General features: G+C 54.9%; 3 protein-coding genes across 9 annotated transcripts in view; 2 read left to right on the top strand and 1 right to left on the bottom strand.

Annotated features, from left to right (window-relative positions):
* The window catches only part of PRKN (parkin RBR E3 ubiquitin protein ligase), a 534,126-nt gene extending 437,915 nt beyond the window's left edge, over positions 1–96,211 (top strand). For 2 of the 3 annotated variants that reach the window (XM_054722613.1, XM_028132921.2), the window contains exons 8-12: positions 30,267–30,328; positions 34,354–34,503; positions 85,988–86,071; positions 93,902–94,019; positions 94,461–96,211. In XM_054722613.1, the coding sequence (XP_054578588.1) occupies positions 30,267–30,328; positions 34,354–34,503; positions 85,988–86,071; positions 93,902–94,019; positions 94,461–94,573 (527 nt within the window). In that variant the 3' untranslated portion in view covers positions 94,574–96,211. The remainder of the gene's footprint in view (positions 1–30,266; positions 30,329–34,353; positions 34,504–85,987; positions 86,072–93,901; positions 94,020–94,460) is intronic. The other variant, XM_054722614.1, reaches the window with a different exon arrangement.
* A 21,461-nt stretch (positions 96,212–117,672) lies between these two features.
* Positions 117,673–173,895, top strand: AGPAT4 (1-acylglycerol-3-phosphate O-acyltransferase 4). Of its 3 annotated transcripts, none has more exons than XM_054722662.1 (9): positions 117,673–118,272; positions 146,043–146,290; positions 160,315–160,484; positions 162,518–162,679; positions 163,485–163,638; positions 165,121–165,223; positions 166,851–166,926; positions 171,651–171,849; positions 172,480–173,895. In XM_054722662.1, the coding sequence occupies exons 1-9, from the start codon at positions 118,103–118,105 to the stop codon at positions 172,572–172,574; spliced, it is 1,377 nt and encodes a 458-aa protein (XP_054578637.1). In that variant the 5' UTR covers positions 117,673–118,102; the 3' UTR covers positions 172,575–173,895. The 3 variants fall into 3 exon arrangements, with proteins under 3 accessions (XP_054578637.1, XP_054578638.1, XP_054578640.1); XM_054722663.1 differs by having other exon boundaries at positions 117,673–118,382; XM_054722665.1 differs by lacking the exons at positions 171,651–171,849; positions 172,480–173,895 and having other exon boundaries at positions 165,155–165,223; positions 166,851–166,919.
* Positions 173,891–253,287, bottom strand: MAP3K4 (mitogen-activated protein kinase kinase kinase 4). Of its 3 annotated transcripts, none has more exons than XM_054722659.1 (27): positions 253,098–253,287; positions 226,442–226,632; positions 223,475–224,805; positions 216,190–216,432; positions 215,167–215,313; positions 211,275–211,432; positions 204,766–204,882; positions 203,054–203,153; positions 202,870–202,953; positions 201,377–201,637; positions 200,069–200,218; positions 198,073–198,234; positions 196,821–196,954; positions 196,249–196,327; positions 195,453–195,531; positions 191,706–191,802; positions 190,849–190,947; positions 187,906–188,006; positions 186,952–187,032; positions 183,053–183,244; positions 182,147–182,217; positions 181,232–181,348; positions 180,354–180,513; positions 178,277–178,399; positions 177,580–177,686; positions 175,689–175,868; positions 173,891–174,339 (listed from the first exon to the last, which is right to left on the bottom strand). In XM_054722659.1, exons 1-27 carry the CDS (start codon positions 253,235–253,237, stop codon positions 174,319–174,321), a joined length of 4,725 nt encoding a protein of 1,574 aa, XP_054578634.1. In that variant the 5' UTR covers positions 253,238–253,287; the 3' UTR covers positions 173,891–174,318. The 3 variants fall into 3 exon arrangements, with proteins under 3 accessions (XP_054578634.1, XP_054578635.1, XP_054578636.1); XM_054722660.1 differs by having other exon boundaries at positions 195,465–195,531; XM_054722661.1 differs by lacking the exon at positions 190,849–190,947 and having other exon boundaries at positions 195,465–195,531.
* Between the last annotated feature and the right edge of the window lie 31,534 nt (positions 253,288–284,821).

The following is a 284,821-nucleotide window of genomic DNA, read 5'->3' as shown; positions in this document are numbered from 1 at the left end:
CACCCAGGTGGCCGGGGGCTTCAGGCCAGGGTCCCCAGAAGCCAGACTCAGATGAAGACTTGGAACCCGAACGCCGGGTGGAGAGGAGGCAGCGTCAGAGCCGCCCTGGGGAGCTGTGCAGCAGACAGCCAGGCCCCCCCCCCCCCCCGCTGCCCCCACCGTGGCTGTGGCTGGGGATCGCCCTGGGGAGCTGTGCAGCAGACAGCCAGGCCCCCCCCCCCCCCCCCCGCTGCCCCCACCGTGGCTGTGGCTGGGGAGCCGCCCTGGGGAGCTGTGCAGCGGACAGCCAGGCCCCCCCCCCACCCCGCTGCCCCACCGTGGCTGTGGCTGGGGAGCCGCCCTGGGGAGCTGTGCAGCGGACAGCCAGGCCCCCCCGCCCCGTGGCCGGGGCCCGGGAGAGATGTGCGAGGAAGAAAGCAGGAGGGGCCGCCGTGGGTCAGACATGTTCCCGCCACTGTTTGCTCATTAGACCGTGAGGATGTTTTCTTACGATGTTCAGGGTTGACGGTGGTTTAATCAGAATAATCCACTTTGACTTTTTAATCTGTTCACACACATGGGTTGTAACAAAAACTCGCATTCCGTGGCACTGGGCTCTCCAGGTGGCCGTGCCCTGGATCTGTGCGCCTCTGACTTGCTTTATGTGAGCGTGGACCTTCGCCACAGAGCGAGGGGCGGCCTTGCCTGGCGGTGCCCATGCCGCGTGGACACTCGCTGCCCCCGTCCCGTTCGCACGATGATGAGCCATGGCCTTTAAGGGATGAGCCATGGCCTTTAAGGGATGAGCCATGGCCTTTAAGGGATGAGCCATGGCCTTTAAGGGATGAGCCATGGCCTTTAAGGGATGAGCCATGGCCTTTAAGGGATGAGCCATGGCTTTCACGTGGCTGGCCCTGCGTCCTGTCCCCCCCCCACGCCATGGGACCCCCACAGACATCACCCGCCCACACAGCCGCTCAGGGACAGGAGCTACCACGGCCCACGGGAAGCAACTGGCAGCTCTTCTTGTGCTCATTCACTTTCCTGGGGATGGAGAGGAGGACGCTGCCTACGGAAAGGGGGCAGGACGGGGCGTGGGGGTGAGGGTCTAAGGCGAGTGGGACCAGTAGCGATATCATGTGAGCCAACTGCATAATTTTAAACTTTCTGATAACCGCATTAAAGGAGAAATTAATTTTAGTAATATAGCTTATGGAGCCCAGTGTGTCCAAAACATGTAGGAATGACTAAGGAACCGCTTCCCACCGCTCTCCAAGTCTGCGGGACCCGTGGGCATGGCCGCCGGGAGCGCGCCTGCTCGGCCCCACCCCCGGAGAGCCCTGGGCGTGCGGCTGCCACCCCCACCCACGTGCACCCCACGTGCCGTCAGGGCCACTCTGTCACGTGGGGAGGTGACCTTGGCTAGATGACCCTCGCAGCCTCCGTTTCCTCAGGTAGGAATGGTAATAATAGTCCTTACAGGGGTGTTGAGGTTCACGTAAAATTTTCTATGCAAACTGCTTAAACTGGGGCCTGGTAAGAACTCATGTCATGTAAGCGATCATTATACAGATTTATCATGTGAGCTAACGGTTCAACTAACATGGAAAATCTATTGAAAAAGTGAGAGGAAAACCCCTGTTTCACTACCATTGCCGTGAACACAGGCCCGTAAGGCCGAGGAAGGAGGAGAAAAGAGCTCATCGAGTCAGAGCCCCCCAGCCCGCAGCCCCGCGGGCAGCCGGGATCCGTCCGTGCTAACGGAGCGCAGTCTGTGAATGTTTGCATTACATGCCTGTCAGGGCCCGTGCCAGCGCCGTGTGTCTGTCCCAGCGCCATGTGTCTGTCCCAGCGCCGTGTGTCTGTCCCAGCGCCGTGTGTCTGTCCCAGCGCCGTGTGTCTGTCCCAGCGCCGTGTGCCTGTCCCAGCGCCGTGCCGTCTGTCCCAGCGCCATGCCGTCTGTCCCAGCGCCGTGTGTCTGTCCCAGCGCCGTGCCGTCTGTCTCAGCGCCGTGCCGTCTGTCTCAGCGCCGTGCCGTCTGTCCCAGCGCCGTGCCGTCTGTCTCAGCGCCGTGCCGTCTGTCTCGGCGCCGTGCCGTCTGTCTCGGCGCCGTGCCGTCTGTCCCGGCGCCGTGTGTCTGTCCCAGTGCCGTGCCGTCTGTCCCAGTGCCGTGTGTCTGTCCCAGCGCCGTGTGCCTGTCCCAGCGCCGTGTGCCTGTCCCAGTGCCGTGTGTCTGTCCCAGCGCCGTGCCGTCTGTCCCAGCGCCGTGCCGCCTGTCCCAGCGCCGTGCCGTCTGTCCCAGCGCCGTGTGTCTGTCCCAGCGCCGTGTGTCTGTCCCAGCGCCGTGCCGCCTGTCCCAGCGCCGTGTGTCTGTCCCAGTGCCATGCCGTCTGTCCCAGCGCCGTGCCGTCTGTCCCAGCGCCGTGCGCCTGTCCCAGCGCCGTGTGTCTGTCCCAGCGCCGTGTGTCTGTCCCAGCGCCGTGCCGTCTGTCCCAGCGCCGTGTGCCTGTCCCAGCGCCGTGTGCCTGTCCCAGCGCCGTGCCGTCTGTCCCAGCGCCGTGCCGTCTGTCCCAGCGCCGTGCCGTCTGTCCCAGCGCCGTGCCGCCTGTCCCAGCGCCGTGCCGTCTGTCCCAGCGCCGTGCCGTCTGTCCCAGCGCCGTGTGCCTGTCCCAGCGCCGTGTGCCTGTCCCAGGCCCGTGTGCCTGTCCCAGCGCCGTGCCGTCTGTCCCAGCGCCGTGCCGTCTGTCCCAGCGCCGTGCCGCCTGTCCCAGCGCCGTGCCGCCTGTCCCAGCGCCGTGCCGTCTGTCCCAGCGCCGTGTGTCTGTCCCAGCGCCGTGCCGTCTGTCCCAGCGCCGTGTGCCTGTCCCAGCGCCGTGTGTCTGTCCCAGCGCCGTGTGTCTGTCCCAGGCCCGTGTGCCTGTCCCAGCGCTGTGCCGTCTGTCCCAGCGCCGTGTGTCTGTCCCAGCGCCGTGTGTCTGTCCCAGCGCCGTGTGCCTGTCCCAGCGCCGTGTGCCTGTCCCAGCGCCGTGTGCCTGTCCCAGCACCATGTGCCTGTCCCAGCGCCGTGTTTCTGTCCCAGCGCCGTGTGTCTGTCCCAGCGCCGTGCCGTCTGTCCCAGCGCCGTGTGTCTGTCCCAGCGCCGTGTGCCTGTCCCAGTGCCGTGTGTCTGTCCCAGCGCCGTGTGTCTGTCCCAGCGCCGTGTGTCTGTCCCAGCGCCGTGTGCCTTCCCAGCGCCGTGCCGTCTGTCCCAGCGCCGTGTGTCTGTCCCAGCGCCGTGTGTCTGTCCCAGCGCCGTGTGTCTGTCCCAGCGCCGTACCGTCTGTCCCAGCGCCGTGTGCCTTCCCAGCGCCGTGCCGTCTGTCCCAGCGCCGTGTGTCTGTCCCAGCGCCGTGCCATCTGCGTCCTGGGGCTCTGCCTGGACCTTTCGTGCTTCTGTGGTTAATGGAGCAACCTCTCCGCCGGGCCGGGGATGCTTCCCGCTGGGCCTCTCCCCAGGATGGGCCTCTCCCCAGGATGGGCCTCTCCCCAGGATGGGCCTCTCCCCAGGATGATCCTCTCCCCAGGATGGGCCTCTCCCCAGGATGGGCCTCTCCCCAGGATGGGCCTCTCCCCAGGATGATCCTCCCCCCAGGATGATCCTCTCCCCAGGATGATCCTCTCCCCAGGATGATCCTCTCCCCCAGGATGATCCTCTCCCCAGGATGGGCCTCTCCCCAGGATGATCCTCTCCCCAGGATGGGCCTCTCCCCAGGATGGTCCTCTCCCCAGGATGATCCTCCCCCCAGGATGATCCTCTCCCCAGGATGATCCTCTCCCCAGGATGGGCCTCTCCCCAGGATGATCCTCTCCCCAGGATGGGCCTCTCCCCAGGATGATCCTCTCCCCAGGATGATCCTCTCCCCAGGATGGGCCTCTCCCCAGGATGGGCCTCTCCCCAGGATGATCCTCCCCCCAGGATGATCCTCCCCCCAGGATGATCCTCTCCCCAGGATGGTCCTCTCCCCAGGATGATCCTCTCCCCAGGATGATCCTCTCCCCAGGATGATCCTCTCCCCAGGATGGTGCTCTCCCCAGGATGATCCTCTCCCCAGGATGATCCTCTCCCCAGGATGATCCTCTCCCCAGGATGATCCTCTCCTCAGGATGATCCTCTCCTCAGGATGATCCTCTCCCCAGGATGGCACGTCCGCTGCCTCCGAGAGGATGCTCTCACTCGGGTCCACGGCGCTCACCCAGGCCCTCCGCGTGGCCATTCACATGGCATCCACGTGGCGGGTCAGTGCCCACGGCGGTCCTGGACCTGCAGGCGACAGCAATGAAGGGCGCTCCCTGGCAGCCCAGATCTTCTCTAATGAAAACCAGTCCAGTCTCTTGCATTGCCCCCGTGAGAGCGAGACAGGATGAAGCTGGAATCTTCTGGAAGGCTGAGGATTGAAATTAGATGTGGCCTTTGCATAACAGAAGGGAGGTTGTGAAAGGAAGAGGTGGGAGTCGGAGCGGTCACTGCTGTGCGGCACTGGCCCTGCAGCCCTGCTCGCATTGATGGGGGGCACCATCCCTCACCCGGGCAGCCCTGCTCGCATTGATGGGGGGCGGGGGAGGCACCCGCCACGGGGCTCTGGCATTCCATGTGGCAGCGCGGTGGAACTTACAAGCTGTGCGCAATGAGTCGGGATTGACGTGTAGTTGGTGGGTGGGTTTGGCCATGGAGCTGGGAATAAGCATGCATGTGGTTTTCCTATTTTTGAGGGGAGGGTGTTGTGGAAAAGGAAAGGCTAGAGAAACTAGGCCACGCGAGGAGACGGGACTTGGGCTTCCCGGAGAGGCCTGGTGGCATCCAAGGCGTCCGGCTCTCCAGGGGGGCCCAGCCCCTCGCGCATTCCGCCCCCACGTTGCTCGCACCCACCCCGGGCAGCGTGGCAGGGCAGGGCAGGGGCTCTCCAACCGAGGAACTCCTTTCCGAAGCGGCGGGCGAGAAACAGCAGCCGCGCTCGGAGAATTAAGGGGCGAAGGACATGGCATAGTGTTCCACGCCGCACGCTTCATGCACTCGGAAGAAATATGTGTTCAATTTGCTAGCCCATGTGCAGGGGAACCGACGTGACATTGATATAGGAGATGACCCTGAATACAGACGAGCTCGTGGCTGCCTCTGACTCCTGTGGACGTGTGGGGGGTCAGCTTAGGGGTCCTCAGGCTCACACCTTCACCCCGGGCTTTTTCCTTTGGAGTGGCTCATTTATGAATAAGCCGAAGCCTTTTTTTTTTTTAATATTTTAAAGATTTTCTTAGAGAGGAAGGGAGAGGGAGAGAGAGATAGAAACATCAATAGTGAGAGAGAATCACTGATCAGCTGCCTCCTGCATACTGCCTACTGGGGATCAAGCCACAACCCAAGCATGTGCCCTGACCGGGAATTGAACCTGGTTCATAGGTCGACGCTCAAGCACTGAGCGATGCCTGCCGGGCCCACCGCTCATTTTTAAAGGCCCAGGTCAGATCTGCCTTCCTGCCTAAGGCCTTCCCAGAGCTCAGAAGCCACTTCCTTCCACACTGGCTCTTAGAGAAGACCCGGGGGTGTAGATCTGCCACCTCCCCCACACCCACCCAAGTGACCCTGATGGAGTAAAAAGAATATACATCCACAAGAACAAAGACTGGGAGGAGGAGAGCCGTCAGGTGGGAGATGTCCACAGAGTGAGGGCACAGGAGAAGGAAGGAAATAGACGTCAGTCAGCACGGTGCCCAGGAGAGCACCAGCACCTACCACAGCGCCCTGCGTTGTGAATGTGCCGACTTGGACCAGAGCACGTAGGGGTTCACCCACACTCACAGCGCAGTGCCGACCTGGAGCAGAGCGTTCAGGGGTGCGTTCAGGGGTGCACCCACACTCACAACGCAGTGCCGACCTGGAGCAGAGCGTTCAGGGGTGCGTTCAGGGGTGCACCCACACTCACAGCGCAGTGCCGACCTGGAGCAGAGCGTTCAGGGGTGCGTTCAGGGGTTCACCCACACTCACAGCGCAGTGCCGACCTGGAGCAGAGCGTTCAGGGGTGCGTTCAGGGGTGCACCCACACTCACAACGCAGTGCCGACCTGGAGCAGAGCGTTCAGGGGTGTGTTCAGGGGTTCACCCACACTCACAGCGCAGTGCCGACCTGGAGCAGAGCGTTCAGGGGTGCTCCCGTTCTCCTCACTTGTAACGTAGGGATGACTCTGTCCTCCTGGTCTACCTCCATGTGTCTTGTGTAGATCAAGGGAATTAATGTATGTAAGGAGATTTGTAAATTGTGTAGACTATTATAAACAAAAGTCTTTACTAGAATTATTATCATTCTGACTTTTATTATATTTGCTTGTATATCTCATCAACTGCGCTATGGGCTCTTTGAGAGCAAGGATTATATCTTGCTTATGTTTCCTAGAGTCCCTAGTTTCCTCATTATGAGCATCCATTTGTTGAACTCCATCAACACAGGCATAATGAGCTAACAATATATTCCTAAAACGCTCTGAAAATGGAGAGCTACGTGTTAAATGAAAGAAATAAAAGTTACGCTGAATTTGTAAGCGTGGAGAAAGAAATCTTATCTTTTGAGAAATAACTGGATGCTGCAGATGGTTGATTATTTACGGTCCAGAAATCCACAGAGAGCAAATCTCGTAACAAGTCTAACCTTGACATTTCTCTCTCACACTAAAATATTCCGTCAGGGACATTTTCTAAGGAAATATAGCATGTCTAACAGGGCCTAAGCAAAAAGCAAAGTTAAGTCCAAATGAATGAACACTCTGATACTCTCAATAAATCACACTGAAGATGTTAAGGCTGCAAGAAGGCAGGCCAGTATTGAATTTCCCTTGTACCCAGTTTTAGTCTAGTAAATTATTTGTATGGGAGATTTTTTTTCTATATCTTGAGCAATTGGTGTAAAAATCCACTATTTTAATATTTAGGAAATAGACTGAATTCTAATTGTGTCTGGACAATTACTTTGGAAGATGATAGATGATAGATAGATAGATAGATAGATAGATAGATAGATAGATAGATAGATAATAGATGATAGATAGATAGATAGATAGATAGATAGATAGAGATAGATAGGTAAAAACAGTTGGATGAAAAGACAGTGATTGGATAACAGATTTAGTCAGCCACTTAAAGGTAGCAAGTAATATGAGTTATTTCAATTCTTCATATTGTATTAGCTTCTTCTGTATATAAGTGTAATATTGTAAGCACTTTATTAGGAAACCTGCCCAGCTGTTGCAGCTCAGTGGTTGAGCTTGGACCCATGAACCAGGAGGGCACATGCCTGGGTTGTGGGCTCAAGCCCCAGTAGGGGGCGTGCAGGAGGCAGCCAATCAATGATGTTTCTCATCAGTGTTTCTATCTCTTTATCCCTCTCCCTTCCTCTCTCTAAAAAAAAAAAAAAAACAATTAAGAAAACACTATAGAGAAAATCAAAGCTTTTTGTTTTGCCAAACACATTGTATTTTAAATAACGGTGACTTTAAAATCCATTATAATTTTTGTTTCTGTTTCACTTTTGTTCCTTAAACTAAATAGAAAAAACAAATATTCAATATCCAGTCCAGGGGTAAATACAACCTAGCAATGTGACGCTGAGAAATGGGAGACGCCATTTTACTAATGACCATTTAGAAGAGATTAGTAAAGTATAGGAATATTTTCTTTTAAATTGCCAGTACCATACTGTCCTGATGAGTACTGTCGTTTTGTACTGCCGTTTGAAGTCAGGGAGCATGATACCTCACACTTCATTCTTCAGTATAATTTTTTATTGTATTTTTTGGTTTCTGTTTGTCTATAATGTTGTGATTTTTGTCTATTGAATTTGTACATAGGCAGTTCCTTTGCTTCTCTCTCCTAGTTTATGAGGTTTCAGAAAATGTTCTTGTTGTGTGTTTTTTAACAATAATTTGTTAATAATACAATTTCTTTCTAATTTTCTTTTCAATATTTATGCCTACTTCTTTTGTTCCACCTGCTTGAAATGTCAGGACTAAGAATGAATGGGAGCTCACCTATGTGTTCCTTGAATTACATTTATGGCATCACAGTGAACCGGGGGGAGGGGGGGTCGTCTAGATGAGAAATATTAGTATGCACTCAGAGAACAAGGATTGCTGTCAATAGACTTTAAAGCTGCTTCATTTACTGAGCCCCGTGCTTTTCTTTTGACCGAGATTTTCAGTCTTTCCTTGACTGTATAGATGGAGGACTGGGGGGGGGGGGGGGGGGGTTGGGGAAGGGGGCGGGCAGCAGGACACAGCAAAGGACAACTCGGCGGGGACTGGAAAGGCCTTCACTCGCACTGCAGGGAGGGATGTTCAATACTATCCACTGATAGGCGTGTCCCTAGAGTAATACTGGTCATCAGTGTAAACTGTGTCAAGACTGAGTCAAGTGATTTGCCCCAAAAGGTTCAAGAATGTATCCTAGGTGTTACGTGGAAGCCAGAACCACCTGTGTGCCATAACCACATCCCACCACCTTACTGTGTTCACTTGGCACGTGGCACGCCATCGCTATCTGATTTGTTGGTTTGTTGGTTTGTTTTGCTCGCTAATTCTGTCTCCTCCTCTCCCAGGATGTAAGCGTGACAAGCGTGTTTCATTTGCCGCTTTGCCCCCAGCACAGAGACCCCAGCCACCCACACGTTAGCCTCTCGATTCGCACCCAAGAGCCTCTCCCCCGGCCACGCATTGTCACTCGGGAAATTCTGCTTCCGGGTGTGACGGAGAGCCGCTGACAGCCGGTTGGTGATAGACGGCACTGATCTCCCACAAGGTCTCTCGGGCCGTGTCCTGCCTGCTTGGTGGGGAGGGAGGCGTGTGAAGAACTCCGTGAGGCAGGAGGTCCCGCCTGGAAGGTCAGGCTGCCGGCTGCTTCCACACACACATGCAGAAAACAGGCCTTGTCGTGGGGAAAGAGTGGGCGTGAGGTTAGTGCTGGATGCCCGACCTCAGCCTGCATTAACATGGACACCCCTGTCGGAAGCCGCCCATTGTCCTCGCCGGCAGAGAGGTGTGGACAAGGAACCCGGAAGGCTGGTCCACCTTGAAGCTCTGGGAGGTCAGAGCCAACCACCCACTGTCCAGTGGAGACAATGGTAGCTAAAGCAACTCCCACATGTAGTCTTATGTAAATCCTTGCTGATTGGCTATTACTGGCTATGGGTGGATCCCAAACCTTAATAAAAGGGATCGCAAGGCCAGAGCGTGGTGCAGTCCTCCCCCTAGAGTTGGGCTCCCACCTGGCCCCCAATAAATCCAAATTAATACTTTCTAGTCTCTTTCATTTGCGTGCGGCCTCCTCCAGAGCCCGAACCCTGAACCTGAACCCTGAACCACGTGGGTCGTGCGGGGACACTCGCAACTGGAGCCCAAACGTGGGACCCCGCACACCCCAGTTCAGTGGGACCAGCCACCTGGAGCGGAGTCTGTGTGGGTCTGTTGATCGATTAGTGCTGTCTGTGTGGGTCTGTTGATCGACTAGTGCTGTCTGTATTGATAGTATAACAACAAGACACACCTGGGAGGTAGAGGCTCCTGGGATCTGGTGCTTGGCCCAGAGCCTGATGGGCAGATACAGGTGAGGGAAGGCCAGCTGGGCACTGAGTCAGGGGGTCCCCGGGATGGAAGTGGGGGGGGGGGGAAAGGAAGGGAGGGGAGGCCCATGGGAGGAGAGGTCCCCTAGATCAGTGGGGACAAATGAAAGAACCTTTCAGAAGAGGGTGACAGGATGGGACATTCGCCCAGGAATGGAGGGACGTGGCTCTGGCTGGTCGGAGTGAGGGAGGGCGAGGAAAGAAAAGCAGCAGGAGGAGGAGGAAGGGGCAGGAAGAACAGCCGAGTGTGGGGTAAACGTCAGGCCGTTCAAAACAGAAGTCGGGGGGACTGCTAAGAAGTCAGCCTCAGAGCCTCCCGAAGAAGACGCCCTGTGGGGCGAAGGAGTCACGTGACAGTCGTTCTAGGGAACGGAGGGTGACGCGCCTGTGAAAGGCGCTGCTGGAAGGAGCCTGTGGTTTTTCGTGAGCTGCTGGGGAAGGTCGACCAGTAGGAGGAGACCTTTGAAAACCCCTGCGCTGTTCTGTGGCTTCCCCATCCACGTGGTACTGTTTCCTTCCCAAAAACAAATAACACCCCAACTCCCAGAGGATGCTTTGTCTGAGGAATGGCTTTAAGGGGAACGTAGAGATGGGACATCGGACAGCGGCTCGGAGGCCGGGTCCTCCCGCCTCGCCGGGTCCAGGTGAAGCCCTTGGCGCGGGTGGGGCAGGACAGGAGCTCTGCTGGGTGCGGTGCCGCCCTGAGGCAGAGAGCCCGGAGCCGGCCTTGATGTCAGAGGACATGTTCACGGTGCCCTCTCCCACGTGCAGGGCACCCCGAATCCCGGGGGCGCAGGCAGTCTTTCTGCTCTGAGTCACAGGATGCTGGGGAGCGCTGATTTCTATCTGAGCACGTTCCTGGGCTCCGTCACAAAGGGAGTGTTCAGATGGAGTGAAAGGGCAGTTTCTTGGGGAAGAACTGTCTCGCGGTGGCGTCTGTATCTGTGGTCTGGCCTTCCGTCCCCACATCAAGGCGGCAAGGATTCATTGGTGCCAAACGGAGTTAGCATTGCACTAGACAGTGGTAGGCAAACTGCAGCTTGCGAGCCACATGCGGCTCTTTGGCCCCTTGAGTGTGGCTCTTCCACAAAATACCACGGCCTGGGCGAGTCTATTTTGAAGAAGTGGCGTTAGAAGAAGTCTAAGTTTAAAAAATTTGACTCTCAAAAGAAATTTCAGTCGTTGTACTGTTGATATTCGGCTCTGTTGACTAATGAGTTTGCCGACCACTGCCCTAGCGGATCTCAGTCGCCAAGGACGTCCAGGCTCGCCCATCGGATAGCCTCCCGGGCTGCCTTGTGCTCCCCCGCACTCGGGTGGCTTAAAGCAAGGGACACTGTGTCACAATTCCGGAGGCTAAACTCCCCAAATCAAGGTGCCTCACGGACGATGCCTCGTTTCTCTCCATAACTCTCAGCATTATCTGAAAAGGGTCCTTTGTCTTTAATTCGTTTGTTTGCGTGTTACCTGACTGCGTGTTAGAATGTACATTTCATGGGGGCGGGGACTGCGTCTTAGCATCTCTGGTCCTCACGTGTGGACCAGTTCCCGGCATTTGGCTGCTCGATCTAGTTGTTGAGGAAGGAGTGATATTAATATTCTCTCGATATTAGTTTTCTTCTCTTACTGGTTCCACTTTATACGGGCCTGTGAGAACGTTAAAACTAATCAAATTAACAAGCGGGCTATTCAATGAAAGTTGATGTGTTGTTTCTTCATATTTTAGTCCCAATCTTTACAGTAGAAATGAGTTTCTGCGCGTTCAGAATAGTCCTGTATTTCACACGAAAGACATCACCTCCATGTAAAGGCAAGACGGTGATCCTTTAAAAATAAAAGTATATTCGATGTCTTATAAAGAGTCGGGTGAAAACTGTATTGTTCTTTGCTTCGTTTTCCATTAGAATATTTTATGGTGAGAGAGGGTGATGTGGACTAGCGCATGCAGAGTTACTGGCGATTCGCCTGATGGAGGACGCCGTTAGAACCCATTCATAACAAAGTTCAATTAGACTCGGGAGCCATCGGCAGAGAGAGATCTGGTCCCACCCTTAGCTATTCGAAACATTGCTTTGCTGTGCTGACTTGATGAGATACAGTCCAGCTTGTCTGCGGATGTCACAGAAGCTCAAGCTTTCTCGGGTGTAAAAGGTAAAACAAATAGAGTGAGACAAAACACTGAGACACCCAGGAAGCACATGCAGTGAGCGTGGGGAGCCGCGGGCCTGGGGCTCCATCCCCGCACCGCCCGGGGGAGGCGGGGAGGGCGTGATGCGCTGTCGCGGCTTGTCCCATCGGAATGGCATTGTTTCCAGGGCGGGAAACGGCAAAGCAAAACCGACTTCTTGCCTAAAAATTCTGGATTCCATTCTACCAGAGGAAGTGTTTTGTTGTTTAGCTTTTAATTTTAACATAGTTTCAGACTTAGAGAAAAGCGGCAAGACCAGGAAAAAGCATCTCCATCCACTCCTCAGCTGGTGCCCAATTGTGAGCAGCCCCCGTGTTCGCTTCTGTCCCTGTGCACATGCTCACGGGCACGTGTGTGCTTTCTGCACTGTTGGAGAGGGAGTTGCCTCACAGTAACATACTAAAATAAAATTGTAAATCTTCAAAATATACAATTTTTAAATCTGCAGGCAGCTCTATCTAAGAAGCAAAAACTAGCAAGCATACATTAGAAAGTCTTGTATGTGCTCTCTACCTGTTTTCCTTTTCCCTACATGTCAAAACTTGTGATGACCGACAGCGTGAGTGATCTACCCGAGGTGGAAGTTAAAAAGTTAACAAGTTGTGGAATGAACAATAGTCACATTTCTTTTCACACTTCTGAGCACAGGTAACCTTGCTGCCGAGATGCTCCATTTTCTCATTTCGCTCGTGCCCCGGGTTTGTCTGGAGTGAGTCCTGGTTTCCCGCTGGCCCCGCTCTGAGCATGAATGAGCTCCTGGGGAGAAGGAGGTTCAGGTCGCGGAGGGTCAGGTGCGGGCCATCTGCAGGGCCCGGCAGGTGTCCCCCAGCCATCCGTCGTCCTCGCCAGCTCTCCTCTCGCCTACTTCTGCCGAACGTGGCTGGCTCTCGGAAGCAGCGTTGTGGTGCACACAGTACACTCTATCTGATGGCGTTGAAATGAGAAGCTCCCGTTTCTAGGAGATAAACGACTTTTCATTCCATTCATACCAGCCATTCCGTACAAAACCAAGACAGGAAAGCATATGCTACGAATGACCTTCTGTTGTCAGTATTGTATCCAAATTATGGCTCTGTCGGCGTGCTGGATAAAATCCAGGATGCTCACTTAGACCTGAATGTCAGATAAACAAACAAAACAAAAAAATACATGGGACACACACTAAAAAAATACGTTCATTGTTTATCTGAGAGTCAGATGTACCGAGATGTCCTGCATTTTGATTTGCTAAATCTGGGAACCTTAGACCTGTGCTTCTTCCGAGTACGTCGCTGGGTTTAAGAGGTGACGGTGTCCTCTCGTTCTCCTCGCGGGGTGCGGAGAGCACGTCGGAAGCCCCCGTGAAGCCTTCAGGGTGCGCACTTGGCAGCCCAGCGCCCAGCGCACATGTGTTTGTATTTCTATCGTTTCCCTTTGCGGCCTTCCCTTCTTAAAAAAACAACAAGAACATCCAGAAACTGTCCTGTTTGCTGCAAATACCTCTAAGCTGTCTCCTCTCCTTTTATTGAATGAGTCATAGAAAGAGTTAAAATAACTCAATGCCTTCTATATCCATAGAATAATGACAGTATTAATCTGAATAACCATTAAATTTCCATCAATGTGGTCTTAATAATGCATATGGAGTATCCTATCTAACAAAGAGGCAATATGCAAATTGACCATCACTCCAACACACAAGGTGGCCGCCACAAGATGGCTGGCAGGGGAAGGCAGTTGGGGGGGACCAGGCTGGCAGGGGAGGGCAGTTGGGGGGACCAGGCTTGCAGGGGAGGGCAGTTGGGGGGTACCAGGCTGGCAAGGGAGGGCAGTTGGGGGCAACCAGGCCTGCAGGGGAGGGCAGTTAGGGGCAATCAGGCTGGCAGGGGAGCAGTTATGCATCGATCAGGCTGGCAGGGGAGTGGTTAGGGGGTGATCAGGCTGGCAGGCAGAAGCAGTTAGAGGCAATCAGGCAGGCAGGCAGGTGAGTGGTTGGGAGCCAGCAGTCCTGGATTGTGAGAGGGATGTCCCAGATTGGAGAAGGTGCAGGCTGGGCTGAGGGACACACACACACCCCCTGCACGAATTTCATGCACAGGGCCTCTAGTTTTTATATAAGTCTCAAGAAGTAAACTTTTACTTTGAATTTTAAATCATAAATCCCAAGTTCAGGCTACAGTCTTATATACTTATAGAAACATCGAGAGTCATTCTCTCCGAGGACTGCGGTGAAGAGATTTTTAAGAGCTAAAGTCAAGCTGTAGTAGAAAGCTACAGTAATTAAAATGGCAGGGCACTGGCACAAAAACACATTAACAGAACAGCATAGAAAGCCCAGAAGTAAGCCTACACTTACATGATCAATCAGTCTATAAGGCAATAAGAAATAACATGCAATAGGAAAAAGACAGTCTCTTCAATAACTGGTGTTGGGAAAACTGGACAGATACATGCAGAAAATGACATTGGACCCCTTTCTAACCCCATGTTCAAAAGTAAACTCAGAATGGATTAAAGACTTGCATGTAAGACCTGAAACCATAAAACCCCTAGAAGGAAACGGGGCTGCAAACTCTTTCAGTTCAGCTCCGCATTATCCTTTTGGGTACATCTCCTCGGGCAAGGGAAGCAAAAGCAAAAATAAACAGATGGGACCACATCAAACTAAAACGTGGAGGAAATGGTCTGCAAAGTGAAAGGACGGCCTGCTGAATGGGAGAACGTGTCCACAGTGACATAGCCAATAAGGGGTTAATACCCAAACTATATAAAGAACTCCTCCAACCCAACATCAAAACAACAAACAACCCAATTAAAAACCGGGAAGAGGATCTGGATAGACATTTTTCACAGAAAACATACAGATGGCCAGCAGGCACATGAAAAGATGCTCCACAACCCTGGTCCTCGGGGAAATGCAGATCAAAACCATAATGAGGTCCCTCACACCTGTCAGGAAGGCTGTCGTCAGGAAGAAGAAGCGTGGGCGCGGAGGCAGAGAGAAGGGAGCCCTCGCGCACTGTCGGTGGGAATGCAGCCTGGTGCAGCCACTGTGGGAGCTTCCTCAAAAAATTAAAAATAGAGCTGCCATATGATCCAGCAATCCCATTTCTGGGTATTTATCTGATGAAAATGTAAACACTAATTTTTAAAGATATATACACCCCTTTGTTTATTGCAGCATTATTTACAACTAGTGGCCTGGTGCACAAAATTTATGCAGGGGGGAGGGTGTCCCTCAGTCCAGCCTGCACCTTCTCCAATTTGGGACCCCTCAGGGGATGTCCAACTGCCTCTCACAATCCGGTACTACTGGCTCCTAACCGCTCACCTGCCTGCCTGCCTGATTGCCCCTAAACACCTCTGCCTGCCTGCCTGATCGCCCCTAACTGTGCCCCTACCGGCCTGATAGCCCCTAACTGCTCCACTGCTGGTCTGATTGCCCCTAACCACCTCTGCCTCGCCCCGCACTCGGGACCCAGAATTCCCTCCTCTGTCCGGTCACAGGCACCTGGGACCCAGGCTTCCCTCCCTCTGGCCAGCTGCAGGCACCCAGGACCCAAGCCGGCTTTGGCCAGGCCTGCCACAGCCGCAGGGGACCATGGGCAGGTGGCTTCGCCCGGGCCTCAGCCACTGGCGCCCGGGACCACGGGGCCAGTGGCTTGTCCCTCTCCCAGGCCACAGGCGCAGCTGCTGGTGCCTGGGACCACGGGGCGTGCAGATTGTCCCTCTCCCGGGCCGCAGGTGCAGGCACAGCCGCTGGCACCCAGGACCGCAGGGCGGGCGGCTTGTCCCTCTCCCCGGCCACAGCCTGGCTGGTCCCCATTCCTCTCTCACGAGCTCATTTGTGCCTGGCTGGTCCCCATGCCTCTCTCCCCAGTGTTGAGTGTCTGAGCCGTTATGGCCTGATGGCGTGAGGGCATGACGACCATTTGCATATTAGCTCTTTATTATATATGATAGTCAAGATTTGGTGGGAACAACCCAAGCGTCCATCGATAGATAATGGTTAAAGAAAATGTCTCATGTATACCATTATTTCTTAGCCACAAAAGCAGAATGAAATCTTGCCATTTATGAGAACATGGATGGACCTAGAGGGTATTATAATAAGTAAAATAAATCTAACAGAAAGAGAAGCATCATATAACTTTGCTAAAATGCGGAATCTAAAAAACAAAATGAAACAGACTTGCAGACCCAGAGAACACACTGACAGCTACTGCAGGGGAGCGGGGAGGGGCGCTGGGTAAAAGGGTGGAGGGGACTGAGAGGCACAAACTTCCAGGTATAAAATAAATGTCACGGGACGTAACGCACAGCGTAGGGAATATAGCCAAAACGTCAGGATGACTTTGTATGGCGACCAGTGGTTACTAGACTTACGGCGATCACGTCCTCAGGTATATAAATATCGAATACCTGTGTTGTACACCTGAAACTAACACGACGTTGTACGTCAGCTGTGCCATAATAAAAAGGAGCTTAACGGATTCTGCTGCTGGAATCCCAACACTCGGAATACATCACTCAGAGCAGCTTTCATGTGTTCACACATCTTTAAACACACATGCTTGAATTTGACCTTGGAATAGCGTGCACTTTACCGTAAATATGACCGAATTTGTGTCATCATTCTTAACCTCAGGAGAGTATTCAAGTGCTCAGTAGCATAACTTCTGTTTGACACAAGTAATGTGTGTTTGATTTAGAGCTTTAAATGGCAAACAAATCTTTATTCTTGTTTCTGAAACGGCCTGCGTTGCGGCCGTCCGCGGACACTCTTGGTGTTAAGTACATTCCCAGCTTCCTCGTGACGCCCGGAAAGTTCCCTGCGCTGTGCTTCGGTGGGAACACAGGAGCCCATCACTTCACCCTCCTGGTTCTTCCTGCTCTCTGTGCCCACGCTGCCGCCCACAGAAGCAGGTGCCTCGCTCGCCTCCATCTAAACTACACGGGGGAGGGGTCTGTGCCTCTGCGTGGGGGCGGTTTTGTGGTGCGGGGACCACTGATGTGCTAATCTGGGCGTGCTGAGGAGCTGGCCTGGATTAGGAGCTTTGGTGGCAGAGCTGCCTTCGGCCGTGAACAGTGGCCGGTGCAGTGGACAGCCTTTGGAGAGAGAGCAGTCGTCCCACATGTGGTTCGCCAGCGAGTAAACTGGCCCGGCCGCAGAGACCGTGTGTTCCCGTCTGGTCACAGGTGCCCGGGAGCCAGGAGGCCCAGCTGGCAAAGAGCCACGGGCCCGCGCTCGGCGAGGATGATCCTGGACGCTCTGCACGGAGGCCACCCCGGCCCCTTCCCCGGAGAGGGCGTTCGGGGCGCAGTGGGGGTGCGTGCACATTGAATGTCAGAGCCGCGTGGCTGTTCGGAGACTGAATGAGGACGGCGCCCTGTCCTCTAGACTCTCATGTCCGGAGGACACAGGACGGAGCTGTTGCAACAGAAAGGACGTAGCACGCTCTACACTGAGATGCGCAGAAGAGAGGTGCCCCCGGAAACAGAAGGACGCGGAGGGAAAGGAAGGGGATATATTTCAGTCCCTAGATTTTTTTTAACAAAATCTCCTTTCAAAACCGAGTGAAGGTGTTAGCACCGAGGAGGCACATGAGGACGTGGGTGACTACGCTTCTCCACGCGCCCAGTCCCCACGGTGACTGGCACAAGACGGGCCAGCGCGGCCTTAGCGCCCACATCCCGAGAACCTGTGCCCGGCTGTGGCCATGGCAAAGCCCAAAGGTGCAACCCGGGCTTGGCATTGCCCAAGCGGAAGGGCCGCCCTGCAGGGCTGCCCTCGCAGGAGATGGCGCCTGCCTGTCTGTACATGGCAGCATCGCGGCCCACAGCGGGGCCGCTGGCAGCTCAGGTGCAGGAACAGGCTGCCCGGGTGACGTCCACGTAGAGACGCCAGGGCTGCAGGCAGAGCGGCGTTCTTAGACCGGCGCAGGGCGGCGTTTGGGGCGAGTGCACCTGCTCTTAGACGGGTGCAGGGCGGCGGGAAGGGCCGGATGTGGCCCCCGCCTGCAACAAGCCCTGAGTGTCACCACCCCCGGGGCTTGGCCTGTGGTCGGTGTCCGTGTGTCCACACGTGCGAGAAGACATTCCGCGGTTTGCACTGCTGCGTACTGTGTCACTGACCGCCAGCTGAGTCTCCAGGCCGGGTTCGGGGCCTGGGCTTCAAACACGCAGCCGCGGTGCGGGTGAAGCTTAAAACCTCCCTGATGCCGTCACCGAACTCAGGAGGCAGGCGCAGCCGGTGCCATCGGGCTGCCCTTGGAACCCCCGCTTCTCCTGGGTACAGCGAGCCTTTCTCCTGGGTACAGCGAGCCTTTCTCCTGGGTACAGCGTGCCTTTCTCCTGGGTACAGCGTGCCTTTCTCCTGGGTACAGCGTGCCTTTCTCCTGGGTACAGCGTGCCTTTCTCCTGGGTACAGCGAGCCTTTCTCCCGGGTACAGCGTGCCTTTCTCCTGGGTACAGCGTGCCTTTCTCCTGGGTACAGCGTGCGTTTCTCCTGGGTACAGCGTGCCTTTCTCCTGGGCACAGCATGTGTTCCTCCTGGGTACAGCGAGCCTTTCTCCCGGGCACAGCGTGCCTTTCTCCCGGGCACAGCGTGCCCTTCTCCTGGGTACAGCGTGCCTTTCTCCTGGGTACAGCGTGCCTTTCTCCTGGGTACAACGTGCCTTTCTCCTGGGTACAGCGTGCCCTTCTCCCGGGCACAGCGTGCCTTTCTCCCGGGTACAGCGTGCCTTTCTCCTGGGCACAGCGTGCCTTTCTCCTGGGTACAGCGTGCCCTTCTCCTGGGTACAGCGTGCGTTTCTCCTGGGTACAGCGAGCCTTTCTCCCGGGCACAGCGTGCCTTTCTCCTGGGTACAGCGTGCCTTTCTCCTGGGTACAGCGTGCCTTTCTCCCGGGTACAGCGTGCGTGCCTGTCGCCCGAAGGCGGCCTCTGATTCCTGAGGGTCCATCGCCCAGGTCAGCGGTCGGCAAACTGCGGCTCGCGAGCCACATGCGGCACTTTGGCCCCTTGAGTGTGGCTCTTCCACAAAATACCACGGCCTGGGCGAGTCTATTCTGAAGAAGTGGCGTTAGAAGAAGTTTAAGTTTAAAAAATGTGGCTCTCAAAAGACATTTCAATCGTTGTGCTGTTGATGTTTGGCTCTGTTGACTAATGAGTGTGCCGACCACGGGCCCAGGTGATGGTTCTCTCCTAACGTTGTTCTGACACAATAGTGATCATTTCAAAGCACGACTCACCCTAACTGGGGGCTCAGTGGTTAGAGCATCGGCCCAAGGATGGAAGGGTCTCAGGTTCGCTTCCCGGTCAAGGGCAGGTACCTCTGTTGCAGGCTTGATCCCCAGGCCTCCACCTGAACCCGCATGGGAGGCAACCAATCGATGTTTCTCTCTCTCTCTCTCTCCCCCTCCCTTCCACTCTCTCTAAAATTGGGGGGGGGGGCGGGTGGAAGGGTACCCTCAGGTGAAGATTAACAAAACAAGAAAAAGCAGGAGTTGATCATCCATCCCGAAAGAGCTGTGCTGTACGGATGCCACTTTTCACAAACTCCAGGCGACCGAAGCTGCACCCAGAACCGAGTACATCAGCAGAACCTCCCCCCCCCCCGCCCCCACGTGTCTCCCAGCCTCTTCCTCTGGGCCGGGCTTCGGGAAGCGTGTGGGTGCTTGGCTCACCCCGCTTCTAACCCAACGCCGACCCCGGGAGGATGCAGACGCAGACCAACGGAGAGTCAGTGCCCAGCTCATTTCCTCCCGGTTTAAACGTGGGAAGAGCAGGCGTCACGGATTCCCGGGTGCTCCCTCCGCCTCCTCCGAATCACAAAGCCGCTGCCCGCACCTGGAGGAGCCACCGCGGCTCAGGGACGGTCCGCGGGGCACGTCCCGGTGGGAGGGCCCCGCGTGGCTGGGCAGGGCCCGTGGCGAGGCTGGCACCTGACGTGCGGCACAGGGACCCCTCCCCGCGGTGCCGCCGAGCCCGGTTTTGCGAGAACGTCTGTGGCTGCGGTGCTGGGTGTCTTCTGGGGAGCGGGGCCCCCGGAGTGAGGGCTGGTGTCTTCTGGGGAGCGGGGCTCCCAGAGTGAGGGCTGGTGTCTTCTGGGGAGCGGGGCTCCCAGAGTGAGGGCTGGTGTCTTCTGGGGAGCGGGGCCCCCGGAGTGAGGGCTGGTGTCTTCTGGGGAGCGGGGCCCCCGGAGTGAGGGCTGGTGTCTTCTGGGGAGCGGGGCCCCCGGAGTGAGGGCTGGTGTCTTCTGGGGAGTGGGGCCCCCGGAGTGAGGGCTGGTGTCTTCTGGGGAGCGGGGCCCCCGGAGTGAGGGCTGGTGTCTTCTGGGGAGCGGGGCTCCCGGAGTGAGGGCTGGTGTCTTCTGGGGAGCGGGGCCCCCGGAGTGAGGGCTGGTGTCTTCTGGGGAGCGGGGCCCCCGGAGTGAGGGCTGGTGTCTTCTGGGGAGCGGGGCCCCCGGAGTGAGGGCTGGTGTCTTCTGGGGAGCGGGGCTCCCGGAGTGAGGGCTGGTGTCTTCTGGGGAGCGGGGCCCCCGGAGTGAGGGCTGGTGTCTTCTGGGGAGCGGGGCCCCCGGAGTGAGGGCTGGTGTCTTCTGGGGAGCGGGGTTCCGGGAGTAAGGGCTGGTGTCTTCTGGGGAGCGGGGCCCCCGGAGTGAGGGCTGGTGTCTTCTGGGGAGCGGGGCCCCCGGAGTGAGGGCTGGTGTCTTCTGGGGAGCGGGGCCCCGGAGTGAGGGCTGGTGTCTTCTGGGGAGCGGGGCCCCCGGAGTGAGGGCTGGTGTCTTCTGGGGAGCGGGGCCCCCGGAGTGAGGGCTGGTGTCTTCTGGGGAGCGGGGCTCCCGGAGTGAGGACTGGGTGTCTTCTGGGGAGCGGGGCCCCCGGAGTGAGGGCTGGTGTCTTCTGGGGAGCGGGGCTCCCGGAGTGAGGGCTGGTGTCTTCTGGGGAGCGGGGCCCCCGGAGTGAGGGCTGGTGTCTTCTGGGGAGCGGGGCTCCCAGAGTGAGGGCTGGGTGTCTTCTGGGGAGCGGGGCTCCCAGAGTGAGGGCTGGTGTCTTCTGGGGAGCGGGGCCCCCGGAGTGAGGGCTGGTGTCTTCTGGGGAGCGGGGCCCCCGGAGTGAGGGCTGGTGTCTTCTGGGGAGCGGGGCTCCCGGAGTGAGGACTGGGTGTCTTCTGGGGAGCGGGCTCCCGGAGTGAGGGCTGGTGTCTTCTGGGGAGCGGGGCACCCAGAGTGAGGGCTGGTGTCTTCTGGGGAGCGGGGCTCCCAGAGTGAGGGCTGGTGTCTTCTGGGGAGCGGGGCCCCCGGAGTGAGGGCTGGGTGTCTTCTGGGGAGCGGGGCTCCCGGAGTGAGGGCTGGTGTCTTCTGGGGAGCGGGGCTCCCGGAGTGAGGACTGGGTGTCTTCTGGGGAGCGGGCTCCCGGAGTGAGGGCTGGTGTCTTCTGGGGAGCGGGGCCCCCGGAGTGAGGGCTGGTGTCTTCTGGGGAGCGGGGCTCCCGGAGTGAGGACTGGGTGTCTTCTGGGGAGCGGGGCCCCCGGAGTGAGGGCTGGTGTCTTCTGGGGAGCGGGGTTCCGGGAGTAAGGGCTGGTGTCTTCTGGGGAGCGGGGCCCCCAGAGTGAGGGCTGGGTGTCTTCTGGGGAGCGGGGCCCCCGGAGTGAGGGCTGGTGTCTTCTGGGGAGCGGGGCCCCCGGAGTGAGGGCTGGGTGTCTTCTGGGGAGCGGGGCCCCTGGAGTGAGGGCTGGGTGTCTTCTGGGGAGCGGGGCCCCGGAGTGAGGGCTGGGTGTCTTCTGGGGAGCGGGGCCCCCGGAGTGAGAGCTGGTGTCTTCTGGGGAGCGGGGCCCCCGGAGTGAGGGCTGGTGTCTTCTGGGGAGCGGGGCCCCCGGAGTGAGGGCTGGGTGTCTTCTGGGGAGCGGGGCCCCGGGAGTGAGGGCTGGTGTCTTCTGGGGAGCGGGGTTCCGGGAGTAAGGGCTGGTGTCTTCTGGGGAGCGGGGCCCCCGGAGTGAGGGCTGGGTGTCTTCTGGGGAGCGGGGCCCCTGGAGTGAGGGCTGGGTGTCTTCTGGGGAGCGGGGCCCCCGGAGTGAGGGCTGGGTGTCTTCTGGGGAGCGGGGTTCCGGAAGTAAGGGCTGGGCGGCGTGTGCAGCTCCCGCTCGCCTCCATCCTATGTAAAGGGGTTCTCACTGTGCGTCTTCTATGGTGGGGGGGGCAGTGCTCACCGCAACCAGGAACCCGCCACGTGTGTGTCACGTGTGGTGCAGCGGAAGGGGCGGTGATGATCTGACAGCAACAGGCCGCCGTAGGGTTTGATTTGTTGTCGTTGTTTCTCTCGGCAGGACATTTCTCACAGAAGAGCTCTTACGGCATTCACTTAGCTGCTGTCACACAATAGATGTTCACGCTTTTCAGACCACATTGGATCCCAGGCCGGCAGCACCCCTGGCCCCGGGCTGTGGGACGCTCTGGGCGTCATGGCGAAGGCAGGAAGGCCGGGCTCGGGCGTCCTGCGTGGCCGGGGAGCGAAGGGCTGCCTGCGCGGAGCGCGCACATCTTTCACGATGATGGTGCCCGCGGGGTGCCGCCTGCCCTAATTGGATCTGATTAAGGTGAAATGCAAAAGCTGTCCTCATTTCTCTCCGGGCGGAGTGGTGCCAAGCCTCCGCGCAGGAAGGAAGAGGAGAGGGAGGGAGGGGGGAGGAGGCGCGTGGGGAAGCATCAGCCAGCCCGGGCCACGCACACACCCCCGCCCGTTCCCGGGGGTGTGAGCTCATAACACATCCTACAGAGGGTTTTAGCAGCAACCATCAAACTGCTGAACACATAGCCTTACCTGGCAGTCTTTGGACTTGGGGAATGCATCCCATCTCCATCATCTGAATGGTTTGCTAACATACACGTAGAGGCAGCTCACTACATGCACGGTTTGCTAACATACATGTAGAGGCGGCTCACTGACATGCATGGTTTGCTAACATACATGTAGAGGCAATTCACTGACATGCACGGTTTGCTAACATACACGTAGAGGTGGCTCACTACATGCATGGTTTGCTAACATACACGTAGAGGCAGCTCACTGACATGCATGGTTTGCTAACATACACATAGAGGCGGCTCACTGACATGCATGGTTTGCTAACATACACGTAGAGGCGGCTCACTACATGCATGGTTTGCTAACACACATGTAGAGGCGGCTCACTGACATGCATGGTTTGCTAACATACACATAGAGGCGACTCACCAGCACACATGTCAGCGTTCAGTGTTTGGGTAAAGGACGGTGCGTAGCACAGAAAGGTGAGCCGCCAGGACACAGGATGTGTTTGTACTGTTTGGAGTGAAACAATGTCCATTCAGATCTTTAGGTAAAAAGAACAGGACAGAGAATTTCATGCTTGGTAGGATGCCACATATTTAGATTGTGTGTGTGCATGTGTATGCATGTGTGTGTGTGTGTGTGTTTATCTAAAAGAATATTCACAAAAATATTAATGGTGGCTATTGCTGGTGGTGGAATTCCTAATTGTTATTTCCTTGACTATGTGTTGTAGTATTTTACAATGACCATGCAAAAATACACACACCAGTTTTATTTGGGAAAACACTTTTTTTAAAGAAGGACAGATAAATGTAAATATTATACATTTTCTTAAGACCTCCTAAATAGGAAAAAAAACAAAACAACAACCTGGTGCCGAAACCGGTTTGGCTCAGTGGATAGAGCGTCGGTCTGCGGACTGAAAGGTCCCAGGTTCGATTCCGGTCAAGGGCATGTACATTGGTTGCGGGCACGTCCCCAGTGGGGGATGTGCAAGAGGCAGCTGATCGATGTTTCTCTCTCATCGATGTTTCTAACTCCCTATCCCTCTCCCTTCCTCTCTGTAAAAAATCAATAAAATATATTTTTAAAAAATTAAAAAAAAAAAAAACAACCTGGAAATGGTATTCCAGCAGCAGCACCTCTGAGAAATGAGAAATGCATGGGCCTTTTCCTGTTCCCCCCCCCCCCCCCGCCCGCACTGTGTGACCTCATTTTCTTCTTTTTTAAATATATTGTTATTGATTACAGAGAGAGGAAGGAAGAGGGAGAGGGAGAGAAACATCAATGATGAGAGAGAATCACTGATCGCCTGCCTCCTGCACACCCCACACCTGGGATCGAGCCCACAACCCGGGCCTGTGCCCTGACCAGAATCAAACTGGCTACTGCCCGTTTCCTGGGACAATGCTCAACCACAGACCCACACCGGCCGGGCCGTTTTCTTACCATTTTAATGCTTTATTTACATTTTCAGGTTCCAGATTTCATGGGCCTCCTCTCTCAACGCTTAAAAAAACACCCCTGGTCCCGGCTGGTTTTTGATCAGTGGTTAGAGCCTCAACCCGAGGACTGAAGGGTCACAGGTTCAATTCCAGTCAAGGGCATGAACTTGGGTTACAGGTTTGATCCCCGGGGCGTGTGCGGGAGGCAGCCAATCAATGTGTTCCTCTCACATCAATGTTTCTCCCTCTCTCCCCCTCCCTTCCACTCTCTCTAAAATCAATGGAAAAAATAGCCTCAGGTGAGGATCAACAAGAACAAAACAGCACACCCTGTGCTTTTGCACTTACTAGAGGTGATAGTTGATGAACATTTGAAAAGTCACCAAATACCCAAAACACAAAGACAGCAAAATACGGAGGAGGCCACAAGTCGTGAACTTAGCCGGGAATGACAGCCTGGACGAAGCTGGAGCCGCCGGGCCCCCTCACGCAGGAACAACGTCTAAAAGGCCGCCGAGGGTTTGCAGGGGGTAGCCTTCAGCTTTGGAACCCTGACTGTATCCGAGTCGGTTAATTTTTATTCCCTAGTTGACAAGAGCTTCAAGCCAACCGCCTATAAACCGTTTTCCCAGGGAGGTGCCCGAGGAAGGAGGGCTGGTTAGCTGCCTGGGTTCCGGGCCCCGGGCCCGGTGCCGGGCTGGGTGGGGACGCGGAGGAGGCTAAGGGAGCCAGTCTGTGGCAGCTGCTGGCGGGGCCCCCGGAAACCTGCCCCGTCTGCGAGAAGAACCATCCTCCCTGCGTCTGAAGGGCCGAACGCTTGCGAATGCCCCACTTCCGATCACGAAGAGCGAATCTGGAGTCCTTGGTGGAACTCGGCTGGCAGCTGAGAGCTACTCATATGTGGGCATTTGGGCTAATTGAAACCAAGGGCGATTACTGATTGCCATAGGAAGCAATGTACAGCTCTGGACAGCAAGCCGCGGCGTAATTAGCAGCAATGCTGAAACTGAGCTGTCCTCCCACCACGGCATCTGTCCTTCGTCCTTCACGTTGGATTTTCTGTTTTGTTTGTCTCCTCTCTTTCAAATGTCGCTCACATCAGCATACAAACTTTAAATATCGGAACTGCAGGAAAGCAGTGACGAATGTTAGGAGCGGTGCTAAGAGAGCTTAACAATTATCCTTTTCAGGATTTGAAATATGCCTTTCAGTAACGAATGCAGCCATGCCCACGCTAAGACGCATAAAAGAAACAGCGCACAGCCCTGGAGTAATGAGGGAAATTACTGAGATCAACACAAAATACAAAAAGGAGAAAGAGAATACCATGAAACACTTGTAACGTTTTATATAAAGGCACACGAAGGCAGAATTCAAGCCCCCTTTGGAATGCATCAGTTCCTGAAGTCCAATAGCTTTGATTCTCTAACATTGTTTTGGATATTGCTTATTTTTTCCATGTAGCGCTGCCCAAGTGCACGCCAGGGAAGTCCATGTTAAAGGACACATTCCATGTGTCCATGACTCGGGAATGAGGACCGAGCGTGTCCAGTTCACAGGCAGGGCGTGTCCTTACACGCGTGTGCGCATGAGCTGTGTGGGACTCAGGGTGCTTCCACTCAGAAGAGCCCTCGCTGTGTCACTGTATCGCTCAGTCCCCGCCGCCCCGCTGTGCCCGCTCTAACAGAACTTCACCTGACGCGAGGTCTGGGGGTGAGTCTCCTTTCTGATGGCATCCACTCGGGGTCACAGCCCCACGGGTTCTTTCCCGCGTTATGTTAACTGGGCACTGACATGCGCATTCAGCCACCACCACAGTCTATGGGAAACCATGTTAAATTCACTCAAAGTGGATTAAAATCACCTCCATTCCTCCCCACTTGCCTCCTCTTGTTTCAATCAAGATTGGCTTTTGAGAGCAAGGGGAAGAGAGAGCCACGGTCTGGGGTCACCTTCTGCCCTGAGACCCTCACGCCCTGAGGGGTGGCTCCTGTGTGGACCCCCCGAATGAAATGTGTCACCTGAGGCACGTGGCTGACGAAAGGACCACCCTCTAGAAATTTCAAGCAAGAATCACTCAAAACATAGGCCAATCGCAAAGGGAGAGTCTTATGCAATGCAGAGGCTAGCCAGCGTGTCGGGAATATACACGCTGAGCATAATTTTCCAACTTTTAAAATTGTTTTGATCTCATAGCAACATCAAAATGAGGAAAATTTCAAGTGTTTTTAATGTCCTGTTACCGTATTTTTAATTTTCGGTTGCCGTCTCTCATATGTCCTGCGTCCGTTCTCCTCAATGCCCGCCAGGAAGTCTGTTGAGGAAGCCAACCTACTGCAGGGAGAGCCCCACCGCGTGGACGGAAAGGGGGAGTCAGGATGTATAGGTTTGGGGAGCTGGGCTGCAGCGTGACGGCAGATACTTCCGGTGGGGACGTGGTGGGACTTGAGCAGATCCCTTACACTACTCATGGCGAACGATCCCGGCCTGCCCTTCTCCTTCCCGCGGGCCTGCCGTGTTCTTCTCGGACATGGTGCTCATCACCTTCCAAGCATCACCTCGCTTTCCCATCCCGCGTTCCATTTCTGGTGTCTCTCTCCCCCTCAGAACGCAAGCTCCGAGGAGGGCTTGTGTCTGTTCCATTTTCCTGCTAACGCGACCCAGGAGCCCGAAGGGTGCCTGGCAGGAGTGGGTGCACGGTGGGTGCCTGTGGAGTGGTGTGGTCTCTTCTGCGGACGGCATTCCAGATGTTTTCTCCTATGTGGCCATGGTCACAGCAGCTGTGGCAGTAACTGCTCTTGCCCATGTCTCCTTGTCTAAGCTCCTCTCTGATCTACACCTGCCAGGGAATTACTAGGTGCAAGGCGGCCAGCTTCAAGGTGCTTTTGAACTGGTTTGGGACGGCTCAGATCCAGTCTGCATCGGCCATGGAAAAGCCATCCTTCATAGACATAATGAAATACCTGCGGGCAGAGAGCAGTTATGAAGACAGGCTGGGTTTTATGTATCAAAGTGATTATGTCGAGTCCCACCGCTGGCTCTGAATGCGCTGACTTGGTAGGATGTGGCTTGTTCTGCCAAGAGGCGGTTGTGAATTTTCCATGGATTCTCTCACCGCCGGACTCTCAGCCTAGCTCAGAAGTGTCTCTTTAGCACAGGGAAGGGAGCCCCCAGTCCGCCCGGCGGCACTGAGTGGCAGGAGCCTGCAGCCGTGCCCGCCCGGCGTGTGCTGCGCGGCAGCTGTTCCGTGTGTGGCCGCATTGTCTTTGATCACATGGAGTTATCATGTGTTTTCTCTCCTTTTTCATCCTTAGCCAGTTTCCTTTCCCACGTTGTGCTCAAAAGGAAGCTAGAAGGGAGCTGTCATTGTCAGGCCTGCATGAGGGACCCTAAGCTGTGCCAGAGAGAAATCACCCTCCACACACTTCACACCCAACAGCAGCAAGCTGCACACGTGACTGTGTGGGTCACGCGCCTGTCCCAGCAGCACATCAGAGAGCTGAGCTCCATGGCCATGCTCACCCCAAACCTGGTGCTCACGGTGTTCCATTGAACCCCAAGGATGTCACGCATGCCCCTGTGCTGATTTGCCAGGAAATTAGAAGGAAAAATAGTCACTGAAGACTCATGTGGTTTTTAACGCTTTTTATTGGAATTTATTTTCCAAATGAGTCTCCCCTACTTCTCAGGATGGCTACTGGGGAAGGTCGCTAAAGCTTTCTGGAGAATCTGGTTGAGTGCCTCGCCCGAGGTGTGGGGTTTCAGTATCTCTCGGGGCCTTCGTGGGCGTGACCTGCCGCTTGCAGCACATTTTCCTGAGGAGGTTCCAGTTAGAGCGTGAAGTCTCTGTGGCGTGGGGACAGGATAAAAGTCCATGTTGGTTCCAGATACCGAAATAAAAATCCCGGCCTCAAAGTTACCCTTTACAAAAATAAGAGTCCATCCTGGCTTTATGTGTTTTTTTAAAATAAACATTTAAATTCAGTTTTAATGCCAAACAGGCAACTTACCTTTATTTCAGGGAGCTCGGATTTTAGGAAGCTGGTACAAAAGATGAGAAAGGCATTTCATAACTGGGGGATGAGGAGGGGGTTAAACAATGGAATAGTGTGTAGTCAGGATAAGTCCAGAGAGAGATGCAATTCTAATTTAAGTGGCCAAAGGCAACTAAACAGGCTTTTAAAACTGGGCAAGGACAAGAAAAATAAGGGAATAACAGGAAGAGAAGGGTCCTCTCGGAAGAAGAAAGCACAGTGTTAGCAGGCGACGAGGCCCCCGGCTCCCGTTTTCCTGGCAAAGAGAACATTTCCCACGTCAGAGAGGACAGAACAAGAGATTTCAGGAGGAACTTACACTAAAGAAAAGTGAGGACAGAACCAGGATCCCCTTTCCTAAGTGTTTGGACAAACACTTTCTGAGCATCATCCCCGAGGCCCAGCTGGGATCTGTGAGACGCCAGAGAGAAAGACCAGCCAGAGGTCGGAGTTCTGGGGGTGGATTTATGTTTAACTTTTCAACATGGGACTTGGAGGTAGAATTTCAAGGTCGGATGTGGCTTACTCAGCTCTGCCAGCTGGCTCATTTACAACCTGCCTGACCGAGGTAAGTCACCTTGAGTGTGACAGAGCAGCTGCAAGTAGGAAACAGAGTCCATTCTCCTCCCTCCCACCCCACCCCACCCCCACCCCAACAAAAACCAGGTCAGCTCTGGCTAAACGGAGCCGCGCCTCGTCAGTTCTTCCCTTTGGCATCTTTGTGGGATATTTGCTTTTGGCCGCAGCTTGCTGGCCATAAGCATCCATCTGTTGGCTGTGTACTCAAGCGACGCCCTCCTGTGTGCTCTGGCTGACCCAGCGGCGGAGCAGAAGGCATGGGAAGTGGTGACTAACTGGCCCTTTAATCCGAAATTTGAGTTCGGTTCCCTTGTGCATGTTTGGATAAGTGGATGTGTTTGGGGGTCTTGGCTCAAGTTATTTCATTATTGCCTCAAAGGGTGCAATTTGAAATGGCCAGTGAGATTAAAAAAAACACACACAAAACACAGAAAAACAAAAAACAACCTTCCAGATAGTTTGATGGTAAAAATACGTCATAAAGCTTTATGATAATCAAATAAAAATACCAGATTGCTTATTAATCACTTTAGATTACTGTAGTGAATAAAGGAATAAAGTTAATAAAAAGGCAGCAAACTTAACCTTTTGCACTCGGATGTCGAGTGTGACTCGACACGGTTAGCATTAGAATAAAGGAATCGAGAAAAAAGCAAGCGAGTGCAAAGGGTTAAAGCTCTAAATGTATACCATCCATACTTTTCTGGGAATATATGACCTGATGATACGTATAAATACATATAGTACACAGGGGTGGGCAAACGTAGGTTTACATAATACAAATAAATAATACAATAATTAGTAAACAAGAATAGAAGAATAAACTCTTTTTGCATACTCACAGCTGTAAGCCTGCTTTCTCCCACCCCGGTACATACATGCATGCATCCATAGCCATACGCGCGTACTTGGTGTTCTGTTGACCCTCGGCATCCTGTCACGACAAGTCTCGGTTATTTAGCTGGACCTGGGCTTCTTTAACAGACGTGGCCTCTAACATCTTGGGGGTTGGGGGGATAGTCTTTCTGGGACACCAGAACAGCCGTCCGGGCCCCGTGTCACAGGCACTCCCACATCCAGAGACTGGAATCCTCTCTGCCTGGTCTTCTCTCATCCGTGTCACAACCTCAAACAGGACTCCTTGCTCCCAAAGACAGCTGAGACTCAGGGACTGACGCGAGGCTGTATCTCCACCGCAGTCTTCGGTAGACTCACAGGCAGCCAAGCGATCCACAGCCTCCCCTCCTCACTGAGTCCATAGTCACCTGAGTCGCTTCCCCGCCGGCCCTCGGGGGGGCGGGGGGAGCTCGGCCGAGTGGCCTTCTCCTGTCAGAAATCGAGCTCTCGTCTCTATAGTCTCAGACCTGCCTGTCGCCATTCATTTACGCTTTTCACCAAAACCCTCCCCTCAGGATGTCCGTTCCTTTCATGTCTGTTGTCAGGGGATGAACATCACCTGGCCCTACTTGTCAACTCCCCTCCCCGAGTCTGAGAGGCGATGATAGCAAGGGCTACAGGTGTAAAGAGGAAGACATGTCCTCATGACCCAACATTTCAGAATTGGAGCCGACCCCGTCACATTCCTGTTTGTCACTGATTTCTCTCTCCAACAGCCGGCTGCCCCGACTCCTTGATTAAAGAGCTCCATCACTTCAGGATCCTCGGGGAAGAGCAGGTGAGTCAGCATCTCCGAGGCCCCACACCACACCGTGTCGCTAATGAGATGGTCTGGGCTCCCCCAGGGGGCCGAGTGTCTCCTGACCCCCGTTGCCCTAAATGGGGGGAAAGTGCCCTGGGGGTCTGTGTGAGGACACTCCTCCCCTGTCCGACCCACCAGGCCAGACAGGTCATTGACTGGCACATCTGCTGTCCACCAGAGCACTTCATCTCGACACCACCAGAGAGCAGGGAGACTGGCAGATAAGCAAGCCGATCAGCGGGAGGCGGGCTGTGTGAGGGAGCGGGCGTCACAGACTGCCTGGCCCCTTGTCTGCGGTGGAGGGGCCGGCTCTTCCCATGGGTGTGTGTGCTTCATGAGTGTCGTCCACTTTCTCTGCGGGTGTGGCTGTGTGGCGCATACACAGCATGTCCCACTTAAGGCAGGTTCTCTAACTTCTGTGTGCTCAGTGAGAGGCGTCTGATTTAAATAGATGTGCTACGTAAATGATTCAGGTGCTGGACAACATACGTGTTAGATACATAATCTAGAACGTGTTATCTGTAAGTAACACACACATACACACACACACTTACTTGTGATTGCTTAAAGTAAATCTCTCAATCCTTATATGGAGTGCAGGGCCCATGTTATAAAGTTAAATCTTGATGTCAGGTTATCCTTGAAGTACACCAAGCGACAGCATGGTGGTGTCCTACCTACCCCACGCTCTCCGACTGACTTTACCTCCCGGGGGCAGCCTCGGCCACCTCAGGTCGGAGAACACGCGAGTGCCACGTGGCGGCTCGGTTTGTCGATGAGGCTTTGGTCTGTGTGTTTACCTTCAGTGTGTGTCTGGGGCAAAGTCGGGTGCCCATATCCAGTAGGAGGTCAAAAACACAAAGGGGTGAGTTAGAGGAGAATAGCGAAAACTGGAACCATTGTCCACTCCTTGAAGTAACAGCTTACAGGATGCCTCCTTCATATTCTCATCCTTCAGATTTCCAAAAACAGCAGGTATGTGTCTTCAAATACCAACCAAATCCATTACCCTTTGTTGTGAGTAAGAATCAATAACCAACTCCCCAAACATGCCTGTTTAGGAAAACACCCGTGTCTCTCAGCCGTTTCCTAAAACCCGGAGAGATTTCTGAAAGCAAGACCTGCCGGCTGTCGCCCTGACATTTCCGCTCAGACAACGGAGCCTTCACCTCTAACGTCTACCGATCTTTACAACTCGCTTCCATGTTTGTTTTGGCGTCATGGAGCGATGAGGGAGAGGCTAACTGTAATCATCGCCTTAGATTTGCATAAAATTATGGCCACTTTGCATTTTCCTGGACGCTGAGTCCAGCCCCGGCCAAACTGACGCGCTTCTGATCCCCTGCGCGGGGCAGCCCAGCCGCATGGGTCTTCCCTTCCTGGGAACCCACAGCGGCCTACTCCCTGCCTTCCACTCGCAGGCCCTCACTGAGCACGCGCACTGCCCAGGGCAGAGCGGGGAGGAGAAAACCCTTCGGGCTCCCGTTCCCGTTGGGGAGAGCTTGTCAGGGGACACGGGGGAACGCCTTCCGTCCCGTTACGGCGGGCGGTTAGCTCTGCGATGGGAAGAACATCACCGCGGGAGGATCTGCGGGCGGAGACGGGGGACCCGGGAGCGTCACGGACCGGCTGCCTCCTGCACGCCCCGCACCGGAGGTCCAGCCCCCAACGTGTGCCCCGACTGGGCATCCAGCTGTGACCGCCCGGTTCACAGGCCAGGCTCCACCACAGAGCCACGCCAGCCGGGCTCGTTAGCCAGTCTTAAGGCCTGGCTTTGTTGGAACAGCGATGAAATTTCTACTTTAAAGTGAATAGGCCCTGTTCTTCAGAGAACCCGGGAACCCGCGGTACAGACCCAATGATTCGCTCCCCAAGTAAGAAACGAGGAGCCCTGCGGGGACTTGCGATGTTGCCGAGGCAGTCACGCCCCCGGAGGGCGTTCCCCATCCGAGGGGGAGGGAGGGCTTGCTAGTGTTTCCCTCAGGCGAGGGGGTGTGCTCAGGTGCGGGTGTGTGCTCAGGTGCAGGTGTGTGCTCGGGTGCGGGTGTGTGCTCAGGTGCGGGTGTGCTCAGGTGCGGGTGTGTGCTCGGGTGCGGGTGTGCGCTCAGGTGCGGGTGTGCGCTCGGGTGCGGGTGTGCGCTCGGGTGCGGGTGTGCGCTCGGGTGCGGGTGTGTGCTCGGGTGCGGGTGTGCGCTCAGGTGCGGGTGTGTTCGGGTGCGGGTGTGTTCGGGTGCGGGTGTGCGCTCAGGGGCGGGTGTGTGCTCGGGGGCGGGTGTGCGCTCGGGTGCGGGTGTGTGCTCAGGGGCGGGTGTGTGCTCAGGGGCGGGTGTGTGCTCGGGGGCGGGTGTGCGCTCGGGTGCGGGTGTGTGCTCAGGGGCGGGTGTGTGCTCAGGGGCGGGTGTGTGCTCGGGGGCGGGTGTGCGCTCGGGGGCGGGTGTGTGCTCAGGGGCGGGTGTGTGCTCGGGGGCGGGTGTGTGCTCGGGGGCGGGTGTGCGCTCGGGTGCGGGTGTGCGCTCGGGTGCGGGTGTGCGCTTGGGTGCGGGTGTGCTCAGGTGCGGGTGTGCTCAGGTGCGGGTGTGCGCTCAGGTGCGGGTGTGCTCAGGTGCGGGTGTGCTCAGGTGCGGGTGTGCTCGGGTGCAGGTGTGTGCTCCTTGCTGTTAACACTCGCTTTCAAACATGCTTGCCAATACGGTGCTGTCGTCTCTGGTCCTCTGTCTGTGGCCCGTCCGCGTCGTGAGAGCTACCTGGGCGTCTGCAAACGCATTTCACAGCAGCGTCCGCAGCGTCGGCCGGCGTACGGGTAGCAGGTCCCACACAGGCGCACACACTCGCGGGGATGCGGCATCGAACAACGCACAGGGGCTTCTAGAGAAAAGGGTGCCGTTTCCTCGACCTCCTCGCCCCTCATTAACGCTGACTCCGCCTCCTGGTTCCCCATGTTCCCTCTGCTCCAGCGCCCGCCTGCTCACCGCACCCCAGAGGAGCCAGGCCCGGGGCCTCCGGCCCCTGTGAAGCTACACCCCTTCCCCAGGGCCCGTGGCTTCTCTACACCCCTTCCCCAGGGCCCGTGGCTTCTCTCACTCCTCCCTCCTCGGGGTGTGTCCGTGCGCCCGGTCTGTGCGCGCCCTCACTCCCCGATCACTCCACACTGGAGCCCGTCTGCCTGGACTCGCCCTCCCTGTGTTTCATTCCCTTCCCACTGTCTCCGTCTGAGCCCTCGCGTTTAATCTCAGCGTTTACAGTCCGTCCCGTGGACGAGCAGGGGCGTCGGTCCTGCTCGCTGCTGAGTCCCCGGCACGGTCCCGTCCGGCCCCAGGCAGCTCTCCCTCAGCGCCGCCCCAACCCGTTCACAGCTGCGCACACGCATTGGGCTTGATCCCCGTTTGGGGGAGACCATGATCCGACATGCGAGGAGACAGCACGTTAGAGCTGCCGCCAGGGAGACCGGGCCCTGGATGCCGGGGTTCGGGGTGGCTCTGCAGGCTGGGGCGTCCCCGGGGCCTGAGCCACGCAGCGGCACCGGGAGGTCAGGGAGGAGGCAGGGGGACCGAGGAAGGGACCGCTATTTGTCATCGGTCTCTCCCACGCCGGTGCGTTCGGCTCCGGCACCACGGGCGGGTATGGGGACCGCTGTGCACAGTGGCCCCAACGCCCGGAGGACCCCAGAGGAGGCCCGAGCTGCCCCGCTCCGTGAGGAGGCCGGGGTGCATGGCTAGAATGTGTATGAACTAGCACCATCGAATGAAGTCGGGGGGAGCAGTATTCAGAAATAAACAAACTTTGCAACATCTCTTTCTGAGGACACATTTCTAGAAGCACAAAGAGTAAGTAAGCACCTCGCCTGCTTTGCCAGGTGCCTCGGGGGGGGAGGGGGGGCCGTGACGCGGGGCCGCACCTCGTCGGCCCTCTGCGTTTCTCACTGAGACGGGTCGGCGAGGACCCCACCAGCGCGGCCGTCACGTGGCCCCAGCGCCTCACTGTCCCTGGTTCTGTCTCCGCAGTACGGCCGCTACCAGCACTACGGCGCCGAGGAGTGCGTGCTGCGCATGGGCGGCGTGCTGTGCCCGCGCCCCGGCTGCGGCGCCGGGCTGCTCCCCGAGCCCGGGCAGAGGAGGGTCACCTGCGAGGGCGGCGGCGGCCTGGGCTGCGGGGTGAGTACCGCGGCACCCGTGTCGCTTTTCTGTGTTCACTGCATCGGCCACTGGCTGGGCTTCCTGTGTGCTGTCGTCTCATCGCCCATTTGGACTCACACATCTTTGAACTGATGAATAAGAAAAAGATTTAAAAATTCTTACATAGGCTTGCAGAGGTGATAGATAGATAGATAGATAGATAGATAGATAGATAGATAGATAGATAGATGAAAGACAGATGATAGATAGATAGATAGATAGATAGATAGATAGATAGATAGATAGATAGATAGATAGATAGATAGATAGATAGATAGATAGATAGATAGATGATAGATAGATGATAGATAGATGATAGATAGGTAGATAGAGATGTATTTCTTGGAGGGAAGGGAGGTGTCCGCTTTCATTGGTCTCACCATGTTTATTCTAAGCCGTGGTGAGCCACTAGATGAGTCATGAACTTGGCTCGGCGCTCAGCTGATTCAGAGCGGAAGCGGCTGTAGGAGAGGGGGTGCGGGCAGAGAGTCCCCGTCCGTGGGGTCCGAGCAAGGCTGTCGGCCTCGTACCTCAAGAAGCAGAAAGAAGGTTCATGTGTGAAACTGGAAATGCTGCCGCGTCATAGATCATTTCCGATGGCGGGAGCAGAGCGAGTGGTGCCCCCGGGGAAGCAGGGAGCAACGCGGGGATGTTGGTGCCCAGAGCTCGGGCCCCGGGGCCTCGGCTGCTGGCTGGGTCTGGCCGCGGCTGATGGCCGGGGTGAGGCAGACAATGCGGGGGCCACTGCGTTATAAACTGAAGTGTCAGTGGACAGCGCCCCGCCAGGAAACGCGTGCAGGCGGGAGGGAGGGACAGTCTGCTTGCCACGCCGTGGCCTGTGGGTGGGAAACGGGCTCTGAGCGGCACTTCGCGAGGGCCCGAGGGATGGTGGGCCCTAGCTGGGCTGAGCACGGAGGCAGCTGCAGGTAAGTTGGCACCTGTCGCCCCGAAAGCCGCCTGTCATTTTGGGGTGCCAGTTGAAAAGGAACCAGGGGCCACGTGCCTGAGCAGAAAGACGCCCTGGGTTCGTGAGTGTAACGGCGCCAGCTCCTCGGGCAGCAGAGCCGCCGCAGAGATCACAGGAGCCAAACCGCGTCCCGCCTCAGTCGCCGTCCCTGGCCGTGTGGCCGGCGCCCGGCGTGTGGCCTACGCGGGCAGGGAGCCCCCGGGATCAGAATACCGGGACCATTTCCTTCCAGAATGAGCTACAGTCGTTTTTAACCAACGGCTACATCATGAGCTTCTTCCGCTAACTGCCCGTGCTTGCTGCATTCTCTAACGCTGGGTTTTCAGACCATCGCTTCGCCCTGGCCGGTGTGGCTCGGCTGGTTGGGGCGTGGTCCCGTGGCCACGGAAAGGTCTGTGGGTTCTGTTCCGGGTCAGGGCACATGCCCGGGTGCAGGCTCCATCCCCAGTGGGGGCGTGCAGGAGGCAGCCGATCCATGGTTCTCTCTCGTTGATGTTTCTCTCTCTCTCTCTCCCTCTCCCTCCTTCTCTGAAGTCAATAAAAACGTATTTTTTTTAAGGAGATTGGGTTGGATGTCTTTAAGTTCAAATCCTGACTCCACCCACTGCTAGCGGTCTTCATTTTTGTGCCTCCGCTCCCTCGTCTTTAAAATAGGGACTATGATAGTGACACGGTATAAGACTGTCATGAATATTGAATGGCATGGTAGATGCAAAATGCTTAGAACAGTGTCTGGTTTATGTGTATATTTCCTTAATCAAAAACTTAATATTTATCAAAAGCTCCCCTAAAGGACCCCACATCAAGGAAGTTTACTTCCAGGACATTCGATGGAGCCTTTGGGATGTATCCCTGATCGAGCCAGGCCTGCAGCCGGGAGCTCGGTGCCGAGGCCTCGCTATTTGAGAACGGCCTTTCCCACCTGGCGCTTGGGCATAAGGGCCCTGGCTTGTGCTGTGGCCACTTTCCAGGAAGCTGTCCCGAGGACACTGTGTGGGCAGCCCGAAGGCGTCCCTCTGGACCGTGCTGCAGGCTCTCACCCGCCCCCCCCCACCACCACATCCCTTCCCCCAAGTCGTGCTGCGGGCTCTCACCCCCCTACACCCACACACACACACACACACCAGCCGTGCTGCGGGCTCTTAGTGGCGTGCGCTGGGCCATCGATGAAACGCACCTGTAACACTCCCAACAATAGAGGGGTTTTTAAGTACAACTCCTGTCACGCGGTCTCCAAAAACACTTGACGCAAAAGGGCGCCTCATACGCAAAGAGGTTCAGACCCAAACTCCCTCTTGTTCGTGGAGTTTAGATATGGAGCCTCAGAGGGGGTCCGAGAGGCCCACAGCACAGCCTCCGTGTGAGGCACATCGCGTGGGAGCTTTGGGCCGCGTGGGAGCTTCGGGCCCGTGTGGGAGCTTCGAGCCACGTGGGAGCTTTGGGCCCATGTGGAAGCTTCAGGCCCGTGTGGGAGCTTCGGGCCCGTGTGAGGCACACCATGTGGAAGCTTCGGGCCCGCGTGGGAGCTTCGAGCCGTGTGGGAGCTTCGAGCCGTGTGGGAGCTTCGGGCCTGTGAGGTTTTATCTGCTCATGGTCAGGCCCCACCACAGGCCTGGAGGGCCCCGCGCATCCAGGATGGCTGGTGTCTATGGTTTTCGTCCGAAGCAGCAGCCGTCGGCGCTGTGATCGTCCCGGCTTCTCTGGCGTGGGTGCTCAGGTGCGCGTTCGTGAGGCTCTTATGCGGGCGTCGGGCCTGTCCGTTGGCGTCAGAGGACCTGGTGCTGCTCTGTCCCTGGGCTTACCTGTCCCCGAGCAGGGGTCCTCGCTCCTCAGTGAGGGCAGGTTTCTGGAAAGGAGAATGCCGGCCCCTCTAGGAGAGATCGGGTAGGCGTGGGGGTGCAGCAAACTTACCACCATCATGAAGGAGTATTCCAGGTCAGCGCCGCCTCCCAGGATTGGGGGGAGCTGGCGTGTCACACTGGTTTCCTGTCTTTATATTTCTGTCCTCGGTGTTTACATTCTGGACGTCATCAAATTCATGTGGTGGGTGGGGTTCAGCATTCGCTGAATGAATGAATGAATGAATGAATGAATCTTATGTAGAAGTGATATGAAGGCGCCATCACCTTCATTGTCAAATATCAATGGTCATTAACCCAATCTTAGAATTGCTTACCTTGCCTCAACAAGAACCTCTTCAGAAAATGTGAACCTCCTTTATACACTTATACAGCACACAGGGTTTTATTTGCACACAAAACACATAATTCAGAATACCAAAGTGTGTAAGTTCAGAGACCCACAAAAATTCAATTAGGAACTGAGGGTACCGTAAAAGTTAGGGCTCATATGCCCCGCAGGAGGCCACGGGGCCTGATCAAGGACTTCGTCATTCTGACACGTAAAGTGTGTCTGTCTCGGCAGCGAGGCTTTCGCTCTGACACAGCCCGGAACATTCTCACAGCAACACACAGGGCTCGGTGGAGAATATTCTTGGGGGTCAGATCTCCTGACCTCACCCTCTGCCAACCTCTGATCGTACTTTTACTGCTGCTCATAAAAACGTTAATTGATTTCCTGCGGAATTGGTGTCATGCATTCTTCTTCTCGGAACTGTCTCAGTAACTTTTATGACTCCTAAGTAAAAAGTTGACGTGTTTAATACTGGAAAACGGCCAGCAAATATGGAATACATTACAGTCACTCACCCGGGAACCCAGAAAGCTACGGCAACGAGCCTCGTGAATGTTCTGTAAATAAAGCATCTTTATCTTACGTGGCGTTGTTTGGGGATATTGTATGTCTGGGAGGTCATTTCTAAAATAACACTAGGAATTGGATGAAGAGTTTCCTATTTTGAATGAGAAATCCAGGGACAAGATTTAACAATTGCAAAAAAAAAATACTATACATGGAATGAAGGAAGACCCTGGCCGGCAGCCACTAGGGACCCTACGGTGCCCGAATTTCGTGCACCGGCCCCTAGTAAAGTAGACTTTCTCAAGGCCTTCGGCAGGCACCCCTCCTTTAACCACCATCCTGAGCCGCTCGCTGGCCGGCTTCCCCAGGAGCCAGTGCAGCGGGGCCTAGAGCTGCTCACACGCACGCGCCTCTGACCAAGTTTGTATTGTCATTGTTTCCCGTGAAGCGTGTCTTGGAATTGGCAGACCCTCAAGCTACCGAGGCCCCGGCACACCTGGATCCAGACCTACACGGTTTGGAGTGCGACCTGCTGTGCACAATGAAATTTTTGTTGAAAACGGTGATTTTGAGCTACTTCTAGCCATGGCATTAAGATATCATTGCTTTTAGTTCAGTGAGTCCATTTCAGCCCGAACATAGGAAAGGGGTCGATGAAGACAAATGGAGATACTAGTCTCTCACTCAGACACGCTAGTCATTGAGTTAAAGCTTAACCAATGGATGGCAGCCGGTTTCTTCAACGTGTGGCGCTCAGAAAAGGAAGCAGGCAGGTGGTCGGTGTGAGAAATAAAAGGGGAAGCAAAGTGGTTACGCTTCCTATTCGTTAAAGATATTCTAATTTTATAAATATGCATAATTTAATGCAGTCACATGAAGTAGTTTGAAAGCTACATTGACTTCTCCCTTTTGTTAAAAAGACTAGAGATTAAAATCTGGACTCCAGTCAGCCAAAGAGCTTGTATGCATCCGTGCGTAACCCGGACACAGACCGCCGTGTGGTGAAGGCCTGGGGCGGGCTACATGGGGAAAGGGATACATTTAATACTTTCAACAATAAGGATTTTTTTTAAAATGTCGACTCCACACTGAGGTGGTTTATATTGTGATGTTTTCCGAGAGATGCCGGGAAGGACAGGTTTCCGTTGTGAGTCACGCGGTTGTGAGCGGTGACTGCGCCCGGCTGGGTCCGCCGGCTCGCCCGCCGCCTGTCCGTCACAGAAAGTGGGGCCACGGCTGGTTGACGCACTGCCTTTTGAGATGCAAGATGCTGTTTACCGAAAGCATCTCTAAAAGAAGGTAATGTTGTGCGATGTCAAAAACATACGCATTCGGTGTTGATCTGACACGTGTCCAAAGCCTGTTCCGGCGCTCAGCTGGCTCCCTGGCTGACTGGAAATAAGTCTCGCTAGACTTCCTGGCCGGGAGACAGCGGGAGGCGCAAAGACAGAAAGCTTGTATTTGTCTTAATTAGCGAAGCTGTTCACGGAAGTACACGCCGCGCATGCCATCCCCCCGAGAAGCGTGTGGCCGCTGGCAGATGGCCCTAGAAAGTGTCCTGCGGATTAAAATACAAAAACATGTCTTCCAACCACAGACCACTGTCCCTGCCCCCAGGCTTCGGCTGCTTTTTGTCAAAATACGGGGAAATGCGAGACAGTGATGCCATTTTAAAGCGGTGAGCAACAGCCTTAGCCGGGTGGCTCAGTGGATGGAGCATCCGACCTCGGACGGAAAGGTCCCGGGTTTGATTCTGGTCAGGGCACATGCGGGAGGCAACCAACCAATGTGTCTCTCTCACATCGATGTTTCTCTCTGTCTGTCCCCCTCCCTTCCACTCTAAAAATCAATGGAAAAAACACCTCCGGTGAGGATTAACAAACAAAAAACGTGGTAAGCAGCATCTCTTGGAACAATGTGGCGGGAAATCAGTTTTGTGGCAAATTGAACGGGGAGCCTGCCTCGGCTCTGCACACTGGAGGCGAGCGCGGGACACGCAGCCGGCAGCCTCTGCGGAGGTGACGTCCTCTCTGCGCACTTATTGTCATCCTGGGCCACCCACGCTCCCTCCAACACCGCACCACACGCCACCGCACCACACGCCACCGTACCACACGCCACAGCGCCACACGCCACCGCGCCACACGCCACACGCCACCGCGCCACACGCGTGCGGGAGGCGCCCGGTCAACGATTCTCATCACTGATGTTCCTATCTCTCTCTCCCTCTCCCTTCCTCTCTGAAATCAATAAAAAAATATATATTTAAAAAGTAAATAAATAAAATAAAAGCAAGGTGACCAGTAATTAAGTGGGGGAATTTTACGCCATTTCAGACAGCATTTCTCGCGGTTAGCCGAGGGAGAAGGACGTGAGTGTCCCCTGGCCGGGGCCCAGGGCGTGAAGACGGCCCACGCAGCCGTGTCTGTCCCCGGAAGGAGCTGGGGTGCAGGTGGCCGCGTGGCGTCCTTTCGAGCACACGCGTGTCACACCGATTTAGCTGAGTGACACGCTTAAGGAAAACGGGGGTGACGTCTGCTGGGAAATCTAATTCACGTGTCCCCCAAAGTATCACACCGCTGAGGGCAAAGAGGCACATTTCCATTTTCGTCTAATTTTTAAATAGCTCCAAGCAGCGATTTTCAACCGTTTTCATCTCGCGGCACATAAACTAATTACTAAAAGTCTGCGGCACACCAAAAAATGTATTCTTGGTGGATCTGACCAAAAAAATAATTTGGATTCATTCACACCCAGCGGCGGTTATGGTGCCGCTGAGTCCCGAGCGAGTCACCGCCGGGGTCCCTCGGGCTCCTTCTCTCCGGGACCCAGGCCTGCCCCGGGGTGCGGGGCCGCTGCGGGGCCTGCCGGTGATGAGGAGGGAATGGGAAAGCAGGGGTCTGAGCCCAGCCCCCTCCACGCTAGCCTTGGCAGAAATGAGGTGGGTTTCATAGGCCGTGAGCGGTTTCGCAGGGAACGCGGAGCAGGAGCGGAGCTCTGTCGGGGCGGTGCTTCGGGAGAGAAGCAGGCCCGTCCCGGCAGCCGGAAGACGCCTTTCCGCGGGCCCGGGGCTGCGGCAGAAGCAGAGGGCAGTGCCGCGAAGGGCAGGAGCCGCCAGCCAGGAGCTGAGCGACAGGATTCAAGACGAAAGGCGTTGGTCAGACTAACCCTCAGGGGCGCGTGGGGTGGTAATTACCAACTGGTCTTTCCCTCACCATCGAAACGTGAGCCGTCGCACCTCCGCTTCCCAAGGGCGACGCGGTCACGAACATTCGACGCGGCGGAGGTTTCGGCTGGAGGTAAAAATGAGCCGCACCAACCGTGTTCACGCACGCACCTCGATTCACAAAGGAGGACGGCGCCCCCCTGCCCCCCGCGCTGCCTGCACGTGTACGTCCGTGGGCGTCCGGCCCGGAGGGAGGCTCAGCTGTTGGGTCACTTGAACCTGAAACGGTGTGAATTGAAAGCGAAGCCAGTCTCCCCTCCGTCCCCGAGCCCTGAGGTCACAGGTGAGCGACGCCGTGTCGCCTGCACCTGAGTCCTCAGCTGAGCAGCGGGTCTCGTTCATCTCAGAGACGCCCGGCTCCCACTGCTCTGCGGTTATTACCGGAGTGATTGACAAGCGCGTGACCTGCCAATCATGCTACCAGCTTGGGCTGATGGAGGGACAAGGACCCGTCACCCGGACGCAGCCACGCGTCTTCCCGCCTCCCCACGCATCTACCTCAACGGCCACTGGTCACTTCCGACGTCGGATGGCGAGATGCTGCTGACGCGTCAGTTTGACAGGAAGACACGCCGGACTAGGGAGCGACCCAATGGGACGCGTGGCTGTGCTGTGGCCAGTGCGCCACACGGATACGCAGCAGCGATGGTAAGGAGCGGGCTCCCGCGCTGAGGGTGCTGGACCAGGAATGTTCTTGTTGGCACAGCGATAATTTAAGGAAAGCGGGTCCTGCCTCCCAAGGTCACGCGATGCCCAGCGAGCCCCCTCCCGGGCACACGGGAGGAGGCGGCGGAAGGCCTTCTCTGCCTTTTTTCCACTTTTGTTTCAATTTCCGAGAACCATCATCCGGCCTCCTGCCCTCACACAGGCCTTCACCTGGTCATGCCGACAGGCACCTCCCCTCAGAGGGTCGGACCGCCTCCCGGAGGCGTGCAATCACCTTCACACCGGCGTCCCTGGGTGTCTGAGCGCATTAGGCACGCCCCCTCCCACTCGCTCAGCAGTGTCCCGTTTCCGTCCCCGTGGAGCCTGATGTTGCCATGACCAGGCCTCGCAGCACGCTCGGTGGGGGCCCACCTGGTGCCCGTATTGCCGACTCAGCACGCAGTACCTTTTCATGTGCATTTAACCTGCAAACCTGTCGTCGGTGACACGTGTGCGGTCCTTTATCAGCCACCACGCAGCACGGGGAGAACAAGTCTTTACCGAGAACACACGCGTAGACTCCTCTCTCCACTCTGTGTTTGTCCAATCTGCATCAACTTAATGGATGGGTTGTTTTCTACAGAAGTTCACATGGGATCCAACGTTTTAAACTTTAAATCAAAAGTCCGGTTGTAAAAGACACTTTCTGTCAGTCTCCTGTGGCGGCCGGAACAATCACCACAAGCTGGCGGCGTCACGCAGCGAGGGGCCGCGGGCTTCTTCACGTTGCGTTTGCCGTTATCCTCCGTCTAACGGGTCTGGCGGCGTACCAGAAGGCCCGGCTTCCTGCGGCCGCTAGGCGGGGGAAGAGCTGATGGTGGGTACTTCCAGAAGCTGAGGAGGTGCCCGGAGGGCATCCTGGCTCTGGTCCTACATTGAGATGCCCGGGTTGCCCGCATCAGATCGCCTCCTCGGCTGGCTGGATGCTGGGATGATCAGACCACTGATGCGGGCGTGTCCGAGCGTCCTGCCGGGAAAACAATTTGTTCCTCAGCGGGGCGTCGGGAAGCAGCTGGTCTGAGAAGCCCGAAGAGGTGATGTTCGGGGCAAGTTGTGTTTTTCCTGATTTAATAGAAAAACTCACTGAGCCATCGCCCCCCTTGTCCCCAGCACATGTCACCGGGCAGTGTGTGGGCGTCCTCCCCCTCCCCCGCCCCCAGCCCGGCCTCGCTGGGGGAAGAAGAGGGAGGGAGGGAGGGGGAAGAAAGGAAGGCCGACAAGCTAGGTTGGATTTCTGAGACCCTTTCTGCGAAGTATTATGGTAATGTTGGGCCTAGTCCCTTCCCTCTGGGCTGTGTGACTGCAGCTTGGCCCTGGTCTTTCGCTGCAAAAGGTTGAGCAACAATACTTAGAACTTCCTTGAGAATTACAGCCCCCCCTCCGTGCTTGTCATTGTCGATGATGGTCTGCAAATGTCGGCCGCACTTCCTGGCGCCACCCTTCCCCCCCAGCATGCCCTTCTCTCTGAATCAGACCGCCCTTGGTCCCAGGACCCAGCCTCCATGGAGCTGGCCTGCATCTCCTCTGAATTCCTGCTCAGGCACTGATGTTTGTGGTTTCGAATGTGAGCTCTCCCCGGTTTAACTGTAAGCTCCTTGAGGGAGAATCGGGGCAGACCAGCGGCTCTCTGAGGACTCCTTGGGAGGGCGGGTCACAGGCGGGAAGATTTGAAGGCACCATTCGCGCTGCTGTGCTACTTTAAATTCCTACGAAATGTGCCTGAAATATCAGATAAAGTCTAGACTTCCACATTTAATCAAAGTCTTAATCGTAATGAGCCGCGCTTATGAAAGGGCAATTAGCAGATTCCCAAAAGGACGGGGAATAGCAACTTGCTAATAGCATCCCGAAGGTTTGCTCTCTGCGCTGGTAAATCGAGTAATTCACTGGCAGAGGCGGTGCGAGCCTCGAAGAGCCAAGCTGAACAAGTCCCGAGTCCTGGTCCTCGTCAGTCCTGGTCCGAGTCCTGCCCGCCCGTGACCTGGGCCCAGCCCCTCCCGACTCTGTGCGGGAGGGCGTCTCTCGTGTGAAAAGTTGTGTCGACTCAGCGATTGTCAAAATCTGCTCCTAAAATGCTCAGGGGTCGTGGGCGAAGCTTGCTGTCCACTTCATCTTGAGATGCCGTTTGGACTGTTTATGAGCTGCAACAGGAAGAACAGATGCACACGTAACACCGGAACTGCCGGTGCGTGATGCTGTGTAGACTAGACTGACGTTTCTGGGTGATAGGGAGCACCCCGAAATGGCAAAGGGAGCCGTGAAGACAGAAGAACGATTGCCGCTACTGATCCCGGTGTGTCAGCATCTGGACACCTGAACAAATCACAGGACTGTCAGAGCTGGTTGCAGGTCTTACACCGAATTTCAAAAGTTTGCGCTCACCAAACGAAAATAAGTTGAATTTATAAAATATATTTTTTTAAACATTGGGCTTCTGGGTGAAATTTCATTTGGTGAAATGTGAACATCTCAGTCATCTCTAAGGTCTCTCCTTGTTCCCACGTTCCATAAAATCGAAGCTTGAACCCCATGGAACCTTACCGTATAAGGGGTACATGTTCATGTGTAACATTCCCCAGGGATCAATCATGCTCCTGTCTTGAAGCTGATTTTCCCAAACCGTGAAAGTTTCTTAATTCCATGACATTTCAGTACAAAGCAGTTCCCAGTCGCCGGGTAAGACAGTGTGATTGTCCTGCGTCTCCAACGGTTTGCCGCTCAGTCCAGATCGTTCCGCTTTTCTCCAAGATGCCTCTCTCTGCGGGAGCGTTCTCACCCTCCGGGTGAGTCTGTGTAACAACGGAAACTAACCCAGCGGGAGCGCGGGCCCCTCTCAGACACCAGTTCCGAGCCCTCTCCTCCTCACAACGCTGACCCCGCCTTCTGTAAACTAGGGTGGTTTGGGGGGGAGGAGGGGAATGCAAATGGACCCACGGCTTTCAAACACATATATTTTAATTATGAGGCTAGAAATATTCTCATTTATAATTCCATTTATTACTGTTTGCTTTCATTATATTAGAGAAGGAGCTGGCCTGAGGGCTCGTGTAATTATTACAGAACCCACACGGGAGCAAGAATGAATTAGGAAGCGGGAAAGGAGACCGGGGGTCTATTTTAAAGAAAGAAAGAAAGAAAGAAAGAAAGAAAGAAAGAAAGAAAGAAGAAAGAAAGAAAGAAAGAAAGAAAGAAAGAAGGGAGGAGAGGAAGGAAGGAAGGGAAAGAGAGAGAGAGGAAGGGAGGGAGGGAGGGAGGGGGAGGGAGAGAGAGAGAGAGAGAGAGAGAGAAAGAAAGAAAGAAAGAAAGAAAGAGAGAAAGAAAGAAAGAAAGAAGGGAGGGAGGGAGAGGAGAGAGAGAGAGAGAGGAAAGAAGAGAGGGAGAGAGGGAGAGGGAGAGAGAGAGAGAGAGAGAGAGAGAAAGAAAGAAATAAAGAAAGAAAGAAAGAAAGAAAGAAAGAAAGAAAGAAAGAAAGAAAGAAAGAAAGAAAGAAAGAAAGAAAGAAAGAGAAAATACGGGAATTCGTGGATGGGGATGCCTACACGTTTTTTAATCACCACCAAGCACGGGTGCAACCAGGAAGTAAAAGACACTCTCCCAGCCCAGGGATGAAACCAGGGCTCCTTCCTGAGAAGACCAGCCATTCGAGCGGCTGGCTGGCCGCATAACAGGTTCCCGGCAACATTAATAGGTTCGTTCTAGGCTGAGTGCTGATTTACTGAGAATGTCATACTTGCCGATGCAAATCTGTTCTTACAGTGCGTGTGACAGATGTGCGTGGGCGGTGGCAGTCGCACGCGAGCTGGTCTGACGGGTTCCTAGGCCGCGGGCGCCGGTGACCTGGGCCTTCCCTCGGGAGCGAACGGGAAGGGGCGGGTCGGAGCCGGGTCGGAGCCACGGGAGCGGGAGGGGGAGCCCGCAGCTCAGATCTGTGAGTCAGACCAGTCGTCGGATTGCGGGGTGCTGTCCCCTGGGGGACACTTGGTCATGTCTGGAGACAGTTTTGATTGCCACAGCTGGGGGCGGGGGGGGGGGCGCTGCTGGCCACCCCACAAGCTTGGGGCAGCCCCCACAACAAAGGACTGTCCGGCCCCAACCATCCATAGTGCCAGGGTCGCCCTGGCCGGTCGCCCAGTGGTTAGAGCGTCGGCCCTCGGACTGAAGGGTCAAGGTTTCGATTCTGGTCAAGGGTACGTACCCCGGTTGCAGGATCGATCCCCAGCCCCGGTTGGGGCGTGTGGGAGGCAATCAATCTATGTCTCTCAGCAATATTTCTCTCTCTGTCTCTCCCCTCCCTTCCATTCTCCCCAAAACATCGATGGAAAAAAATGTATCCTCAGGTGAGGATGAACACAGCAGCAACACATAGTGCCGAGGTTAGGAAAGCCTGAGTCGCCCCCACGTTCAGGTCTGACGCGGTCACGGCCACTTGTCCGGGGAGACCTGCCTGCGCTCCCCACGCCCCGGCGTCTCGCCTGGAAAAGGAGCCGATCCCAGCACCTGCCTCCCGGCACCGGGTCGCCATGGACCTCGGAGCGATGGAGCCTCCTGAGCTGAGGAAGTAACGCGGCCCGGGCTGTGCGGGTCGCGGGCCGCCTGTGGCGTGGCCCGCTTCTCGTGGCTTTGGCCGCGTTTCCCGGCCCGGCAGGGTGCGGTGTGAGAGCCAGGAGCAGGCAGGCAGAGACTGGCCACGGGCTAAAGGAACCAGAGCAGTTCTCCTCTAAAATCCTGCTGTGACCTTAATATGCCGCGGCGGGCCCTGGGAGGGAGGGGAGGAGTCGGTGAGCGATGGCGCGTTGACCGGCTGACGGGCCGCCGGGAGGGCCGGGAATGTGTGTCACCTTCAGCACGCGGTGCTGGAGGGAAGGACAGAGCGCAGCTTGTTCAGGATCCGTGGACTCCGTGCGTTCCGTGGGTTTATAAGCTGGAAATCACAGCAAGTCGGTATACTGTTGGCTGGTACCCCTGCCCTCGCCGTCTAGGCAGCCCACAGGATGCTGAGGCCGGCGCCCCGTGGCTCATTAGCGGGAGACACCATGCATCTTTCAACCGTGCATCTTTCAACCGCGCTTACTGTCTGTCCTTCCTTCCTCCCTTCCTTCCTTCCTCCCTTCCTTCCTTCCTTCCTTCCTTTCCTCCCTCCTTCTCCTCCTCCTCCCTCCCTCCCCTCCTCCCTTCCTTCCTTCCTTCCTTCCTCCCTCCCTCCGTCCCTCCCCCCTTCCTCCTTCCTTCCTTCCTCCCTCCCTCCCTCCCTCCCTCCCCCCTTCCTCCCTTCCTTCCTCCCTCCCTCCTTCCTTCCTTCCTTCCTTCCTTCCTTCCTTCCTTCCTTCCTTCCTTCCTTCCTTCCAAAAATGACCTAAACTGAGTGTCTAGGAAAAGGGAAGACAGTGGCAGAGATTGTGCGATTGCGCTGGTGGCGAGGGCGTAGCCCGCGGAGAGCTCCTATCCCGTGGCCTTCATTGGAACAAGGAGACTTCAGAGCTGAGCCCATGGCTAAGTGGCAGCTGCCTTTCTCATTCCCAGGTTCACGCCCACACTCTTTCGGAGCACATTTTCTCTGCCTTTCCTGCGCCTGTGCCCCTGCGGCTGCATCCTGGGGGGAGGGGGGTGCGAGAGGGTCCTCAGAGAAGAGCGTGTGGCTTTAATTGGATGCGCTTTTTTCAACTGTAGCTATTCCTCACTTTCGGTGGCTTTTAAGGAGTGCGTTCAAAATGTTTCTGGTGGGAATCTGTTTAAATCAAACACCGCCTTGCCCTGGGGGTCCCGGTGTCCTTTGTGATTTGTAAGTTGACGGGCAGCGACCACCGGGCCTCCCGCCCCGTCGGGTTCTGCCTCGCTCTTCCCCACGTCTGTTACCATGGAGAACGCGGCACCGTCAGCTCGTTTCCAGGCGCCAGGCGGCTGTGAGCACGTTGCTTGTGGAAATGGTTCCTCTCGTGCTAATTAGCGATCGCGGGGAGATGAACGCGCCGCTCCTCTTGGCTGATACTGGGCAGCCTGAGCCGGCGCGGGCATTTCGGAGGAAGGGCTGCGACGACCACCCGCACTTTCTGACGCGCACTCACGCGTCTGTAGGGTCAGGCTCGGCCTCTCCTCCAGCCTCCTGTGGAGGTGGGGGCAGGGGTGTTCGGAGGGTCCTGGGTTCCCTAAGCCCTGTCTGCGCCCTGTGACCGTGTCTTCGATGCCTGGTGCCCGAGGACCCAGACCCATCACCTGCGGAAGGCCCATCGCAGCCGCCATCATCGCCATCTAACCGATGTCTCCGGCCTCTCCCTGCCTGTCCATCATCGCCATCTAACCGATGTCTCCGGCCTCTCCCTGCCTGTCCATCATCGCCATCTAACCGATGTCTTTGGCCTCTCCCTGCCTGTCCATCATCGCCATCTAACCGATGTCTCCAGCCTCTCCCTGCCTGGTGGTGGCAGCAAGCTCCTCGGCGCTCCCTCCCTCGTGTGAAGTAAGGGAGTCGAGGCCCATTCTCCAGGACTGTCCTGGGGGGGAGGTGGAGGGGGGGGCAGGCCAGCCTTGTGGGCCCGTGGCGTGTGCTCACACAGGGCCCGTGGCATGTGCTCACACAGGCCCCGTGGCGTGTGGTCATACAGGGCCCATGGTGTGTGCTCACACAGGCACTGTGGCGTGTGGTCATACAGGGCCCGTGGTGTGTGCTCACACAGGCCCCGTGGCGTGTGGTCACGCAGGGCCCGTGGTGTGTGCTCACACAGGCCCCGTGGCGTGTGGTCATACAGGGCCCGTGGTGTGTGCTCACACAGGCCCCGTGGCGTGTGGTCATACAGGGCCCATGGTGTGTGCTCACACAGGCCCCGTGGCGTGTGGTCACGCAGGCCCGTGGTTTAGTATCTGTTGTTGCCATGGTGAAATGCTGAGTGGTTGTTGAAGGAGGGCTCTGCATTTTCACGTGCTCTGGACCCACACATCACAGTCAGGATCAGCCGGGTGACGCTGCAGGAGGAGTAGGCCCTCCGAGGGCTTAGTCGTGGGAACGCTCCAATAATATGACACACCTGCTTCGCTCCCTAATGCTCAGGTCGGCTCACTTGTCATATGGAGAAATAAGTAAATAGCTATATGCATGTTTAAAAGTGTTCTCTATGAAACGCCAAGGCCAGTCACCCCTTCACATGTCCTGTGGTCGCTCCCCACACGCAGGTCAGTGTGTGCTCCCGCCGCGGTGAGCCCTGCTGGGGAACCTGCACTGTCACCTCCCGACCCTTCTCGCCACCAGCGCCAGCGGTGGCCGCAGGAAGTGCCCCTGCGTGGCTTGAACACTCTCCAAGCCCACGGGTCTCTCTTTAATGCTGGCGGGAACCTCCTCGGGAGGCGTTCTCTAATAATCAGCCCGCTGGGGGGCTAATGCTCGGGCTTCTCCTCCGGGTACCTCGCCGCCAACACCGTCCCTCGCCTTGCAAGTTCATTCACAGACATCCTGCTGGCTCCTCGCCCGCCTCGCCGCCTAATCAGAGCCGCCAGTGTCCTTTGCATCAAAGCCGCTCACCCACCAGCTGCCCTGCTCGCAGCTCCTGTCCGCTGGCTCCTGCTCTCCCTCCCTCCCCCCTTTTCCTGCGGCAGAACCGCCTCGCAGAGGGGTGAGGGGCTCATAGTAGTTACGGATGGTCCCTCAGAGCCGAGCGTGCGGATCCCCACGAGCTCCAGCGGCCGAGGGCTCGGAGATTGATCTCTGCGTGACTGAACCGCCTCCACAGCCCCCAGCCGCCCCTCCCCAGGAGCTGCTGCTAATGGCCTTTCTAATCACCGTCGGCAGCAGTGGGCACCTCAGCAGCATCTCATGCTTAAAAACATGCCTTAACACGAGCTGGAAGCAAATATTTGGATTTTCTCAGGGAACAGCATTTGAGCGTTTGGGTTTCTGTTTGAGCCGAGCTCTCTTTTAAAACATATCCCACTGGTAGTTGTAAACAGTGACCTCACCAACAAGACCTTGGAGGGGAAATGATTCCACATGTGTAAGTTCTCTAAACTCTGATTTCATGCAAATAAGCCTAACGAATGGACACAGACAACAGCGGGGTGAGGGCATGAGTGGGGGGGTTGGAGGGTAATGGGGGGATGAGGACACATATGTAATACCTTAATCAATACAGAAATTTAAAAAATAAAATTAAAATTAAATAAAACATATCCCACTGGTAGTTGTCATTAGTGACCGCACAAACAAGACCTTAGAGGGGGAAATGATGAAATATGAGTAAGTTCTCTAAATTCTGATTTTCTACGGTTGCATCAGAGGCAGCCAGTTTCCTTTAGGAGCTCAGATAAATGACTGAAACCACTCACCGTATTTTGGGTGGGCTGAGCTGGTTTGTGCATCTCTGCCGTGTCTAGCTGGTGCCGAGTTACACGCGGCGCTCACTGACTATCTGCAGCTTTGCATTCCTAACTATGAGACCGCTGTGCATCACTGTATCAGTGAGTAAAAAACAAAATCCCCACAACCAACACCCACAAACTGTCACCTCTCCTAACACGCGGGTGCAGTCCTCCCTGACAGTGTTTAAGGGTGTTTTCCTGTGTCTTCCCCCGTTTCTCATCTCCTGGTCTCCGTCTGCCCCTCCCTCTGACGAAAGGCATGCTTGCGGCCATTCTCACATTTGGGGGGCCCAGGGCGCGAGAACAAATTCAGGGCCACAGGACCCACCTCTGAATACTTAACCGTTACACATCACGCTGGAAACCCGTTAAATAAAATCTCTCCTATCCTCCTTACTGTGAGGATCACACCTTCGTACGGACCTGGCGGGTGAGGTTCTGATTTAGAATTCAACTCTCTAAACCCCTCAGAATTCCTTACCAGAACTTAGTGGAATTGGGACAGTCGGTCCCTCCCCCAACCCAGTCCCCTCATCTTGCCCAGTTCTGCCGTGTCCAGAAGGGTCCTTGTAGACACTGGATGGACACCCAGCCTGCAAACCCCAGGTCCACCGCATCCCCTACACACAGCAGCTCCTCGGCCACCCCTCAGGCTGGGGCAGGCAGCCTACCGGTGGGTCCAGGTCAGCCCCTCAGGCAGGTGGGTGGGGCAGCTGCCTGCACAAGCCCTGCCATCAGGCCCACGCCATCTGGGCGGGGAATGCTGGGGCTCTGGCCCCTGGAACATGGTCGGAAGGGATCACGCAGGCTTGTCTCTCCACCTCAAGATCCTGGACTTGCTCCTGTCTGGAAAGTCCCTTTGCCACGTAAGGCGCCACATGCACAGGTTTCAGGGGTTGGGACGTGGGCCTCTCCGGGGCGGCACCTGCCGCAGTAGGCCACATGGGACTGCGATGGCATGTGGTGAGGACTCATTAGGAATCCCATCAAGCAATTGTACTTGCCACCGTTTGTATGCGGCTTAGGTCTGATGTCAAAGGAAGATCGTCAGTTGCAGTCAGCTCCACCAGGTAACACAATTAGCATTTGTTGTGTCCTGTGGGAAGGATCGAGCTGTGCTGGAATGACATGTAGGTTGACAGCGAGAGCGAGAGCGAGAGCGAGGGCCTTTGGACGAGTAAGTAAACACCGTGCGTGGATGTCCTGGCTCTGGAGGGGAACATGCCTGAGCAACGAGCCTGGGTCCCCCAGGTGGGCGGCGCCGGTCACGGGCAGCCAAGTCCCCGAGGCCATGGGCGGGAGAGAAGAGGACGGGGCAGGTTGTGGCGACCTGTCGTGGAAACCTTGGGGGCCCCGATTTATTCCCCAAGTGTATAGCTTGGACGTTCCAAATAGACTAAAAACTAAAACCAAGTAGATCATTTAATTCACGCCATCTGGGCCCAGGCCAGATAGCCAGGTAGTTGTTCAGAGTGTTGTCCTGATTCGCCAAGGTTGTGAGTTCGATCCCTGGTCAGGGCACATACAAGAAGCGACCAATACATAGTAAGAGGAACAACACATCGATGTTTCTCTCTCCTCCTCCCTCCCTCTCTCCCTTCCTCTCTCTCTCTCATCTCTCTCTCTCTCTCTCTCTCAAATCAGTCAGCCAATCAAGAAGGGCCCACTGTATGCCGGGATGGTCACCTCCAGGGCCTTCCCAAGGAGGTCCTCAAGGTCGGGAGGGAGAATGCAGCGTGTCCTGTCACGGACGGGCAGGAAGGGAATGTCTGAGTGGGACCCCCACGTACTTGGCGTAGGACAGTCACCTCGGCGACACGGATCTGGGGCTGGGCTGCAGGGAGACCAGCTGGCGGATGGGGGCTTGCAGCTGTGGGGAACCCAGCCCTGCGTTCCTGTCACTGCTGGAGGGGGTGGGGGGTGTTCTGTGGTTCCTGTCCCCCTTGACAGGTGAGTGGAGTGGAGGCTGTCCAAATAGTGAGGTGTGCTGCAGCTTTAAAAAGACACCCAAGGGCCCAGCCAATGTGGCCCAGTGGTTGGATGTCAACCTTTGAACCCGAAGATCACGGTTCCGTTCCCAGCCAGGGCACATGCCCCCAGTAGGGGGTGTGCAGGGGGCAGCGGTGGATGTTTCTCCCTCATCATTGTTTCTATCTCTCTCTCCTTCTCTGAAATCAATTTAAAAAACACTTTAAAAAATACACCAAAAGTACTTTGATGATTATAAGGTTTAAAGCAAACTGCTCGTGAGTCACAGTAACCAGGTCCTCACATTCCCCACGTTTACGCATTTCTGGTGGCTCTGTCCTTGGCCGAGCTTGCCCACCCACAGCCTGCGGCCCGCCAGGCAGCGCGAGCTGAGCGACGCGGGGCCCATCAGCTCAGCGCCCGGTGCCCGCACAACCTCCCTGCTCACTGGTGGAAGCGCTTCTGTGCCTCGGAAATGCCCCTTCGCTGTGAAATCAAGGCTCATGCTTCATTTAAATACAGGAAGGAAATAGTTGATGTTCTCACGTTACTGAGCATTTGGTCAAACACTGGCTCTGCAGTAAACAGTGTGCAGGCATCTTAGGAGACGGGCGACCGGCGGGAGGTGACAGACGCCGCCTCCGCCTCGTGGGGGTCACAGCTGTGGCCACACGTGTCGGTCCGGGCGCCGTGCTGAAGGCTTGTCACCGGTGAGAGGAGTTCTTCCTACTGAAGAATTAACATTTCAATCACAGTCTCCGATAATGACCACGATTCAAAATACAACACGTTTTTAAAGTCCGCACGTGGCATGAGAGACACCAGCCAGCTTTAAACGAGAAGCCCTGCGCTGGGGTTTACGTGCGTTCCGTCCCCGGAGCCCCTGCTTAGCCAAGGAAATCTGGGCGCGTGAAAAGCCGCCTCCCGCGTTTTCTCCTCCCGCGTTTTCTCCTCCCGCGGTGCTCGGTACCGGACAGTGGTCTTCTGGCTTCCTCTTGGAGTTCTGAGCATTCCACGTAGTTCAGAAGGTGGTCATTTTCTGCTTTTGTCACGTAATAGCCGCGACCTTTGAAATACCAAATCATGGCTTGTGTGGGTCTTTCCATCATTATCACCCTCTTTCCAAATGGGTACGAAGGAAGGACAACAGAAGACCGCCCTTAAAGCAGCTTTGGTGTCTGGCTGTCTGCAGAGTGTCTGCCTCACCAGGCAGGTGTGAACAGTGGGGTAAAGCACATACGGAGTCGAGACACCAACCTCTGTCCCTCAGAATCCCTCCTCTCAATACGACGTTGTACTTGACGATAGATGTCTATATCCCTTGATTGGTCTGGCTGCCCTTTGTGGAGCTTTATGGAACACACTAGTAGCCCTGTGCACGAATCCGTGCACCAGTAGCTCTCTACAGGCCTGGCTGCTCTGTGCCCGCTGCCCAGAGGCTCTCCACGGCCCAGAGGCCCATCCGCGGCCGGGCGCGGAAAGCTTGCTTCATCACTGCGGCGACGAAGCAAGCATTCCGCCAGGCCGCTCATGCTGCCTGCTCTCAGCAGCCACCCCTACCCCCCCAGGACTGGGGAACTCCAGTGGGGCTGAGAGGACTGGGCGCCACCATCTTGTGGCTATGGGCGCGCCATCTTTGTGATGGTTAATTTGCATATTACCCTTTTATTAGATAGGATCTTCAGCCCACAGATCACAGAACATTTGTTAATTCATCTCTCCATCTCTCCACCCATCTGTCCATCCATGCATCCATCTCTCCATCCATCTGTCCATCCATCCATCCATGCATACACGTATTCAGTAATCTTGCAAGATCATTGTTCCAGGCACTATATGTAGATATAAACGTGAATTATTTCTATGGCACCCATGTACCATTTAAGAAATACAGTTGTATCACCAAAAGGCAATTAGAAGTACATCCCCCTAAATTATTAACATTGTTCATTCTTTTGACATTTTTGGTAGAAATAATTAGTTCCATTCTCATTGGGGATGCATTAGAAGTTGGTGTTCATATCGTTTTTAAGTAGAGGATCCTGGAATATTTAAATCCTGTATCGGCACAGCTGCCCATCTTCCCTGGGAAATGGCTGAGGGAGATATATTGCAGTAAGAATAATGGAATCGTTTACTCATAACTAGGGCTTTCTCCCATTGGAGAACTTCGGTAAACCAGGTTGGACTGAATGGAGAACTCCTGAATTCCTAAGGACCAGGTAGGACAAGACGTGTGGAAGAGAGGCTTGCATATAGAAGGCTCGGCGAGTTTTTGTTAAGTGAGCAAATAGGACGGTTCTGCCGAATTCTCACACTGCCCATCCAGGCCCAAGCCCCAGTCCTGGAACTCAGCACTCCCGTGGGACCTAGAACTCGGCACTCCCGTGGGACCTAGAACTCAGCACTCCCGTGGGACCTAGAACTCAGCACTCCTATAGGACTAGCACTCAGCACTCCCATGGGACCTAGAACTCGGCACTCCCGTGGGACCTAGAACTCAGCACTCCTATAGGACTAGCACTCAGCACTCCCATGGGATCTAGAACTCGGCACTCCATGGGACCTAGAACTCAGCACTCCCGTGGGACCTAGAACTCAGCACTCCCGTGGGACCTAGAACTCAGCACTCCATGGGACCTAGAACTCAGCACTCCCGTGGAACCTAGAACTCAGCACTCCTATAGGACTAGCACTCAGCACTCCCATGGGATCTAGAACTCAGCACTCCATGGGACCTAGAACTCAGCACTCCCGTGGAACCTAGAACTCAGCACTCCTATAGGACTAGCACTCAGCACTCCCATGGGACCTAGAACTCAGCACTCCATGGGACCTAGAACTCAGCACTCCCGTGGGACCTAGCACTCAGCACTCCCATGGGACCTAGCACTCAGCACTCCATGGGACCTAGAACTCAGCACTCCTGTGGGACCTAGAACTCAGCACTCCAAGGGACCTAGAACAGCATTCTTGTAGCACCTAGAACTTTGCACTTCCTGGGGAGCATCAAGTAAGGTCGTTCAGCTGAACGAAGCTCACCCATATTATTGAGGATCACCTTAGTTAAAGCCAACTGATTGTAGATCTTAACCACCTACAAAATACCTGCCCCACAGCACCTAAAGCAGTGAAATAACTGATACCTCAGCCCAGCCAAGTGATGCACAAAACTAACAATCACACATTGTTCATCTACCCGGCGTTGCCTCAGTCCACAAAGAGTCAGAGAAGTATTTGAAGTATTTGACCACACACACACACACACACACACACACATACACACACACACACACACACACACACACACACACACACGGTTTGTGAGACTTCCTAGAGTGCAGTGATTAAGAGTCAGCAAGAACGAGCATGATTGTCACTGTAAACTGCAGCGTGCTCTTGGCTTTGGGGGCACGGAGCCCGGTCTGCCCCCCCCCCCCCGCCGCCCCCGGCCTCCCTGTCGCCTCTCTCCCGCAGGCCTGACTTCCCTGAGGTCTAGACGGCAGATTCCAACAACCCCTGCCCCCCAGGAGTTTGTCTCAGTGGCAGCTTCACTCTGTGCTGATTGGTCAGCCCATTTTGTCTTGTTTTCTAAGGAATGTGAGTGTGGGAAAGAGATTCACCCTCGAGCACTGGCAGACGGGCCAGGTCACAGCCGGTTCTCCGAGCTCCTCCTCCCAACGGGACAGCCTCCCGTGGGGCGCAGACGGCCATGGCGGTGTCTGGAAGGACAGACGGGGAACGTCTCTTTTATTCTTACGAGCCAGGAAGCATGACGAGAATCTCTGTTTGCCTTTTGGTTGGTTTTCTCCTGGTCGCTTGTGGTTCCAGCTGCCGTCGGAGGCAGATGACCTGGATTGAGTTATTTCGCTCGGAGGATGTACTCAATCATAGGACAAAATCCAAATGCCAGATTTTGAAACTAGGGTGTTACTTTTTGATATTGACGGAATTGAATGAGCCCACAGGTTCTAAATTGCAAGTATAAATCAAGTAATTGTGGCAATAACACATCAAAGCCTCTTCTCTGTTAGGCCGGTCCGGATCGATAACCACAAACCATTTATCCGAGATAATGTCCTCACCTGCACCTGATGGCCTCATTCATAACCCGTGAGGAAGCCATCGCCCCAGGTGACAGCTGTCTTCTCCTCATCGACTTTTCCATCACTTCCTTTTGAACAGGCGAGACCTCAGCCCATCACGTCTGTGCTGCGACCTTGGGAAGACACGCTGGCTTCCACTGTTGCACAGAACTCCAGGTTACCTGCTCCGGATGCTTTTATTTTAAGATGATAAGCCCACCCCTGTGGGGAGGTGAACTAGACTCCACTCATCAGGTTTGCCCGGCAAATAGATGGGAGGATACAGAGCAGCAGGTGATCCTGGCGCTGTAGATTCCCAGATGTCCAGGGACCCCTTTGCGGCTGAGATGTCTAGCGCCTCCCTCCCCCAATTAGGAGGGAGCTGTCAAACAAGTCTTGCACGTAAATGTGTAACCAAAGTGCAAAGACTTGGACAGAAAAGACACACAGGGCCCGGCTGGCATGGCTCAGTGGCTGAGCACTGACCTATGAATCAGGAGGTCACAGTTCGATTTCCGGTCAGGGCACATGCCCGGGTTGAGGCTCGATCCCCAGTGCAGAAGGCACCCGATCCATGATTCTCTCTCATCACTGATGTTTCTCTCTCTCTCTCCCCCTCTCCCTTCCTTTCTTAAATCAATAAAAAAACATTTTTAAAAAAGAAAAAGAAAAGATACACAGGAACTCAGAATATACCTGGTAGGCTACGTTGTAACCATGTACTTCTTACAAATTTGAAATGTAAATGCCGTGCCCCCCCCCCTCCCCGCCACCTGAGAAATGGGTACATGAGTGTTCATTGCCTCCGCCTCGGTCTCCGACTCTGTCTTCTCCGTGTATTGGAACTACTTCATTACATGCATTCACTTCAGCACACGATAGTCTATTCCACATGTGATGTACATGTCACATGTAAACGAACATGTGGAGGCAGGACAGAGGGTGGCAGAGGAGTGCGGGAGATCTTTACGAAGATGGTTCTCCTCCCCAGGCGCCCCCTAATCTGCAGCTTTCACGTCGGAGGGATGTGGCCTCACTCCTGCCGAGCTCAGAGCGGAAGGCTGGAGGGCCGTGGCGCTGGGAGCTGAGGAGGGAGGCTCGGCTTTAGCCGCAGGGAGGCCTCGGTTAAGCGTCACGGAGAACTGAGGGTTCAGACTCGGGGAGCCGGTCAATGCACAGCAGCCCCTCTCCGAGCGGAAGGCAGCGCTCGGGCACCTCACAGGGGGCCCGGGAGCAGGGAGCAGGTTGCCATGGTAACAGCTCAGTGTGGGGCGAGGAGGAAAATGGGATTAAAAGAGGATATTTTCCTTCCACCGGGGCTCTTTCCTTCAAGATCGGTCAGAGGTCGCCCGCCCTGCGCGGGCAGAAAAGAAATCCTATTCAGGCTTAAGAGGAAAAGCCCCCCCAGCTCGTGGGGAGGCGGGGCCGGCGGCGGGGACGGGGCTGCTGTGCCTCCACTGCCTGGGAGTTCTCAGTGGGTTGTTATTGCTGCTTTGTGGGCGGGGGGGCCGGGGGGTGCAGGACAGAGGATTGACAGAGGGGGTTCGGTGGAACTTAAACACGAGGAGCTGTCCCTCCTGCAGCTGCCGCCCCCACGGGGCCTCCCTCGCCTGGCTCCCTGGCGCCGTGGAGGGGGTCAGAGATGAGAAAGGAGCACGTTCCTGGGGCAGAGCTGTCGTGGGAGAGAAGGAGGCCTCCTCGGTCGCAGCCAGAAAGGGGCCTGACCACTGAGTGTGACCGGGAGGGTGTGGCTCAGGCTACAGCAGTGGTTCTCAACCTTCCTAACGCCGCGGCCCTTTAACACAGCTCCTCATGTTGTGGTGACCCCCAACCATAAAATTATTTCAGTTGCTACTTCATAACTGTAACTTTGCTCCTGTTATGAATCGCGATGTAAATATCCGATATGCAGGGTGTCTTAGGCGACCCCTGTGAAAGGGTCGTTCGACCCCCAGAGGGGCCGTGACCCATAGGTTGAGAACCGCTGGGCTACAGGGTAAAGACAGGTTGCCAGAGGGATGCGTTCCCCCGAGAGAGGAGCATCCTAGACCTGTCCGCTCCTAAGGACGGCAAGCTGGCGCCGCTGCCAGGCTCCCGGCACCGGATCGGCTCTTCCCTCCCGCGGCTGGCCCTCCGCGTCACAGCTGGACACCAAACCTCCAGGCCACGGCTCCGGAGAGGGCACTGGTGGCCGCCGGCAGGAAGATGGGCTCAGCCGGCTTCTCTCGCAGGATGGTGCCGCCCGCCCGCCGGCCACAGCAGGCCCTCGCCCAGCCAGCTGGCCCGGAGGACGGGCGCCGCGGCCGCAGACAGGGGGCTGGCAGTGCGCGGCCCCGTCACTGCCCCGCTGCCCGGGGCTGGAGGCAGCGCATGGACCCCGAGGTGCCTTACGGTCCAGGTCTGGGTGCTGGCGCCTCAACTCGAGAAAAGGCGATCTGCCCGTATTCCATCCGGAGGAGAAAGGGAAGGTGGCCTGAGACCCGAAAGCCTGTATCTGCTCCCCCTCCCCCCACCCCCACCCCCCTCCCCCCTGAGTGGGCTGGTGGCCTGGGACTGAGCCCCTGGCGATGCCGCTCCAGGCCCATGAGCCTCCCTCGGTGTCCGCTCTGAGCGGTCGGAGGTTTTCCACCATCTGCGCCATCGTCCCTTCTCCCAGGGGAGGCAGCCTCCAGGGGGTTCTGATAGCGTTCGCCTTCCCACTCCTCCCCCGTGACTGGCCAGGGTGGGCGAGCCCAGGCCGCTCGGACTCTAAGGACCCTGGGCGCTGGGCGATGTGGAACCAGCCCCGACAGCAGCTCTCGGACGCCCAGGTGGGCACTCTTGGCCTCCGGAGGGACGCGCTGGCCGGGGCAGCAGGTGCCACGCCGAGGACCCTAGGAAAGGCCGCGCTAGGAAGGAATGAAAAGGCAGACTTGAGAGTTTTGTTTTGAAGCGGGTTTTTGGTGTGCTTTTAGAATAAAGAATTGTTACTCACCTTAGCAAAACAGGAGTAAATCCTTTAAACTGGTAACGGACACGTCCCCCTGGTGGAACCCCCAGGAAGCCTTACCCAAGGGAATGGAAACGCACGATAAATTACGTGTGAAGACTGTTCCCGTCCCACCCGTCACGAGTGTCCTGTCACCCACCACGGGAGGGAAGGCCCCCCCATGCGCGGCTCTTGCAGCTTGAAGCTCTCGCCCCGCAGACCCGCTGAGCCCCGGGATTGGCCTCTCGGGAGGAGCTCCGAGCCCCCCACATCCTTGGTGCTTGCTGATGGAAGGCCTGGCGGGTGTGCGCTGGCCAGGGTGCTGAAGGGCTCTTAGAGCCGCCACCAGCTTACCGTCCACGTGGAAAAACAATGCGTGGAAATGGGATGTTGTTAGCCAGTCTGCCAGGTGGAGTGACCTTGAGGGCACATTCCTGGAGGGAGGAGGTGTGGTTGCAGTGGGAGCAGTCACCGAGGGCCAGAGCTGGGACCACAAGTCAGTAAAATCCGTGAGAGCGAGAACAGCGGTTCAGGGCCTCCCGCCAAGCCCTGACCCGAGGTCAGTGTGTGCTTCCGTGTAAAGGGGCTCCAGGGTGGCTGGACACAGGGTTCCCGGGGCGCTGAGCCCATCCCGTCCCCTCTCTGGCGCCGTGCAGCCACCCAGGGCGTCACCCAGTCCGCGCCCGCCCCCCCCCCCCCCCCGCCCCCAGCCGTGGTCCCATCAGTTTTGTGCCGCAATCGGGCCTTTCTGACTGTGCGTGGCTAACCCTCCCCCGAGCCCCGGCGCTGTTTAGCGGGTTCACCTTCAGAGTCCCTCTGAGATGCTTCTAGTTCGGAGCAGTTTTGTTAGGAAAATACCCTCCGTCTTTGCCAATGAGATTTTTCAAAAGCGAGCCCGTCTTCCTTTGTGTCTTTCAGTCTGACATTTCCGTCTTCGGTTTTCCGGAGACAACACCCCTTCGGCCTCTGATCACATTAGCCCTGCTTTGCATTCTGCGCGCTGCGGGCTCTGATGTTCCGGGAGCCGACGCAGAGGCCCGGACACCCAGGCCGCTCCGCGCTCGCCGGCAGCCAGACGGCCTTGGGGAGCCACCGAGAGTTCGGGGGGCGCTGGGCAAGCCTCTTGGGCTTTGAGAGGGCCGTTCAGATCCGAGCGATCTCCGAATGCGCTCCCGACAGTGATGTTACGAATCCCCGGTGCCTGCCTCTCGTCTGCCTCCGGTCTGTGAGGTGGGAGCAGGCCCTGGGGGACCCTCCGTCGGCGTCGGCCTCCTCCCTGAACAAGCCTCTTTGTCCTGAGACGCAGCCCACGCGGGGCAGCCGTGGCCCCACGCCAGCCCGTCAGCCTCGGTGTCGTCCGTCATGGACGCTGGGGGCCGACAGCCCTTCCGGCTGCGCTGTGCTTCGCAGGACGTTTAGCTGCGTCCCCGGCCTCTACCCCGAGATGCCAGGGGTGCCCCCAAGTCGTGAACCCAGCGTGTCCCCAAACGTGTCGAGCGTCCCCCGTGGGGCGCACTTGCCCTTGGTTGGGAACGTGTGGTGTGAAGGAGAGAGCGGACACCCAGGGCCGAAGTGCCGACCCTGCACCCTGGCGTGACTAACTGAGGGTCCTTCACAGCCCGTGACACCTGCCTCGGGGGTGACAGTGAGCATTAACTGGCCCTGTGGCCGCTTCCTTTCACACCCACCCCCGAAGCCGCCTCTCCCATCCCCATCTTTCGTTCCGGCTCCGAATCCCGTTCCGTGGCGGCGAACAGGGCAAGCCCAGCTTTACTTCACCGAAGGGGCTCTTCTCGGCCTGGCGCGCCGGCTGGCTGCGGTTGGGGCGGGTTGGACGCTCTCGGGGATCTTGCCTTGTCCTCGGGAAGATGTTACCTTCAGCTGTGGCTGCTCCCACGCAGTTAATGGCGCCCACACAATTATAGACGGAGCCTGGGCTTGTGAGCAGAGCCCTGGGGGTGCACGCTCACACTGCTCCGTCCTGTTTGCGTTCGGACAGACTTGCATTCCTGCGCCTCCCACCGCGGCCCTCGCTGTAATTCCGGGCTCCCCAGCTCTCCTGATGGCTCTCCGCCCGCCCCCGAAGGGCTCCTCTCCCGCAGGCGTCTCCGCAGCCGCCCCCCTTCCCTCCGTTTCTTCCCTGTTCTTGGAGGGAAGCCAGTTGTTGGGGAGCATCTGCCGCCGGCATAATGAGTCATTGTTCTTCGGAGAAGCTCGTGGGCGTCAGCTTCCTTTCAGCTGACATTACAGGGACCTTGTCTCCTCTCCTCCGGCTGCACTGGGGGACCCGCCACATTCTGTTGCAATGACAAGAGTCACCTTTCTTTCTCTCTCACGGAGTGATTGACCTCCCGCTGTCTCTGAAAGGAATACAACTAAAGAGAGAAAGTCTGCAGCAGTCGGCTGCCACAGGCTAATCTGAATTCGCCAAGACAAAGGCGCCGTGTCCTCTAAGCATTGCTCCTCTGCCGCCGCGGCGCCTCCGCCTCTGTGAGCCTCGCGGAGCCCATGTTTCTTCCGGGGAGCAAGACGGCCGTGTGTGTCCCGCTCCCTGTGAGCTGCGTGTCCGTCGGTTCGGTGACAGGGACGAGTGTGGATGTTTCTGGCTGACACACGGGCAGCACTGCTCAAGCGGCCATGTGCCCGGTGACCATTTGCGTAGCTTACGGAACCGGACAGCCCAGGGTCCGGGCGGCCTGTCACCGCCAGAGCCAATGAAGCAGACACGGGGTTGAATCCAATATGAGCGATTATTCCAGTCCTGCGGGCAGCATGGGAGGGCAGCAGGCCACCCCAGAAATCTGCTCTGCCCTCCCCCTAAGCCAGCTGCTCAGATAGGGTAGAAGGACAGAGATTACATGGGGAAGGAGGCAAAGGAGTGTGCGAAATGGGCAGTTGTCAGGTAATTTGGGCTGGAGATTTGCAAAGGCCTGCAGGCATGCAAAGGCTAGGGGTCTTCAAAGGGCTTAGTGACATGCAAAGGGCTGGCAGCTCTGGTTTCTGCAACAAGGTCGTTGATCTGTCCATGATCATAGGCAGCTCCCAGGTCCCACGTGCAACTCCCGCCAGGTTAGAACGTGCCTTCTTTAATCAGAACAACACAGCCATGGTCAACCTTGCGCCCTCGCAGCAGTTACTCTGAAGGACCTCATTGATGCGGGGCGTCTCGATCGTTGGCATCATCCCTGTTGATTTACGCACGTCTCGAACACGAGGCCGGGCAGCCTCCTCCCGGGAAACTGCCCGTCTAGAAGGGGCTTGGGCTCGATGCCATTGGCCACGGGTGATGTTTCTCTCTTCCCTCTCTCCTTCTCTCAGATCTCTTCCTTGTCCACAATTCTTTCAGTCTAGAGAGCGGGAGGAGGGACAGAAGCAGCAGCACGGGGTGTGAGCAGAGAGAGTCCTAGAGGGCACAGGCATCCGTCAGAGGGAGGCGCGGGCGTGGCGTTAACGTTCCTGGGGCCTCCGTTTTATTTTGTTGTCGTGGCTGCTGTATGTGATGGCTGTTGCTTTGCCTTCGGCCGGCGAACAAGATGGTAGTGAACGTCCCTGCTCTGGGTGCCCCGCCAGTTGTCCCGGTGTTTTCTTGGAGGAAATCATAGAAAAGATGTTCCTTTACTGTGGCTGTTTCCATAGTGATAACCCATTAACGAAACTCTATATGGAAAGTCCAAAAGAATAGAAGTTGTGCTTTTCATTAAATCCTTTCCTTCTCAAACTCACAAACTTCTGAGCTCTCTGCCCATTAGCACAGCCGCTCTTTAGACCACGAATATGACAAGAACCTTCTCAGCACCGCCGATATTAACCTCTGACCCTACTGAACCAGAATCAACCGGAGAGTCCAGAAACCTGTTTCAACCTTTTTACTCGTTTCTTTACTCTCCGTGGGTTTCTTCTGTGTAGACCCTGCACATAAGGTCTTCTCATGCTAAGTTGATTCGTTTCTCGCTGAATATCGCATGTGGTCCATTTAGAACTGTGTCCGCCCATTAGGCTTCCCATGACCTCAGGGGCCCCTGCCTTCCTTTCTGGTGGTCCTGTGGACAGGACAAAGAATGTCGCTTGTCGAACTTACCTCGCACCCACTAAGCACTCTCGTGCTGGCTCCCTTGGGTTTTTTTAATCTTTTTTTTTATTATTGTCTAAAGTTGTACATATGTCTCCTTTTTCCCCGATTGACACCCCCCCCCCAGCCATTCCCACCCCCGAGGGCCAGCCCCCACCGCCCCAGTGTCTGTGTCCATTGGTTACGCTAATGTGCATGCATACACGTCCTTTGGTTGATCTCTAACCCCCCCACCTCCCCTGCCATTTGTCTCTGGATCTATTTTTGTCCATCAGTTTATGTGGATCATTATATCCCACAAGTGAGTGAGATCATGTGATATTTATCTTTTTCCAACTGGCTTATTTCACTTAGCATAATGCTTTCCAGTCCCATCCATGCTGCTGCAAATGATAAAAGTTCCTTCTTTTTTATGGCAGCATAATATTCCATTGTGTAGATGTACCACAGTTTTCTAATCCACTCATCTGCTGATGGGCACTTAGGCTGTTTCCAAATCTTAGCTATGGTGAATTGTGCTGCTATGAACATAGGGGTGCATATATCCTTTCTGATTGGTGTTTCTGGTTTCTTTGGATATATTTCTAGAAGTGGGATCACTGGGTCAAATGGGAGTTCCATTTTCAGTTTTTTGAGGAAACTCCATACTGTTCTCCATAGTGGCCGCACCAGTCTGCATTCCCACCAGCAGTGCACGAGGGTTCCTTTTTCTCCGCATCCTCGCCAACACTTGTGGTTTGTTGATTTGTTGATGACAGCCATTCTGACCGGTGTGAGGTGGTCCCGCATTGTGGTTTGGCCCCCTTAATTTTTAGTGAAGGCTGAAAATAATAGACTGCATGGGCTCAGGACATGGGTTACGACCCAGAAAGCAGGTCGGTTCCAGGCATCACTCCCAATACTCAGCTCCCTCGGCCGCTTTTCGACAACTTTTGGATGGAAACTCTACACCTGGAGTTAATCGTTTAAGAAAGGACTGACTTTTGCTCTTCAGGGTACCCTGAGTGTTCCCATCGATGTTGGGAATGGAGTGTTTCATTCAGTGTCCAAATGTCCAATGTAATGGCTCAAACAGCCGTGAGTACCACCTAGAGCAGGTGTCCTCAAACTACGGCCCGCGGGCCACATGCGGGTGTTTTTGCCGTTCTGTTTTTTTACTTCAAAATAAGATATGTGCAGTGTGCATAGGAATTTGTTCATAGTTTTTTTTAAACTATAGTCCGGCCCTTCAACTGTCTGAGGGACAGTGAACTGGCCCCCTGTTTAAAAAGTTTGAGGACCCCTGACCTAGACCCTCCCTGGCGTGGGTGGGGGAGCCGCGCCGCCTGCAGGGAAAGGCTCATCCGGAGGAAGTTCACGTTATGTTCTGATGTGGTCGCCCAGCGGTGCACGGAAAAGCCGAACGTGGGTCGGTTTTGTCCACGCGTATTGCCACCCGGTCACTGCCCTTTGGTGTCCCAGCATCAGCGGCACAGACACAAGATTAAAGTTAGCAAGGAGTGGGAGTGTCAGACAGATCGGAATTTCAGTGCGTGACTTACAACTTGACAGCACTCATGACAGTGGCACATTGCCCCACGACGTGGCTCAGTGGCTGAGCATCGACCCATGAACCAGGAGGCCGTGGTTCGATTCTTGGTCAGGGCACAGGCCCGGGTTGCAGGCTTGATCCCCAGTGTGGGGCGTGCAGGAGGCAGCTGATCAATGATTCTCTCTCATCATTGATGTTTCTCTCTCTCTCCCTCTCCCTTCCTCTCTCTCTAAAAATCAATATAAACATATTTTTAAAAAAGAAAGTGACAAATTGTAAAGCACAACACGTGGCATGGCGAAATAGAAAAACACACGACACGGCCGTCTACAAATGTCGGTTCAAATGCTCTCTTCCGTTTTGTGACCTCGGACATCTAATGTCATGACCTTGAGCTTTAGTTTTCTTATTTTTAAAATCAAGATATTAATTTTAAAAGGTAAGTAAAACTGCTCATCATGTCAAAACTCATCAACTTAATCAACGATACTCATCGGTTCTGCGTGGCACCTACAGCTGGCCTTGGCAGTGATCTGTGCGTTGTCACTGAAAACATGCAAACAACGCCACTTTAGAACTTTCCAGAACTTGACCGGTCCACAAGCACAGGTGCTTCTTCCGCTGCCTCAGGGAGACGTTGGGAAGCTGGAAGAACCGAGTCCAATGGCAGTGCAAGCTCAGCAATGGCAGCCGTCCTTGAGCCCGGTGTCTGCGGAAAGCCCCCTTCCTCCCAGGCCCTCTGCTGCCCCCCACCCCCTGTCCCCGTCTGTCAGGCAATCTCTCTCTACAAAAGGCCCCTCCTCCATCTCTGCGTTCCATCTCTGTCTGCTCTTCACCAACTCAAATGGGCGTTGTCATCACCGGTCAACACTCCCTCTCCCCAGGCCTGCCCCCCCCTCCCCCCCCCCCCCGCCCGCTGTCAGCTGGGCCACTGCCCCCAGAGCAAGGTCTGACTCCTGCCTCGGTCCCGCCTGTCTCCTTCCTCCAGCCACACCCCTCCCCTCAGCTCCTCGAATGCCCTGACTCCCTCTCTAGGACTCTGACCCTGCTCAGGGTACACCGAGCACCCCGCCTCACTCCCCTCCCCCAGACACACACACCCCGGGCCGGGCCGGCTTTCCCTCCGGAGCCACTCGGAGGACGTCCGCCTTCCCTAATCTCTGAACCTAGTGAGGGCCCTGGAATACTGAGGTTGGCAAAGCATCTTCAGAGACACGTGTCCCTGTACGTGTGTGGGTGTGATGGCGTGATCCTTGTCTGCTTTATCTAGCCTTTTCGGCCTGACTACACCAGTCCACACCGCTTGTGGGACTAGATCGTATTAACGGGGAACTAGATTGCAAGACAGGGAAACTGAGGCAAACAACAACACCTGTGTGTTGGTGTAAATGATGTGTTGGCATTGAGTGTATTGTTAGAGACTTTCTTTAATGTTTCATTTGTAAGTACCTATGGTTGTGTGTGTGTGTGTGTGTGTGTGTGTCTGCGCGCGCGCACGTGTGTGTGTGCATGTGTGTGCGTGTTTCCATCGTAGGCAGCAGTCGGTATCATTTTCTGATTTAGGCTGAAATGCTAGAAAACTCCACTGCCTCCACCAGGAAATGCCAGTGTCCTTTCTAGGCAAACTCAGCCACTAGCTGTCTGTGGGGCCAGGCAGTGAGCGCTGAGGCGCAGAGGGAATTCTCTGGAAGCATATGCTACGTGGGAGGCCAGAGCAGGCGCAAACTGCTGTTCACACCTCGGCTGTGATTTGGAGACACCTGTGAGAGAAAGCCAGGCTCCCCCAGCACTTCCCGGTCATTTTATCGCCAGGAAACACGCTGGTTACTGTAGCTCTGGCAAGTGCCTGGGCTTCCGGTTGGTTTCTGATAAATGAACAGTGTCACCTACTGGCGGAGGCTGGTCATTTTACTTCCTAAGAAAAGCTACCATCTTGGCCATGAAGGATCCCAAAAAGAATGCCGAGCGTTTTGATTTCAGGGAGCAGAGAGGCAACATCGCAGTTTCAAAGCAAAAGTGAAACCTTGCGGACGCTGACATGTGAACACAGACAGTTCACTCTGGTCTGAAGGTTGCTCTTTTCTCCTCCAAACGGTTGAGGTTTACGCGCCCCCCCTCCCCCGCCCCCGGCCACACACACACACACACACACACACACACGCACACACACACACACACACGCTTCTCGGAGCTGCGCCACGGGATTCAGTCCAAGTGCCACGGGAGAATGTGCGGCTCGCGTCACCTGCTTTCTCCTCGGCGTTGAGTCCACGGATCAGCAGAGACTGCTCCAAACTCCCTGTTAGTGTAGCTCGTTACACATTAATGTTCCAAAGGAAATGTCCCCTTGTGTCCTTTGGTATTTAAATATTTTTACTGATATGCAGTGGTGCCTTATCCGTGTAGCACGCAGCCCCCTAGGAATCCATAGAGGACAGCAGGGGCTGCAGGAGTCCGCTGTGACACGCTGGGGGCCGCCGAGCCTGCGACGTAGAAACAGGATGGCCCAGGGGCTCAGGGTGACGGAGGTCGCCCATGGTTCCCTGCGTCACTGACTCAGGTGGAAGGCAGGCCCGGGGCTGGGTGTGGGTGGAAGGGAGGTCTGTGTCCATTCGCCCAGCCCCGCTGCGTGGGGCCCTGCACGTAGGGAATCCTTGGACGTCGTGGATTTACAAAGCCCTCATTCCCATCCAGTTTGGTCTAGGGGCTGACACCGGGGCAGCAGGAGGGAGGGGAAGGTGACAGCCCCGACCTCTGACCTCCGGCTCTTTGTGAGAGTTCCTTAGCCTGAGTCTCATCTGAAAAGCCTACCAGGACCCTCAGGGCGATTCAGGAAGCAATGGCCAGGTTTCCCGAGAGCCAATGAGCTCCTTTTCTGCTTCCTCCTCTTCAGACACAAACCTGGTCCTCGGGGTTGCGCGGAAAGGTGACTTAGACACTTCAAGTCAGAGATTAAGTCAAAGAAGAAGGTTCACAGGCCGTTAAACGGCTGGGACAGGCCCTCGGCACCCGCCGCCTAACCAGATGCCCAGGCAGGTGCCCGCCGCGCTCTCGGCCTCGCTCTGCAGAGAGAGCCCTGGCTGCCAGCTCCCCGGGCACAGAGGGAGAGTCCTACCGCCTCCTCCTTGTGAAGGAGTTCGAGTCTTTGTCTCTCTTTCCTACCTCTGCCTCCTCATTCCCTCCCCAGACGCCTCGCAATCCAGCAGGAGAGAGAAGGGGAGGTGGGTGCGGCCCACCAGCCTGCCTTCCTGCGGACGATGCCTCCCTCGCTCGGGGAGCTTTGCCTCGTACTTAAAAATCACTCTTGGAGTGAACGTCCTCAGAGTCGGGTGATTAGACAGCTCACTGGTCTGGCACCGTCCTTGTTCCGGGAATGACGGCGTGGCTCCCTCCTCAGCCTGACTGCTGTGGAAGGCCGGGGACAGGGGCCCTCGGACCCAGCACAGCACCCTCTACTGCGGGCTCCCTCTGCCCGCCCCACTGTCCAAGGAAGTCCCGGTGCCCAGCCTTCCTTCCCACACTCACTGCAGTCCTCCCGCCGCGGGCTCCGTCCCCACTGGCCGCACCCCTGGGCCTTCTGAAACTCATTCAGTTACATATGTCCACAGGCCGGTGCGTCGCTAAACCTTCGTTACCTCTTCTGTGAGATGTCCCGTAGGCCCTCCTGTCTGTGGTCATGCTTTCTGTGTGGTGTCTGTTATCGGCGGTCAACTGTGGTTTGAAAATTTTAAAAGGAAAATTCTGGAAGTAAACCATCCCTAAGTTTTGAAGTATAAGCTGCTCTGAGCAGTGCTGTGTGCAGAGTAGCTGGATATTAATCAAGGAAGGGAGCCCAGGGAACCGGGCGTTACTGAGCGGAATCAGCTAGAGGGCCTGAGCCCGCCTTACTCCACCAGGAAGTCACAGCTTCACACGCTCCCCGGGAGCCACCAGTTGACCCTGAAGATCCCTGGGGAAGGGAGGGAACAATAAAGCAGGAGGTGAATACATGCGCTGTAGGAACCACAGTGGCGGGCATAGAGGCCTGTCAGTCTAGCCCGGGAAAGGATCGGATTGGATAAGAGGACACAACCCTGAAAGATCTAGGAGATGGGTTGGTTAGAGGGCGGGCCCAGCACAAGCCCACGAAAGCTTGGGGAGTTGATTGGTTATTTTGAAAAAGCTCCTGGTCCTTCCCAAGCCCATCCTATATAATAAAAGCCTAGTATGCTAAGTGTTGGGTCATCCAGTCACCCGTTCAACCAATCAAAGTGTAATATGCTGATACGTTCAACCACTCGCTATCACATGCACTGACCACTAGGGGGAAGACACTCCAACTGGTAGGGTTAGCTTGCTGCTGGGGTCCAGCCAATCAGGACTGAGCGAGAGGGGCCAGACATGTCCTGGAGCCCTCCCACAGTCCCTCCCTGGCTGGCCAATCTCCTGTGTCCCTCCCCGGCCCTGATTGTGCACCAATGGGGTCCCTCGGCCTGGCCTGTGCCCTCTTGCAATCCGGGACCCCTCGGGGGATGTCAGAGAGCCAGTTTCAGCCCAATCCCGCAGGCCAGGCTGAGGGATCCCACTGGTGCACAAATTCGTGCACAAATTTGTGCACCAGGCCTCTAGTGATAATATAATCCCAGCTACAAAGAGCACCCTCTCTCCCTCGGTAACATGCTCCCTCCATAGTAACCACGTGAGTCTAGCCGCTGCCTGGGATCCACAGCCCTCGCGGGCTCCTAAGAACTAAGCTTTAATGTGGTGCAGAATCTCTGGACACTGGCCCTGTGTCCGGGCCTGCTGCAGGCGAGATGGGCCTATCCCACAGTGGAAAGGACAGAGATGGGACACTGGGGACCCGAGGGGGGGGCACTCCTTTGATTTTGCATCTGGTGCTACAAATCTATTGAATCACTGCACACCCTCCTGAATGTGAGTCCCCGGGATGCCTCCCTGGCGATCCCGTGAAAAAGCATGTTTTCCACTGGCGAGAGCATGATGACATCCCATGCTGTCCGGCTCCATCCGCCCACGTGTGAGCCGGCCCTTGGCCTGCGTCACCACCCTGTGCAAGCTGCTCGCCTGTGTGTCACTCGTAGCCGCCTGGTGGTCAGGTCGACTGCAGTGGTAGCTCAGGGCTTATGTTCGAGTCACCCTTATTTCACTTAATAGTGACCCCTACGTCACTCACATGACTTTTAGTCAGTGTGTTGCGATAAGCATTCTATTTATTAGCTATTGTTGTCCACCTCTTACTAGGCCTAGTTTCTAAATTAGACTTTATCACAGGTTGTATATCAAAAGGAAAAACATAGTGCATCCAGGGTTCAGTACTGTTTGAGGTTTCAGATACCCACGGCGGGCATTGGAACATGCCCCTTGCAGATAAGGGGGACGCTGTACATATGAATTTTAAATGGCCTTTTTTTCTAGTGGAAGGAGACCTGGGAGGAGAAGGGGAAGGAGGGCAGGCCGGGCCCTGGCTGGGACAGGGTGCATGTGTGATGGGGGGTCTTGCACAGACCTTCCAAATCTGCTTGGATTCCACCGTCCAGGAGACACATGGGTCTCCCAAAGCAGAGGGCAGAGCTGCCCTAGTGCCTCCTGGGCCTCCTCAGCACCGGCTTCCTACGGCATGGAGGTGTTTGGGAACGATGACGCGGTTTCCACAGCAGCCTAGTTATTGCTGCCCGAATCAAGCTTAATCCTGAGAGAGACCCATCCAGTAGATAGGACGCTGGTGGGGGCAGATTCAGAGCGTGTCTGGTCGCCGTTCTCTCTCCAGTGGCGGTCACAGAGATGGATGCACATTGGAGCTAAGTAAGAATGTGCTGAGTGAGTGGATGAGTGGATGGGTGAGTGGATGGATGAGTGGATGGATGGATGGATGGATGGATGGATGGATGGATGGATGGATGGATGAGTAGATGAGTGAGTGATGGGTGAGTGGATGGATGGATGAGTGGGTGGGTAAGTGGGTGGATGGATGGATGAGTGGATGGATGGATGGATGAGTGGATGGATGGATGGATGGATGGGTAGATGAGTGGGTGGATGGATGGATGGATGGATGGATGGATGGATGGATGAGTGGGTGGATGAGTGGGTGGATAGATGGATGAGTGGATGGATAGATGAGTGGATGGGTGAGTGGATGGATGGATGGATGGATGGATGAATGAATGGATGGATGGGTGTACTTGTTCCCAGGCCATGAGCTTATGCCGTGTTAGCTTTCGCAGAGAGCCCTGTATCACCTTCCATCCTGCCTGTTGCCATGGTGCCCAGACTCTGAAAGAGGGTCTCTCAGGTCTCATCAGCAAAACAAAGGTAATAAATCCTGCCTCACAATGAAACTAGAGCTTAACAAGTGTCCTGGAAAAGTGCGATGGTTTATGTTATCGCTCACAGTATTCACGTATCAATCACACAGTGAGATTGGCCAGAAGGGGAGCCAGGCGTGTGCTCCCCTTCTCAGTGTGAAGGAACGAGGGGTTGGTCTCGTGCAGAGGCTGCGCCTGTCAGACCCAGGTCTGCAAGCACCTAGCTGCCCACCCCGCTTCCTGCTATTCTTAGCTGTGGACAATTGCTGCTTTTTATGTTTTGGGTTTTGTTTTGTTTTGTTCTGTTCTGTTCTGAGGAATCACAAATCCTTCTGAGGATTAAACTCTGTTAGTGCTGCAGTAACATTCTGTCCTTGAGCTCCTGTCACCTAGACCCATCACAGAGCCTTGGTCGTGAGAGGAGTGATGTATTTCAATCGCACTTCTTCCTGTCCCGTGATTGCTCACCTCACCGGACCTCCCTGCCCTCCTGTGCGAGGTCCTCCCCAAGCTCACATGGCCTGAGAGCAGAGAGCAGGAAACCTCTCACTTCCCATCATCAGTTAGCTGGGAGCTGAGCTGGGAGCTGGGAGCTGGGAGCTGGGAGCTGGGAGCTGGGAGCTGGGAGCTGAGCTGGGAGCTGGGAGCTGGGAGCTGGGAGCTGAGCTGGGAGCTGGGAGCTGGGAGCTGGGAGCTGGGAGCTGGGAGCTGGGAGCTGGGAGCTGAGCTGGGAGCTGGGAGCTGGGAGCTGGGAGCTGGGAGCTGGGAGCTGGGAGCTGAGCTGGGAGCTGGGAGCTGGGAGCTGGGAGCTGGGAGCTGGGAGCTGGGAGCTGGGAGCTGGGAGCTGGGAGCTGGGAGCTGAGCTGGGAGCTGGGAGCTGGGAGCTGGGAGCTGAGCTGGGAGCTGGGAGCTGAGCTGGGAGCTGGGAGCTGGGAGCTGGGAGGTGGGAGCGAGCTGGCCGGCGGGGACCAGGCCTCGGAGCACAGTCCTTGGCAGGCCCCAGGCAGCAGCCGTGACGTGCAGGCCTCATCACTCACGCTGCAGCTGCTCCGTTTCTCCCGGCCCGGTCTCCCTGAAGGGCATGCGCAGCTGCTCAGAGCTGCAGGCCGTGTGCCTGCCCCCGACCAGGAGAGGTGGGGAAGAGGGCGCAGTGGGGGAGAGGCACTCAGAGCTGCAGCAGCGCAGCCGCCACGCCCAGACATGGTCCCAGGGGTGCAGGTACCAGGGCTGCCAGCGGCCACTTGGCCTGTGCCGCTTACAAACATCGCCCACGCCGCCATACAAGTGTGCACACTGCACCCACGTGAGACACACTCACACTCACTCTCCTCTCACTCTCATACACGTACACACTCATACCCACCCTCTCATACCACGCTCAGCCACACTCTCATTCTCACACATGTACTCACACACACTCACACACTCTCACACACCCACTCTACACACTCTCAGCCACACTCACTCACACTCCCTCTCACACACCCACTCCACACACTCTCAGCCAACACTCACTCACACTCACTCTCACACACCCACTCCCACACACAGCCACACACACTCTGCACATTCACCACACTCCCTCTCACACACTTTCTCATACACTGGCACACCTTCTCACACTCACACTCACTCTCACTCACATCCCCTACCCACGTGCCTGCCCAGGCTCCCTGCCGCTCCCTGCCCGGGGGCTGGGCCTTCAGTGTCCCCACCAGCTGTCCCAGGGCAGCCCCCTGCACGCGCCCGGCCGCCGACCCGGCAGGCCCATGGTGTGCCGGCCCTGCACCGCCTCTTTCTCATCCTGGCCCCAGAGCCACACAGGACATGGTGCGGCGTGGCACGTCCACTCACGATCCACGTAAGACAGTGCACCGTGCTGTCTGATGTCGCCAACTCCGCTCCTCAGCTGAACAGCAGGACGGACCGGCGCGATGAGGACGGGCTGCCCCCGGATTCACAGGGACGGGGGCTCCGTGGGTCTCGGGAGCTGCCGGGACCTGGGCGGTGAGATCGGACGCTGCCCCGGGGGCTGTGGGTGGCGGGATCGGCTGGGAGGAGCAGTGGGGTTAGCACATGATCTCAAACAGGGTGTAGACTTACTCATGGCCGCTGTTCACGGCGGAACGTCACACCACGGTGGGGGCTTGCGTTCGTTTCCATAGTGACAGCCTTACGTGATCCCGTGGGCCCTCTGGCGATCTGAAACGCCCGCACACGACGTTCCTCGGAGCCGAGAAGCGCTTTCTGTGCGGAAGGCCCTGCCTGGCCCTTGGGAGGGGCTGGCCCTGGGTGTCCCCGGGAGAGCCATTCAGCCACGTTTCTCGAAGACCCTCCCTCCTCCGGGAGCCGCTGTCACTGGCCCGAGAGCACACACGTAGGGTCTGATCGGCTAAGAGATTGCTGTCCAACATGCTTGAGGCGTGGAGGGTGTTGTCAACCGCATGGCCACGGCGCGTGAGGACCGCTCCCCCGTACAGTGTCTGCAAGGCGTGCTGCGCGCGTGGACTGCGGGAGGGCGGGGTGTGCGTGGGCGAGGACACTCCCTCTGGACGTGTTTTCTGTAGCCGTGTCCTCGCATTTTCCTTGGATAAAGGATGGAGGAGCGTCACGGGAATTGTGCCTCTGGATTCCTCCCAGCGCCCGGGGTGGCCCCGTGACGTCATGGGGGCAAACAGCCGCGCATGCACGTTGCCCGCGACATCCACGCAGCCTCCCTTCACTCTGCTCCCTGCTGCGTTCCACATGCATCGGCACGGCCTCGCCCGCCCTCCTGGCCCAGGGCTCACAGACACGCGTGACGCGGCCTGACATCAGGGCTGTCCCGTTCCCATATCCACACGGGACCTGCAGTGTCCGCGGGGCCGGGACCGCAGCCAGACGCCCCGTGTGAGAGGGCCGCCGGCAGGCACCCGCCTGAGAGAGTGACTGTCGGTGTGGGCGCCGCCCCTTCCCCGCTCCTTGGAGCACGAGGGGGAGCACACCGAGCTCCCTGGGAGCCTGGGTCTAGGGGGTCATGTGGGGCAGAGGGTGGGAGTGCGGACCAGCAGGCGCAGGGCAGCGGGGAGGCAGCGCCCCAGGCACGGGTGCAGGGAGTCGGCCCTGACGGATTTCCTAGTTGAGAGTCAAGGCGGCGCTCTTAGGGGTTAGCGGGGAGGCGAGGGTGGGGAGTGGCTCCCACAGAGCAGCCCCCCAGAGCCGTCCCCCCTCTGTGCCCCTGCCCTGGGCCAGCCCCACCCAGCACGACCGGCTCCCAGCAGATGCTGGTGGGGGAAGGAACGGTCGGCCCACGGCCGCCAGGGGTGCTCCAGCCCCCCACTGTGTGTGCACGGCTTCGGGGACGCGGCCCACGTCCCGCCCTGACTCCCATCGCCCGTCCTGCGGGGCCATCTTTGGAAGCGTGACCCACGTGATGCGCCGGGATCTCTGTAAACTACGTCAGCGAGAGGCCCGTGGCCAAGACGTGCGGGGCTGAGGGTCCCCGCGCTGGCCCACGCTGATCCCTGGTTGGCGACATTATGAGCTGCAGGCCTCATCGCTCCATGTTCTGCGTCCTGCATCGTCCCCTAAGGCAGGGTGGCCTCGCGGACAGGAGGAGCAAGGCTGGTTTGCAGCGACCGGCAGGGACGGCAGCGTGATTAGTGGTGCGGACGCTGTCTGTCCCCGTGCGCGCTTTGGCCCAGGGAGCGGCCGTCACACCGAGACCCGGGAGCCAGAGGTAGCAGGTCCGCCTGGCTCCGGCTTTCCTCCGGCAGACAGCTCAGAGCCGGCGGGAACTGCGCTCTCGCTGCAGACAGCGGCGTCGATGGGGCTGGTGTTCTGGGTTCTGCTGGTCTTTCCCACATCGCAGGGCCAGCGAGGCCCTCGGGGCTAAAAATCAGGCGCGTTCTTTATTAGAGCAGAGTGCATGTCTCCATTCACACGCGGTGTCCTCGTCTCCCCGCGCACCCCTCACCTCTCCTCTCGCACCCAGGGAGCTGTCCCCCTGCCTTCGGGTCCGTGGCTCCCACTCTGACCACCTGCCGTGTCCCAGTGGCCACGGAGCAGAGGGTTCCAGGACCCTGTCCAGCATGTGCCGCGGCCACGGAGGCGGCTGCGGCCTGGCACGCGGCTGGTCCAAGCCGAGATGTGACGTGGTGGGACGTGCACACAGATTTCAGAGACTCGGTGAGAACCATAAGGTCACGATGCCCCAGGCCTTGGGTCCCGGGGACAGAGACGGACAGGAAACAAACCCTCTGAGCTTGGAAGGGGAGACGAGTGAAGACACTCTCCCAGAGGGACGACACTTGAACAGGCACACGTGTGAGAACGCGGCGGCGCTCCAGGGAAGAACGCCCTGGCTTTCTGGCCGAGGCTGTGGGGGGAGGGGTGGCCGGCACAGGGGTGCTCCCAGGGCCCCTACCAAACGCTCAGCGCCCCATCGTGGTCTGATATGTAACTGGACGGCTGGCGGCTGCAAGGCCTCCCAAGACACATGTCTCGGCGAAGTGCGGCTTTGGCCCCGCCCAGAGCCCATCTGCCCGGCTGCCCCGTCGGTCGGCCCAGTGCTCGAGGGAAGCGCGCGGTCTCCCCTGCCGAAGCGCGCGGTCTCCCCTGCCGTGGACGAGCAGAAGGATGCCCGCGGGCTCCGGGACACAGGGGCTCACGCCGCCATATGGCGGGGGTTTCCCATTCTGACTGGCCTCGTGTAATCATTTCTGCGGAGCCCAGCGCCTGGCGCAGATTGTGAATGATAAGGTCACGAGGATTAGAGACCCGTTAGCCATCATCGAGGACATATGCTGCTCATTTGACTAATGAATGGCCGTATTCAAACACGCGCACTAATGAATGGCCGGGCTTGAGAGTGCTGTTGCGTTCGATGCGCTGTGACCGGGGCTCCATCGCCGGAAGGAGCCAAATGTTCCATCGGGTCTGGGACGTGCTGTGTGGAAAGCGAAACCGAGCCGTCCTCGCAAGATGGTGAAGGGAATCGCCACCTGCAGCCGTTCGCCCTCCGGGATGTCGGTCGGTGAACCCGGGTGGGGTGAGCATCACCCTCCAGCGCTTACAAGAGTCCCCGCCTGCAGCCGGATCCTGTGCCAGCCTTTGGAGAAAAGGGAAGCCATGGAGCGAAGGCTGGAGGATGGGATGGGGACCATCACCACAGGAATTGTCCCTTAAATGGTCCGGCAAAAAGTGAGACAGAAGGCGGGAGGTTGGGGAGAGAGCGTCACCGCCATAAGCCACACCTGTCCCTGCTCCCCAGGGTCCCAGGGCCAGCCCATGACTGTCCTGGGCAGTTCCTGGTGAGCCTCCCTGCTCCCAGTCATGGCCAGGACATGGCCACGGGCCACGAAGCCCACACTCCCCGGTCTCTCTCTCTCACCTGTACCTCCAACCTGTTGGCTGTCAGTGTGAAGCACTGAGCTAAAGTCTCTTAGCATCCTTTTCCAACAAACCGGCCGAGCTCACGCCAGTGCCACCAGCCCGTGTGCTTTGTGGAGCAGAGGCAGCGGGAGCAGGGAATGCCAGGCCAGGCGACCACATGCCACTCTTTTATATGTTTTTACTAGAGGCCCCTTGTAGGAAGATTCCTGCAATAGGGCTTCCTGCTGCGGTCTCCGCTGCCCCACCTGCTTCCCTTCCTTCTCCGCTGCCCAGCTTGCTTGCTTCTCCGCAGCTTCGCTCCCTTCTGCAGCACTTGGCTTCTTTCTATGCTGTCTTCAGTCTTCACTCTGGCCTGGATATGCAAATTAACCGCCATCTTGGTTGGGTTAATTTGCATGCTCACCCTGATTGGCTGGTGGGCGTAGCTTGTGGGTGTAGCAAAGGTACGGTCAATTTGCATGTTTCTCTTTTATTAGAGAGGATTGATTTCAGAGAGGAAGGGAGAGGGAGAGAGAGAGAAACATCAATGATGAGAGAGAATCAGGGATCGGCTGCCTCCTGCACACCCCACACCAGGGATGGAGCCCACAACCCGGGCTTGTGCCCGCACCAGGAATCTAACTGTGACCTCCTGGGTCATAGGTCGACACTCAACCACTGAGCCACGCCGGCTGGGCCACAGGCCTCTCTTGACCCTGCACAGACGCACAGACTCTGTAGTGACTCGAGCTGTTTCTCTGGCCAGGAACATGTTTCTGGGGTGACAGCACGTGGGCAGAGACGGTGTTAGCCAAAGCGCTGAGATTTCCTTCAGATTCTTTTCATGCCAGGGTTTGACAAGGGCCGTCCCCAGTAACATGGCATGTGGGGGAGGGAACAGGCCTTCAGAGCCTTGCTGCTGCATGTGGGTGGGACCAGCATCCTCCACAGCGAGCAGGTCCACAAAGGCAATCAGAACCAAGGTCCATGGGCCTGGACCCAGCTGTTTTACTCCCGGACTAGAGGCCAGGTGCATGAAACTTGTGCCCAGGTAGGGTCCCTAGGACTGGCTCAGGGCCGATCGGGGCCTTCTGGCTGCCAGCCGGGCCTTCCTTCATTCTGTGCCGCCCCCTGGTGGTCAGTGCACATCATAGCAAGCGATCAAACTCCCAGTCTCCCAGTCGAACTCCCGAGGGGACACTTTGCATAGTAGCTTTTAGATAGATAGATAGAGATAGATAGATAGATAGATAGATAACTATGCTGACGTGGGAAATCAGCTTCAGCGTCTCCGTCTGCAGTCTCAGTTGGACAAGTCCATTCCCAGAAGTCCCCTCTCGGAGCCCCCCTCCCCCGCCCCCTGCACCCCCTATCAGGCGCCTCTCGTCGTTGGCGGCTCTGGGGCCGCCCAGTGGGAAGGGAGCTGGGGAAATGCTCTCCTGAGTGGCCGCATCGTCTGGAATGGGCCCCTGGTCCGGGGACAGATGGCAGAGTTCCCCACGGGCTCGTCCTCACAGCGGGTGCAAAATCCCTCCAACCGAGAGCAAATGGGTCCCTACGTGCATTCGACCGGCTGGTGTTGGAAATGGAGGTTTTCCGAGTTCCTTGAAGAGCCCCCGCGAAATGGAAGCTAAGCCGAGGGAAGTAAGGCCTTTTCGTGGTAGCGAACCTAAAACTACACTGATGTGGGGCGTAGAGGCCGGGATGGCGTCACCGAGTTGTGTGGGAACCTAGCCGGCCTGTGCAGCCATCCTTGGTGACCGGGAGAGGATCTGAAAAGACGAAGGAGTCCAGCCGGTAAGCTGTGTTCAGCTCCCTCACGTGACTGACCTTCAGGCCTATGGCGGGTGCGTGTGAAAGACCGGCCCGGCCCGTTGGCATGTCAAGCGCGGCCGCTAAGACTGTCTCACCGTGAGAGTCTGCGATTTGAAGACGTGCACTTGAAAGACAATCGCCCGGCTTTCTTCCTTCCAGAATTGTGCTTAGTGCATGAGGCTCGAACCCCATCTCCGCTCCGTGCGCCGTCTTGTCAGAGCGCGTTTTGCATACGCGAGGGGCTGGTCCCGGGGCGCCTTGCTCTCTGGAGTCACTGTGTTGAACACACAGGGGCTGTCAGGCGTCACTGCTGCCACCTTCTGGACAGCGCCTCCCCCCGCCCCCCCTCAATAACATGTGCCCTCCGTTTCCGGGGACGCCCAGACGTGCCCTGGACACTTGGATGTTTCCCTGAGGACAGCCAGGGGTCCCGCGATGGCATCCGATTCTGCCTGTTGTTTTAAGACAGAACTTGCGGAGCCGTGGAAGAGAAATAAATGCCGCATAACGAAGGGCTCTCATGATAGATGTGACAGCGGGCGCAAAGGCGTCCGGCTTTCAGACAGCGATCAGGCCACTTCAAGGGTCATGCCCTCACTTTGAGGGTCCTTACTTGCCGGCCCTGCCTGGCTCTCGTGTGTTCCAACAGCGTTGGAAGCTGTTCTTTGGGCTCCTTGTCATGTTTCCAGCGAGAACGCGTGCGTACCTCTCCTCTGTGCATCTCCAGACCGAGCATACGGGAAATCAGCCTCAAACGTCCATCAAATGACTATCTACTGACATGCTATTGCATGATAAGCGTGACGGGCAGTTCCTGGGGCCGCTCGGAGGTGCTGGACCGTGGAAGGGGGTGACAGTGACAGTCCCTCGGCTCGTGAGGGAGCCCGGTGCGGGCAGCTCTGCCGCGTCCTGGGAGCTGACAGCCTCGGCCCCAGCGAGGCCCTGTGTCTCCAGGGCCTTCACACAGCAGCTCTATCCATGTGCGGGGCCTGCTTTCGGGACCGAGGCGCTTCACTATCATCTTGGTTTTCTACTACCACCTGTGTTGTTTATAAAAATCATAATTCTGTTTAAAAACCACTTACTGTGTGTCCTGTGTGCCAGAAGCAGTGCGAACTGTTCGCTAGCATGATAGTTCTCCTTTCCAGATGCAGAAAAGCTAAAGTGACGCGATGTTAGGGTCACACAGGTGACACATGGAGAAAGGGCTCTGACGCTGGGACGCTCTCACATCGAGGCTTTGCTTCCAAACGCTGAACTGTACCTGATTTTTAAAAATACAAGCATCGCCCTAGCCTGGTTGGCTCCGTGGATAGTGTCGACCTGCGGACTAACGGGTCCCAGGTTCGATTCCGGTCAGGGCACATGCCCGGGTTGCGGGCTTCATCCCCAGCGGGGAGCATGCAGGAGGCAGCCAATCAATGATTTTCTCTCATCATTGATGTTTCTAACTCTCCTTCCCTCTTCCTTCCTCTCTGAAATAAATAAATAAATATATAGATATATAGATATATATATATATAGATATATATATATATAGATATATAGATACTAGAGGCCCGGTGCACGAAATTCGTGCATGGGTCAGGTGTGTCCCTCAGCCCAGCCTGCACCCTCTCCAATCTGGGATCCCTCTCACAATCCAGGACTGCTGGCTCCCAACTGCTCACCTGCCTGCCTTCCTGATTGCCCCTAACTGCTTCTGCCTGCCAGCCTGATCACCCCCTAACCACTCCCCTGCCAGCCTGATTGATGCCTAACTGCTCCCCTGCCAGCCTGATTGCCCCTAACTGCCCTCCCCTGAAGGCCTGGTCACCCCTAACTGCCCTCCCCGCAGGCCTGGTCACCCCTAACTGCCCTCCCCTGCAGGCCTGGTCCCTCTCAACTGCCCTCTCCTGCTGGCCTGATGGCCCCCAACTGCCCTCCCTTGTATGCCTGGTCCCTCCCAACTGCCCTCCCCTGCTGGCCATCTTGTGGTGGCCATCTTGTGTCCACATGGGGGCAGGATCTTTGACCACATGGGGGCAGCTATATTGTGTGTTGCAGTGATGATCAATTTGCATATTACTCTTTTATTAGATAAGATAGAGGCCTGGTGCACAGGTGGGGGCCGGCTGGTTTGCCCTGAAGGGTGTCCCGGATCAGGGTGGGGGTTCCCTTGGGGCATGGGGTGGCCTGGGTGAGGGGCCTGTGGTGGTTTGCAGGCCGGCCACGCCCCTGGTGACCCAAGCGGAGGCCCTGGTATCTGGGATTTATTCATCTTCTATAATTGAAACTTTGTAGCCTTGAGTGAAGGCCAGGGCTGGCCAGGAAGCTTGGCTTCCTCCATCGCCGGGGACAACCAAAGCCTCCTGCTTGCTTCAGCTCCGTGGTCGCGGGCATTTTTGTTGGGATTTATTTATCTTCTATAATTGAAACTTTGTAGCCTTGAGCGGAGGCCAGGGCTTGCCAGGAAGCTTGGCTTTCTCCATCGTCGGGGAAATCCAAACCTCCTGCTTGCTCCATGGGTTAATTTGCATACTCGCTCCTGATTGGCTTGTGGGCGTAGCAGAGGTACAGTCAATTTGCATGTTTTTCTTTTATTAGTGTAGATATACACATCCCTTAAAAAAAAAATACAAGTATCTACTGTGTGATGTCATGTATTATACTAGGCTGTTGTCTTACACGTTGTCCAGGTCCAAGACTTTATTTATCCTAAACGTGACTATTCAACACATAGTCATTGCCAGGCAAAAACAGGACTTGCATGGTACGAACAGTAGGCTATTGCTTATTAGAAAAAAAAAGTCATGCTATTGAATTTATCATTTAGTAAGGAGAGGTTTCAGGATTGCACACCTCGCCCTGCGCACCTGTGGTGAGCTCATTGTAACGGCTGAGTGAGACGGTGGCACCAGCCTCCCAGGCAGCTAAGCCCAAAGAGACAACTGTATTGAATTACCACGCTCGATGTCGGATCAAGGGAACAGGCGCCCCCTGGCGGGGATGCCCTTGGCCCGGGGGTTGAATTTCAAGAGGAGCTGTCCTGCAGGTACTTGGAATTAAAAACAAACGTGGAAAGGACTTTGAACGACAGTTTTGCAAATCACGTAGAAAATTCAGATAGTTGTGGTTTTGTACATCAGTCCTTTTGAAAAGAATAATTGACCTAAAAAAATAAACTGACCCAGTGGAATTTTTTATGGAAACTGAGGATCTCAGCAGAGAGACAGAGTCATTTGGAAATTATATAGAGACTAGAGGCCCGGTGCACGGCATTCATGCACTGAGGGGGGAGGTCCCTCAGCCTGGCCTGCGCCCTCTCACAGTCCGGGACCCCAAGGGGTCCTTAGTGCTGCCGCGGAAGCGGGAGAGGCTCCCACCACCACTGCTGCACTTGCCAGCCGTGAGCCCGGCTTCTGGCTGAGTGGCACTTCCACAGGGGGAGTGCACTGACCACAAGGGGGCAGCTCCTGTGTTGAGCATTTGCCCCCTGGTGGTCAGTGCATGTCATAGCGACCCATCGTTCCGCAGTTCGTTCGATTTGCATATTAGCCTTTTATATATATAGAGATAGAGATAGAGATAGAGATAGAGATAGAGAGAGAGAAAGAGAGAGAGAGATGACGTGGATATAGATATATAGAGCTAGAGATAGAGACAGATGATGTGGATATAGATATAGATGTAGATATAGATATAGATATAGATATAGATAGATGTAGATGTAGATGTAGATATAGATATAGATATAGATATAGATATAGATACAGATATAGATTATAGATATAGATATACAGATGTAGATGTAGATAGAGATATGCTCAGATGTCCCCACAGATCTATAGATGCACACAGACATATGGATACCTCATTATCTGTATCTCTATCGACTTACCTAGAGAGAGAGATTGATTGCAAGGAACTGGCTTCTGTGGTTGTGGGCGGGTAGGCACGACCCGAATCCACTGGACAGGCCGCCAGGAGGGGCGCGGGGCCTCGCGTGTCGCTGAAGCTGTTGGCCACGACGGCCTCCCTTCGTGGGCGGCCTCATTCCTGCTCTTGAACCTTTCGGTGGTTGAGCCAGGCCCGTGCAGCCTGCCTGGGGAGTCTCTCCAGGAAAGGACCCCGGTCACAGGCCTCTAGGCCTCCAGATCCCTCCACAGAAACACCCGCCGCTCGGACGAAGCAGCCGGGCGGTAAAGTAGCCACGCAGACGCACAGAGCGACCCTCGTGGAGCTCAGATAACACGGTTTCCACTTATTGCTTCTGATCAGACCTAACGAGGGGGGAGCTCGGAGAGCCAACAGAACAGGCGTGTGTTACTTTTGTAATGTTTTAAAGGCTTTAAAAACTAAGCATTAATTATTTGGTCCAAATAACGTAAGAATGAATGTCTTAGTGACTTAATAGTCATTTGGGGAGAAAATAGTTCATATAAATTGAAAAAATGTATGTTTTTATTTTGCTCTTAAGTAGTTACATCCCCTGCTCCAAATAGACGTTGTCGCGTGGTTTCTTGCTGACGTCTTCAGCGCAGGAACCTCTGACAACCCAGCTTTGCACACATAGGATGTCGTTACGAGGAGGGCGGACCGAGGGGCATGGACGCCGCGGCCTGCCTCTGTCAGTGATTCCCACGGTCTCCAGCGGGTGTCGAGTGTGCCTGGGTGTGCCTCAAACCTTCACCGACACCATTGCACCCTGTGAGCTCGTTGTGGCACCCCGGGGTGCCTTGGGGCACAGTTTGGGAACTGGAGGCCTAAGCATTGGTACAAGCGCTTTGTGCACAATCTTGACTTCTGGATGATGAAATTTAAAACCTGGCCATTTTTTAATCAAATCGGACCCCTGATACTCATTCCGTGTGAGACTGGAGTCATTTCCGTGAGGAGGCCGCTGCCTGCTGGGGCTCCATGTCCGTTGTCCCCTCTCAGTAGAAGCACAGAAACAGGGGCCTCGCGTCAGGTCACCACGGCGGCATTTTGCCGCGTTGCGTGCCTGTCGCCACATCGAAGTGGTGGGCTTAGCTCCCGTGCCCTCGCCTTTCCGGTCTGTACGTTATCGCTGGTTCTCCGGCCCCGTGGGGAAGGGAACTTCATGTCTCTGTCGGAAAAGGCCTCTTTCTTCTGACAAACTGATCAAGCTCCGGGGTGTTCCTCCACCGTGACACTCATTTCCTGTCTCATCCGCTGGCTAATAGGACGGGACGTGTGTGCCCTGCCAGGCCCCGGGCAGCCCTGCTCCACTGGAAGCAGCGGGCGAGATGACACAGTGAGCTCTGCTGAGTAATGGAACAACACAGCCACAGGGCCACACAGAGTGACAGTCCCACAGCCACACTCAGCCACACTTGGTCACATTCACAGCCACACTCACAGTCTCACACACAGTCACAGACACACTCACAGTCTCACACACAGTCACACACACACAGACACACTCACACACATAGTCACACTCACAGTCTCACACACAGTAACACACACAGAGTCACACACACTCACACACATAGTCACACACACAGTCTCACACACAGTAACACACACACAGACACACACAGTGACACACATAGTCACACTCAGCCACACTCGGCCACATTCACAGCCACACTCACAGTCTCACACACAGTCACACACACACAGCCACACTCAGTCACAGCCACACTCACAGTCTCACACACAGTAACAAACACACAGCCACACACCAGTCACATACAGTAACAAACACACAGCCACACACCAGTCACATACAGTAACAAACACACAGCCACACACATAGTCACACTCACACAGACACACAAAGTCACACAGTAACAAACACCGTCACACACACAGTAACGAACACCGTCACACACAGCACGCGGTGACACACAGTTACACAGGACAGCACGTAAGAGCAGAATGGTAGGTCTCAGGCAAACCCAAGATGAGCGAATACATTAAAAAAAGAAAAACCTAAGAGGATTCGAGGATCCGATGCATTCACTGTCCGTGGGTTGCTTTCAGCCCAGGGGAAGCTAAACCCTGGCGGCAGCGGTCTGCAGGAAGACACCCTAACACCCCCCCTCCCACCAACCCGACCTCTACGTTCGTTCCCGATTGGCTTTGGAGAGAGAGACATCCATGTGTTGTTCCACCAGCTACTCCTCGCGGAGATGGAACCCGCGATCTTGGCGTGTGGGGATGACGCTCTGACCAGCGGAGCTCCCCACGGGCCCGGCCTGAGCCTTCACGCTCACCCCCACAGCACGGGGTCCGTCTCGGTGCTGAGGAGCAGCTGTGACACTGAGGCCCGGGGGGTGGCGGCCGGAGGCAGGGGTGGGGGCAGCAGAGGAGCCTTTCCCTAAACCACGTCCCGGCTTTCCGTCTCCCAGGCGAGCAGTGAAAACGAGAAACTGACCCAGGCGAGGAGGCGCCTGAACCTGAAGGGAGGCCGTCTCAGACACGGACTGTCCTCTGAGGCTGGAGGGACGGCATGGTTCAGGGATAAAGCTGATTTTTCCACATCCGGTTTGTTTTGGGTTTTCTTTATCAGCTCAAAGCAGTCTTATCTTAAGCAAAACAGCTAAATTCCTGGCTGATGGTACAGTGTTAACGGGAGAACTTGCAAGTTCCTAGAACTTTGCGTTTTCCAGACACTCGAGGCCATGCCCTAGCAGTCACCTTTGCCCTGCAGTCACCTTTGACCTAGCAGTCACCTTTGCCCTGCAGTCACCTTTGCCCTGCAGTCACCTTTGCCCTGCAGTCACCTTTGACCTAGCAGTCACCTTTGCCCTGCAGTCACCTTTGACCTAGCAGTCACCTTTGCCCTGCAGTCACCTGTTGCCGGGCAAAAATCACCCCAAACCCTGTGATTGAAAACAGCCGCAGCCTGGCTCCTGCTTTGCTTTGCTGTTTTCCCACAGCCTGTCACCTGGGCAGGGTCCTGGGAAGACGGTTTGTCTGCTCGCTGAGGGGTCGGCTGGGCCGCTTGGCCCGGAACCAGAGGATCCGTTGAAACGGGGCGCAGACACCCGCCGGCCGTCCACTCCGAGCTCAGCGGGGCTGGAGGGCCGAGTGCCTCCCCCGGGGCCTCCCCATGGCGGCTGGGCTGCAGAGCCAGCACCCCGAGAGAGGGCTGCGAGCTGTGTGCCCCCACAGCCGGCAGGATCCCCTCTGACACGTGTGCCCCCACAGCTGGCAGGATCCCCTCTGACATGCGTGTGCCCCCACAGCTGGCAGCAGCCCCTCTGACACGTGTGTGCCCCCACAGCTGGCAGGAGCCCCTCTGACACGTGTGCCCCCACAGCTGTCAGGATCCCCTCTGACACCGTGTGCCCCCACAGCTGGCAGGATCCCCTCTGACACCGTGTGCCCCCACAGCTGGCAGGATCCTCTCTGACACGCGTGTGCCCCCACAGCCGGCAGCAGCCCCTCTGACACGTGTGCTCTCCTCTCCCCGCAGCTCGTCTTCTGCCGCGACTGTAAGGGCGCCTTCCACGAGGGGGCGTGCAGCGCCCTGGCCGCCGCCTCAGGGGCAGCCGCTCAGGTAAGGAGCCTGGCCTCCCCGGGCTCAGGTGGGGGCGGGGGGAGGGCTCCGTCCTGAAGGTCATGAATCCACAAGAACCGGACGGAAGCCTGCAGCCTGGGGAGGGGGCAGAGGCTCCTGGCCATGGGATCCTTCCAGAACCACGGCCCGCGGGTGGAGCTGCAGACGCCCCGTGTGCGGGTGCAGGTGCCTCCGTGTCGCGGGGATCGGGGGGAGGAGTGCCCAGGAGAGGCCCACCACGCAGCCGCCTCTCCACCGGCGAGTCCGCTGGCCTCGTGCTAACCCCTTCAGAAGCGTCTTTGCTTAGACCCGTGATCGGCAAACTGCGGCTCGCGAGCCACAGGCGGCTCTTTGGCCCCTGGAGTGTGGCTCTTCCACAAAATACCACGGCCTGGGTGAGTCTATGTTGAAGAAGTGGCGTTAGAAGAAGTGTAAGTTTAAAAAATGTGGCTCTCCAAAGAAATTTCAATCGTTGTCCTGTTGGTATTTGGCTCTGGTGACTAATGAGTTTGCCGACCACGGGTTAGACTCTTGGGCAGAAACCGCCCCCATGCGTGAGGTGCTAGGCGCGTTGTGCGATGCAGGGAATCACATAGTTTCAGCCGCGATCCGGTAAGAGCGCTGACCACTGAGCTCTCCGGGCGCCGCCTCAGGCCTCGGGAAGGCAGCTGCGATCTCTCCTGTGTATTGACTGCGACCCATCCAGCCTCGGGGGCCGGGACTCGCCCCTGCAGCACAGCTGGCGAGGTGGCTCATTCTTCTCTCCTGATGCAGACGTTAGTGAGGGCTTAACCGCCTCCTCTGCCCGGATAAATCCTCCAGTCGTCATATTGACAGGAGCTTCATAAATCGTCACAGAAATTCCGGAACATTCTAATTTCACACGGGAGGACTTTAACTCTCTGAGTGCTGTAAAGCCAGAGCGTAGGGCAGTGTAAGCCTGTACGCGTCTGCGGGTGCATTTACTCCGTGTCGGCGTCATTGAACACACGTAACCGGCGAGCTCGGGGCTGCTCGTAGCTTCGAGACACTGGGTGTTTGGGCTGAGCGGCCGGTTCTGTAGCCGAGGCGGCAGAGCTCTTTCTGCCGACTCTGTTTGGGCCCAGGAGCAGTCCAGTGGAGCCCCCTGGGTGCTGGTGTCCGGCTGGATCATGACCTTGAGACCACCCGCCCTCGCCTCGGGATCACTGTCCCCCGGAGGGTAGAGCCTGGGCCTGGGGCTCTGGCCCTGCCCCTTCCATCCATACCCTGTGATGGTCACGGACATGGACACAGGCTTCCAGGAAGCGATGCCCACACCTGTCCGTGTTAAAGCAGCAGCACATCGGTTAGCACATCGGGTCAGGCGCCCTACCCACCCAGGCGTCTCCCTCGCTCTCCATTCCAGAGGAACCCACCACCTTCGGCATTAAAGGTCGAGGTGGCCCAGGTTTTCTTTTGAAGCCACTAAAGCCTTCATGTTCGCCTCGGGGAATGGGAGGGAGAGAGCTGGCCTTCAGCACAGACGACCGGTGCCAGGCCTGTGTCGCCGGCACCGTCACTAGCGGAATTACATCCGGGGTCCGGATAGGCCAGTCGCCTCCTGGAAGAACGCAGCACCTGTATTTCTCTTCAGGGGCTCAGAGGGGAGCCACAGGGAGACGCAAGGCAATAACAGGGATGGGAACATGCTGACCCGAACCTGAAGATACATGCCTTTGCATAACGCTTCCCCGGAAACGTCACGGAAGGTGGGTCCGTGAGAAATAAGACCCAAAGCATTCCAGCAGAGGGCGCTGCGTGGGCACAGGTGCCGGCCAGGATCTCCACCCCGCGGTCAGTGCTCCTGCAGCCCGGCCCGAGGCAGCACCTGCCCATAGACTTCTAACAGGTGTTGAGTGAGGGTGGCGTCTGCCCCGAAGAGCCATTCCCTCGTCCATTCCAGAAAGATGTGCCAAACCTCTCCAACCGGTCAGGCTGTGGTCAGCTCGGGGGATGCAGTCCCTGAGCCACGACGTTGATGTTACTTTACCAGACGCCTCAGTCAGTCAGCACGCGGGGAGACCGAGGAGGGCAGCTGGGCCAGGAGGGGGGAAGCTGGGCCAGGAGGAGGGGCAGCTGGGCCAGGAGGAGGGCAGCTGGGCCAGGAGGGGGGCAGCTGAGCCAGGAGAGGGACATGCTGCCAGGTGCCCTGTGCTCTCTTACCCCCTCCCTCCTCCCAGGCACCATCCAGAGAGCCCGTCCCCCCACCCGGGCAGGCCCCCTGAACGCAGGCTGCCCCCCCCCCCGGCGCTGGGTCAGAGCGGGGCGAGGCCCCCTGGCCAACTCGCTGGAAAAGCACTAAATGCCCATTCCTCACCTGGACGCGCAAGTCACGTCCCGTCTGAGACTCGGAAACACACTGTTAGAGCAACTGGTGACATGGGGAGTACTTCACAGAAACCTGTTGTCACCCCACACTCCCTACATGCCACACACATACTACACACACACACACACACACACACACCAATACACACATACTATACTGTATACACCACACACACATACTACATACAGCCCCACACCAATACACAAAACACACATACTATATACACCACATACACACCACACACACCCCATACTCCCCACACCAATACATACATACTATATACACCACATATATACCACATACATACTACATTCCTACCCCACACCAATACACAAAACACACATACTTTATACACCACATACACACCACACACTCTCCACACCAATACACACATACTATACTGTATACACCACACACACATACTACATACAGCCCCACACCAATACACACATACTATATACACCACATACACTCCACACACATACTACACACACCCCACAACAGTACACACATACTATACTGTATACACCACACACACACACCACACACTCCCCACACCAATACACACATACTATATACACCACATACACTCCACACACATACTACACACACCCCACAACAGTACACACATACTATACTGTATACACCACACACACACACCACACACTCCCCACACCAATACACACATACTATATACACCACATACACACCACACACCAATACACACCACATACACCCCACAGTAATACACACATACTATATACAACACACACATATACTACATACAGCCCCACACCAATACACAAAACAAACATGCTATATACACCACATACACTCTACACACACTCTATAACTCTCACCACATGCACACACTCACCACACACAGTTATCTCACACACTCACACACATACACACACACACTCACACACACACACACACACACACTCACACACACACACACACACACACACACACACACTCACACACACACACACACACACACACACACACACACAGTTATCACACACACAGTTATCACACACACAAACACACACACACTCACACACACACACAGTTATCACACACACACACACAGTTATCACACACACAGTTATCACACACACACACACACACACACACTCACACACACACAGTTACACACACACACACACTCACACTCACACACACACTCACTCGCCCTGAGACTGAGCTGGGCCCGGGAGCCGCCTGCCTTCTGGCCTCTCCTCCGCGCAGGGGCAGCGGTGCGGGCGCCCCTCCTCCACCAGGTGGCGCTGCCGCCCGCGGGAAGGGGATGTTTTGCCAGAAATGGAGGCCCCAAGCGCAGTGACGGGAAAGGAGTGTGCGTTTTCCAAGGACAGCAGGACTGTTTCCACGGGAGCGTTCTGGGCAAACACGCCGGGGTCCCGGCTGCTGGGAGCCCCCAGCCCTCCGTGATGGGAACTGGGCGGCACATACATGTCGTCCGCAGGGGCAGGTCGATCCGTGGGCAATGGTTCCCGCTCTGTCCCAGCACCCCTTTCCCACGAAGCGCGGCGCTCACCCTGACACGCGGTCTCCACGGGGTGTCACGCCGTCAGCAGGGCCCCTGTGCGTCTCTCACCCGCCGCGCCTGGACCCGAGGCCGGCACAGGGGAGCCAGGCGGGGAGGGAGCTGGGCTGCTAAGGCCTTCTGGTCCCGGCGAGGCCGGCACAGGGGAGCCAGGCAGGGAGGGAGCTGAACGGCTGGAGGCCTTCTGGTCCCGGTGAGGCCAGCGAGCAGAGCCAGGCAGCTGCCCTCACCAACCTCGTCCCGGCACGCCCGCCCCATGCCCACCACACTGACCCCACACCCACCCCATGCCCCCATGCCACCCCACACCCACCACACTGACCCCACGCCCACCCCATGCCCCCATGCCACCCCACACCCACCACACTGACCCCACGCCCACCCCATGCCCCCATGCCACCCCACACCCACCACACTGACCCCACGCCCACCCATGCCCCCATGCCACCCCACACCCACCACACTGACTCCACGCCCACCCATGCCCCCATGCCACCCCACACCCACCACACTGACTCCACGCCCACACACACCACATGCCACCCCACACCCACCACACTGACTCCACGCCCACACACACCACATGCCCACCCCACACCCACCACACGCCCACCCACGCCTATGCCATGCCCGCAGGGCGCGGCCGGCTGGGGCTCACGGCCGTGAGGGAGGCGCCCAGCCCTCCTGTGCTGACAGCGGTGCGGGGCACACAGACCCGCAGGCAGGGCTCCCCACAGGCTCCCCACAGGCTAGCTGCATGCACGTCACGGGACATTCCTGGGCCCCGCCCAGACCCACGGTGACCCTGGGGACGGGGGGCTGCAGCGGCCTGTGATGCTCCCCGCCAGGCGGGGGACACGGCCTGTCGCCATGGCAGCACGGCGGCACGGGCCTCTTGGCGTGTGTCTGTCACGCATTGTTTCCTGACGTGTCCCCCGTGTGCCACGCCGTGCGGGGCGCCTCCCGCCCCCAGCGCCGTGCGGGATGAATGGGCCCCTGTGCCGCTCTGGCAGACAAGGGCCGGCTCTGTCCCGAAGCCTCGCTCTGCACAGGATGAGCTGTGCCCCCTCCACGGCCGAGTCCTGTCTGTGTGGGTCAGTGGGATGCAGGCACCTGGGGGCCCGAAGGTCCGAGACCCACGGTGGGTCTGGCTTCCCTCGGAAAGAAGGGAAATGCCACCAGCACGGAGCTGAGGGGAAGGCGGTTTCCGAGGGGAGCAGCGGGATGGGGGGCTGCTCCGAGGCCAGTAGCTGCTCTCCTCTCAAGAGAAGGGAGACCCCCGCGTCTCCAGAGAGCGAGCTTGTCCATCCGCTTGTAGCTGCGGGGGGGGGGGGGGTCCCGGGATGGGGGATGGAGAGGGAAGGCGTTGGTCTGTTCCTCGCCTTGAGTTTCCATTCCTGGTGTGGGGTGGGGGGAGCACCGGGTGGGGAGGTGAGCGCCGGGTGGGGGGGAGGAGCTGTCCATCAGTCTTTGCAGGAATTTTCTTTGCCCGGAAGTTCCTGTGGTCGGCTTGCCTCTCTGACCAGCCGAGTTCGGCGCCGGGCAGCCCGTAGCAGGTCCTGACCTAACTTGCGACCTTAGTTAGCGTGTGTGGTCCCGTGCCCCCCCCCCCCCCGCCCCACTAATTAGGTCATTCCCGACCCAGCAGGCCCTGAGCTGGAGCTCTCCGAGGCCGGAGCACCAGGTGGCTACCTTCCTTCCTCGCTTCCTGCAGACACACATTCTGCTCAGGCAGCCTTGCCCTGTCCCTCCATCTGTAACAACAGCTGAACACAAGCATTTTAAAATTCCCAGCAAATGATACATTATAACCTTGTTTCTTTTATTTTTAATCCTCACCCAAGGTATTGATTTTTAAGAGAGAGGAAGGGGGTGGGCGGAGAGAGAGAAACACGGATGTGAGGGAGAAACATTGACCAGTTGCCTCCTCTGTGTGCCTGACGGGGGATCAGACCTGCGACCTCGGATTGTGTCTGATGGGAACCGCGTGGGACGATGCTCCACCCACCCGAGCCGCCTGGCCAGGGCGCTGGTCCTGCTGCTTCACACGTATGTGGTCCCATGTCAGCACCGACCTCTCAGAAGGCAGGTGGACATCACGCCCTCCCCTGTCCCCTCCGTGAAGCACTGAGAAGCTCGGGCCCGCCCTGGTGCCGGCATGCTGCACTAGAACAGAACCCCCTGTGCTGACATCCTCAGAACCATTCTTCCAGACCCTCTCACAGCGCGGCCCGGAGGTCCCAACTCAGCAAGGCGCGCCCTCGCCGCCCCGCCCGCCCGCCCGCCTCGCAGGGGCTCCGTCACTTCCCAGCCCTCTGATCACTTCTCTCTCCCGAGATAGGGGTGTGTGTGTGTGTGTGTGTGCGCCCCCAAAAGGGACAGTAATCGTTTCAAGAATGTGAGACTAGCAAAGCCAGTTCATTGACATCTCTGCCTGAGAGGGGATGCAGTGGCCCGACTCACCATCAGGGGGCGGGCTGCTCACAGGCAGTGCGTGGCCTTGGACGTGGCTGAGGCTGGGAAGTCGGGAGGCTGTTCTGCGGTGATTGGGGGCAAGTGAGTGTGGTCTGGGCGTTCGGCTTGGGTGGGGCAGGCCCCCCTTCGGAGCGGGGACTCCCCGGAAACACTCCCACTGCATGAAGCCTGCTGTGTGGTGAATGGCGATCTGGTCCCTTTTGGAAAATGGATTTAAACTGACTCTTGGAATTAAGACACACTAGTCCGGTGATTGACTAAACCGCCGTCGCAGAGGAAAGAAAACGCGCGTGAAGGCTCTCGGTTGCTCTGCTTACGTGTGTATTAGCAGCGTCCCCTCGGCACAGATTTAAAACCTCTGAGGGGCAGGTGGCTCAGCTGTACTTTTAAAGCGGAATGAGGGCCAGCCCAGGCCTCAGGGGTCCTCCGAGCGCGTGCAGACTCCCAGGCTGTCCCCTCGGAAAAGGTGACGCTGACGGCAAACGGATAACGGTTACCATCACGGGAAATACCAGCGTCGCACTCAGGGCGCGTGGGACTCTGTGCTAAGCTTTCGCACGGACAGCTGAGCGGAGACCGCGCTTAGGCCGTGTCCGCGGTGGCACCGCCCGTGAAGAGCCGAGTGGGACGGTGCCGCGTCCCGCCCTGAACCACGTCTTGTGCTCAGACCCCCCCCAAGGCCCCGGGACACCTGCCCCCGGGCAAGCACGAGGCCCGTCTTGAGCCTTCAGGCCAGCACGTGACCTTGCGGAGCGGCCTTGACGAGCGACAGGAAATCACCAGTTGCTGTGTTTGGCCATCACGTATGGAGGAGAGACCTGCCCCCACTGCCCGGCACTCACACGCGCTCGCAGGAGCGGGGCTCCACGCCATCAGCCCATTAGCACCCACACCTGTGTGAGCCACAACCGCACGCGGGGCCGCAATGCTGAGTCACACGAAACCCCCACCCAGGTCCCTGCTGCGTGGCGGGTGACTGACAGCTAAGCCTGCTCCTCCTCGGGCCCAAGCGGAGGGCCCCCCAAGCTCCCGGGGCCGCGCAGCCCCCCGAGGCGTGTTCAGGATTCACACTTCTGGGCTCTGCCCACCCCAACCACGGCCTCCAACCCGCCGGTGCGAGCACAGACCCTGTTGGTCTGTTTGTGACGCCGCCAGGTGGTCCCGAAGCCACGCGACTTCGGTCACTCGGGAGAGGTTTTACATCCGTGTCGGGGGCGCTCACGAGGGATGCGGGCCACGGCCTCGGGGAAGGGCCCGACGCGGACAGGACCTCTCCTTAGCCGCACGCAGGCCGCGTGCCCAGGGCCGCCCTCCGCGCCAGCCCGTCCCCGCTCCGCGCCTTTACGTGGGGCTTCCTGCCCCGGGCGCCTCCGTCTCTAAGAACCTCCGTCCCAGCGCCCTCGGCAGACCGCACCCACCCCGTCTCCTCTCGCAGGCCTTCCAGGTGGACGCGCGGGCGGCCGAGCAGGCCCGCTGGGAGGAGTCCTCCCGGGAGACGATCCAGAAGACCACCAAGCCCTGCCCGCGCTGCCGCGTGCCCGTGGAGAAGAACGGTGAGTCCGGCCGGGCGTGCCGCTCCCCTCGGGCGCCTGTGCGTGGTCGCGGCCGGGGCTCCGGGGCCTCGTGGCTGGCAGTTCGGCCGGGACGTGGGAGCCATCGCAGTGCCGGCGCCCTCTGCTGAGCCGCGTCCTGCCGCCTGGCTGCCTACGGTCACCGGCGCCAGTAACACCAGCCGCGCGGTGTCGGTGAGCTGGCCACTGCCCGGCCCACACAGGGAAGATGCCGGGACACTGCCCAGCCTGGTGCTCCCGATCCCGTCAGGGCTCCTGCGCCCGGGGGGGGGGTGGGCGGGGTGGGGGGGGGGGGGGGGGGTCCCCCGCCAAAGGGAGCCGGCCTCGGTGTCTCCTCCACCCCCGCTTGGACAGAGGCAAACAGCCCTGGGCTGTGGGCGGTGCCCGCAGTGCCCGGAGCAGGTGCCGTTGCTTTGCCCGCAGGCGGATGCATGCACATGCAGTGCCCGCAGCCCCAGTGCCAGCTGGAGTGGTGCTGGAACTGCAGCTGCGAGTGGAGCCGCGCCTGCATGGGCGCCCACTGGTTCGACGTGTAGCTGCCGCCGGCCCGCCGTCGGCTCCGGAGCTCCGTGTCCAGCGGCGCCCGCCACTCTCCCTTTCTCCCGCACACACGCATGCACACATATGCACACACGCACATTCGCACACTCACACATGTGCACACACGTGTGCACACAAAGAAAGACGCACACACATGTACACCGTTCTTTCCAAAATGGCAAAACCAGGTGTGGCAGCCCCCGGCCGCGCGCTGATTGTGCCGCCGGTGAGGCCACGAGCAGCCTGGGCTCGGCCGCTCGCACAGAGCACCGGCGTGAAGCCGCCTCCGGGGGCCTCCATCCTCCCCGGGGCCTCCATCCGGGGAGCTGGGCCGCTGGGGGAGGACAGAGGCGCCGCGGCTTTAACTCCGGCGTCCCCCTCGGCCGGTGCGGGGAGAAGCGCTGGTGGGAGGTTCGAGCGTCTGTCGGGTTCGAGGCCGGTGGCCACGGACTCTCAGGCCTGCACCCGCCCCTCCGCGCGGGGGTCTGCCTGGCGGGCTCTCCGAGCCCGGCTTCCCACGGAGGCCGCCGCCCCGCTGTCCCCGAGGGTCCCGCTCCGAGGGCCGAGTCTCGAGCTGCACAAACCGGCGTGTGGCCCACAGGAGGGGCCCCGAGGGCTGACTCCACGCACTCGCACGCCACTTCCTTACTTGCCATTTTGGAGACTGTTTTTCTGAAAATATTACAAATCTACCGTTTGCCTGCAGACATTCATGCCAGCCCACGCGGCTGCGCTGTGAACCGCGTGGCCAGGCGCCCTGGAGGGGGCGGCCGGCAGTGGGTGCCCCGGTGCCAGGCCGCGGGCCGTTGAGCAGACTCTCCTGGGGCGGGTCCGGGCCCCCAAAGTGAGCGGCGCCTGCTGCCGGCCGGCAGCCCTCCTGCGGGCACGGGCTGATGGGGGCTAGCTTCCCCTCGCTGGTAACACCTCTGCCCTCGGCTCGGCTCCTCGGGCGATGGTGACGGCGGGCGGAACCGCCCACGGCACTGGGTCCCTTTGCTCCTTTGCTGAGAGGGGAGGGGAGGGGCCTCGGAGAATGCCCCCCGGCCACCTGCCCTCTGTCCCGAACCCCCACCCGGGGTCAGTCCTTCCCGCTCCCCCTGCGGCCTCGCTCTGCCAGCGTGGCCCCCCGCCAGCTCGGTGGGCAGCCCGCGGCCGGAGGGATCGTGGGGCCGGTCTGGCCGCGGGAGGGAAGGTCCGAGGCTGAGCCCCACGAGCATGGCCGGCGCTGCTCCGTCTGAAACCCTCAGGCCAGGCGTCCTCTCCCGACAATCCCAGCGAGCAGCCGCTGCCGCACCGACCCCCGCCCCTCGACGTGACACCTGGGGGACCCCTCGCCACGTGGGCACCCGTCCGCATCCTCCGGCTCCGCGCTGTCCGGTGCGTGGCGGGGGGCTGGCTCCCACGTCAGGCACAGGAGGCCGGTCCCGCTCCTTCCCTGGCGGCCGGTGTTGTTTGCTTTTTCCAGAATAGAATGCGGACCCTTGCCGTGCGCTAACGAACAGCCAGCCGCTGTGCGGGAGTGTGACCGTGACGCCTCCGGAGCGGGAGCGCAGGAAGGAGCACACGGGCCCTGCGAGCGGCCCGTCCTCTGACCGCCCGGCGGCTCCGTTCAGATTGTCAATAAAAGCTGCTGAGCCTTTGAGTCCCTGTGAAGATCTCTTTTCCATAAATGCTGGGGTGCGGGAGGGGGCCTCCCCGAGGCCTGAGGGGTCGCCCCGAGGTGACCGGTTTTTATTGTTGACAGGATTACTCATGCCCCCCAGTTACCCCCTTCACCCCCTTCGAGCCCTCCCCCCCACCCCCCACCCCCCACCAGGCCTCACCACCCTAGGCTGCCCGTGGGCTATGTGATACGCATGTACATTCTCTGGTTAATCTCCCACCCCCACCCCACCCCCCTCCCTCCCACCCCCACCCCACCCCCCTCTGAGGCCGGTCAGTTGGAGGCAACAGGCGTTTTTATCTGGAGTCCAAACCCGCGTGGGTTTCTTTTCGCAGTAAGGTCGTTTCTCACGTGCTCTCTGCTGGGACTGCACTGCCCCCTCCCAGGTGGCCGGGGGGGGGGGTCCCCGGAACCCCGGCACAGCCACAGGGAAGTGCCTGCCCCACGGAGGGCGCTGCCTCCACGCGTCTTGGGCTCCGCGAACTCAGCGCTGGGCTCAGCGGCATTTCTGAGGGAGCGGCTCAGCACCCAGTCTCCTCTCCCCGTTCCCCTGTAGATTCTCTCCTGTCTTTCTTTTATGACAACATAATGGTCCCATCATCACATGCTCGTTACGGGGGTGAAAACGGCAAAGGGAAAAATAAAGATCGCCACCTAGAAATGATTACTTCACAACCTTCTTATATCCACGGAGAAGGCGGTGGGAATTGACAGGACACCACGCCTCGGGGACGCCTGGGAGGGAAGCAGCAAGCACCTGCTGAGGGCGAGTCGCCTGGCAGCGGGCTCCGTCCTGAAAGGGTGTGTCAGTCACTATAGACTGACTTTCCACACTTTCCACACTTCCAGTACAGCACACGGGGTGACCTATGGCACACGGGGTGATCTACAGCACACGGGGTGACCTACAGCACACGGGGTAACCTACGGCACACGGGGTGACCTACAGCACACGGGGTGACCTATAGCACACGGGGTGACCTACAGCACACGGGGTGATCTACAGCACACGGGGTGACCTACGGCACACGGGGTGACCTACAGCACACGGGGTGACCTACAGCACACGGGGTGACCTACAGCACACGGGGTGACCTACGGCACACGGGGTGACCTACAGCACACGGGGTGATCTATAGCACACGGGGTGACCTACAGCACACGGGGTGACCTACGGCACACGGGGTGACCTACGGCACACGGGGTGACCTACAGCACACGGGGTGACCTACGGCACACAGGGTGACCTACAGCACACGGGGTGATCTACAGCACACGGGGTGACCTATAGCACACGGGGTGACCTACAGCACACGGGGTGATCTACAGCACACGGGGTGACCTACAGCACACGGGGTGACCTACGGCACACGGGGTGATCTATAGCACACGGGGTGACCTACAGCACACGGGGTGACCTACAGCACACGGGGTGACCTACAGCACATGGGGTGACCTACAGCACACGGGGTGATCTACAGCACACGGGGTGATCTACAGCACACGGGGTGACCTATACCACATGGGGTGACCTACAGCACACGGGGTGATCTACAGCACACGGGGTGACCTATGGCACACGGGGTGACCTACAGCACACGGGGTGACCTATGGCACACGGGGTGATCTATGGCACACGGGGTGACCTACAGCACAGGGGGTGATCTACAGCACACGGGGTGACCTACAGCACACGGGTGACCTACAGCACACGGGGTGACCTACAGCACACGGGGTGACCTATAGCACACGGGGTGACCTACAGCACACGGGGTGATCTACAGCACACGGGGTGACCTATGGCACACGGGGTGATCTAAGGCACACGGGGTGACCTACAGCACACGGGGTGATCTACAGCACACGGGGTGACCTATAGCACACGGGGTGATCTACAGCACACGGGGTGACCTACAGCACACGGGGTGACCTATACCACATGGGGTGACCTACGGCACACGGGGTGACCTACGGCACACGGGGTGATCTATGGCACACGGGGTGACCTACGGCACACGGGGTGACCTATGGCACACGGGGTGACCTACAGCACACGGGGTGACCTACGGCACACGGGGTGACCTACGGCACACGGGGTGACCTACAGCACACGGGGTGACCTACAGCACACGGGGTGACCTATAGCACACGGGGTGACCTACGGCACACGGGGTGATCTATGGCACACGGGGTGACCTATGGCACACGGGGTGATCTATGGCACACGGGGTGACCTACGGCACACGGGGTGACCTACAGCACACGGGGTGATCTACAGCACACGGGGTGACCTACAGCACACGGGGTGATCTACAGCACACGGGGTGATCTACAGCACACGGGGTGACCTACAGCACACGGGGTGATCTACAGCACACGGGGTGATCTACAGCACACGGGGTGATCTATAGCACACGGGGTGACCTACGGCACACGGAGTGATCTATAGCACACGGGGTGATCTACGGCACACGGGGTGATCTATGGCACACGGGGTGATCTATAGCACACGGGATGATCTATAGCACACGGGGTGACCTACAGCACACGGGGTGATCTACAGCACACGGGGTGATCTACGGCACACGGAGTGATCTATAGCACACGGGGTGACCTACGGCACACGGAGTGATCTATAGCACACGGGGTGATCTACGGCACACGGGGTGATCTATGGCACACGGGGTGATCTATAGCACACGGGGTGACCTACAGCACACGGGGTGACCTACAGCACATGGGGTGATCTATAGCACACGGGTGACCTACAGCACACGGGGTGATCTATAGCACACGGGGTGATCTACGGCACACGGGGTGACCTACAGCACACGGGGTGACCTACAGCACACGGGGTGACCTACAGCACACGGGGTGACCTACAGCACACGGGTGACCTACAGCACACGGGGTGACCTACAGCACACGGGGTGACCTACAGCACACGGGGTGACCTACAGCACACGGGGTGACCTACAGCACACGGGGTGACCTATAGCACACGGGTGACCTACAGCACACGGGGTGACCTACAGCACACGGGTGACCTACAGCACACGGGTGATCTACAGCACACGGGGTGACCTACAGCACACGGGGTGACCTACAGCACACGGGGTGACCTACAGCACACGGGGTGACCTACAGCACACGCAGGGTGACTGAAGCACGCGGGTGACCTAGGAGGCCTGGGGGCGGAGGGAGCGGTGACGGACGCCTCATAAAGCCACGGCTGTCCTGGTCAGTGCCCCCACCCCCCCACCCCCCATCTGCGCTCAGCACCGGCCGCTCCAGCGGCAGCACAATGCGCTTTTCATCCACCGGTTGGCATCTCATCGGCTGCCGTTTTGTTTATCAAACACTGTGATTGTTGTAACTAACGTGTTACCACTTCCTTTAAGAAAGCTGTGGTTGGGTTTTAAAGGAGAAGGAGAGGCTAATGCGGTTCATGAAAAGCCAGAGCGTGGCCCTAGCTTCGCTCCTTTAACGGGCCTGCACCTCGCAATCCTGGAGGCCGTCCTTGCCCCGTCCCCGTCCCCGTCCCCGTCCCCGTCCCCCTCCTGCACGACATCACGCCCCCGCGTCGCAGATGGAGCCCCTCGGCTTTTCGCGCCCTCTGCTTCGGGGTGCCACCTGCTCCTCGAGCAGGAAACAGTGTGATTTGGACGAGGGGTTTGGTAGGCTGGGGCACATGACGTCTGATGAACAGCAGGGCCCGGGACAGAAGAAACACCCCGCCCAGAACCACTGCCGTTTGCGGGACAGAGAGTCTGGGGCCGCCCGCCCCGGGGTCTGATCTCAGCCTTGCACTCAGCGGATGGGAGAGAAGGAGGCCAACGTGCAAGACAGACATGTTCCCCATGACCTTGTGTTTCACGGGACACGTGAGGGGGACACGTGATGCGCCCTTAGCACTTCCTGGCGGTAACCCCGCTGAGGTGCTCAAGCCAGCACTCGGGACGCACAGTCTTGGAGGAAGCGGAGGGAATGTTGGACAAAAAAAGGAAAATGAACAGTCGGATGCAGAACGAGACTGACGTTCAGCTTTTTCGTTTTTTGTGGGTTTTTTAAATCCTCGTCGGAGGATATTCTGTCCATTGACTTTTAGAGATAGGAGGAGGGAGGGAGGAGGGGGAGAGAGAGAAAAACATCGACGTGAGAGAGACACATCGATTGGTTGTCTCCCGTTCACGCCTGGACCCTGCAATCGAGGTACGTGCTCTTGACTGGGAATCGAACCCGCGACCCTTCTATCCTTGGGCCAACGCTCTAGCCACTGAGTCAAACCGGCGGGGGCAAATGCAGCTCTCTTTCCCATAAAAGGCAGCCGTGATTATGAAACACACTAGAGGCCCGGTGCATGAAATTTGTGCATGGGGGGGGTCCCCTCAGCCCAGCCTGCACCCTCTCCAATCTGGGACCCCTCGGGGATGTCCAACTGTCAATTAACCCTCACGCCCTCACAAGCAATCGGACATCCCTCTCACAATACTGGACCGCTGGCTCCTAATCACTCACCTGCCTGCCTGCCTGGTCACTCCTAACTTACCCCCGCCGCGCCGGCCTGGTCACCCTTAAATGACCCCCTGCTGGCCTGGTCGCCCCCAACTGCGCCCCCTGCTGGCCTGGTGAACCCAACTGCTCCCCTCTGCCAGCCTGGTCACCCCCAACTGCCCCCCCTGCCGGCCTGGTCACCCCTTACTGCCCCCCCTGCTGGCCTGGTGAACCCAACTGCTCCCCTCTGCCGGCCTGGTCACCCCTTACTGCCCCCCCTGCTGGCCTGGTCACCCCCAACTGCCCCCCCCTGCTGCCTGGTCACCCCTCACGGCCCCCCTGCCGGCCTCGTCGCCCCATGCAACCTGCTGTTCAGTCATTTGGTCATCCCTCACTAACCCCCCTGCCGGCCTGGTCGTAGGCAGCCATCTTGTGAGGGCATGAAGGTTAATTTGCATGTGACCTCTTTATTCTATAGGATTTCTTCAGGGGCTTAACGCTGAAGATGCCCTGCTACCTGCTACCACGGTGAGGATGCCACGCTGTGGGTGCCAGGACCGGGGCCACCGCTGTGGGCAGCCCTGTGCGCGCAGCCCGCGCCTGACTCTTCCCCGTAAAGGCGGTTCCCTCAGCAGGAGTGTCCGCTGGGCCGTGCACGGAGGAGAGCCAGCGTTCCTCTCCTCCGAGCGCTCTGCCTGGTGTGCCGGGCGACGGCGCGCTGCCAGTTCCACAAAAGCCTCTTTGTGAGGGCCCCCCCCCCCCCCGACCCCGACACAACGAGCAATCACAGCAGAAGCTGTGAAATCCTACGTGGGAACCGCCTGCCTGCCTCTTCCCTCGCGATAAACGGGCTCGCTTCTCGGAGCCGAGAGGGGTTCTGTAGCCGGGGAGGTAAAGGGAGGCTGATGAACGCAGTTCTCACTGATTTCGCTTTGGACAGGGTTTGCCAATTCCTGACCGTTCCCCCGGCCACTCGTGACTTAAATGCCACCCGTCTAAGCACCGCAAAAGCCACCCTCGCGGAGTACAGATCCGGTCGGGGTGAGGTGGCGGCCAAGATCAGTGAGAAGCCCGGAGGCCTTGGGCTCCCGCCGGGAGGTGAGGAGCTGTGCTGCGCGGGTCACGCGCCTTTTCCAGTCCGAAGAGGGTTTCAGTCACTCCTCTCGCCCTGCATTCACTCAGCTGACACTCGTTTAGGGACTTGTTTCTGTCCCTGTCACCTGGGGTGGGGTCCTGAGCTGAACTGGTCAAGCAGGGAGGGTGCAAGACGGGGTTCAAGGTTGAAATTACGTCGTCTCTGAAAACAGCCAGAGCAACATTGTAGCCAATCACAGAACCGGAGCAACATTGCGTTACATTGTAACTGCAGGGGATGCCGTATTCTGAAGAGATTTATATACTAGACTAGTGTATACAGGGGTAAAGTGTCGTGACATATACAGCTATCAAATAGTTTGGCCAAGGTGTATGTGTCTGCATATGTACATATAGGTACACACATGTAATGTATATATTATGTACAAATATACTATGTGTGTATATGTATCTAAAGAGAGAGCAAACATTGCAAATTAGTAACAATTGGTTAGTCTTAAGTGAAGAATACAGGGGTGTCCATTGTATTTATGTTTTATCTTTTCTATAGTTTTAAATTTTTTCACAGCGCGAAGTTAGAGGAAAAGTTATCTCTGACCTCAAGGAATTTACCATCTAGAGATCAAATTTTTTTTTTCTCGTGTGAAGGAAGAGAGGGGAGGATTGGATTGAAGACACGGGGTCAGAAGTCACTCAGAATGTGGACACTATTAAACCAGGTCTGGACGCCTTTGATGAGGTCCAGGCAGCCGCGTCGGCCACACCCACACCCACACTCCCAGATCCCCCGTAGGGAGGGAGCCTCACAGCAGGCGTGTTGGGTGAAGCTGAACCCCAGCCCCGTCCAGGGGTTCCAGGTAGTCCCCTGAGATCTCAGAGTGGATGCCCACACACTGCGGGGTGCCACGGAGACCCCAGCCCACACACTGCGGGGTGCCACGGAGACCCCAGCCCAGCACCAAGAGGGGCCCTGGTGTAGGCTCGGCTCCTCCGAGGACCTGAGGACCACTGCGTGGCTGGGACCTCTTGCGGACCCTGCACCCTGAGTAACCAGCCCACCCGATGTCCTTACTCCCACCTGCACCTGTGTCTCGGGAGGAGTCATGTGCTGGTGTCTGACATGATTCACCCCGCCCCCACCCGTGCTTTCAATCCTCCCAGCATCCCCTGGGGCCCCATTCTCTTCCTTCCCCTTTTCTTCTGGGATCTCTCTCTCTCTCTCTCTCTCTCTCTCTCTCTCCAGCTCTGTCTATCTCTATCTCTCTATCTCTCTGGGCTCCCTGTGTCTCTCCAACATATCCAGTCTCTCTCCCACACTCTCCTCACAGACCGAGCACCCAAAGCGCCCCCCCCACACACACACACACACACACACACACACACACACACACACAGACACACACACACAGACACACACACACACACAGACACACACACAGACAGACACACACAGACACACACACACACACACACACACAGACACACACACACACACACAGACACAGACAGACACACACACACAGACACACACACACAGACACACACACAGACACACACACACAGACACACACAGACAGACACACACAGACACACACACAGACACACACACACACAGACACACACACACACACACACACACACACAGGGAACGTGGCCCTGGGCCGTTTGGGGGATGAAGATTCCAGGGCTTGTACCACGGGACACCAGCCTGCACCCCGATATGACGGGCTGGACCAGGCACTGGTGTCCAAGCCAAAGGCAAATCCCGTACCAGTGCCCGGACCCACTGGGCTCAGTCTCCCCACCAGGCCTGACCCGCAAGGTCGGCTCCGGAGCTCCGATGGGGGAGCCGGACACTGAGCTGTTGACTCCAGAACGGGGTGGATCGGTTTCCATTCCTCACCTGCACAGCTGTCTGCCCCCATGGAAGGTTCTGGATGCAGATGGATTCCTGTGCTTCTAGGCCCCCGAGCGACCTTGCACTAACCCACCGCTGGAGGTCACCTCAGCTGTGTTCCTGGACCCGGGGCTGTGAGAGCCCCACTTCCTCCAGGTGCAGGTGAGCAGACCCCTCCCTGCCGGCTCCTGCTCCCTCCCTGCGTCCCTGCCCCCCCTCCCCCTCCTACCGCCCCGCTGCAGGCCCCCCTCCCGCCTCCTGCGGGCCGTCCTGGTGCTGCGGGCGGGCTCCACGCAGGCTCACTCCGCTCTCTACACGCAGTCGGCTCAGCTCACAGGGACCCAGGAAGTCGCCTCTCATTTCTGAACTTCTTCTCAGGTGCCCTGATCCCTTCTTCCTCTCCAGTGCGGGGTGGATGCTCCCAGCTCAGCTTCGCGGAGTCCTCGAATTCGTCACCGCCTCCTGTTCCCGTGTCATTGTCCTTCGGCTTCTACTGGACTTTCTGACCTCACCCCCCCCCCCCCATCCCGTACAGCCCGTCAGAGGCGGTGCTGCCTGGCGCTCTCGCGGTGGTCACTCGTGCTCACGGAGAACTGTTCTGTGGTTTTAACACTTGGAGGATGTTCGGTTTAGGTCTCTGTTCACAGGTTTGGGACCAGGGTCCGAGCGGGTGAGGCCTCCCCTCCCTCCCCACCACCTTCCTGCAGAGCCCGCCCCTCCCGGTTCTAGGAAGCTGCCCGCTCCGCCCCGGGCAGCCAGCGGGCACGTGGCCGCTCTCGGCAAGCGCAGCCCCGGCTCCTGTAAGGGAGATGGACCGCATGTCCCTGGTGTCCGAGCAGCGTCCTGGGTTCAAAGAGAACAAATGAATGAGATGCATCCGAGATCAGGACCGAGAGCCTGCCCAGACCACGCTCTGTTCAATAGGAGCTCAGTCCCTGTTTGTATGTCTCCCCCTCTCCCCCTGACCTTGGATTGATTGATTGATTGATTGATTGATTTTTTATTGATTTCAGAGAGGAAGGGAGAGGGAGAGAGAGATAGAAACATCAATGATGAGAGAGAACCATTGACCGGCTGCCTCCTGCACGCCCCACATTGGGGATGGAGCCCGCAACCAGGGCATGTGCCCTTGACCAGGAACCAAACCATGACCTCCTGGTTCATAGGTTGATGCTCAACCACTGAGCCGCACCAGCCAGACTGTCCCTTGCCTTGCATTTGACGTTGCCTCTTGGCTATTCCTGCCTTCAGAGGCCCGCCCACACCAGTACGAAAGCCCGGCCGATCGGCTGGAACAGGACTCGGAGCCTCTGTAATCATGTTAAATGAGGAAAGGACAATCACTTTTTCTTTTTCTCTCTTTTTCATACAAAGGCGCTGGCTGTCTCAGGGCCATCAGATGCCTCTTGAGATTGTCAACATTTAATAGCAACAGTGGTTTCCCCAAATGACAAGCACAGAGCTCTCGGCTTATTTCGAAAGGATTGTCAAAGGAGGAGGCATTGAGGAAAGAAAACACACGAAAACCTCACAGACATTGACAACAGTCCGGTGAGTAGCAGAGGGAAAGGGGGGGAAATGGGGCGCGTACACTGCTCCCTTTTACTGTACCCCCCCGCCCCCCCGTCAGACTGGCCGAGAGCTGATGTGGCAAAAACAAACATGGAATGAGCTAGGAGCTCGCTCCCTCCCTCCTCTGCTGAGCAGCACTGGGGCTGGGGTGGCTGCAGTTGGTTGAAGCGATCAGGTACAAGCATTGAGGACAGATTAAAAGACGGCAAAATGGCCCCGGCCGGTGTTGCTCAGTGGGTAGAGCGTCGGCCTGCGGACTGAAGGGTCCTGGGTTTGATTCCGGCCAAGGGCACATGCCCAGGTTGTGGGCTCAATCCCCAGTAAGGGGGGGGGGGGGCGTGCAGGAGGCAGCCGGTCCATGATTCTCTCTCATCGTGGATGTTTCTTTCTCCCTCTCCCTTCCTCTCTGAAGTCAATAAAAATATATTTCAAAAAATAAAAGATGGCAAAATTGGAAAGGCAGGCGGAACCGGCTTGACTTAAGGGGGAGCACCTTCTCACAGGAGAAGAAGACAGATCTAGAAAGTAAGAATGGAGGATGCGGGGGTGGGAGGTGAGGGGGTGGGGATGGCAAGCGCCCCGCAGGTTGAGTTCTTAGACTTCGGGGCTGGGAGGAGGAGGGCGTGGGAAGCAAGGCCCTGTGAGCTGTGAAATTGTGAGTGAGGCGAATGGGGAGCGAGGATTTTAAGAAACATGGGCGTGTGTTATGGATGTGCCTGTAAAGAGATGACAGTAAAGGCTTAGCTACTTTCTGTGTTTTTTCTGAATGGGATCCTGGCCAGAGACAGACCTCGAGATGGACAAGAACTGATGGCTTTATGCAGATTACATTTACAAGGTAAGATTAATGCAGGGAAACCGGGGTAGGCCCCCTTATTACCCCAAGAACTTTCCATGTCTGACCCCCAGAGGGAACTCAGTTTTGGGGTGTGGAGAAAAAGAGCCCATTTACCAGAAAGTGGACAGTGTGAAAATCCACATCACGGATACTCGTAAAAGGCTCTCAGGTGGACTAACATCTTCCGGGCATGGCAAAGCCTTCTGCCCATTCATGGCCAGGGCCTTGCTCACGAGGTCATTGGGGTTTCTTAATTCCCAAATTCCTTGGCATCTCTTCCCAGTGTGATTTCTAAAGACGTGTTAATTGAATCTCCACACCACCACCACCCAGCTTTTTTTATTTTTTTTATTTTATTTTTTTTTTTTTTAAAAATATATATTTTATTGATTTTTCACAGAGAGGAAGAGAGAGGGATAGAGAGTTAGAAACATCGATGAGAGAGAAACATCGATCAGCTGCCTCTTGCACAACCCCTACTAGGGATGTGCCCGCAACCAAGGTACATGCCCTTGACCGGAATCGAACCTGGGACCCTTGAGTCCGCAGGCCGACGCTCTATCCACTGAGCCAAACCGGTTCTGGCCTTTTTTTATTTTTTAGTAACATCTTTCCTAAGCAAGAAACACTTCAGCTATATAAGACCCAAGACAGAAGTCAGACATTGAAAAGCCATTGCAGGTTTCCGATTCATTCCCTGAAACACAGGCAGGTTCGTTATACTGAATCAGTGATTAATTTTTAGACCCCAGTTTCCTCTGACAGGCTTGGTCCTCAGGCTTTTAGGAAATTCATTTTAAGAAAATAAAAAGACTTAAACGGAAGGAGAATTTTTGGTGCCTTGCTTGTGTTCAGTGTTAAAGGTATAGATGAGTGTTGGATGGAGGAGTGAATAGAGGAGAGGATGGTGTTGGGTGGAACAGTGGATGGTGTTGGGTGGAGGAGTGGATGGGTGTTGGGTGGAGGAGAGGATGGGTGTTGGGTGGAGGAGAGGATGGGCGTTGGGTGGAGGAGTGGATGGGTGTTGGGTGGAGGAGTGGATGGTGTTGGGTGGAGGAGTGGATGGGCGTTGGGTGGAGGAGAGGATGGTGTTGGGTGGAGGAGTGGATGGGTGTTGGGTGGAGGAGTGGATGTGTGTTGGGTGGAGGAGTGGATGGGTGTTGGGTGGAGGAGTGGATGGTGTTGGGTGGAGGAGTGGATGAGTGTTGGGTGGAGGAGTGGATGGGGGTTGGGTGGAGGAGAGGATGGGTGTTGGGTGGAGGAGTGGATGGGCGTTGGGTGGAGGAGTGGATGGTGTTGGGTGGAGGAGTGGATGGCGTTGGGTGGAGGAGTGGATGGGTGTTGGGTGGAGGAGTGGATGGGCGTTGGGTGGAGGAGTGGATGGGTGTTGGGTGGAGGAGTGGATGGGCGTTGGGTGGAGGAGTGGATGGGTGTTGGGTGGAGGAGTGGATGGGTGTTGGGTGGAGGAGAGGATGGGTGTTGGGTGGAGGAGTGGATGGTGTTGGGTGGAGGAGTGGATGGGTGTTGGGTGGAGGAGTGGATGTGTGTTGGGTGGAGGAGTGGATGGTGTTGGGTGGAGGAGTGGATGGTGTTGGGTGGAGGAGTGGATGGGTGTTGGGTGGAGGAGTGGATGTGTGTTGGGTGGAGGAGTGGATGGTGTTGGGTGGAGGAGTGGATGGTGTTGGGTGGAGGAGTGGATGGTGTTGGGTGGAGGAGTGGATGGGTGTTGGGTGGAGGAGTGGATGGTGTTGGGTGGAGGAGTGGATGGTGTTGGGTGGAGGAGTGGATGGTGTTGGGTGGAGGAGTGGATGGTGTTGGGTGGAGGAGAGGATGGGCGTTGGGTGGAGGAGTGGATGGTGTTGGGTGGAGGAGTGGATGGTGTTGGGTGGAGGAGTGGATGGGTGTTGGGTGGAGGAGTGGATGGTGTTGGGTGGAGGAGTGGATGGTGTTGGGTGGAGGAGTGGATGGGTGTTGGGTGGAGGAGTGGATGGGTGTTGGGTGGAGGAGTGGATGGTGTTGGGTGGAGGAGTGGATGGTGTTGGGTGGAGGAGTGGATGTGTGTTGGGTGGAGGAGTGGATGTGTGTTGGGTGGAGGAGTGGATGGTGTTGGGTGGAGGAGTGGATGGTGTTGGGTGGAGGAGAGGATGGATGTTGGGTGGAGGAGTGGATGGTGTTGGGTGGAGGAGTGGATGGTGTTGGGTGGAGGAGTGGATGGGCGTTGGGTGGAGGAGTGGATGGGTGTTGGGTGGAGGAGTGGATGGGCGTTGGGTGGAGGAGAGGATGGGTGTTGGGTGGAGGAGAGGATGGGTGTTGGGTGGAGGAGTGGATGGTGTTGGGTGGAGGAGTGGATGGATGTTGGGTGGAGGAGTGGATGGGTGTTGGGTGGAGGAGTGGATGGTGTTGGGTGGAGGAGTGGATGGTGTTGGGTGGAGGAGTGGATGGGTGTTGGGTGGAGGAGTGGATGGTGTTGGGTGGAGGAGAGGATGGGTGTTGGGTGGAGGAGAGGATGGGTGTTGGGTGGAGGAGTGGATGGTGTTGGGTGGAGGAGTGGATGGGCGTTGGGTGGAGGAGTGGATGGGCGTTGGGTGGAGGAGTGGATGGGCGTTGGGTGGAGGAGTGGATGGGCGTTGGGTGGAGGAGTGGATGGTGTTGGGTGGAGGAGTGGATGGTGTTGGGTGGAGGAGAGGATGGGTGTTGGGTGGAGGAGTGGATGGGTGTTGGGTGGAGGAGTGGATGGTGTTGGGTGGAGGAGTGGATGGTGTTGGGTGGAGGAGAGGATGAGTGTTGGGTGGAGGAGTGGATGGGGTTGGGTGGAGGAGTGGATGGGGTTGGGTGGAGGAGTGGATGGTGTTGGGTGGAGGAGGGGATGGAGGAGAGGATGGATGCTGGCCTCTGGACAGGGAGGAAATACTCTCTGCTGTGTAAGCCCCAGTGTGTTTTTGCATCTTAAAGCAGAATGCATTAAGAATCTGAGCCTATTTTGCAAAGAAGAAACTGGTCTTTGCGGGATTCTCGGAGTCCTAAGAGCGCTACCCACTCAGCAGTGTGCAGGCCCGAGGCCCAGGGCGTGGTGGTCACAGCCTTGGACCTGGAATTGGGGCCGCGGCGTCTGGACCGGCTCCTTCGAGGGAGCAGCCTCTCCCCGCTGTGCACATCACCCTGCCACGCCTCCACCTGCGCATCCGGACAGTGAAGCAACGGGCTTCTCTCGGCCCCTTTCCTACTGAAAGTCTCGGTTTTGATTCGTCAGGATGACTCATCGTGACTCAGCAAGAGAAAGTGAGATCGTGTTCTGAATATTCCGGTTGAGAGAGCGGCGAGGCTGTGCTCTGTGTTTCCATCCGTTATGTGAGTGGGAAGCCGTTCTGTCATTAGAGGTGTGAGGCCCGATCCCGGCAGGAGAGTCTGCGAGCCTCTGGGCCGCGGGATGCTGCCGGGACCAGCCTGTCCGCAGCCTTCCTTCCTCCGAGGGCGAGCTGCCGTTGCCAAGGTCAGAGAGCCCCGCGTCGGAAATAGCACGGTTATTAGTGTGGATCGCAGCACTTCACGCTGATTGCCGCGTCTCATTCCCGTTTAATTTCAGAAGTAGGATTAGCCACGCAAACAAAAACTGGGTGTTTATAATGCAGTGGGCTTCTTCCTTCCTCGGAAGCCAGCGGCCTTCGAATCTCAATAATCTGCAGGCAGTTTTATAATCCATCCTCAAATTACCTGACAATTGGACTATTTCAGAGTTAAAACAAAGGCCTTTGGAGATGGTCTCGCTGTCCCTGCTCTCCTGGCTACACAGCCACTTCTTCCTGGCTCATCGCCCACCTGCGGACTAGGCCAGCGGGAGTGCGAGGGCGTCCAGGCCAGGAGATGCCCTCTGCGCGCGCCCTCTGCTCACGCCGCACTCGCTGCACCTCTGTCCTCCGTCTGTTGTGTCGGCTCCAGTTTCGCACGTTGTGCTGGTTCCTGTTCCTTCCGGGGGAACACCCTCCCGAGGGAGAGGCTCTCCGCCGGCGTGATTGGCTGGGAACGCTGTTCCTGCAGGAGGGGACCCTCCCGGGACCCCGCTGACACAGGAGTCAGTGCCCGGAGCCGCCCAGGCCCCCGACACCCTAAGGAGCAACCAGTGACCTCCCTGTTTTCTCCCAAGAGAACAGACACTCGTGTTTCCATGTCCCCGTTCCACCAGCGACTGTGTAGGCCCGTGGCGTTTAGGTGGACGCATAGGATGTGGGGTCCCAGGGAATCTACCGAATAACCTGACCAATGCCTTCATTCCGCAGTGAGAAGCCACAGCGCCGGCGAGGAGGGGAGCGCAGTGCCTTCCTCGGTGACGGTGACGCGGTGAGTCCCTCGCTCTGGTCGGAGGGGTGGAGTCACGGGGCCAGACCAGGGGCAGCTGTGTGTGACCTCGTTGGGGCCTGTGTATGACCTTGTCAGGGCGTGGGTGACCTTGTCAGGGCCTGTGTGACCTCGTTAGGGCCTGTGTGTGACCTCGTTAGGGCCTGTGTGACCTTGTCAGGGCGTGTGTGACCTCGTCGGGACGTGTGTGACCTTGTCAGGGCGTGAGTGACCTTGTCAGGGCCTGTGTGTGACCTTGTCAGGGCGTGAGTGACCTTGTCAGGGCATGTGTGACCTTGTCAGGGCCTGTGTGACCTCGTTAGGACCTGTGTGTGACCTTGTCAGGGCGTGTGTGACCTCGTCAGGGCCTGTGTGTGACCTCATGGAGCAAATCTTCCCAGAGCACCGTGGCCATCATGAGGGGCGGCTCTTCTAATACAGAGGGAGGAGAAAGTTCAAAGGTTCAAGTTCAAAGACGGACAGCCCGGGGAGGCCACCGGGCCTCCTGGGTCCCTCGGGAGCAGCGCTGTGAGCTGGCCCCCGGGCGGTGCGGGAAGAGCCGGGAGAGCGGGCCGGCCACACCGCTCCGGCCGCTCCGGGCTGTTGGTTTCTCTTCTGCTCCGGCGTGTCCCCGAGCCGCCTGCCTGCCTGTTCCCTCCGGGCCAGGTTCCCGCTCTGCAGCTGCCCCAGGTCTGCTCTGGGCACTGCCCCGGCCACGGCCCTGGCCCCAGGCCTTTCAGGGAATGGCTGGCTGGCACGCCTTCCCCTAACTTAGAGGAAGGCTCACGCCCCCAGACGGGACGGGGGAGTGGGAGGACAGGGGACACCTCGGTCATCCCACTCCCTTTCTCTGTCCTGCACCCCGAATCCCACGGGGGCGGAGGATGGGGCTCTCCCTTGGGAAAGGCCGCCCCCCACCTCAGCCCGATCCATCTCCTCCGCAGGGTCCTGACCTAGGTCTGCTTTTCTCCGACACCCAGACTCTGTCCATGGCGGCACACTCAGGATGTAAACGAAAATAAACATTAAAGAATAGGGCCGCTTTAAAACCCTAACCCTAACCCTAACCCTAACCCTAACCCTCCGGCTGCCTGGCCGTCCTGTGCCTCCAGCCTCGGGAATGTCCAACGGGACCAAACGGCCTCTGGACGGGCCAGCACAGCACTGTGTCCCCAGAACCGTCTGCAGAGAGAACAGGAGCAGCTTCCTGCCTCCAGGCGAGTTAGAAACATTGTTCAGAGTCAGGTCACTGCGTCAGGCTGTCTGCGCCTATGACAGCGCTTCCCTGTCCTGAGGTCTCTGCCGCCCCCTCTCCCATCCCCCCGCCCCTCCCCCCGCTCCTCCTCCTCCTCCTCCTCCTCCTCCTCCTCCTCCTCCTCCTCCTCGGAGCACCGGGCTTCTGCCTGAATCGGTGCGTCCGGGATAGCTCATTCGTTTGTTTTTTGTTGTTTTTTAAAATCTCAAATAAATGCTATTGCCTTTCACTTTGGCCTTTTATTTATTTGTTTGTTTTGCTTTTTATTTTTAAGTTAACAAAAACAACGGAAAACATTTAATAAATGGCACGAGAGGGTGGCAACGTGCTAATCATCTTAAACACCTTACACCGCATATGAACGATGAAATAAAAAAAGTGTTAAATATAGAATGATAGGGCAATGAGCAGGAAGAGAAAGAATTGAATGTTGCCCTGGCCACTTTGGCGCAGTGGATAGAGCCTCGGCCTGTGGCCTGAGGGGTCCCAGGTTTGATTCCCGGTCAGGGCGCATGCCCGGGTTGCGGGCTCAATCCCCAGTGTGGGGCGTGCAGGAGGCAGCTGATCCATGATTCTCTCTCATCATGGATGTTTCTCTCTCCCTCTCCCTTCCTGTCTGAAATCAATAAACATGTTTTTTAAAAAACAGATTTGAGTGTTGAAGCCTTGAGATCCTGGAAGAAACAGGATGACAAGATGAAATGTTTAGGCACATGCCGGATGCCAAGGCCGGGCACACGCTGTCAGCGCACACGCCGGATGCCGAGGCCGGGCACACGCCGTCAGCGCACACGCCGGATGCCGAGGCCGGGCACACGCCGTCGGCGCACAGGACGGATGCCGAGGCCGGGCACACGCCGTCAGCGCACAGGCATGGGCTCACACAGAACGCCCATAGGTGACACAAAGAGGAAGGCACGCCGAGAGAGCTCGGACTTCACGTGGAATCTCCCCGATTACAGTGGGCATCGCTTAAAACTGTGAAACTTGCAAAACATCTCTTAAGGCTTTAACCAGTGATTCTGGCGTGGACGTGAGCCACCGCGTGTTAGTGCACCTGGAGGGACTGTGGGAGGCGGCGCCCCGGAAGAGGATGGAGGAGGAGGGGGAAGGGAGGGGGAGGAGGGGGAGGAGAGGGAGGAAGGTCTGCTCCACGTTGGGTAACACAGAGGGGACCGATGTGGTCTGAGCAGGCTCACCCGGGGCTGCTGTCCACTCTGGAGGAATGACTTGCCCACTTGGTATCCAAGCCTCGTGTGTAAGGGGGGAGTATCAGGTATTGTGTGCTGGGTGCTGTGTGCTGAGTGCTGCGTGGTTAGTGCTGGGTGCTGGGTGCTGCGTGCTGCGTGCTGAGTGCTGAGTGCTGGGTGCTGCATGCTGCGTGCTGAGTGCTGCGTGCTGAGTGCTGCGTGCTGAGTGCTGCGTGCTGTGTGCTGAGTGCTGCATGCTGGGTGCTGGGTGCTGAGTGCTGGGTGCTGCGTGCTGCGTGCTGGGTGCTGCGTGCTGAGTGCTGGGTGCTGCGTGCTGAGTGCTGGGTGCTGAGTGCTGCGTGCTGAGTGCTGGGTGCTGCGTGCTGAGTGCTGCGTGCTGGGTGCTGCGTGCTGGGTGCTGAGTGCTGCGTGGTTAGTGCTGGGTGCTGCGTGCTGGGTGCTGCGTGCTGGGTGCTGCGTGCTGGGTGCTGCGTGAGGGGAAGCGTGTGGGGTGGGGACGGGCACAGGGGAGCGCCGTCTAGCGTGAAGCACAGGCATGAGCAGGGCTGTGCTCTGGCGGCGGGCTCCCTGGAACACTGGGCAGCTCCTTACGACACGTCTGATAAGGAATCCGCTCAGGGCGTGCGGAGTAAAACCTGGTGGAATTTTCTACATCCTGTGATTATAGTTCCAACTGCGCATGCCTACGTGCGAAGGCTGGGAAGACCACGCCGAGGAAGCAGGCCGTGGCCTCGCGGGTTCACCGTGTCTCACGTGTGTTCATAACTGGAGACCAAGGACAGCAGGTGCCTGTGAAGAAGCTGCCGTGAGCGGTGACAGGGGGAACCCCTCCCGGGCCTGGCACAGGGGACGCAGGTGTCGCCGGCACTCGGTCAGCGTTTGCAGAGCCGAGGGCACGCCAGGAAGACCCGTCCCCCCAGCTATGGGGGATGGACGTGCAAAACAACCGGTGAGATGCCCTGTGCGTCGGGACCTGCGTTGATAAGGCAGCCCAGGCCGCTCTCCCTGGGAGAAGGCGGGGACCTGGGGGAGGGCGGGAACCCCGGGGGGAGGAAGGCGGGGACCAGGGGGAGGGCAGGGACCCGGGGGGGGGGCGGGGACCCGGGGGAGGGCGGGGACCCGGGGGGAGGTGGCAGCAGGCTCAAAGGTGAGTGAGCAGGAAGAGTGGCCTGGGCTCCGGGTGCCAACACCGAGAGCTGGCACGTGTGGGAGAGGAGGGAGGAGAGAGGGCAGGGCCAGGGGACCAAGGGCCTCAGCCGTGCCCCCAGGAGCGTGAGCTCCCCCCCAGGAGCGAGAGTTTGTGCAGAAACAGAAGCTGGAGAAGGGGCCTTTCTGCAGTCAACAAGAGAGAGTGGAGGGGGGGGGGAGGGCTGGCCCGGGCAGAGCAGCGCCAGGAGAAGAGGCCGCAGCGTCTGTGAGAAGAACAGCCGCAGGGCGGGGGGGAGGAGGAGCAGGAGGGACAGGAAGCACCAAAGATAACCCTGACGCCACCGTCACCACCGTCACCACACGGGGACCGGCAACGCCCCAGGGACGCCAGGGCGCGGGCGGAGCTGAGCCAACAGGTCCTTCGGTGGCCTTCTCTCCCTGCAGACACTCACCAGGCCCCTGCGCATTGATGAACTAGACTGCTGTCCTTCCTATGCCTGATGACCTCCAGTGGCCATGTGCCCTATGACCTCCAGTGGCCATGTGCCCTATGACCTCCAGTGCCCACGTGCCCTATGACCTCCAGTGCCCATGTGCCCTATGACCTCCAGTGCCCATGTGCCCGATGACCTCCAGTGGCCATGTGCCCTATGACCTCCAGTGGCCATGTGCCCTATGACCTCCAGTGCCCATGTGCCCTATGACCTCCAGTGCCCATGTGCCCAATGACCTCCAGTGGCCATGTGCCCAATGACCTCCAGTGCCCATGTGCCCAATGACCTCCAGTGCCCATGTGCCCAATGACCTCCAGTGCCCATGTGCCCTATGACCTCCAGTGGCCATGTGCCCTATGACCTCCAGTGCCCATGTGCCCAATGACCTCCAGTGCCCATGTGCCCTATGACCTCCAGTGCCCATGTGCCCAATGACCTCCAGTGACCATGTGCCCTATGACCTCCAGTGCCCATGTGCCCTATGACCTCCAGTGCCCACGTGCCCTATGACCTCCAGTGCCCACATGCCCTATGACCTCCAGTGCCCACGTGCCCGATGACCTCCAGTGCCCATGTGACCTATGACCTCCAGTGCCCATGTGCCCTATGACCTCCAGTGCCCATGTGCCCAATGACCTCCAGTGGCCATGTGCCCGACAACCTCCAGTGCCCACGTGTCCTATGACCTCCAGTGCCCATGTGCCCTATGACCTCCAGTGCCCATGTGCCCGACGACCTCCAGTGGCCATGTGACCTATGACCTCCAGTGCCCACGTGCCCTATGACCTCCAGTGCCCACATGCCCTATGACCTCCAGTGCCCATGTGCCCTATGACCTCCAGTGCCCACGTGCCCGATGACCTCCAGTGCCCATGTGCCCTATGACCTCCAGTGCCCATGTGCCCGATGACCTCCAGTGGCCATGTGACCTATGACCTCCAGTGCCCACGTGCCCGATGACCTCCAGTGCCCATGTGCCCGATGACCTCCAGTGGCCCCTGGCCTGGGTGTGGGAGGAGGTCGTGAATGACGCTCTCGGGTCACCCCTGCCAGGCAAAGTGACCTTGAGGAGATCCAGAGAGAAAGGAGCTAAGTGAATTCCGAGAACAAGTTTTTAACTGGGCTTACCACGAACTTCAGATGCACTGAGAGCTGGCCAGTGTGGCTCAGTGGCTGAGCGTCGTCCGGTGCACTACAGCTTGCCCGGTCCCCGGCAGGGCACGTGCCTGGGTTGTGGGCCGGATCCCAGTCGGGGTGGGTGCAGGAGGCAGCTGATTGGTGTTTCTCCCATCGATGTTTCTCTCTCTCTTCCCTTTCCCTTCCTCTCTCTTTAAAATCAATTTAAAAATACTAAAAAGGAAGAGAGAGAGGGTTTGCATCCACATTAGTGTTTGGGAGCGACTTGCCATGATCATTCGTGGAGGAGGCACCCTCGCCTACTTCCTCTGCAGAGACTCTCCTCACGGACCATGTGACGGCCAGCTGAGCGAGCGTCAATGGCTACAGTGTCAACACCGGATCCGTAAGGCCTGCTGGTCACGGAAACAAACATCTGACACCTTTAACGGCTCCGCTAGAGCTGGTTGAAATGTACCGCTACTTAAGTGCAAGATCAGAGCCCGGATAGCGAGTTAGCTTTATTATTTACACGTTCCCCGTGTCTCCTCGGAGCAGCCACGATTCCTATTGCGTCCCCGCTCCCCGTGACCAGCCAGCAAGGAGACGGCCACGGCCCGGCACCCTCTGGACCGGGGACGGTGCAGCTTTCTGACTGCGTGACCGGTGGAAAAGCGAAGAAGGGCCATCGTCCGCGGGTGTTTCCGTGTGAGGTCATGTGCTTGTTGTGGTTGTGTAACTGGCTTTTGTGTGTCCTTTCCCTGTTGCCCGTGTATGCCTCTGGTCTCCTTTTAAACCTCTCCCGTTAGGAGCGTTCATGTCTGGCCGTCTCCGTAGCGAGCATGCTCACCCCTCTGCAGCTTGCTGTGAGCTAAGAAGCTGTGTGGACAGCGCCCTCACTTCCCCCTCCCCACCCCTCAGGCCACCTCCACACTTTGTCCAGACTTCGGGGACCCATCCCCGGGCTACAGCAGACCTCCCTGCGTCCAGGTCTCTCTCCTGAGCCTTTGAGCGCCCCGGGGCAAGGTTTTCCCGTCTTCGCAACCAGCACGGGTTCTCAGATACGTGTTGAACTGAGCTGTGAGAATTTTGCACAGTTCCTGTTTAAATAGCAGTAGCTGAGGGAGGACACCTAAAATGCAGTTAGATTCCAAAGGGCACTCTGAGCACAGTCCGTGCAAGTTAATCCGTGGATGTGGCACTTCCACTTTAAATCTTTAGAAGTAGTCATTTTTCCCTCCCAGATTTCTCAGCTCCGTTTCCCAGATAGCTGAGGCTGAGCCACATCATCGACACAGGCCAAGCGCTACTGTAGCAGTAACAATGCAACAATCATTACAACCAGGAATAAAGACACAGTGTGGAGACGGGACTAAGACTTGCAGTTGTCAGCAACTTTAGTATCCGATTGTTTCCACCGCAATCATGGGCGGTAGTTGTCATACACAGAGCGCACATTTAAGTGACTTGCGGATTCTGAAGAAAGTTTCCGTTCAAAATTCAAAGGAACGACCCTCAGTCTGACTCTTTGGAGAGGTACTTTGGAAAGCCTTCGTTCGCACTGGCTTTTTGGTGTTTTGGTGGTGTTTGGGGGTGCTCATGGTGTTTTGGTGTTGTTTGGGGGTGCTGCACTCTGAACAGTTCCGCGATGTGCCCCAGCTGCTTGGGGCACTGGACTCCCCCTGGAGAGGAAGCATCTGCAGAGCCAAGGCGCACACAGCGGACACGCGCGCGCACTCAAACATCATTTGTGACCCTGGTTGGCATAGTGAGCATTTGACGGGCACACACCTCGACTATCTGGAGACTGAAATGGTTTCTAAGGAATGTCAGAGGCCTGGCATTTCTGGGGTTTCAGAGGCATGGAGACACTGTTTCACTGTCAAGGCCTGCGGGACCCTCTCTAACGCCCTGCGTGCGGGGGGCACGTGCGCTCTGCAGGGAGCGCCGCGGCCTCCAAGCCGCTCGCCCAGCTCTTCCACCCGCGTTTTCCGTGGTGTTTGGCGCAGGGTGTGTGGCTGGCTCTTCAGGGCGGAATGCAACCTCCTCGCAGCCGCGCGCAGCGAGGTGAGGGCATTTGCAAGCGCGGGCATTTCACCCGCACATCAGTCCGTCCAGGCTGCACGGACCCTGAACCGGGGCGGTTGGGGGCCGCTCCCAGGCTGGCGTCCGTCGGGGCTGAGCTCGGAGGAGCCATTGGGGGCCGGGATGCAACAGGATTGGGGAGCCGGGCCGGAAAGGAAAGGCCACCTCGCGCGCTTTGTCTCGGGTTCTGGCAGCTTCTCGGGCCGGAGATTCAAACGCGAGCCGAGGGGCCCCGCGCCCTCATTGGAAGCGGCCGAGTGACTCACGTTTCCCGGCGCCTCCTCCCTCCGGAGCGGCGCGCCGGCAGCTTTAAAAGGAAGTGACATGGGTGGGGAGAGACGTCAGCCAGGACCACTGCTCCCCGAAGGGCCCACCCCGTGGGCGGAGCCTGCCCTCCCCGGCGCCGGCGGACCGCAGCCCAGAAAGTGGAGCCGTCCCCGCGCGCGGCCGCCCTCCCGTCGCCGCCGGTCCACGTGCGGGGCCGCAGGAGGCAGGTACGTGCGGCCGCCGCTCCGCTCCGCGCGGCTCCTGTGCGCGGGGGGCGCTCCCGGCCGCCCGGCCCTGCCCTCCGGGCTGACTTCCTGGCACCCGCTGGAAGGGGCAGGTAGGACCGGGACGTGGGGGCGGAGGGGAGGAAGTGAGGCGGCCGCGGGGCCGCGGGGGGCTGCCCGGAAGGCGGAGGGGCCGCGCCCCGGACCGGCCCTTTGTGCGCTGCGGGGCGCGCCCGCCTCGCCCGGCGGGGATGCCGGCCGCTTCCCGGGCTCCGCGCCCGCCCCGCCCCGCAGACCCCCGGGGCCGCGCCGCGGAGGGAGCGGGGGGCCGGCTCCGGGTTCGATGCCTCTTTTGTGTCACGCAGCCTGCTCTTCCCTCCCTGGCGTTCCTATGGCAACCACAGGAATGCTACCGCACGCGGCGCCCCGGACCCGCGGGGATGGAGGCGCGTCTCCCGGGCTGCGCGGCCGGCGGGCCTGCTCCCCTGCTCACTCCGCCTTTGGTTCCTCCCGCCGCGGCGGCTGGGGGAGGGCGGTTGTCAAGGAAACGGGCGCCCGGCCGCCTCTTTATTTACCCGATTTTCGGCCTGTGCGTCTCCGCATCCTGTCTCCCCTCGGGTCCGCTGTGGGCAGGGAGCGGTCTCAGGACCTGGCTGTGCTGTGCTCAGACCTGGGTGGGCGGAGACCCACTTCCTCCTGGGGCGGGGGCGGGGGAGCCCCCGGGAGAAACTTTTAGGGGCGGCGGGGTCAGCCCTGGACGGTGCGTGCCGTCCCTTCTGCTCTGTGCCTCCCCAGCCTGTGTCCGGAGGAGGGTCCCCCCGCAGGCTGAACCCGTGAGCACCAGATCCCAGTTCCACGTGGGAGGGAGACGAGGAGAGGTGGGGTGCGCCTTGTGCGGGTCCCCCACGCCCCCCGCTCCGAAGGGAGGGTGCAGGCGGGCTTTCAGCACCCCCCCCCCCAGAGGGCACCCACTGCAGGGCCGCCCGGCTCCTTGTTGGAAAGAAAGTGTGGTGGGTGAGGCACCGGTGAGGGCGGTGTGTGTGTGTGTGTGTGAGTGTGTGTGTGAGTGTGTGTGTGAGAGTGAGTGAGTGTGTCTGTGTGTGTGTGTGTGAGTGTGTGTGAGTGTGTGTGTGTGTAGTTGTGTGTGAGTGTGTGTGTGAGTGTGTGTGAGTGTATGCAGCTGTGTATGTATGTAGAGTGTGTGTAGGTGAGTGGGTAAGTGTATGTGTGTATAGGTGAGTGGGTACGTGCACAGCTGTGTGTGTAGCTGTGTGTGTAGGTATGTAGGTGTGTGTGAGTGTATGTAGATGTGTGTAGGTGTGCGTGTAAGTGAGTGGGTATGTGTATAGGTGAGTGGGTATGTACATAGCTGTGTGTGTAGGTGTGTGTGTAGATGTGTGTGTGAGTGGATACGTGTACAGCTATGTGTGTAGGTGTGTGTGTGTGTAGGTGTGTGTGAGTGTCTGGGATGGTGTAGGTGTGTGTGTGTGTGTAGGTGAGTGGGTATGTGTATAGCTGTGTGTGGATGTGTGTAGGTGTGTAGGTATGTGTGTGTGAGTGTGGGGTGGTGTAGGTGTGTGTGTGTATAGGTGAGTGGGTATGTGTATGTGTGTGTGTGTATGTGTGTAGGTGTGTGAGTGTCGGGTGGTGTAGGTGTATGTGTGTGTGTATAGGTGAGTAGGTATGTGTATAGCTGTGTGTAGGTGTGTGTGTGTGTGTGTGTGTGTGTGTAAGTAAGGAAAACGGGCAAGTCGGGAATCCTGTGAAAACTACAGAACCTTGTTAATACCCTCAATGGGGAGATAAAGAATTGATTTTCAGGAAAAATACGAAACATGAGGGAGAGTATCGTCTAGTGATCAGCAGAGTTAAATATGATCGGAATGGAATGACATATGCGTTAGAGACAGGCCGCTGGCCTGTTAGCAGGCGGGGGGTGGAACTGGCATGTTGTCCGCACCTCCCGGGACTGCCCGTTACCAGAGCGCTGCCCGTGGCCGGGCATTTCCACACCCGCCCCCTCGCGCCCCCTCGGCTCTGCCGGTGCCTGTCGCTGGGTGAAGATCAAAGATCGGCGGGTCGCGGAGCCCTCACAGCCGTCCTGCTCATGGACGCGAAGCCACATGGGCCCTCAGCGGCCCTCCAGGGCGGGGGGCTCTCAGGAGGGCCTGGGGCCCAGAGCCTTACCCCCGTTACCCCACGGGCTGTGAGAGCTGGTGGGCGCGCCCCTAAGTCCTTCAGAGGCAGGAGTCACCGGACATGGCCGAGCGGCCTGGGGCTGAGAGCCGGTGGGGGCAGAGGAGGAGCTGGCACGCACAGCAGCCATCACGGACGGGCGCTCTGGGGGCCATGCCCGCGGCCGGCAGGTCCTCGGGGGACGCACGCACCCACGGCCCCTCCGGTGGGCAGGTTGGGGGGGAAGCCCGGAGGTGGGCGCTCTTGGGTGTCCAGACCCAGGAACCGAGCTAACCAGAGCCCGTGGGACGGAGCCCTCGGGAAGAGCCGTGGAACCCTCTGGAAGCACAGCCAGGCGTGGACACGAACCCGTCCTGGAGCCACCGAGCAGAGACACATGCTCCGCAGCCTAGACCTGGGCTGCGGGGGCTGCGGGGGCTGCAGGGCCGGCCAGGCCGGCTGGAGGGGCCGCCCGGAACCGCCTCTGCAGCGGGAGCCCAGTGTCTGCGGGGCTCGGACCGGGTGCGGTGACGTTTGTGAAGCAAATAGAAGCTGGGCTCTGTGCTCATGTTTAAACCCACCAGCCAGGCCTGAGGACACATGTAGATGCACACAGAGCGGAGGAGGAGGAGGAAGAGGAGGAGGAGGAGGAAGAGAAAGAGGAGGAGGAGGCGGGGGAGTAGGCGGAGGCGGAGGCGTGGGGGAGGAGGAGGAGTGGGGAGGAGGAGGAGTGGGGGAGGAGGAGGAGGAGTGGGGGAAGGAGGAGGAAGAGGAGGAGGAAGAGGGGTGGGGGAGGAAGGGGAGGAGGAGGAAGAGGAGGAGGAAGAGGGGTGGGGGAGGAAGGGGAGGAGAAGGGGAGGAGGAGGAAGAGGAGGAGGAGTTGGGGGAGAAGGAAGAGTGGAGAGAGGAGGAGGAGGAGGCGTGGGGGAGGAGAAGGAGGCATGGGGGGAGGAGTGGGGGAAGGAGGAGAAGTGGGGGGAGGAGGAGGAGGAGTGGTGGGAGGAGGAGGAGGAGTGGGGGAGGAGGAGGAAGAGAAGGAGGAAGAGGGGGAGGGGTGGGGGAGGAGGAGGAGGAGTGGGGGGAGGAGGAGGAGGAGTGGGGGAGGAGGAGGAGGAGGAGTGGGGGGGAGGAAGAGGAGGAGGAGGAAGAGGGGGAGGGGTGGGGGAGGAAGAGGAGGAGGGGAGGAGGAGGAAGAGAAGGAGGAGGGGAGGAGGAGGAAGAGGAGGAGGAGGAAGAAGAGAAAGAGGAGGAGTGGGGGGAGGAGGAGGGGGAGCAGGAAGGGGAGGAGGAGGAGGAAGCGCCGCTAGGGAAGGGGGAGGTGAGAAACAGGATGCGAGGGGTTGGAGAGGAGAGGGACAGGGAGGATGCTGAAGGTCTGAAGGGGAGGAGACAGACCTCCCGGGGAAGAAGGCGGAGAGGCCCAGGGCGGGCTGGGTGCTGAGACGGGCCGGTCCAGGCCCAGGAGAAGGCTGTCCGTGTGGAGCAGGGCGTGTGGAGCAGGGCGGGCGCTGCGTGCTGGTGGGCAGGGCCGGTGAGCGGATTCAGGGGCAGCTTGCTGTTCGGGCAGAACGGAAGGGTCGGCAGAGAAGGACGTGAGGAGGAGGCCCAGCCCTCCCTAACCAGGACTGAGCGGAAGCTGGAGAAGGGAAGGCTGTACTCAAGTCAGACTCCAAACGAGGAAGGAGTCGGGGAGAGGGAACCCCACCCGCGCCCACGGCTCATTCTAATAACACGATGGCACCGGCGCGGGGAGCTGTGGGGGCTCGGTTGAGCGTGTGGCAAACCCGTTGCCTTCTGTGCGACCGCGGTGCTCTGAGAGGGTCCGATGGCTGTGGAGGATGGTGTTCACAGCTCTGAATGGTGTCTGACCCCGAAATGTTTAGAGAATGTGATCAGGCCTCGCTCAGAGTCATTGCCACTTCCCGGAGCCTGGCACTCGGATTCCGTCAGCTGCCCAACACGGAATCCGTGGGAATCCGTGGGAACCTGTGGGGATCCGTGGGAACCCGTGGGAATCCGTGGGAACCTGTGAGGATCCGTGGGAACCCGTGGGGATCCGTGGGAACCCGTGGGGATCCGTGGGGATCCGTGGGGATCAGTGGGACTCCGTGGGGATCAGTGGGAACCCGTGGGGATCCGTGGGAACCCGTGGGGATCAGTGGGGATCCGTGGGGATCCGTGGGAACCCGTGGGGATCCGTGGGAACCCGTGGGGATCCGTGGGAACCCGTGGGGATCCGTGGGACTCCGTGGGAACCAGTGGGGATCCGTGGGGATCAGTGGGACTCCGTGGGGATCTGTGGGGATCAGTGGGACTCCGTGGGGATCCGTGGGGATCCGTGGGGATCTGTGGGACTCCGTGGGGATCTGTGGGGATCAGTGGGACTCCGTGGGAATCCGTGGGGATCAGTGGGACTCCGTGGGAATCCGTGGGGATCTGTGGGAACCCGTGGGGATCCGTGGGGATCAGTGGGGATCTGTGGGACTCCGTGGGGATCAGTGGGGATCTGTGGGACTCCGTGGGAACCCGTGGGGATCAGTGGGGATCTGTGGGAATCCGTGGGGATCAGTGGGACTCCGTGGGAATCCGTGGGGATCAGTGGGACTCCGTGGGGATCCGTGGGAACCAGTGGGACTCAGTGGGAATCCGTGGGGATCAGTGGGGATCAGTGGGGATCTGTGGGGATCTGTGGGGATCCGTGGGGATCCGTGGGGATCCGTGGGGATCCGTGGGACTCAGTGGGACTCCGTGGGGATCCGTGGGGATCCGTGGGGATCCGTGGGACTCCGTGGGGATCTGTGGGACTCCGTGGGGATCCGTGGGGATCCGTGGGGATCTGTGGGACTCCGTGGGAACCCGTGGGGATCTGTGGGGATCAGTGGGACTCCGTGGGGATCTGTGGGACTCCGTGGGAACCCGTGGGGATCTGTGGGGATCCGTGGGGATCTGTGGGGATCCGTGGGGATCAGTGGGGATCCGTGGGGATCCGTGGGGATCTGTGAGACTCCGTGGGGATCCGTGGGAACCAGTGGGAATCAGTGGGACTCCGTGGGGATCCGTGGGAAGCAAGCCTGGACTCTGAAAGTCGGCTCCGGGTGCGGACCAGGGGGATCACTGCTGCGGGAGAGGGGGCTTCAGTCATGGCCTCTAACAAGATCTCTGGGGCATCCGTGACTTGCCAAGCGCTGTGGACACGCTGTGGGCAGAACCGGAGACGGTCCAAATGGCGACTGTGGGGCCCTGGCCAGGCAGCTCAGTTAGAGCGTCGTCCTGATCCCCCAAGGCTGCGGGCTCAACCCCCGGTCAGGGCACATGCGAGAATCAGCCAATGAGTGCATCAGTGAGTGGAACAACAAATCTCTCTCTCTCTCTCTCTCTCTCTCTCTCTCTCTCTCTCCCTCTCTCCCCTTCCTCTCTCAAATCAATCAATAAAAAATAAATAGCTACTCTTTTCAACTAGCTGAAGGGTTTTCCGGGGGATACCGTGCCTGGCTGGTCTTTGTTTTGATGAGCGAGTAAGAGGAAATGTTCAGAGTAAGAGCCGTTTCTGGAGAGCATTGTCAGGGAGCGCTCTGTCCAACCCGCCTGCCTCTGTTTTTCTAGACGCGCTCGTGCTCCAGAAGGATTTCCTGTTTTCGTTCCGTCTTCATTCTGTTCCTCCAATCTGGTTGCTCTACTTCCGCTGACCCTCAGTCCTACCTTTCAGTCACACTCACTCATTCATTCATTCATTCATTCAAAAACACATGCATACGTACATACACTCATCCTCTGTTCACCATTCATTTTTCACTCAACATATGTCGCATACCATGTGTTGGGCGCTATATGTTATGGATGTAGAAATAAGGAGAGGAACTATTTCTTCCCTAAAAGCCTCAGGCACCAGCCGGCAGAGGCCGCCCCTTCAGTGAGGGGGTATTCCTTTTGACAGAGGTGCGTATGGCTAATGGCACCGGATGCTTCTTTATTATCGAGCAGTTTGGCCCATGGGTTGTGCTGGGCAGAGGGGGAGGAGTGGTTAGCAGGTGACTCGTCCGTCTTGTAATTTTCTTGCATCTTCCCCCTTGGCTGAGCTTCCGGCCGGGCCGGGAAACATTTGTTGGTGCACGGAGGGGCGCAGTGGGCTTTCTGATGCTGGAGACAGGAAGAGCGTGCAGAGGCTCGTGTAGGCCGCGCGAGAGTCCTGGCCGGTCCCTGGTCGACGCCCCTCCCCCTGCAGGCGACCTCCAGGGACAGCCTCTCCCAGAGGGAAACGCGCCCCCGCCTCCGGCCGCGGGCTCCCCAGGCCTCCTCCTGCCACTTAGGCCGCGTTCCCGTCACACCTCCGTCCACGTCTCATTCCGGCAAACCAAGGAGCTTTCCACACCGTCGGCGAATGGCCCGAACCACGAAGGCCGCGACCTTGCTGCCATACTTCCTGTTTGTGTTTCCTGGGGTCCCCGCGCCTCTGGGCCGGATTGTTTTGCCCACGTCACGTCTGTTTCCGTGTGGAAGTCCCATGGGCTACGTGGCCAAGCTCATCGGGAGCGCCGCCCCCTCTGCGGGCCTGGCTGCGGAACCCCGAAGTTGGCAGGTTCCCTTCCTCCCCCTCCTCCTCCTCCTCCTCCTCCTCCTCCTTCTTAGTCATTTAGATCTTAGAGGAGATGGCTCCTCCCTTAGGTGGGAAGAGGAGGAGGAGGAGGAAGAGGAGGAGGAGGAGGAGGAGGAAGAGGAGGAGGAGGAGGGGGAGGAAGAGGAGGAGGAGGAGGAAGAGGAGGAGGAGGAAGAGGAGGAAGAGGAAGAGGGGGAGGAAGAGGAGGAAGGGGAGGAAGAGGAGGAGGAAGAGGAGGAGGAGGAGGGGGAAGGGGAGGGGGGAGAGGAGGGAGAGGAAGAGGAGGAGGGGGGGGAAGAGGAGGAGGAAGGGGAGGAAGAGGAGGAGGGGGAGGAAGGGGGGGAGGGGGAGGAAGAGGAGGAGGAGGGGGAGGAAGAGGAGGGGAGGAGGGGGAGGAAGAGGAGGAGAAGGAGGGGGAGGAAGAGGAGAAAGGGGAGGAGGGGGAGGGGGAGGAGGAGGATACCCCGTTGACCAGATCTCGCCCCTCTGAGCAGTCCTGCTTCGAAGCCACTTCGTGGTCATTCCCGTGCAGGGTCCTGGAAAGGAGGCGCTTTCTGAACTTCATGGCGGTGGGAGCGGACACGAGAATTCCTGAGGGAGTCGGTTGTCCCCGGGCTGGGCGGTGACAGGGACCCGCAGAGCCATCAGTCGGTGGCCGGCCACCCTGAGGGCCATGAGGGCGCGCACCGCCACCCTCCCCGGGGGCCTCCTCGGAGCCGGTCTGACGGAGACTTCGCGGTTATTCTTCCCTCCGTCCTCCGAACAGACGGAGCGGGCGGAAACGGGGCCACTGGGCATTTTACAGATCGAGAGGAAAGTGAGGGAAGCTTCCCCACCCGGCGTCGCGATGAGGGACAGAGCTGAGGTCTGAGCCCAGGCCACCGCCTTCCGGACCCCGGTGCCGGCCCATCGCCATGGAGCCATTCCATCGTCCACCCCGAGGGCCGCACGGGCCGGGCACACAGACATCCACCCCCAGGGCCGCACGGGCCGGACACACAGACGTCCATCCCCAGGGCCGCACGGGCCGGGCACACAGACGTCCATCCCCAGGGCCGCACGGGCCCGGACACACAGACGTCCACCCCCAGGGCCGCACGGGCCGGGCACACAGACGTCCACCCCCAGGGCCTCACGGGCCGGACACACAGACGTCCACCCCCAGGGCCTCACGGGCCGGACACACAGACGTCCACCCCCAGGGCCGCACAGGCCGGGCACACAGACGTCCACCCCCAGGGCCGCACGGGCCGGACACACAGACGTCCACCCCCAGGGCCGCACGGGCCGGACACACAGACGTCCACCCCCAGGGCCGCACGGGCCCGGACACACAGACGTCCATCCCCAGGGCCGCACGGGCCGGGCACACAGACGTCCACCCCCAGGGCCGCACGGGCCCGGACACACAGACGTCCATCCCCAGGGCCGCACGGGCCGGACACACAGACGTCCATCCCCAGGGCCGCACGGGCCCGGACACACAGACGTCCACCCCCAGGGCCGCACGGGCCCGGACACACAGACGTCCACCCCCAGGGCCGCACGGGCCGGGCACACAGACGTGCATCCCCAGGGCCGCACGGGCCCGGACACACAGACGTCCACCCCCAGGGCCGCACGGGCCGGGCACACAGACGTCCATCCCCAGGGCCGCACGGGCCGGACACACAGACATCCATCCCCAGGGCCGCACGGGCCGGACACACAGACATCCATCCCCAGGGCCGCACAGGCCGGGCACACAGACGTCCATCCCCAGGGCCGCACAGGCCGGACACACAGACGTGCACCCCCAGGGCCGCACAGGCCGGGCACACAGACGTCCATCCCCAGGGCCGCACAGGCCGGGCACACAGACGTCCATCCCCAGGGCCGCACGGGCCGGGCACACAGACGTCCATCCCCAGGGCCGCACAGGCCGGACACACAGACGTCCACCCCCAGGGCCGCACGGGCACACAGACGTCCATCCCCAGGGCCGCACGGGCACACAGACGTCCACCCCCAGGGCCGCACAGGCCGGGCACACAGACGTCCACCCCCAGGGCCGCACGGGCCGGGCACACAGACGTCCACCCCCAGGGCCGCACGGGCCGGGCACACAGACGTCCACCCCCAGGGCCGCACGGGCCGGGCACACAGACGTCCACCCCCCGGGCCGCACGGGCCGGACACACAGACGTCCACCCCCCGGGCCGCACGGGCCGGGCACACAGACGTCCACCCCCAGGGCCGCACGGGCCGGGCACACAGACGTCCATCCCCAGGGCCGCACAGGCCGGGCACACAGACGTCCACCCCCAGGGCCGCACGGGCCGGGCACACAGACATCCATCCCCAGGGCCGCACGGGCCGGGCACACAGACGTCCACCCCCAGGGCCGCACAGGCCGGGCACACAGACGTCCATCCCCAGGGCCGCACGGGCCGGGCACACAGACGTCCATCCCCAGGGCCGCACGGGCCCGGACACACAGACGTCCACCCCCAGGGCCGCACGGGCCCGGACACACAGACGTCCATCCCCAGGGCCGCACGGGCCGGGCACACAGACGTCCATCCCCAGGGCCGCACGGGCCGGGCACACAGACGTCCACCCCCAGGGCCGCACGGGCCGGGCACACAGACGTCCATCCCCAGGGCCGCACGGGCCGGGCACACAGACGTGCAGCAAGTATTTCCGGAATGAGGAGCAGCTCTGCGGAGATCTTCCCCTCTCAGCCGCCTCTCCTGCGGCCTTTCCACGCGGGCGGCGGGAACCTGGGCGCGAGCAGAGCCTCAGGACGGGGAGGAGGAGCAGTGCTCCAAGGCCGCCTGGCTCCGGGCTGTTTCCCGGTGACGGTGACGTGGGGGGGGTGACGTGGGGGGGCGGGAAGGCCTGGGTGAGGCAGCTGAGGACCGCGCAGCAGCAACCATCAATTCAGCGTGAGCTGGCCTCCGACCGGCCTGGGACCGAGGGCTGAACTTGGCTGAGGTTGCTCTAAGGACCCCGAGCTCAGGGGTCCCCACGGCTGTGGCGGAGGCTCGGAGGCGTTCCTTCCTGTGGTTGGCCGTCAGCCTCTATTTCCAGGTTTGAAGGCAGAGGGTTGTCTGAGCAGACGGCGGGGCTGGCCTTGGAGCAGCCCGTGGAGGAGAAGGAGGGCGAGGGGGGACCAGGGCGTGGTCTTTCCCCCCTCGGCCCCTCCAGCCGGCCCCTCTCTCAGCCAGAGGCTACCCAGGCTGATGCAGTGCTCCAGTCTGCCCAGACCACGTGCCCACCCCCCGCCCCCACCCCGGCCCCGGCCGCTGCCCTGGTCCGCACGCAGTCACACATCACCGGAAACCTCCTCCTCCAGGTGCCAGCGGTCCTGGCTCCTCCCTCCGCTTCCCGCTCCTGCCCCGGGAGGGGGCAGACCACAGAGGTGGCAGGTCCTTCCCGGATGTGCATAACCCTCGTGCCATCCCCCACCGCCTGGCCCCGGTCCTGATGGTCTCCCTCCGTCCCAGCCGTCCTCCATCAGCAGCACTCTCCCTACGTGCTGTCTTCCTCGCTCCGTCGTAAGGACTGCCCTGGAGCGGGCTGGAGGCAGGGGCCCTCCTCGCACGGTGGCCGTGCCTGGCAAAGCCCCTGGCCCCGAAAGGAGAGAGGTCACGGTCAGAGGTCACAGTCAGCTCTGCCTCGCCGGGGCCTCCAGCCAGGTCCTCCCCGGTGACGTCTTGTCGGGCAAATTCTCAGTCTTGACACTGTTGACATTTGGGGACAAATAATCACTTGTGGGCGGCGCTGCCCTGTGCATTGTGGGATATTTAGCAGCATCCTCACCTCTCTGCCAGGAGTGTCCCCCCCCACGGAGGCTGCAGACAGAGCCCGCCCCCCGCAACCACTGCCTCGGGGACTCCTGTGATCCCGGCAGGTCACCCCGATCCCAGCAGACCGTCCCAGGATGAACGCGCCCTCCCCAGGGTTACAAAGACCCGTCCCAACCAAAGGGCAGGTCATGCACTTAAACTCGTGAAGAGACAGGAAGTAAGAGAACACGCAAAGGCAGCTAGGCGAGCAGAAGCGCTCAGCCTTGGAGCCAGACCTGCCGGGGAAGTCACCTTGGAGCCCGGGAGCCCGCTGGGCAGGGCTGGGCGGTGGCACCGCACCCACCCCATCCAGACGCCAAGGAGGGCCGGCCCCTCCTCCCCCCTCCGTGGAGGAGATTAGCAGCTACAGAGAGAGGGGAGGGCCCGCACCCCGGGCCACCCGAGGCCGCCTCTTCCCCTCTGCGGACTGGCGAATGGGGTAGCAGCTTCCCGGCTCCACACCCAGCTCCCCTAGCTACTCCCTGGCCTCAGCACCCGCCCTCTCTCTGTCTCGAGTGCTTCTCACTGGGAGGAGACGCTGCTTCCCTGCTGTCCTGCGACCAGCCTAGGCGCCCGCTCAGGTAGGGCCCCTCCCGGCCCCAGGCTGGTGCACTCCAGGTGTCCCTGGCCAGGCGGTATGGGCCGGGTGGCCGGGTGGCCGGGCGGTCTGGGCCGGGTGGCCGGGTGGCTGGGCCGGGTGGCCGGGTGGCCGGGTGGCTGGGCGGTCTGGGCCGGGTGGCTGGGCGGTCTGGGCCGGGTGGCCGGGCGGTCTGGGCCGGGTGGCCGGGCAGTCTGGGCCGGGTGGCCGGGTGGCTGGGCAGTCTGGGCCGGGTGGCCGGGTGGCTGGGCAGTCTGGGCCGGGTGGCCGGGTGGCCGGGTGGCTGGGCAGTCTGGGCCGGGTGGCCGGGCGGTCTGGGCCGGGTGGCCGGGTCGTCTGGGCCGGGTGGCCGGGTGGCTGGGCAGTCTGGGCCGGGTGGCCGGGCGGCCTGGGCCGGGTGGCTGACCCTTGTCTGCTGGCTTCTCCCCTCCAGGGTCAGCAGGCGGGCGTGAGCCTGGCAGGCCTGTGCTCCCAAGCCCCCCGCAGTTCCAGAACCCCTCACCACACGTCCCCCCGAGTGTGCGCACGCCCCGGGGCACAGATGAGCAGACGGTTCTCTGGGGGACGGGGCGACCCCTATGGAGCATTTTAAGAGTTTGGGGAGGAGTGAGCCAGCCTGGGGGGGGGGGGCTGCAGAGGAGGGACCTGTCTGAGAACTGAACTAGGAGCCGGAGCTCGGAATAGGTCACTGGTCGCGGGCGCTGACCCTGGGGTGCTTTCCTGTCACGTTCTCCCCGAGGCTCGCTCCCTCGTATTGGCTCCGCAGTGAAATCGTTTATGCGCTTCGATGCTAATCACGCCTCTCCCTCAGCACCGCCCTGTGCCTTATCTCCTCTGGTCTTATCTCATTATGTGGGGACTCCTGCCCAGCGGGGGCTGAATTATCTTCTTATCTGACCTGAAACTGAGGCTCAGATTGGGTAATCTGGAAACCAGACAACCAGTGGGTCCGGGCCGGCTGTCGCTCCTTGAGCCGATGCAGCAGGGACAGGGTTGAGTCACATCTTAGGGTTTATTCCAATAATGCGGGCAGCATGGGGGAGCAGCAGGTCACCCACAGACATCTGCTCTGCACCCCCATCAGCCTGCTGCTTCTGTCGGGTAGAAGGAGAGAGTCCTCGGGAAAGGAGGCAGAAGGAGGCAGAGTGGGTTTCATGGTCACAGGCAATGTGGGCGGGACTCCTGGGTTCGGGCAACAAGGTTGTCAATCTTTCCAGGAGAGCAGGCTGCTCTGAGGATGGGGGTGGGGGTGGGGGTGGGGTGGGGGACGGAAGGGTGTACACCTCGCAGCCGGGTTAGAATGTCCTTCCCGTAATCAGAACAAAACCGTCAGGTTAGCAGCGTGGTTAGCACGTCTTGTAGCTGATGGCGAGCCCCGACATTCTGTTTCTGCCCCTGACAAGCTAGGGCTCCCGCAGCCACAGGCCAGGGATACCTCGAGCCCAGACTGGGCCTCTGATCCGCACAGAATTAGACTCCGCTCGCCTTCTGTGCGCCGCACCCCTTCCCGCAATTTCCCCGCGTCCTTCAGGGTGAAAGGTGAAAGGGCCTTCCATCGCGTACACATGTGCAGAGATTCTCTCCCCTCCCCCGCCCCCCCCCAATCCTGTGGAGACAGAGGAGGAGGTTGAGACTGGCCATGTCCTGGAAGCCTCGGCCGTCACCAAATCCTCCTTTGGCCCCATTTCCAGAGAAATAACAGGTTTGACGTTCAAGTCGGGGGAACGGAGAGAGGACCAGAGAGAGACTTGGAATGTGCCCGGTTATTCCAGTTGTTCACACTGGCTTCGGCTTTAGCCAGACGGGACTTCCCCTTCCCCGTGGCTTGTCTCCCAAACGCCGGGCTGCGATCTGTCCTGAAGGCCGTCGGGTCTGGAGCAGCTCAGAGGACACATCTTCGGGAGCTCGAGCCGTCCCTGCCGGGCTGGGATCGGGGTGCAGGGCCCCGGGCTGGGCATTCAGGGGAGGTCTTAGGGGAGGATTAGTAGGATATTCATCAGTCTTATGCTGATGTTCCAAAATGAGATTTAGTCTCCTAAGCCGTCCCCGGGCGTGGTGCACAACTGGCCCTGACTGGACTTCTGCTGTCCGTCTCCCTGAGGGGGTGAGTTAAGCTACGTACCCTCTGGTTGGGGAGGACAGCAAACCATTTACTCCCCAGTGTCCTTGGTTTAGGGAGGTGGGGTTTACTAGCTGGACGCAAACTGCTGTTCTCTGCCTGCCTGCCTCGGTTCCCTGCCCGCCTGCCTCGGTTCCCTGCCCGCCTGCCCTGAGCCTTCCCCGGTCTTCCTAGTCTGTGGAGTGAGGGCCGAGCGCCTGTCTTGCTGGCTCGTTGGTTGACACTCAGGAATGTGAATGTTCTGATGTTGCCAAACCAATGGACCCATTTCTTTCCCTTCAATTATTTATCTCCCCGCTGGTTTCATTAACGAAATGACGCTGGTCCTGGCCGGCCACCAGCGTTCATTCACGAGCTCCCTCCGTACGCGCCTGCTGCGTGCAGGCCCCGCGGGCCCCCGGGGTGCGGGAGGCCACCAGACGCCCGCTGGGCACAGCTCTGCCCACGCAGGTTCTCGGAGCTCTGCGCCCCGTGGCGTGGCCGTCGAGGGGCAGTGGCTTCCGCAGCTCTGAGTCCTGAAGTGTCACCCAGACGTCACCCGGGGGGCCTGCTGGAGCCAGTGTGGCCACGCACCCCTGTGGGTGCCTCGAGAGCAGTGAGCATCGGCAGGCAGTCCAGCTCAGGACGCAAGAGGAATGACACACCCACCGGTAGCCTTTCTTTCTTTAGATATTTTTACTGATTTCAGAGAGGAAGGGAGAGGGAGCGAGAGACAGAAGCATCCATGATGAGAGAGAATCACTGATCGGCTGCCTCCTGCACGCTCCCTACTGAGGATCGGGCCCGCAGCCCAGGCATGTGCCCCTGACCGGAATCGAACCCGGGACCCTTCAGTCTGCAGGCCGACGCTCTGTCCGCTGAGCCACACCGGCGAGGGTTAGACTCGCTTTCTTAGAAACTAGGAAGTCCTGGGAGAGGGCTGTCTGGAACCAAAAGCAGCCTCTGAAGGGGAGACAGGTCTGATCCCCCGACGGTTCCCTCTGGTCCTCGGCGCAGAGCCTGGTCCTCCCAGGTGGCGGCGTGGACGCCAGGGCTGGTCTCCCTCGGCTCCCCAGCCTCCCTGCACAGTATCCCATGGCCTTTGTCCACAGGCTACCCTCAGGGTCAAAGGTGAGGGCCCTTCCTACCTCAGGCCCAGTCTCAGGGAGATCAGACCAGCAGCCGGGAGGCCCCGCAGCGTCCGGGTGGCACTGACGGCACGGCGCAGAGGCTGGCACCACCGCAGACACAGCCGTCCCACTCTGCTCCGGCAGGCGAGGCGAGTGGGCCTGCTCCTGCTCACGCCCCGCGGGCTCCTCCCCGTTGTAGGGCCTCAGCCATGCTTAGGAGCCGTGCCAGTGTGCGGTCCCACCCCTGGGGACTGCTCACACCCTATCTTCTGTCGGCCCATGAGTTGTTTTTTTTAAACAATGTTATCTTACCTAATAATAGACAAACATGTAAAATTGACCGTACCTCCGCTACACCCACAGCCAATGAGAGTGAGTATGCAAATTAGAAGGCCAAAATGGCAGCCGCCCAGCTGCTCCGGGCGCGGAGTGGCCAGGCCAGGCAGGACGCCTGCTATGAGAGGGAGGGCGGGGGGCGGGGGATCTACAGGAGCGGAGTGCCGCAGCAAAGACAAGACTGCGGACTCCGGAGTCTGCAGTGAAGACGAAGACGGCAGACTCCGGCCTGAGCGAAGGCCTGGGTCCCGGGTGCCGGAGGAAAACCGGGGCTGGAAGCCAAGGGAAGGAAGGCCTATTGTACGAATCTCTGTGCAACGGGCCTCTAGTGAGATATAATTCACACACCATCAAGTATACGGTTTAGTGACTGGTACTATGTTCCTGTTCAGTTGTGCAAGCACCTTCACTTTCTACTTTTAGGATATTTTCCTGACCCCAAAAGAAACCCATCCCGCCGAGGCCGGTTTGGCTCAGTGGATAGAGTGTCGGCCTGCGGACTGAAAGGTCCTGGGTTTGATTCCTGTCAAGGGCACATATGTTGGTTGAAATTTCCAGTGGGGGGCGTGCAGGAGGCAGCTGATCGATGTTTCTCTCTCATCAATGTTTCTAACTCTCTCCCTTCCTTTCTGTAAAAAATCAATAAAATATATTAAAAAAAAAAGAAAGAAAGAAACCCATCCCCATAGGCAGTCCGTGCCCAGCCCCGGCCCCTCCGCGTGGGACAGACACCAGTCTGCTTCCTGTGGGTGGGCCCGGCCCCGGGCCGTCTGTGTCCACAGGGTCAGACAGTGGGTGGGCCTCCGGGCTTCTTTCACTTAGTCCCTGTGTCTGAGGCTCCCCACGCTGTACGCACAGTAATTCATTCTTCGTGGCTGAGCCGTATCGCAGGGTGTGGGACGTTATTGGACGTGGCTGTTCCGTATCTCTCAGCTGCTGTGAGTCATGCTGCCGTCCACATCCACGTCCACGGTTTAGCGTGGACTTCCGTTTTCGTGTGTTTTGGGCCGTTCATTTCTGGGTCACGCGGTAACGGTTGGACAGGTGAGGCGCTAGAGTCGTGTTTTCCTCCCCCCCCCCAAACCTCCGAGCTAAGGAAGCGTGTTAGTTTGCGTAGATGTCTCGGACTTTCAGGTCCCAGTCGCTTTGCTGTGCCGACTCCATCCATGTTTTCACAGCATCAGGGAGGAGACGTTCACCGTGAGGCGCCACAGGACGGCGTGAAGGAGCCGTGGCGGGGGCGCTGTGGGTTTGAGGCCTTCGCGGTGATGGCATGGCGCTTGACCTCGGGCCCTGCGGGAGGCCGAGGGTCCCTGACCTCGCCCGTGAGCCTGTGGCGCAGCGTGTGCAGCCGGGCGGGCGCTGTCCCTCCCCCGGGACAGTGAGCCGGGTCTGCGGGTGCGTGCCTGCTTCTGAGCAGCTTTGGGCACTCGCTTCTCTGAAGCATCGTGTTTCCAGAACTCTCCACGCTGCCAGGATTCGCTCTCTTAGAAACTAGGAAGTCCTGTGCAGAGTGTCAGCTGAAACCACGATGAATGTGCTTTTGGCAATGAACCCATTTCTTGTTCACTGACCTCTGAGAATTAACTTGCTGTTGGGCTAAAGCTTAGCTCAAGGATGAAAGGAGTGCGTCTCGCAGCAGTAAACCGCTTGCTGAGCTATGCTGTCCACGGGAAGGACCCGTTGCCATGGCACCTCGAGGTTGTGTACGGATGTATGTTCCCCGTATTCCCTGACACTTCGTTCCTTCTTACTGCGGACAGAGGATGGGCAGAGATGTCGAGAACAAAGCCAGGGGAGAAGACAACCAGGGACTGGTCTACATACATGTCGCTTTAACTTAACCATGTTCAGTATTTCGGATCAGTGGTCTTATTCACCCTCAGCGGTTTTGTGAGCGAGGGCCGATGGGAATGCCAGACCAGGAAGCAGGCTCAGAGAAGGCGTGGACCGAGCAGATTAGCGACCAGACCAGTCGAGTCCTAGAGCTTCCCTGAGCTGCCATTCCTTCACCTGCGAAATGGGCTCACTGATCAGTCAGAGCATTGTCAGTGTCGAGTCGTGTGTGCTCACATGCTGAAGGAACCGGAAACACTAAAAATTTGAACGTTTCTTCTTTTTTAAACTTAATATGTTACCCAGGGGGTAAACACTCCTGGTAGAATAGTTCCATGAATCGGCATCCAGAGCACTTCCGAAGCTCAGGGAACCGCTGACTGTTTTGTCTTGTAAAAGTGGGCTCCTCCTGGACACGTTTTGTTGACGGTGTGTCTGATAGACACCTGTCTGTCACTGCCCATGCTTCCCCGTCGCTGGCCTTCCCGGCCTCCTGCCTCCTCCTCTTCCAACTTAAAGGTCTACTCCGAGAAGAGTTTTTAGAAGGAGCAGAACTGCCCAGGCTTCCTTTTAATATTTGATAGTCATTCCCCGTGTATCCACTTGTAATTACTCCTAACTCTCTAAGCCATTTGTGGCATTCTCGGCCTCCGGCACAGAAGCAGCTCCTGACCTGAAAGCAGAGGCGGAATCACAGTCTGGCTGAGTCAGACACAAAGACCCCATTGAGTGTAAAGGAGACCCTCACGCTGGGGGGCCCTCGAGGTGGACTGCTACTTACAGTCGCCAATGACAACCACCAGACACACCGGGTGGGGAGGGGAGCTCGCCGGCCCCGGGGCCAGCACTGGCCACTGCCTGCTGCCCCTCGGCCTCCGGTGTCCCGTGTCCCGGGCCTCCTGGGTCTGCGTCCTGCCGTTCCTGTGGGAGCTCTGGCCCCGGATCCTCAGATGCACCCTAGGAAGGCGGCCCAGGCTCCCTGCCACCCCCAGGCTTCCGTTCCCTGCTCTCTAATCCATACTATGCCCCCCCTTTTTCACAGGGTAACGTTTTTATATTTAGAATCGGGCAGCTGGACTCAGGTTAGACGATCCCAGCTTTGTTGGCAACATCCAAAGCACCATAGTCAGAAGCCAGGCGAGCGTATGCCTGCTTCTCTCCATCAGGCCTGAGCAAGGTGGCGACCTTGGCCTTGGCCTCATCAGTGTCGCAGCTTCTTCACAGCCTGTCTGATCTGGTGCTTGTTGGCCTTGACGTCCACAAGGAACACAGTGTCTCGTTGTCTCCGGGCTCCTTCCTGGCTGACTTGGGGCCGGGGGTTTGACGGCGCAGTGGTCAGGCCTGTCTCTCGGGGGCGCTCTTCCGAGGACGGGTGGGCCTCCGGAGCCTCCGGGTCGGGCGTCGGAAGGTGTGAGGTGCGGGTCTTGGTTTTGTGGCTGTGCCCCCCTCCGCGCTGCTTCGGCTCGAGGGGGCGGGTTCCTTCTTCACTTTGGCGCCGTCCTCATGTGTCCCTTCTGAAATGGAACTTCTTTCCCCCGCCCCCCCCCTCCCCCCGCTGTCCCCCCCGCAGGGCCTTCCTCCGGGTAGATTTCTGCAGGGTCAGCGCTGGCCAGGCCCTTCCGAGCGTGGAGACACGTGAGAGGGAGAGTGCGCCCCTCTGCTGCCCGGTTCCCTCGGGCACCGGGCTCCGTGGGCAGGCTGGGGAGGGCGGTCTGTCACGCAGGCGAACCCTTCGCCGCCGAGGAGACGGGCAGGGGAGGGCCGAGGAGGGCGAGCCCGAGCTCCTGGGCAGTTTGCCTCGTCCCTCATCCCTGCATGATGGGGCTGGCCGGCCTGCGCCCTGGACGCCAGGGTTTCATGGATAAAATGAGCAGCTCAAGTACGCGTGTTGGTATTCACCGTGTGAAACTGTAGCGTGAACTGACGGAGCGGGGAAGGGTTTTTCAATAAGTGTCTTGGCTACAGCTGGGCGAGTTCTTGGAAATAAATCCATTTTGATCCCCCGAAGCATCACAGCCAAAAATAAATGTCAGGCGGCCACGTGGTTACTTACGGGGAAACGGGCCGAGAGAAGAGGAAGAAGTTGGGTGGAAAGAAGCCCTTCCTGAACTTCACAGATGAAATCACAGGTCAGCACACTAATCCAAGCCTCCATAAGCCAGACATAAAAGTAAACCAAATGCGCCCTGGCTGGGGTGGCTCAGTGGATAGAGCGCCGGCCTGTGGACTGAAGGGTCCTGGGTTTGATTCAGGGGCACATGCCCAGGTTGCAGGCTTGATCCCCATAGGAGGCGTGCAGGAGGCAGCCAATCAGTGATTCTCATCATTGATGTTTCTATCTCCCTTTCTCTGAAATCCTACCTTATAATAGGGAAACATGCAAATTGACCGCACCTCCGCTATGCCCATGATTGGGCCTGCGAGAGGCTGGGGGCGGGACTCCAGGTGGCCTTTCCGGCTGTTGAGAAGACCAAGATGGCGGCTCCAAAACCTCTCAGTTCCAGGGGTCCCGCCACCCGGGGGGCGTGGCCGGGCCCAGCCGGGCCCTCCCGGGGTGATCCAGGCAGTGATCGCCACCAGGGGGGGCGTGGCCGGCCCAGCCGGGCCCTCCGGGGGTGATCCAGGCGGCCATGCCACCCGGGGGGCGTGCCCTGGCCCAGCCGGGCGCTCCCGGGTGATCAAGGCGGTGATCGCCACCAGGGGGGGCGTGGCCGGGCCCAGCCGGGTGCTCCCGGGTGATCAAGGCGGTGATCGCCACCCTGGGGGCGTGCCCGGGTCCAGCTGGGCGCTCCCGGGTGATCAAGGCGGCGATTGCCACCGGGGGGCGTGGCCGGGCCCAGCCGGGCGCTCCTGGGGTGATCAAGGCGGCGATCGCCACCGGGGGCGTGGCCGGGCCCAATCGCCACCGGGGGGGCGTGCCCGGGCCCAGCCGGGCGCTCCCGGGGTGATCAAGGAGGCGATCGCCACCCGGGGGGGCGTGGCCGGGCCCAGCCGGGCGCTCCCGGGTGATCAAGGCGGCGATCGCCACCCGGGGGGGCGTGGCCGGGCCCAGCCGGGCGCTCCCGGGTGATCAAGGCGGCGATCGCCACCCATGGGGCGTGCCCGGGCCCAGCCGGGCGCTTCCGGGTGATCCAGGCGGCGATCGCCACCCTGGGGGCGTGCCCGGGTCCAGCAGGGCGCTCCCGGGGTGATCCAGGCGGAGATCGCCATCCTGGGGGGCATGGCCGGGCCCAGCGGGCGCTCCCGGGTGATCAAGGCGGCGATCGCCACCCGGGGGGCGCGTGGCCGGCCCCAGCGGGCGCTCCCGGGTGATCAAGGCGGCGATCGCCACCCGGGGGCGTGCTCGGGTCCAGCAGGGCGATCAAGGAGGCGATCGCCACCCGGGGGGGGCGTGGCCGGGCCCAGCCGGGCGCTCCCGGGTGATCAAGGCGGCGATCGCCACCCATGGGGCGTGGCCGGGCCCAGCGGGCGCTCCCGGGTGATCAAGGAGGCGATCGCCACCCTGGGGGCGTGCCCGGGTCTAGCAGGGCGCTCCCGGGGTGATCAAGGCGGCGATCGCCACCCGGGGGGGCATGGCCGGGCCCAGCGGGCACTCCCGGGGTGATCAAGGAGGCGATCGCCACCCGGGGGGGCGTGGCCGGCCCCAGCCGGGCGCTCCCGGGTGATCAAGGCGGCGATCGCCACCCATGGGGCGTGCCCGGGTCCAGCCGGGCGCTTCCGGGTGATCAAGGCGGCGATCGCCACCCTGGGGGCGTGCCCGGGTCCAGCAGGGCGCTCCCGGGGTGATCCAGGCGGAGATCGCCACCCGGGGGGGCGTGGCCGGGCCCAGCAGGGCGCTCCCGGGGTGATCCAGGGGGCGATCGCCACCCCACGGGAGGGTGGGCGACTTGCCCAGCTGCTCCCAGGGTCCCTGGGAACATTGCAGGCATGTGGTTGCTGAGACCCAGACCAGGCTTCTGGCCACAGATTCATAGCTTTGCGGAGACCTAGGGCAGGGATCTGCTTCATCTTCAGAGAGACAGAGGTTCTGCAGTGCCCCCAAGACGTGGGTGGGCCCAGCCAGGGATCAAGGGGCATGGAAGGACTCTTGGCAGAGGGGCAAGGACCCTCACCCCTGAGGCGGGGGTTGAAGGGTGGGGCCACCTCAGTGAAGGGGTGCTGCACTGCAGGGTACTGGACTGACTGATGTGATTCAGAGAAGCTCCCAGTGCTAATGGGCCTCGCTCAGGCGGCCTTCACACTTCAGAGGCAGTGACTCCTGCTCCTGCCTTCACCCAAAAGCAAGCTCGCTACACCCTGCCCCATGGCAGAGCATGCCTAGGCAGTGAGTGGGAAGCCTTCCACCTGCTTCGGAGAGGGGGGGTGCAGTAAAGAATGGGGGGAGAGGAAAGAATGTGGAGCATCCGCAATGAAGAGGTGCTTGAGAAAGAGGCTGGGAAGCCTGACTGGAAGGTTTGTTCTGTTTGCTGGGCTGCTGCCCCTTAGGAAGCACAAAGAGCATGGCTCTGAGGGCTTCCTGTGTGCTCTGAGGGCTTCCTGAGTCAAGTTCCACAGCCAACTGGAATTGGCCTCAGTTTCCTGGTCTGTAAAATGGATGAAGCGTGTCCCAGTGCCTTCACTGATCTTTGATGGCCAATTGAGATACTATATAAAGAAAATGAGGGAAGAAGTGACAAAGAAAAGGAAGGACAAAAAAACACAAAAGAAAGATTGAAAGGAACCTGTAAACCCATTGTCACTTAAATAGGGAATATAGTCAGTAGTGTTGTAATGATGGTATGATGCCAGGTGGGTACTAGAAATATCGGGGAACACTTTGTAAAGTATATGATTGTCTAACCACTATTCTGTAACTAATATAAAACCTGAAACCAATACAAAATAATGTTGAATGTAAAGAAATGAAAATTGGAGTGAAATTTTTATGAATTTCAAAGATTAAATAAAAGCTGTAAAGGAAGGAAGGGGAGAATAAAAAGTGTTTTTCATTTTGCCACTTCATTAAAAAGACAGTTGTCTTTATGTGGTGCTTTTATGCTTTTCTAAGTCATTATCTCATTTTAATTTCCGGGCAACTTAAATACAAGATAAGTATTCCCTCCACTATTCAAAGAAAGGAAATCTTGGTGTCTGGTCCTAATGATTCAATCGTCAAGCCCTTATTGTAAAGCAGGGTTAGTAAAATTTTCTGTGCAGGGTCATATCTATACTAATAAAAGCCTTGGGGGTGATCAGGCCCGCAGGGGAGGGTATTTGGGGGCAATCAGGCCCGCAGAGGAGCAGTTAGGGGTCAATCAGGCCATCAAGGAAGCAGTTAGGGGGCAATCAGGCAGGTAGGTGAGCGGTGAGGAGCCAGCAGTCCCGGATTGTGAGAAGGATGTCCAACTGCAGGATTAGGCCCGATTCCTATGGAATCGGGCCTAATCCTGCAGTTGGACATCCCCCGAGGGGTCCCATATTAGAGAGGGTGCAAGCTGGGCTGAGGGACACCCTCCCCAGTGCACGAATTTCGTGCACCGGGCCTCTAGTCAATAATAAAAAAAAAAAAAACACACAACCCTTAATAAAAAAAAAAAAGTAAACCAAATGCAAAAGGTGGTCAATAAAATGAGCAGGAATGAAAATCTGTAGGCAAGAGATAGTGAAGGATAGATGAAAAAGCAGGTCTTTTTATAGATAAATAGATAAATGAATAACCAATAGATACTTACAGAAAAAGATAAGGAAAAAGCAGTAGTTCAAAGACTGTTTAAAAAACATCTAGCTTCGCCCAAAAATGCAAAATCAAGCAACGAGACAGGACTTCTGACATATGAAGAGTTAATCTGGTTTTTGTTTTGTCGGTGAGAGTCCCGGCACGCTTGTGCTGAGATGGGTATCTGTGTGTTGCTGGTACGGGCGTAAAGAGCTACAGGCCTCTGGAAAGCGAGTGGGCCACACTTACAGAGGCCTGAAAACGTGTGTTCCTTGAACCCAGAGATCCTGTATCTGGGAATTTATTCTAAAGACATAACCCAAAAATCGGAAAGAAAAATAAAGCTTGATGCCTCAAATAGTTACACATTACATTACTTATATTGAAACAAACAAACAAAAGCCTAAATACACTGAGTGGCCAGATTATTATGATCTCTGAACACATAATAATCTGGCCACTCAGTGTATATCCTATATAATAAAAGGCTAATATGCAAATTGTCCCTTCGACCAGGAGTTCGACCAGCAGGCAGGCCGGCCAACCGCCCATGTCCCCTCCCCCTGGCCAGGCTGGCCTGGACCCCACCCATGCACGAATTCATGCACCGGGCCTCTAATATATACACACACACACATACACACACACACACACTCTGAGTGGCCAGATTATTATGCGTTCAGAGATCATCATAATCCGGCCACTCAGGGTAGACTGCGACGCGGCAGTAACATAATGAGGACGGTACGTCAGTGTGACGGCTGGGGGTGGGCATGGTGGGGTGGACATGGAAGAGGCTCTCGCTGAAGGTTGAGGGAGGACACTGACATTGATCTAATATAAGAGCTCACCTCTATTTAAAAGTAAAACGTCTCCGCAGTGGCTTTTCTGGCGAAGCAGAAAGAGCCGTGCGCTCACCAGAGACCGAGAGGAAACAGCCCAATGTCACCGGCGGTTACAGCACTAACTTTGCTGCATTTTAGAACCTTACTACTCCCCCCCCCAAAAAAAAAAAAAAAACCAAACAAACCACATTTGTTTTTATTAATTGCAGAGAGAGGAAGGGAGAGGGGGAGAGATAGAACATCAATTGGCTGCCTCCTGACCTGAATCGAACCGTGACCTCCTGGTTCGCAGGTCGACTCACCCACTGAGCCCCGCCGGCCGGGGTAGGAACTTTGCAACTGTTATATGATGAATGTGGAATGCTGTTATAATGGGGGAAATTACCTTTAAAAATACCCGTGGCTTAGTGAGTACCATTTCCCTTCCTTCTACCGGTCTGTATTTTAACAGGAAATTCTTTGTGTTAAAGGGAAAAAAACGTTGACTCCATTCCTCAGCCGGCATCCAGCCCCGTGCTGGGGCGTAAGTAGGCAGTTTGCTTCCGTCTTACTTACTCTCGTGTCCGTCGGGTGGACCGCCTCACGCAGTTTCCGTGTTGGTGGGAGAGGGTTCTGGGCTCGGCCCCGCCCGCCGGGTGGCGGGTTTCGGGGGGATCGTGCGGGTTTATCTGCGTGGCCTTTGCAGGGAGAGGACATTGCTACGTCCTCTGCCCTGTGCTTATCGTGAGGAGGAAGCCCAGGATGCTGTCGGCTCCCGCTGCCCCTTTTGTAGACGGTGCCTGACAGTCAGAGTTCTTGGTGTGGAAATGAAATATATCAGGGGATCTGGAGACTCAACTTGAGTCAGTATTTATGGACAGTATTTATGGACACCTATTGATCCTGGAAGAAGTGGGAGGAGGTCTGGGGCCTGGACGTATCCTCGGGAAGGGCTGTGGTTCAGGGGGCATGGCGCTCCCCCACATCGCACCGAGCGGCTCTGAGCGTCCCCGGGGCTCCCTTTCGAAGTCCAATGCAATGGTATGAGTCAGGCTGTAACAATAAGTAAGAACCAATGAATATTTTTTTTAATGATTTGGATCTTTTTCTAAAATATATTTTTATGGATTTCAGGGAGGGAGAGAGAGAAACATCAATGATGAGAGAGAATCATTGATCGGCTGCCTCCTGCACGCCCCCCACTGGGATGGAGCCTGCACCCCCCGCACGTGCCCTGACCGGTCATTGAACTGGTGGCCTCTTGGTTCACAGGTCGATGCTCAAGCCCTGAGCCACCCCGGCCGGGCCCAATGAATTTTTAACTGAATGGCCGGCCGGGTAGCTTCGTGGACAGGCGATGGATGAATAGAATTACCGGTGAATTAATGCGCGCTCGCAGGAGTCCCAGAATAGCTGTCCCCGCCTCTGCTTCGGGAGCCGGGATTGAAGTCGGGAAGCAGGACTCAGGCCTGCCTCGCCCCAGCACGGCCGTCACTGATGAGACTTTTCAGGAACAGCCAGTCCGCGTGACCGAGGCACCCTTCCTCCCTGAGCGCTGCAGTGTCTGCGGTCCGCTCCCCCCGCCCCCCCAGAAACAAGGGTGCTGTACGTCAGCTAATTTGGGCCTCACACCAGCAGTTCTGGCCGCCATCAATGATTCATGCCCGGAAAGCATTTAAGTGCATTTGTTTTCTAATAACTCCCTCCCCGGGTCCATTAGGCATGAATCCAGTCAGTTTGGCATCTCTTTATGAAAATCAAAGAAATAAAAGATCTAAAATCTAGCCGTATCGATCGCCCAGCTCCCCCACCCCCTTCCCAGGAAACCGGGGCCGGCAGCTGCAGGTCTCAGAACTCCAGGGTCAGCGGGAGGAGGATGGCGAGGGACCGGCCGCGCGGAGGGCGCCAGTCACTGGGGCCGACACAGGAGGGACAGAAAAGCCGCTGCGTGTGCCCTCGCCGCGCTGCTCTGATGGCCCTCAGGCACGCCCGCTCCGTGGGCCCCGCGGAGTAGACCCGCGCCCGCACGGTGCTGCCTCCAAGCTCCAGTCCCCGGCATGCACCCCTGGATGGGTGCCATGTGCCCGCCCGTGGGTCAGAGGCCAGCATCTGCCCAGCAGAACCTGTGGGTACCCAGACCGCTCTGACCCTCCCACCACCTCCAGGGGGCAGAGGAGGGAGCTGTCGGGGGCCTGCCTCAGGCCAGAGCGCCTACATGTCCGAGCGGGTCTCAGGCCCCTGCCCCACCTGATAGACCCACGGGGACAGCGCCCCCCATGGGCTTCCAGCCTTCACAGGTGTGTCTGGGGAGGGCCACCGCCCCGGTGACAATATGGTGCCGAGATCAGAGCCACGGTTCTGAGTCCAGTCCAGCCCGTCCCCTTCGGCACCGGACGGCCTCGCTGCCTGGACGCGCTCACCGGCAGCGCACGTGGGCGCTTCCCCGGAGGAGGAATTGTCTTCACAGACCTCCGGTTCCGGTTCCGGTTCTGGTTCCGGGACGGTGGGTTTGTCAGGGCTTCAGAACAAGTTTGGGAATCTTCCACGCTTGAACGTAACGTAAACATTTATTCCCGCCGAGTACCTTCTGAAGTAGTTCACGCGCTCCTGGCTGCTGGATGTGCAGCGGCCGGCCGGCTCCCCGAGCCTGCAGACCGCGCACACTGAGTCAGCTCTCTGCACCCCACGACCTCGCGACCCCGTGACTGTGGGAGAGCTGGACCGGGGTTGGGAGAGGGGCCAGTCTACCCTGAAGGAGGGCTGGACGGGGCCTGGGAGAAGGGCCGTCGCTCAGGAACTGTGGTCGGTGCAGCCGTGAGAAATGGGACTGAGTTGGTGGACCAAGGCCAAGGTCACGCGAAGCGTGGCTGCCTCGGCGTCCGTTTCACAAGCCGCGCACTGGTGGCCGAGTGACGAGCTTGAGTCTCAGACAGGCACTCCCCATGTGACCTTCGCAGGTCACCTTGTCTGACCCTCAGTTTCCCCATCTGTGAAATGGGTAGCCATCCTCCCACCTGGGGCCTGGCAGTGCATGGGGTCACGTGTGTAAATCACTCCGTTTCCTGACCCGGCCGCGCTGGCGACTGTTCGGAGCACGCGGTGTCTCGCTCCCCCTTCTTTAGATGCGGAAGCGGCACCGGCCTCAGAACCCCCCTTCTCTCCCCCCCCACCCCCCACCCCCCGTCCAGTCCCCGCCCCTGGCTGCCCTCCCGGCGGGACGGGTGCGGGCTGTCCGTCCGTCCGTTCTCCTCCGAGGTCTCCCCGCATTAGACAGAAGAGCCCCTTGGAAGCTGGTTTTCTCTGCTCAGAACCAACTGGTCCGTAGAAACGAAGACGCCCCCGTGTTCATCGTCCTAAAATAGAGCGGGACGAGGCGGGTGTGGAGGACAGGAGGAAACGCCGAGTGTAACTTCAGGCTCCGGCAGGGCGCTGGCTTCACCGGACGCCTGGTCCCGGCAGGGCTGCGGCCAGAGGGCTGCCCCCTGAAACTAAAACCAGCTGGCGGCATTGGGCTCCCGCCAGGCCCCGGCGGCCGTCTTGGACCGGGGACTTAGTTAGAGCTGGTCCCGGAGGCGGTCGGGGCTAAGGACACGTCCTCCTGTTGTGTTTTGGGCCGTGGGTCACTCTGCCCCCCAGAACTTAACGCCAAAGTCACCCCGGCCTGTCGGCTCAGCGCTGAGTGGCCGCCTCGGGCTCCACGGCTCTCGGGCCGCCTTGTCCGGAAGGAAACACCAAACCCCCAGAGCGGCTGAACGGGGGGAGCCACGCTGGGGGGCTGGGCCCAGAGCCCATCTCCGGGGCTGAGCGGGCTGTTTGCTTTACACCCGAGACTCCGTGGAGAGCGTGCGGTGCTGGGAGACCCCGCTGGCCCTCCAGATGCCGTGTGCCCTGAGCGTGAAGCGGGTGGGGTGACCGGTGGGGGTACGCAGGGCACCCCAGTCCAGGGCCTTGGGAGGTGGAGCCCCCAGGTCACCCTGTGTGAGCTCAGGGCGGTCTTGCCAGGAGGAGCGGCGTTGGAGCCGAGCTGGGGGATGAGGTGAGGGTGCTGGGGAGAGTGCGTTCAGGCAGAGATGGCCGCTGGGGGGACCCCAGGAATGCAGGCGCTCCCACTGGCGTGAGGAGCTGGCAGGGCTGAGTGCCGGAGCCCAGCCGGCCGGGCGCTTCTCGGCGGTGGAGCTGCGGACCGGCGGTGCCGCTCGGCCTCGGGGTCTCGGTCCCCTGGGGTGACGGCAGTGCCGCCTCGCAGGGGGCCGGGCAGCTAGAGGGGCCCCTGTTCGGGAAAGGCGGCCGCTGTGCCCGCACTGAGGAGGCTGAGCAGGGACAGACCAGCCAGCGCACAGGCATTTCACCGCCGAGGCTTTGTTTTCGGCGGCTTTCTTCTTCTTCTGTCCCCCCTGGACCGGCACAGCCCGTGGCGCCCAGCGGCGCGGCTCAGTGGCTGGGCACGGGCCTGGGAGCAACAGGTCCCCGTTCGCTTCCTGGTCAGGGCACGTGCCGGGCCGTGGGCTCGATCCCCGGGGGGGGGGGGGGGGGTGCAGGAGGAGCCCGTCGATGATGGTTCTCTCCTGCTCTCCCTTCCTGCCTGAGAATCGCTAAAACACACCTCACACAGACGGCACACATCGCGTCCTGACGTCTCCCGTTGGCTTCTCTCTAGACGCTCCGAGCCCGGCCCTGCTTCCTCCGGGAGGACCCGCGGGCGAGGCGGTTCCGAGGGCGCCGCCGCCATGGACCTCGTGGGGCTGCTGAAGTCGCAGTTCCTGTGCCACCTCGTCTTCTGCTACGTGTTCATCGCCTCGGGGCTGATCGTCAACACCCTGCAGCTCCTCACGCTCCCGCTCTGGCCCATCGACAAGCAGCTCTTCCGCAGGCTCAACTGCCGGCTGTCCTACTGCGTCTCCAGCCGTAAGCGCTTCTCCTCTCTCCCCCCTCCCCCCTCCTCCCTCCTCTCTCTCTCCTCTCCTCTCCTCCCTTCCTCTCTCTGCCTCTCTCTCCCCCCTCTCCTCCCCTCCCCCCTCCTCCCTCTCCTCCCTCCTCTCTCCCCCCTCCTCCCCCTCCTCCCTCTCCTCCCTCCTCTCTCCCCCCTCCTCCCTCTCCTCCCTCTCCTCCCTCCTCCCTCTCCTCTCCCCTCTCTCCTCTCTCCTCCCTCTCCTCCCTCTCCTCTCTCTGCCTCTCTCTCTCTCCCTCCCCTCCTCCCTCTCCTCTCTCCTCCCTCCCCTCCCTCTCCTCCCCTCCCTCTCCTCCCTCTCCCCTCTCTCCACTCCTCTCTCTCCCCCCTCTTCTCCCTCTCCTCTCTCTCCTCCCTCTCCTCCCTCTCCTCCCTCTCCTCCCTCTCCTCCCTCTCCTCTCTCTCCTCTCTCTCCTCCCTCTCCTCCCTCTCCTCTCTCTGCCTCTCCCTGCCTCTCTCTGCAGCCGGCTCTGCAAATCAGGCTCTTACAGGCTCACGGGGCTCGCACTGCGTGCTACGCTACATATGTATTTGCTTCTTCTTTTGTCTGGATGTGGCTTGAAGTTGTCTATTTTTGTCCTCGCTCTTAACATATTGGTTTTTGAGTGAGTGACACCAGTAGCACACCATTCAGCAGGCACAGAGGTGTCCTACGCAGAGTCGAGGTGCGTTCTGTGTTTCTTTAGGTTTCCTCCTCAGGAGGCATCGGTGTTACTGATTCCTTGGTTGTCCCTACAGGAATGCATGTGTGTGGGAACATGGGTCTTGGGAGTGTGTGCGGGTGCAGGCATGTGTCTGATGTGTGTAGATAGATGATGCAAACACATATTTGAAAAGCTAAACGGCAATTTAATGTATTGTTTTCTTTCTTGCTTCTTTTCTTTAACTTTATATTTTGAAACTAGAGGCCCGGTGCACGAAATTTGTGCCCTGGTAGGGTCCCTAGGCCTGGCCAGCGATCAGGGCCGATCAGGGCCTTCCAGCTGCCGACCAGGGCCTTCCCTCCCCGGCTGCCGGCTGGCCCTTCCTTCGTTCTGTGCCACCCCCTGGTGGTCAGTGCACGTCATAGTGAGTGATCGAATTCCCAGTCTCCAGGTCGAACTCCCGAGGGGACACTTTCCATATTAGCCTTTTATATATATAGATGATTGTAGATTTTCACGCAGTTGTAAGAAATAATATCGAGAGATCCCATGTGCCCTTCAGCCAGTTTCCCCTGATGATAACATCTTCAACACCACAGTATAGTATCCCAACAAGAAAATTAGCATTCACACAACCCACCAACCGTATTCAGATTTCCCCATTTTATATGAATTCCTGCGTGTGTGCGTGTGTGTGCGTGCACACGCGCTTGATTATACTGGACTATTAAAACATGACCAATCCAAGTAGCCTGGATTTCAAAGATGAACATGAAAAAGACGGATCAGAATAATGGGGAGTCTAGCGATGGCTTTAATAGTTGATGGACCGTAAATCTTCACCTGTTCTCCACAGGAGAAAATGCAGCTCATCAGTAGCCAATATATATGGGTGTGTATGTATTTCAAAATATGAGCTCTTTCAAATTAAGCCATTTAAAAATCTCTGCAACCTTAGATTATGCCAAGAATTGCTGTCATTCTGAAACCCTTTAGATGAAGCAATCCAATCTGAATTTGAATCAAGACAATAAAAGCTGCATACAGTGTCCAGATGGATTACTATGGACCCAATCCATTATTTTTAAACCTCAAGACACTTGTGACGGGAAAGAATGATAGGAACATCCTTATTTTAAAAAATATATATATATTTTTTTTAATTGATTTCAGTGAGGAAGGCAGAGGGAGAGAGAGAAACATCAATGATGAAAGAGGATGCCCTAGCCGGTTTGGCTCAGTGGATAGAGCGTCGGCCTGTGGACTGGAAGGTCCCAGGTTTGATTCTGGGTCAGGGCACATGCCCAGGTTGTGGTCTCGATCCCCAGAGGGGGCGTGCAAGAGGCAGCCGATCAATGATTCTCTCATTGTTGATGCTTCTCTCTCTCTCTCTCCCACTCACTTCCTCTCTGAAATCAATAAAAATATCGTAGAAAAAAAATGGCCCATTGGCCACGGCCTCCGGTACTCGGGCGTCTCCGTGGAGTGGGAAAGGCGCGGCCCGTCAGAGCAGGCAGAGGCGGCGACGGCGCTCCCGGGTCGTCCCTGAGAGGGAGGGGTTGGCGTAATCAAGAGAAGGCGGCGGTTGTCTCTCACCTGGTAATTTCCGAGTCTTCTCGACTCCGGCGTAGGCGTCTGTTTAAACAAAGGCAAACCCACAGAGCCGAGCTGACGGCACCGGCACCGAAACCCGCACTCGTGTCACGTGCACACCCTCGAAGGCTCCCCGCCTGCAGTTTGTTTTTTTTTTAAATATACTCTTTTTTTATTTTTTTATTTTATTGATTCTTTACAGAGAGGAAGGGACAGGGATAGAGAGCTAGAAACATCGATGAGAGAGAAACATCCATCAGCTGCCTCTTGCACACCTCCCTACTGGGGATGTGCTCGAAACCAAGGTACATGCCCTTGACCGGAATCGAACCTGGGACCCTTCAGTCCACAGGCCGACGCTCTATCCACTGAGCCAAACCGGTTTCGGCGAGAGGTTCTCACTTATGTTCCTTTTATCAGACAGATGGTACGATAAAGGAAACTGGATATCATCTATAAATTACATAAAACATTTTTACGTGTGCAAACTTTGCATGTGCTAAAGGTGCATATTTTTTCATTTAAATAATCAAAAACATTTGGGCCCTGGCTGGGTAGCTCAGCTGGTTAGAGCATCGGCCCCATACGCCAAGGTTGTGGGTTCGATCCCCGGTCAGGGCCCATACAAGAATCAACCAATGAATGCATCGATAAGAACAACAGTTCTCTCTCTCTCTCTCTCTCTCTCTCTCTCTCTCTCTCTCTCCCTCTCTCTCTTCCATGTGGAAACGTACTTGAGGACCTGCCTCAGCCCGGGGTTTGGGTGTTGGACGCAGGAGCTAGAACTTTGCACCGTTTGGAGCACGGAAACTGGGTTTCAGGGAACCAAGCTCCAAAGCAGAGGGTCGAGGGACGGCAGGAACCCTGCTTTCCCTGTGACCCAGGGTCTCACGGGTGCAGTGGGACCGAGGGGGCGGACGCTGTGAGGGCTCCTTCTCGGCCTCCCAGGCCCAGAGAGAGGCAGAGAGCGGGTGGGCAGTGCCCCACGCCGCGGCTTGTTCTGAAGGACACCACCCCCAGCAGGGCCTTGGGCCTCACGCCATGTTTTCAGAGCCCTGCCCCCCCCCCCCCCCCCCCCCCCCTCAGTTCCGCAGCCGCATCCTGGGAGCCAGAGTGAGGCAGCCGTTCTCCGTGGCGCTGACGGGGTGTCGGGGTGTCGGGTGTCGGGGTCCCGTGCTGGGGCCGTGGGCCTGCCCGCTGTTCCCGTGAGGAAGCTGCGCCTGGCTGCGGCCTGGCTTTGCCATGGCCCCACATAACCCTGCGGGTGGCCGCCAGCCAGGCAGAGCAGGAACGTGGGAACTCCATCGCTGCGTCCAGATGAGGGTGTGAGGCTTACGGCCATTTGCGTGGGATGGAGGGGGGGTCGTCCCCTTCGGGGATGAGGCACACAGCTAGCCCGATGCCCGTGACCATGTGTACAAAGCCGGGCTCGCTCCTCCGCCCCACCCCCAGAGCTCTGCCCTCCCGCCCTCGCCCTGCGCCCTGCCCTGGCATCGGTCTCTGGCAGGGCTGTCCCATCGCCGCCAGGAACAGAAACACCCCCCAGCCCCAGCCCCCCCCTTCCCCCCCCCCCCCCCGGGCAGAGCCGTGCCATCAGGCCGCCCTGTGCAGCCAGCAGCCGCTCTGTCCGCGGGGAGCGGGCGCCCCCTCTCCAGTGGTCGGATGAATGAATGCGCGAGGCCACCGCTACCAGGAACGAGCCACGTGGGAGCAGGGGCCCCGCAGGGAGCGGGCAGCTGACCGGGCGTTCCAGGTGGGCCATTGCGGCCTGGCCAGGGAGCAGCGGGGGCGGGGGGGCGGGGCGAGGGGAGGGAGGCGGCAGGCCGGACCGGCATCCCCGCCGGGGTGTGAGTCATTCCTCACTGGAAGCGTCCTGTGCCAAATGGAGTGGCTGTCCCTCCGGTCGCATTAGGATGCTCTGGGCGTGTGACTGTCCCTGTGCTGTGACGGGCTGCTGGACCAGATTCCGCTCCCTCATCTCCAGCCAGAGGCGGGGTCAGTGACAGGAAGGCTGGGACGCAGCCAGCCACCTTCGTGTTGGGTTAGCACAGGCCCGGCGGGCCTCCACCCAGGCAGGTGCTGGCTAAGGCTTCCATCCTGGGTGGGGGGGGGTGTTTGGAGCCCCCCTGGTGCCTCACCTGCACCCCAACATCATGAAAAGCACATTCCAACAGCGCAAGGCCCTTCGATTCCACTCAGTAAACATGTATTGAGCACCTGTTGTTTGCATGTCCCAGGCATTGTTCTCAGTAAATGGTCACTGAACTGCACGTCCCGGACTGGGCCCAGCGTCTGCCTGCAGGCCTGCACCCCCAGTCTCCCCTCAGCGGCTTCCCCCCGCCCTCTGCCCTCCAGCGCCTTCCGCTCAGCGGCCTCGGGGGAGGGAGCGGCTCACGGTAGAGCTCCACCTGGGTCCTGGGTGAGGATGCGGACTGCCTCTCCCGGGCCTCCTCACCAGGCTCCAAGCTGCCCGATGGGCCGCGCCTCCGTTGCCTAGGCGATGCCAGCCTTCCCTGCTGGGGGAGTGCGCGTCTCCCCGGAAAGGGCACCGAGGTCTGAGGTCTCGGGGTGTTTGCAGTGGCGTTGGCTTGTGTTCCCAGGGGCCGCGCTGATGACCGCGTTTCGTTTGATGCTTAATTCTTCCTGGGGGGCAGCCACACACGTCATCCCGGCCCCTGTGTGATTGTTACAAAGTACCGAGTGGTGGAATTCCAATTGCCATTTAAACCCATCAGCACCGAGTAGGTTCGGGGGGAGCACATAGAATTATTTTCTGGCCTTTCTGGTTTGGTTTGGGGTTTTTTCTCGCTGTAGCTATGAATCGTGAAAGTCTAAGAGATGAACTTTTCGGGCAAGTTGCTGTGGTCAGCATGTTTTGTTCGCGTTGGTTTAAGCCAGTGGTCGGCAAACTCATCTGTCAACAGAGCCAAATATCAACAGCACAACGATTGAAATTTCTTTTGAGAGCCAAATTTTTTAAACTTAAACTTCTTCTAACGCCACTTCTTCAACATAGACTCGCCCAGGCCGTGGTATTTCGTGGAAGAGCCACACTCAAGGGGCCAAAGAGCCGCATGTGGCTCGGGAGCCGCAGTTTGCCGACCATGGGTGTAAGCGATCTCAGATTTGGCCTGTGGCGATGGGCGTTGTACACCTCCCTGGGTCCTGTCTTACGTTTTGAGTGTTGGGGGGAAAAGCCCTCGAGTCTGCAGATGCTGACACTGATGTGTGTGTGTCCATTTGTGTACAGCCGTGTGTGTGTGTGTCCATTTGTGTACAGCCGTGTGTGTGTGTGTGTCCATTTGTGTACAGCCGTGTGTGTGTGTCCATTTGTGTACAGCCGTGTGTGTGTGTGTGTGTGTGTCCATTAGTGCACAGCCGTGTGTGTGTGTGTGTGTGTGTGTGTCCATTAGTGCACAGCCGTGTGTGTGTGTGTGTGTCCATTTGTGCACAGCCGTGTGTGTGTGTGTGTGTGTGTGTGTGTGTGTGTGTGTGTTGAGGGGGGCACCCAGCTGCTGAGGACAAAGGAGTTCAGGGCAGAGAGGGGAAGTCACCAGGCCACAGAGGTGAAGTCCCTGCGGACAGGACAGGGTGTGAGGGCCGCCACAGGGGCAGCCGCGGGGTCTGTCTGGTATTGAGGAGCTGACTTCCTAGTGCGGGGGGTGGGGTGGGGGGGCGTTTGTTTTGTTTGTGGCTGGTTCTCGTACACAAGAGAAAGGCTGAACCATAAAATGTGCACTTCGTCTTCAGAAGATCTGTTTTGCGACTGATTCTGACAGTTTCTGATTCGATTGGAACCCCGTCCACAGTGAACAAAGGACTGGGATGGGGCGGGGGCAGGACGCAGCGAGGAAGCGACGATAGGTCTCCATTCTCATTCTCCTCCTCTTGTCCGGTTCAGAAGAGGGGATCCCTCCGGGCACCCCTGGATGAGAAACCCAGGCAGGTCTCAGCCCGCAGCCCCCGACCGAGACCCAGACTGGTTCTGTCACCTGTCACGGCTCAGCCCCGGCATCGCCCCGTGAGTTAGAAATGCGCAGGGTGGGGCTCAGTGCCACCCCAGGCCACCCCACATCAGTGAAGAGAGAGAATCACTGATCGGCTGCCTCCTGCGCACCTCCGACTGGGGGTCCAGCCTGCAACCCGGAATTGACCCCGGGACCCTTCAGTCCACAGGCTGGCACTCTGTCCACTGAGCCAAACCGGCTAGGGCTACGTACCCACTTTCAAAGCGAAGAATAAGTAACGGAACTCTTCGGCCTCAGCGTGCACTTCGTCCCCTCCCGCCGCCCCTTCCCCAGCGGGGCCAGCCACCTCCCCACGTGCCCACCGCCCCTGGCCCCAGCGCGGGCTCCAGCGCCCGTGTCGCCTCCGGCAGTCATGAGCCATGCGGGGATGCCCGAGGACACCCACAGATGCCAGGGCCTCGGCATGCTCTGCCTCGGTGCTCCCGGCTCCCAGCCCTCGGGGTTCGGTGACCAGTCCTGCGCCCGCTCACTGGCTTCCCTCCTGACGCGAGGAAGGTGGCTTCCCGGGGCCTTTGAAAGCGTGAGATACGCCCCAGCCGGTGTGGCTCAGTGGATAGAGCGTCGGCCTGCGGACGGAAGGGTCCCGGGCTCCAGTCTGGTCCAGGGCACATGCCCGGGTTGTGGGCTCGATCCCCAGTAGGGGGCGTGCAGGAGGCAGCCGATCAGTGGTCCTCTCTCATCATTGATGTTTGTCTCTCTCTCTCCCTTCCTCTCTGAAATCAATAAAAATATATTAAAAAAAGAAAAAAAAGAAAGAAAGACGGGGATGTAAGTGAGGCCCAGGCCTGTTGCTGAGCCTTTGCCAGGGTTCTGGGACACGTGCCCTGCACGTTCATGAGGCTGGCAGGGCACAGAGCGGGGACACAACAACACATCCCAGGTGGCGCGGCTCAGCCAGTCCACCTGCTCCCGGGGGCGGAGTGGCCGTGGGAGAGCCACCCGCTCCCGTGTGGTCATCTGCAGAATGGGGAGTAAGCGCCCGTCCTCCCCATGGCTGTCGGGGTCACAGGAGGTCACCTCACCAGTGCGAGGGACCCGCAGACCTGCCCTCGGCTGCTCAGCCCCGACTCGGAGTCCAGCCCTTCCCCTTCCTAGAGCCACGGTGGTGTCAGTTGCCATGGTGACGGCCAGTTGAATCCAGGCCTCCCAGTTACATTTATTTCACACAAGCGGTGAGTCGATGTTGGGGAAGTGCGTGCTGCACGGCGCCCGCCTTGGTGAGTCTTCCATTTGGTGCCGCGTGAGACGGACTTCGGCCAAAAGACCCTTTGCCGCTTATCTGCTACTCAATGTCACCCGGCCCTTCCTAGTCCCTCGGCCACTCAGGAGGCACAGTGCGTTCCTTGTTGGGAACACGAGTCAGAAGTTGCCCTTGAACCAGCTGGTGTTTGGGGAGTTTCAGAACCATGGGGTGACCTCCTCGCTCACCCCAAGTCCGAGCAGAATAAACAATGTGCACGTTGTGACAATTAAGAGTCGCTCTGGTAGAGACGTCCGTCTGGTTCTGGAAAGAACAGAGTGGGCTCCGCCGAGGGGAGGAAGCAAAGTCTCATGTCAAGAAAAGGTTTTTAAAAACGCAATCCCAGGACCATTGCTCCTGCACATTCAGGCCTGACAGTTACTCTGGGAGTTGTGTGTGTGTGTGTGTGTGTGTGTGTGTGAGCATCGCACTGTCCCTCCTCCTCACAGTCACGCTGTATGTATTTCTCCGAGTCATGAATCGGAATTACAGTTGTATTTCAGTGAGGGAAGGTGAGGGAGGGCAGTAAATAGATGAGAAGTTAGAGCCGGTATGTACTAGTATAGTAAGTAGATTTTAAACTTTGCTTTAAATGTTCCTAAAGAGACTAGCAATTTCTTAATGTTGCTGTTAAAATAAAATAAAAAAAGTAATGTGCTTGAGGCCTCTACCACTATAGCTGGTTTTCTTTTCTTTTTTAAAAAAATTTTTTTTTTTTTTATTGATTTCAGAGAGGAAGGGAGAGGGAGAGAGAGATAGAAACATCAGTGATGAGAGAGAATCATGGATCGGCTGCCTCCTGCACGGCCCACACTGGGGATCGAGCCTGCAACCTGGATATGTGCCCTTGACCGGAATCGAACCCGGGACCCTTCAGTCTGCAGGCCTATCCACACTCTACCCACTGAGCCAAACCGGCTGGGGCTACCAGCTGGTTTTCGGTCGATCTGGGCTCTGTGAGAGTCTGGGGTTCGCTGGGTGCCACCCCCCAGGCTGTGGAACGCACGTGCCCGCTGTCACGCGGGCAGCCCTGGATGCAGGACGGCGATTTGCCGCCGTCCAGGCGCCGGTTGGAGCCCCACCCAGTCCCCGCTGTGGGATTGTCCCCACTGCAGACACCAGGAGCCGGGGCTGCAGTGCGTGCAGCTCCCCCGAGTCATTGCCGGGACGGGGTGAGGTTCGGGGTCCAGCCTCTGTTACCAGACTGAAGGGGTCCGTTTGCGAGCGTGCATCAGAGCCGCTAAGACTCAGCGGGATTGTGCAGTGAAGAGTTAGGCTGACTTTTAGGAAGGGGCCCACGCCCAGACAGGGAGCTCTTTCTGAAAGACCTGGCTCCCGTGGCTTCCAGGGGATGGTTTACAGGGGGCATCATTAGCCATGGTGGCCAGGGAGTGAGGATCCAGGGCAGGCCGTGGTCTCTGATTGGTCAGCGCTGGGGAAGGGGTAGCTGATCAGTGGTCTGAGGCAACCAGGCCAGCGCTTCTCTGGTTTTGCTGCTTTTCTGGGCCTGGAGCTGAAACACCTGAGGCCCAGATGTTCTCTCTATTTGACCAAAGCTGTCTCGGGTCAGCAGAGCCCAGGCCTCCTGGTCTGATGCTGACCAGGCCCTCGTCTTCCTGAGGCCTGAGGGCCCCTGGTCCTGAGGGCCCCCGGTCCTAAGGGCCCCCGGCCCTGAGGGCTGGGCTGGTCGCCGGCCAATGGAGGCGAACAGGGCTTCCCGCGCTCCCCCACTCGGGCCCTCAGGAGCCTTTGTAGACGTGTCCCTGGTGGCCATGGCACTGTGGCTGCACAGGTGTCCCTGTGTCGGGCCATGGGCTCCCTGCTCAGTGTGGGCGGGGGGCCCGGGCATGTGAGGGGGGAGCTTGGAGGACTCTGGGTGGATGGGGTGCTGCGGGTGCAGCTGGGTGTCCCAGGAAGAAAGCACCAAGGCCAGGTTGTGGCCAAAGGCGCAGGCCGGTGACATAACTGGAAACCGACGAGAATGAAGGACGAGCCCGCGCCCAGGTGCGCAGAGAGCAGTCAGGAGGCCAGGAAGACGGCCTTGGATCTAAGATTTCATGGAACTGGGCTGGTGTGGCGCCCGGAGGATGGGTGCCGCCAGGTCGGAAGGTAGGCGTGGCCGGGAGGGCGGGTTGCGCGGGGGAGATGGGCGTGGCCGCAAGGTAGGCGTGGTCTGGGGTGGGCGTGGCCGGGAGGGCGGGTTGTGCGCGGGGCGGGGGGGTGGGCGGGGGGAGGGCTGGTGTGTGCGGGGAGGTGGGCGTGGGGGGAGGGCGGGTTGCGCGGGGGAGATGGGCGTGGCCGCAAGGTAGGCGTGGTCTGGGGTGGGCGTGGCCGGGAGGGCGAGGTGGGCGTGGTTGGGAGGTGGGTGTCATCTGGGGGCGGGCGTGGCCAGGAGGGCTAGTGTGTGCGGGGGAGGTGGTCGAGGAGGTGGGCATGGCCTGGAGGGCGGGCGTGGGAAGAGAGGTGAGAAGCGCTTGGCCTGGCTGCCCCCCCAACCTCCCCGAGGGGGACCAGCGGGCCGGGGTCTGGGTGGGGATCCCCAGGCTCCGCAGCCCGGGACGGAGAGGTGCAGCTGGCTGTTAGCTCCAGCCCGGAAGTGTCTCTGAGGCTCCGGGGCGGCCCGGCCACCCTGCTGGGGGCAGAGCCGCCAGGAAGGATCGGAAGTCCGGTTATTATTCCCATTTCTGTGCCGGCCCGAGGCCGGGGGCGCTGGGCCGGTGAGCGGCCTGCGGCAGGGGCAGTGCAGGCAGGGGCCGGCCGAGGCCGCTCCTCCACACTCTGTTCCTGAGCCAGAAACTTCCTGTGGTTGCATTTAGGAGTTTTTTGAGGATGAGATTTAATTGTTAACCTAAAGAATTATCGGTGGAAAGTTACATTATAAAAAGCTATTATAAACCCCTAATTATATATACTTATGGTAGAGAGGACATAATTACATGTGTGATCATGTAATTATTAAAATCAGATAAAGCCAATTATGAAAATGCCATTTTCCTCTGTTGTATCTCTGCACCTGTGGAGCCTGGCGGTTGACACGTGTTGACACGCAGGGTCTCGAGGTCTTTTCTGCAGGAACTTGGCCTCCCCCCGCCCCTGCCCGGAGCTCTCCTCGTGGGCGCCCCTGCCCGGAGGGCACAGAGGGAGAGGGGACCGCAGTCCTGTCCGGCTGTGAGGAGCCCACACTTGGGGGAAGGTTTGGTGGGAAGGAGGGTTGCCGGGCCACGGGAGGGTCTTGGCTGTGGTCGAGATCTTGCTGGGTGTTCAGGGAGCGTGGACCCTGGGATCCAGGCCAGGATGGAGCCCAGCTTCCCACCCACTGCGCCTGGAGAGACGTCGGGGCGAGGACAGGGCAGGCTTGGGGGGACGAGGGGTGTTGCCAGAAGGGGACTCACAGGGGCGTTTCTTGGTCTTTCCTGGCTGTGTCTCTGTCCCCAGTCACGTCTCGTGCTGTCACAGCTGTGTGAGCAGCAGCATGGCGGCGGGAGCAGAACGGCGCTGGGTCCGTGCCAGGCCTGTGTGTAAACACGTGGAGTCGTTTCCACGTTGAATAGTTACAGCAAACCTTCGAGGGTCTGTGTCTTCCAGCGGAGGGCCTGGCCTCCGCTCCACCTGCGTGATTCCTCTTCTCACCCCCTCCCTCCCAAACGCCCCCCCCCCCCCCCATACAATCGCGGTTCTTGGTGTCTGTAACGTTGAAGCTGGCTTGTGGGCTCCCGTGTGCCCTGTCTGGGTCTAAGGCCCAGCACACCCCTTCCCAGGGACGGGGCTGCCGCCACCTCAGCGTGACCATTTCCTCAGCTGTGAAATGGGGTAGTCGGCTGCTCCCCCAGCTGTGAGCGAGCTGGTGTTGCCATTTCCTCCTCCTCCCCCAACAGGAGTAGGTGCCTCTCCCGCCCCCGCCCCAGTCGCCCCGTGGGTCCCTGGTGTGTGTCTCCTGTGTGATTGCCTTCAGCCAACCAGCACCCCGGGACGTCACAAAGACCGCCCTCCACGTGAGACCTGGTCTTTACAGCCACCTGGGTCTGGTCCTTCATTGCCCGGAATGGAATGGAGCAGCAGCCGGGACTGTGCCAACACGCCCTCCCTGGCCTGAACCTGAGTAACGGGGAACTGTCCCCGGGTCGCCATGTGGTCTCAAAGGGGGCAGCAGCGAGGGAGGCCGAGCCGGGGAGAGCCCCTCTGCTGGTTCCTGGCCTCCGCCTCGGAGCAGCCGCACGGGCAGGACCTGGCCAACGGCCTTTTAAACGGGACAGACGGCCTCCCTGGCTGTCACCTGAGGGGCTGTTGGCCACGGGTCGTGTCTGCTCGGCGGGCTCACTGCACACAGGCCTCCGGGGACAGCACTGTCTCTCTCCGAGCCCTGGCCTCGGAGCCCTGGCCTCAGTGCCGCTGGGCTGGAGCGGGTGGAGCGGGCTGATAAGTTAGGGATCTGGGCTGCGGGGAGGGGAGGGGAGCTGGGAGGGGAGGAACCGGTCTCTGGGAGGTTCTGCCAGATCTGATGTTGGGCGGACCCAGGGAGTGTGCTCTCGGCCTCCTTTGAAACCCTGAGATTTCACACCGCGTGGGAAGAGGGCAGCCACTCCCTCTCTCCTGTGTCCCCAGCAACCCCGTCCTCTGCTTTGAACAAACGCTGACATGTCCATTTAGATTTATTCTGGGGCCAGAAAATAATGGCGGCTGCGGGGGGGGGGGGGGGCGGTATTTAAAACCTAGGGCGCCGCCCTGTGAATGTCCACGAGAGCGGGACAGGCATTGAAAGGTCGCTAAAGCGAGAGCCGGGACACCTGTGAGGCTGCTGCGCCCTGCAGGCCCCCTTACCCGGAACCAATCAAAGGGGGTTCTGGGAAATGTAGTTCTGCATACGACCCGAAGGAACAGGAGACAACGCCATAAGAGTGTGTGTGTGGGAGGGGGGGAGAGGGGGTGCCGCTCACAGCCTGCTGAGATGAGCAAGGAGCCAGGCCTTCCTCCACTGTCACCTGGTCCCAGTGACACCCCTGCGTCCAGGGCCCCTGCAGTGGCCTCCCAATGGACCTCCCCGCTTCTGCCCAGCTCCTCCCATCTGCGCGTAAATGCGCCCCCCCACCCCCGCTTCAGCCAGAGAGATCTTTCCAGAAGGCAAACTGTGCTGTGGGCACGATGACAGCTCACTGGCTCCATTAGGAAACCACCCCCTCTGTCGCAGAAGTCGCCCATGCCTCTGTCTGCCCCTGGCTCTCCCCGCCCCGCCCGCCCCCTTCAGGGCCACAGCCTTCTGTGCTGTAAACCCCAGGCGGCTGCTCAGTGGTCACCTGCTGTGGGCAGCGTCTCTGCACAGTCCACGTTAACACCCACGGCATCTCTCCAAGCTCCTCCTGACCCTACGTACAGACAAGGACGCGGATGCGGAGGGGACAGAGACATAGGCCGAAGGTCTCCGGCCAGCGAGCGACACCGGCTGGGCCGCAGCCGGGCTGTGTCTGACACTCAGCACCCATCCGTCCTAGGACAGGTGTCTCCTGTCCCCGAGCAGCAGGCCCTGGAGGGGAGGAGCCTGATGTTTCACCTGCTGTCACTCCCAGTCCCTCACATCATGCCTGCACACAGTAGGTCCCTGCCTGCACACAGTGGGTCCCCGCCTGCACACAGTAGGTCCCTGCCTGCACACAGTGGGTCCCCGGTCCCTGCCTGCACACAGCAGGTCCCCACCGGCACACAGCGGGTCCCCGCCCGCGCACAGTGGGTCCCTGCCTGCGCACAGTAGGTCCCTGCGGGTCCCCGCCCGCGCACAGTGGGTCCCCGCCTGCACACGGTCCCAGGGGTGTTGAGAGCACCGCGCTGGGTCCTGGGATTGGCTGGGTTAGGGGACCATGCAGCACAGTCCTTGTCTGCCGGGCCTGTCTGCAGCAGGGACACACTCTCAGGCTGCATCTGGGCCGGGATAGGCGCTACGAAGGCGCTGGGGAGCGTGTGACGCAGGGGCCTGGCCTGGCCTTGGGCAGGGAGCAAACTTGGGTGCCCCGTGTTCGCTGATGGCATGTAGAAGTAGCCCAGGCAGCCCCTCCCGGAGTGTTACGTGCACTCGCTTGCTTTTTCCTTGATTCCTTTATTCTAATGCTAACCGTGTCGAGTCACACTCGACATCCGAGTGCAAAAGGTTAAGAACTCCGTACATCATTCCAGGCTGCCTCTCGGAGCTCTGTAAGCACGGCAGGAATTCTTGGTGGAGTCGGGCTTTCTGATTTATTTTTCCCCAAGGAGCTTAACCAAGACATGGAGGGACTCGTCTTCTCAGAGCTCCTCTCCTGCCCTGGAGCCTGTCCCGGAGCCATCCTCGTTCTTCCTCCTGCTCCTGGGCCCTCCCGGGAGGGATGGTCCGGGGACTGATCCGAAGCCTGGCCCCAGCAGTGGCTCCGCCCCACCCCCTCCCAGCGGCCCTGGGCTCGGCCTGGGCCTCGGAGGCGCGGGGTAAGCGTCTGCCCTGTGGTGTGTTGCAGAGCTGGTGATGCTGCTGGAGTGGTGGTCGGGCACGGAGTGCGTCATCTACACCGACCCCCGGGCCTACCCCACGTTCGGGAAGGAGAACGCCATCGTGGTTCTGAACCACAAGTTTGAGATCGACTTCCTCTGCGGCTGGAGCCTGGCCGAGCGCTTCGGGGTCCTGGGGGTAAGTCGGACGCCCGTTTGCCTTCCTGGCACGTCTCTCTCGCCTGCACCCTGACTTGCCTGTAGCTCTCGGTCGTTCAGAATCTGCAGACGCACTAACGGGTTCAGCCGGATGCGCTGCTTTTCACCGAAGGTTTTCCTTCTGACGTGGAACGCAGAGGCCATCCTCTACGCAATAACAGTATCGCCCGTGACTGCTGTGCGGCAGGCAGCTGACTCCTTATTTAAGCCTGCAGACACATGCACGAGCAGGCGGACACCTGCCTTTCTGCAGAGCTAAGGTCGAATCTCCTGCTCAGGATCACACGCCGACTCCGCGGATTTGGGATTGAAGTCCTCGGGTTTGATGCCACTTCATCTTATTTATTTTTAAAATATGTTTTCATTGATTTGAGAGAGAGGAAAAAAAAACATCAATCCGCTGCCTCCTGCACACCCCACACTGGGGATCAAGCCTCAACTGGGGCATGTGCCCTGAACAGGAATCGAACCAGCAACCTCCTGTTTCACGGGACAACACGCAACCCACGGAGCCACACCAGCCAGAGCAACCACGTCATGGTCTTTTTAAAATATGTCTTTATTGTGTCCGAGAGGAAGGGAGAGGGAGAGAGATGGAAACGCCCGTGAGAGAGAACCATTGATCGGCTGCCTCCTGCACACCCCCCTCCAGGGATGGAGCCCGCAACCCGGGCCTGTGTCCTGACTGGGAACCGACTGGGACCTCCTGGAGCCGCCGGGTCCCTTCGGAGGGTGTGGCCTCGTTCCTAAGTGACCCGGGACCAAACGCGGCGTTCTGTTCAGTGCTCAGCAGGGCCTCTGCCTCAGGCGACCTTCGAACAAACCGCCTGACTGCCTCCTGCAGGACTGGGGGGCGGGGGCCTTCTTTTCTGAGGCAGAGGCTCCTTCCTCTCCCAGGGAGCAGCCGAGCGGGAGGGGTTTCCAGAAGCAACTGGCATTTGCAGGAACCCTTGGGCGTGGGCTGTTCTGTGAGCATCCAGGGCCCGTGGGCCTGGCGGTCTCTCCCCCGGGGCCTTCACGGTGGGGCCTGGGCTCGGCCATGATCTCTGAGACGTACACCGACGGCTGCTCCTGTCGGGAGAGGGACCTGCGGGCTCTGGGACGGGTCAGGGACGTGCCAGCCAACGCCACGTGCGTGCCCAGGGCCCAGGGCCCAGGTTTGGAAGCTGTCTTTCCGCCCAGCCACGTGCATGAGGCCCGGAGGGCCCCTCAGAGCCTGCCCGCGGGCTGAGGGGCGCGAGGCCCGTGAGCACTCCGTACGGCAGCAGCTTGTCCGTGTCCCGGGAGGGGTGGCTGCCTGACCCGGGCCGCTGGGCTGTTTCAGATCTTTGGAGAAGCCACGGGGTTCCCTTATTCATGGCTGCAGGGCCAGCCCCAAACCTTGGCGGGACTCCAGGCACGGCCCAGGGTCCTGGCAGGCGTCTCACGGTTGAGTCCGGCCGCCTCCCCTCACCCCACGGCTCCCCGGGCGGGGGTGCTGCCCCCATGCTCGCCCACGGACCTGCGGGGACCTGTGCGTCTGACCGGCCCTCCCAGGCCCTCTGGGGTGTCCCTGGGCCTAGTGTCCGGCTCCCCAAGGGCAAGAGAGGAGGAGGCACTGAGAGCTCACCCCACAGCCTCGGGCCTCCTGCCCACTCCGCAGCCCGGCGGGACCTGGTCCGAGGTGACGCCGGCCGGCCCGGGCCGTGAAGGTGGGCAGCGGCTGTGCCGAGGACAGAGAGGGCGGTGGGGCTTGGCGAAGCGTCACAGCTCCTGATGGGCTCAGCGGGCTGGGACGGCGGCGGTCCCTGAGACCCTGGGCCGGGGCCTCCAGGGCCGCCGTGTCCCGCCTGTCCCTGTGCCTGCTCCACACGCCCTCCCCCCGGGCCGGCCGCTGCCCCGCCCCGCCCGGCAGACAGGCCCCTGCCTCCCGTGCCCCGGACTGACCCTGCGGCCTTTGGGGCGAACGGTGGCGCCTCCTTTCCTCGGCGGTCCCACTCCCATCCCCTTCCCTGACCGGGCCCTCCGCTTCAGGGCTCCAAGGTGCTGGCCAAGAAGGAGCTGGCCTACGTGCCCATCATCGGCTGGATGTGGTACTTCACCGAGATGGTCTTCTGCACGCGCAAGTGGGAGCAGGACCGCAAGACCGTCTCGCAGAGCCTGCTGCGCCTCCGCGACTACCCCGAGAAGTACTTCGTACGTGAGGCCCCGCCCCGCGCCCGCAGCCGGCGTGTCCCACCCCCGCCCTGCCGCCCGCCCTGCTGTCCGCCCACTGTGCGCCCGCCGCCCGCCCTGCCGCCCGCCCACTGTGCGCCCGCCGCCCGCCCTGCCGCCCGCCCACTGTGCGCCCGCCGCCCGCCCTGCCGCCCGCCCACTGTGCGCCCGCCGCCCGCCCTGCTGTCCGCCCACTGTGCGCCCGCCGCCCGCCCCACTGTGCGCACGCCGCCTCTGTCCTTCATCTGAACTTACTGTGTGGCAGGAAACCCTGGGATGCTGTTGTCACACACACTCAGGACACTCTCTCCCTCTCTCTCTGATATACACACACACACACACTCAGAATACTCTTAACTCTCTCCCTCTCTCTCTCTCTCTCCTCACACACACACACACACACACACACACACACACACACACAGGATTCTCTCTCTCTCTCACACACACACACACACACAGGATTCTCTCTCTCTCTCTCTCTCTCTCTCTCTCTCACACACACACACACACACACACACACACACACACACACACACACCGGCAGCCAGGTGTCCTGCCCTGAGCTGTCGGGAGGGTGGCCGGTTCTGGGTTCACCCAGAGGACAGGTGGGCACAGCTGTCAGGTCACCCCTCTGGCCATGCCCAATGCCTCCTGGGTCCCTGCGTGTGACTGCGTGGGGTGGGGCGTGGGCCTGCGGGCGGGGGTGACGGGGTCCCTGCGTGTGACTGCGTGGGGTGGGCGTGGGCCTGCGGGGGGGGTGACGGCCCGTGTGCGCTGTCCCCAGTTCCTGATCCACTGCGAGGGCACGCGCTTCACGGAGAAGAAGCACCAGATCAGCATGCAGGTGGCCCAGGCCAAGGGGCTGCCCGGCCTCAAGCACCACCTGCTGCCGCGCACCAAGGGCTTCGCCGTCACCGTGAGGAGCCTGAGGAACGTGGGTAAGGAAGGGCCGCCCGCCCCGCCCCGGCTCCCCGAGGAGCCGCCGCCCCGGCTTTGCCCTTGGCCGGGCTTCCAGCTCACGGTGCAGCCGGTGGGAGGGGAGGGGACACGCACGGCACCTGCCTGGGTCGCCAGGGACCAGGCACCTGGCGTGGGAGGTGTGGCCGCTGCCTGCCTGCCCGAGCACAGCCCCCCCCCTCTCTCTCTCTCTCACACACTCTGAGGCAACACTGCCCTCCGCTGCTTGGCACCAGTACTGCAAGGCCGTGGCCTTGGGGATCCTGGGTCCTCCCCTGGGTCCTCCCCTGGGTGTCCGGTGTGGCCACACCCTGTCGCCCAGTTAGACCCGGTGGTGGTTTTTGGTTTTTGTTTTGTTTTTTTATTGATTTCAGAGCGGAAGGGAGAGGGGAGAGAGAGAAGCATCAATGATGAGAGGGAATCATTGATCGGCTGCCTTCTGCACGCCCCCTACTGGGGGTTGAGCCTGCAACCCAGGCATGTGCCCTTGACCAGAATCGAACCCAGGACCCTTCAGTCTGCAGGCCGACGCTCTATCCATTGAGCCACACCAGCCAGGGCCCAGCTGGTTGTTTTGCTTTGCGTTTCCTGCTCCTCTGCCGGCACCTGCTGCCCCGATGATGCGCGGTGACCCGGTCCCCTGAGCTGGGGGCCCTGGGCCCGCTCGGTGAGAACCAGAGGGAGTAGCAGTGACGGTCCCAGTCTCTTGTCACAACTTCCTGTGTCCTCCTCAGCCCGGCCCCTCAGGTTGGAAACCCCATTCTTTCCCTGCCGTGCGCCAGTCCTCCCCCAACCCCTGCCCCTCGTCTCCGCGGGGCTGGGAGGGCCGAGCAGGGGCCTGGGCCGCTGGGCTGTGCGCGGGGTCAGGCTGGGCACTGAGCGGAGGGAGAGACACAGCCGGTCGAACGTGGCTCTGTCCACGCGGCCTCGCTCTTGGGCCTGGGCCTCAGGTCTCCCCTGCCCCCCATGCAGCCCCCGGGGATGAGGCCAGGGGGTGGGTGTGGACAGCGAGGGCTCCGTGGTGTGCCCGCCCCGGGCATTCAAAGTCCCGTTCTTGGACGCTCAGCCACGTTTCGAGGCTCCGCAGTTCAGCGCCTTAAGAATCCCGGGGTCTCAGTCTCGTGCCCGCCGCCTGCCCTCTGGGGGTGCCCGGGGCGAGTCCGCGTCGATGGCTCCTCTCCCCGCTGCCCCGGGCAGGGCTGGTGCACCGGGCGGACATGCTCTGCACCGGCCGACCTCCGTGAGCTTCCGGTCCCATCGCTCAGCCTCGGTGCCTCTGTTCTGACACGGGGCACGCGGGCCGCGTAGAGCTGTGGCCCAGACGGGAAGGCGCGGAGAGGAGCCGAGGCCGCGCCCCACATAACCCGCTCGCGCTCCGATCACTGTTCCCCGTGTGTGTGTCTGCGAAACAAAACTGGGCTCACACGCTATATACTGCTCTGTATTTGTTTTATTTTTTATAGTTTCAGCTGTATATGACTGTACACTCAATTTCAGAAACAATGAAAACCCCACCCTGCTGGGCGTCCTGAACGGAAAGAAATACCATGCAGACATGTATGTCAGGTAAGATGGCCACGCCCCTCCAGGAAAGGCCACGCCCCTTCCAGGGGAGACCACGCCCACCCAAGTGAGCAGATCGGTGACCACGGCCCTGCTTCCCGGGACTTGCCGGATGCCCCGGGTCCGCAGCCTGTGCTGCACCTCGCGCGTCCCCACCTGCATTCCCATGATGCCCTCACGGGACACCCCACTGTGCACTGTCCGTACTCGGGCGGGGCTCCCCTCCGGGTCCTCTCTCGCCGGCTCCTGGCCGTGGAGCTCAGGCCGGACACACGGGCATCGGTATGCACAGCCTTGGGGACGCGTGTGAGGGGCTGTCTGGTGGACCCCTTCTCGGAGGATGTGTCCACTACGCACACATGCACAGACACGTGCACATGCCGTGGCATCTCCCGTGTGTGCGTAGCGCAGGCTGGAGCGGTTTCGTTGAAAACACGCCCCAGGGTGTTAGACACGCCCGGTCAGTCGCCTTTCAGCAGCTCACAGGCCCCCGACCCCGTCGCCTGCCACGTTGTCAGGATTAGCGGAAACAAAGGAAAGACAACCGTGTGATTCCCGCACAGAGGCCCCACATGGTGACCCCGCGGGCGGGGCACGGGGCCTGGTTTTAGCGGCAGATTGTCTGACTGAGAAGGTCTGAGCGCCCACAGCTGGAGACCAGCCCGACGGGCTGTGAGTACTGATGCCCGTTTGTCCGGTTGTCGCGTAAAGGCCTCACAGTGCTGTTACACAGTCCAGGGAGCTCAGAGCTTGAGCCCCCCTGCCTCCCCCCCCACTGGCTGTAGGAAAAGCTCGAACTTCCTGGTGGACCCACAGCCTCCGTTAAACCGTCTCCCATCTCCGAGCAACTCTGGTCCCCCCTTAAACAGGGAAGAAGCGTCACAATGACTGCTGCTTCCTTTGTAAGCCCTGCAGGGGCCGCCCACCTCATCACCCAGTGGTGAGGCCTAGGAGGGGGGCGAGCAGGCCCCCCCCCCCCCCAGAGGAGGAGGCCTCCCAGCGGTGAGGCGAAGTCTGTCCCCGAGTCCTCAGCACCTGCACTCGGGCCAGCGGGGTCCGGGGTGGGGGGAGCCCCGCTGTCAGGATGCATCTCGGAGCCGAGCGCACGAGGAGGGGGCCAGCCCCCTTCGCACCCTGCCCTCGGGAAGGCCCTCGTGTGGTGGACACTGTCCTCCTTGCTGCAGGCCCCTTAGTGAGAAGTACAGGAGCGTGTCCGCGCTGCACCCAGCCCCTGCCAGCGCAGCCGCGGCCTCCTGAGCCCCGAGCTGGGGGACCCTGGTCTCCCCCGGGAGCGTGAGTTCCCCAGACACCTGTCCTGTGTCGGCGGAGTCCTCGCAGAGTCTGCCATCGCTCCCCGAGGCCCTGCTGGTGGCCTCACGCCGTTCCCTGGCGGACAGCGTAGTCAGCCAGCGTCTGTGTGTCCTGGGCGGTCTCCTGTGGAAACCGAGGCAGTGTGCCCTCGACGGAGGGAGGAGGAGAGGCCCCGTCCCCTGGGCCTTCTCCCGTGGCCATGACTGCCTTCCGGCCGGTGTGTGCCCGGAATGGATGTGGATCCCCTGCCCGTTTCCCCGCAGCTGAGGGACCCCTTCACGGCCTCGGCGCCTGCCCAGCTCTGCCCTCTGCCTTGCAGGCGGATCCCCCTGGAGCAAGTCCCGGAGGACGAGGACCAGTGCTCGGCCTGGCTGCACAGGCTGTACCAGGAGAAGGTCAGTGCGCGGGCTCCGGCCCCGTTTCTGGGGGTGCACGGGTGCTCGGTGGGTGCACCGTGGGCGCACGGGGGCCCCTGGAATTGGTGGCGAGCTTTGCCATTGGATGAGGCCTCGGACCCCAGCTGTGCACGACCTGGAGCTGGCCCTCGGCTTAGCAGGGACAGAGCACACAGAGTATTTCTTCAAGGGCGTCACAGAAAGACGCTCTGGGTGTAGCGGACGGGAGAGGCCGTGCTGGCCCCGACGGCCCCTGTCTGTTTCCCTGGGACGTGGTGTCCCGTTAGCAGTGCACACGATCTCGGGTGCCCGGGCTCCCGCACCGCCGCGTAAGCAGGAAGCACACGGGGTTCCCTGTGGCCGGGTGTGATCTCTGCAGCGTCCCCCCATCGTGCTCCAGCTCCCCAGGGCCTCCCCCTTCCTCTTTCCTTCCCCTGCTTTCTTCCTGCGAGCACAGGGCAGAGGGAGTCTGGTCATTCTTGTCCAAACTGCTCCGACTCAGGGAAGGTGGAGAGCCCAGCTTCCCCCTGGTGAGGAAGGCAACTATTTATTTTACAACATAAATCCGTCGGTTTGTTGTCCAACACGTTTTTTGGGTTTTTTATATATTTTTTTTATTGATTTCAGAAAAGAAGGAAGAGGGAGAGAGAGAGAAACATCCTATATAATAAAAGCCTAATATGCAAATTGACCAAATGATGGAACAACCAGTTGCTATGACAGGTACTGACCACCAGGGGCAGATGCTCAGCACAGGAGCTGCCCCCGCCCGCAGCCCCCAACCCGTGGTGGCAGGGGGTGGAGCCAGTGAGCAGGTGGCGCCAGGCCAGCCAAGGAGGGTGCCAGTGGGGGCCCCCCGATCACCCCACTGGTTGCCCCACGGATCGGCCCTGATCGCCGGCCAGGCCTAGGGACCCTAACCATGCACGAATTTCGTGCACTGGGCCTCTAGTCAATGAGGAGAATCATTGATCAGCTGCCTCCTGCACGCCCCACACTGGGGATCAAGCCAGCAACCCGGGCATGTGCCCTGACCAGAATCGAACCGTAACCTCCTGGTTCATAGATGGCTGCTCAGCCACTGAGCCACGCTGGCTGGGTGAGGAAGGCATTTTTATGACCAAGTCTCACCACGCAGCAAACACTTCGTTCTGATCCATCGTACACTCTCCGCCCAAACCAGCTCCTCATCTAGAACCGATTGGATTGGGTGTCCTCACCCTATGAATACAGGCCGCCTGGCGCTCGCTGCTTTCCTCCCGGTTCCTCGTGAGAAGACAAGCGCATGGAACGTGGGGGCCTCCGCCCCGGAGAATGACAGTTGCCACCCTAGTTGGAGCATGTTTTAGGGTTTGGGTCCAAGTTGCGCCACCAGGTTAAGCAGAGACACTTGCAGCTCAGGTTTAGAATGAAGATCCCAACCGTCTCTCTGCATGAAGTCACTTCCGTGTTCTCCAAGGGTGGGATTTTCCCAGGAGGCCTTTCAAACGCCAGTCCCAGACCTTGCCCTGCTGCTCTCTTCTCCGGAGGGGGTCTAGGCATCCCTGTCACCAGCATGGCACCTGTGGCCCCTGGGCCTCGAGCTCAGGTTCCTCCAGGGAGGCCTGAGGGGTGACGTGGAATCGCATGTCCAGGGCGCTGCTTCAGACCCAGAGAGGGTGAGGGCCAGGATTTGAACAGGACGCCGAGGCCCCACAGGAACGGGGCAGCCATCCTTTCCCTCCGGTTCCCACACGGGGCAGGTTTTCCTGGTGCTGTTTGCCTGTTGGACCCGTTAGGCGGCAGAGAAAATGCCACTCTTAGAAAAGTGTGCTCAGTAAAGGCCTAAGAAATGAATCCATTTGTAAAGAGCCACAAAAACAAATCCACAGCAGATGCAGCCCCAACATCATCAGGGCAAGGAGCGTGTCCTCCAGTGCACACCTGTGCTGAGGCAGGAGATGGTAGTCCATCAGCCCACCTGATTGAGGCACAATTTTCTGAGATGATAACAACTCAAGGCTTAGCCCTGGCGCCACCATAACCGTAAACCTAACCATAATCCTAGCCCTAACCCTAACCATACCCACAAAACTAGACCTAAACATAACCATAACACTAGCCCTAACCCTAACCATATCCATAAAACTAGACCTAAACATAACCATAACACTAGCCCTAGCCCTAACCCTAACCCTAACCCGCACATTCTCTCCTTTGTCGCCCGAGTCGAGTGACTGATCACACAGGTGTCAGCATGAAAGGGCTGTTGGGTCAAGAACCGAAGTTCTGTTCGACAACCGAGACATTTTCCCGTGAATCACGAGGTTGAGAACAATTTTTCGGGAAGGGAGACATTCCAGAATGGAGGTTTGGCTACTGGCTGGCATTTGGGACTCCTGCTGGCTGTGGGGTGTGGGCTCTAAGCCGTTCACACCCCCACGTGGTCCTTAGGGACCACAGCCGTTCCCAGGCCCGCACCTGGGAACCTTAAGCCGAGGCCCAGCTGGGGACGGGGAAGGGTTCTGGGGAGCGGCCTCCCGGGGGTCTCCTCACAAGTCCCTACCTGGGCAGGCCGTGGCGCTCACCCCCAGACCTCCGAACAGTGCGAGGTTGTCGGTGCCTTAAGCAAGCCCCGCTCATGGTTTCTGTGCTTCGAGGTCCGCACGCCTTCGGAATAAACGGCCCTGAGAGCACGTGATCTGGTTAACTGTCCGTACCCATCCCCACCCGCCGCCTCCGCCTCCAGGTCCTCCTGCTCCCCCTGCGTCCCAGCGCACCGAGCGCCCACTGCCATCCTCGGCGCTTCCCGTCTGCGGAGCGCTGGCTTCCAGGCACGCCCTCTGGCTCAGATACATGTTTATAAAAGCTCTGCAGGTTTGGCCTTCTTAGCGGCACCCCTTTCCCCAGAGCCATCCCACTTCCGCTTCCCCTTCCTGACCAGGCGCTTCCTGGGCCGCAGCCTGGCTCTCACGGGGACTGGAAGTGAGCCGCTATGGTGACAATTACCAAGTGGGTGAACGCAGCCACGCTCTGCGCTGCCTTGGGGTGTGTCGAGCGGCTCTGGGAGGGTGCAGAGCGGGGGCCTGGGGTCAGAGGCTTATCAGCAACCGGAATTCACGGCTCACCGGGTGGAGGCTGGGTGGCCAGGAGCTCAGGGTGCCGTCGGCCATCGTCTGACTCCGGTCCTGGCCCTCGTCCTCGAGGGAGGGAGGGAGGGAGCTCTCAGGGGTCTCCTTCATAAGGGCGCTAACCCCAAAGGCCGACCTCCTAAGACCATCACCTCAGGGGTTAGGCTTCAGCTTATGAGATCTAGGGGGACCGTCAGCCCTTGGTACCCCTCCGCCTAGTTACCAGGCTCCTGGTGGCCCCAGCCTGGGCTGAGGGAAATCACCCACGTTTTGGCAGGGAGGTGGCATGAGGGGGCCTTAGCACAGCCAGGCGCCATCTCTCGGGGCCTCCCACACGTCAGTCACTTCCTTGTAAGGTCTGTCTAGGTGGCCAGCTCCGGGGGGAGGGGGGGAGGAGGGGAGGGGCACTTGGCACAGGAGCCCGCTGTCCTGTTACTGCCTGACTATCGGGTTTCCCGGGGAACTGCCCACTGCCCACAGTGGCTCCTGGGGTGGGGAGTCGCAGAGGCAGGTCTGGGCCGGGCGGGGAAGGCGCGGAGGGAGGTCCTATCTCCCGGGGAGAGGGCAGGGGTTCTTCCAAAATGACTCTGTGGTCAAAAAGCACATTACCCCGCCCCTGCTGCTGCACCCGATTGGGGAAGGAGAGTACGATACACTTCAGCCGTCTCCGTCTCGAGTCGTTAAAGGAAGAAACCCGGGCCCTGCAGTCCGTGGAAGCGTCTCCCAGAAGCCTCGGCTCTGAGAGAACCGGGACTTCCAGGGCAGGCGGGCGCCGACGGGCACCCAGTGCCAGCCCCGGGGGCCTGAGGACACCTGAACTGTTGTGGGTGAGAGGGGATTGGATGATTAAGAGACGGGAAACCCCGTGCTTGTGTGGCGCCGAGCCGAGAGGTTGTCTCGCCCTCGCTCTCCCGGGGCTGCGAGCACCCTGGACGGTGGCGTCCGGAGCCCAGTCCCGCTCTCAGCCGTGGCTCTGGGTGCGCTGCTCCCCCGCCTGCAGACACAGCCCACGGGTGCCACCATCGCACTGGCTGGGCCCGCCGTCCACGGGAGCTTCCGCCGGGCCTGCTCCGTGCACCACGCACACGGGGACATGGGGACACGGACACGCGGACTTCCTGGCTTCGGTCCCAGGTGGGCCGTCGACGGGAATCTGCCCAAGCCCCGCAGGAGCCTGTGGGCCTTTTGGCCGCCTGGAGTCACAGTCACTTGAGGCTGAGGGAGGAGGCCCAGCAGCAAAGCTGCGGTGCCGGCCGGGGCACCGACCTCATGCCGGGCCTCCCCGAGTCTCCTCCCGCGCCCGCGTGTGAACCGCAAGCAGGGAGGCGAGGCGCAGCGGGCGTCGAGGGTCGGGGCTGCGGGATCCCGGTGCCGGACACAGGTCTGCACCCCACCCTCTTCCGGGGGTCACTGCGGGCCGGTTCTCCTTCCCCACCAACCTGTGAGGATGGGATTGCTGCCTGGACCGGGGAGGCCGCAGGGAGCAGAGCAGGACGGACGTGGGCCGGCCGGACTCAGTGACGAGCTCCAGGTGTCACCGTGGGAAGGGACAGCCGCTGGGGGCCTGCGGGAGCCGGGGTGTCAGCTGCGCACTCGGTCCCTCTCTGTCCCCAGGACGCCTTCCAGGAGGAGTACTGCCAGACGGGCACGTTCCCCGAGACGCCCGTGGTGCCCCGGAGGCGGCCCTGGACGCTGCTCAACTGGCTCTTCTGGGCCTCGCTGCTGCTCTACCCCTTCGTCCGCTTCCTCGTCAGCATGGTCAGCAGCGGCTCCTCCCTGACGCTGGCCGGCTTCGTTCTCGTCTTCTTTGTGGGTGAGTGGCCGGCGGTGCAGGTCCAGTGGGGACAGCTCAGCGGGGTGGGGGGCGGTGCCGCCCGAGGGGCACAGCCTGGAGGCCGCCAGGGAAAACGCGACTCCAGGCCCGTCCACCGAGTCCCGTGAGTCCCGTCCCTGCGTACACGCCGCCTCTGGGCGGGCAGCCTGGTCCCAGCTCCCAGCTCCCTTGTCCACAGGCTTCCCTGCGGCTCCTCCACTTGCTCTGCGGCCAGCCCTGCGGCTTTCAGGGGAGGCGGGGACTCTGCCTGTCGGCTCTAATACTTGCCCCCAGGCAATGGGACATGGCGGCACTCTGTGTGAGCTCCCCTTCTCCGGGCTCCAGGATGAGCCTTACTAAGCTTCCCTGACCGTGCCCCCAAGTCGCACCCCGAGTCACAGACTCCTGTGCCCTCTGTAAGCCACGTGCAGCCGGCAAGGCTTGCCATTCTGATCTCCTGGGAAGGGCTCAGACCGGGGCCACACGGCCCGCTGTTCCTGTGTGTCACTTGGTCCGGCCAGCGCCGTGCCCGCGCTCCCGGGGAGCTAAGCAGGGAGGATGGGCGGCACCCAGCCCAGTGCGCTCTGCTGGAGTCCCGCAGCCTCCTCACACCCTGCCCTCCCCCTGCAGCCTCCATGGGGGTCCGATGGATGATCGGCGTGACGGAGATCGACAAAGGCTCCGCCTACGGCAACATGGACAGCAAGCAGAAGCAGAAGGACTGACTCAGGACACGCTCCATCCCGAGCGGACCTAGGGGAGCGGGTGGGCGCTGTCGGTCCTCCCCGGTGCGACCCAGCGAGGGCGCTGGGCGAGTCCCTGCTGGGCGGCAGGGCCTTTGTTCTCCACGCCGCTGGATGGGGCGGAAGACGTGCTCCGATCTGTCCTTCCCCGTGTGCTGTAGTGGGTTCCGGTTCTCTCTTTTCCTGTGTGTGAGTGCGTGCGAGCGTGCGTGCGTGAGGAAGAACATGAGGTGAGGGTGCGAGGCTGCCTGCAGCCCTGCCCTGTGACCGGGCCGCGGTGTCGGGCGCAGGGGAAGGGCAGGGATGGGGAGCGATGGGAGTCCCTTTCATCCTTTGGTGCTGTTTTCTGTAACCCTGATGGCCAGGTAGAGCGAAGGCGCTGTAGGTGAGACGATTAAATTATGCCTCCAAAAAAGCATTCGAGTGTTTGGCTCCTCTGTGCTGTGGTGCTTACACAGACCCTCCCTCCTGCCACGCGGTGAGGCAGAGGCCAGCACAGTGTGACTGCGATGGGAGCAATGCAGCTTGGGGGCAGGGAGTTCCAGGCACTTCCTCTAGTGACGTCATTCAAAACACCAGCCACCCGAGACCGCAAGCGCCCGCCTGGGAGCAGGGAGTGGGCATGGTGGGCCTCGGAGCAGGAGCTGCGCACCGGGGCTGGCCTGTCACCCAGTACGTCTGTAGAGGGCACACACCTGGCCGTAAGGGCAGTCATGCTGGAACAGCTCTCGACCGCTGCATTCTCTAAACAAATGCACGCAAAACCTTGTAAAGTAGCCACTGATGTTTAAGAATTAAAAAAACACACATTGGCGTGTTCAAATACAGTTGTAAGTGGACCTGAGAAACAGGGACTTGGACGTAAAATCCTGTGACACCTGTCCAGCCACACCCAGCAGCAGGGGACGTAACGGACACAGAAAGGCCTGGCAGCCTGCTGCTCCTGGTCGAGGGGAACAGGGTCTGGCTGGTCCCCAAGCAAAACAGACTGCGGGGTGCAGGGGCTTCCCAACTCCCTCGGATGTGTGAGACGAGGGAGGAGGGTCAGAGGGAGGTCAGAGGGCATTCTCCGAGCCCAGCAAGAGATTAGCCTCGCTTCTCCGAGGTACCGGGCGCAGCTTGCTGGCGATAAGATGGTCTCAGACCCGCTGCCCTCCCCGCCCTGGCGGTGCATGGCCCTTCCCTGCGCTGAGGGCCCGGAGCCGCAGGACCCCTGCCAGTGCCCCCCCGCCAGTGCCCACCCCGCCAGTGCCCACCTCCGAGGGTGACAAGCTACAAAAGACAAGGCAGCTGCACTTTCCTAAAATAAACCATTTATTGAAAAAAGAGCCTTTTTCTTCCATTTCATTCATCAGCCTTTTGCTGACAAACCTGCGGCTTGCCGCCGCCGCCAGGGCAGGTTCACAGTCGGTGCACTCGGCAGACGGAGAGCAAGGCCAGGAGGGGACACGGCCGGCTCTGAACCAGGGCGGTCAGAGCACTAGACGTCCCGGGTCCGTCCCCGAAGAACGGTGACGAGGCGACGGTCCGTGTACAGTAGAAATGGCACTTAACGTGTAGCTTCTTTACCTCGTGGACACTCCCTCAGCCCCGTGCCAGGTGAACACGCAGGAGAGCGGAAGTGGCGCGTCGCCGTGCAGCCCCGGCCTGAGGCAGTCTTCATGTAAATGTTACATACAGTAGTGACGGGTCTTCCGAGCGCACACCCAGCCACAGCGGCTCCGCGTCATTCCTCATCGGTGCAAACCTGCAGGAGGCAGGAGAGAGCTGAGCCCACTGCGCTCCACTGAGACCACAGGCAGACGCGTCCTGTGCCCCGCGGCGCCTGGCGGGGGCGGGGGGCCTGCGGGGCGCAGGGACCAGGAGTGCTGTCACTGCTCCAGGACTGACCTCTGACCGCTCCTAAGGACGCGCTGACAGCAGCAGGTCAGCCGGGCTGTTCCACGTTTCAGTGAAGCAGCACATTCTTTAGTTACAGAGCCCAAAGCGGGTCCGGCTCCGGCTCCTCAGCCTCGCTCACCCCGAGGAGGGCACGGGGCACCTCCAGCTCCTCAGCCTCGCTCACCCCGAGGAGGGCACCGGGGCACCGGCCTCTGCATCAGCAGCTCCCTGGCGGGCAGGCCCTCCCAGTTTCCTCCTGGGCTCCATCCCTCCCTCAGCACTCTCCTGCACCATCTGTCTCCCCATTCTCTCAGGTGCCAGCCCCAAATACCCAAGGCCCAACTGAGTCCCCAGGCAGGTGCTCCCACACCCCTCACCTCATCTCCCCTGAAGAGCAGCCTCTGTAGCTCCCGGGTGAGTTCCTGCCCCGGGACCCAGCCTGCAGCCTGAGAGCCTCCCGCTCCTTCCCTGCACTCACCATCACACCCAGGGAGTGTTCATGGCCGTTTAGCTCCAATATCGCCGGTAACACACCTGACCTCCACGCCCAGCCCGTGAGCTCTGCCAGCAGCTTCCTGACCAGCCTCTCCCTCACTGTTCAGTAGGTCACCCTAGTGAGAACCCAGAATTCCCCCTCGGCCCGGCCCGGCCCCGCTCTGCGCCGCTCACATCCTGTGCTGTCAGCACCCCCTCACCGCCCCAGTTCCTGGCAGTTCTTCCCTCCTAGCAGCGTGCCTGTCGCTCTCCCACTCCGTCTGCCACCCCACCCCCACTCCTGAGGTGCCCAGGTGAGTGAGGTTAAGGAGCCAGAGGGCCTGGCCAAACCTTCCCAAGCAGCTCACACCTCATGCTAGAGGGATGCCCGGGTCACCTGGCCCTACAGCAGGGCCACACCGTGACCACAGCGCCAACGTGGTCCGAGTCACTCAGCCCCTCTGCTCCTCATGAGGCCAGCCTGCTAACTGTCCTCAGGCAGACCACACTCCCAGCAGGGAACAGTCACCAGCCCCGCACAAACGCCCTTCACAGTCCAAGGGCACCTCTGCCACCACCCAAATGGACCAAGCAGAACCACAATGAACATCTTCCAGAAGAAGCCACACACAGAATTCCAGGCGTAACTACACGCCCCTTTCCATTTCAGATGTAGACATTTCCATTGAAGAGCCAGCTGCAGGCAGAACTGGAGGCCGTGGGAGCCGCGGGCAGGCGCACCTTGACGAAGGAGTGGTCGAGGAGCTGGCTGGCCGTCCAGCGCAGGCGCGGCTCGCTCTCCAGGCAGTGGGAGAGGAAGTCCTTTCCCTCCAGGCTCAGCCGCTCGGGGATCGGGGGCTTGTGCCCCATGCCCACTTTGTACATAATCTGAAAGTTGTGTTCATATTCATGCCAAGGCCTCTAGAAGAGAAAAGAAATCACGTTTTAGTACTACATGGTCATAAAAAAAAGCAACTTCTCCATCTTTTTTTAGGCATCTCCTCCAAAAAGTGTGAACAGACCTTAACAGCTGCGAGCTCAATTTTGAACATGAAATGTACGTTAATAAACACCACTTTTATAATTACTCAAAGTATGCACATACATTTTGGGGGACACCCTATATATACCAGGAGCTGGCAAACCTACTTAAAGGGTGTAATATTTAGTAATAAATATTTTAGCTTTTGGCCCCAGGGTCTCTGTCACTCTTGAATTCTCCCAGCGCAGCAGGAAAGCAGCCTCAGACCTCATGTATGTGAGGGTGTGGCCAGGGTCCAGTAAAACGACTGCACTGCAGGGCGGGCAGTGTGCCGCCCCATGTGGATGTCAATCCAGCATCATCGAGATGCCATCATCATGCAAGTGAAGAATGCAATACATACAGTGAGAGGAAAATGTCAATAAACCAAAATTCAATAGTTACCATTAGGGTGTTGTTAATATGCTGCCTTGCTGAATAATGAGCATCAAGTTCTATCACTGCAAAGCTTATTTTATTATGATCACGGGGAAAAGGAGACTCAGGGGGAAACAATTCAGTCTGTGATGTCATCCTTATTTGTGGCGACTGTTGACTGTGACATGTGAGAACTCCCTCTTCCTCAGATGTGTGGCTGGACTAAAGTAACAGGTATCATGGCCATATTTCTTTCCTTTTTTAAAAATTGAGGAAGGGAGAGGGAGAGAGACAGAATCATTGTTGAGAGAGAAATATCAATCAGTTGTCTCCTGCACAGCCCCCACTGGGAATCGGGCCCACAACTCGGGCTGTGCCCTGACCAGGAATCGAACTGGTGACCTCCTGGTTCATGGGACAACGCACAATCCACAGTGCTCAATCCACTGAGCACACTGGCCAGGCATGGCCATCTTTCTATGTTAAAGATAACAAAAATAATATCAGCAAATCCTTAGTAAGCATTTTGTGTGGTCTTTTCCAGGAGCTGCAAAGTATAGCTGTATATTGATTTAATTTCCTATTAATAACACTTAAGAGGTCTCTAACTTTTTTGTTTTCCAAATAATGCCACACACACACACAATATCTTTTATACATCTGTGTAATCGCTCATTAATGTATCTTCCTGAGAAGATCGATTGTCAGATACAGTGCCACGCAGGAGTTCCACTGCCCTAGCAACCCTGGCGCTGACCGGTCCGCCCCTCCTGCGCCCACACCCGGCAACCCCTGGTCCCTTCCTGCCTGGGTGGTGTGCGGCCTTCGCGGCGGCCGCCTGCCCAGCAATCCGCTATGGGGGCTCCTCCACAGCGCGACAGTGCGTCTTTATCGCTGCGTAACACTCCGCAGCACGATCACCGGTGTTTACCCACTCACCTGCTGATGGGCTGGCTGCTGCGAAGCCTGGCGATTATGAATAAAGTTGATTTATGTGCCGTTTTGTGTGGACATGAGTTTTCCACTTCCTGTTTCTTTTTGCATCTGCTTACTCTCCATGTTCTAACTCAGGCTTTATGTTTTATTCACTTTTGAGAGTTCTCTAAATGACAGATCTGCATTTGTTACCCGCCGTCCCTTGTCTTAACCTCCTCTGCTTGTGGAAGAGCAGTGTCTCTAATGAAAGTACAGCCGGTGCCCCTGCAGCTTCCCCTCCAGGTGGGCTCTGCTCACCTTGCCAGTCACCATCTCTATGACGACACACCCGAGGCTCCAGATGTCGGCCGCACGCCCGTGACCTTCTCCCTTCGCACGAGTGATGACTTCAGGAGCCATGTACGCTGTGGAGGTCACAGATGTGATGATAGGATGGCTGATCAACACAGCACCATGCGGCAGAGCCGGGCACCTCACACACTCCACACGGACAAAACAACAGGATGTGGAGGGGGACTTTCCCCCCGTTACATACTAGGAAACGGGGAAACCTGAAGAGGGACTTCAAATCCATTTCTTGAATGGACGTTTTTAGGGGACAAACTATGTTCTGAAAGAGTTTCTGAATGTACACATTCTCAGATAGATTGTATTCACAATGAAAACAAAACGCCTAACCTGCGAAGGAGGGAGCAGACGTTTGTGATACTAAATGATCAGAACAAGGAACTGCCATTGGAGCGCAGTACTGTTCTGGCCAGAACATTTGTAACACGCCCAGTGAGAGGGCAGAGGCCCCTCCCCTCCTGAGCCTCCCGGGAACCGTGACGCCGCCGTCTGACAGCGCTGTCGGGAGGCTGGTGTCTGCGGGCGTGGTCCCTGGCAGGTGAGAAGGACCTGCTGTCCAGGTCAGTGCTGACAAGAGGCAAAGGGGAGGCCCGGTGACCAAGCACCGGGAGGGGAGGAGTGTGTGCAGACAAACAGCCGGGCCCACCTGCGGTCCCCAGCGTGCTGTTCACCTCCCCCGGCATGGTCTGGGCGTGGTTTTTAAGCTTCACTGAGCACCCGAAGTCTCCCAGCTTGATCAGTCCCGACGAGGTAAGGAAGATATTGGCACCTAAGGAAGAAGAAGTTTAAAGTTGACATGGTTACCTAGACTACAAACGAAGTGATAGAAGAGTTTATGAAACTATGAACAAAAGGTCAGCCTAGAAGGATTTTAAGCTTTATTCACAAACATCAACACAAAGCAAAGCGATTTTAACATGAGTGCAGATTCCGGTGACCAATACTTTCCGAGCTGAAATACATGCACAGATCCCAACACCAACCCAGAGCTACTTGGAGACGTTACTGGGAAAACAGGCCTGAGGGGCAGCCCTGAGAGTGAGGTGTACGCAACTAGCAGCTCCTGGAACGGGGACCACGTCAGACAAGAGCTGCCCACACTGTCCTCAGGGCCTAGCCCGGCCCCCTGCGCGGCTCTCAGCCTGTGATGGGAAAGATCGTCTGTAACTGTCTCCCGTTTGGCCGCTCCTCCTAGGGCCGCTGTGCCTTTGCTACAAGGTAACACCGCTCCAATCGAGCCTGCATCTCTGCTCTCCTGGTCCTGGGGCACCACCATGGGAACGCAATGCAGCCACTTGGGTCAGACAGGCAGCCGTGCGAGGAGCTGCGGTCTCAGCCAATACTCGTGGCCTGGGTGCTCCCCGTGCAGGCGACCCCGTGGGGGCCCCGTGCCGACGCGGTCATTCCAGAGCTGGTCCACATGGCACATGGCCATTGCCAATGACATGAAGGTTCCACTTCATGACCGGGGACAGAGGCTATGGTATTTATGGCACAACTGGAAATGGGTAATGCCGGGACCTGGCAAAGAGCCAGGTGGAGGCCGGGAGGCAGGCAACAAGACCGCATGTGCAGGGGGCAGGGAGAGCAGCACCGGGAGCGTGGGGGCCTCACCCCACGCCAGGCCTGGTGCCAATGGGGAGTCAGCCAGCTCCGGAGGGAGCACGTTCAGACTGGCCTCCGACTATGCGACAGAACAGGATCCTCAGTTAAGGGCCAAGTAGAGACAGCAGTGATTTATTGCTTTATTATCCCCAAGACACCCACCGCCCGGGCCGGGGCCACGAGGTGCAAGGCCCATGCCCTGAGGCAGACGCCTGGCTGCTCCCTGGGCCCGGGGAACGCACTATACCAGTGGTCGGCAAACTGCGGCTCCCGAGCCACATGCGGCTCTTTGGCCCTTTGAGTTTTTAGCAAAGGCCAGCTTAGGAGTACCCTAATTAAGTTAGTAACAATGTACCCACCTATATAGTTTAAGTTTAAAAAATTTGGCTCTCAAAAGAAATTTCAATCGCTGTCCTGTTGATATTTGGCTCTGTTGGCTAATGAGTTTGCCGACCATGCACTATACCCACCAGTGTGAGCCGGTCAGCCCTCACAGCGCTCCATGGACGAAGCTGGGCCGAGCCGCCCGCATCAGCAAGCAGCCACACGTGGGGCTGCTCATCACGACCGGCTCAGCGTTTCTGCCTCATGGTCACTGCACTCACTACGTTCAAATACCAAGACACAGTCCCTCCCACGGAGAGGAGGCTCTGATGGTGAGCGTCCAGTGAGGACCCGGGCCAGCAGGTCGTTGATAGGGCACAGTTCACCCCGGAACACACTTCACTCCAGACAGAGCGGCTTACCGCTCAGAGCGCACCCACTCCCGCGGCCTCGGCCCTGGGCTCCGCTCCGGGGAAGGCGGGGGGGGGGGGGGGGGGGGGGGGGGAGGGGGCCCGCACCGGGCATTACCTTTGATGCCGCGGCCTCGGCCCTGGGCTCCGCTCCGGGGAAGGGGGGGGGGGGAAGGCGGGGAGGGGGCCCGGCACCGGGGATTACCTTTGATGCCGCGGCCTCGGCCCTGGGCTCCGCTCCGGGGAAGGCGGGGGGGGGGGGGGGGGGGGGGGGGGGGGCCCTGGCACCGGGCATTACCTTTGATGCCGCGGCCTCGGCCCTGGGCTCCGCTCTGGGGAAGGTGGGGGAGGGAAGGCGGGGAGGGGGCCCGCACCGGGGATTACCTTTGATGTCGCGGTGCACTATGCCGTGCTCGTGCAGCACGTTGATGGCCACAGTGATCTGCTTGGAGTAGAGCCGGATGACGTGCTCCTGGAGGCCCAGCCGGGACACCTCCTCCAGGGTGCCCTCGTCGCAGTACTCCATGAAGATGTACATCTCCTCCTGCGGCAACGAACGCAGCGCGTGGGCACGCACACAAGTGCAGGTCCGACGGCGCCACGGGCATCTCTGTCTAACGGATTGTACACTTGTCGTCCTGACCCTGACCTCGACCCCGACAGCAGTGCCTGCCGCCTGTCTGGAATCGCACAGCCCTCGGGAAGGCGCACCTCCGGGTCACAGGGGATGCGAGTCCATGTCCTCCAAAACGAAGCCGCCATGTAATCTCAGACAGGGGCCAGCAGGGCCGCCCGGTCCTACATTAGTAAGGACTGATGGGTCCTCTTCAAATAGGAATCTAAGTGTGAAACGTTAAAAATCACCGACATCCAACTTCCCTGGGAACTCCTAAGCCACCAAGCTGCGCCATTCCTCTCCCTCAGTGCTGTTTCCAAACAGGAAAACCACACCGAGGCTTTCACTTCTCTATGTCACATGGCTCCTGAGCACACACCCAAGACAAAGCGCTACCGCTTAACGGCATCCTCGGTGCCGCAGGGGGAGGAGAGGAAGGAGCGGAGGCCTTTCGGGAGAACCGGCGCCGTGGGCTGGCGCCCAGCGGTTGCTCCTGTCGGGCGGACTACAGCTACAACTTAGACTTGAGGAAGAACTCCTCGGTGTCAGAGAGAAGGCAGAATGGTAACCAGCAAAGCGACTGCCACGAGGCGGCCTGTGGCGCAGACGGGCCCCGGCCCCCCTCGCTGTGACGGAGGCCGCCTACCCTGTGCAGCTCCACTCCAAAGTAGCGCACCAGGTTCGGGTGCTTGATGCCCTCGAATATCTTCAGCTCGTCCGCGGTTTCCTTGATGGTCTTATGGTCGTTAGGCTGAAACCGGATCTGGGAGAGGCAAGCTGCTCGTTACTGGGGTGCGGTCGCCTTCAGCCGGGGCTGCAGACACGCGCACTGTCCGACCCCAGGACCAGGCGTGCCTGTGCCTTCACCCCAGGCTTTCCTTCCGAGGCTGGTTCCCTAATGAGTTAAGCGCCCACTTCAGAACACGTGGTGAGGCGACAGCTCATGGAACCACTTCACAGGCAAACGGAACTCACAAAACCCTGCCGTCAGTGAGCAATCCCGTGTCAGGTTCCGGGCACCATGCAAAGCTACGGTAGCTTCGGCCCTTCGAGGCTGGCACCAGGAGGCTATGAGCACAGTGGGAGGTGCAGCAGGCAGGACGCCCAGCCTCTCCGGCCACTGCCCCCACTTCGGAGCTAGGAGCCCCTCCTCCTCGGTGACAACAGCCTGGTTTCCCTGACGGCCCATCCTCAGGTTCCCGTTTGTCCCCCTTGACCCCCCGCTGAGAAAATGCTGTCATTTCTGAAGTTGATCACAAATGTTATCTTCTCCCCAAAGACCCTGTGAGATGCTGTATCCCCTCCTCCGAGCTTTCCCTACACGCCCCTGTCCCTGCGGGCACGGACCAGCCGTAGGGGGAGACCTGCTGCGCTCCTGCTCCCTCCCCGGGCCCTGACCTCCTTCACTCTCACGTGGCCCCCGTGCGAATGCTGAAAGCAGCTGCAGACGACTCAGCGCCCTGTGAAGCCAGCGCTACACACGAACCTCAGCCACACACGCTGCTTCACCAAATCCCCACCCAGAGGCGTCAGACAAGCAGGCCGCGGGCCAGACACTCACCTCCTTCATGGCCATCAGCTCGCCCGTGTCGACGCTGATGCAGGTGTAGACCTTCCCATACTGCCCTTCTCCTGTGAAGGAACACACAGGCAGTCCCGGTCACCACGCCAGGCCGTGTTCACGCACGCCAACGGGGACTCCCCTCTCCCAAACGGGAGCTGTATTTACAGCCCCGAACTGTGCCACTGAAGCGACGACTGCAAAGCCCCACCGAATGGTGACTGTCCCTACTAAGTGAGGTCCTAGGCCAGCTCTTCACGTCGTCCCTGCAGATATGTGAACAGCTGGAACTGACTTTGGCAAATCCCGCAGAGGCCTGAAGGTGAGCCCACGCATCCTGGCGCATGGCCTGCAGGAGGCCTGGGCCGCGAGGGTGGGGTTCGGGCTTCCTGAGGCTGCGAGTCCCAGCCCACAGCTGTGTCTGCCTCTTCAAACCCAGCTGCTCGGCAGGTAAGTGCAGGTAAGCGGGGGAGGGCTGAGGAGCAGGCAGGCTCCTCTCCCACCATCTCCCTCCAGCTCTTCCCCAGAAACGAACCGGGCCGTGCTTTAGAAAGGCGGTCCTGTCTCTACTGGCACCCAGTTTCTCTTCCATCTTGTGCGTGTGGGGATAAGAGAGAGCACACAGACTACGGCAAATGGGCACAGGCATGCCATTCCCCCGGCAACTTCTGGAGCACTAGCACAACTAGCCATGTAATGAAGCAGGTACCATCTTTCTAAACCTCGTTTGTATTGCTCTCAGGACACATTTCACACGTCAGGGAATAAAACGCCGAGCCCTCTGTCAAAGACAGGCCGCACCGCTGCACGTGTGAGACAGGGCCGCAGCACGCGCCTCACCCGGAAGAGGCGTGGCCGCTGCTGTGTCTGATGGCGCGAACGTGTCATGCTCTTTGGTTTCCTTACCAATCTTGTTTCCTCTTTGCCACTTGAAGGTCACCTTCCTCAGGCCAACATGCATGACGTTATCATACGATTTGGGGGTGTCGCACACTTGGCCGATGATGTTCTTCCTCCTCATCTCTCGGTACCTCTTTTCCTCAAACAGCCGCACTGACTTCTGGACGGCTTCCATGGGCCCTTGTTTAGAAGCGGTGTCTGCGGGAGAACCGCCCACTGAGTCACAGTCACGATCATCAGTCAATCTCCACAAACCATCAGAAAACCAGAGCGATGTGCACTGGCTCTCCTCACACACAGCTCTGCAGGCCACGCACGGCCCATCGTGGTCGAACAGCCCCGAGCACACACCCGCTACACGCACGCGCACGAGATACAGCCCGTCAAGACAAGCCACCTCCCGAGGCTGGAGGTTAGACTACTGCCGTGACCATCTCCGGCCTCCGTCTCTCTTCCCTCCAACCCACGCTTGCTGGCCACAACTATCTTATTAAAAAATGAAATCCGATCATGTGACCTTCCCACGTGAACTTACTTTCCGGGTCACCAAACCCATTTATCACAAATGCAAAGGCCTCCGACAGCCTCCAGTCCTGCACAATGCGGACGGGCCTCTTCCCCAGCTCCCTGGGTTGAGCCTCTCCCCTCTGTCCGGCCACAGCCTCCGAGTCACACTACAGACCCTCAGGGAGCACCCAGCGGCTTCTCACCCAGGCCCCTGCTCACACTTTCCTGTTTGTCCCCCATCCCAGGGCCTGGGAGCCCGCAGGCCGCTCAGCAGTCAGCAGTGCCGCACCTCCCTGGGAAGTCCTCTCGGATGAGGAGGGGGTCGCTCCCTCCTTTGGGAGGGGCAGAGTGAGAGCTCTGCGACCAGAGGCCAGGAATAGGGCCCGCCTCCGTGTGCTCGTCATGTCAAATTCCCGATCCGTGAACTGCAGGGAACGATACTAATGAAATCACGCGTGGAAAGCACTGGGCCCCCTGCCTGGAATTCAGGAAAACGAGGTAAGCTCTGGCTTTCCTGTGATTCTCTATTTCCCATCAGGCTCCACACCTCTGTTTCTGCAATGTATTTTATAACAGCTTACAGCGGGACGTGGAATCTAAAACAGCAGCTTCATAGCATCGTTACTTTTCCCCCAGGCTGTTTTTTTCACTCTGACTTACTTCCCACTAGTGGGCGACGCCCACAACCTGGAAAGCACTGCTTTCTGCTCATCTCCTTGCAGCACTTCTCATCACTAGCTCGGAGGCTGGACTGTGGCAGAACAAGAGGTCCCTGAGGACCAGGGTGACGAGGGTTCATTTAGGTGAGAAATCCCCAAGTATTTATAACAGGGGTCCTCAAACTTTTTAAACAGGGGCCAGTTCACTGTCCCTCAGACCGTTGGAGGGCCGGACTATAGTTTTAAAAAACTATGAATAAATTCCTATGCACACTGCACATATCTTATTTTGAAGTAAAAAAACAAAACGGCAAAAACACCCGCATGTGGCCCGCGGGCCGTGGTTTGAGGACGCCTGGTTTATCATGTTCAATTACAGTGCCTCAACACCGTCATTTCTTAAAATCCCGGTCCAGGCCCTTCATCTCCGTCACTGACACGTGGCCCCTTGTCTCCTGGCGCTGAGCGAGCTTTCCCAGCTGCGGCAGGGACTCCGCCGTCAGACAGTTCTGAGAAAGGCTTTTTTTTTTTTTTTTATAGTAAAACATTTCTCAAGATTTCTCAGTCTTGAATATGTCAGTGTGAACAGAAACTCTCCCAAGAGTTTCCAAGTTCACCTGACCTCCAAATATTTGTTTTGAAAATCATCACAAAGACCTGGTAACCGTGGGTACTGCAGCTGCTGTACGTGAGCCGCTGCAGAGACCTCTGCCCTGCCGCCCGCTCCCGCCACGCCGCCCGCCACGCCCTCCGCACGCACCCAACCTGCCCAGGCCTGTAGATGTTGCGCCACAGTTGCTTCTTGTTTCCATTCCTTTTCTAAATCCCACCTTAGTCCTTATCTGACTCTGCATCACGGCAATTATTCTCACCAATCTCCCTCTCCTCCCCAGTTCAGGTGACCCTCTCTCCGTGTCTTCCTCCTCCCACCTTCCCCCTCCCCCTTCACACAAGCGGTTCCAGAGGCTTCAGGGGCGGCCACCACCGCTGCATCAGGCCGAGCCCACGGGACCCACAGGACCTGACCTCGCCTCGCCCCTTCAATTCCACCTCCGCTGACATCTACGGCCCCTGCCCACTCCGGTGGGCCTCCCGGTGCGTTTCTCCTTTGGTCCTTCTCTGGCTTGGTGCAGACCAGCCATCCCTTCAAGGGCAGCTCGAGCCTCCAGGACCCTCCTGGCTGCTCTGGCCGTGGGTGGTGAACAACTATTCTCTGACCAGTCACCCAATTTCTTTTTTTTTAAAATATACGTTTTATTGATTTTTTACAGAGAGGAAGGGAGAGGGAGAGTTAGAAACATCAATGGGAGAGAAACATTGATCAGCTGCCTCTTGCACACCCCCTACTGGGGATGTGCCCGCAACTAAGGTACATGCCCTTGACCGGAATCGAACCTGGGACCCTTCAGTCTGCAGGCCGATGCTCTATCCACTGAGCCACACCGGTTAGGGCCAGTCACCCAATTTCAAAGGGGTGCTGTGTGGGAAGAGGACTGGCGGGGACTCCGGACAGTGTGTTCTGGTCCCTGCCACTTACCACCTTGGCCTCTCAGAAGCTCTGATCACTTATGGAAAGCGAGCAGGTCCACTCTGTCTGTTGCTCACAGCATGACAACGACTACGTGAAAGCACTCTGTGGGCCATCAAGTGACAGAGCAGTGATGTTGCTGCTACTTATTCTTTTGGTGAATATGGACTGATTACCACTTTGTGAGATAAAAGTTTTCTCTCAAATTCTTAGCCTAAAAAGTGAATATTCATTTTATAAATACTTATTATATTCTCACGACGTACAAAGTATTAGCTAAGGGCCCACCCAAGGACAGATAAAATTAACAGTCCCAGTGCTTACAGAACACAAAATGATAAAACGTGTTCCTATCCAAAGGAGCTTATAAGTTAGTGTAATAAACAGAAAATGGCCCTAGCAGGTTTGGCTCAGTGGACAGAGCATCAGCCTGCGGACTGAAGGGTCCTGGGTTCTATTCCAGTCAAGGGCACATGCCCGGGCTGCAGGCTTGATCCCCAGTAAGGGGCATTCGGGAGGCAGCTAGTAGATGATACTTCTCGTTGATGTTTCTCTCTCTCCCCCTCTCCCTTCCTCTCTGAAATCAATCAATAAAAATATATATATAAATATATATATATATACATACACACACACACACACACACACACACACACACTAGTATACTAGAGGCCCGGTGCACGACATTCGTGCACTGGTGGGCAGAGTGGAGGGGTGTCCCTCAGCCCGGCCTGTACCCTCTCGTAGTCTGGGACCCCTTGGGGGATGTCCGCCTGCTGGCCTGCAGGGAGCGGGCCTAAGCCGGCAAGCGGACATCCCCTGAGGGGTCCTTAGCACTGCTGCGGAGGCGGGAGACCGTTGCACTCGCCAGCCATGAGCCCGGCTTCTGGCTGAGTGGCGCTCCCCCTATGGGAGTGCAGTGACCACCAGGGGGCACCTCCTGCGTTTAGTGTCTGCCTCCTGCTGGTCAGTGTGCATCATAGCGAACTGTCTTTCTGCCGTTCGGTCGATTTGCATATTTGGGCTTTATTATATAGGATTAAAAAAAAAAGAAAAAGGAAATGGGTGCAAAAGCACAGGCAGAAGGTGGAGTCAGCTGTAGACAGAGATCCCGAACACTAACACACAGGCCAAATGACCAGAAGCTAAAGCACTGTCTCTGAAACCGCTCCCTGCACAGAAACATTTTAAGTTCGACATTCTTCCTTTACCTTTAGTCTGGCTGATCAGCGTCCGAAGTTCCCAACTTCTTCGGGTCGACCCACTCAAATCACCTTTTGGATATGCTGGTTCTGCAGAAAATATTTTTCATAAAAATGAAGACTCAGAGCAAATCCGCTTACTTAACTGAGAGAAGTCTGAGGGTGAGTGTGATGAGAGTCACCACCAGCCTGTCCGCTCCGCTGATTAACTAGTTTGTGAGTGTGAGAAGCTCTCTCTACAATCAGTTCTAGAAAATCGCACCAAACTAAGACGTCGTTAATGGGGTTACAACTTCAGCTCCGTAACCTTCCACAGTAACAAGCAGCAGAACACTGAGCAGGACTGGATGACCCAGGACTGCACTGGAGCGGTCGCTTAGGAGCCCAGCAGCGGCCCGCGGGAGCCACCACGGGTCCTGGGCAGACGCCTCGGTCTGCGTTATAATAAAACTCCAGCACGTCCCAACGAACAGTGTCACTTCTGCACTTGTAAAGAGAATAAGGACGCTTAGCAACTAAAATAGCAGGGATAATGATTTTTTAAAAAGCAACAAAAGGAGACCTAGAAAATGCAAACACAGCTAAAAAGGCACCTAAATTTAAAAAGCTGAGTGCTTGAGCCCGGCCGGCCTGGCTCAGTGGTTGAGCGTCGACCTATGAACCAGGAGGTCATAGTTCGATTCCCAGTCAGGGCACATGCCCGGGTTGCGGGCTTGATCCCCAGCAAGGGGCGTGCAGGAGGCAGCCGCCAATCAATGGTTCTCTCTCATCATTGATGTTTCCCTCTCCCTTCCTCTCTGAAATCAATAAAAACATTAAGAAAAAACAACTGAGTGCTCGGCACCGAGTCCTCCCATGAAGCCTGGCTTCTCCCTCCTTCCTCGGAAAAGCCATGGACACAGAAACTGGGGACGCAGACCAAGGATGAGGCTCCGCGAACGCAGGAGACACCTCCACACTCACCATCTCGCTCCTCGGTGGGGCTGGAGTGGCGACTCAGGGACCTGAACTGCAGCTCAGCGGCGACGGAAGCCAGCCGGTCGTTCTCAGGGACACTGGAACCCCTGTGGTGGTCGTTTTAAAAATGGAGCTATCAACTCCATGGAACTCAAAATGACAGATCTGCGCCTCTTCAGAGCAAGTGGTTCTCAGAGGAGGGTGACCTGGGTCCCTGGGGACATCCAGCCGCCAGTGGGGAGAGGACAGCACAGAGGATGCCCCAGACAGAGACCTGGTGGCCCCAAATGAGTGGCGCTGCCCTGGGGACCCTCCCTCCACAGCCAGCACAACCTCACAACCTGACTGCGTAAGACATTGTTTTATGTTAAAAACAACATAAATAAAAACAAAAGTCTTTACTGAAGTGTTGACATGTATGGAAAGCTCCATAACTTAAGCCCAGGGTGATAAAAACCATTAGCCAAATCTGGTTAACATGTAAAATTATCACCGAGTTGTATCTGTGCACTTAGCCCTGAAGTGCTACGTCACTGCGTGGCTGGGAAGCTTTCAAGCCTCTGACTAAGGGAGCAGGGAGCAGCGGGAAACCCGGGGTTCTCAAGCAGGAGCCAGGCAAAAGCAGAAGAGCAGGAAGCGGAACAAGGAACCAAGGGAATGTGCTGCTTTTCCAGAAGAGAGTTAAAGCATTGTCAGCAATCCAGAACGAGCCCATCAAGAGGAAGACCCAACATTAAGGAAGGGAGGTGTTGATTCTAACACAAATCATCCAAAATGAAAACGGCGTCAGTTGAGGAACGAGTGTCGTGTGTGTTCAGTGGTGCCCTCGTGAAGTATGGTAGCATTTATGCGCTTTCTCACAGACGCGGGCCCGGTTTCAGCCACGTGGTCTACGGAGACGCCCCTGAACTCTGCGACCCAGGGCAGCCCTCTCTGAACCTGAGACAGGACGCCCCACTGCCGCATGGCCTGTCCCGGCCGTGGCACCGCTTCGTGGAAAATCACGGGTGCTCCTGGGCCCCGCTCACGACGGGCCCCGTGGGAAGGCACTCAGCACCCCTATGCTCCTGATTTCCCAGAGACAAAATGAGTCAATTCCACGTCCTCCCAGAGTTTTGCCAGGACAAAAGGCAAGAAAATATACTTAAGTGAAGTGGTATGCCAGGGAGTTTTTTGATAACTAGTTTAGGGGATGGCAGAGAGGGTTGTAGAGTTTGACAATTTCTGTGGTGTAACAACTGGCTTGCAAAATTCCTAAAAAATTAACAATTCAGCTTTTGCAAACCAGTAAGAGCCAGTTTCAGCAAGCAGAACTCTGTAAAAATACTTTATAAGCAAGATGACTACTTCCTAAGTAAAACCAAAGTAAACGGAAACATTTATGGGTGCTGTGGGGCAAATACAACTGCACTGTGGCTGCACCTCGCAGGCGGGTGTGGCTGGCACCCTTGCCAGGGGGAGGCGTGGGCATCGTCCTGCCGCCTCACAGCACAGCCGCCAGCCAGGGTGCACGGGGACTCCGGCTCGCGGGCACGTGTGGTCGGTCTGCCGAGGCCCACCCCACAGGCCCACGTTAGACGGAGCACGGGCGAGGCTGGGATGCAGAGTGAACACAAGCCCAGGCGACACGGCTGCACCTGGCTTTGCTGTTCCATCTACTGTCCCGTACCCACGACTGTACAAAGGAAATGTCATTCCTGTGGAGAATGGCCTGCAAGGTGGCATACAAACTTCTAACTATCGAGGATCATTCTCAGGGTGTACATAATTACAAAATGCTACTCGTAAGATGCTAAAAATCTACTAGCCAAGGCCTAACACTAAAGGCATAAAAAGGCATTTAGCTTTGAAAGTAAAACACATTTAATGTGCACATGACCACCTTTATAAATGCCTCAGGCCACAGCTCAGGAGCCTCCGAACAGGGGGACTTGACCCCCGCCCCCACCCGGCCCGGAGAACGCGTGTGGACTCGAGCACAGGGGGCAGCTCCCCCGTCCTGGGGGCGTGTCCTCCGCGCCTGTGACTGCGTTCGAGGGCCCGTCACCCCGTGACTTTGTGCTGCACTTATAGACAAGACAGCCTCGGACCCCACAGGGACACGGACGCACAAGGGAACACTGGCCAGGGAATGTGCTAAACGTAAAAATAAAGAGGGGAAATGGGAATTTGTTCAAAGTCAACTTAACTTTTTTAGTTAACTGCTCAAGCTATAAAATACATTGACTTTTAGGTTATAGACATTTATCACTAAAAATTAGGAATATTAATGATCTTAATGAGAAAACGGAAATGTTTATAGAGATTTTAGATTGTTATAAAGGCTAAACACGTTAGTCTGTCATCTTCCTGCCATCGCAGCGGCCCCGAGGTCCTTGCTCATCAGATCGCCCAGCAGCCAGTCTGTCTGACTCTCTCCCCTCCCGACTGGAAGAGGAGAACAGTGACCTTCTCCCAGACTCCGGGTAGGAGGTGGTTTTACTTTCTGGAGCTTGCCAAGCATGTGAGGGCTCTCCCTGGTAAAGATCTATTCTCCAGGAGGTACACACCTCACCAACTCACTTCCTACTTTGCAAACTACTTCTCACCAAGCATCACAGAAATTAAGTAACTTGGTTAGAAAAGTGACCCTCTTAAACACAGTCCCCCCTGAAGGGACTAACAGAAGCCATCCTTGCATCGAGGCCCTGCTCCCCAACTCCTCCCGCCCCTCCTGGCGGGACAGGCTCTTGCCTCCGATACTCTCCCCAGAGTTATACTGGCAGAAGCTCTGGTCTTTCTGGTTAATATCAGCTCCAAAGAAATATTAAATCTGGAGCCGCGGGGCCAGAGCATCACACGCACCACGGGGAGGGACCCCGAGTCCGTGTCCTGGGACACCCAGGGCCAAGGCCACTGCGGAATAGCACAGGAGGGGCAGGGGGCAGGGCACTGGCAGAGGGAGACTACCTGGCGTCATGGGCACTGCTGGTGGGTCTGGGTGGCGCGGAGTCGCCGCCTGCACCGGCGGGGCCGTGGCTCCGCGCGTCCGAAGGCACGCTCCGAGTGCTAAGACGAGAAGAAGAGCTTCAGGAACACGGGGCAGAGGAGGGGGCACGCACAGGGTTTTCCGTTAAAAATACAACAGGGCAAGTGAAAGTACCTTACAACACAAAATGTAAATCACGCGTTGAGATTCAGGTTTAGGTTTGGAAAAAAAACAACACACCTAATTTCAAACTCAATATTTAAAACATAGATGTGTTCTTTCCTAGAAAACACTGACAAATGAAATTAACTTTTAAAAAGTGGTCATCCAGGGCGAGAAGATGCAGAAATGCCACCACATTCAGTCAGTACTGGAACGTACTAAAGATTCTGAACTCACACAGTAGGTCCACTTGGAGTTATACACACGTAAAGGTCAAACCTGGAAAGATCATCCACTTGTTTCCACTTTTAAATTGACACTAAGTGCTGTTTTTCACGTTTATTATGTTATGAACACCCAAGGGCGCCTCCCTAAGGTCATTTTTCAGAGAGAAAGGAAACAATTATTCCAAAGCCGGAGGCAGTTAGCAGCTTGAGGCTGTGAATAAGCTAGGAACGAAGCTATGGAGGTTATCGTGAAAGGCCCGCGTCTGTTTTGAAGGGCGAGTCTCTCTTTTGCAGCTAAGGCACTGGACTGTCTTCAAGACAACGCAGCAGGAGCGCCGAGAAACGCGTGCGCCAGAGCAGAGACGCAGTCAGCAGAGCGAGACCCCAGCTCCGGGCGTCAGCATGCACGCCAGAGGCCCACCAAGCACACGACCAGAAAGGCCCCCTACCTGAATCCCTCTGGAGTTGGGATAATTAGGTGGGGGTTAGGAGGGTCGCTGTGGCATCGCGGCACCTTCACAGGACGGGGGCTGTTCCGATGAATGGCTGCCAGTGAAAATGGCGACAAATGCAACATGTTAAAGGGGTCAACAGAAAACTGCCAAGCCAGGCGACTAAATGAACCAGGATGGGACTTAATTTGCTGGTGACCAAAATAAACCCTTTCTATAAGAAAATCGTATTATATACAAATAGTGTGGAAAACGACACTGTTACTTATATGACATATTGGAACTTTCCTCCATCAAAAACACTTTTTAAATCCCGGGAGGAAATGCACAGAACACACGCAAAATCAACGACACAGCCATTGACAGACAGGGCCACGTGTGCTCTCCGAATGGAGAGGGCTCTGTACGCCATCTGCACTCGGAGGGTTCTGGTCAGAGGCGACACCCGAACAGCTCCCGAGCGGGGAGGTCACTGCCATCTTCCTGAGTGCAAGGACTTTTGTTTCGTTCCTTTAAACCAAACCAAGAGGTTATTTATTTTTTTTTTTTTTTCAGAAAATGTTTTCTTTTTCTCCTCTTTTAAACAGTCTGGTAGAAGGTGAACATGGATAAACTTTACACAAAATTTAGTAACTAAAAACTTTAAGAACTGACCTTCCCCAGTGATTACAAAAATGCTGACAACTGTCCTTTCCCAGTAACTAAATGTAACTAGAAATGGACGTGTTATACTTTGTCTATTTCTCCCTAACCTGGTCTCCCCTTACTTTTAACTTGGTTTTAACCCTCCTTAGTTTTTTTAAAATGTCATATTTTCTCTTCATATGTTAACAATTTTAGTCTACAAGTTTCATTCTAAATGTTTTATCCGAAATGAAAATACTACCCTTCATGGGTTTTGTCTGTGTGCTTTTACAGCATTACACAGGAAAGACAGAAGTACCCAAATGGAGCGATCTGGAGGGAAAACTTGCAAAGCAAGAATGAAGCAACTGTTAAGAAAAAATTGGGGAAATCTGCACCCCTGGTTCATCATCTCAACTACCACAACAATAAATGGAATAATCACCAGTAGCAAAGGTGAAAAGAAAAAAGGAACAAATATAATTTGGTGCGACTGGTGATATCTTTAATTTGCAAACATACTGGTAACTACTGAGTCAAAAATTACTACAAAATTTTCCTCTGAAGGTAAAAGGCCTTCTGCTGAAACACACTGAGGGTCTACTAACAAGTTTAACATGCTTCACAGATGAAGCAAAACATTTAAGACTATGTATACCTAACTGATGCAAACGTGTGATACTTCACTGAAAAGAAAGCCCTAATGACCAATAATCATAAAATAGATGCTCACATTCCATAGCGGTGAACTACTGACATGTTTTCATGGAAAAAAACTAACAAAGCAAGTGTCCACTAGGACATGGTGGAAAGACTCTAGTTGGTCCATATGGACACAATGCGGCCACTGAAGAGAAGGAATTGGAGCTACACCTGTTGACACAGGAATTTCTACAACTGTCAGGTAAGAAAAGCAAAAGAACACTCAATGTGATCCAATTTTTATACAGTAAATGGCAAGCAAGCACCCCTATACATGCCGTGTGATGATATGAGCAGAAAGGAACGGTAGAACATGGCTGTGCAATAAACATGTGAGTGCACAGAAACGAGGAAGGTTATGTACCAGGTTGCTACCATTAAGCTACATGGGTAGACCTGGGGGACGGGGGACGGGGGGGGGAGGGAAGGGGAAAGAAAGCAACAACAACAACAACAACAACAACGAACATGACAGCCGATGTGCTCTCACTTTCATTAGTTTCTAAGAATAAAAGAACCTGAAATCAATGACTCCGGCCTCATGTTCAACACTCCCGTTTACAGTGTTATCATCGGACTGAGTCCTTGTCAGCATCGTTTTAGGCACTAGAAGGGGAGGCTCCCTGGGGAATGAGCAGCCCAGGGCACTGGACTGCAGGAATCTGGCTCTCAGGCAGGGCCGCCCCACCACTCCACCGTGGCTGCGAGGACAGAGGACACCTTGAACCCACAGGAGCTATGAGCCAACTGTCCCGCCAACAGTTTGGAGAGAGGCAGAGTGAACCATTAGTGACTCACACGTAAACAGCGATTGCCTGAGGATTTGTAATCTTTTTCTACATTAAAAATTTTCCTACATGGCCCTGACCGGTTTGGCTCAGTGGATAGAGCGTCAGCCTGCGGACTGAAGGGTCCCAGGTTTGATTCCGGTCAGGGGCATGTACCTTGGTTGTGGGCACATCCCCAGTAGGGGGTGTGCAGGAAGCAGCTGATCGATGTTTCTCTCTCATCGATGTTTCTCTCTATCCCTCTCCCTTCTTCTCTGTAAAAAAATCAATAAAATATATTTTTAAAAAATTTCCTACATGTACATTTTCTACATTTGTTACATACTTTTTCTACATTGTAATTTTCTACAATGAAAATGATTCCTTACATAATATTTTAGAGATGTAATTTTTACTGAATTATTGATCATGTATTCTTAGAGAAATAATTTAGGAGATCATGAAATCATTTATGGTAATATGCTTAACCAAAGTTTGAGAAGAATATAGTATGTTTTTATATAAAATATTCAAATAGTAAATGATAACTATCATTTCATAGCAGCCTTGGGAGAAAAAGAGAGGTATAAATAAACCTAGTAAATTTTAAAGATAAAGAAACCAAACATTAAAACTGGGGGGGGGGGGGGGGGGGGTCTACTAACCTTTCTGTAGCTAGCAAATACCCTTTGAGATATAGCTGCAGCTCAATAAATTTACCATTTATGAGTTACTTTATTTTGTGTAACAAATTGTTTAAAATTTCTAAGTTTTCAGCCGAAACCGGTTTGGCTCAATGGATAGAGCGTCAGCCTGCAGACTCAAGGGTCCCAGGGTTCGATTCCGGTCGGGGGCATGTACCTTGGTTGCGGGCACATCCCCAGTAGGGGGTGTGCAAGAGGCAGTTGATCGATGTTTCTCTCTCATCGATGTTTCTAACTCTCTATCCCTCTCTCTTCCTCTCTGTAAAAAATCAATAAAATATATAAAAAAAATAAAAAAAATAAAAATAAATAAAATTTCTAAGTTTTCATATTTGGGTGTTTATTACATATACATACAGTTTTGCTTTTATTCACTATCTTAAGACTGGGGTTAGACACAAACTTTTCTGAGACGTATTTTATTTTAAAACTTCAACATACATTGTAAAGCTGTATATTAACTGTAATTCAAGTATATTATAGCATAACTTGATTTTTTCTTTTTTTTTAGTAAAACCAATAGGATCGTACTACATTAGCGGGAAAAGGTACGTAGGGAAGTGGTGAAGAAACCTTTAAAAATGAAGGTGGCAGGACCCTGACACTCGCCCACCTGCCACAGGAAAGGCTCTTGCCCCTCAAGAGACACTCTCTCCAAGTCTCCCCTCCCAGAGAAAAGCCTTCCGGGGAGAGCAGATGCGAGTGCTGGTGAGCAAAACCAGTGCTGCGGGCAGGCCCTGGCGCCTGTGTTGGATGTTCATCTCCGGCTGGACTCACCGATCACTGTGAGTTCTCCGCGTGCACACCTCACTCCTCTGACTTTGGTTGCCCCTTTGCTGAATATCCTTAAAGACCCTCTACCCACTGGAAAGGAGGGCGACGGCGAGGAAGGAGGCGCTCGCCGGAGCCAGTGGGGTCGAGCAGAAACGCTGCGGCTGCCGTCTTACCAAGGTACAAACCTGTAACAGGACTGTGCGGCTTTCCTATCACGTGGCCAATGCATTCGTTCATCAAGGCTTGTAAGCTCTAGCACCCACAGGAAATGGGAAAGGAGAAGGAAGAATGAATACTCTCTCTCTTAGACAATTAGCACAAATTAAGCTTTAGGTATATTTAAAAGAACATGCTATCCTTAGTAAATGTTTTCAACGTTAGTTTAAAATAAAATGGGTATGAACAAGAATTAACGACATGCGGTACCTAATTTAAAATGTCATACAACCCCCTTTTCATCAGTAAAAGCGGATGTGCCCTCAGTGCCCAGAATGCAATGGAGTGCACGGGTGAGGGCCTGCAATCATCTCCACTATTTGGAGTTAAATAAATTTATATTTTTAAACATCTTTTTAATCTGATGGAATTTATAGGAATAACAGTGATAATATTTAACATTTAATATCATGCTCTCAAATGACACACAGTGAAATGAAATAGCTAATCCTCGTTCTTCATTAAACTGCTAAAAAGCAGCAACTAGGTCAGCAGTCAGTAAATACGAAACTGACAAATATTTAGAGGCGCCAGGCTGCACGGCCCGCTGGCGTAGCCGCTGAGCCACACTGGTGTCCTACTGCTGAGTAGCTACTAACGACTCAGCGCTTTAACGACTCAGTTCTCAGCACTGTCGTTACAATTTAAACATATTTTAAAATCACTATTAAATATGAAAACACACACAATCAAGAACAGACAGTAATCAACTTGTTCGTATTTTAACGGAAAGACCTGTGGAAGGGTCCATACCAGGAAGTCATCTTCCGGTAACGCTGAGATGAAGGCGGGCTCAATGGCCTGCAGAAAGTCAAAACCTTGAGTTGCCCACCTGCAATGAAAAGCGCCAACAATCACCAGAGAACCAAGAAAACGCTATCGCAGCTTCATCTCCACAACCCGGAAAAGTGGGGTAACTGGAAAATTACCATCTAGGACAAAACACATTTCCTGTCTTTCTGTAAATGCCAGGGACTGAGTATGTTTACAGCATGTTTTGGGAAAGAAAGACAATATGGCTTCTTAGGAAAACAACTGGTTACCAATTTGTTTTCCATTTTTTCTAATAACCGGCTTAACTTTCATGAGGGAGGAGAGATTAGCAACCAGGAAGATCTGTCCAGGGAGAATGTGGGCTCCCTTAAAGAAAACTCATTTGGAACAATAAAAAACAGACAAAGACACAGACACACACACACTGATCACTGAAGAGTTCAAAATGCTCCTTTCTGTGTTCTCTGCTCAGAAGTCCCATGTTAAGTACAAGGAGGAAGCACTACCAATCCCACACAGCTCATGAAGGACACATCGCACCTGGTCGTTACCTGGGTCTGGTGCCTCTCCCACTCTCACACTTAGTCAGGACATAATTCATCCATTTCCGGGCAAAGCTTATGTATTTGTCTCCAATCTTCTGTCTAAACTCTCCAGACATCAGACGAACAACTTCTTTATGATACTGTAAGATTTCATTTACATCAAAGTTAAGAAGAAAATAATTATACAAATACCTAAACACTATAATACCATATCTGTTTAAAATGACTTTTTTCTAAAAACAAAAATTCAGCCTTAGCTGGTTTGGCTCAATGGACTGAAGGGTCCTGGGTTCGATTCCAGGCAAAGGCACATGCCCGTGCTGCGGGCTCAATCCCCAGAAGGGAGTATGCAGGAGGCAGCCGATCAATGATTCTCTCTTATCACGGATGTTTTTTGTTTGTTTATTTTTTAAATATATTTTATTGATATTTTCACAGAGAGGAAGGGAGAGGGACAGAGAGCTAGAAACATCAATGAGAGAGAAACATCCGACTAGCTGCCTCCTGCACACCCCCTACTGGGGATGTGCCCGAAACCAAGGTACAATGCCCTTGACTGGAATCGAACCTGGGACCTTTCAGTCCACAGGCCGACGCTCTATCCACTGAGCCAAACTGGTTTTGGCAATCACGAATGTTTTTTTCTCTCTCTCTCCTTCTCCCTTCCTCTCTGAAATCAATAAAAATATTTTTTAAATCTATAATAATAAAAGCATAATATGCTAATTAGACCAGACGTCCTTCCGGACGACCTGCCAGATGAAGCCGAGGCTGCGAGGGAAGCCCAGGTCCCAGGTGTCAGAGGGAAGCTGGTGCCAGCAGCCAGGGGAAGGAAGGCCTACTCGTGCACGAATTTCGTGCATGGGGCCTCTAGTAAATAAATAAAAACAAAAATCCAATTAAAATTTACAGCATGAAGAGTTAGAATATAATGTCTTAATGCAGTTTCACAAATGGTTTACTCGTAGTTTAAATTAAAAATGTGCTCTTATGATATTAAACAACTCATAAAATAAGGTTTTTAAATGTAAGTAGATAGCTGTTCGCATAAAATACTAGTAAATACTGGGCAACTATGTGATAGTTTAAAAGTAAACCAACATTTCCAATATTTAGCAATGGCGTAAGAAGACATTCTTGATTAAGTTGTGATTTCAATCAATAACCAGATTTGCATAAAAGACTCGTGACACTTCTTATAAGTAAGTTGCAAAGCAATTGCTGAGTTGCACTGTTTTTTCTCATACTCTGTACCTACCTCGAACCCAAAATTGTAGCCCTGAATCATGGCCTCTCGGTGGTACTGCTGCAGCGTGACAGATTCCGATTCATCGACTTCAGCATCAAATTCTGAAGTGAACATGTGGTCCACTCGGTCAATGGCATCACTTATTCTGTTGCAAAGCTCTAATGCATCATTCTAAAGAGTCCCAAACCATAATTAATCCAAAAAGAAGCAAATCACACAATATTTATGTATTTTAGGGGAAGATTTCTTTCATCATCACAGACATAAACCAGTGCAATATTTCTCGGCCACATTTTTTTTGTTAGTCAAAAGGAATGACCAAAAATAGAGGAAATTACATGATTTTCATTTTTATCAGCATTAAGCGTTCTTCAATATCTTACGAAATGTAAGAGGGACATACCCATTTAAAATGGTAACGTCTAATGACAATGTGATCTCGAAATAGATGCTTATAGCATCAATATTTTTACATGTCAACCACCAGTTGTTTTCCCCTGGGTGGTTGCTCAAATTCCAGAGTGAACTCCCGTGTATTTCTAAATGACCTCCACAATGTTACCAAGTCATACCATCCTTCTCATCCCCCTGCCACTATAATTCAGGGTTTTCAACTAGATTTTACCCCCACCTCCCATGAGACACTGGCCACGGTCACAACTGGAGGGGGAGTAAAATCTACTGGCATCGATTGGGTAGAGGTCAGGGATACTGCTAAACATCCCACAGGGCACAGGAGAGCTCCCCAAACAAAAATTACAGGCCCAGGACATCAACAGTTCAGGCCTTGTTGTCTCGCTAAGCAACACGACAACAGTGCTCCAAACTGAGCTCCCTTTCCACTCACCTTTAAAAACACCCCCCTATGTGCACATGGTCTCCAGACCATCCCCTTACCCACTGTCCCAACCTCTCCCTCCTAAATCCTCAACAACTCCCTGAGGCTTAGAAAACAAAACCGAGGCTGTCCCCGGCCTGACCTGGCCAGCCTCAGCTCCCACTGCCTCCCGCTGCACGCACTAGGAGCCAGCCGAGCAGACCACACCCGACTCTGACATCCAGTGAGCACCCCGCAGCCTGACCCACAGACACCAGTGCCCGCACGCTCCTTTTGTGAGCCCTCTCAATGCGCAGTTTCTGAACCCAAGCCGAAAGGCCTCCGTGCGGCTCTTCTCAGACACTACAAGGAGCCTCTGATGCCCCCTCCTCTGTGGTCAGTGTGACAGCTCAGTCCTTAGGCTACGCGTTCCTTCACTCCGGAGTCATTAGTGTCCCGTGTAGTTTTACACGCTCCCTGACTCAAACTACAGGAACAGACAAAGCCCCTGCCCTGGCATTAGTGGGGTGACAGTCTGAAGGGGTGTTCACAGAGGAGTGAGGATGGATCAGGTGGGCTGGAGAGAGACACATGCTTATCCAACTCCTTGTCATCTCCGTGCCGCTTCTTCCAGAAGCCAAGCCTCACCCTACTGAGGACAGAGCTGGTGGCCTGGGGAGACGTGTGGACAAGACCAGGATGATAAATGGAGTGCGACAGAGAAAATGGTGAAAACAGGAAGTAAGAGACGAGAAGGTCGGCTCTGGCTGGCCGTGAACTCTGAGGCCTATGTGCCATCCACACTGGCGTTGTCTAGTCATCTTGGCTGACCTATCTGTTAAATGAGGTCAGCAAATCTTTTAGACTATACATTACTGACCTGGAGTACCTCCAGTAAGTGCTGCTAAGGAACAAAAACGTTGGGCTAGGAATGAAGAGACCTAAATTCCAGTATCACCTTTGCTACTAATCAACCACGTGACCATATGAGTCATGTGACTGTTCATATTTCCATCCCTTCTACAGTTCCAGGGAAGATCCAGAAGCTCTTTGGCTTAGCCGTGGGGAAGTGTGGACGGGGCAGGGGGGAATGGGAGGACAACTGGATAATATTACATGGTACGCCCTCGTGCCGCAGAGTGACATCCAAACGTGCATAAGCAGCGAAGGCCGCGCTGACGGGAGTACCTTGAGCTGCTGCAGAGCCTTGGCGATGATGGGCTGGCTGGACGTCTGCTCCTGCCGCAGCGTCAGGAGCCCCTCGATGGACTGCTGGAAAGCTTTCCTCTGGATGAGGAGGTGTGCGGACTGCATGACCACCAGCAAGAGGTTATCCACCTGCGAGGAAAAGCACGCACAGGGCTGACGAGCAGGCCCACTACCTGCCTCCCAGTCTAGTTCAACCCCGTCGGGAATCAGTGCCAACCTCAGGGTTACGGGCCAGCAGCCATCTGCTGAGGAAGCTGCTGTCCAGCAAAGCTGCTCCCAAAGCAAGGGCTGCAGTGGGCGCCCATGGCTAGGACCGTGAGCACCTAGGAGCCAGCCGAGGTGAAGAATCCCGGGGGCCGTGTCACATGATGTCTCGGAAATATCCTAGAACTCCAGGTAACTCCACACCCTTGGTGCCGTGTGCATGTGCATGTGCGTGTGTGTAGGAGCAGCACGGTAGGTGGAAGACACAGAATAAAAGTGGGATTGGCTGGGGGCCTTGTATGAAACAGTGAAAACCCAGACTTTATTATCTTTAGTTTTTAAGTAGTTCGAGTAGATCTGTGATGTGATCAGATGTATGTATTAGAACGATTGTTCTGGAAGTACCAAAGCAAACAGAGGCAGCAGTGTAGGGAGAGGAGGAGAGGGCTGCAGCAGAGAAGCTAAAGGAAGGCTGGTGTACTGCCGTGGTCCAGGAGAGAGGAGGAGGCCCGGCCATGGGAACGGCGGCATGCGGAGGCAAGGCACTGATGGGCTCACTAGGGCTGCTGGACTCATGGTAACTGCCCCACTCTGGTTCCCACAACTGAGCGGACGGACACCGTCCCCTGAGACAGGGAGCGCAGAGGAAGAACCCATCTGCAGTCACGGGACAGGAGGCCGGGACTCAGCTCTGCGCAGGCTGGGTTCCAGGAGCACACGACACTTGCCACCACTGCCCCTCACTGAATACGGAGAACACGAGGAAGCGTCTATGGTTTCAGTGAACACGCTGTATAGACTACGGGGTCCCTGCTAGGTAGGCCGGCGACAGCCTGCACTACGAAAGTGAAAACCAAGCAGCCAGCACACCAGAGGTCCCGGAGAACTTGCATTTCTGGAGCTACAAGTTCAATGCGTAAGGTAACTCCTTGTAGATCGTGGCTATATAGAGCTAACGACCTGGCTGAAACAGAAAAGACATAAAGTATTTCAAGTATTCCAGTGTAATTTAACATACCTATAGATTCTGATGGGATGTTTCAGTACCAGCAATGCTACAAAATTATCTAAGGAGCGGCATACCTGCATGCTTCTCAGGGTCTCCACGGTCTCCACCTGAGGCACGATCTTCACAGGCTGCGCCTCCCACGTGGCCCAGCTGTCGCCCGCGAGGTCGCTGTGCTTGGTGAGGAGGAGATAGGCGTCGATCAGCAGCACGTACTCGCAGTCCTTTGAGCAGTCCTTCCCTGCGGCGGCGTTGAGTAACGCCAGGATTATACTCTTCTCCTCGGCGAGAGTGTCCGGGACAAACACCTGCAAGCTTTCTAAGCCCGGAATCTGTACCTGGAACAGAAACCACCCGCAGCCTGATTACCTTCACTGGGGCGATGGCGGCAGTGTCTGTATGTCCAAACTCACCACAGCGTGCACACTAGTCAGGTGCAGTTTTTCTATGCCAATTATACCTCAATAAAGCTCTAAAAACAAAGTTAAATTTTAGCCATTTGAAGAAAAATCTTGAATTAAGAAATGCCATAAATGAAAATGTTACTTAAAAAAAAACCTAGAAAAAGACAAGCAGGTTTGAGGAAGGCAATGTGGGAAAGGCATGAGCCAAGGCGATGAGGGGACAAGCGGTTCCGGTCAGGGATGGGGCCGTGACTAACTGGCGGAGAATCCTCACACTGTGTCCACTTACAGGGCAGCCTCTACCTTCTTCGTTTCAACAGAAAGCCAAGACTCCTCAGGAGGAAGGTCAGCCTGAGACAGCCTCAGCCAGTGCTGGTCTGGGACGCCATTCTTAAGCAAAGCCGCTCCCAGACAGCAAAGCCCGCTGCGGGCGGGCGGGCGGGCGGGCGGGCGGACGGCGAAGAAGCCTGCGTCTGTGCGGGATGACGTCTGACACAGGACGTCCCGACTCAGTGAAAAGGCACGAGTGTCAGTGCGGCTCACAGTGACACCTGGGGAGGGGATCCTGAACAGCCTTTTCAAGATCATTTTAGCAAGAGACACACACGTGACTGTGCCGTACAAGTCACATAAACGTGGGTGGGACAAAGTTTCCAGGAACAACATCACACACAGATTCCAAATGTCAGAGCTCAAAGATGGAAACTCAAAAAGAGGCTCTAGTGATGTCCAGGACGTCGAAGATTTGTGTAGAAAGTCTGAATTGTGAGGGTAAAAAAACAAACTACTAATTTAAATTCAACATAAACACGTATGTGTAACTAATTTAATAAAATAAATATGCTGAGTATTTAATTATTTTATCTGTAAGACAAGTCAATAAGTCAAGTATGAAAAACTTGATTTGGGGGAGACTATGGAATAGTCCTATAACTGGGGTCAACATGGGGCCAGCAAAGCCTAAAATTTTTACTCTCTGGACCTTTAAGAAAAGCTTTCCTGTTTTGGAGTAAAGTAAGGAAGACAAACATTTCAATTACACCATGAGAAGACTTACTTTGACATAATACCATGGGAATACTTACTTTGACTAATAACACGTGACTACTTACTTTGACATGTAACACGTGACTACTTACTTTGACATGTAACACGTGACTACTTACCTTGACGTACTGCTTTGATTTCAGGACCTCCAGAAGGTCTCTAACAGGGGCTGAAAGGATGAACTCAGCAGCTATTTCCAGGTCCTAGGGTCATAGACACAACGACACTTCTTTAGAGCTGGCTTTTTAAAAATAAGAAACAAAATGAGAAAGTAATAGTAAGTAGCCAGGACCGCGAACTCACCTTTCTCAGCATTTTGGCAAAGCCGAGCGCCTTGGAGGCTCGCTCCCGAGCCTCGTGGAAGAGCTCCTTCAGGGCCCGGCTGATCTCCACAACAGACCGCCTGCAGGGGAGGGAGACAGGGAGGGCACAGGAGACACGGCCGGGGATATGAAGAGAAAGAAAGATGAAGCAAATTCCAGACCACATGAATACGACTGAAGGTTTTATAAACGGAAACGTAGTCCAGATATCCAGGAGCTTCCCCCCAGTTTTCCAGAAGCTCTGTTCTTTACGTAAGTAGGGATACTCCATCACCTTCAAACAACAGTAAGCTCAACTTTCTAAAGATTTCAACACAATAATTTCCTAGAGTTTGAGACAAGGTCTTAACTCCCAGCTCATAATCTAACTAAAAAGCATATATCCAGCCCTGGCCGGGTGGGCCAATTGCTTGGAGCACTGTCCCATACACTGAAAGGTCAGGGGAAGTGTTCGATCCCTGGTTGGGGCGCATACAGGAAGCAAACGGATTGATGTTTCTCTCTCACATCGATGTCCTCCCCCATGTGTGTGTGTCTCTCTCTCTCTCTCTCTCTCTCTCTCTCTCTCTCTCTCTCAAAATTAATAAAACCCATAGCCTTGGGTAAGGATTAAAAAAAGCACACAAAAAAGGCACATATCCAGAGGTAAGCCAGTAAATGTTTAACAACTGGCTTCACCCAAAACCCTGTCTTAGGTGGTGTTTGTCAATGTTCCTGGGTACGGACCAAGCCCCCCACCACAGCCGAGTTCAGGCTGCCAGCCCCACGGTGCTGGGCGGTGACTGGGAAGAGAAGTGCACCGTCTATTGCCATCGGCTCTGTGACCCAGGACAAGCCAGCCCCAGTGCCCACTGCACATGAACCACGTTTTGGATGCACCCCTAAAAACCATCAGAGAGCCATTCTCTGCACCAGCTCACCACCTTAGTTCTTGAGTTCCCATTTTTGTTTTAATCCTCCCTATGAGCTCTCAAAACTGCAAGCCCTACAAATGGCTTCATCCCACCTCAGCCACTCGACAGGCCTCCCGTGAGAATCCACGTGGTAACTGTGTATGTATCTGTGGCATAAGGACATCCCAGCGCTCTGAAATCCAAACTGTGTTTCGCATCAACTCCGGATGGGGAGCGCACAGTTCAGCTCTACAGAAGCCAGCTCGGCCCGAGCACTGCCGGAGGGCGTGTCCCACTGCACCGCTGACTGATCGCTGGCTGCACAATAGCTACATGACTGATGTATAGGCCATAAAACAGCCATTTTACATGATTCAGCTAAATACCATCTGGACAGGACTGGAGGAAATGCAACCGGTGAGTAAGCCACGGTTCCACGCACTTCAGCTTCAAGTTCAACAGAAGGGATACGCTGAGCATAAAAACAATACCAAAGTAGCAAGGGGCAAGGAAAGGTGCTAAAGGACTGCCACAGGGGTACCCTCACTTAGTTGAGGACATTCCAGAACACGGGGTGATTCTGCTCTACTCATTTTCGCCCACTGAAACTACCTGTTCCTTTCCCCAAGGACACCATTTTACCAGGCTACATGAATTCACTTCCCAAGGCAATGTCACAGAATCATAACTAGAGACCACATGAAAAGACAGCATGGAAGTAAATCCCTCCAGGTCTGCTCCCCAAGTTCAGAAAGTGCCAAACCATTTGGTGTGAGTGAGCTGATTTCAGGTTCCTCACCTGATCTCATCTGAGGCACTGCTGTCGTCGGCGCTGGTCCAGAACTCGGCACAGCTCTCCTGCAGGCCCACCTCCAGGAAGCTCCCCGTGGATTTCAGCAGCATCCCTGCGATGTCGCTGGGACGAAGAGCAACAAGAGTGAGCCGGGGAAAGGGCGTGCCCACTGTACTACAGCTCTCAAATGAGGACCTGAAAGGTCTAATAGTGTTTCAACCCTTTAAGAAATGACTGAGAATTTTTCAATATAAAATCATGATTAATGTGAAAAGGTGGAAACTGACTATGGCAGGTATCTACCTTTGTTCTATTACCAAGTATAAATGCAAGTATAATTACACAGTAGCTATGTAATTATTCACAGATGTTATTTTCCTCAAACAAATGTTCAAAATGATATAAAATGGCCTTAAATATATATCTACGACAAGGTTTTTTAAAAAACTTAACAAACTAAATGATAATATAAGGCAATAAAGTGAATTCCTTAAATGCAACTGTTTTTTAAGTTTTCCCTCACAATTAGCTTTTCGTGGTTATTAATCATAAGCTAGTATATATAGCTGATGGTTCTCTCTGAGTATGAAATCTAAATACTAGGGTTAAAAGGCAAATGCAAGTACAGACATAAATCTGAGTGCAGTACAAGTTCAAGAGCAGCTTGACTGCTATGATACTCAAGGAAAGAGGCTTACGACCTGGTGAAGAAAGCAGGCCGGGGCACGGCCAGCACCAGAGGTGGCAGACAGTCAGGGGTGGGGGAGCTGTCAGAGGAGAAAGGTCAAACCCGGTGGAAGGTGAGGTTTCGGGGGCCTTGTGGGCAATGCGGGTTATAACAAGCAGAATGACAGGGGGAGAGGGGTTCTGGCGGTGTCCAGGAAGAAGAAGAAACACGATCAAACAGCATAAAGACGTGTAAAGCAGGAGGCACGGCTGTGGATGACTCGTCCATCTGAAAGGAGCTGGACAGGGGAAAAGGACAGGAAAGCGGAAGGCCTGCGTGTGGAGGACTGAGGGTGGCTGTGCACATACAGTGTACAAGGAGGCCCAGGACGGACTTATGCAACAAATACTGAGTATCTGTTCTACACTACACAGCGGTGACCAAAACAGGTACTATCCCTCCACCGAATCAGAACAAAAAGAAAACTACATAGCATATAGGTCAGTGTCATATGGAGAGAAGTACAACAGGAAAGGAAGCTAAGGAGGACTGGCGGATAGGAATTCCAACTTTAAATCTGGACAAAGATGTAAAGGAAGAAGACACGTGAATCTTGAAAATGGCTGGGGAAGAGCAGTCCCAGCAGAGGGACGGCAGGGGAGAGAGCTGAGGCGGGACATGGAGCCTGCACAGCCTGAGAGGCAGGAGGAAGCCACTGCGCTGCCCAGACAGGAGGAGACGGAATGAAAAGTGAGGCTGTGCAGGCCTCACTGGCCACTGGAAGCACTTGCTCTCCCTGTCACTGAGTAAGAAGGGGAGCCAGCGGAGAAAATGGACAGATGCACATTCAACAAGGGCACTCTGGCTATGGCATTGAGGGTAAACTACAAGGGGTGAAGGGGGGCAGCAGAGACTAGAGAGCTCCGAGCTGCGGCAACAATGCAATAGGAAACATCAGACACGAAAGCTGAGCGGAATCGGGGAGCCGTGAGCAGGGTAGGGTCTGGGCCTCTCCTGCGGGATGGCCACGCGGATGAGGTGGCATGTGAGAGATGACAGAAGTCAGGGCTGAGGCACCCTAGCTGGGCTCGGGGACCCAGCACATGAAGCAGATTGGTGCTAACACAGAGATGCATCAGAACCAGGATCACGACAGTCCGAGGGGTGGGCCCACAGGGCAATGCGGGGCCCAGAGTTTCTCAGGATGCACACCGTGAGCGCAAGGCCAGAGCTGTGCTGCAGCTTCAAGGTCAAGTGAAAGATGAAGACAAAGCACTGCAGGAGAATGAGGGCGCACACAGGGAAATCAGCAAGGCCTGGCAGTGACACGCAACAGTAACCCTTTCAAAACACTTCTTCAGCTGAGCTCGGCAGCCTGGAAACAGAACGCAAACAGAAGCAATGATAGGAGGGCGGAAGGACGGCGAGACGGTGACAATGGCAGGGAGTGTACCCTTAGGCTGCCTGGGGGGGCCCATCTGCACAGGACAGCACCCTTCAGAGGGGCCCGTGGCTGAGGGACTGGAGAGCTCTGAGACGGAGCGCGCTCACTGCTCACACACAATACAGAGGTTAGGGGAGATACAAACGGAAGGCTAGGGGAGAGGCGTGAGTACAAGATTCCGAGATACTGAGCACAGACAGAGGCGGTGGGGCTGCGAACGATGACCTTCGAGGTCAGAAGACTGCTCCGTGGGAAAGCTGAGGTCCTGAAGACTGCACAGGAGGGAAGGCACAGGAGCTGGTGTAAAGGCCCTCAGTGAGAAACCAAGATGGCGGCATAAAGTAAACACCTAACTGTTGCCTACCACAACAATTTTGAAACTACAACTGGCAAACAGAGCGCACACCGTCCAGAATCACCGGAAAGCTGGCAGAGTGGAAAACCTACAACTAGAGAAAAACAGAGAGGGGGACGCTGAGCCTCAGGAGCTGTGGAGGTGCGGAGATCCGTGAGCGCGGAAAGGGCGGGCGGCTGAATACACGGCAGGCTTGCTCGCGGCGCACGCGAGGAGGAAGGGCAGCTGACGCTGCGTGGCTAGCTTTCTCGTTTGGGAGAAAAGCAGGGCCGCCCGACTGCACTGAGGTCCAGCTGCGGTCGGGGAGAAACTGGGCTGTTTGGCAGCGGACGAGGCTTGAGAGCGGCCTTATCTCAGAGGCGCGCAGCCATTAATTCGGGCACGGAGGAACCGGCCCTCTTAGGGCGGCGCGGACGGAAACCAAGTTTGTCTGCGCCACCCTGAGACTCCGCCCCATCCAAGCTGAGCACAGCCCTCCCAGTGACTGCATTTCTCGTTCGGGAGAAAAACAAAGCCCCAGCTGAGGAGAAACTGGTCTGTTAGGTAGCGGGAGAGGCTCGAAAACTGCCTTCTCTCAGAGGCGCGCAGCCATTAATTCGGGCATGGAGAAACCGCCCCTCTTAGGGAGGAGCAGACGGGAAACCAAAGCTTGTCTGCGCCACCCTGAGACTCCGCCCCATCCAGGCTGAGCACAGAAGCTCTCCCAGCGGAGACACTGCTGATCCTCACAGCCAACTGGCTTGGAGATCAATTCCCGCCAGTGATACCCACAATCCCAACCACTCTGAACTCCAGTTTCTGGGGACACACGGGGGACCCAGACGCCTACGGGAGGGACTCTCGGCCGGTCGGAGAGTGAGAGTGACTTTTCTGTCGGTGTGGACGACACCAGATTTCAACCTCATAAGGGACACATTCAAGAGACAGACTCAGTGAGCACCAAAGCCCTACTGTGTCTCCAGCACAGCAATCCTTCCGTTATATACACAGCAGGCCCTCACAGCCAATTGGACCGGAGGTCAATTCCTCCCAGTGTACCAACAGCAATCAGGGCTTTTAACTTCACCAAGACTTTCCACTCAGCCCACAAAGGGGTGTACCAAGAGCGACCACCTAGGGTGATTGGGGAAGCTGAGCTACCGGCCCCTATAGGTCACCGACCACACAAAGCCACTCCATCAACACAGGGAGGCAGCCAAAATGTGGAGACATCAGAGTACATCACAAGTAGGAGAGATAGATGAAAGCAAACTAATGGACGACACAGTGTTCAGAACCATAGTTATAAGGTTACTCGAGAATCTTCTAAAAACCGCTGAGGAACTTGAAGAGACCTTCAAGGACCTAAATGAGAATACTAAAAAAATGGAAAAGGACCAGTCAGAAATTATGCATACACTGTCTGAAATAAAGAATATACAGAGTAGACCACCGCATCCGAAGAGTCAAACCAAAGAGCTGGAATATGAAGAAGAAAAAAACTCCCAACCAGAGAGGCAGAAAGAAAGAAGAATCCAAAAGTGTGAGGATAGCATAAGGAGCCTCCAGGATGGCTTTAAGCGTACCAATATCCGAATTTTTGGGGTGCCAGAAGAGAGAGAGCAAGATACTGAAAATCTATTTGAAGAAATAATGACAGAAAACTTCCCCCACCTGGTGAAAGAAATGGACTTACAAGTTCAGGAAGCGCACAGAACTCCAAACAAGAGGAATCCAAAGAGTACCACACCAAGACACATCATAATTAAAATGCCAAGGGCAAAAGACAAAGAGAGAATCTTACAAGCAGCAAGAGAAAAACAGTTAATTACCTACAAGGGAGCACCCATACGACTGTCAGCTGATTTCTCAACAGAAACTATGCAGGCCAGACGGGAATGGCAAGAAATATTCAAAGTGATGAATAGCAAGAACCTACAACCAAGACTACTCTACCCAGCAAAGTTATCATTCAGAATTGAAGGGCAGATAAAGAGCTTCACAGATAAGAAAAAGCTAAAGGAGTTCATCACCAACAAACCAGTATTATATGAAATGCTGAAAGGTATTCTTTAAAAAGAGGAAAAAGAAGAAAAAAGTAAAGATAAAAATTATGAACAAAAAACATCTATCAACAAGTGATTCTAAAAATCAAGTGAATTAAAAATCTGAGGAACAGAATAAACTGGTGAACATAATAGAATCAGAGGCATAGAATGGGAGTGGATTGATAATTCTCAGGGGGAAAGGGGTATCTGTGGGGGGGTATGGGAAAATCATACACCTATGGATAAGGACAACGGGGGGGGGGGGGGGAAACCGGGTGATGGGGAGATATGGGGGGAAAAAAGGAGAAACAATTGTAACAATCTGAACAATAAAGATTTATTAAAAAAAAAAAAAAAAGGCCCTCAGTAAGGAGACAGGAGTGACACGGCTGCTGAGGAGCTGAGCGAGGTAGCAGCCGACAGCAGCAGCCTGAAGCCCAGCGGAGGGCTGAACCTCAGTTGGTGAGCACAGGCCACTCATGTGCTGAATCCTCATCAGGTACCTGCACTCGAGACACATTCACTTTCTACAACAAACTCCCCACCGATGGTTTCCTGTCTGCATTTCTAACCCTCCAATCTTTTTGCAGAGGTTCTGCCATCAGCGTGACAGTCCCAAAGGAGCGCTGGAAGGTCCGTCCTTCCTCGGTCAAGCGTCCCGAGGACTGCTGGCACAGGTGCACGGATGTACAGGCACACAGGCCCACAGGCCCACAGGTGCACGGATGCACAGGCACACAGGCACATAGGTGCACGGATGTACAGGCACACAGGCCCACAGGCCCACAGGTGCACGGATGCACAGGCACACAGGCCCACAGGCCCACAGGTGCACGGATGCACAGGCCCACAGGCCCACAGGCCCACAGGTGCACGGGCCCACGGGCCCACAGGTGCACGGATACACAGGCACACAGGCCCACAGGTGCACGGATGCACAGGCCCACAGGCCCACAGGCCCACAGGTGCACGGATACACAGGCACACAGGCCCACAGGCCCACAGGTGCACGGATGCACAGGCCCACAGGCCCACAGGCCCACAGGTGCACGGATGCACAGGCACACAGGCCCACAGGCCCACAGGTGCACGGATGTACAGGCACACAGGCCCACAGGCCCACAGGTGCACGGATGCACAGGCACACAGGCCCACAGGCCCACAGGCCCACAGGTGCACGGATGCACAGGCACACAGGCCCACAGGCCCACAGGTGCACGGATGCACAGGCCCACAGGCCCACAGGCCCACAGGTGCACGGATGCACAGGCACACAGGCCCACAGGTGCACGGATGCACAGGCACACAGGCCCACAGGCCCACAGGCCCACAGGCCCACAGGTGCACGGATGCACAGGCACACAGGCCCACAGGCCCACAGGCCCACAGGTGCACGGGCGCACGGGCCCACAGGCCCACAGGTGCACGGATACACAGGCCCACAGGTGCACGGATGCGCGGGCCCACAGGCCCACAGGTGCACGGATGCGCGGGCCCACAGGCCCACAGGCCCACAGGCCCACAGGCCCACAGGCCCACAGGCCCACAGGCCCACAGGTGCACGGGCGCACGGGCCCACAGGCCCACAGGTGCACGGATGCGCGGGCCCGCGGGCCCACAGGCCCACAGGCCCAGTCCACCCTCAGAGGCTGAGATTCTGCTCCTGGTCACGTGAACCTGAGGCAGGACTTCTCCACCGCAAGACTGACACTTGGGGAGGATAACTTTTGTTCTGGGGGCCGTCCTGTCACTGCAGGACGCCTGGCAGTGCCCCGGGCCTCTGTTCACTACAATCAAAGCTGCTTCCAGACATTGCCAACTGACCCCGAGGGGTGGGGGAGGGGACGGGCAAGCACCGTGGTGAGAACCACTGCTTCAGGGCTAACAAGCCTGGGAGAGGGGCACACAGGACTGCCATTGCCACAGAACTCAGCGCTCGGGGGCACAGAAGGGAACTGGTCAGCAGGCTGGAGCGGGCGGGAGGAAGGCAGACAGGTGCCCTCGGGAGCACAGGGTTCCTACCAGAAAAGTTTCCCGGCCTGGGCCTCTCCTCCCCGGATGTAATGGGTTATTTCTTTGGTGAAATTCCATTCTTCTTCTAACAGATTTTTTAAACTGTGCGATGCTTGAGGTAACTGCTGTAGCATTTGGATCCAGCTTCTCATGTAATCAAAATATACCTTAAAACAGAAAAATGTAAAGGGTGGTATTTGAGAACAACTTTGGCAACTCACAAAGTTCAACTGTCAACATGAAAGCCATGCGCCAGGAAGCCAGGTGGAGAGGGCCGCTGGGCACGGGCACTGCTACCAGAGGCTCAGAGAGGGCTGTTCTTAAATGTGCAGCTCAGCCCCTCGCAGCTTAACAAAGTCCTCACAATCCCTCCCAATTACTGAGAAAATGACTAAAATGGTCACAATGCAGAGAAAAGTACCATCAAGTTTAAAAAATTAAGAATAGCAACCAGAAATTTTATCATTAATATATTGCAGACATTACTCCTTTAAGAGGCTGGGATCTTTACTTGTTTAACTTTCGCCAGTAGCTTACGTGTTGAGAGGAAATGAGCACACTTCTCACCATCCCTTCCCAATATCCAGGTTTTTGTGCTATAATTTTTCAAGGTTTATGACATAAATTATGATCTGTAACTAAAATGCCCAATTTTTCTGAAGTGGGGTTAATGTCCACCGTAAGTCCTATTAAGCTTTCTCATCCCTAAATTCTTATTTTGACTTACCTGTTGCTTAGGAGGGTTTTACTATCAAGTAGTTTTTCTCAAGACGGGTTCACAATTGTGTATTACCAAAAAAACTACCACCGCCTACTGATCCTTTTATGAAAGGGTAAGTTGACTGCGTGGAAAACATCTGGGTCACACATTCTCTCCCTCGGAACTTTTCGCCACATGCACTGCCTCTAGCGCTGTTCCCAGGATGAAGCAATCTGATGCCAGCCCAACCCGGCGGTCACCACCTCCCCGCCCTGGTGACTACTGTCTTTGCTGGATGTGTACAGGATGCCTCCTCTAGTCCTGGATTCCTGTATTTTCATCAGGTTATGCCTTCGGGTCATTGGAGCGGATGTTTTCTGAGACCTTAACAACTTCCAGTAGGCAAGTTTCAGGTCTTGTCTTTATTTCAAGAGAAGTGTCTTCTGTTGTGTCTTGGGTGCCCTGGGCCCTCCTCCGTCCACGCTGTGCGACATCTGTCTCCAGTCCTGGGCCCAGCTGTGTGTGGAACCTGCAAGCACGGGTCTACCACCGTCCTCCCCAGATGAACAAGGCAAGTGAGCAGCTCCAGGAGCTCCCGCTCTGCTCCTTTGCCTGCCCTTTATTCTCCAGAACAGTGACTGCCAACCGTCTGCCCGGGAATTTTCAAACATGCAATACCTGACTGTCAATCAGGGGCACCAACCTATTTTCCCTCAAGACTGTCAAAAAGAAAAAAAATGACAACAGCCAACACAACATAGCCATCCAGTGTGAATGAATCAAAATTATACCTATTATTTTTTTGTTAGATCGGCAAAAAATAAAACATAGCCTTTGGTGTGCCGTAGAATTTTAGTAATTAGTTTATGTGCCATGAGATGGAAAAGGTTGAATGTCACTACTCTATGGGAACACAATTGTGAGTGTCTGGCCCTCCCTTGTCTTCTAAAAATATCACACCATGTTATCAAATATCACATCTTTTTCTTTTTCTTTTTTAAATATACTTCTATTGATTTCAGAGAGGAAGGGAGAGGGACAGGGAGACAGAAACATCAATGATGAGAGCGAATCACTGATTGGCTGTCTCCTTCACGTCCCCCTCTGGTGATCGAGCCCGCAATCTGGACATGTGCCCTGACTGGGATTCGAACTGTGACCTCCTGGTTAATAGGTGGACACACAACCACTGAGCCAAACCAGCCGGGCAAATATCACACCTTTTAAATTCTTTTGACGTGGTTCCTTAAATCTATCATATGTTCCTACACCATACATTATGTTTATTGTCGTGATGATTTCTAAAACCAGGGAAATGAGTTCGAATGTCCACAGCTTCAACATGGATTTGCTGCCTCAAACACCAAGTCATTTCCTTGGACCTGCATGCACCATCCCTCGGTTTTCAAGTCAGAGGGATGAGGTAGCACAGAGCAGACCTCTAAGTCACATCTGTTCTACATCATCTCTTGCCAATCACTGCTGCCCCTCACCCTGATATGAGCAGCCATTCATTCTCTCCTTCCTTCCTAATAAAAACACTGGTTTTGTCTGGGCTTCCCCAGTTCTGAAAACATGCCCCTGCACTACCATCTAGCACACTCTGGGGCACAATTTTAAAAACATGGTAATTGCTAGTTCTTCATCTGTGAGATGATGGAGAGAAACTAAGGGAAATTATGCCTTACACAGATAATTAGTAGCAAAGCTCAAACTAAATCCTAGGCAAAGCAAAGCACATTTTCTCTTTTTCAACCTCTGTTTAGTCATCCACAGAGAGAAAAATTAGTTTGTTTATGGCTTTATACCATAAATTTTCAATGATCAAGACTTTTCCGACATAAGAAATATATATTACTTTAAAACATAGCCACATTTTAGACGTACTGGTCTTTTATGTATTCTCCCAAATAATCAGGAAATAATTTTAAAATCAAATTATTTCTCATAATACGGCAGATGCGGGAAGTGCTCTTCCCAGTCGCGTCTTCTTTCACTCCTTCCGCTCGAGAGGCTGGCGGCTCCGTGTGTGAAAACCCGGCCTGCACTGCAGGGACGAGGCTCTGCATCCAGCCTGGCCAGCCGGACGCAGCGGCAGCTGCTGGGCAGGGCTTCCAGGAGCATCCTGCTCTGGACTGAGCTGCGAGCACACTTTCCCTTCCACCCTGCTCTTCTCTCCCAGCCTAGAAAAGGGGGTGGTAGCTGGGCGTGCTAAGCCATCCTGAGGTAGCATAGTGAGGTGTCAAGCAAGGATGAAAGCATTGCGAAAACGATATACCTACCAGTGAAGTTGTCTTCTATATTATTTCATCAACCTGCCACATTATGCAATCACCTGTGTCTCTCTCTCTCTATTGAATCTAACATGTATTTACTGCACATTAAGACTCTACCAGACATTACGGAAGACAAAAGAACTTCAAGGCATAGCCCGTGGCTTGTAAAGCTTTCAGACTAATTAGGGGAACCTGAGAACAGAGACTTGCTATGTCATTATGTATTAAGTAGTACAGTTGTAATTATAACTGCTGAGAGTTCAAAGAAGGTTTAGATAAAGCACACTAAAGGTTAAAACTGTCAAATAAGCTTTCTAGAAAAAAGTAAAACTTGAAATAAGTCTCAGAGAAGGGACGTTTGGAGCAGGAAGAAATAACCTGAGTAAAAGTCTAGCGGTTAGAAAGCACGTTACGTACGATGCAGTGAGGAGACTGGGGCTCTTTTTGGAAAGAAATACAAGTAAGTCTGCTCACATTATTTGTAATCCGTGCACGTGCCAGGTTCCTCACTTAACTCCTGACTCCTCTTTAAGACTCGGCTGCCTCACTTAAGATGCACCTGGAGGTGCCCGTCCAGTGTGGCTGTCCCATCCCTACCCTTCCTGGCGTCTCAGCACGAGGCTCTCAGCACTTCCTGCTCAGGGAGGAATGTCAATTTTGCCCAGTTCTTCAGACTGAGTTTCGTAGGCCTCGTTACTGTATGCCCAGAGCCAGGCAAGATCCCTTGTGCATCCGAGGTATTACAGATAGAGCTGATGACAGATGGCTCAATAAAATGCGACCAGACTATGATTCTATCTCGGGCCATTCTGCTATAGAGCCACAATGAAACAGTGAACGAGCACAGGCTGTAAAACAACCGGTTAAAAAGCAGCCCTCCCACACACAGCCGGACAGACCTGGGGGACAGGCCCCCGCGCCTCACCATCAGCATCTCCTGCAGGTCCTCCTCGAAGGCGTCCATGTTGCAGTCAGCCTTCTCCAGGCCACGCCGGACGCCGTGCAGCATGAACTGGTAGTACTGCTTCATGAGAAGGCCGCCCTTCAGCACCTCCTTACACTCTCGGACCAGCTGCGGGGACAGTCGCAGATTCCGTCATCTCACACATCCTGACCAGGCTAGGTATAGATTTTCACAGTTCCCACTTAAATCCTCAAAAAACTCCAACCCCCCACCACCACCACCACCACCAAACAAATCCTTACCTCTGAAAAACCTAAGATATTTTCCAGATTCTTACATAATACCTTAGTCTCAATTGGATGAGAACAAAGTAGTAAAAATAAAGTATGGGTGCAGAGCGAAAATCTCACATAAACAAAAACTGATTTGCTAAAATATACCCTCCTACAAAGAAATTTACATAGAAAATAAAATTCATAGAAAGATATAGTTTTCTACTACTTTACATTATAAGACACAGTATAGAAGAGAAAAATCTCATCCCTTTTAATCATAATAAAGATTCAAATGTTCTTACCACACAGCTTGGGGGCCTTTGTAATAACTTAGCATAATTTACCTACAGGGATTTATGGCTTTCACCATCAAAAAACTATAATAATCACACAAACAAATCCAAGATTAACCTGAGGGAATTAGATGTTTACATGTAGCATAAAAGGAATGAAAAAAAAATAAATTTAAAAAACTTAAAATATCTAATTTAAAGACTGATATTAATAGGATATAGGTCATATCATCATCCTACTTTTATATCCTTTTAGACAAGGAAGTGAATAATAGGAAGGCTGACCCACAATCCTATATTTGAGGACTAGATGTAAAGAACATTTCAATTACCCTAAAAAGAGCAGCTTTGAAAACACTAATACTCATTTTTCACTATTTGCAACAATTACGGAAAAAATCCTCACAATAAAAATTATAAGCCTGTGGAGTAATATAGTAATTGCTAGATATTTCTAAACAGTCTTTGAAACAAACCTGCTTAATACTCAAGAGAGACGGTTCTCCCGCAGGTCTCTGCTCCAATCTCAACTTCAGGCATTCGTGGATGACATTCAGGAGGACTCGACAGAGGACCAGGAAGGCAGGTTCAAACGAGGGTAAGTCCATGGCCTCGAGCTCCGCCCAGGACACGGCGCTGCACTTCTGCTCGGAAGAAGCAGGCGATCGGGACAACTGCACATAATCGGAGCCCCACATGGGATCTGGAAACTCAGAAAACTGTAACAAAATTCAACAAAGCTGAAAGAGCATACATGAGGGTGTAGTTATAAACTATTATTCTCTATAATTTGCTGACAAATCTACAAAAATCATCATTTTACAGGAAAAGTTATCTTTAGAATAATTTAACATTTTAATTTAAATGTTTTCTGAAACAAAAAGTTCTAAAAGTATTAGAAAACCATAACAAGAACTAAAAGCAAATTGCAATCTTTTTGTCAAAAAAATAAAATAGTAGAAATATAATCAAGTTCATCTTTTTCATCATGTTTTTTTTTTTTTTAAATGGTCAGAACACTTTTATTTAAGGTTATATATAGTATTACCCACAACTATCTCTACACTGAGAAAAACCAGAAAATTATTAATATTCACGCTAATTAGACCAGACGTCCTTCTGGACGATCTTCCGGATGAAGCCGGGGCTGCAAGGGAAGCCCAGGTTCCGGGTGCCTGCCAGTGGCCAGAGGGAAGCCCGGGTCCCAGGTCCCGGGACCCGGGTCCCAGGGGGAAGCCGGTGCCAGCAGCCGGGAGAAGGAAGGCCTACTCTTGCACAAATTTCGTGCATCAGGCCTCTAGTGTAAACATAAAAACCAGTGCATTCAACACATCCTTTTTTCCATTTTCCCTCCTGAGCTATACTGAATGACACTGATAGAAAAATCGGGAAAAATTAATAAAATGGACCTGGCTAGTCTCACTCAAATACCTGTTATCTGATGTTTCCCGGGACCCCTAATGTTGCTCACCACTGTATTCCCCCATAAAACATGGGGTTTGGAGCTTTCCCCCGTTCTTAAGCCTCTGGCAACATCATGCTGACCAATCATATTCAAAGACCTTGCCTTCTCCTTTTGAGAACACTGAAACCATCAAAAACTGAAAAATCTCAACTTTTCAACTTAAAACTTCACCAACTAATAGGTATTCTGTCTCTAATTGTTCCATGCAGTGCTTTAAATATTTTTTACTTAGGGGCCAGCACTTAAAAATTGGGAGATTTTACATGAAAATCTGATCTTTCTGCTGTTTGACATACCGGGAGGTCTGTCCACACGGGGCCCACATTGCCCACATGACAGCACCTGGCGGGCTCAGTTTACCACAGTGCCCGTCGCTTCTCGCTCTTCACAGGAACCTGCCCTCATTCTCCTGCACGCGCCACATTCCAGGCCAGGCCTGTATGCGGGAAGCCGCCCATTGCCTTCCCTAGCAGAGAGGTGTGGACAAGAAGCCCGGAAGGCTGGTGACCCTTGAGCTCTGGCAAAGGTCAGGACTGTACACCCACTGTTTAGTCCAGACAATGGAGCTGAAGCAACTTCCCTACCAGCCAGTCATGTAAATCCTTACTGATAAGATAGTCTGCCTGTTACTGGAAATTGCCTGCCTAAGGGCTATAGGTGTATCCCAAATTGAATAAAAGGATGGCAAGGCCAGAGCCCAAGCAGAGTCCTTCCTCTTGAGTTAGGCTCCCGCCTGGCCCCCCAATATTTCCAAATTATTATTTCTTGTCTCGTCTCTTTCATTTGCATGCGGCCCCTCTTCCAGAGCCCGAACCCTGAACCACGTGGGACGTGGGACATTCACACCTGTAGACGTTGCAGTTGGTGCGGTGGCCCCTGCTGCAGGAGGCAGGATATGTACTGGCTAAGCACATGGCCTTGCGGCCAGTTCTGGGATCACATCCTGCTCCAGCACTCACTGCAGGCAACCTGCACCCTCCACATGGGACTATTCAATGACCACTCACCACTGGGCTTGCGCTGCTGCTGTTGTCATGGACCCAGTTCTCTGCTACCAACTGGAGCACTACTTCCTACTTGCCCACACATAAGTATGCTTCTTTTAAGAAAAACAAAACCCATAGGCAATGAGCAAGCAGGTGCTTGTTAGCTTGCCACCTCAATTAAAAAGTTCATGTAACTTCACTAATGAAATCAGACAGGTGAAGCTTGGAGCAAATAAAAGTGACCTATAAAACCTGTATGAATGGACACTGATGGTGAGAGCGGCAGTGGTGAGTACTGCCGCCTCCCTACCGCTCCCAGTGGGCTGACTCGCAGCTGCACTGGTTGGTCTGGCTATGTAGGCAGATTAAAAAGGCCAGTGCTCCTTTGCCCAGCCAGCGTAGCTCAGGTGGTTGAGCACCGACCTATGAACCAGGAGGTCAGGGTTCTATTCCCAGTCAGGGCACATGTCCAGGTTGCAAGCTCAATCCCCAGTGTGGGGTTTGCAGGAAGCAGCCTATCAATGATTCTCTCTCATCACTGATGTTTCTCTCTCTCCCCCTCTCCCTTTCTCTCTGAAATCAATAAAAATATATTTAATAAAAAAAATGCCAGTGCTCCTGCCCTGTCTGGGAGACTCAGAATTGCCTACAACAAGAAGGACTGGTGTGTGTATCTGTCAGAGCTCTCCAAGAGATTAGCATGTGCAGTCAGGTCTGGAAACCATGAGCAGAGCTTCAAGTCTGGTATCCCCAAGTCCTAGGTTTGAATCTCTCTAGCAATCTATAGCTTCTGTGATTTAGGCCAAGTCATCTACTCTCCGTATATGTAAAGTATAGAAATAAAAATGCCACTTCATTCAGCTAGTGTGTCTAGCACATGGTAAGGCTCACTAAAATGGTAGTTTATTATAGATGCATAGCCTTTGTCCACTCTGAATATAAAAGGCAACCTCTTCACAAAAAATTAGCATAATTATTATTAGATCCTAAGACAAATGACATTTCATTGGCCACTAAACTTACAATTCTGTATATATAAAAGCCTAAGCGACCGTTACGACCGGACAACCAGTCGCTATGACACGCGCACTGACCACCAGTAGTATGTCAGTGTGGTGGTCAGTGTGCTCCCACAGCCAACCTCCCGCAGCCAGCCAACCTCCTGCGGCCCCTCCCCCGAGCCAGCCTGCCCCAATCGGGCCGGCAGCCAACCTCCCGCTGTCATTTCCCCCTCCCCCGCCACCCGCAGACCTGATCACCAGCCAGGCCTAGGGTCCCCAACCCTAGCTGCAGCCAGTTCTGGGATCACATCCTGCTCCAGCACTCACTGCAGGCAACCTGCACCCTCCACATGGGACGTATTCAATGACCACTCACCACTGGGCTTGCGCTGCTGCTGTTGTCATGGACCCAGTTCTCTGCTACCAACTGGAGCACTACTTCCTACTTGCCCACACATAAGTATGCTTCTTTTAAGAAAAACAAAAGCCATAGGCAATGAGCAAGCTTCCTATTCCTGGTGCATGAATTCGTGCACCAGGCCTCTAGTAATTATATACTCAGTTCTCATTCAAAAGAAAGTAATTAATGGAGTTACCAAAATTCCTCCTAGAATTTGAGGTAATATGCATGGAAATCTACAAAGTCAGACAGCTAATTTTTTTGTATATTACATTAAAATATGTTTTTATTCTATCTTTCTCTTCTTCTGAAAATATGTACATTTCATAAGTAAATAAAAAAGGAATTAGCACAGCTTAACCATATCACAATCTATGACTCATAGGGTTTTTAACGTTTTAAATGTATAAAACCCACAGTCTGTACAACACAAAGAGTGAACTTCATACAGTTGGAAAATTTAAAATCAACTGGGACACTGGGAAATCCCAGGACAGAGTGCAAATGAGATAAATGAATCTAACTACACTACAAATGTATGATATAACCTTACGGAACAGGGTAAAGGAAAAAGGTGCTAACCTAACTAACTTTGGAACACTGTGTTCCATAGGCTAAAGACAAAAGAATGGAATTATACACTGTACTCTAGTTGATAACTTTATTCCTCACAGGGTACTAGTGAGCAATTCTGAAACTAATTTACACCCTTAAAACACACAATTATTTGGTAATTAAAGGTTAAATACATATTTTAAAAAAATATAAAATAGTCTAGCCCATACTAACTTAGAGTTAGCTTCAAGGGAGGAAAAATTGTAACAAAACTTAAGAAATAATAGTTTATATTTTACTTCTATAGCATTTTACTATTTATGTAAATGTCTTTTTAAGCCTCACAACAACCCTGTGAGGTAGGTAGGAAGGTATTATACCCATTTTACAGATGTAAAGACCTAGGGTCAGAAAGATTAAGTCATTTACAAAGTTATGTGGCGAGAAAGAGCCACATCAAGGAATAGAATCCAGTTATTTGACTTCAAAACTGTGCATCTTTCCCCAACATACTTAGTAAAAAGATAAAGCAAAACAATCCCAGATGGGAGTGTACATGTATTCATGTACTATACCTCCCCTTACAGAATTATGTCTCTGAAATGGGAATAAAAATAAAGTCTTACTTTCCTACTAAGTTAATTATTTCAGAGCCTTGTCTTTTATTAATCTGGATTAATCTCCAATACAGCAAAGTTTCTACTTTAGCTCTCGGTTACTCTTTCATTATCTGACAAACATAGTGTTTTATAAACCAAAATTTAAAACAACAGGTGCTTCTGTAAAGCAAACTGTACAGATGATTTTAATTAACAAATCTTTAATCACTCATTAAGCTTTGAATCTGTATGTTTCTTTTCTTCTACAACAAGGATAAGCTATTCATTTAAATCTCACTTGGTCAAACCAAAGGAACACAACTTCGATGGAAATCCAAAACGACGGCTACCTACTACTGTCTGTTTTCAACATAAATTCTAACATAAAATGCAACGATATCTTGTTCCAACATAACTAAGGATGCAAAGCACTCCTGTTAGGAGCAATGGTTCATTGCTACAGAGGGTCTGGGGGAGAGAGACAATGTGGGTGACAGCACGTAAAGCAGTTTGTGAAGCCTGGACACACCTCCCCGAGCCCTCCCCATCACACCACCTGCCCCTCTCCTACAAGCACTGAACGAGAGATGCGGTAATACTGTCAGAGCCTTTTCATTCATATTACTTCAACCCTAGTGCTTCACAATAAAAATTAATCATCAACCCTGTCTTGCCCACACGTGTCCTCATTGGAATTGAACGATTCCAGCCAAAAACCTAGACCAAAGTAAGTTCTTCCCCATCTGGAACATGTGACCAATCTTTATGACAGGTCTAGTTTTGCTCTACTGACTTTAAAACCTGCACTATAATATGCTCTAGCCCAGGGGTCCTCAAACTTTTTAAACGGGGGGCCAGTTCACTGTCCCTCAGACCGTTGGAGGGCCGGACTATAGTTTTAAAAATAAACTATGAACAAATTCCTATGCACACTGCACATATCTTATTTTGAAGTAAAAAAACAAAACAGCAAAAACACCCGCATGTGGCCCACGGGCCGTAGTTTGAGGACGCCTGCCCTAGCTGGTTTGGCTCAGTGGATAGAGCATCGGCCTGCGGACTGAAGGGTCCCGGGTTCGATTCCGGTCAAGAGCACATATCTGGGTTGCAGGCTTCTTCCCAGCCCAAGCCCTGGTCGGGGTTCGTGCAGGAGGCAACCAATCGATGTTTCTCTCACATCGGTTTTCTCCTATCTTTCCCCCTCTTCTACTCTCTCTAAAAATCAATGGAAAAATAGCCCCGGGTGATGATTAAAAAAAAAAAAAAGAAGAAGAAGAAACCTGCACTATAATAAAATCTTATTATAAAATAGTTATTCACAGGGAGAAAAACAAAAAACCCTCACTTGCTCTAAAAAAAGATGTACATAAAACATCATTTAGAGTTAAAATACTATTCAAAGCAAATCACAATATAGATTCATTTTTAAGATTTCTAATGAAAATGATACTCAAAGTAAACTAACCTCAGAGAGCTACAAAGTATCGACTCATTTTGCAAACATCCTGCTATATTATGTGAATGCTTCACCACTCTTCCTAGGGGTCATGACGTGAACATCAGTTTAAAAATAAATTGTTTTTTCGGGTTATGTAATAAACTGAAGTTCTTTTAAAAGCATATATACATATGCATATAGCTACTAAAATTTGGAACCACAACCTCACACAGGTAAAAGGAATCTCATAGGTCTGGGCCCTTTTGCTTTCAGCCAAATGAACACGCACACTCACCACAGAAAAATCGCTTGAGCTCTTTTACAATCAAGAACCACCCAACAGTGTGGCCCTTTTGTTTACCACCCTCAGCAGTAAAGAATCTGAGATACCAAGCTGTCAAAACTAAACGTGTACAAACCCAATTTCAACCACTGCCTCTAAGAGGCATACTTAGCTCTCACAGAAACTTCACCAACTGAAGCACGTATCTGACAATAACTAAGACTTCCCTCAGACCTGCATCACCTATGCCAGTGATGGCGAACCTATGACACGCGTGTCAGCACTGACACGCGTAGCCATTTCTGATGACACGCGGCCACATGCCGAGGATGAAACATTTGCTGCTCCTGAGGATGAAACATTTTCGACTAGAGTATTGGAGTTAGTTTTTTCCTCAAAGTGACACACTACCCGAGTTATGCTCAGTTTTATGGCGAAGTTTGACACACCAAGCTCAAAAGGTTGCCCATCACTGATCTATGCGAAACCTCACCAAGCAGTGTACTCTTTCTCCTTTGATCATTCTCACAGTTCTCTACAATTCACATCTCTTTAACATCCAGTGACCAAAACTGGACATGCTACTCAAAAAAGGAGAAAGCTATTGCAAAGAATAGAGAAAAAACTATATCCATGACCTTGGATGCCATATTCATTTAAAAATATTTTAGCACCATGTTGACTTTTTACTGACTCATATTCGGCTTGTGGTCACCCATGACTGTGGCTTTCCGCCCTCTCTACTTGTACCTAGCCTGTCCTTCTCCAGCCTATATTTACATGGCTGCATTTTTCCCTCCACACACCACCGTATACTGAATTCACTAAATTTTGTACGGTTTTCATAGATCCATTTCCCCATTTATCACAGTACTTTATAGAAATGTTTAAATCTGCAATTTATGATAACTACCACTTATGCCTTAAAAATATCACGACTAGGAAAGTACGTAATAGTCAACCCAACACACACTGTAATTTACAACTAGCAACGGCCCTGAAGAGAAGACCACTAATGCCTGCTGGAAACCTACCTCCACTGGACGGTCACTCTTGACCAGTGCGACCCGTGCCCTTTGCAAGGAGCCATCCATCAGCTTGTGAAGCCTTAAGATTAACTTTCTTAACCCCATCTGCTTCAGTGCCTTGTCCACAAACGGTCTATAAATAGAAGTCAGACAATGCCGGCTGCAGCCGGCCTCGGTGCTGCAGTCTGGCGTTCCCCAGCCAACCGAGTCCTCCTCCGATTCCAGCCTCTCCAGCCTCTTGGCGGTGCAGTCCTGCGACTGGAAGCTGAAAGTGCTGTCGATGGGCTGCCTGGTTGTCGGCGCCCTTGGATTAGAGATCTGTTCTTCACTCTCATCCGAGCTACTTTCCAGCTCCTTCAATTCTCCTTCTGTGTCATCTCCCTCATCTTCCGGCTCATTGCCTTTGGACGATCTCGGGGAAGAGATTTCAAACACTGGCCAGCCAATGTCTGATAAGTTCTGGATGCCCAAAACAGTGCCCATAATCCTTAATTTCTGATTTAAGTCTTTCGTGATGTTTAACCACAAGCAGAGTGCCTGCACCCTGTCCTGGAAGTCCTTTGCAGCATACTTTTCATAGTCCTTCTGAAGAGCCTGCAACGATGGATAAAGTGCTTCTATGTACTCTAGCAGCTCCATTATCCGCTTTACCTGCTCAAATGACACCCTCTGGCGTTGGAGATGCTCATGATATGTGGGATAACCCACAATCCTCGTGCCATGAGGGGCTGTGCACTGTCCTTCTCCCGGGGTACCATTGAAACTAGCTCCATTTCTAACAAAGGCAACGCTCCCATAATTGACTTTGAAAGTAAGGATTTCGTTGATAATATCTGGTATGGCTTGACGGGCTGTATATAAAAAGAGGTCCTGGTCGTTAATGGTCCGTCCCGCATGCCAGGCTTGTAGCTCTAACCAGATGAGCTCATTCGATCGGTTGAATGAGAAAGCAGATGTATTTTCCTGTCCTCTTTGCTCCCTGTCCTTCTTCTTTGAGACTGAGGTAAGCTTTAGCAGAAGTCGTAAAGTTTCAAAAAACTTCAAGCGATCTGCTGGACAGTCGGTCCTGGAAGTCTGGCGTGCAGTTCTCGCGATAGGCATGGGCACAGACACCGGAAGCTTGGCGTTGCTGCAGCCGAGACTGAGGTAAGGCTTATTGAGATCCACATCTGGAATCGGTTTTTTAGGCAAAGACCCACTCACTGAGTCCAACATGAAGGAGCACTGCACATTTTTCTTATGATCGCGCTCTGTCGTCCTAATTGCCGCTCGGATCTTTTTTTCCCCGATTTTTCCAGTGTCTTTATGTGGAGGCTGGTTCAATGCATTTGTTTTTTCTATTAAAAAAATAAACAACATTGTATTATTCTAAATATGAAGCTACTCTCAATACTTTCAGTAAAACTGATCTTCACATGCACTTATATTTTCAGGCTGTTAGAGAAAAAAATCATACCATATGCTGAAAATTAAAAGAATCAAAATATATATCTCATTTCTCTCAGTTTCTCAATCTATGAAATGGGGAAATTGTGCTCGCAACTCCTGTTCTAAAATAGCATGAACCAACGCGTGAAAAAAAAGTAGATGTGCTATTGCCATCTTCTCACTTTACCAGCGCAAAGCAAATATGTATTAATTCTGATTCATTAGATGCTGCTTCAATGATACTATTTGAGATAAGGAATTTCTCTAGGCATTTGAAAATTTTCTTTTGAGAAAATGGATAAAGATTAATTTTAAAGATGAGAAACTGCAATAGAAAGCTATTCATTTCCAAAGGGAATAAGGACAGTTTAACCTCCTATGGCAAATAAAGTTTTAGAGAAAGTAAAACATCATCTTCCCTAAGGGAAAGAAAGACAAGTTACACTTAGGAATTCCTCCTTGGGTATGATTTACTCAAGCAAATCAATACAATCAAGCCCATTTCTCTCGCCCTCCTTCTTTCTCGAGGAGGAACTGTGACAGGGAAGTTCACCCCTGTGAGGGGGCTGTGTGGCAGACTGCGAGAGGGGCGTCTGGCCGAGGAGAGAGGAAGAACACTGAAGGATTCCCATTCAGCAATGGGAATGGGTCTGGTCCCAGCAGGGAGAACATGCGATGGGAAACTTCTCGGATGAGATAGAAAATGAAATCCGTCTTGTGCAGTAACAGACGGATGCATTCCAGGAGGCTACACAATCCGTTTCAGGACCAGTGGTTCGCTGAAATTAACAGGGAAATTCTAACGTCCTCGGCTGCAGTGACCGGAAGGCTCCGGGTGAGAAGTAGGGCTCAAGGAAGCAGCAGGCCGACATGATTTGATCATGTGCCTCAGGAAAGAAGGGCCAGGAGGAAGGAAGAAATGAAAACAGAACACTCGGCTTCCAGGAGAAAGGCAGGCACAGGACCTGTCCATGGTATGAGGTGTGGTGTACCAGCCGGGAGCGGCCAGGAATCCTGGGGAAGAAAGCCTGGCTCTGTCCCTCCCGATGGCCCACTACGCAGGTCATGCCTGCAAGACAGAATCCAGGTCCTTCAGCCTGTGAGGGTCAGAGGACAAGGAAGGCCATCTATCTCATTCGCCCAAAGCCACCCTGCACGAGTATGTGGATCCACCCACGCCTGGCCTCTTCCTCAACCTTTGTATTCCTTGTACTCAAAACAATACAAATGACTTCAGCAATTACTCAGGAAAAACCTTTCGTCTCAGGAGACTTAGTTTCTCCCTTACTAACAAGGCAGCTAATGGTCAGGGCGCATATGGGAGACAACCGATCGATGTTCCTCTGTCACATCAATGTTTCTCTCCCTTTCTCTCTCTCCCCCCTCTCTAAAATCAATAAAAACATATCCGCAGGTGAGGACTAAATAAAGCATGTTATTTACACATATGTAATATCTTAATCAATAAAGAAAATAAATAAAAAGGCTATTTATGTTCCAGAAGGGCCACGCCCTCTCATGTGGATCTTCAAGTACAAGACTTACCTTTCAAATTGGAGCGACTGACAGGCCTCCCTACATTATTCCTCTGGTGTTTGGTTGACAGGCGTTTCATCTGCCGAGGTGTACTGGGGGGAGAGGCGCCATACAGGTTCTCGGTATTTGTTTCATCTGAAAGCTCCTCCACGTCAGATTCCGAATTCTTGCTAGCTGAATCTCCCAGCGCGCACTCTGGCCTGTGAGACAATCAGCAGAGCAAACACTCAGGGCGCAGTGAGTGACTATAAGCGACTCAGACTTGCCTTTAAGAGCTCTTCGCCGCCGCCGGAGGAGTCTCCTCAGCACTGTCTCACCCGCTGTGGAAGCTCAGAGAACTCCAAGGAAGCAAGGACTGACTGCGCTGCCCTGACCACATGGCGGAAACCATGGGCCGTTTCTGTTGTTTGTAGAACTCTTTCTAACATAAATAAGTTTAAACTAAAACTGACAGATTCAGGAAGAACAGCACAGAACAAAGAGCACAGGCCCACAGCACTGATCACACCCGCAGCCAACATTCTGTGTTCCCCGATGTGCACCCTGCGCACGGGGCAGGCGCAGTGTGGGGGAGGAGGATGCTGTGGAAGAGGAAAAAGGCATTAGTTTGTCTTCACCTTCCAATGCAAGTCCCCTTTAACTTGTTCTCTGCAAATACTTCCTGCCAATCCTATGTCCCAGTCAATTTCTCAAATAATACTAAAGTTCTATTTTTGCAAAGCTAACAAAATAAAACCGAATGACATCAACTGAGAACAAATACAATTCCCAAACAGCAAACTACAAGGAATCAGTCATCAAGTTCCTTTCAAATATAGTATCATCAGTCTACACCACTCTGAATCTTCTTGATAAAATGTTTTATATTTTGTAACCATAACTCACAACTATCCAAGATATCCAGTTTGTTTTTTTCCTGGCAGTTTATATCCTGATATAAAATCAAATCTATATCAAAATCATGAGAAAAAAATAAAAACCACTCTAAAGTGTATGATACCATTATTATTGAACTGGACTGACAAAACTTCAGAAAATAAATTACCTTTCAACAATAAAAATGCTGCAGAATTATACAAATTTACCATACTGAAATCTGTTAAGAATCCCTTTCATGGGTCAAAACTTGATTTTTAATCAGCTAAGATCGCTCTAAACACTTTAGTATTCATACCACACATATGTGCACCCACAATAAGACATACAAGTGAAATACCCTGAAAGCTAACTAAAACAAACTAAACCATGAGAAAAATTAGAAATAAGTTAAATGCATCTACTCCCCCAGGCTAACTTATTATTTAAGTCACACAAAAGACAATATAATACAGATTACCTTGAAATTCTCTATATCCATGACTTCTACACTCACCACAATAGCGGACTCAGCTGATGAAGGACATGCTATACTAAATACCAAGGTCGCTAACTTCCTCCCCATTGGTCACCAGCACAGGTTTTGAATGATTAATAGCAAAGACTTTGTGGTGTGAGGGACTTAGGTCAAACCCTGCCTGTCTGGCTTACTAGCTGTGTGGGCTTTGGTCAAATTATTTAAAATCTCCACATTGCACATTTACAACATAAGAATAAATACTTAGACTCCAGACCAGAAGGATTAAATCCAATAATGCACACTTAATTATAGGAGTAATAATAGATGAGGCTTCACTAAATGATTGATACTACTCATATTACAGGCCTTAGAAATCACTGCACTCACTCACCACCCACTGAGAGAACCAAGTTCTTTAAGCATCTGCTTCACATGAAGAGAGAAGTTTGCAGCCCTGGCTGGGAGTCCAATTGGTTGAAGGGTCATCCCATACACCAAAAGGTTGCATTCGATCCCCAGCTACAGCATGTGCAAGAGGCAACTCACATTGATTTTCCTCTCTCTCTCCCTCTCTCACTCCCCAGCCCCGTTCCTCTCTCTCTAAAATCAATAAACATATCCTCTCGTGAGGGGGAAAAAAGTAAAAAAAGAAAAAGAAACAGACTCATAGATACCGAGAACAGGCTGACAGCTGTCAGAGAGGAAGGGGTTGGGGGCTGGGTGACAAAGGTGAAGGGATTAAGCTAAATTAACAAACTCATAGACACAGACCAGGCTGGTGATGACCAGAAGAAAAGGGGGGATAAATGGTGATGGAAGGAGACTTGAGATAGTGAACACATAATAAGATAGAGGTGATGTATTATAGAATTGTACACCTGAAATCTATATAATTTTATTAACCAGTGTCATCCCAATAAATACAATAAATATATTTTTTTAATTTAATAAAATTTTAGGTCTTTCCTTTTATTTTCAAAGAAATGATATTTAATAGGAACAAAATAAATTTGGTGCAAAGTTACAAAAAAAGAATTTCATGGAAGTGACGATGAATGCAGTAATAAAAATACATTAAAATAGATAAAGTATAATACATTTCATCCTTCCTTATTTATTATGCATCACAGAAAAGGAGGTGGAAAAACTGCCATGTGGTACTTTAGGACAGGCATTACACAAAGGTGAGGCTACATATTTAAAACTTTCTTAGGATTTACTTAACTCAGTCAAGATGGTATTCACCCTTGTTGGAAATATTAGTTTACATTCCATTGAAGTAACTTAGTAACTTAATTACATGTCAGAACAAAGACCAACATTACTGAAAGGAATTAAAAAAAAGAAAAGGCTAGCACCCTATAAATTAAATTCACAAAGTCTGACATCCTATCAAAAATTACCAAAGAAACAGGAAGATATGGCCCAAACCAGGAGAAAAACCCATAGAAATATACCAGGAATGACTCAAGTGGAAACTATAGACATGAAAAATATACCTGAAATAAAAAAACATGCTGTATGGGATTAAAACAGATTAGACACAGCAGGAAAAAAGACCAGTAAACTTGAAGACATAGCAACAGAAACTATCTAAAACAAATCAGATAAAAAGATTAAGATGGAAAAGAACAGAGCATCAGTAATGAAACCATTAAGCTCACAGATCCAAGAAGCTCAACAAACTCCAAGCAGAACTATAAGAAAACTACCAGTTTTTTATTATGCACACCATAATCAAATAGCTGAAAACCAGTGGAGAAAAGAAAAAAATCCTAAAAACAGCCAGAGAAACACAACATAGTCTGGGAGTCTTAGCTAAGAAACAATACATAATGAGAAGTGGGAGGGAAAAATCAAGCAAAAGTTTATTCTTTCTTCTTTTAAAAAAACAAAACCATTTACACACAAAATCTAGGAAAATAAATACTACTGGTAAGTTCAAAAGAACTTGCATCATTTCAATTAACTAACCAAAAGCATCCAAAACCTCATTTTGTATTAACTCATGTGAGATGAGCTAATGTGGTCAGTTGACTGGTTCAGAATGTTTCCATGGATACCAATTATTTTGGATGAGGAAAGTGGTACATGGTCTACATCAGTTAGATGTAACATTTGCCTTACTTCTGTTTAAGAACATCCCAATGTGAACTGTCTTTCTGGTACCAAACTTCTGACGGTCACATAAAACAATATTTCACTCTTCTAACATAAAACTTTGCTAAAGAATTATTCACTTGACATAAATCTAAGAAAAGTATGTCTTGAACTTAACCCAAGGGGATTTGGTGTAGTTTTCAAATTAAAAAAAAAAAAGTGTGGTGACAAGACAAAAATTCAAGTTACGTGGGGTTAAATAGTTCTGCTCTGACACAGCAGGTAAACCGCATGGCGACTGAAATAGATCGTCTATAAAATGAAGTTGAATTAGCTGGGTTTGAAAATATCTGTGGTTTTGCAAAAGCCCTTAAAATTAACTTCATTAAAAGCTCTTTAGCAAAGTCCTTACAAATAAAATATTTTATCCACTTATGAAGTACAGTACTCACCTGGGTAGGATTCTCTCTGCACTTCCACCTCCCCATTAACCTAGGCTCTAGTAAGCAATCCTTAAAGGGAGACTTCTGCTCTGGGGGGAGACAAAAGGAGAGGAAGGGAGGTAGAAGGGGTGGAGTCAAGGTTTCCTTTTTAAGAACTTGGATAGTTTGCCTGGCCTGCAATATAAATCAAGGGGGGCTCAGCTAACATTGAGGTTGCACGGTTGGTTCATAGTGTATAGGTGCCAATTAATTAATAAGCTAGCTGATCTTCACATCAGCCTTATGTTGAACAGTTATCAGTTAACCTCCAAGTGAGCTGCTGTCAAACCTTAAGCTTCTCCAACATTCTCTGTTAAACTTGCGCATTGATTCAGAGTGTAGGGTCTTTACAAACCTACCTAGTGAGTCTTGTTATTTTTCAGGATAGACAGACACTCAGACTTAGTGTTCTTGTTTTTTTACTAAAGTTCATCTTTTTTTTACAAATGTGTTTTTATTGAAATTTTTTTAGAGAGAGGAAGGGGGACGGGGGGAGAGAGAGAGAGAGAGAGAGAGATAGAGAGAGAGAGAGAGAGAGAGAGAGAGAGAGAGAGAGAGAGAGAGACATCGACTTGAGAAGCATTGATCAGCTGCATCCCGTACACACCCAACCAGGGATCAAATCCATAACCTGGGTATGGAACCAAAGACCTTTCGGTGCATGGGACAACACAACCAGCTGAGCCACACCAGCCAGGGCTAAAGTTCATCTTTTTAAAAACAGAGGGAGATACTCTTTTAAAGGATTTCCTATGAAAAGGAACAAGAAAGGATCCCAAATAGACTGCAAGTTCCATGTCACTGTTTCTCCTGTGACCAAAACAGTGCCTGGTGCAGATTATGTGCCCAGTAACTACCTGCTGAGTAAATTAACTTGAGAGGTAAATAATTTATCTTACTTAGGCTTAATCATTGCCTAAGTTCTATTAAAATACAATCACACTTAATTATTTAAAGAATGTAATATTTAAAGGCTATAAGAATAAAAGATTGTTTTTTTTTCCTGACAATGTTAAGTGATACTGCAACCCTAGGTGCCAACTGACCAAAACAATAGCAATGGGGTATGGAATAAAGAATGAAGATTTTGGAATCAGATTAACATGGGTTGAAACCCCTATATTCTCATGCTTATTAGTAAGAATTCAAGTTTTAATCAAACTATTACAAGTTTGCTTGTAAACACTTTCATTTATTAGAAGCTTCCTTATCAAATGTCACAAGAATTTGTAGTGAGTTCATTTAAAAAATAGGCTTCCTAGTATTCACACCTTTTGTTTTATCACCTGCTCCTGAATCCAGGTTGACCCTGTGACGGCTTTAACCAATGGAACGTAGCAGAAGTGACTCTGGGTCAGTTCTGGGCCTGAGCCTTGTGAAGGCCCCCTTCGTAGGCAGAGGAAACTGGCCACCATGTCAGAAGTCCAACCACCCTGAGGCTGCCATGGTCTTCAAAGCCAACCCGCCCGGTGGAGAGGCCGCATGAAGGACAGCCCAGCTAACCCAAGCCCCAGTGAGCTCCCAGCTGACAGCCACCACCTACTCGCTAGCTTGCGAGTGAGACTATTTTGGACCTCCCAGCTGTCCCAGAGCCCAAGCCAAAACCATGAGAAGCAGAAGAACCACTCAATATCATAACAGATAATAAATGGTTTTTATTTTAAGCCACTAAGCTTGGGTATGGTTTGTTAATTTATAATAGACTAGAGGCCCAGTGCACGAAATTCCTGCATGGGTAGGGTCCCTAGCGGCTACCGGCCAAGGGCACCTCCCATTCCCCCGGCTGCCTCCCACTGCTGCCGCCACCACCAGCCCCGCCCCCTGGTCGAACTCTCGGTCGATGGGGACAATTTGCATATTAGGCTTTTATTATATAGGATAACCAACACACATACAAACACAAACATTTTATTTTCACTTTAAGCCCACGAGTGGGTTTAAATCCATCACTACTTTGATGAGGGCCACAGCCTTGCCTTTTAGTGAGTCCCTGAAGCAAGTCACAAGTCAACTGTGAGTCAACCGAAGAGTAGCATCTGCAATGTCCACTCTCTATTTCTTTAAAATAGAACAAGAATGTAAAGACTTTTGTGACGCAACTTTTTAGAATTTTTATGGTTTTTCTTCCTAAACTTTAACAGTTCTCTCCTATCCCTAACTTGATAGCAATTTTCTTTTTGTGACCTATCTTTAGACGTTCCAAAGCGTTCCAAATTAGTTTATGTAGAAACTACAAGTCTCTTTAGAATTCATTTTCCATTTATAGTTTACTCAATTATGCAATTACAACTAAAATGTATAAGAAACCTAAATAGACATAGGGACAAACCAGGGACTCTTGATAAACATAGAGTTCAATTGGTGGGAACAGAAAATCACAGACATTCTAGAGGCAGACTGTTGGTCAGAAGCACTCAAGAAGTTGTGATCAGCTGGATGGTGTACAGAAGAAGTAGACAGGGCTGGGTCTTGGAAGGGGGTAGGTAGATGAGTGGAATAAGGCCTGCCTGACTTAGGCCTTCTGGTGGAACTCATTTATTTTGTTCACAAAATATACTTTTTCAGTCCTGAATTAAGAAGAACAAAAGGAATACATAAAGAGAGAAAACCAATAAATAAAGAAAAATTAACCCAGATGGAAAAATTTTGCTCACCATTAGAAATAGAAATAATTGCAAGCTATTTATAAAATATTTACAGATAAAGGCTTTCAGAAAATAAACGTAAAACCATATATAAATGTAACAAAATACTTTCAAGACTTCATTTTATTTTTCACTTTTGGTTACCCAAAAGACTGCCCAAAAAGAACTAAAACAAAAAGAGAGAGAGGGAGAAATGCTCTGGAAATTTAAATACCTGAATCATGCTACAGAAGAAAGACGTATTATTTCCGTTATCTCTGCAATCTTGCTGCAAACAGTGGAGGACTTAAAAACAAGAGGACAAAAAATAAGACTTTTTCAGGTGTGCTTTATTTTTTTTACTAGGTCTTACACCTCCAAAAAACTGTGTGAGATATCTATACTATGTTCAAACCTTTGCAAGTCAATACTAGATGGCATGTACTATTTTTGCAGCTCTCTCTAAATCTAAACTATTCTGAAAAAAAGTTTTACTTAAGAATTAATGGCATACATGACAATGTTGAATAAATCTGGTGTTATTCTACATTAATGTTACATAATTAATGTAACATTAATTATAAAATTAAGCAGTTCTTTATGAATACAACGGGTGACTGTGGTTTTAAAAGTTTTTTAAATGCAGGTGAGGAAATGCCATTTAAAATAGTGACTTTCAAAACTGGGATGCACACCAGATTTGTTTTTAAACAGCTGTATAATTTGTTCACAGCAATGAGCAATTTTCATTGTAACAGCGTAATTGCTACCATTATTAAGTACTGAGTAGTGACCATCTGTCAGGCACTAAGCTAAATATCATACATAATCTCATTTAATCCTCCACAGCGCCTTATGGCACAGTTTTATAAAGGAAAGGATTCTTTCTCCAGAAGGCCAATTTTCACTGACTGTGAGAGGTACACATTATCGAATACCTATTATTACATAAAGACACTCAATTAGGCTCTTTACAAATGTTATCCCACTTAATTTTCCCAACAACCCCCAGAGGTGCTATCACAATGCCTATGTTACAGAATAGGAAAACGAGGTGCAAAGGTAACTTGTCTGCTCTGTTGGAAGTGTCTGGGCCAGAACTGGAGCCCTGATCTAACCCCAAGGCTCAGGCCCCTCCCACCTTCAGCCCATCACTCACTCCTAGGGCACTGGTACCTCTGCCCTCTCCCAGTGCAGGCACAGAGATTACCACCCTCTGTGGAATAAAAAGGTATTACTTATACCTGTGGAATGAGGTCCCTACTAACTTAGAGAAAACTCTTGCCGGAACCGGTTTGGCTCAGTGGATAGAGCGTCGGTCTGCAGACTGAAAGGTCCCAGGTTCGATTCCGTTCAAAGGCATGTACATTGGTTGCGGGCACAACCCCGGTAGGGGTGTGCAGGAGGCAGCTGGTTGATGGTTCTCTCTCATCAATGTTTCTAGCTCTCTATTCCTCTCCCTTCCTCTCTGTAAAAAATCAATAAAATATATTAAAAGAAAACACATATTACTTTAAAATAAATAAATAAATAAATAAATAAATAAATAAATAAATTGACTCTCAAAAGAAATTCAGTCGTTGTGCTGTTGATATTTGGCTCTGTTGACGAATGAGTTTGCCGACCACTGCACTAGGAGGTGAAGAATACAGTGCTGAAGAGTGTCAGCACTCTGCCCTCCTGGAGATCCGACCCACAGAAAGAACTAGACGTTTAGTATATAAGCGCGCACACAGATTTAAAGTACGGTTCTGACTCACGTCACTAAGGAAGACTACAAAGCACACCAGCAGACAGGACCCAGCGCCAAGCCTCGAATATTGGGAGGTTGCTGAACAGCCTCTGTTAAACGTGAAACGCAACCTCCAAGCTCTGAAGGCACTGACGGAAGATGGAAAGCTGCCGAGTCAGGAATGTGGAGAGGATCCGGGACAGATCTAGATCTGAGCACAGGCATCTGGGAGGCCGACAGGCCATGCTGACCAGCGCAGAGGGCAGAGGGAAGCAGAGCACCCGGGCGGCGTCATCAGACTATACTGCGCCCTCCCCCTAACAGACAGGGGCGGCCAGGAGGGCAGCAAGGAGGGGCAGGACGAGTGAACCCGGCTTCTCTCCAAAGTGTTGACCACATGACCCGACCCCAGTGGACAGGCACACAGATACACACAATTTTCTAACACTACTTTGACTTTTTCATGCACAATATTTCGTGACTTAAATCAACATAAACAGCTATTCTGTCCATACTACTCACACAAGCACGACAAATTCACCTGCCAGGAGCCCACAGAGGAAAAAGAATTGTTTACTTGAGAGAAACAATGTCTTTAGAAGTATGAAATCCTTAAAAATGACAAGTTAACATCTAAGAGGAAAACACTACCCAACCTCAAAGAGGTAATTAAAGAAACACACAAATAAATAAAGTTTGTCTCATGAAAAATATAACTTTCTTCTAATTAAAAACTATGTAAACTGGAAAATATTTAAATGGATCTAAAAAAATTTTAGAAGAAAAAAACAAAAAGCTCCTATTTTTATTTTAAAAGTTCTCTTCACTAAGGAGAACATAATTGGTAACTGTGGTTGAATACATAAGGCCAATGTGAAATTTACTGGAAATGTGGCCCTAACGTCCTGTGTATTCCAAATATAAACACCATGTACAGCTTCAGAAATGTCTCACAGCATATAATTAAAGGCAACATGTGCAAAATATAGGGAATGTGAAAAAATAGCTAAAGGATGAAAACTACATTATATTTCAATCATGGGGACTCTGAGTCTTCTGAAACTGAATGTAAATTTTTATCGTATGCATTTTTCAGAGTCAACAGTCCATAGTTTTCATCAGATTCTCAAATGCAGTCTCCGACCCCCAAAAAAAGGTTTAAAAGCACTGCCGTAGACAATTTTTACCACATTTAGCAGGGTTCCCTTTTCAAAATATCTCCTCCTGACATACACTAGACACTCAAAGGATAAACGTGTTAGATGCACAACGAAATCAAACTCTGTGCTCAAGCTACAAGGTTGCTTCCACGCCAACCAAGTACAGAGACAACCCCCTTCCCACCACATATACTTTACACAAAGCTGACTTTTAAAAATCACATAAATGTCAAGAAGTTAACGAAATGAGATAGCAATGGTTAATTAAAATAAACCAACACTTAAGTTAGTAACACGTTTAATTTAGGAATAATTAGAAAAAACCTTAAATGATTCATAATCAAGGCTATAACTAAATATAATAAAGGAAAAGCCGTGAAAGCGGATGAAAGAAACATTACAAGAATAAAGTTATTTTTAAGACTGACAACAAGGTAAAGCCAAAAGAATAAGAGATTTAAGCAGAAATTTTCCAGGGATGATTTTCTTTGTGTTTATAATAATTGAACTTTTATGCATCTGTGGGTTCATAGTGTTCATCAGATTTGAAACATTTACAGCCATTATCTCTTAAAATACTTTGTTTCCATTTCTTTTCTCTTTCAAGAACTCCAATTACATACATGCTAACTGTCTGGTATTACCTCACATGTCACTTACGCTCTGTACATTTCTGAAGAGTCTGCATACTCTCTACAACATTTTGCATAGTTTCTATTGCTATGTCCACAAGTTCAATATTTTTCTTCTGCAGTGTCTAACTCTGTTTATAATCCCATCCAGTGTATTTGTCATTTCAGATATTGTACTTTTCATTTTCGGAGGTTTCATTTGGGTCTTTTTCTTAAATATCTTTATTGATTTCAGAGAGGAAGGGAGAAGGACAGAGAGATAGAAACATCAATGATGAGAGAGAATCATTGATCGGCTGCCTCCTGTACACACCCCACTGGGGATTCAAGCCCACAACCTAGGCATGTGCCCTGACTGGGAATCGAACCATGACCTCCTGATTCATAGATCGATGCTCAACCACTGAGCAACATGGGCCGGGCTGGGTCTTTTTTTATATCTTTTACTAGAGGCCCGTTGCACGAAGATTTGTGAAAGAATAGGCCTTCCTTCCCCTGGCTTTGCTCCAGGCCGCCCGGGGGCCTTTGCAAGTCTTCGCTCCGGGCCGGAGCACTGCTCCTGTAGCTCCATCCACCCACCGCCCTCCCACTCATAGCAGGCGTCCTGCCTCACCCGGCCGCTCCCTGCCTGTGTATGCAAATTAACCCACCATCTTTGTTGGGTTAATGTGCATACTCACTCCTGATTGGCTGATGGGCGTAGCAGAGGTATGGTCAATTTGCATGTTTCTCTCTTATTAGTGTAGCTTATTCTCCACTGTTCATGTTTTCATTTAAATACTTGAACATAATTGTAAGTATTTTAACAATTATTTCTTTTACTTTCAACATATTTTACATTTCTGGAATTGTTTCTATTGACTGCTTTTTCTCCTGGTTTTGGGATCATCTCTTCCTGTTTATTGGCATGTCTAGTAATTTTTGAGTAGATGTTGCACATTATGTTCTATTTGTTGATTATCTGGATATCACTGTCTTCTTTTAAGGAGTACTGGACTTTGTTTTTCGCAGGCTGTTAAATTATTTCCAACTTCATTTTATCTTTTCAAGACTTGTTTTCAAGCCTGGTTAGTGTAATTCCAGGCATGTAATAGTGTATCCCTACTACTCAGATGTGAACCTTCCAAATAGTGAATGTCCCAAGTAGTGAATACAACAGACTTTCCACTCTGATCATTGGGAATTCAAATGCCTCTCAGCCCCATGTGAGCTCTGAAACCTTTAAGCTCACAGCTCCCCAATGGCTCTTGGTTGAACCTTGTGGAGTTTCTATCCTATGCAAGTGCATTCTGTATTCAAAGACTCATGGAGGCCTTTTGTAGATTTCTGGCTTTTTCTACATCATTCCCTCATCCCCAAAACTCTATCCTCAACCTCCAACTTCCTCCCGGAACTCCAATCTGCCTTCTCAATCCAGCAAGACCACTCTAGATTGATGGGGATTCCTCTCCCTGCACCAAGTCTGGAATAGGCTTTCCGGCAGAGAGCCAGGATAATCACAGAGCTCACCTCGTTTGCTTACCTGGTCTCAGGGATGACAATCATGTAAGGCCAACTGTCCAATGTCTGAAAACAGCTGTTCTGTATTTGTTTATTCCAAATATCAACAAAAATAGCTTACTGTATATCGCTAAAAGGCAGACTTGTAAATTTTTTCTAAAATATTGTTCTGTGGATTTTTTAGTGTTGCAATGAAATCATACACTATCTATTCCATCATATATATACCAGAGGCCCGGTGCATGAATTCATGCACCAGTGGGGTCCCTCTGGGTGGCCTGCAGGGATTGGGCCAAAACCCACAGTCCAACGCCGCCTGCAGCTCCTACCTGCCGCTCCTGTTCATCCTGGCCCCACTGTGCTGCCGCGGGCTTGCACCCAATCAGTCCCAATCAGGAAAGCCATGAGCCCTGCTTCTGGCGCCCTCCCAAGGGGAGTGGCCTGCAGGATCGAGCTGAAACCACCTCTCTGACATCCCCCAAGGGATCCTGGATTGCGAGAGGGCACAGGCCAGGCTGAGGGACCCCACCGGCACACGATCAGGCCGAGGAGGGACCGCGGGAGAGCTCCAGGGCATGTCCAGCACATCTCGCTCAGTCCTGATCGGCCAGACCCCAGCAGCAAGCTAACCTACTGGTCGGGGTAGCGACTGGTCTCCTGTCTGCCCCCTGATGGTCAGTGCATGTCATAGCGACTGATCGACCAGTTGACTGTCTGCCCCCTGGTAGTCAGTGTACGTAGTAGTGAGCAGTTGAGCAGTCTTAGCATTATCATTAGCATATTACGCTTTGATTAGCTGTTCAGTTGTTCCGCCGTTCGGTCTATTTGCATATTACCCTTTTATTACATACTAGAGGCCCGGTGCACGAAATTCGTGCACTGGGGAGGGTGTCCCTCAGCCCAGCTTGCACCCTCTCTAATATGGGACCCCTCGGGGGATGTCCAACTGCAGGTTTAGGCCCGATCCCTGTGGAATCGGGCCTAAACCTGCAGTTGGACATCCCTCTCACAATCTGGGACCGCTGGCTCCTAACCGCTCACCTACCTGCCTGATTGCCCCCTAACTGCTCCCTTGCTGGCCTGATTGCCTCCTAACTGCTCCTCTGCAGGCCTGATTGCCCCCAAATACCCTCCCCTGCTGGCCTGATCACCCCCAAGGCTTTTATTAGTATATATATGACCCTGCACAGAAAATTTTACTAACCCTGCTTTACAATAAGGGCTTGACGATTGAATCATTAGGACCAGACACCAAGATTTCCTTTCTTTGAATAGTGGAGGGAATACTTATGTTGTCTTTAAGTTGCCCGGAAATTAAAGTGAGATAATGACTTAGAAAAGTATAAAAGCACCATATAAAGACAACTGTCTTTTTAATGAAGTGGCAAAATGAAAAAACACTTTTTATTCTCCCCTTCCTTCCTTTACAGCTTTTATTTAAACTTTGAAATTTATAAAAATTTCACTCCAATTTTCATTTCTTTACATTCAACATTATTTTGTATTGGTTTCAGGTTTTATATTAGTTACAGAATAGTGGTTAGACAATCATATACTTTACAAAGTGTTCCCCGATATTTCTAGTACCCACCTGGCATCATACCATCATTACAACACTATTGACTATATTCCCTATTTAAGTGACAATGGGTTTACAGGTTCCTTTCAGTCTTTCTTTTGTGTTGCTTGTCCTTCCTTTTCTTTCTCACTTCTTCCCTCATTTTCTTTATATAGTATCTCAATTGGCCATCAAAGCTCAGTGAAGGCACTGGGACACGCTTCATCCATTTTACAGACCAGGAAACTGAGGCCAATTCCAGTTGGCTGTGGAACTTGACTCAGCACACAGGAAGCCCTCAGAGCCATGCTCTTTGCGCTTCCTAAGGGGCAGCGGCCCAGCAAATAGAACAAACCTTCCAGTCAGGCTTCTGAGCCTCTTTCTCAAGCATCTCTTCATTGCGGACGCTCCACATTCTTTCCTCTCCCCCCATTCTTTACTGCCCCTCCTTCTCCGAAGCAGGTGGAAGGCTTCCCACTCACTGCCTAGGCATGCTCTGCTATGGGGCAGGGTATAGCGAGCTTGCTTTTGGGTCAAGGCAGGAGCAGGAGTCACTGCCTCTGAAGTGTGAAGGCCGCCTGAGCGAGGCCCATTAGCACTGGGAGCTTCTCTGAATCATGTCAGTCAGTCCAGTACCCTGCAGTGCAGCACCCCTCCACTGAGGTGGCACCACCCCTCAACCCCCGCCTCAGGGGTGAGGGTCCTTGCCCCTCTGCCAGGAGTCCTTCCATGCCCCTTGATCCCTGGCTGGGCCCACCCACGTCTTGGGGGCACTGCAGAACCTCTGTCTCTCTGCAGATGAGGCAGATCCCTGCCCTAGGTCTCCGCAAAGCTATGAATCTGTGGCCAGAGGCCTGGTCTGGGTCTCAGCAACCACATGCCTGCAATGTTCCCAGGGACCCTGGGAGCAGCTGGGTGAGTCCCGCCTCACCTTCCCGGGGTGCCGATCTCCCCAGGGACCCCTGGGAGAGGCTGGATGGGCCCGCCCACACCCCCGCAGGTTGCCTATATCCCCAGGGACACCCAGGAGTGGCTGGATGGGCCGGCTAGGCCCCCCGGGTTGCCGATCTCCCGGCCACGCCCCCCTAGGTTGCTGATCTCCCCAGGGACACCCCCCCTTAGAGGCTGGATGGGCCCGGCCACGACCCCCGGGTTGCCGATCTCCCCAGGGACCCCCGGGAGCGGCTGGATGGGCCTGGCCACGCCCCCCCCAGGGGTGCCGATCGCTCCAGGGACCCCCGGGAGCGGCTGCATGGGCCCGGCCACGCCCCACCGGGGTGCCGATCGCCCCAGGGACCCCCGGGAGCGGCTGCATGGGCCCGGCCACGCCCCCCCCCGGGGTGCCGATCGCCCCAGGGACCCCTGGGAGCAGCTGCATGGGCCCGGCCACGCCCCCCCCGGGGTGCCGATCGCCCCAGGGACCCCCGGAACTAAGAGGACTGGGCGCCGCCATCTTGATCTTCTCAACGGCCAGATAGGCCACCCGGAGTCCCGCCCCCTCCCGCTTGCCCAATCGTGGGCGTAGCGGAGGTGTGGTCAATTTGCATGTTTCTCTATTATAAGGTAGGATGATGATAAGAAGCAATACTTGACTTTCAAAGTGACTAACTCCACAACGAAGCTATTTTGCAACAGGATCATATAGCAGTTTCTTTAGAGAATTAAGGAGAGATAAATTTTTGTTTAAAAACAAAGATAAATATAAAAAGGTAAACATCATCTCATTTTAGAGGTTAAAATATTTACAGATAGTTGATCCCACCTATTTATTTTGTAGTAATTTAACCTCCCTGGGCCCCAGTTTCTAATTTACATAAGATCACAAAGATTCTTTGTGAACCAAATTTTTAAGGAAGAATAGAAAAGATCTAAAACTTAGGATTTAATAGATAAAGCTGATGCCACTTAAAAATCCAAATATATTAAAAAAATGACATACTTCTCAACTATAGAAGGTACCGGAAGAACAAATAAATAACATTTTTGGCAGTTCCTCATGTGCTTGTCAGAAAAACTACACATAGTTCTACTCTAACCTCTACTGCTGAGGAGGAAAAAAAATCATTAACACAAACAAAATGCCACTATATTTTTCTGGCTTGGCTAGAATTAGTGAGAGTGCTTTCTGATATCCTAGAGATGCAACGTTTTTGTTAGTGCAGGATTCAAATATTTATATTCTTTAAGGTTAGTACAAGCTTTTAGCACCATAAGACTAAGAATGGCTATCCTACCTCTGAAATAATAAACTGTGAATAATAAATTTGGGAAACTTATGGCACAGATTTATGAATAACCAAAGTAATTCATTTTAATCACCTACTATTCAAATTCTAAGAAAACTAATAGGAAAAAGCATTAGCAAACAAAAAGGCCTGAAAAGGAAGACAATCCTATTTCTATTAAAACAAGGGTTTGAAACAGCGATCTTAAAGCAGGTTCTGTATTAACTCTCCTTCAAACACCAGCTCCAACAGGAAAGCTCTTATCAGGCATGTAAGATGTAGAACCCAGTACTGCAGAAAAGAGAAGAAATCTTGTATAAATAGCCTTAAAGAAAGGGAACTCTTTTGTCTCTCATCAGTTCAGAAATTCTGAGAAAACAGAAGCAAACAGAGAACACAAAGAAGGAGGTGAAATTATTACAATCATGTCAGTGATGATTCACTGCTCCACGCCTATTAATTCCATCAATAGATGCTTACTGCCTACTATGTGCATGGCTACAGGAACAAGATTTACAGGGATGCATAAATATATAATACCTGTATTATAAGCTCTTTGATAGCTTACAGCATATGTTAGCTATGATAGTTATCATGAAAACGGTCCCACCTATGCTAGTACCCAGACATTCAAATTAAAACAAGATAACCCTTTCTGGCCTACAAAATTAGCAAAGACTTTTGTAATACTCAAAGCTAGAAAAAGAATATTTAGTAAGGTAAGCACTATCTGTGGCCTATACATTTGTACAATCTTTCTAGGAGGAAATGTTTAATAGGTAAAATTCAATGATATCAGCTTAATATGCTATGATATGAATCTTATCTAAGTCCTAAGTTCCTTAGAGATGAGACTACACCACATAACCACCTCATGGCTAGAAGTGGATGAATTAAACCAGAGCCCCAAGGCAAGTCCAGATTTAAAATTCTTCGAAGTGTTTAAACAAAGTCCTTGTGAACTCTATGCTCAGAAAATGATTTTACAGGAGCGGCCAGAACAGATAGAGTTGTGTACAAGAGGTCCACTGCAGTGCTATCTAGGACAGTAAGAAACTGGTAATGACTTAAGTGGTTTATAGCAGTGGTCAGCAAACCGCGGCTCGTGAGCCGTGGTTTGCTGCTCTGTTGACTAATGAGTTTGCCGACCACCGGACTAGACTAAATGTTACCGTGTAGTGGGAAGCTGTGAGGATTAGGCAATTGTGGCATATTGTGTGCAAAGAGGTAAAGGGTAGTATATGACAGTGGTCGGCAAACTCATTAGTCAACAGAGCAGCAAACCGAGGCCCGCAAGGCACATGTGGCTCACGAGCTGCAGTTTGCTGACCACTGGTTTATAGTATAAGCATAAAATGAAATATGATGGAGCCATTTAGAAAATGTTTAATATTTTTACTAACATGGCAAATGCTCACAATTTGTTCAGTTAATATATCATGCCCACCTCAGCCTAAACTATGATTTAAGTCCTTCACCACTTCCTTTCACATTTATGCCTAAGGAGATAGCATACAGAATCAAGAACCAGACTCGGAAGTATAACAAACACGAACAAGTCCTGGCTCCAGATATTCTGAACTAAGACATCTCTTAACAACTCATTTTCTTCCTCTGAAAAATGCACATCTATTTCACAAGTTCACTGTAGCCACTATATAAAACATGTTATGCTACCCAGCTGGTGTGGCTCAGTGGCTGAGTGTCGACCCAGGAACCAAGACGTCGTGGGTTCGATTCCCGGTCAGGGCACATGCCCAGGTAGTGAGCTTGATCCCCAGTAGGGGGCATGCAGGAAGCAGATGATCAATGATTACTTCTTATCATTGATGTTTCTATCTCTCTCCTTCTCCCTTCCTCTCTCTCTAAAAAAAAAACAAACATATTTTAAAACAGGTTATACCATGTAAATGATGGCAACACAGATAGATGACAGATGTACATTTATTACCATCTCTGCATCAGACCACGAATTAGGAAGTCTCCATTACCTTCTCTCTCTTCTCCTTAATTAGATTATAAATTCCTTTAAAGTAGGAATTTTACATTATGCTTATATATAATAAAAATTATCGCCGAAACCGGTTTGGCTCAGTGGATAGAGCGTCGGTCTGCGGACTTAAGGGTCCCAGGTTCGATTCCGGTCAAGGGCATGTACCTTGGTTGCGGGCACATCCCCAGTAGGGGGTGTGCAAGAGGCAGCTGTCGATGTTTCTCTCTCATCGATGTTTCTAACTCTCTATCCCTCTCTCTTCCTCTCTGTAAAAAAATCAATGAAATATACTAAAATAAATAAATAAATAAAAATTATCATCTGCCTGAGGAGCATGAAAGTATTTACAAGGTAAGTGTCTTGGAATGACCTAATGGAAAAGAGGAGTACGGGCAGTTGACATACTGGAAGCAATCACACAAGGCAAGAAGCAGTGCTCAGCACGCTCAGGCACTGGGAGGGTGTTCCGTGTGGATGGAGACTCCTAAGTTCTAACAAGGGGTTCAGCCGTCTCGAGCTTACAGCAGCCTCAAAGCTGGCCACTGTGAGTGGCAAACTTGTGTAGGGATGTAGTACGGTCTCTTCACAAATGTGACTTTAACTGAAACACATCTCCCACTCCCCCCTAATTCTAGCTAAATCTGACGGTATGGGGTTCAACTCGGAAAACTCGGGGCCTAATCCAGGCTCTTAGAGGGAGGGCCTGGTCTATTTCACCCACCACTGGAGCCCCATGGCCGTGGCTTAGCCCTGCCGGGCACATGGTATGCGTTTAATATGAGAGAGTCTGCGAAGAAAAGGAACACACAGTACAGGAGGGTTAATGGGTATGTGGGATGAAGCAGTGAGCCACTACCAACTACTAGTCAGTACAATTAAGGCAGAGTCTTTACATTTCACCCAGGCAGGCTAATGACTCGCCCTCTTTAGTAATCATTCCTCAATACACATGTAGTCCTTGGTTTTCTGCTAAATAACACCTAAATATTCAAAGAGCCAAGTAAAAAGAGCTTCTTTTTAAAACCTGTTTGGGGTTGAAGCTTCACGACAAATATTTCAGATTGTTGTTTCCAGAAGTATTCCTCGCCAATTTACTTCTGATGGTCCTATTTCTTCAGATAAGTGAGTTAGGAAACACAGAACAGTATACAAAAAGCAGTAAAAATCCCACCACAGTCAAAACCACTGTTAATCAATCTCTCTCTCCCTCTCTCCCTCTCTCTCTCTCTCATACCTACACACACACACACACACACACACACACACACACGCACACCAGGGAAGAATGAGTTTCTTTTTTTTTAGGACTGCTCTATTGAAAAAAATTTTAAATATATATTAGTGTTTCAGAGAAAAAGGAATAAATTACCTAAGGTACTCATAATCCAACCACAATTTTACTCTAAAATTAATCCTAAATTTTAAACTCATTTTTATAATCTTTGTGTTTAATGGATAAGCAACTAAGACAAGACTTACTCTTGTCTCCAGGAACTATTTTCAAGGACGAAATATTCGGATTCAAGCCTTGTCTACTGTCTTCAAAATGCCTTTTGATCATTTAGTGGATAAGTACTGTTACTGCTCTCCTGACTCAATCTCAAGAGACAAGGGACAAAGTACAATACTATCTTTATTTTATTTTATTTTTTTGTAGAGCCATTCTTTTGAAATGAGAGTAAAAACCCATTTGCGGGTAATTAAATAAATATAATGGATCGTGATGAAAAATTTTCATAGAACAGAACAAGAAAAGTCAGAGGGTAGCAGACAATAATTATAAGGTCAAGCACCGTTTCATAAGTTTTTATTTTGGTTATGCAGCATACACATGTACTGTTGTAAAATATATTTCTTACTGTAGGTCACAAAGAAGACAGCTTCACTATCACGACCACAGAACAGAAATTACCATCTTCCTGCCGCTTCCACTAAAGACTGAGCACAGAAAAGAACGAGGTATCTAGAGAGATTTGAGCATCGGCTCCTTGTTATTTTGTGAACTTGAAATAAAGTTTTATGGGGGGAAAGTTGTGTATGAGTTTGGGGGAGATTTCAGGGTGGATGCTTTGATCCGTTTTTCCCCTGAAAATGAACCTTTCATCACTGTTCTATCCTGTAAAGTCTAATTAATCCAGAAAATACAATATTCCACAGTTGGTCATGTGGGCCTGAGCGGACACTGGGCTAGGGAGTCAGTTGGCTGCTGAGCTCGTTAGCCTTGGACCCTAACAAGGGGAGCACAGTGTGACATAAGGGAGAGGAAAGCAAGAGCCTGGATCCCAGGCTATGACCTTGGGAAGCTGCAGCCTCGAGGCCAGCTTTCTCACCTCTGAAATAAAAGGAATGATGCAGATGAACTCCAAGTTCCCTGCCAGCTATAAACTCTTATAAGTCTACTAGAGGCCCAGTGCATGAAATTTGTGCATGGGGGAGGGGGTCCCTCAGCCCAGCCTGCATCCTCTCCAATCCGGGACTCCTTGGGGCAGTGGTTCTCAACCTTTCTAATGCCGCGACCCTTTAATACAGTTCCTCATGTTGTGGTGACCCCCAACCGTAAAATTATTGTCGTTGCTACTTCATAACTGTAATTTTGCTACTGTTAATGAATCGTAATGTAAATATCTGTTTTCCGATGGTCTTAAGCTCTACAGCAGCGGTTCTCAACCTGTGGGTTATGACCCACAGGTTGAGAACTGCTAGCAGGGTCACCTAAGACCATCGGAAAACACAGATATTTACATTACAATTCATAACAGTAACAAAATTACAGTTATGAAGTAGCAACGAAAATAATTTTACGGTTGGGGGTCACCACAACATGAGGAACTGTATTAAAGGGTCGCGGCATTAGAAAGGTTGAGAACCACTGCCTTGGAGGATGTCCGACTGCCGGTTTAGGCCCCATCCCGGGATGGGGCCTAAACCGGCAGTCGGACATCCCTCTCGCAAATCCAGGTCCGCTGGCTCCTAACCACTTGCCTGCCTACCAGCTTGAATGCTGCCTAACTGCTCCCCTGCCAGCCTCATGGCCCCCAACTGCCCTCCCCTGCTGGCCTGATCGCCCCTAACCACCTCTGCCTCAGCCCCCACCACCGTGGCTTTGTCCTGAAGGAAGTCAGACAGTAGGAAGATGTCTGGTCTCCCGGTCTAATTAGCATATTACCCTTTTATTAGTATAGATGTATGAGCAATGGCTGGAAAGTTGGACTAAATGAATGTTAAGAGTCCTACCAACCAGAAGACTTGCATTAGTATACACTTAATTCCTTATCTGAATTAGAAATACTTAGACATCAAAAAAATTAATTCTAAATATTTTGTGAGAAAACTAATTTATGTTACATTATTATGTTCCCACATAAAAAAGACTTTAGAATTGTTAATAGCACAATGAAAATAATGCACATATAAATTTTCTTCCAAAATATTTCCACTGAAAGGTTAAAAAGGTTGACATTTTCACATTCCTATGTGAGCTGTCCTCTAATAAGCCCTATTCAGAACATTCTTCAGTTCAGCATTATCCTCAAATAGCCTGCTCACATAGAAAGAAAGCTCCACTGAGCCAGCCAATCTGATCACCTTAAAGTTTAGTATCCACTTTTCTCCATAGCAGTTTATTTCCTCTGAAATTATGCTGAAATGAAACCCACTTATGAAACACTTTGACAGAATGCCTAATATATTCTTAATAGCTTTCCCTTCTACTTATAAACACTTGGCATCCATATGATCCATGAGACTAATACTTCTACTGGTGTCTGCAAAATATGACAAGTGAATGTCCTTTTAGGTCAAAACAAACTTAGAACCACGTTTCATTGTCATTTTGCCTATGCTGCTAGTGACTAAATAGCTAAAGACAAATTGTACTCCATTACATGAGTGAGGTCTGTGAAAAACAGGAATGTACCTACCACACCTACTTTCTAGAGGAATAATGTTCCTTCTAAAATACAGTGGTTTCAAATATGCCTCTTAAAAAGGGAAAAGTGTGTTAACATAACATTCAAGTTGTATGTTATGATTCTAAATAACAGTGCTATTAATATAAAAGACCCATAAAGCAAGCCCTTTATTACTGTTGATGTGTTGTTTCTAATCTACAAATTCTTTGTTTTTAAGATGTTTGATTTTGAGAGAGAGAAAAGGAGAGGTGGAGAGAGAGAATCACCAATGTGGGAAAAACATAGTTCAGCTGCCTCCTGCACCCCCCTACTGGGCATGTGCCCTGACCAGGAATAGAATCCCCAACAATTTGGTACACCGGAGGATGCTCAACCAACTGAGCCACACCAGCCAGGGCTAATATACAAATTGTTACCCAGGATGAACGAAATAATTAAGAAAACCAGCTGGATATAGTCAGCTCAGAGAGTTCATAGAAAATGAATTTTAAAACAAGAAAATTTGAGTTAATTTAACATTTGGCAACAACTTCTCTTTATATAACACACTAGAGGCCCGGTGCACAAATTGGTGCACCAGTGGGGTCCCTTGACCTGGCCTGTGGGATCAGGCCGAAACCGGTTCTCCCACATCCCCCAAGGGGTCCTGGATTGCAAAAGGGCACAGGCCAGGCCGAGGGACCCCACTGGTGCATGATCGGGGCTAGGGAGGGATGCAGGAGGTTGGCCAGCTGGGGAGGGACCACAGGAGGACTCCAGGGTGTGTCTGGCCCATCTTGCTCAGTCCCAATTGGCCAGACTCCAGCAGCAAGCTAACCTACCGGTCGAAGTGTCTGCCCCCTGGTGGTCAGTGCACATCACAGCGCACATAATGATGGCCTTAGCATATCATTAGCATATTATGCTTTGATTGGTTGAAAGGCCGACTGGACACTTAGCATATTAGGCTTTTATTATATAGAATGGAGTTTCAACAATTTCAATTTTAGTAACAATTCCAAGTAATGCAAAACATAATTTTTAATAGCTGCACAGAATTCTAACATCGCTCTAAATTTTAATTTTATAACTTAAATCCAGAAGTATATATCATAATCTTTTTTGAACACAATATTCACAAGAGTAAAAAACCATTTTATGAAAGCACCAATCACTGATATCTTTGCCACACCTTATAAGAAACTTTGCCAGATTTTTTTTTTTTTTTTTTTGGTGGTCAGGAGGGGAGGGTCAGGGTGGACTACGGGAGGGTGGAGAAAGTAGGTGATCCTCTGAGATTAACCATTAGTACAAATCTACCACTTGGGATTTTTTAAATGTTTTTAAGGGATAAGGATATAACATACCTCAAAGTAAAGCAAGAAAAGCAAGGTCTGTCATAAACTAATTAAAGAAAGACCAGAGATGAAAAACAAACACACTATAACTCAACCAATTGCAAGAAGTTAGTGACAAATTAAAAACCAACACACAAATGAAAGCTTAAGAGTAAGACTACCATATGCCACTCATCCTCGAAGGGCATGCTTATACGGTTGCAAGCCAACCTCCTTGATGTGTTAACATTAGTCACAAAGATCATTCAACTAATTCCCTTGCTGGTGTCATGCTTCATCAATCAATTTCTTAATCATACTTTGGCTTTCTACAGGCAAGAGAACACACTGACCCCCCAGGTATGGACAAAGCCGAGTAGGAGCTGAAGCACAGTACCTGCACCTTGCTTACCTTATCCTGCCAAGAAAATGCCAGATTATAAAGACCTCCAGCAGTCACTGGCCAGACTTCTTTTCTGTCATCTCTTCTATTTTCTCGCTAAAGAAACAATTTCCAGTGACCTACTGATTGGCACCGTGAAAGTGTCTTTGAAAGAATACATACCACCTGGTCAAATGAAAAGGCTGCAACAACAGAATGCTATGAATGAAAACATAATCATTGAAGAATGAGGAATTAAGGAACAGGAAGTTATTAAGGCAAATGTATCCAGTAAGCAGTCAAGACCTTATATCCCCATATTTCAGTAGAGCTCAGAACAAGATCTACAAGACACCAAAAGAACACAGGGGAAGGAAGTAGAAGCAACTTCTAATGACAATTGAAGGGAACCACAAAGTCCTTCTCGAGAGACAAGTCTTCCCCATTTCAGGACATGAGGGAGCTTCTGCCATCACTGGAATCTCCTGCTACTCCTGCTTCGTGCTCACTGCTTCTCTGCCTAAAGCCCCCCAATCCCCCCCTCTTGGTATCTGTCCTTATAATGGTCTCAAGCCTCGCCCATCATTGACGAGGCCCAGAGATCCCATAGCTGCACCGCACAGTGGGTTTCACTAGTAAGAACAGGTGGCACCCAGTGTCAACACTGAAACAAGCAGGCTCAAAGGGGACATTAAAACTGAGAGAGATCAAATCATCCAGGAGTGATATTCAAATACTTTTTCCAGTAGTGAAAACCCAGGATTTTCAAATGAAGTTACAAGAACGGTCCTATATAATAAAAGGCTAATATGCAAATTGTCCCCTCCACCCGGAATTCGACCAGGAGGTGGGGCCAGCTGGCCAACCACCCGCAGCCCCTCCCCCAGCTGGCCCCACCCCTGATCGGCCCTCCCACCCCGATTGGGGGCAGGGCCGGCCAGCCCCACCCATGCACAAATTCATGCACCAGGCCTCTAGTATTATATAAACAATCAATAAAGTCATTGGCTTAAAAAAGTTATTTAATTCCATGTAACATGTACTTTACAAGGTCACTAAATGAGAACAATGAAGCTATTTTTTAATTTCATTTTATTGTTTAAAATATTACAAATAGTAGTACATATATCTCCTTTTTTTTCCAATGACCTTCCCCCGGCCTCCCCTACCCCCTGGGACATGCCCTCGCCCCTCCCCCGCCAGTGTTTTGTGTCCATTGGTTATGCTTATATGCATACATACAAGTCCTTCAGCTGATCTCTTACCGCTCCCCGCCCCCCCATGAAGCTATTTTTAACAAACATTTTAAATGAAAGGTTCCAGTGGACAGGAGAGTCTTACATCAGCCTTAATGTCCAGGGTACGTGCAGATCTAAGAAATCACAAGGAGCTGTCCTTGCTATCTCAGATCTCCTACGACTGACCCAGAAGCTTGAAAAGAAATTATAAGGAATGTTTATTTCTAAATTTAATCACCAACAAGAGCAACCGGCTATCCTTATAATGAATCTTTATCAAAAATAAGGACAAGAGAGAAAAAATAAGGACAAGAAGTATCTATGGTTGACATTAAGCAGAAAAACTATAATAGAGCACCTATCGCCTCAACCTGTTTTGTGTTCCTCCGTCATTGCATAACGCGCACGTCAGCATGCACGGAGCAGATGTTCTGGGCTGGCACCTGCTACAGTGGCACACTGGTCAACATGTGCAGGCCTGCATTCTACCAAACTGTGCATTAGCACCGCCTTCCGAATCAATGGCACACTGGCATACAGTGCATGAACAGAGATGGCAGGTGGAGCTTTATTCTGGTCTATCCCAAAACCAATTAACTTGGTAGCACAAACATCATTAGTCTCCAGTGTGTTAAAATGTGGCATCTAGCACATTTTGCTCATGCATGGTGACCTTTTAAAAAACGTAAATAGAAGAAATTCAAATAAACAGATGCAGAACCTTTGAAGCATCCTTAACTGATGCACAGTAAGTATGCCAGAGGTCAGCGCTGTGTATTGAAGAGGTGGTGGTGACAATGGGGAGTATAAATAACAGCTTTGTCAAGTAATCTGGCTTACAGATTAGCTATTGTATAATTAACTGCAATGTTGCTAAGAGCAATATTTCTAAGATCTTCTTGTTCTGTACGCTGCTGTTCACTTAAAGTTGGATGAAGCCCATTATCCTGACCTATTTTTATTATAACAAAGACAAAAACCTGGCTGAAAAATAAAGGTTTCTTTTTATCATTGCAAAAACAGTCATTTTTATGGCACTTCCCTCTGTCCCTTTTACTTTTACCTACAAATGTTCACATCCATTTTATCCCAAAGAATGGTTATACAGAATTATAACTTGTGATCCGCCCATTTGGATAATGAATCACACTTCTCCACGTTGGCGAAGGGCACGGGAGGGCAGCCAGGCTGAGTTCCCTCCGAGCTGTGAAACCTCGGACCACACACCTACCCTCTGTGCACAAGAGCAACAATTACAGGACCCCCTCACAGGGTGGCTGTAGGGTTAAACGGGTTAGGCGAAGAAAGTGGCATATGTTAAGCGTTTGGGAAGTCTTCATTATGACTTTCAAAGAACTTAAAGAAGTCAAAATGTTCAGAGGCTGAATTCACTACAAGTTTATGGGATGAGCTTGCACTGTCGGATGTACTGGGAAGGAGCCAGTGACGTCACCTTGGCCCAGGCCGCTTCTTCAGAGAAGCTGGTCCCTGAAGTCACCGGCCTCTCGGCGGTGCGGGAGCCGGACGGACGCGGGGAAAGGAACCCGCCGCCCGCCCCGCACACCGAGAACCTGCTGGGTCCCGGCCAGCGGGACGGTGCTCCCGCCTCCCGCAGTGAGCACAGCTACAGCGTTTGGTTAAGGTTTGGTTAAGGTCTGGTTAGGCAGAAAGAGAAAGGCCGCCGAGCTGCCTGGTTCCTGGAACCTCAGAGGCAGCAGGAAGAGGCGAGGGGAGCGGGGGCGCAGGTAGCGGACGGGGCCGGGCAGCATCTGCAAGAGCACCCGGGATGCAAGGACCGCACAGGCGGCTCAACGCACAGGCACACGCACGGGAGCGGGAAGCCCTAGGCACGGTGAGTTCGAGGTCCCGGTCCGAAAAGTAAAAATAAAAAGCGACACTTAGTTCCTGAGCAGCGTGTCTCAGGGACAGAACGCACCAGTGCTGTGGGCACCAGTTCCAGGCTGGAGTTTCCTGCGGAGCAAAGTTCCAGGCTCACCCGCCTGGGCTGCGGGGCCCGTGAGCACGACGCGAGGCTCTCGGAGGAGACCCACCCGCTCGCCGCAGAGCCTGAGGGGTGGGCGGGGGCCCGGGGGGCAGGGGCACCCACCGGCGGGGGGTCCGGGGGGCAGGGGGCCGCGGGGACAGCCGGCGGCGTGCACTCCTCTCCGGGAAGGGGCGGGGAGAGGCGGCGCTGGGGTTCGGTGGCGATGCGAGCGCGACCGGCGCGGCCCGCACTCCGAGCTCGGCGCCCGCAGGGGAGCTGCAGGCAGGGCCGCCCGGGGCGCTCGGGCGGGGGTCCCTCGGCAGCGCCGGCCGCGCGCCCCGGTGCCGGGCTGCACCCCGCCCCTCGGGCCGGCCCGGCGCCAGGACGCTGCCCTCCCCGCCCGGCGGGAAGCGGGGGTCCCACGCCCCCTCGGCCTCCGACCGGCTCCGGCCGACGAGACCCGCTCGGCGCCGGGGCAGCGGCCGCACTCACCTCGCCGCGCGGCGGCTCTCGGGGTCGGGGTCGGGCTCGGGTTCCGGCGGCGGCGGCGGCGGCTCCTCCATGGCGGCGGCAGGGCTGACGGCGAAGGCGGGCGGGGGCACCAGCGCGGCGGCGGCGGCGGCTTCTCTCATCCGTGCGCGGAGCCCCGCATGGCCGTGGCGGGCAGCGAGCGGCAGGCTGGCGGGGGCCGGAGCCCTGGGTGCGGGAGGGACGCGGCTCCGCCTCCGCCTCAGCCCGCCGCGGGGGCCGCTCGCGCCGCCGCCATCTTGGGAACGGCGACTGGCCAGCGCCGCGTACGGCGGGCGGCGAGGGACAAGCCTCCGCGGGCGGCGGGCCGGCGGGGGAGGCCGGCGGGGGCGGGGCTAAGGGCGAGGGGTAGAGGGGCGGGGCGATGGGTAAAGGGGCGGGGCGAGGGGCGGGGCCTCGGGAGCGGCGCGGTGGGTTCGCGGCAGTTCACCTGGGTTCACCCGGGTTCGCCCGGGGCTGGGTCCCGCCGCGGGCTGTGCGCCCCGGGCTGTGCGCGCCGAGCCCCGCGGCGGTCGGCGGGGGGCGGGCTCGGAGGGCCCCCATTAGGGCACGGCGGGCTCTCGGCGGGGCGGGGCGGGGCGGCGGTTAGTAACTTAGCGCTCGGTAAACTGGAGCGAGCGGATCGCCGCCGAGGGTGCTGCCACCCCCGAAACGGGGTGAGACGTGCCGGGCGCTCCCTGGTCACACGCGGGCGAGGAGGCCCCGGGGACCCGCGAGTCCTGGGGTGCGGGCTCACTGTCACCCCGACGGCGCACCTGTTAAACATTCACGGGGAACTCTGACGGCTGGCGCTGCTGAAGCAGAGCCTGGAAACAGGGCGTGCACGTTACCCCCGTCCAGCGGGCCGAGGGGGTGCCCTCACCGCCGGCCGCACCTCTGGCCCCGGGGGCCCTGGCCCTCCGGCAGCTCGCGCTGCACTGCAGGGGAGCGCCCTTCCAAGATGGTTTCAGACTCTAACACACCGTCGAGGTTCCCGCGGCATCGTGTCTTCTTAGCGCTTGAAGTTCACCGTTTTGAGATGCAAATATTTATTAAATTTCCCATAGGGCCGAGTCCAGGGTGATTCCAAAAGAGCATCATTTGAAACTAAGTGCATTTCTGGCCCTGGCTGGTGTGGCTCAGTGGATAGGGCGCCGGCCTGCGGACTGAAGGGTCCTGGGTTGGATTCCGGTCCAGGGCACAAGCCCAGTTCCAGGCTGGATCCCCAGTGGGGGGCGTGCAGGAGGCAGCCCATCAGTGATTCTCTCTCATCCCTGATGTTTCTATCTCTATCTCCCTCTCCCTCTCTGAAGTCAATAAAAATATATTGGGAAAAAAATAAAATAAAATTAAGTGCATTTCTTAATGAGAAGAGATAAACCAAAGAACTTTTATATTTATTGCATAGCCCATGGACACTGGCAATAGGGTAGTGAAGACCTGGGGGGTGGGTAGGGGCTGAGAGAAGGGGGAAAATGGGGGTTGGGGGGATGGGAGATATCTGTAATACTATAAACAATAATGTAATATGTTTAAAAAGAAAAAATTAAGTGCATTTCTATTCATTCAAATGTGCTGCTTTTACAACCTCATTTGATTAGGCTTGAATATGTAGAATACATATTTTGAACAAATGTTGGAAAGAAAACTGGCCAAGATGGAAAACCCTAAATATGATCCTATTTAAAGGACAATTGTGAAATTACCTATATTGCACTCTCACGGTACATTATAGAAATTTTTCTGTAGTTTAAGAACCTCTTCAATCTATTTTCTTTGCCACAATAGTCTGTACTCTGTATTATGAATATGGCATGATAGTGCTGAATTTCAGAACTGACTTTCATTTTATTTATTCAACAACATTCATTCCACAAATATTTATTAGATTTGTGTGTGTGCCAGGAACTGTAGTAGGTGCTGGTGATACAGCAGTGAGCGAAGCAGACTAAGTCCTTTCCTGGTAGAGCTAACATCCTACTTAAGTAAAAGAGAGAAAACAACTAAATATACAGCATATCAGACCGGAAAGGAGTTGGAGAGGGAAACGCCATTTTACATAATTGGTCAGAATTAAGTCAAATGATTGGATCATACACATCATTCAAAAGAAAATATGTTAATACTTACTGAATTTCACTTCTTCTTTACAAATAGTTGCATGACCAAATCATTGAATTCTATCCTCACTAACTCATGTTTAAGCATTTTCATATTTTGGATGTCATGGTTCACAAATAACTCCTGTGGCCACAGTGAGCCTGGGGCCTGTCCCCCGCTCTCCAAGCTTGTAAATCTGGGATTCCTGATATACAGACCAGCATCTGGGAGACAGTGATTCGTTGTTTTAATTTCCACTTGGGGGTACTGTCTATTTCGGTAGGAACCAAGCAAATGTATGTTTAACTCGTTATGTAAGGCATCGCATGTAGAAGCCTACATATTCATTCCACTTAAATCCAGGGAACTCTTTCTTCAAGTTAACTCTTGTGTACTGCATCAGCCTTTTTTCGTGTTGTTGTTTGCATTTTTGTTTTGTTTCGGGGGTGACAGCACCCTCGGCGGCGATCCGCATTCTCTTCCTGTTCTGTGCCATTTCATTTCAGATTTCAGTATTTCGGATTTCAAGATGTGAACGTGTTCCCTTCTCACACACACACTCACCCTGCGAGGAGCCCCAGCGGTTCAGACGGCCCCTCCCCCCACTCTGGGAAGACCTCTCTGAGCCCCACCACCAGCCTGCCCTAACCCGAAAAAAGGTGCTCTCCTCAGCGTCTCCATAACGCCTTGGGCAAACCCTTATTTAGCACCATCCACCAACCTATCTGCATCTAGATATTTGGTTGATTACATGTGTATTTCTTGCTCCGTGACCTTCCCAAGAGCAGGCAATATTTCTCGCTATCACGCCATCTTCAGCACCGAGAGTAACACCCTGTACGTAGTTCATGTTCAGTTACATACCTGTTGAAAAATGAATTGAATGAATATTTGAAAATACAGATGGATGGATAGATATTTAGATGGATGGATCTAAGTGGGGAAATAAGTCTAAGATAAAAAAATTACTGAGATATAAGTAGACTAAGAAGCGTGATGAGGTAGTTTTTTTAAGTTCAATAGGTGTTCTAAAGAGTCAGACAAGCAAGGTGAACACAGATAAGAAAGAAAAGCTATATAAAAAACAGACATTCGGGACGAGGGGGGAAAGCAATGTGAGCCCATGGTACGTGAAGCTTTAAGTCCCCCAAAATATCAGGAGGAACAGAATTACCTGGGATCCTAATACTGACAGTGGAGAATCTCAATGCCTCTGGCACCTACACACCAGCCAATAAAAGGCTCGTGCGTCATTCCGGTTGAAGTAAGAGAACAGTAGTGGATGAATATTGAAATGGAGGTTAAAACACTGATTTTTCCTGAGATGTGACTCTGATGGACATCAGAAATATTTTGAGCCAAAGGATTCATAACCGAAGGCCAGAGATAAGTTCTCAAGGGTTGCACGGCCAGCCTTCTGAGGTTTTGCATTTTCAGAGTTTTGTCACCAGGACCTCCTTGAGTTGGAGGCATCCTGTGACGCTCCCTAATCTACCCATCTTCTCAGAGCCGGTTTTCACTCTGAATCCATCACAAAATTGCCCAAGGCGTGAATGTCTCGGTTTCATAAAGCACTATTCTATGTTTTGACAACGCTTATTCTTAGGAAGTTAATATTTATCGTTCCAAACCCACCTCCCTAATACATCTACCCAATGTGCTATCTAGGACTACGTAGGATCATTCTACTTGTCATTTGAAAACAACTATTTTGTGGCTCTCCCCCAAAATGGCAACAAAAAAAATCTTTGAAAATTCTTTCCAGATGAGTCATCCTCTTCCCCCACTTCCTCCAGCCGTGAGTAGGATAGGCTGGAGAGAATTCCAATGAAGGTATTTCTTACAAGGGCTTACTTGATCATTCCAATTTGATTAGATTTGGTTAAACAGATGATTTGAAATCATAACTTCAGAACATTCTTAGTTCAAATACATTTCAAAATGTAATGAGAGGATATTTAAGGAAGAATGTTGAATGGTGCCCTAGCTGGTTTGGCTCAGTGGGGAGAGCACTGGCCTGGGGACTGAAGGGTCCCGGGTCCAATTCTGGTCAAGGGCACATACCTCGATTACACGCTCCTCCCCGACTCCGGCCCTGGTCGGACTCCTGCAGGAGGCAACCAATCAATGTGTTTCTCTCACATCGATATTTCTCTCTGTCTTTCCCCTCTCCCACTCTCTCTAAAAATCAATGGAAAAATATCCTCAGGTGAGGATTGAAAAAAAAAAAAAAAAAAGAATGTTGAAAGTTGAATTTTTCTATTTAAACAAAGGACATTACATGTTCACAGCAACCAGGATCATTCACCAGTATCAAAGGTAAATCTTTGCTATTAAGACCATGGCTTTTCAAAATCTGAAGTGTATCTCCATTCCCTGGAGATCACGTAACACTGCACACAGCCCGGTCAGCAGGCTTAGGGTGAAACCGGAGAGTCTGCATTGCTGACCCTTCCCAGGGCCTGTGGATGCTGCCTGAGGGCGGACCACACCCACTGGAGAGGGTGTCTAGGTTTCAGCCTGCATCTCTGCTTGGATAGATAACAGACCTCTGCTGCAGAAAATGATGGAGAAAAGGTGAGCTGTTCAGTTCAAGCAAAGAGAATGGAGCCCCCCCCCCCGCCCCCGCCCCCGCCCCTGGCCAAGTGCAATCAGCAGGCGTGTGGTGACCCTGGTGTGGTGGTGTTGTGTCCCTCAAAACAACACGTTGAAGTCCCCCCCCAGGTGCCTGTGCATGTGGCCTTATTTGGAAATGGGATCTTCAAAATGCGGTTAAGATATAAATGAAGATGAGGTCACACCAGATAAGGTTGACCCTTCATTCGATGCAAGCGACATCCTCCTGAGAAGAGTAGAAAAGACACAAAGACAGACATGCACAGGATTGGGGGGGGGGGGCGGGGGGGCAGGAGGCGGTGTGAAGAGACACAGGGAGAAGGCTGTGTGACAGGGGAGGCAGAGGTGGGTGATGCATCCACAAGCCAAGGACGCCGGCCACCCGCAGACGCTGCGAAGAGGCAGGGGGGTCCTCCCCAGAGCCTCCAGAAGCTGCGAAGAGGCAGGGGGGTCCTCCCCAGAGCCTCCAGGGGGGTCCTCCCCAGAGCCTCCAGAGGGAGCACGGCCCTGCCAACAGCTGGACCGGGCCTGGTGGCCTCCCGCACTGTGAGAGCATGAAAGCGTATTGTTTGAAGCCACTTGGTTAGTGGGACTTGGCTATGCAGCCCCGGGAAACGATACCCCTGATGGTGGCCGGGAGGACCCACAGCCACTCCGGGAAAGCGCCAGCGGGGCAGCAGGAAGCGGTGCTGGCCGTCCTGGGAGATGTGCCCAGCGGGGTGTGGGAGGACACCAGCGTGGCAGCAGCCGTGACACAAAACGCCCCCTGCTCGGCAGATTCATGGAAGAGTCCCACTATCGTAGAGGAGTGCTTGTGAGATGCCTGTTTGGGCAAAAAATCTGTTCACGTGGTTTCAGCAGGGTGGCTAACACAGGCTCAGAGGCTGATTTGAAAAGATAGAGACCAATGCCCCCCCCCCCCTCTGCCCCCGCTTTGGCTGCAGGACAGAATCACCCCGGGGAGGTTTTAAGAATCATCAGTGCTTGGGTCTTACCTCTCTCCTACATCTGACTGATTGGGAGAGTGGTCGGCAAACTCATTTGTCAACAGAGCCAAATATCAACAGTACAACGATTGAAATTTCTTTTGAGAGCCAAATTTTTTTAACTTAAACTTCTTCTAACGCCACTTCTTCACAATAGACTCGCCCAGGCCATGGTATTTTGTGGAAGAGCCACACTCAAGGGGCCAAAGAGCCGCGGTTTGCCGACCACGGGTCTGGGATGACAGACCCACAGGTGGAGAAAGTCCCTCGGGCCATCCCGATAACCGGTTACAGACCGAACCGTCCCCGGCCGGTGGGCCTAGGACCCATGGCCCACGCGCACACCCCAATGCCTGACCTCACTTAGGGCCTCTCCTGAACAGCACTGGGGAGGCCAGACTGGAAATGCAGGGGCTGAGGTGACCAGCCACGGGCCCTCACGGAGAGCGCCGTCCAGGGACCCAGACACTGCACACGGCACTTCCCAGCTCAGCCTTGACTTTGCTGCCACCCGTTTGTTTGTCTGCCCCGTCCCCACCCCCCAATCGTAGCCTGTGCTACCACTTGCCCACCATCTGCAAGCAGCCGTTTGATGTATCTTGTCCAGTTTCCTAGCTGCTTGTCATAAGCAGGAGTACCAGCATCCCAGGGCCACCATCTCGATAGATGATAGATTTTATAAGATAGATTTTTAAAAGAACTGGCTCATAAGATTATGTAGGCTGATAAGCCCAAAGTCTACAGAGCGGGCTGGCAGGCTGGCGACCCAGGAGAGAGCCAATGTTGCAGGATGAAGCCCCAAGGCTGTCTGCCAGCAGAATTCTCTCCTGCTCCGGGGAGGCCAGGTTTTCGTTCTATGCAGGCCTTCAACTGATTGGACTAGGCTCACCCACATTATGGAGGGCAATCTGCTTTAACTCAAGTTTAATGTTAATCTCAGCGCAAAATGCCCTCACAGAAATAGCCAGAATAATGTTTGACTACGTATCTGGGCACCATGGCCCAGCCAAATTGACACATAAAATTAACCACCACAGCACTGAGAGGGGAATGAGAGGAGGGGAGGGCGGGCTGGGGGAGCAAGCCGGCCATCCTAGGTTTGTGCTTCTCCAAGCAGGAGCCTCACAGCACCAGCATCTGGGGTCTATACGGAAATGCAAACCACCAGTCCCACCCAGGAATCAGTGAGTCAGAAGCCCTGGGGCAGGACCCAGGCACCTGTATGTTAAACAAAGTCCCCAGATTATGTTTGTAAGTAATATTATAAACATTATATAAAATATACTGTATATAAGATGTCCCAACAAATGTGTACACACTTTAACAGCTGATAACTCACTTAATTTTGAAAATGAAATGTACTTTAAACAAACACTGACTTTACAATCATTCAAAGTGTATCTACATTTTTGGGGACACCCTGTACCTATTATATATATAGACTATATCTCTATTATAAAATTAATACCCACATCCTAATATATAAAAACCCAGGGTCTGTAATGACCAAAGGCTCAACCGAACACTGGAAGTCAGTCCTGTAGTCAGTGCTGGGTTGCCGTGGTGACCCAGCACTGACTGCTGCAGCTGCAGGCACGGCAACCCAGCACTGACTGCCGAGGGAGCTGCGGATCAGGCCCGTAGAGAGGCCTGGAGAGAGAGGTAGGGTCTGATCTGTAGTCTCTGTGGCAGCTGTTGATCAGCCCTTGCCTCTCTCTTTCTCTCTGGGCCTCCGCTGGGGCTGCTGATCAGCCCCACCTCTATGATCAGGCCCAGAGATAGGCCTGGAGATGCTTACTGGCATAGAAACTGACCAATCAGAACCAAATCTGGGTGAACTGCGAGGAGCCAATGGCTGCCTAGGAGGCAGAGCTTCTGACGCTGACTGGCATAGAAACCAGCCAATCAGAACCTAATCTGGGTGAACTGCAAAGGTAGAACCTAAGGTGGGGGCTGAGGAGGGGTTTTAAGGGCAACAGCTGTTTGGTGTAAGGTGTAAGAAAGCGGTTCAATTTCTTAATGACCGGTTTGGCAATATAGTGCATATGGCTGGCTATCAGTCCAGATATAGGGATTATGTATTTTTGTCTGCCAAGAGCATCTCCTCCTGCTTGACCTCCCCCCCCCCCCCCAATTTAAGCAATCCTATCTTATATAATCTATCTATACTAATAAAAGGGTAATATGCTAATTAGACCAGGTCGACCGGCCATCTTCCGGACATCCAACTTCCTTCTGGACAAAGCCATGGTGGTGGGGGCTAAGGCAGAGGCAGTTAGGGGCTATCAGGCCAGCAGCGGAGGGCAGTTGGGGGCAACCAGGCAGGCAGGCAGAGGGGTTAGGGGCAACCAGGCAGGCAGGCAGAGGCAGTTAGGGGCGATCAGGCAGGAAGGCAGGTGAACAGTTAGGAGCCAGCGGTCCCAGATTGTGAGGGGGATGTCCCCAATTGGAGAGGGTGCAGGCTGGGCTGAGGGAACCCCCCCCATGCACAAATTTCATGCACCGGGCACTAGTATAAATATAATATGAGCCTACTGTATAAATATTATGTACTAATATATCTATATTAGAAATCCTATAAATCAGCAGGGAACCAGAGACAGTTGTCATGTTAGGTCTTTGGGTTTTCGTATCTTTGCTCTAACTGGGCACCTGGTGCAGCCATGCGGGTTAGAGACACCGTATGGGCCAGCGGACTGCCGAGCTGGAGTGGTCAGTGTCCTTTCCCACACGAGGCACACAGCACACGCGTGGGCCTTTCTGGAGGGAGGCAGAGGGCAGCACTGGATGGGGCCTGAGAGACCCACGCTGTCCCAGGAGGTGGGAGGGAGGGCCTCGAGGGAGGGAAGGACAGAGAGCAGCGGTGCCTGCGGTGCCTGGGGGCTGGGGACAGACAGTGCAGATGCCAGAGGTCAGGGTGGGGCCATGGGTGGGGGTGGAAAGGGAAGCGTGTCAAATGTCAGTCAGCTCTTTGTGTGCTAATCGCCGAGCTGATGGCCCCAGCGTCATGTCATGCTGCTCAGTGTGGAGCCTGCATTTCAGATCTTAGCCCGAAGCAGTCAGGTCGGCCGCAGATTGAGATGCATGTGCCGCGCCGGTGGGTCCCTGGCAGCGCAGAGTGGCCGGCGGCCTGCGCCCCACGCCCGCACGGCGGGGCTTTCCCTCCCCACTGTCCACACGGCTGAGGCTGTGATCTCTCTCTCTCTCTCTCTCTCTCTCTCTCTCTCTCTCTCTCTCTCTCTCGGCCGTCTTTGGGGTGATTCATTCCCATCAGGGCCCGGGTGATCGGGGAACAGTGTGCAGGTGGCACCCGAGGGCGAGCGTGGGCACGTCAGTGTGTCTCAGGCCACACGAGTCACGTCCCCGCTGCCTGCCAGGTGTGCCGCTGCTGTCATCGCTAGGTCACCGCCCCCGCCCCTCGGCCACGCGCGACGGCTGTTTGGAGAGAGTTCTGGTGACTTTATCTGGGTTCCTTGCTCCTCTTCCGCTTTGGAAATCACTGAAATGAAGGCGCTGACCATTACGCAATCAGAGCAACTGGTTAAGATGAAAACGTAGGGGTAACACGAGGGTGAAGCTAGCCCTTGCCCCCCAGGCAGAGGCGCCCAGGCAGCCTGTCCCTTCGGCACCTCTCCTCCACTCTCCGGGCCTTGGAGTGGGGAGCACGGGGAGTCCCGTTCCTCCCTCTCCCCCCCAACCACGCGCCACTCCAATTAACACACGCACTTAGGGCAGCACGGGGCGCGCCTGACAGCTGCGGTCCGGCCCACTGCCCACAGCCAGCGGCTTCCAATCACTGACCTCATCTCCTCATCATTAAAAAAAAACACACAAAAAAAACACCACACCGAGGCCTCCCCAGCCAGTTCCGCCAGGCGGCCTTGCAGACCATCTCCCCGGCAGAGTGGCCGTGGGCACTTGATTGGGTCGGTGCTTAAGAAAAACACTGCTCAGAAAGAACAGTCAACATCGGAGCATAAAGCAAAGAGCAGTTTAAGAAGCAGGAGGAATCTCTGGTTTTAAGGTGACTCTGTTTGTTCAAACGTTTGGAGGAAAATAACAGAGATTTCAAAAAGATTTTCTAAAAGCTGTCTCATTGCCAACTTCAACAATCCCAATACCTGCAGATGACCCCCCGCCTTTATTTCCCAGCTCCTGCGCGACCACCTCATTCCCCGGGAGCGCCCCTGCCTGCTGGGCATGGGGACACCGGCCCTGTCCCGGGAGTGTACATCCGGCGGTGCGACATGTTTAGGGAACAACATCTGCCAGGGAGGGTCTGCTGCGCGCTCTCCCGTCCTTCTGGGTCCAGCCCAAGCCCCACCTCCTCCATGGCAGGCCCTCAGCGTCCAGGTGGCCCCGCGCTCCCTGCCCCGCTCCAGGATCCGCCGCCCACTGGGCCACTGCCTGGCGCAAACAGAGCCCTCCTTCCCTTTTGACTTATCTCGTGTGTGTGTGTGTGTGTGTGTGTGTGTGTGCACGCGCTGCCTTTGTCCGGAGCTGGATGGAGTGTCTGGGGGAGGGGGGTGCAAAGTTTCACCCTTTTCCTGCCTCCCCCTCCGCCAGGAGCACAGGAAAGGACTCCATAACCAGTCCCGGGGAAAGCCCAGGGCTCGGGCCTCAGGAGGCCCCAGGCCGGAACGGCCAGCTCGCCGGCGTCTCAGGGGGAGGATGAGCCAGAAGCGATCGCCACCCACAGCTGGGGTCCCTTATGGGCAGAGGCTATCCGTTTTCACATCGAGACCGACCATCGCCTGTGCTCTGAGCCCGTCTCTGACAAGCATTCGAGGCACCTCGGTCCCCGGCAGGCCGAGTCCTGCAAACGCAGGTTCCACGTCGCCAGGCTCCTCGGTCAGGAGGAAGCCTTTGGAAATGACAATACCTGTTTTTATTTAGTTCCAAGAAGCCAAGTGGCATGATTTCAACATGTCGCCGACAGGCAGTAGAGGTGAATGAGACATTTTCCTCTTTCTTTTCTTTTCTTTTTTTTTAATATATTTTATTGATTTTTTACAGAGAGGAAGAGAGAGTTAGAAACATCGATGAGAAAGAAACATCGATCAGCTGCCTCTTGCACACCCCCTACTGGGGATGTGCTCGCAACCAAGGTACATGCCCTTGACCGGAATCGAACCTGGGACCCTTGAGTCCGAAGGCCGACGCTCTATCCAATGAGCCAAACCGGTTTTGGCCATTTTCCTCTTTCTTAAAGAGCCTTCCCATCCAGTGCGTCCCACCCTCCGGCACACCTCCCTCCGCACGAGCCGCCGCAGGCGCAGCCAGGCCACGCGTGCCTCCCGTGACCACACTGGACAGCACAGCTCTCGCCGGCTAATTAGAACTGGTAGCAATAATTACGTAAACTGTTGTGTTTCTTTTTATTGCCCGGTTGCCAGGAAACCCGAAGCTAAATTCGGTGCGCCGTAACAGAAATGGTCTCCCCTCGACTCCTCCTGCGTGCCTCTAAAATGTACCTCTCTTCCTTCTCAATGGATTCGAATACCTTTGTTTTGTACGTCTTTCTAGAGAAGCAAGTTAATACTAACAACACCCATAACGGTACCTGCCTGTTGCTGTTAAGAATAGTAACGACAGTAATAATGGTGAGAAGGTAGCCGTTGCTCACCGAGTGCCGGGCCGAGTGCCACACGGTTCAGGGGCATCACACGGCAAGGCGACGGCAGGACTGAGGCCAGAGCCCGGCCTGACTCTACAGCCTCCGCTCCCAAGCCTGCAGCTCCTAGAGTGCTAGCAATGAGGACCGGGGCCACGGCGCCCCGACTCACGCACACGCCCCCTGGCACCCTCCGAAGAGGCTTGCGGGGCAGTGTCCTCACTCCCTTGCACAGGCTGGGCCTGGGGCGGAGGCCAGGCCCCTAGGGAGGTGCAGCTAATGAGCACCGGGCCAGCAGGTGAGCTGGGTGTGAGTCCATTCACCTCCTCCATGCTCCGGCGTCAGGTGGGTAAAGCCAATTAAAGTCACATCGCTGCCGGAGAGCACTCACCACTAAGTCATCCAGTCGTAGCAGCTACACTTCCAGCTCCTTTTTTTTTTTCTTTTAAATTTTTTAAAAATATATATTTTATTGATTTTTTACAGAGAGGAAGGGAGAGGGATAGAGAGCTAGAAACATCGATGAGAGAGAAACATCGACCAGCTGCCTCCTGCACACCCCCTACCGGGGATGTGCCCGCAACCAAGGTACATGCCCTTGACCGGAATCGAACCTGGGACCTTTCAGTCCGCAGACCGACGCTCTATCCACCGAGCCACACCGGTTTCGGCCCAGCTCCTTTTATGAGCCTTTTATGAGCCCCATCCCTCCCCGCAAGGCCCCCCCCCCCCCCAATGCTGGGGATTCACAAACGGAAAAGACAAAGACCTCTGTCCTTCGCAACGGAAGAAACGCAAAGTCAAGGAAAATATCACAAATAGTCACTGAAAAGTCTCCGCTGGGTCTTGTACAGCAGGTGCCAGGGACACATCCCGCTAAGACTAAGTGGATCTAACAGTCAGAGAAAATAGGCCGAAGCGCTTAGAACGCTGAGTGGGCCCAAGGACATGTCCACGCTGACCGCCCCGCCCGCCCCCGTGCCCTTTGCAGGCGTTCTGCGGGCCCCTGCGAGCCGTGCAGAAGGCGCCGTGCCCACGAGAGGCCCCGGGCCGGGCTCGCCGCCTCAGCATAAACCGACCCTCACGCCGTCCGCTGGGCTGCGCTGCGGCTTCTGGAGTCACAGGATGCGAACGCGCAGCGGCTGTTCCCTGCTCGGCAGGGGCCGTCACTGCGCCTCATCGGGGTGGGCACGCGGGGGCTGAGAGCCAGCCCACGGGCAAAGGGCCTGTTGTGTTGGTGCTGCCACTTCACTTTCCCCCCAGCGCCTGGGCTTCACACAGACTTTGATGGCGAAGTGATGACACTCGTCACCGTGGAAGCCATCATGCCTCCCTCAGGCAGCATCTTCAGCCCCCCCAGGGTTTTGGTTGATTTTTCATAGCAGCCACGTTTATTATTTGTTTCTTAGTTTGTTTGTTAATCCTCACCAAATGATACTTTTTTCCCGTTGATTTTTAGCGTGAATGGAAGAGACAGAGAGAGAGAAACATTGATGTGAGAGAAACACACAGCTGGTGGTGCCCTGACCTGGGGCTGGGGATCGAGGCTGCAACTGAGGTATGTGCCCTTGGCTGGAATCGAACCCACGACCCGTCAGCCCAGGGGCCGGCGCGCTAACCACTGAACAGCCCGGCTAGGGCTCGCCCAGGTTCCGGACGCCCCTCCTGTGACCACAGGCAGGCAAGTGGAGACATGACCGGAGGTCATTGATCAGGAGCCAGTGTGGGAGGAGGCTTGGCACTCGAACGCCCTCGCCATTATTCGAGATTATATCTAATTCTATAAATATCCCAGCGTTAAGCCCGACCTTTAAATGGCACCTCACTTTCCATGCTACCGTGCCCTTCATGATCCCCCCAAAGCCAGTGATTTGAAGGGGCTCCTTTCTGGGAGACGGGCACGAGCCGGCCACAGCTTGCACCGGAGGGTTCCAGGATTCTGTAAGCCGGGCACGGACCATCTCCTGCTCAGCTCTGCGGCTGCGCGGACAGGAGCACGCTCTCTCTCATCAGCTCGGGGTGGGGGGCGCTTCGCGCAGGTCAGAGGGAAAGGACGGGACCTGACCTAAAGGCGGCGCAGGGACCGATGCTCGGCTCTCGCAGGCTGCGCCTCTCCTTGCTCCCCCGGCACTGTCCCTCCTGGCCGGCTGCCCCTAGGAAGCATCCCCTGGTCTCTTGATGGCCTCCGACTTCTCGGCCCTGACTCTCATTCAGGGCATCCTTGGGGCTGCTGCCCAGCGCTCCCCAATGCCCATTGTTCTGGTCCAGCATTGACCAGGCTATGCCACTGGCCACCTGTGGGTTTGCTTTTTTGGGTCACATGCCCAACCCTGGTGCCATCGGTTCTTGCTCTGGGAGGTGGGGAGGGATGAGGCGGCACCAAACTTGTCGGGCAGGTCGGCAGGGACCTGGAGTGGGCGGTTTCCCCGAGAGGCGCCGGGATGACACACAGGTGTGCCCGGCCCAGCAGAGACAAGTCACATTCCATCACCTGCCAATCAGCTGAGAAACATCTAGGAATCACGTCTGAAGTGGAGAAAGAAGGCGAATAAAGAAAACAAACAAACCCAGCTGGATTAAGAGCTGAGAGTAACATTGATTAGACACCTTATGCTACGCACTGCACAGGGTGGGGCAAAAGTAGGCTTACAGTTGTTCTGATAGACAATAAGGCAGTATTTAACAAATAATAAGACACGAATAAACTGTTTCGTGGACTCGTCACGGCAAACCTACTTTTGCCCCGCTCTGTGTAGGCATTTTACATGCATTACTTCGTCCATCCAGGCCTTCCAAATATCCTCAATGTAAGTGTCGCCAACCCATTTCCATTTGTAGGAACTGAGACTCGGGGACATTACCTATGTCTCTATATGACTCAAGGTCACCAAGCCAGTAAGAGGTGGAGCCAGAGTTTGAACCCATGTACACACTGGACTCCAAAATTCTTCCCTCTATAAAACACACAGATACAGAGGTAAGTGTTACCATCATTCTCATCTACCTGCTGAAAAATGACCAAGTCCAGCTGTCCTTCAGACCTCTCCTGTGGCTGGACCTTCCCACATAAATACGGGTGAGCAACGCTCAGACGTGACGGGGCAGCATGATGGAATCATTAAAATAAATTGCTGGGACTATAACAGTATGAACACTTATTGCTCGGAGAAGGACCGACCCTGAACATAATCTGTCTTCATCTACCGTTTCAATGACTCCTGCCAACGCCAAAAACACTCGGCCTGGTAACTGGCCAGGCCAGATGGCGACTGGAATTCCTCTTCTGATTGTCCGACAAGCTGAGCTCAAGGAAACAGAAGTATGGGCCCAACTGCACCTTGTTTCAAAAGTGTTCTCACAAGCGATGTCTTTATTTCCTTACTAGAGGCCCGGTGCATGAAATTCGTGCACTCGGGGGGGGGGGGGGGTTGTCCCTCAGCCCGGCCTGCACCCTCTTGCAGTCCAGGAGCCCTTGGGGGATGTCCGACTGACGGCTTAGACCACTCCCTATGGGTCTCCCACTCCCTATGGCAGCACTAAGGATGTCAGTCGGACATCCTTAGTGCTGCCATGGAGGCGGGAGAGGCTCCTGCACCGTTGCTGTGCTCGCCAGCCATGAGCCCGGTTTTTGGCTGGGTGACGCTCCCCCTGTGGGGGAGCTCTGACCACCAGGGGGCAGCTCCTGCATTGAGTGTCCGCCGCCTGGTGGTCAGTGCACATCATAGCAACCAGTTGTTCCACCGTTTGGTCAATTTGCATATTAGCCTTTTATTATATAGGACTAGAGACCCGGTGCATGAAAATTCATGCACTCGAGGGGGAGGCAGTCCCTCAGCCCAGCCTGTGCCCTCTTGCAGGCCGGGATCCCTTGAGGGATGTCCACCTGTCGACTTAGGCCCGCTCCCCTGTGGATTAGACCTAAGCTGACAGTCAAACATTTCTCTAGCAGCCCGGGACCCTGCAGGGGATGTCCAACTAATGGCTTAGGCCTGCTCCCCGTGGAGAGCGGGCCTAAGCCGTCAGTCAGACATCCTTAGCACTGCCAAGGAGGCGGGAGAGGCTCCCACCACCGCCACTGTGCTCGCAGCCATCAGCCTGGCTTCTGGCTGAGCAGCGCTCCCCCTGTGGGAGTGCACTGACCACCAGGGGGCAGCTCCTGTGTTAAGCGTCTGCCCCCTGGTGGTCAGTGCACATCATAGCGACTGGTCATTCCTCCATTAGGGTCAATTCACATATTAGCCTTTTATTATATAGGATGATGCCTATTTCAGTTTAAATAATCATGTCAAGCTGAAACCGGTTTGGCTCAGTGGATAGAGCGTCGGTCTGCGGACTGAAAGGTCCCAGGTTCGATTCCGGTTAAGGGCATGTACATGGGTTGCGGGCACAGCCCCGGTAGGGGGTGTGCAGGAGGCAGCTGGTCGATGTTTCTCTCTCATCGATGTTTCTAGCTCTCTATCCCTCTCCCTTCCTCTCTGTAAAAAATCAATAAAATATATTTAAAAAAATAATAATAATCGTGTCAATAAGACACCTTGTTAAGCTCTGAAATAAGAAAATATTTTTAAGACTCAGACCCAGTCCTTAAGGATTTAGGACAAAGTGGGTACGGGCACAGCACGCCCAGTGTGGACCTGAGGCGCAGTCTACCAGGAGCACACACGTTTTCTTGGGCAGCGACGGTGGGAAACGCTGCTGCTGATTCCCCTTTTTATCCTGCTAAACACGGGCCCTGTTGAATCACGGTGGAAACGCAGTGCTTCTGGCCCAATACCTTCTCCGGTTAGAGAAGCGAGAGCAGACACAAAATGACCTTTAAAGTAAACATCACACATTAAGCAGAAGAACAGATAGTATGTTAGAAATGTCATCGTCTCAAGGATCATCCCTTCTAACATCACCATTTTATTCTTCCTTCACTGTCCTAAGCGTTTCCGGTTTCAGCTTGGAAATGGCTGGAGATGGAACAACAACGAAAGCTAATTCTGATTTAAGTAGGAAAGGACTTTTTCCCACTGATTTTTAGAGAGAGTGGAGGGAGGGGGAGAGGCAGAGAGAGAAACATTGATGGACTGGGGTCAGAGCCACCGCCTGGAACCGAGGTATGTGCCCTTGACCAGAGCTGGACGCCGGACCTCTCCGGCTGAGGGCCGACACTCTACCCACTGAGCTAAACTGGCCAGGGTTTGACCTTCCCTGTTTCAACCCTCTACCCATTGCATCAACCCTACCGAGAAAAGTAGGCATGCCCTGTGCACATCACAATAGGCATGAATGCCTGGAGTCTAGTTTGGCATCCCAGAAATGAGAGAATTCGTAGGACCGAACAGAGGTTAATGCAGTCGGCTGGCCGCTCTCCAGCCCTGAAATTGTAAAACCAACACAGCTGGGTCGGAAGACAAGCGCTCCCTTTCTCCTCTGCTCGGCCATCTCCGGGGACTAACCTTTGCTATTTCAGACTCGGGTGGGAATTAGTAATGGCGAGGCGTGTTCACAGGAGTTGGAGCAAAAGCGTGTGGTAGAGTCATGCCTGACCATTGGAGTGGGCAGCGCCTCGCTGGCAGGTTCTGGGGTGGGCTTCCCGTGCACGCAGTGAGCGGCGGCGTGACCTGAGTCTGAGGCTGGCTTTAGGACGGGCTTGGTGGCACCCTCGCCCGGAGGGATGGCCTCCTGCCATCACGGCAGCCGGGAGGCCAGGGATGCCGGCAGCTCAGGGTGATTTTGGGAACAAGCAGGTAGGTTAAACGGCACATTGAAGCTGAAGCTTTAATATACGTACTTAAATGTCACCGTAAAAGTTTGAGTCTGGACTGTCACAAGCCATGTCCGTGGGTACAGACGAGGATTTAATTTACTTGTATGACCAGCTATGAAAGGCATGTGTGGCTGTCACATGTAATTTATAGTGGTCACCTTCATGACCAGCTATCACATGTAATGACTAGTTATCACACGAGGCTTGTGACACAGCACCTGAGGGCAGTAAGATGCCGATATTTCTGCATAGCATATTCAATAAGTTCTGAACACAAACAAAGCATAGGTAATGGGTGATATAAAAGCCGGTGTGGCTCAGTGGTTGAGCATCGACCTATGAACCAGAAGGTCAGGGTTCAATTCCCGGTCAGGGCACATGCCCGGGTTGCAGGCTCGATCCCCAGTGTGGAGAGTGCAGGAGGCAGCTGATTGATCAATGATTCTCTCTCATTATTGAGGTTTCTATCTCTCTCTTCCTCTCCCTTCCTCACTGAAATCAATAAAAACATATTAAAAAAACACACACAAAAAAAAAATAAATAAAAGTCTTTAAAAGAAATAAAATAAAAGCCAGCTGTATATCGCCCTGGACACCTTCTCACATGTCCCCGCAGCTACATTTCTTGGGAGAAGCGCAGGTCCCTCAGGCCCACGTCCCCCTCTGCTTCCTTGGGACAACAGAGGGCCCTGGGGCTTGGGGGAAGAAGGGGCCAAAGAGCCGCAGGTGGCTCACGAGCCGCAGTTTGCCGACCACGGTCCTAGGCCATGACTTCTGCGATTGGTTAGTATCACGCACGGTGCAGAGCCAGCGGAAACACGGGTGTGCAATCCCTTTGGCACAGCGGGCGGCCAGGAGCCACGTGTGCCGGCCGGAAGGCAGGCGCTGGGCAAAGGGGCGTCACAGACAGCGGGATGAGACCAGAAGTGAACGGGACGGAAAACAAACACTACGAACATCTCTGCTTAACCCGCAGACGGTGGGGGTGTGAGGAAGTGACCTCAGTGAGTGACAGCGCATCCAGAAAAGGGTCGCCCGACGGCAAGGTGAGAAACGGAGTCACAGGCAGAATGCTCAGAAGAGGAGGGTTTTGTTTTCCCGAGAACCAGAGGGCGCAGGGCGGGTGCAGGCGGGGGGTCGACGTGGGGGAGTGTGATGTTGGGGAGTGTGATGGGACTGCCACTGTCAGATATTTGCCCGCAGGTGTGGAAAAGCGTGTCTCTGTGTTCTTATTTTAAATATATTTTTATGGATGTCAGAGAGGGAGGGAAAGGGAGGAGAGAGAGAAACATGGTCGATGAGAGAGAATCATTGATCGGCTGCCTCCTGCATGCCCCACACTGGGAATCAAGCCCGCTACCCGGACATGTGCCCTGACCGGGACTCGAACCGTGTCCTCCTGGTTCACAGGTTGATGCTCAACCCCTGAGCCATGAGGGCCAGGCTTATCTCTGTGTTCTTGAGGCCAACCCAGGAATCTGCCCGTAGGAGGCACTCCCACACATTCCACCTGCTCTCCGCCTCCCCCACTTCCAATCTTCCAGCAAAATCCTCAGTGTGACCTGCAAGGTGAACGCAGAACGGAACCCCGCTCAGCACCTCCACTGCCTCCGCTCCGGTCTCAGCTGCCCACGCGGCCCAACTGGGTCTGTGGCAAGATCTGCTCTCGACTCCCCCGTCTCCCTGCAGTCACCTCCACACACACAGAATGCTCCCTCCTCTCCTCAACACACTCCCAGCTCAGGAGTCATCGCAGAGTCCTGAGACAGCCTCCACAGCTCCCTCTGTTCACCGCCCCCCAGCTCCCCCCTCTCCCCGACCTGTCTCTGAGCGCCAGCCACTCTGGCCTCCTTGTCAGGCTTCCCACAGCCCTGCGGGGTCCTGCCTGGGGGCCTTTGCACGCTGCTGCCTCTCCTGCAACACTGCACAAATCTACAAGGCGTGCTTCAGTCTCCGCCCAGACGTGACCTCCTGAGGGAGGCCTTCCCTGACTCCTGATGTCAAAGCGCAGTCCCCACGTCCGCGGCCTCGCTCTGCTTCATCTTTCTGGACAGCAGGGTCCCTGCGGGGCACATGGCATGTTCACGGGCCCTTTGTTTATCCCCGCCCTCCTCCCCCTCCACCTGGATGTATGTTTATCCCCGCCCTCCTCCCCCTCCACCTGGATGTATGTTCCTTGAGGACAGAGCCCTCGCTGTATTCCCAGGCCTGGCCCTGTGCCTGGCATAAAACGAGCAGCTGAATATCCATCGCATGAACACATGAGGCCATACATGGTAACAGAGCCTCCCTGCAGGGCTTACCTCGTCCCACAGGCAAGCTATCCGGAAGCTGGGAGGGATGACCTGCCTTACCTCACAGGGCGGCGTGAGGCCATGCTCTGTGCGTGAGGCCATGCTCTGTGCGTGAGGCCATGCTGGGCCAATGCTGGTGGTGCGGCGTGGGCGGAGGGAGGGCGGTGCTGCTCTCCCCTGCAGGGGAGGGACTCCGCCCTTGCCTGACGTCTGTTCTTAAGAGCAGAGGGCTGCGTGGCTGTGGTGCCCTGCAGTCTGCAGGGGAGCCCCGGGGAGCATGGGGCCGAGGGCCTCCAGCCCGAAATCAGCGGGCTCACTTGCATGCTCCGTCGTGGGGACAAGTCCCACATCCCCAGGACAGGACGGCTGAGGCAGCCTCTGGACGGCTCCCAAGAATAACAAAGCTCATGAGCATCGCTGATGCAGCACCCCCCTGAGGCGGTGCCCTGCAGGCATCATCCCCAGCAACCACAGGTGTCCACGAGCCCTTTCCCCCCGCCCCCCGAGGCAAACACGGGGGCGGGGGGGGGGCGGGGGGCCTAGATCCCAGCTCACTCTCTACACTCTCCTCTCCCTCCCTCAGGGGAGGTCTTGTCCTCACAACTCTTTTTATTTTTTTAAACATTTTTATTGGTTTCAGAGAGGAAGGGAGAGGAAGAGAGAGATAGAAACATCAACGATGAGAGAGAATCATTGACCAGCTGTCTCCTGCCCACCCCACAATGGGGATGGAGCCCACAACCTGGGCATGTGCCCTGATCGGGAATGGAACCGTGACCTCCTGGTTCGTAGGTCGACACACCACCATTGAGCCACGCTGGCTGGGCTCATCCTCACAGCTCTTCATGCTATAAGGAATGTCCTTGTTAGGTGGATACAGACAACTGTTTAAAATGTGGACATTGATAGACCCTGCCCTTGCCATAGACGTATAACTGACATGGAAAAAAAACACTGAACTCCATTTAGATTACACAGGAAAGCACCCAATTAAGTCACTCATTCATTCCTTCAACAAATATTCCATTCCTTCCTTCATTCATTCAACAATTATTTAGAGCTCTTACTGTGTGCTAGGCACTGGAAATAGAGCGACTGACAACACAGAAAAGAAAAAGATTCTGCCTTCACTTAGCTCCCATTCTAGTGATGAGGACCATACACATCATCAATAAGCAATCAATCAATCAGTCAACCAACCAATCTGGTATGTTGGACGGTGGTACTTGCCAGAAATAAGCAGGGGGAGGATGAGGTGTGCAGGTGGGGCTGAGCAGTGTGGTTTTAGGTTGAGTGGCCAAGGTCAGGCTCACTGAGCAGGTGAGAGTCGAGAAAAATCTTGAAGGAGAGAAGATCGCAGCCTCGTGGTGTCTGGCAGGAGGTCTGGGGGAAGAGGGGCAATGGCCATCACGGAGACCCTGGGAGAGGGTGAGCCTGGGGGACTAGAGGGGTGAGTGCAACTGTAGGGACTTCACCGTCTAAGGATCACTCTGGCTGCTGTCGTGGGAACAAGGTGGAAGTAAGGAAGTCAGAACCATCGTCCTGGGTGAGAGGCAGGGGCAGGGGCAGGGGCAGGGGCGCAGAAGCCATTATTCTGCTGTGATATTACATAGGACTAGAGGCCCGGTGCATGAAATTCATGCACTCGGGGGGGGGGGGGGGAATCCCTCAGCCCGGACTGTACCCTCTCGCAGTCTGGGAGCCCTCAGGGGATGTTCGACTGATGGCTTAGCGGGCCTAAGCCACCAGTGGGACATCCTTAGCGCTGCCGCGGAGGCGGGAGAGGGTCCCACCACTGCTGCTGCGCTTGCCAGCCATGAGTCCGGCTTCTGGCTGAGCAGCGCTCCCCCTGTGGGAGCGCACTGACCACCAGGGTACAGCTCCTGCATTGAGCATCTGCCCTCTGGTGGTCAGTGCGTGTCATAGCGGCCGGTCATTCTGCTGTTCAGTCGATTTGCATATTAGCCTTTTATTCTATAGGATTAGCACCAGGTAGGCTAGGAGGCTGCCCCTGAAAGTCGACTTTGATGGTAGGAAGAGCGTGACAAATCCCTTTAACTCACCGTTCGCCTGGATGTTTCGGTTCACAGAAGCTTCACCTGCGCGCATCCCTTCACACACTTCTGTGGGAGCAGGGTATTCCCATCGCCGTCTTAGACGGCTGTTATCGAGCAGTGGGAAACAAGTGGGCTTCTCACGCTTGTTTAAAGCTGGGGAGAGGATGCACACGTGCTTTTCTGTTACATGTAGAGCAGCGAGACGGTCCCAGACAGCGCATTGAACGGAGCTTCGGAAAAACCTGCCCGAGGTTCCTGCCAGTTACACACTGGCACCTGTGAGGAGGGGGCCGTGGCTGGTGACTGCCCCCAAGTTCAAGGAATGTGCCTTCAGGCTTCGTCCGGACAAAGACGCCTCTGAGCTCACATTCTTTTCCATGGAGCATAATGATGCTTGGCAAGGAGAGGGACCGGTTAGAAGCCGAACCAATGCAGGCTCCTTGGGCACAGAGAGACCTGGCCACGGACGGAGGGCAGCGCCCGGAGCCCCCCGGGGAGTCGGCCCACGCTCAGCACGTGGGGCACGGGCGTCCCCTGAGCCTACTCCTGTCCTGGCCAAGCACTGCAGCCCCGAGTCGGAGGACCCTCGCCACGCACTCAGCCGCGCCCTCTCGGGCGGGTTTCTCTCACTCACTATGCCCAGGGACATCGGGGTTGGAAAACGGGGAAGTTTGATGGCGAGTATACTCAGTGTGGGCTTTCTGTGTCCTGAATCCTTTTTCTGACCAACAGTGTTCGCTGCGCTCCTGTTTTTCTGTTTGGCCAGCCCCTTACAGTGTGTCCCTTTCCTGTCACATCCGGACGCGCAGGACCTCAGCAGTCCCTGCTGTGCGATTGCTAAGTACACGCGATGCCCAGCAGAGGGGCGAGGCCTCGCCCACCTCAGAGATCTGTCAGCAGGGCTGGGCCTGGCGCCCAGGTTTGCTGGCCCGTGCCACGCTCGCTCTTTGTTAAATAACTTCAGCTGGGCTCCGTTAGAATAGGGAGGCAAACAGCCCCTGTCCCCGGGGCGCTGGCAGTCAGCGGGGACAGAGGCAACTAATCAGGCAATTCAAGTGAACAGAGCAGAGATTTAAAGCGTGTGTGTGTGTGTGTGTGTGTGTGTGTGTGTGTGTGAGAGAGAGAGAGAGAGAGAGAGAGAGATATATGTGTGTGTGTGTGTGTGTGTGTGAGAGAGAGAGAGAGTTGGGGTGGCAGGTGTGTGTGTGTGTGTGAGAGAGAGTTGGGGTGGCAGATATATGTGTGTGTATGCGTGTGTGTGTGAGAGAGAGAGAGAGAGTTGGGGTGGCAGATATATGTGTGTGAGAGAGAGTTGGGGTGGCAGGTGTGTGTGTGTGTGTGTGAGAGAGAGAGTTGGGGTGGCAGATATATGTGTGTGTGTGTGTGTGTGTGTGTGTGTGTGTGAGTGAGAGAGAGAGAGAGAGAGAGTTGGGGTGGCAGATATATGTGTGTGTGTGTGTGTGAGAGAGAGAGAGAGATTTGGGGTGGCAGATATATGTGTGTGTGTGTGTGTGTGTGTGAGAGAGAGAGAGAGAGAGAGTTGGGGTGGCAGATATATGTGTGTGTGTGTGTGTGAGAGAGAGTTGGGGTGGCAGGTGTGTGTGTGTGTGTGTGTGTGTGAGAGTTGGGGTGGCAGGTGTGTGTGTGTGTGTGTGTGTGAGAGAGAGAGAGAGAGAGTTGGGGTGGCAGGTGTGTGTGTGTGTGTGTGTGTGTTTGTGTGTGAGAGAGAGAGAGAGAGAGAGAGTTGGGGTGGCAGGTGTGTGTGTGTGTGAGTTGTGTGTGTGTGTGAGAGAGTTGGGGTGGCAGATGTGTGTGTGTGTGTGTGTGTGTGTGTGTGTGTGAGTTGGGGTGGCAGGTGTGTGTGTGTGTGTGTGTGTGTGTGTGTGTGTGAGAGAGAGAGTTGGGGTGGCAGATGTGTGTGTGTGTGTGTGTGTGAGAGTTGGGGTGGCAGGTGTGTGTGTGTGTGTGTGTGTGTGTGTGTGTGAGAGAGAGAGAGTTGGGGTGGCAGGTGTGTGTGTGTGTGTGTGAGTTGGGGTGGCAGGTGTGTGTGTGTGTGTGTGTGTGTGTGTGTGTGTGTGAGAGAGTTGGGGTGGCAGATACAGGGAAAGCCTCGCCCGCCCATCATCTGCCCTCCACACAGACCCTACTTTGCTCTCCGTCTCGCCCTCCATCCAGGCCCGAGCCGAGTCCTCTCTTGCTCCCTCACCCTCATTCCTCCCAACCATTGCACCCTGGTCGTGTGACGCTTCTCATGCTTGAGACGTCTCCCTCCCCGCTCCTAACTCCGCCTGGTCCATCTCTCCCCCCTCCTGGCAGTCTCCCCTCGTCCCTGGGGTCAGGCTGCCTCGCCTGAACGGACTTCTCTGGTGTGATCTGCCTAAAATGCACCTGTGACCATGGACGCCCCTGCGTAACACTTCCAATGGCTCCCACTGGCTCGGGGTAGAGGCCAAGTCACTCCAGGAGTCAGCTGCCTCCTCTCCTGCTTCCTCCCCTGCCCGTCCCTGCCCTCTGCCTCCTATGCCACAGGTTCACGCTTCCTCAGAGCTCAGCGCCTTCTCCGCTGCCACCCACCTCCCACACGCGCCCTTCCCTCCACGCCCTTCCCTCCACCGTGGCTGGCGAGTGCTCACCCTGTTTGACCCAGGTCAGGCCCCTCCCTCGGGAAACCCGGCCGCCCCTCCCTCCCGGCGCTGAGCGAGGGTGCTCCTGTGTCCTTGTGCCACCTGGGTGCACTAAGCCACATGTCCACCTGAACCACGATGCTGGTCTGTGGCTCCAGGTCTCTCCGGCCTGTGCCCTCGGAGAGGACTGGGGTGCCTCGCTCACCTGTGCACACCCGCTCCTAGCACAGCCCTGACACGCGACGGGGCACCACTGCGGGTGTGCTCCGTGAGAGGACGATCATGGCAGACAGTCGTGTGGGTAACGCTCAGCCCATCGAGGAAAGTGACGTCATCCCACGAGGAAGGAAAACACTGGAACAATAGATTTCAGCTTCCTGCAGGGCACCAGTGGGGCCAGACAGCAAACAGCACCTAAAACTGCCTCTGTGCTCACAATTCCCTGGCTCCCACTGCGCCATCGCTGAGGAGACGCAAGACCCTTCCCTGCTCGGGCGAAGAGGTTAAGTGCTACACAGTCCACGGCCCCAGCGCCCAGTCGGAGCCCAGCGTGTCGGCAGAATAGCCGGAGATGAGACGCGGTAGGAGACCAGGCCCTGGCCAGGTCCCAGGAACGACACCCTGCTGGTGAGGTCACCCTGCAGAATAGCCCATGAAAGACACGCGTGTACCTTCACATGTCGTAACAGTGCCGGGAACCACCTCCGGCATGTAATAATTACAAGGGTTTCATCCAAAGGCTGGTGAAACTTGGGGGCTCAACAATGGCTGAGCCACATGTAGTTTACCTGTTGGAACGGCTAAACGGCACTTCCCCCGAACCTGAATAGGATTGTCTGCTGCCAGACAGCTCAGGGCATTTTATTGCCACCTGTTGGCCAGACACCTGAACAGCTGTAGGCTATTCCCCACACTGACAATGCTTCTGTATATCCTTTGATATTCTACCCTTTGAAGTGTATTATCTCCACCTTGCCTTGGGACAAATTGTGTTAATAAAAGCAGGGTCCAGAGTCAAGGAGGGAGTCTTCAGTTCCTTTAGCTGAAGATCCTCTGACCCCTAATGCCTTTCCAAATTATGTTTCGTCCTTGGACTCCTTCTTGAATCTACGCGCAGCCCCTTAAAGCTCCAGATTGCAGAACCCTTTGTAAGGCTGGGACAAGAACCCCGGCTAACGGGAGCCCCATTCTCCCAGTAGATCTGACTCCCTTCAAAATTAGCTACTATTTTGTAAACACTCCCGGGAAACCCAAGGAGGGTTTTGCAAGGAGGGAATCCTCAAGAAGTGTTTGGTTAGGAAGCAGGAGCGAGCCAGGGTTTAAAAGGTTACCTGAGAGCGCAAACTACCTACAACCTTTACAAATGAAAACCAGCTTCTCCAGCCCCATGCAAGTTACAAGCTCTGTGCTCCTGGTGAAGAAGTTTGTGAGGTTACTGGGGGGCGGGGTAGGAAAGCAAGCCTTTTGTCACGAAAACTACTAGCCGATCCTTGCACTGCAAACGCATACACCACTTCTCTTGTTGTTCTTGTTAACCCTCACCCGAGGATATTTTTCCATTGATTTCTAGGGAGAGTGGAAGCGAGAGGAAAGACAGAGAGAAACACTGATGTGAGAGAAACACATGGACTGGTTGCCTCCTGCATGAGCCCTGACCAGGGCCCGGGCCTGCAACCAAGGTACGTGCCCTTGACCAGAATCAAACCCAAGACCCTTTGGTCCACGGGTCTACGCTCTATCCACTGAGCCAAACCGGCCAGGGCTACACTATTTCTCTTAAAGGGACACACAGGCTTTGGCCTTAGCACAGGGCACGTCTGGGGGGGGTTACTGGTGCTCGGTCGTGTTTATTTATAATACTAGAGGCCCGGTGCACGGATTCATGCACTGGTGTGGGGGTATGGCCTGTGGGGATCGGCCTGCTATGTGAGCGCTGCTCATCCTGATCAGCCAAGTGGCGCTCCCACTGTGGGAGTGCACTGGCCACCAGGGGGCAGCTTCTGCATTGAGTGTCTGCCCCCTGGTGGTCAGTGCGTGTCATAGCGACTGGTCGACTGGTTGTTCTGGTCGTTCCGCCATTCGGTTGCTGGGCTTTTATATATATATATATAGATGGGTGTGGGGTGAAATATCACATCGCGACACATTCTATACTTCCAGCCCTCCTTTCTGCCCAGAGCTATTTCTACTACCTTCTTACCCCCTTCCCGATTTTAAAAGTGTCTCTTGTCAGATTGTGATGAATTGTTACCTGAAGGGCACAGCAGCAAAGCACTTGCGAACTAGAAGTACTTCAGCGTCTCCAAGGACATCCTTTCTGTAACAGATTGGATCTGCTCTTTGTCCTTGCTGTAACCTTGAGGGGGAAAAAGCAGGAAGGGGCTCAGCCAAACTGTTGGCTCGGGCCCAGGAAGGCTCAGACATACGATAAAAAAACATTTGTAAGTGAAATATCGCTCTTCAGCTTCAAAAGCGAAACAGTAGAGTCTGGTGTGGGGCTCATCTGTAACTCGGTCTTCGGTGGGAGAGCTCTCTGCCACGACACTAAGGCACGAGTTTGTGCGTGTGTTCGAGTTTGTGCGTGTGTTCGTGTGTTTGCACCCTTGCCCACCCGTGCCTGTGTGGGCACCACATGGTTGGAAAATGGTAACTTTGACTCAAAAATTAAAAAAAAAAAATTGACAAGAAGCCTTTGATGAACTTCAACAAAAACTAAAAGCTAAATGTTTGTTGAAATGCTTTCAGAAATTGGACTCATAATAGATACTGGTTTTGTGTCATGGATGCAAAGCTTCAAAAAGTATGCAATATGTAATTAAGCAACGTGAGTCTGACCTTATGTGTCTAGAATAAAAGCATTTTAAAATGTCTTGTGACACCTCAGTATGCCTCTGAATTTCTGGTTATCTTGTGCCCTGTTGGGTCTCACTCTATGCTTCTAGATCTTTCCTTGCTGTTGTGTTTCTGCCTCGCTGGGGTTTCACTCTGTGGTGGGTGGGCCTTTTGCTTTAGGGAAAAGGAGGAAAAACCCAGATACATGTATGTGTTTTAGTAGAGGGATGAGATGCATGGGTGAAGCGGTATTTTCAATATCATTTGAGCTTTAATGAGCTTATTTGTTAGTTCATTTGGCTAAGATCATTAAATGGCAAAAAAATATTATATATTTGTGTGATTTTTGTATTTTTCTTTAAAAAACAAAAAAAAAACAAAACCAACCCCGAAAAAAAACAATAAATGCAAAAATAGCTGAAGGGCATAAAATTATCCCGTACGTTTAATGGAATGAGAACAAGGGAACATGTCAACCGACACACCCAATTGTCAGTGTTCCCATGTATTCCTCAAAAGAACGTCAACCTAAAACAGCTCCCTGGTGGCGTTTCCTAGTCAGCATCAGACAATCGGCTGCCCTCAATGTTCTTCCCGAAATAGGGAAGGCCAATAAAATAAAATAAAGTCTTTATTTGTAGCAAAACCTCCCCTTTAATGAGACAGGGGAAGAGGAAATGTGTCAAAATAGAGGCAGTCAAGAAATATCCACAAAGAACAGGAGCCTGTTCTGAGCTCACACTGAGGAACATCTTGACAGAATGACTGCGGAAAGCCGCCTGGAAGTAGCCCAGCGAGCATAAAGGCATCGTAAATCGTGTCTAATAGTGACTCACCCTGGAACAGCTCAAGGTGTTTTGATAAAAGAAAAATAAAGCCAACAAGCTAGGATGTTCTGAAGCAGGAGGAGGGGGGGGAGGTCCGGGAGCGGGAGGGTCAATGTAATCACTCAGATAAGTTTAAAGAAAACAAATGGGGAGATTTCCTAAAGAAGGAACAGGAAAGGGAGAAATGAACTGCTATAATTGTTACATCTTCTCGTTCTAAGGGGCATTTTCTGAAGCTATGCTGCAGAGAGGAGGCCACCAGAGGGGGAGATGAAGAGGAGGCTGAGGGGAATGAACGAAGCAGCTGAGGGAATGGACCCGGAAAAGAGGGTTTAGCAAGATCTGCGTCAGCCCCTCAGATCTCCTCTCTGACATGGTTAGGGGCAGAGTGCTGATTACCACACACAATAAGACAAATAATTTTAGAAATACGTTAGATCCCAAATCAAAGAGAAACAAGCAAAAAAAGTAGATGACAATTAGGGTGCATATCCACCCAGTGCGCTGGTCCTTTTTCAATTTTAAGAACTGGCTATAAAACAATTAATTCAACAGGTGCAGGGTTGGTCCAATTCAGATGATATAATTTCACGGTTTTTCTAATAGAATTGCTACCAAAAATCCTTGGTGACATGCTTGAGACATTCAACCCAAAGTGCCCGATGCTTTCAGTCCGGTGACCCTTTGCTACTGAGTCCCATCAGCCGTCACACTCCCCCAAGCTGGCCTCACGCCACAAAAACCACCCAACAAAACGTGTCCCTAAAGAAGAAAATGTAAACACGTGGGACTTCTGGTACATCAAACTGAAACGTTTTTGCATAAACAAAACCCCAAACCCAACATCAACAAAACAAAAAGACAACAGACTGAAAGAAAGAAGACATTCATTCACCAATGTACACCTGATAAAGGGTTACGATCCAAAACATATAAGAAACTCATACAGTTTTCTAAAAAAATATATTTTTATTGATTTCAGAGAGGAAGGGAGAAGGAGAGAGAAATAGAAACATCAATGATGAGAGAGAATCATGGATCAGCTGCCTCCTGCACATCCCAGGCATGATCGAACCCAGGACCCTTCAGTCTGCAGGCCGACGCTCTATCCACTGAGCCAAACCAGCTAGGGCAAGAAACCCATGCAATTTAACACCCAAAAAATCTGATTAAAAAGTGGACAGAAGACACAAATAGACTTGTCTCCGACAAAGGTATACAGGTGGCCAATAGACATATGAAAAGATGCTCAATGGCACTAATCATCAGCAAAATGCAAATTAAAACCACAATGAGCTATCACCTCACCCCTGTCAGAATGGCTATCATTAACAAATCAACAAACAAGTGCTGGCGAGGACGTGGAGAAAAGGGAACCCTCGCACACAGTCGGTGGGAATGCAGACTGGTGCAGCCACTGTGGAAAACAGTATGGAGTTTCCACACAAAATTAAGAATAGAATTACCATATAATTCCACTTCTGGGTATTTATCTGAACAAACCGAAAACAGTACTTTGAAAAGATATATGCACCCTTATATTCATTGCAGCATTATTTGCAATAGCCAAGATATGAAGCAACTTAAGTGTCCATTGATAGATGAATGAATAAGGAAGCAGTACATATATTCAATGGATTATTACTTGGCCATAAAAAAGAAGGAAATCTTGCCATTTGAGACACCATGGATGGACCTAGAGAATATTATGCTAAGTGACATAAGTCAGACAGAGAAAAACAAATACCATACGGTTTCACTTATATGTGGAATCTAACAAACAAAATAAATGAACAAACAAAACAGAAACAAACTCATAGATACAGAAGACAAATTGATGGGTGCCAAATGGGAGGGGAGGGGTGAAAAGGTGAAGGGAATAAGAAGTACTAATTGGTAGTCACAAAATAGCCCTGGGGTGCACAGTACAGCCTAGGGATATAGTCAACAATATTGTACCAGTATACCCACGTATGCTGCCAGGCGGATCTAATTAGGATGAGCACCTCATCCTATATAATAAAGAGGTGATATGCAAATTGACCATCACCCCAACACACAAGATGGCTGCCCCCAGGTGGTCAAAGATGGCCAGCAGAGGAGGGCAGTTGTGGGTGATCAGGCCAGCAGGGGAGGGCAGTTGGGAGGGACCAGGCCTACAAGGGAGGGCAGTTGGGGGCAATCAGGCCTGTAGGGGAGGGCAGTTAGGGGCAACCAGGCCTGCAGGGGAGGGCAGTTGGGGGAGATCAGGCCTGCAGGGGAGGGCAGTTGGGGGCGACCAGGCCTGCAGGGGAGGACAGTTAGGGGCGACCAGGCTGACAAGGGAGGGAAGTTAGGGGCGACCCGGTCAGTAGGGGAGGGCAGTTAGGGGCAATCGGGCTGGCAGGGGAGCAGTTAGACGTCAATCAGACTGGCAGGGGAGTGGTTAGGGGGTGATCAGGCTGGCAGGCAGAGGGGTTAGGGGCAATCAGGCAGGCAGGCAGGCAGGCAAGAAGCGGTTAGGGGCAATTAGGCAGGAAGGCAGGTGAGCAGTTGGGAGCCAGCAGTCCTGGATTGTGAGAGGGATGTCCCAGATTGGAGAGGGTGCAGGCTGGGCTGAGGGACACCCCCCCCCCTGCATGAATTTCGTACACCGGGCCTCTAGTAAGTTATATAAATGTTGAATCACTATGCTGTACACCTGAAACTAATATAATATTGTATGTCAACTATAATTGAAAAATGAAAAATTTTGCCCTAACCAGTTTCACTCAGTGGATAGAGCGTTGGCCTGCAGACTGAAGGGTCCCAGGTTCGATTCCGGTCAAGGGCATGTACCTTGGTTGTGGGCACATCCCCAGTAGGAGGTGTGCAGGAGGCAGCTGATCGATGTTTCTCTCCCATTGATGTTTCTAACTCTATCCCTCTCCTTTCCTCTCTGTAAAAAATCAATAAAATGTATTTTTTTAAAAAGAAAAATAAAAAATTTAAAAAAATAATTCAAAAAATTTGTTCCTTAAGGACCTGTGGTGGGGCGTTCCCCTTCTTGGGGTGAGCCAGCTGCCAGCATAGATGGTAGCTTCCAGGTTTTTTGTGTGTGTTTATGTAACCACAAACACACGCACTATTTTTGTTCTTGTTTATTTCACACATTACATAATCCATTTTTTAATTAAAAAGGGTCTTCGTGATGCTCGGTAAAAGTATCAACTCGGTACGATGTACCCCACAGCTTTTCCTTCTGGAGACACCTCTCTACGTGGATGCGGACACACAGCTAGCCATGGGCCCGTGTACCAGACGGGACACCACTAGGAACTGGCATGCTTCCCGGTGATGAAGCATCTCGGCTTGCTGGAGAGTGTTCATTTCATTCTACTTATTATATTACTTTACTGAAGCTGAACTCCAGAAGAGCGGCGGATAAATATTAAACTGATCTAAGGAAAACATTTCCTCCTTTATTTCTTCTGTCAACGAGGGGAGAGAGATTTAAAAGGCAATGAGGAACGCCTCCCCCATGTAACTAGGAAGTAGCCAGCTCACAGTTCTCAGAATCGGTGGAGAGACCATCTCCTCCATATTTCTATGTAACGGGTCGCAGACGGCACCTGCGAATATCCACATCTGAGAACAGATAAAGCCCTTTTACCGGGATCACCGATTCCTATGCTAAGCTCCTTTTCAGCCTTTAAATCAGATCCAATAAACAAATGCTGTGTTGCTCAGCGTTCCAGGGACACGGCTACCACATCAAACGAGGTAAACCTGAGGAAGGAGGCGACGTCAGGTGGGCAGGTGCCGGAGGCAGAGCCTGCTACCTCGGCGTTCCGGTGTCTGATTTCTCCGGTAAAAACACAAGCACTAACACCTGACCATCTCTTCCCAACTGGCCCTGTCCCGGTCTACACAGCCCCCATCAAAAAGGTGTTAAGCCGAAACCGGTTTGGCTCAGTGGATACAGTGTCGGCCTGCGGACTGAAGAGTCCCAGGTTCGATTCCGGTCAGGGGCTTGTACCTTGGTT

This window comes from Eptesicus fuscus, chromosome 10, assembly GCF_027574615.1.
Source record: "Eptesicus fuscus isolate TK198812 chromosome 10, DD_ASM_mEF_20220401, whole genome shotgun sequence".
NCBI classification, from domain to species: Eukaryota; Metazoa; Chordata; class Mammalia; order Chiroptera; family Vespertilionidae; genus Eptesicus; species Eptesicus fuscus.
The sequence above is the reverse complement of the archived record's forward strand: the minus strand, read 5'-3'. Positions and strand labels throughout refer to the sequence as shown.

Excerpts from the sequence above, each read along its gene's own strand:
- AGPAT4 (XM_054722662.1), top strand. The coding sequence starts at position 118,103 with ATGGGTGGGGAGAGACGTCAGCCAGGACCACTGCTCCCCGAAGGGCCC. Across the intron at positions 146,291-160,314 it reads GTCCTACTGCGTCTCCAGCC|AGCTGGTGATGCTGCTGGAG; the intron begins GTAAGCGCTTCT and ends GGTGTGTTGCAG. Across the intron at positions 171,850-172,479 it reads CGTTCTCGTCTTCTTTGTGG|CCTCCATGGGGGTCCGATGG; the intron begins GTGAGTGGCCGG and ends CTCCCCCTGCAG.
- MAP3K4 (XM_054722659.1), bottom strand. The coding sequence starts at position 253,237 with ATGAGAGAAGCCGCCGCCGCCGCCGCGCTGGTGCCCCCGCCCGCCTTC. Across the intron at positions 216,433-223,474 it reads AGAGTGACCGTCCAGTGGAG|TTTTCTGAGTTTCCAGATCC; the intron begins GTAGGTTTCCAG and ends ATTTTGTTACAG. Across the intron at positions 196,328-196,820 it reads GGGAGAGGCACCAGACCCAG|GTGGGCAACTCAAGGTTTTG; the intron begins GTAACGACCAGG and ends TTTTCATTGCAG.